Genomic DNA, 288358 nt, shown 5'->3' with positions numbered 1-288358 from the left:
TAACGAATTCAAATATCGAGAACAGGGACTATTATTCTGCAAATCGAAAGATCTTTACCCTTATACATATCAACATGATGAAAACTACAAAACAGATGCTAGGAAACACAGTTTTATGAGTCCAGTAAATTCGAGGACAAAATCTGAATACACCCGGTCCTTTGCGATTTTTCCATATTTGAGAATAAGCTTTGTTTTCCAAAACCCCACTTCTTACACAGCATACCAAACGTCATTGCATCCTCTCTCGATTCATGGAACTGGCATCCCTGTTTGACAAATGGTACGCAGTCTACTACCGTCTGTACTTGTGCAATGGTACAAAGAGTAACGAATTCAAATATGGAGAACATGGACTATTATTCTGCAAATCGAAAGATCTTTACCCTTGTACATATCAACATGATGAAAACTACAAAACACATGCTAGGAAACACAGTTTTATGAGTACAGTAAATTCGAGGACAAAAACTCAATACACCCGGGCCTTTGCAATTTTTCCATATTTGAGAATAAGCCTTGTTTTCAAAAACCCCACGTTTTGCACATCATGCCAAACGTCATTGCATCCTCTCTCGATTCATCGAACTGGCATCCCTACTTGACAAATGGTACGCAGTCTACTACCGTCTGAACTTGTGCAAAGGTACAAAGAGTAACGAATTCAAATATCGAGAACAGGGGCTTTTATTCTGCAAATCGAACGATCTTTACCCCTGTACATGTCAACATGATGAAAACTTCAAAACATATGCTAGGAAACGCAGTTTTATGAGTACAGTAAATTCGAGGAAAAAATCTGAATACACCCGGTCCTTTGCGATTTTTCCATATTTGAGAAAAAGCTTTGTTTCCAAAAACCCCACTTTTTACACATCATGTCAAACGCCTTTGCATCCTCTCTCGATTCATGGAACTGGCATCCCTATTTGACAAATGATACGCAGTCTACTACCGTCTGAACTTGTGCAAAGGTACAAAGAGTAACGAACTCAAATATCGCGAACAGGGACTATTATTCTGCAAATCGAACGATATTTACCCCTGTACATATCAACACGATGAAAACTACAAAACACATGCTAGGAAACGCAGTTTTATGAGTACAGTAAATTCGAGGACAAAATCTGAATACACCCGGGCCTTTGCGATTTTTCCATATTTGAGAAAAAGCTTTGTTTCCAAAATCCCCACTTTTAACACATCATGTCAAACGTCGTTGCATCCTCTCTCGATTCATGGAACTGGCATCCCTATTTGACAAAAGGTACGCAGTCTACTACCGTCTGAACTTGTGCAAAGGTACAAAGAGTAACGAATTCAAATATCGAGAACAGGGGCTATTATTCTGCAAATCGAACGATCTTTACCGCTGTACATGTCAACATGATGGAAACTACATAACACATGCTAGGAAACTCAGTTTTATGAGTACAGTAAATTCGAGGAAAAAATCTGAATACACCCAGTCCTTTGCGATTTTTCCATATTTGAAAAAAAGCTTTGTTTCCAAAAACCCCACTTTTCACACATCATGCCAAACGTCATTGCATCCTCTCTCGATTCATGGAACTGGCATCCCTATTTGACAAATGGTACGCAGTCTACTACCATCTAGTCTTGAGCAAAAGTGCAAAGGGTAACGAATTTAAGAATCGATTACAGGGACTATTATTCTGAAAATCGAACGATCTTTACCCCTGTACATATCAACATGATGAAAACTACAAAACACATGCTAGGAAACGCATTTCTATGAGTACAGTAAATTCGAGGAAAGAATCTGAATACACCCGGGCCTTTGCGATTTTTCCATATTTGAGAATAAGCTATGTTTTCAAAAACCTTACTTTTTACACATCATGCCAAACGTCATTGCATCCTCTCTCCATTCATCGAACTGGCATCCCTACTTGACAAATGGTACGCAGTCTACTACCGTCTGAACTTGTGCAAAGCTACAAAGAGTAATGAATTCAAATATCGAGAACAGGGACTGTTATTCTGCTTATCGAAAGATCTTTACCCTTGTACATATCAACATGATGCAAACTACAAAACACATGCTAGGAAACGCAGTTCTATGAGTACAGTAAATTCGAGGAAAAAATCTGAATACACCCGGGCCTTTGCGATTTTTCCATATTTGAGAACAAGCTTTGTTTCCAAAAACCCCACTTTTTACACATCATGCCAAACGTCATTGCATCATCTCTCGATACATGCAACTGGCATCCCTATTTGACAAATCGTACGCAGTCTACTACCGGCTGAACTTGTGCAAACGTACAAAGGGTATCGAATTCAAATATCAATTACAGGGCCTATTATTCTGCAAATCGAACGATATTTACCCCTGTACATATCAACATGATGAAAACTACAAAACACATGTTAGGAAACTCAGTTTTATGAGTACAGTAAATTCGAGGAAAAAATCTGAATACACCTGGGCCTTTGCGATTTTTCCATATTTGAGAAAAAGCTTTGTTTCCAAAAACCCCACTTTTTACACATCATGTCATACGTCATTGGATCCTCTCTCGATTAATGGAACTGGCATCCCTATTTGACAAATCGTACGCAGTCTACTACCGTCTGAACTTGTGCAAAGGTACAAAGAGTAACGAATTCAAATATCGAGAACAAGGACTATTATTCTGCAAATCAAACGATCTTTACCCCTGTACATATCAACATGATGAAAACTACAAAACACATGTTAGGATACGCAGTTCCATGAGTACAGTAAATTCGAGGGAAAAATGTGAATACACCTGGGCCTTTGCGATTTTTCCATACTTGAGAAAAAGCTTTGTTTCCAAAAACCCCACTTTTTACACATCATGACAAACGTCATTGCATCCTCTCTCGATTCATGGAACTGGCATCCCTATTTGACAAATGGTACGCAGTCTACTACCATCTGAAATTGTGCAAAGCTACAAAGAGCACCGAAATCAAATATCGAGAATGGGTACTATTATTCTGCATATAGAACGATCTTTACCCCTATAAATATCAACATGATGAAAACTACAAAACACATTTTAGGACACCCAGTTTTATGAGTACAGTATATTCGAGGAAAAAATCTGAATACACCCAGTCCTTTGCGATTTTTCCATATTTGAGAAAAAGCTTTGTTTCCAAAAACCCCACTTTTAACACATCATGCCAAACGTCATTGCATCCTCTCTCGATTCATGGAACTGTCATCCCTATTTGACAAATGGTACGCAGTCTACTACCGTCTGAACTTGTGCAAAGGTACAAAGAGTAACGAATTCAAATATCGAGAACAGGGGCTATTATTATGCAAATCGTACGATCTTTACCCCTGTACATGTCAACATGATGAAAACTACAAAACAAATGCTAGGAAACGCAGTTTTATGAGTACAGTAAATTCGAGGAATAAATGTGAATACTCCCGGGCCTTGGCGATTTTTCCATATTTGAGAATAAGCTTTGTTTCCAAAAACCCCACTTTTTACACATCATGCCAAACGTCATTGCATCCTCTCTCGATTCATGGGACTGGCATCCCTATTTGACAAATTGTATGCAGTCCACTACCGTCTGACTTGTGTAAAGGTACAAAGAGTAACGAATTCAAATATCGAGAACTGGGACTATTATTCTGCAAAGCGAACGATCTTTACCCCTGTACATATCAACATGATGAAAACTTCAAAATACATGCTAGGAAACGCAGTTTTATGAGTACAGTAAATTCGAGGAAAACATCTGAATACACCTGGTCCTTTGCGATTTTTCCATTTTTAGAAAAAGCCTTGTTTCCAAAAACCCCACTTTTTACACATCATGCCAACTTCCTTTGCATCCTCTCTCGATTCATGGAACTGGCATCCCTATTTGACAAATGATACGCAGTCTACTACCGTCTGAACTTGTGCAAAGCTACAAAGAGCAACGAATTCAAATATCGAGAACAGGGACTATTATTCTGCAAATCGAACGAACTTTACCCCTTTATATATCAACATAATGAAAACTACAAAACACATGCTAGGAAACCCAGTTTTATGAGTACAGTAAATTCGAGGAAAAAATCTGAGTACACTCAGGCGTTTGCGATTTTTCCATATTTGAGAAAAAGCTTTCTCTCCAAAAACCCCACTTTTTTCACATAAAGCCAAACTCCTTTGCATCCTCTCTCGATTCATGGAACTGGCGTCCCAATTTTACAAATGATACACAGTCTACTACCGTCTGAACTTTCGCAAATGTACAAAGAGTAACGAATTCAAATACGAGAACAAGGACTATTATTCTGCAAATCGAACGACCTCTACCCCTGTACATATCAACATGATGAAAACTACAAAACACATGTTAGGATACGCAGTTCCATGAGTACAGTAATTCGAGGAAAAAATGTGAATACACCCGGGCCTTTGCGAATTTTCCATATTTCAGAAAAAGCTTTGTTTCCAAAAACCCCACTTTTTACACATCATGACAAACGTCATTGCATCCTCTCTCGATTCATGGAACTGGCATCATTATTTGACAAATGGTACGCAGTCTACTACCGTCTGAAGTTGTGGAAAGCTACAAAGAGCAACAAAATTAAATATCGAGAATGGGTACTATTATTCTGCATATCGAACGATCTTTACCCCTATATATATCAACATGATGAAAACTGCAAAACACATGCTAGGAAACCCAGTTTTATGAGTACAGTAAGTTCGAGGAAAAAATCTGAATACACTCGGGCCTTTGCGATTTTTCCATATTTGAGAAAAAGCTTTGTTTCCAAAAACACCACTTTTTTCACATCCTGCCAAACGCCTTTGCATCCTCTCTCGATTCATTGAACTGGCATCCCTATTTGACAAATGATACGCAGTCTACTACTGTCTGAACTTGTGCAAAAGTACAAAGACTAACGAATTCAAAAATCGAGAACAGGGACTATTATTCTGCAAATCGAACGATCTTTACCCCTGTACATATCAACATGAAGAAAACTACAAAGCACATGCTAGGAAACGCAGTTTTATGAGTACAGTAAATTCGAGGAATAAATGTGAATACTCCCGGGCCTTTGCGATTTTTCCATATTTGAGAAAAAGCTTTGTTTCCAAAATCCCCACTTTTTACACATCATGCCAAACGTCATTGCATCCTCTCTCGATTCATGGGACTGGCATCCCTATTTCACAAATTGTATGCAGTCCACTACCGGCTGACTTGTGTAAAGGTACAAAGAGTAACGAATTCAAATATCGAGAACTGGGACTATTATTCTGCAAAGCGAACGATCTTTACCCCTGTACATATCAACATGATGAAAACTTCAAAATACATGCTAGGAAACGCAGTTTTATGAGTACAGTAAATTCGAGGAAAAAATCTGAATACACCTGGTCCTTTGCGATTTTTCCATATTTTAGAAAAAGCCTTGTTTCCAAAAACCCCACTTTTTACACATCATGCCAACTTCCTTTGCATCCTCTCTCGATTCAGGGAACTGGCATCCCTATTTGACAAATGGTACGCAGTCTACTACCGGCCGAACTTGTGCAAACGTACAAAGGGTAACGAATTCAAATATCAATTACAGGGCCTATTATTCTGCAAATCGAACGATATTTACCCCTGTACATATCAACATGATGAAAACTACAAAACACATGCTAGGAAACGCAGTTTTATGAGTACAGTAAATTCGAGGAAAAAATCTGAATACACCCGGGCCTTTGCGATTTTTCCATATTTGAGAAAAAGCTTTGTTTCCAAAAACCCCACTTTTTACACATCATGTCATATGTCATTGGATCCTCTCTCGATTAATGGAACTGGCATCCCTATTTGACAAATCGTACGCAGTCTACTACCGTCTGAACTTGTGCAAAGGTACAAAGAGTAACAAATTCAAATATCGAGAACAAGGACTATTATTCTGCAATTCAAACGATCTTTACCCCTGTACATATCAACATGATGAAAACTACAAAACACATGTTAGGATACGCAGTTCCATGAGTACAGTAAATTCGAGGGAAAAATGTGAATACACCTGGGCCTTTGCGATTTTTCCATATTTGAGAAAAAGCTTTGTTACCAAAAACCCCACTTTTTACACATCATGACAAACGTCATTGCATCCTCTCTCGATTCATGGAACTGGCATCCCTATTTGACAAATGGTACGCAGTCTACTACCGTCTGAAATTGTGGAAAGCTACAAAGAGCACCGAAATCAAATATCGAGAATGGGTACTATTATTCTGCATATCGAACGATCTTTACCCCTATAAATATCAACATGATGAAAACTACAAAACACATTCTAGGAAACCTAGTTTTATGAGTACAGTAAATTCGAGGAAAAAATCTGAATACCCCCGGGCCTTTGCGATTTTTCCATATTTGAGAAAAAGCTTTGTTTCCAAAAACCCCACTTTTTTCACATCAAGCCAAACTCCTTTGCATCCTCTCTCGATTCATGGAACTGGCGTCCCAATTTTTACAAATGATACGCAGTCTACTACCGTCTGAACTTTCGCAAAGGTACAAAGACTAACGACTTCAAATATCGAGAACAGGGACTATTATTCTGCAAATCGAACGATCTTTACCCCTGTACATATCAACATGATGAAAACTACAAAGCACATGCTAGGAAACGCAGTTTTATGAGTACAGTAAATTCGAGGAAAAAATCTGAATACACCCTGGCCTTAGCGATTTTTCCATATTTGAGAACAAGCTTTGTTACCAAAAACCCCACTTTTTCACATCATGCCAAACGTCATTGCATCCTCTCTCGATTCAAGGAACTGGCATCCCTATTTGACAAATGGTACGCAGTCTACTACCGTCTGACTTGTGCAAAGGTACAAAGAGTAACGAATTCAAATATCGAGAAAAGGGACTATTATTCTGCAAATCGAACGATCTTTACCCTGTACATATCAACATGATGAAAACTACAAAACACATGCTCGGTAACGCAGATTTATGAGTACAGTAAATTCGAGGACAATATCTGAATACACCCGGAACTTTGCGATTTTTCCATATTTGAGAAAAAGCTTTGTTTCCAAAAACCCCACTTTTTACACATCATGCCAAACGTCATTGCATCCTCTCTCGATTCATGGAACTGGCATCCATTTTTGACAAATGGTACACAGTCTACTACTGTCTGACCTTGTGCAAATGTACAAAGGGTAACGAATTCAAATATCGGTTACAGGGACTATTATTCTGAAAAACGAACGATCTTTACCCCTGTACATATCAAAATGATGAAAACTTCAAAACACATGTTAGGAAACGCAGTTCTATGAGTACAGTAAATTCGAGGAAAAATCGGAATACACCCAGTACTTTGCGATTTTTCCATATTAGAGAAAAAGCTTCGTTTCCAAAAACCACACATTTTACACATCATGACAAACATCATTGCATATTCTCTCGATTCATGGACTGTCATCCCTATTTGACAAATGGTACGCAGTCTACTACCGTCTGAACTTGTGCAAAGGTACAAAGAGTAACGAATTCAAATATCGAGAACAGGGACTATTATTCTGCAAATCGAACGATCTTTACCCCTGTAAATATCAACATGATGAAAAGTACAAAACACATGATAGGAAATGCAGTTCTATGAGTACAATAAATTCGAGGAAAAAATCTGATTACACCCGGGAATTTGTGATTTTTCTATATTTGAGAAAAAGCTTTGTTTCCAAAAACCCCAATTTTTACTCATCATGCCAAACGTCATTGCATCCTCTCTCGATTGATGGAACTGGCATCCCTATTTGACAAATGGTAAGCAGTCTACTACCGTCTGAAATTGTGCAAAGGTACAAAAAGTGACGAATTCAAATATCGAGAACATTGACTATTATTCTGCAAATCGAACGATCTTTACCCCTCTACATATCAACATGATGAAAACTACAAAACACATGCTAGGAAACGCAGTTTTATGAGTACAGTAAATTCGAGGAAAAAATGTGAATAATCTCGAGCCTCTGCGATTTTTCCATATTTGAGAAAAAGCTTTGATTCCAAAAACACCACTTTTTACACATCATGCCAAACGTCATTGCATCCTCTCTCGATTCATGGGACTGGCATCCCTATTTGACAAATGGTACGCAGTCTACTACCGTCTGAACTTGTGCAAAGGTAAAAAGAGTAACGAAATCAAATATCGGTTACAGGGACTATTATTCTGCAAATCGAACGATCTTTACCCCTGTATTCATCAACATGATGAAAACTTCAATACACATGTTAGGAAACGCAGTTCTATGAGTACAGTAAATTCGAGGAAAAATCGGAATACACCCAGTACTTTGCGATTTTTCCATATTAGAGAAAAAGCTTCGTTTCCAAAAACCACACATTTTACACATCATGACAAACATCATTGCATATTCTCTCGATTCATGGACTGTCATCCCTATTTGACAAATGGTACGCAGTCTACTACCGTCTGAACTTGTGCAAAGGTACAAAGAGTAACGAATTCAAATATCGAGAACAGGGACTATTATTCTGCAAATCGAACGATCTTTACCCCTGTAAATATCAACATGATGAAAAGTACAAAACACATGATAGGAAATGCAGTTCTATGAGTACAATAAATTCGAGGAAAAAATCTGATTACACCCGGGAATTTGTGTTTTTTCTATATTTGAGAAAAAGCTTTGTTTCCAAAAACCCCAATTTTTACTCATCATGACAAACGTCATTGCATCCTCTCTCGATTCATGGAACTGGCATCCCTATTTGACAAATGATACACAGTCTACTACCGTCTGAACTTGTGCAAAGGTACAAAGACTAATGAAATCAAATATCGAGAACAGTAACTATTATTCTGCAAATCGAACGATCTTTACCCCTGTATATATCAAAATGATGAAAACTACAAAACACATGCTAGGAAACGCAGTTTTATGAGTACAGTAAATTCGAGGAAAAAATCTTTGCGATTTTTAAATATTTGAGAAAAAGCTTTGTTTCCAAAAACCCCACTTTTTACACATCATGCCAAACGTCATTGCATCCTCTCTCGATTGATGGAACTGGCATCCCTATTTGACAAATGGTAAGCAGTCTACTACCGTCTGAACTTGTGCAAAGGTACAAAAAGTGACGAATTCAAATATCGAGAACATTGACTATTATTCTGCAAATCGAACGATCTTTACCCCTCTACATATCAACATGATGAAAACTACAAAACACATGCTAGGAAACGCAGTTTTATGAGTACAGTAAATTCGAGGAAAAAATGTGAATACTCTCGAGCCTCTGCGATTTTTCCATATTTGAGAAAAAGCTTTGATTCCAAAAACACCACTTTTTACACATCATGCCAAATGTCATTGCATCCTCTCTCGATTCATGGGACTGGCATCCCTATTTGACAAATGGTACGCAGTCTACTACCGTCTGAACTTGTGCAAAGGTAAAAAGAGTAACGAAATCAAATATCGGTTACAGGGACTATTATTCTGCAAATCGAACGATCTTTACCCCTGTATTCATCAACATGATGAAAACTTCAAAACACATGCTAGGAAACGCAGTTTTGTGAGTGCAGTAAATTCGAGGAAAAAATCTGAATACACCCAGTCTTTGCGATTTTTCCATATTTGAGAAAAAGCTTTGTTTCCAAAAACCCCACTTTTTACACATCATGCCAAACGTCATTGCATCCTCTCTCGATTCATGGAACTGGCATCACTATTTGTCAAATGATACGCAGTCTACTACTGTCTGAACTTGTGCAAAGGTACAAAGAATAACGAATTCAAATATCGAGAAGAGGGAGTATTATTCTGCAAATCGAACGTTCTTTACTCCTGTACATATCAACATGGTGAAAACTACAAAACACATGTTAGGATACGCAGTTCCATGAGTAAAGTAAATTCGAAAAAAAAATGTGAATACACCCGGGCCTTTGCGATTTTTCCATATTTGAGGAAAAGCTTTGTTTCAAAAAACCCCACTTTTTACACATCATGACAAACGTCATTGCATCCTCTCTCGATTCATGGAACTGGTATCCCTATTTGACAAATGGTACGCAGTCTACTACCGTCTGAAATTGTGCAAAGCTACAAAGAGCAACGAAATCAAATATCGAGAATGGGTACTATTATTCTGCATATCGAACGATCTTTACCCCTATAAATATCAACATGAAGAAAACTACAAAACACATGCTAGGAAACCCACTTTTATGAGTACAGTAAATTCAAGGAAAAAATCTGAATACACTCGGGCCTTTGCGATTTTTCCATATTTGAGAAAAAGCTTTGTTTCCAAAAACCCCACTTTTTTCACACCATGCCAAACGCCTTTGCATCCTCTCTCGATTCATTGAACTGGCATCCCTATTTGACAAATGGTACACAGTCTACTACCGTCTGAACTTGTGCAAAGCTACAAAGAGCAACGAATTCAAATATCGAGAACAGGGACTATTATTCTGCAAATCGAACGATCTTTACCCCTATATATATCAACATAATGAAAACTACAAAACACATGCTAGGAAACCCAGTTTTATGAGTACAATAAATTCGAGGAAAAAATCTGAATACACTCAGGCGTTTAAGATTTTTCCATATTTGAGAAAAAGCTTTGTTTCCAAAAACCCCACTTTTTACATCATGCCAAACGTCATTGCATCCTCTCTCGATTCATGGGACTGACATCCCTATTTGACAAATGGTACGCAGTCTACTACCGTCTCACTTGTGCAAAGGTACAAAGAGTAACGAATTCAAATATCGAGAACAGGGACTATTATTCTGCAAATCGAACGATCTTTACCCTGTACATATCAACATGATGAAAACTACAAAACACATGCTCGGTAACGCAGTTTTATGAGTACAGTAAATTCGAGGACAATATCTGAATACACCCGGAACTTTGCGATTTTTCCATATTTGAGAAAAAGCTTTGTTTCCAAAAACCCCACTTTTTACACATCATGCCAAACGTCATTGCATCCTCTCTCGATTCATGGAACTGGCATCCCTATTTGACAAATGGTACGCAGTCTACTACCGTCTGAACTTGTGCAAATGTACAAAGGGTAACGAATTCAAATATCAGTTACAGGGGCTATTATTCTGAAAAACGAACGATCTTTACCCTGTACATATCAACATGATGAAAACTTCAAAACACATGCTAGGAAACGCAGTTTTATGAGTACAGTAAATGCGAGGAAAAAATCGGAATACACCCGGTCCTTTGCGATTTCTCTATATTAGAGAAAAAGCTTCGTTTCCAAAAACCCCACTTTTTACAGATCATGACAAACGTCATTGCATCCTCTCTCAATTCATGGAACTGGCATCCCTATTTGACAAATGGTACGCAGTCTACTACCGTCTGAACTTGTGCAAAGGTACAACGAGTAACGAATTCAAATATCAAGAACAGGGACTATTATTGTGCAAATCGAACGATCTTTACCCCTGTACATATCAACATGATGAAAACTACAAAACACATGATAGGAAACGCAGTTTTATGAGTACAGGAAATTCGAGGACAAAATCTGAATACACCCGTGTCTTTGCGAATTTTCCTTATTTGAGAAAAAGCTCTGTTTCCAAAAACCCCACTTTTTACACATCATGCCACCGTCATTGCATCCTCTCTCGATTGATGGAACTGGCATACCTATTTGACAAATGGTAAGCAGTCTACTACCGTCTGAACTTGTGCAAAGGTACAAAAAGTGACGAATTCAAATATCGAGAACAGGGACTATTATTCTGCAAATCGAACGATCTTTACCCCTGTACATATCAACATGATGAAAACTACAAAACACATGCTAGGAAACGCATTTTTATGAGTACAGTAAATTCGAGGAAAAAATCTGAATACACTCGGGATTTGCGATTTTTCCATATTTGAGAAAAAGCTTTCTCTCCAAAAACCCCACTTTTTTCACATCATGCCAAACTCCTTTGCATCCTCTCTCGATTCATGGATCTGGCATCCCTATTTGACAAATGATACGCAGTCTACTACCGTCTGAAATTTCGCAAAGGTACAAAGACTAACGAATTCAAATATCGAGAACAGGGACTATTATTCTGCAAATCGAACGATCTTTACCCCTGTACATATCAACATTATGAAAACTACAAAGCACATGCTAGGAAACGCAGTTTTATGAGTACTGTAAATTCGAGGAATAAATGTTAATACTCCCGGGCCTTTGCGATTTTTCCATATTTGAGAAAAAGCTTTGTTACCAAAAACCCCACTTTTTCACATCATGCCAAACGTCATTGCATCCTCTCTCGATTCATGGGACTGGCATCCCTATTTGACAATTGGTACGCAGTCTACTACCGTCTGACCCTTGCAAAGGTACAAAGAGTAACGAATTCAAATATCGAGAACAGGGACTATTATTCTGCAAATCGAACGATCTTTACCCTGTACATATCAACATGATGAAAACTACAAAACACATGCTCGGTAACGCAGTTTTACGAGTACAGTAAATTCGAGGACAATATCTGAATACACCCGGAACTTTGCGATATTTCCATATTTGAGAAAAAGCTTTGTTTCCAAAAACCCCACTTTTTACACATCATGCCAAACGTCATTGCATCCTCTCTTGATTCATGGAACTGGCATCCCTATTTGACAAATGGTACGCAGTCTACTACCGTCTGAACTTGTGCAAAGGTAAAAACGGTAACGAAATCAAATATCGGTTACAGGGACTATTATTCTGAAAAACGAACGATCTTTACCCTGTACATATCAACATGATGAAAACTTCAAAACATATGCTAGGAAACGCAGTTTTATGAGTACAGTATATTCGAGGAATAAATCGGAATACACCCGGTCCTTTGCGATTTTTCTATATTAGAGAAAAAGCTTCGTTTCCAAAAACCCCACTTTTTACACATCATGACAAACGTCATTGCATCCTCTCTCAATTCATGGAACTGGCATCAATATTTGACAAATGGTACGCAGTCTACTACCGTCTGAACTTGTGCAAATGTACAAAGGGTAACGAATTCAAATATCGGTTACAGGGACTATTATTCTGAAAAACGAACGATCTTTACCCTCTACATATCAACATGATGAAAACTTCAAAACACATGCTATTAAACGCAGTTTTATGAGTACAGAAATTCGAGGAAAAAATCGGAATACACCCGGTCCTTTGCGATTTTTCTATATTAGAGAAAAAGCTTTGTTTCCAAAAAACCCACTTTTTACACATCATGACAAACGTCATTGCATCCTCTCTCGATTCATGGAACTGGCATCCCTATTTGACAAATGATACACAGTCTACTACCGTCTGAACTTGTGCAAAGGTACAAAGACTAATGAAATCAAATATCGAGAACAGCCACTATTATTCTGCAAATCGAACGATCTTTACCCCTGTACATATCAACATGATGAAAACTACAAAGCACATGCTAGGAAACGCAGTTTTATGAGTACAGTAAATTCGAGGAAAAAAGCTTTGCGATTTTTAAATATTTGAGAAAAAGCTTTGTTTCCAAAAACCCCACTTTTTACACATCAAGCCAAACGTCATTGCATCATCTCTCGATTGATGGAACTGGCATCCCTATTTGACAAATGGTAAGCAATCTACTACCGTCTGAACTTGTGCAAAGGTACAAAAAGTGACGAATTCAAATATCGAGAAGAGGGAGTATTATTCTGCAAATCGAACGTTCTTTACCCCTGTACATATCAACATGGTGAAAACTACAAAACACATTTTAGGATACGCAGTTCCATGAGTAAAGTAAATTCGAAAAAAAAATGTGAATACACCCGGGCCTTTGCGATATTTCCATATTTGAGAAAAAGCTTTGTTTCCAAAAACCCCACTTTTTACACATCATGACAAACGTCATTGCATCCTCTCTCGATTCATGGAACTGGCATCACTATTTGACAAATGGTACGCAGTCTACTACCGTCTGAAATTGTGCAAAGCTACAAAGAGCAACGAAATCAAATATCGAGAATGGGTACTATTATTCTGCATATCGAACGATCTTTACCCTATAAATATCAACATGAAGAAAACTACAAAACACATGCTAGGAAACCCAGTTTTATGAGTACAGTAAATTCGAGGAAAAAATCTGAATATACTCGGGCCTTTGCGATTTTTCCATATTTGAGAAAAAGCTTTGTTTCCAAAAACCCCACTTTTTTCACACCATGCCAAACGCCTTTGCATCCTCTCTCGATTCATTGAACTGGCATCCCTATTTGACAAATGGTACGCAGTCTACTACCGTCTGAACTTGTGCAAAGCTACAAAGAGCAACGAATTCAAATATCGAGAACAGGGACTATTATTCTGCAAATCGAACGATACTTACCCCTGTACATATCAACATGATGAAAACTACAAAGCACATGCTAGGAAATGCAGTTTTGTGAGTACAGTAAATTCGAGGAATAAATGTTAATACTCCCAGGCCTCCGCGATTTTTCCATATTTGAGAAAAAGCTTTGTTACCAAAAACCCCACTTTTTACATCATGCCAAACGTCATTGCTTCCTCTCTCGATTCATGGGACTGGCATCCCTATTTGACAAATGGTACGCAGTCTACTACCGTCTCACTTGTGCAAAGGTACAAAGAGTAACGAATTCAAATATCGAGAACAGGGAATATTATTCTGCAAATCGAACGATCTTTACCCTGTACATATCAACATGATGAAAACTACAAAACACATGCTCGGTAACGCAGTTTTATGAGTACAGTAAATTCGAGGACAATATCTGAATACACCCGGAACTTTGCGATTTTTCCATATTTGAGAAAAAGCTTTGTTTCCAAAAACCCCACTTTTTACACATCATGCCAAACGTCATTGCATCCTCTCTCGATTCATGGAACTGGCATCCCTCTTTGACAAATGGTACGCAGTCTACTACCGTCTGAACTTGTGCAAATGTACAAAGGGTAACGAATTCAAATATTGGTTACAGGGACTATTATTAAGAAAAACGAACGATCTTTACCCTGTACATATCAACATGATGAAAACTTCAAAACACATGCTATTAAACGCAGTTTTATGAGTACAGTAAATTCGAGGAAAAAATCGGAATACACCCGGTCCTTTGCGATTTCTCTATATTAGAGAAAAAGCTTCGTTTCCAAAAACCCCACTTTTTACACATCATGACAAACGTCATTGCATCCTCTCTCAATTCATGGAACTGGCATCCCTATTTGACAAATGGTACGCAGTCTACTACTGTCTGAACTTGTGCAAAGGTACAACGAGTAACGAATTCAAATATCAAAAACAGGGACTATTATTGTGCAAATCGAACGATCTTTACCCCTGTACATATCAACATGATGAAAACTACAAAACACATGCTAGGAAACCCAGTTTTATGAGTACAGTAAATTCGAGGACAATATCTGAATACACCCATGCCTTTGCGATTTTTCCATATTTGAGAAAAAGTTTCCAAAAACCCCACTTTTTACACATCATGCCAAACGTCATTGCATCCTCTCTCGATTCATGGAAGTGGCATCCCTATTTGACAAATGGTATGCAGTCTACTACCGTCTGAACTTGTGCAAAGGTACAAAGAGTAACGAATTCAAATATCGAGAACAGGGACTATTATTCTGCAAATCGAACGGCCTTTACACCTGTACATATCAACATGATGAAAACTACAAAGCACAAGCTAGGAAACGCAGTTTTATGAGTACAGTAAATTCGAGGAAAAAATCTTTGCGATTTTTAAATATTTGAGAAAAAGCTTTGTTTCCAAAAACCCCACTTTTTACACATCATGCCAAACGTCATTGCATCCTCTCTCGATTGATGGAACTGACATCCCTATTTGACAAATGGTAAGCAGTCTACTACCGTCTGAACTTGTGCAAAGGTACAAAAAGTGACGAATTCAAATATCGAGAACAGGGACTATTATTCTGCAAATCGAACGATCTTTACCCCTGTACATATCAACATGATGAAAACTACAAAACACATGCTAGGAAACGCAGTTTTATGAGTACAGTAAATTCGAGGAAAAAATCTGAATACACCCAGTCTTTGCGATTTTTCCATATTTGAGAAAAAGCTTTGTTTCCAAAAACCCCACTTTTTACACATCATGCCAAACGCCATTGCATCCTCTCTCGATTCATGGAACTGGCATCACTATTTGCAAATGATACGCAGTCTACTACCGTCTGAACTTGTGCAAAGGTACAGCGAGTAACGAATTCAAATATCAAAAACAGGGACTATTATTCTGCAAATCGAACGATATTTACCCCCGTACATATCAACATGATAAAAACTACAAAACACATGATAGGAAACGCAGTTTTATGAGTACAGTAAATTCGAGGAAAAACTCGGAATACACCCGGTCCTTTGCGATTTTTCTATATTAGAGAAAAAGCTTTGTTTCCAAAAACCCCACTTTTTACACATCATGACAAACGTCATTGCATCCTCTCTCAATTCATGGAACTGGCATCCCTATTTGACAAATGGTACGCAGTCTACTACCGTCTGAACTTGTGCAAAGGTACAGCGAGTAACGAATTCAAATATCAAAAACAGGGACTATTATTCTGCAAATCGAACGATATTTACCCCCGTACATATCAACATGATAAAAACTACAAAACACATGATAGGAAACGCATTTCTATGAGTACAGTAAATTCGAGGAAAAAATCTGATTACACCCGGGCTTTTGCGATTTTTCCATATTTGAGAAAAAGCTTTGTTTCTAAAAACCCCACTTTTTACACATCATGACAAACGTCATTGCATCCTCTCTCGATTCATGGAACTGGCATCCCTATTTGACAAATAGTACGCAGTCTACAACCGTCTGAACTTGTGCAAAGGTACAAAGAGTAACGAATTCAAATATCGAGAATAGGGACTATTATTCTGCAAATTGAACGTTCTTTAACCTGGTACATATCAACATGATGAAAACTACAAACCACATGCTAGGAAACGCAGTTTTATGAGTACTGTTAATTCGAGGAAAAAATCTGAATTCACCCGGGCCTTTGCGATTTTTCCATATTTGAGAAAAAGCTTTGTTTCCAAAAACCCCACTTTTTAAACATCATGCCAAACGTCATTGCATCCTCTCTCGATTCATGGAACTGGCATCCCTATTTGACAAATGGTACGCAGGCTACAACCGTCTGAAATTGTGCAAAGGTACAAAGAGTAACGAATTCAAATATCGAGAATAGGGACTATTATTCTGCAAATTGAACGTTCTTTAACCTGGTACATATCTACATGATGAAAACTATAAAACACATGCTGGGAAACGCAGTTTTATGAGTACAGTAAATTCGAGGAAAAAATGTGAATACATCCGGGACTTTGCGATTTTTCTATATTTGAGAAAAAGCTTGGTTTCCAAAAAACCCACTTTTTACACATCATGCCAAACGTCATTGCATCCTCTCTCGATTCAAGGACTGGCATCAATATTTGACAAATGGTACGCAGTCTACTACCGTCTGAACTTGTGCAAAGGTACAAAGAGTAACAAATTCAAATATCGAGAACAGGCACTATTAATATGCAAATCGAACGATCTTTACCCCTGTAAATATCAACATGATGAAAATTACAAAACACATGATAGGAAATGCAATTCTTTGAGTACAATAAATTCTAGGAAAAAATCTGATTACACCCGGGAATTTGCGATTTTTCCATATTTGAGAAAAAGCTTTGTTTCCAAAAACCCCACTTTTTACACATCATGACAAAAGTCATTGCATCCTCTCTCGATTCATGGAACTGGGATCCCTATTTGACAAATGGTACGCAGTCTACTACAGTCTGAACTTGTGCAAAGCTACAAAGAGCAACGAATTCAAATATCGAGAACAGGGACTATTATTCTGCATATCGAACGATCTTTACCCCTATATATATCAACATGATGAAAACTACAAAACACATGCTAGGAAACCCAGTTCTATGAGTACAGTAAATTCGAGGAAAAAATCTGAATACACTCGGGCCTTTGCGATTTTTCCATATTTGAGAAGAAGCTTTGTTTCCAAAAACCCCAGTTTTTACACATTGTGCCAAACGTCATTGCATCCTCTCTCGATTCATGGAACTGGCATCCCTATTTTACAAATCGTACACAGTCTACTACCGTCTGAACTTGTGCAAAGGTACAAAAAGTAACGAATTGAAATATCGGTTACAGGGACTATTATTCTGCAAATCGAACGATCTTTACCCCTGTACTCATCAACATGATGAAAACTTCAAAACACATGCTAGGAAACGCAGTTTTATGAGTACAGTAAATTCGAGGAAAAAATCTGAATACACCCAGCCCTTTGCGATTTTTCCATATTTGAGAAAAAGCTTTGTTTCCAAAAACCCCACTTTTTACATATCATGCCAAACGTCATTGCATCCTCTCTCGATTCATGGAACTGGCATCACTATTTGACAAATGATACGCAGTCTACTACCGTCGGAACTTGTGCAAAGGTACAAAGAGTAACGAATTCAAATATCGAGAACAGGGAGTATTATTCTGCAAATCGAACGTTCCTTACCCCTGTACATATCAACATGATGAAAACTACAAAACACATACTAGGAAACGCAGATTTATGAGTACAGTAAATTCGAGGAAAAAATCAGAATACATCCGGGCCTTTGCGATTTTTCATATTTGAGAACAAGCTTTGTTTCCACAAACCCCACTTTTTGCACATAATGCCAAACGTCATTGCATCCTCTCGATTCATGGAACTGGCATCCCTATTTGACAAATGATACGCAGTCTACTACCGTCTGAACTTGTGCAAAGGTACAAAGAGTAACGAATTTAAATATCGAGAACAGGGACTATTATTCTGCAAATCGAACGATCTTTACCCCTGTACATATCAACATGATGAAAACTACAAAACACATGCTAGGAAACGCAGTTTTATGAGTACAGTAAATTCGAGGACAAATTCTGAACACACCCGGGCCTTTGCGAATTTTCCATATTTGAGAAAAAGCTTTGTTTCCAAAAACCAAACTTTTTACACATCGTGCCAAACGTCATTGCATCCTCACTCGATTCATGGAAGTGGCATCCCTATTTGACAAATCGTACGCAGTCTACTAGCGTCTGAACTTGTGCAAAGGTACAAAGAGTAACGAATTCAAATATCGAGAACAGGGACTATTATTCTGCAAATCGACCGATCTTTACCCCTGTACATATCAACATGATGAAAACTACAAAGCACATGCTAGGAAACGCAGTTTTATGAGTACAGTAAATTCGAGGGAAAAATGTGAATACATCCGGGCCTTTGCGACTTTTCCATATTTGAGAAAAAGCTTTGTTTCCAAAAACCCCACTTTTTACACATCATGCCAAACGTCATTGCATCCTCTCTCGATTCATGGAACTGACATCCTTATTTGACAAATGGTACACAGTCTACTAGCGTCTGTACTTGTGCAAATGTACAAAGGGTAACGAATTCAAATATCGGTTACAGGGACTATTATTCTGAAAAACGAACGATCTTTACCCCTGTACATATCAACATGAGGAAAACTTCAAAACACATGTTAGGAAACGCAGTTCTATGAGTACAGTAAATTCGAGGAAAAAATCGGAATACACCCGGTCCTTTGCGATTTTTCCATATTTGAGAAAAAGCTTCGTTTCCAAAAACCCCACTTTTTTCACATCATGACAAACGTCATTGCATCCTCTCTCGATTCATGGAACTGGCATCCCTATTTGACAAATAGTACGCAGTCTACTACCGTCTGAAGTTGTGCAAAGCTACAAAGAGCAACGAATTCAAATATCGAGAACAGGGACTATTTTTCTGCATATCGAACGATCTTTACCCCTATATATATAAACATGATGAAAACTACAAAACACATGCTAGGAACCCCGGTTCTATGAGTACAGTATATTCGAGGAAAAAATCTGAATACACTCGGGCCTTTGCGATTTTTCCATATTTGAGAAAAAGCTTTGTTTCCAAAAACCAAACTTTTTACACATCGTGCCAAACGTCATTGCATCCTCACTCGATTCATGAAACTGGTATCCCTATTTGACAAATGGTACGCAGTCTACTACCGTCTGAACTTGTGCAAAGGTACAAAGAGTAACGAATTCAAATATCGAGAACAGGGACTATTATTCTGCAAATCGAACGATCTTTACCCCTATATATATCAACATGATGAAAACTACAAAGCACATGCTAGGAAACACAGTTTTATGAGTACAGTTAATTCGAGGAAAAAATCTGAATTCACCCGGGCCTTTGCGATTTTTCCATATTTGAGAAAAAGCTTTGTTTCCAAAAACCCCACTTTTTAAACATCATGCCAAACGTCATTGCATCCTCTCTCGATTCATGGAACTGGCATCCCTATTTGACAAATGGTACGCAGTCTACTACCGTCTGAACTTGTGCAAAGGTACAAAGAGTAACGAATTCAAATATCGAGAAGAGGGAGTATTATTCTGCAAATCGAACGTTCTTTACCGCTGTACATATCAACATGATGAAAACTACAAAACACATGTTAGGATACGCAGTTCCATGAGTAAAGTAAATTCGAAATAAAAATGTGAATACACCCGGGCCTTTGCGATTTTTCCATATTTGAGAAAAAGCTTTGTTTCCAAAAACCCCACTTTTTACACATCATGACAAATGTCATTGCATCCTCTCTCGATTCATGGAACTGGCATCCCTATTTGACAAATGGTACGCAGTCTACTACTGTCTGAAATTGTGCAAAGCTACAAAGAGCAACAAAATCAAATATCGAGAATGGGTACTATTATTCTGCATATCGAACGATCTTTACCCCTATAAATATCAACATGATGAAAGCTACAAAACACATGCTAGGAAACCCAGTTTTATGAGTACAGTAAATTCGAGGAAAAATCTGAATACACTCGGGCCTTTGCGATTTTTCCATATTTGAGAAAAAGCTTTGTTACCAAAAACCCCACTTTTTCGCATCATGCCAAACGTCATTGCATCCTCTCTCGATTCATGGGACTGGCATCCCTATTTGACAAATGGTACGCAGTCTACTACCGTCTGAACTTGTGCAAATGTACGAAGGGTAACGAATTCAAATATCGGTTACAGGGACTATTATTCTGAAAAACGAACGATCTTTACCCTGTACATATCAACATGATGAAAACTTCAAAACACATGCTATTAAACGCAGTTTTATGAGTACAGTAAATTCGAGGAAAAAATAGGAATACACCCGGTCCTTTGCGATTTTTCTATATTAAAGAAAAAGCTTTGTTTCCAAAAACCCCACTTTTTACACATCATGACAAACGTCATTGCATCCTCTCTCAATTCATGGAACTGGCATCCCTATTTGACAAATGGTACGCAGTCTACTACCGTCTGAACTTGTGCAAAGGTACAACGAGTAACGAATTCAAATATCAAGAACAGGGAGTATTATTCTGCAAATCGAACGATATTTACCCCTGTACATATCAACATGATAAAAACTACAAAACACATGATAGGAAACGCAGTTCTATGAGTACAGTAAATTCGAGGAAAAAATCTGATTACACCCGGGCTTTGCGATTTTTCCATATTTGAGAAAAAGCTTTGTTTCTAAAAACCCGACTTTTTACACATCATGACAAACGTCATTGCATCCTCTCTCGATTCATGGAACTGGCATCCCTATTTGACAAATAGTACGCAGTCTACTACCGTCTGAAGTTGTGCATAGCTACAAAGAGCAACGAATTCAAATATCGAGAACAGGGACTATTTTTCTGCATACCGAACGATCTTTACCCGTATATATATAAACATGATGAAAACTACAAAACACATGCTAGGAACCCCGGTTCTATGAGTACAGTACATTCGAGGAAAAAATCTGAATACACTCGGGCCTTTGCGATTTTTCCATATTTGAGAAAAAGCTTTGTTTCCAAAAACCAAACTTTTTACACATCGTGCCAAACGTCATTGCATCCTCACTCGATTCATGAAACTGGTATCCCTATTTGACAAATGGTACGCAGTCTACTACCGTCTGAACTTGTGCAAAGGTACAAAGAGTAACGAATTCAAATATCGAGAACAGGGACTATTATTCTGCAAATCGAACGATCTTTACCCCTGTACATATCAACATGATGAAAACTACAAAGCACATGCTAGGAAACGCAGTTTTATGAGTACAGTTAATTCGAGGAAAAAATCTGAATTCACCCGGGCCTTTGCGATTTTTCCATATTTGAGAAAAAGCTTTGTTTCCAAAAACCCCACTTTTTAAACATCATGCCAAACGTCATTGCATCCTCTCTCGATTCATGGAACTGGCATCCCTATTTGACAAATGGTACGCAGGCTACAACCGTCTGAACTTGTGCAAAGGTACAAAGAGTAACGAATTCAAATATCGAGAATAGGGACTATTATTCTGCAAATTGAACGTTCTTTAACCTGGTACATATCTACATGATGAAAACTATAAAACACATGCTGGGAAACGCAGTTTTATGAGTACAGTAAATTCGAGGAAAAAATGTGAATACATCCGGGACTTTGCGTTTTTTCTATATTTGAGAAAAAGCTTTGTTTCCAAAAAACCCACTTTTTACACATCATGCCAAACGTCATTGCATCCTCTCTCGATTCATGGAACTGGCATCCTTATTTGACAAATGGTACACAGTCTACTACCGTCTGAACTTGTGCAAATGAACAAAGGGTAACGAATTCAAATATCGGTTACAGGGACTATTATTCTGAAAAAGGAACGATCTTTACCCCTGTACATATCAACATGATGAAAACTTCAAAACACATGTTAGGAAACGCAGTTCTATGAGTACAGTAAATTCGAGGAAAAAATCTGAATACATCCGGTCCTTTGCGATTTTTCCATATTTGAGAAAAAGCTTCGTTTCCAAAAACCCCACTTTTTACACATCATGCCAAACGTCATTGCATCCTCTCTCAATTCAAGGACTGGCATCCCTATTTGACAAATGGTACGCAGTCTACTACCGTCTGAACTTGTGCAAAGGTACAAAGAGTAACGAATTCAAATATCGAGAACAGGCACTATTAATATGCAAATCGAACGATCTTTACCCCTGTAAATACCAACATGATGAAAACTACAAAACACATGATAGGAAATGCAATTCTTTGAGTACAATAAATTCTAGGAAAAAATCTGATTACACCCGGGAATTTGCGATTTTTCCATATTTGAGAAAAAGCTGTTTCCAAAAACCCCACTTTTTACACATCATGACAAACGTCATTGCATCCTCTCTCGATTCATGGAACTGGGATCCCTATTTGACAAATGGTACGCAGTCTACTACAGTCTGAACTTGTGCAAAGCTACAAAGAGCAACGAATTCAAATATCGAGAACAGGGACTATTATTCTGCATATCGAACGATCTTTACCCCTATATATATCAACATGATGAAAACTACAAAACACATGCTAGGAAACCCAGTTCTATGAGTACAGTAAATTCGAGGAAAAAATCTGAATACACTCGGGCCTTTGCGATTTTTCCATATTTGAGAAGAAGCTTTGTTTCCAAAAACCCCAGTTTTTACACATCGTGCCAAACGTCATAGCATCCTCTCTCGATTCATGGAACTGGCATCCCTATTTTACAAATCGTACACAGTCTACTACCGTCTGAACTTGTGCAAAGGTACAAAAAGTAACGAATTGAAATATCGGTTACAGGGATTATTATTCTGCAAATCGAACGATCTTTACCCCTGTACTCAGCAACATGATAAAAACTTCAAAACACATGCTAGGAAGCGCAGTTTTATGAGTACAGTAAATTCGAGGAAAAAATCTGAATACACTCAGTCCTTTGCGATTTTTCCATATTTGAGAAAAAGCTTTGTTTCCAAAAACCCCACTTTTTACATATCATGCCAAACGTCATTGCATCCTCTCTCGATTCATGGAACTGGCATCACTATTTGACAAATGATACGCAGTCTACTACCGTCTGAACTTGTGCAAAGGTACAAAGAGTAACGAATTCAAATATCGAGAACAGGGACTATTATTCTGCAAATCGAACGATCTTTACCCCTGTACATATCAACATGATGAAAACTACAAAACACATGCTAGGAAACGCAGTTTTATTAGTACAGTAAATTCGAGGACAAATTCTGAATACACCCCGGCCTTTGCGAATTTTCCATATTTGAGAAAAAGCTTTGTTTCCAAAAACCAAACTTTTTACACATCGTGCCAAACGTCATTGCATCCTCACTCGATTCATGGAACTGGCATCCCTATTTGACAAATCGTACGCAGTCTACTACCGTCTGAACTTGTGCAAAGGTACAAAGAGTAACGAATTCAAATATCGAGAACAGGGACTATTATTCTGCAAATCGAACGATCTTTACCCCTGTACATATCAACATGATGAAAACTACAAAGCACATGCTAGAAAACGCAGTTTTATGAGTACAGTAAATTCGAGGGAAAAATGTGAATACATCCGGGCCTTTGCGACTTTTCCATATTTGAGAAAAAGCTTTGTTTCCAAAAACCCCACTTTTTACACATCATGCCAAACGTCATTGCATCCTCTCTCGATTCATGGAACTGGCATCCTTATTTGACAAATGGTACACAGTCTACTAGCGTCTGTACTTGTGCAAATGTACAAAGGGTATCGAATTCAAATATCGGTTACAGGGACTATTATTCTGAAAAACGAACGATCTTTACCCCTGTACATATCAAAATGATGAAAACTTCAAAACACATGTTAGGAAACGCAGTTCTATGAGTACAGTAAATTCGAGGAAAAAATCGGAATACACCCGGTCCTTTGCGATTTTTCCATATTTGAGAAAAAGCTTCGTTTCCAAAAACCCCACTTTTTTCACATCATGACAAACGTCATTGCATCCTCTCTCGATTCATGGAACTGGCATCCCTATTTGACAAATAGTACGAAGTCTACTACCGTCTGAACTTATGCAAAGCTACAAAGAGCAACGAATTCAAATATCGAGAACAGGGACTATTTTTCTGCATATCGAACGATCTTTACCCGTATATATATAAACATGATGAAAACTACAAAACACATGCTAGGAACCCCGGTTCTATGAGTACAGTATATTCGAGGAAAAAATCTGAATACACTCGGGCCTTTGCGATTTTTCCATATTTGAGAAAAAGCTTTGTTTCCAAAAACCAAACTTTTTACACATCATGCCAAACGTCATTGCATCCTCACTCGATTCATGAAACTGGTATCCCTATTTGACAAATGGTACGCAGTCTACTACCGTCTGAACTTGTGCAAAGGTACAAAGAGTAACGAATTCAAATATCGAGAACAGGGACTATTATTCTGCAAATCGAACGATCTTTACCCCTATACATATCAACATGATGAAAACTACAAAGCACATGCTAGGAAACGCAGTTTTATGAGTACAGTTAATTCGAGGAAAAAATCTGAATTCACCCGGGCCTTTGCGATTTTTCCATATTTGAGAAAAAGCTTTCTTTCCAAAAACCCCACTTTTTACACATCGTGACAAACGTCATTGCATCCTCTCTCGATTCATGGAACTGGGATCCCTATTTGACAAATGGTACGCAGTCTACTACAGTCTGAACTTGTGCAAAGCTACAAAGAGCAACGACTTCAAATATCGAGAACAGGGACTATTATTCTGCATATCGAACGATCTTTACCCCTATATATATCAACATGATGAAAACTACAAAACACATGCTAGGAAACCCAGTTCTATGAGTACAGTAAATTCGAGGAAAAAATCTGAATACACTCGGGCCTTTGCGATTTTTCCATATTTGAGAAGAAGCTTTGTTTCCAAAAACCCCAGTTTTTACACATCGTGCCAAACGTCATTGCATCCTCTCTCGATACATGGAACTGGCATCCCTATTTTACAAATCGTACACAGTCTACTACCGTCTGAACTTGTGCAAAGGTACAAAAAGTAACGAATTGAAATATCGGTTACAGGGACTATTATTCTGCAAATCGAACGATCTTTACCCCTGTACTCATCAACATGATGAAAACTTCAAAACACATGCTAGGAAACGCAGTTTTATGAGTACAGTAAATTCGAGGAAAAAATCTGAATACACCCAGTCCTTTGCGATTTTTCCATATTTGAGAAAAAGCTTTGTTTCCAAAAACCCCACTTTTTACATATCATGCCAAACGTCATTGCATCCTCTCTCGATTCATGGAACTGGCATCACTATTTGACAAATGATACGCAGTCTACTACCGTCTGAACTTGTGCAAAGGTACAAAGAGTAACGAATTCAAATATCGAGAACAGGGACTATTATTCTGCAAATCGAACGATCTTTACCCCTGTACATTTCAACGTGATGAAAACTACAAAACACATGCTAGGAAACGCAGTTTTATGAGTACAGTAAATTCGAGGACAAATTCTGAATACACCCAGGCCTTTGCGAATTTTCCATATTTGAGAAAAAGCTTTGTTTCCAAAAACCAAACTTTTTACACATCGTGCCAAACGTCATTGCATCCTCACTCGATTCATGGAACTGGCATCCCTATTTGACAAATCGTACGCAGTCTACTACCGTCTGAACTTGTGCAAAGGTACAAAGAGTAACGAATTCAAATATCGAGAACAGGGACTATTATTCTGCAAATCGAACGATCTTTACCCCTGTACATATCAACATGATGAAAACTACAAAGCACATGCTAGGAAACGCAGTTTTATGAGTACAGTAAATTCGAGGGAAAAATGTGAATACATCCGGGCCTTTGCGACTTTTCCATATTTGAGAAAAAGCTTTGTTTCCAAAAACCCCACTTTTTACACATCATGCCAAACGTCATTGCATCCTCTCTCGATTCATGGAACTGGCATCTTTATTTGACAAATGGTACACAGTCTACTAGCGTCTGTACTTGTGCAAATGTACAAAGGGTAACGAATTCAAATATCGGTTACAGGGACTATTATTCTGAAAAACGAACGATCTTTACCCCTGTACATATCAAAATGATGAAAACTTCAAAACACATGTTAGGAAACGCAGTTCTATGAGTACAGTAAATTCGAGGAAAAAATCGGAATACACCCGGTCCTTTGCGATTTTTCCATATTTGAGAAAAAGCTTCGTTTCCAAAAACCCCACTTTTTTCACATCATGACAAACGTCATTGCATCCTCTCTCGATTCATGGAACTGGCATCCCTATTTGACAAATAGTACGAAGTCTACTACCGTCTGTAGTTGTGCAAAGCTACAAAGAGCAACGAATTCAAATATCGAGAACAGGGACTATTTTTCTGCATATCGAACGATCTTTACCCGTATATATATAAACATGATGAAAACTACAAAACACATGCTAGGAACCCCGGTTCTATGAGTACAGTATATTCGAGGAAAAAATCTGAATACACTCGGGCCTTTGCGATTTTTCCATATTTGAGAAAAAGCTTTGTTTCCAAAAACCAAACTTTTTACACATCATGCCAAACGTCATTGCATCCTCACTCGATTCATGAAACTGGTATCCCTATTTGACAAATGGTACGCAGTCTACTACCGTCTGAACTTGTGCAAAGGTACAAAGAGTAACGAATTCAAATATCGAGAACAGGGACTATTATTCTGCAAATCGAACGATCTTTACCCCTATACATATCAACATGATGAAAACTACAAAGCACATGCTAGGAAACGCAGTTTTATGAGTACAGTTAATTCGAGGAAAAAATCTGAATTCACCCGGGCCTTTGCGATTTTTCCATATTTGAGAAAAAGCTTTGTTTCCAAAAACCCCACTTTTTAAACATCATGCCAAACGTCATTGCATCCTCTCTCGATTCATGGAACTGGCATCCCTATTTGACAAATGGTACGCAGGCTACAACCGTCTGAACTTGTGCAAAGGTACAAAGAGTAACGAATTCAAATATCGAGAATAGGGACTATTATTCTGCAAATTGAACGTTCTTTAACCTGGTACATATCTACATGATGAAAACTATAAAACACATGCTGGGAAACGCAGTTTTATGGGTACAGTAAATTCGAGGAAAAAATGTGAATACATCCGGGACTTTGCGATTTTTCTATATTTGAGAAAAAGCTTTGTTTCCAAAAAACCCACTTTTTACACATCATGCCAAACGTCATTGCATCCACTCTCGATTCATGGAACTGGCATCATTATTTGACAAATGGTACACAGTCTACTACCGTCTGAACTTGTGCAAATGTACAAAGGGTAACGAATTCAAATATCGGTTACAGGGACTATTATTCTGAAAAAGGAACGATCTTTACCCCTGTACATATCAACATGATGAAAACTTCAAAACACATGTTAGGAAACGCAGTTCTATGAGTACAGTAAATTCGAGGAAAAAATCTGAATACACCCGGTCCTTTGCGATTTTTCCATATTTGAGAAAAAGCTTCGTTTCCAAAAACCCCACTTTTTACACATCATGCCAAACGTCATTGCATCCTCTCTCGATTCAAGGACTGGCATCCCTATTTGACAAATGGTACGCAGTCTACTACCGTCTGAACTTGTGCAAAGGTACAAAGAGTAACGAATTCAAATATCGAGAACAGGCACTATTAATATGCAAATCGAACGATCTTTACCCCTGTAAATATCAACATGATGAAAACTACAAAACACATGATAGGAAATGCAGTTCTTTGAGTACAATAAATTCTAGGAAAAAATCTGATTACACCCGGGAATTTGCGATTTTTCCATATTTGAGAAAAAGCTTTGTTTCCAAAAACCCCAGTTTTTACACATCGTGACAAACGTCATTGCATCCTCTCTCGATTCATGGAACTGGGATCCCTATTTGACAAATGGTACGCAGTCTACTACAGTCTGAACTTGTGCAAAGCTACAAAGAGCAACGAATTCAAATATCGAGAACAGGGACTATTATTCTGCATATCGAACGATCTTTACCCCTATATATATCAACATGATGAAAACTACAAAACACATGCTAGGAAACCCAGTTCTATGAGTACAGTAAATTCGAGGAAAAAATCTGAATACACTCGGGCCTTTGCGATTTTTCCATATTTGAGAAGAAGCTTTGTTTCCAAAAACCCCAGTTTTTACACATCGTGTCAAACGTCATTGCATCCTCTCCCGATTCATGGAACTGGCATCCCTATTTTACAAATCGTACACAGTCTACTACCGTCTGAACTTGTGCAAAGGTACAAAAAGTAACGAATTCAAATATCGGTTACAGGGACTATTATTCTGCAAATCGAACGATCTTTACCCCTGTACTCATCAACATGATGAAAACTTCAAAACACATTCTAGGAAACGCAGTTTTATGAGTACAGTAAATTCGAGGAAAAAATCTGAATACACCCAGTCCTTTGCGATTTTTCCATATTTGAGAAAAAGCATTGTTTCCAAAAACCCCACTTTTTACATATCATGCCAAACGTCATTGCATCCTCTCTCGATTCATGGAACTGGCATCACTATTTGACAAATGATACGCAGTCTACTACCGTCGGAACTTGTGCAAAGGTACAAAGAGTAACGAATTCAAATATCGAGAACAGGGACTATTATTCTGCAAATCGAACGATCTTTACCCCTGTACATATCAACATGATGAAAACTACAAAACACATGTTAGGAAACGCAGTTTTATGAGTACAGTAAATTGGAGGACAAATTCTGAATACACCCGGGCCTTTGCGAATTTTCCATATTTGAGAAAAAGCTTTGTTTCCAAAAACCAAACTTTTTACACATCGTGCCAAACGTCATTGCATCCTCACTCGATTCATGGAACTGGCATCCCTATTTGACAAATCGTACGCAGTCTACTACCGTCTGAACTTGTGCAAAGGTACAAAGAGTAACGAATTCAAATATCGAGAACAGGGACTATTATTCTGCAAATCGAACGATCTTTACCCCTGTACATATCAACATGATGAAAACTACAAAGCACATGCTAGAAAACGCAGTTTTATGAGTACAGTAAATTCGAGGGAAAAATGTGAATACATCCGGGCCTTTGCGACTTTTCCATATTTGAGAAAAAGCTTTGTTTCCAAAAACCCCACTTTTTACACATCATGCCAAACGTCATTGCATCCTCTCTCGATTCATGGAACTGGCATCCTTATATGACAAATGGTACACAGTCTACTAGCGTCTGTACTTGTGCAAATGTACATAGGGTAACGAATTCAAATATCGGTTACAGGGACTATTATTCTGAAAAACGAACGATCTTTACCCCTGTACATATCAACATGATGAAAACTTCAAAACACATGTTAGGAAACGCAGTTCTATGAGTACAGTAAATTCGAGGAAAAAATCGGAATACACCCGGTCCTTTGCGATTTTTCCATATTTGAGAAAAAGCTCCGTTTCCAAAAACCCCTTTTTTTACACACATGCCAAACGTCATTGCATCCTCTCTCGATTCATGGACTGGCATCCCTATTTGACAAATGGTACGCAGTCTACTACCGTCTGAACTTGTGCAAAGGTACAAAGAGTAACGAATTCAAATATCGAGAACAGAGACTATTGATCTGCAAATCGAACGATCTTTACCCCTGTAAATATCAACATGATGAAAACTACAAAACACATGATAGGAAATGCAGTTCTATGAGTACAATAAATTCGAGGAAAAAATCTGATTACAAACGGGTATTTGCGATTTTTCCATATTTGAGAAAAAGCTTTGTTTCCAAAAACCCCAATTTTTACACATCATGACAAACGTCATTGCATCCTCTCTCCATTCATGGAACTGGCATCCCTATTGGACAAATGGTACGCAGTCTACTACCGTCTACACTTGAGCAAAAGTGCAACAGGTAACGAATTTAAGAATCGATTACAGGGACTATTATTCTGAAAAGCGAACGATCTTTACCCCTGTACATATCAACATGATGAAAACTACAAAGCACATGCTAGGAAACGCAGTTTTATGAGTAGAGTAAATTCGAGGAATAAATCTTAATACTCCCGGGCCTTTGCGATTTTTCCATATTTGAGAAAAAGCTTTGTTACCAAAAACCCCACATTTTACATCATGCCAAACGTCATTGCATCCTCTCTCGATTCATGGGACTGGCATCCCTATTTGACAAATGGTACGCAGTCTACTACCGTCTCACTTGTGCAAAGGTACAAAGAGTAACGAATTCAAATATCGAGAACAGGGACTATTATTCTGCAAATCGAACGATCTTTCCCCTGTACATATCAACATGATGAAAACTTCAAAACACATGCTAGGAAACGCAGTTTTATGAGTACAGTAAAATCGAGGAAAAAATCGGAATACACCTGGTCCTTTGCGATTTCTCTATATTAGAGATAAAGCTTCGTTTCCAAAAACCCCACTTTTTACACATCATGACAAACGTCATTGCATCCTCTCTCAATTCATGGAACTGGCATCCCTATTTGACAAATGGTACGCAGTCTACTACCGTCTGAACTTGTGCAAAGGTACAACGAGTAACGAATTCAAATATCAAGAACAGGGACTATTATTGTGCAAATCGAACGATCTTTACCCCTGTACATATCAACATGATGAAAACTACATAACACATGCTAGGAAACCCAGTTTTATGAGTACAGTAAATTCGAGGACAATATCTGAATACACCCATGCCTTTGCGATTTTTCCATATTTGAGAAAAAGTTTCCAAAAACCCCACTTTTTACACATCATGCCAAACGTCATTGCATCCTCTCTCGATTCATGGAAGTGGCATCCCTATTTGACAAATGGTATGCAGTCTACTACCGTCTGAACTTGTGCAAAGGTACAAAGAGTAACGAATTCAAATATCGAGAACAGGGACTATTATTCTGCAAATCGAACGATCTTTACCCCTGTACATATCAACATGATGAAAACTACAAAGCACAAGCTATTAAACGCAGTTTTATGAGTACAGTAAATTCGAGGAAAAAAATTTGCGATTTTTAAATATTTGAGAAAAAGCTTTGTTTCCAAAAACCCCACTTTTTACACATCATGCCAAACGTCATTGCATCCTCTCTCGATTGATGGAACTGACATCCCTATTTGACAAATGGTAAGCAGTCTACTACCGTCTGAACTTGTGCAAAGGTACAAAAAGTGACCAATTCAAATATCGAGAACAGGGACTATTATTCTGCAAATCGAACGATCTTTACCCCTGTACTCATCAACATGATGATAACTTCAAAACACATGCTAGGAAACGCAGTTTTGTGAGTACAGTAAATTCGAGGAAAAAATCTGAATACACCCAGTCTTTGCGATTTTTCCATATTTCAGAAAAAGCTTTGTTTCCAAAAACCCCACTTTTTACACATCATGCCAAACGTCATTGCATCTTCTCTCGATTCATGGAACTGACATCACTATTTGTCAAATGATACGCAGTCTACTACCGTCTGAACTTGTGCAAAGGTACAAAGAGTAACGAATTCAAATATCGAGAAGAGGGAGTATTATTCTGCAAATCGAACGTTCTTTACCCCTGTACATATCAACATGATGAAAACTACAAAACACATGTTAGGATACGCAGTTCCATGAGTAAAGTAAATTCGAAAAAAAAATGTGAATACACCTGGGCCTTTGCGATTTTTCCATATTTGAGAAAAAGCTTTGTTTCCAAAAACCCCACTTTTTACACATCATGACAAATGTCATTGCATCCTCTCTCGATTCATGGAACTGGCATCCCTATTTGACAAATGGTACGCAGTCTACTACCGTCTGAAATTGTGCAAAGCTATAAAGAGCAACGAATTCAAATATCGAGAACAGGGACTATTATTCTGCAAATCGAACGATCTTTACCCCTGTACATATCAACATGACGAAAACTACAAAGCACATGCTAGGAAACGCAATTTTATGAGTACTGTAAATTCGAGGAATAAATGTTAGTACTCCCGGGCCTTTGCGATTTTTCCATATTTGAGAAAAAGCTTCGTTTCCAAAAACCCCACTTTTTCACATCATGCCAAACGTCATTGCATCCTCTCTCGATTCATGGAACTGGCATCCCTATTTGACAAATAGTACGCAGTCTACTACCGTCTGAAGTTGTGCAAAGCTACAAAGAGCAACGAATTCAAATATCGAGAACAGGGACTATTTTTCTGCATATCGAACGATATTTACCCCTATATATATCAACATGATGAAAACTACAAAACACATGCTAGGAACCCCGGTTCTATGAGTACAGTATATTCGAGGAAAAAATCTGAATACATTGCATCCTCTCTCGATTCATGGAACTGGCATCCTTATTTGACAAATGGTACACAGTCTACTACCGTCTGAACTTGTGCAAATGTACAAAGGGTGACGAATTCAAATATCGGTTACAGGGACTATTATTCTAAAAAAGTAACGATCTTTACCCCTGTACATATCAACATGATGAAAACTTCAAAACACATGTTAGGAAACGCAGTTCTATGAGTACAGTAAATTCGAGGAAAAAATCTGAATACACTCGGGCCTTTGCGATTTCTCCATATTTGAGAAAAAGCTTTGTTTCCAAAAACCCCACTTTTTTCACATCATGCCAAACGCCTTTGCATCCTCTCTCGATTCATTGAACTGGCATCCCTATTTGACAAATGGTACGCAGTCTACTACCGTCTGAACTTGTGCAAAGCTACAAAGAGCAACGAATTCAAATATCGAGAACAGGGACTATTATTCTGCAAATCGAACGATCTTTACCCCTGTACATATCAACATGATGAAAACTACAAAGCACATGCTAGGAAACGCAGTTTTATGAGTACTGTAAATTCGAGGAATAAATGTTAATACTCCCGGGTCTTTGCGATTTTTCCATATTTGAGAAAAAGCTTAGTTACCAAAAACCCCACTTTTTCACATCATGCCAAACGTCATTGCATCCTCTCTCGATTCATGGAAATGGCATCCCTATTTGACAAATAGTACACAGTCTACTACCGTCTGAAGTTGTGCAAAGCTACAAAGAGCGACGAATTCAAATATCGAGAACAGGGACTATTTTTCTGCATATCGATCGATCTTTACCCCTATATATATCAACATGATGAAAACTACAAAACACATGCTAGGAACCCCGGTTCTATGAGTACAATATATTCGAGGAAAAAATCTGAATACACTCGGGCCTTTGCGATTTTTCCATATTAGAGAAAAAGCTTTGTTTCCAAAAACCTCACTTTTTAAACATCATGCCAAACGTCATTGCATCCTCTCTCGATTCATGGAACTGGCATCCCTATTTGACAAATGGTACGCAGGCTACAACCGTCTGAACTTGTGCAAAGGTACAAAGAGTAACGAATTCAAATATCGAGAACAGGGACTATTATTCTGCAAATCGAACGATCTTTACCCCTGTACATATCAACATGACGAAAACTACAAAGCACATGCTAGGAAACGCAATTTTATGAGTACTGTAAATTCGAGGAATAAATGTTAGTACTCCCGGGCCTTTGCGATTTTTCCATATTTGAGAAAAAGCTTAGTTACCAAAAACCCCACTTTTTCACATCATGCCAAACGTCATTGCATCCTCTCTCGATTCATGGAACTGGCATCCCTATTTGACAAATAGTACGCAGTCTACTACCGTCTGAAGTTGTGCAAAGCTACAAAGAGCAACGAATTCAAATATCGAGAACAGGGACTATTTTTCTGCATATCGAACGATATTTACCCCTATATATATCAACATGATGAAAACTACAAAACACATGCTAGGAACCCCGGTTCTATGAGTATAGTATATTCGAGGAAAAAATCTGAATACATTGCATCCTCTCTCGATTCATGGAACTGGCATCCTTATTTGACAAATGGTACACAGTCTACTACCGTCTGAACTTGTGCAAATGTACAAAGGGTAACGAATTCAAATATCGGTTACAGGGACTATTATTCTAAAAAAGTAACGATCTTTACCCCTGTACATATCAACATGATGAAAACTTCAAAACACATGTTAGGAAACGCAGTTCTATGAGTACAGTAAATTCGAGGAAAAAATCTGAATACACTCGGGCCTTTGCGATTTTTCCATATTTGAGAAAAAGCTTTGTTTCCAAAAACCCCACTTTTTTCACATCATGCCAAACGCCTTTGCATCCTCTCTCGATTCATTGAACTGGCATCCCTATTTGACAAATGGTACGCAGTCTACTACCGTCTGAACTTGTGCAAAGCTACAAAGAGCAACGAATTCAAATATCGAGAACAGGGACTATTATTCTGCAAATCGAACGATCTTTACCCCTGTACATATCAACATGATGAAAACTACAAAGCACATGCTAGGAAACGCAGTTTTATGAGTACTGTAAATTCGAGGAATAAATGTTAATACTCCCGGGTCTTTGCGATTTTTCCATATTTGAGAAAAAGCTTAGTTACCAAAAACCCCACTTTTTCACATCATGCCAAACGTCATTGCATCCTCTCTCGATTCATGGAAGTGGCATCCCTATTTGACAAATAGTACACAGTCTACTACCGTCTGAAGTTGTGCAAAGCTACAAAGAGCGACGAATTCAAATATCGAGAACAGGGACTATTTTTCTGCATATCGAACGATCTTTACCCCTATATATATCAACATGATGAAAACTACAAAACACATGCTAGGAACCCCGGTTCTATGAGTACAGTATATTCGAGGAAAAAATCTGAATACACTCGGGCCTTTGCGATTTTTCCATATTAGAGAAAAAGCTTTGTTTCCAAAAACCTCACTTTTTAAACATCATGCCAAACGTCATTGCATCCTCTCTCGATTCATGGAACTGGCATCCCTATTTGACAAATGGTACGCAGGCTACAACCGTCTGAACTTGTGCAAAGGTACAAAGAGTAACGAATTCAAATATCGAGAACAGGGACTATTAGTCTGCAAATTGAACGTTCTTTAACCTGGTACATATCTACATGATGAAAACTATAAAACACATGCTGGGAAACGCAGTTTTATGAGTACAGTAAATTCGAGGAAAAAATGTGAATACATCCGGGACTTTGCGATTTTTCTATATTTGAGAAAAAGCTTTGATTCCAAAAACCCCACTTTTTACACATCATGACAAATGTCATTGCATCCCCTCTCGATTCATGGAACTGGCATCCCTAGTTGACAAATGGTACGCAGTCTACTACCATCTGAACTTGTGCAAAGCTACAAAGAGTATCGAATTAAATATCCCGAACAGGGACTATTATTCTGCAAATCGATCTTTAACTCTGTACATATCAACATGATGAAAACTACAAAACACATGCTAGGAAACGCAGTTTTATGAGTACAGTGAATTCGAGGATAAAATCTGATTACACCAGGGCATTTGCGAATTTTCCATATTTGAGAAAAAGCTTTGTTTCCAAAAACCCTAGTTTTTACACATCATGCCAAACGTCATTGCATCCTCTCTCGATTCATGGAACTAGCATCCCTATTTGACAAATGGTACGCAGTCTACTACCGTCTGAACTTGTGCAAAGGTACAAAGAGTAACGAATTCAAATATCGAGAACAGGGACTATTATTCTGCAAATCGAACGATCTTTACCCCTGTACATATCAACATGATGAAAACTACAAAAAACATGCTTTGAAACGGTGTTTTATGAGTACAGCGAATTCGAGAATAAAATCTGATTACTCTGGGGCCTTTGCGATTTTTCCATATTTGAGAAAAACTTTGTTTCCAAAATCCCCCTTTTTACACACCCTGCCAAACGTCATGCATCCTCTTTCGATTCTTCGAACTGGCATCCCTATTTGACAAATGGTACGCAGTCTACTACCATCTGAACTTGTTGAAAGGTACAAAGAGTAACGAATTCAAATATCGAGAACAGGGACTATTATTCTGCAAATCGAACGATCTTTACCCCTGTACATATCAACATGATGAAAACTACAAAACACATGCTAGGAAATGCAGTTTTATGAGTAAAGTAAATTCGAGGAAAAAATCTGAATACACCCGGTCCTTTGCGACATTTCCATATTTGAGAAAAAGCTTTGTTTACGAAAACCCCACTTCTTAAACATCCTGCCAAACGTCATGCATCCTCTTCCGAATAATGGAACTGGCATCCCTATTTGACAAATGGTACGCAGTCTACTACCATCTGAACTTGTGCAAGGCTACAAAGAGTAACGAATTCTAATATCCCGAACAGGGACTATTATTCTGCAAATCGATCTTTAACTCTGTACATATCAACATGATGAAAACTACAAAACACATGCTAGGAAAAGCAGTTTTATGAGTACAGTGAATTCGAGGATAAAATCTGATTACACCAGGGCCATTGCGAATTTTCCATTTTTGAGAAAAAGCTTTGTTTCCAAAAACCCTAGTTTTTATACATCATGCCAAACGTCATTGCATCCTCTCTCGATTCATGGAACTAGCATCCCTATTTGACAAATGGTACGCAGTCTACTACCGTCTGAACTTGTGCAAAGGTACAAAGAGTAACGAATTCAAATATCGAGAACAGGGACTATTATTCTGCAAATCGAACGATCTTTACCCCTGTACATATCAACATGATGAAAATTACAAAAAACATGCTAGGAAAAGCAGTTTCATGAGTACAGTGAACTCGAGGATATAATCTGATTACACCGGGACCTTTGCGATTTTTCCATATTTGTGAAAAAGCTTTGTTTCCAGAAACCCCACTTTTTACACATCCTGCCAAACGTCATGCATCCTCTTTCGAATCATGGAACTGGCATACCTATTTGACATATGGTACGCAGTCTACTACCGTCTGAACTTGTGCAAAGGTACAAAGAGTAACGAATTCAAATATCGAGAACAGGGACTATTATTCTGCAAATCGAACGATCTTTACCCTGTACATATCAACATGATGAAAACTACAAAACACATGCTAGGAAACACAGTTTTATGAGTACAGTGAATTCGAGGATAAAATCTGATTACACGGGGGCCTTTGCGATTTTTCCATATTTGAGAGAAAGCTTTGTTTCCAAAAACACCACTTTTTACACAACATGAGAAGCGTCATTGCATCCTCTCTCGATTCATGGAACTGGCATCCCTATTTGACAAATGGTACGCAGACTACTCCCGTCTGAACTTGTGCAAAGCTACAAAGAGTAACGAATTCAAATATCGAGAGCAGGGACTATTATTCTGCAAATCGAACGATCTTTACCCCTGTACATATCAACATGATGAAAACTACAAAACACATGCTAGGAAACGCAGTTTTATGAGTACAGTGAATTCGAGGATAAAATCTTATTACACCGGGGCCTTTGCGATTTTTCCATATTTGAGAAAAAGCTTTGTTTCCAGAAAACCCACTTTTTACACGTCCTGCCATACGTCATGCTGTTGTAACCGCAGAAAAGCCAAGTCTAAATGCAGTTGTTCTCAGACGATACAGCAGAAATCATACGGGGAGATAGAGTTAACAGGGGACGCCAGGCGTGTCAGAGGGGTCACAAAAGGTAACGACGCAGCCAGATAGCCGAGGCGGCGGTCCAAGCGGCCAGGCAGCTGCGCGTGATAAGCAAGGAAGCAGACTCAGCTATTAAGATAAACAGGGCGCTCTGGGCAGGTCCCTTAATAAGCAGTAACTTGCAGTATCAACACTCTTGGCTAGAGGGAGAAGTCTGGGAGCGGAGAGAGAAAGAAAGAGGGCCCTAGGTGGGGACCGCACTACGTCATGAGGAGCCAATGAAGGGCTCAGGACGCAGTGCGTGACCATATAGGGAGAGGCCCCTCTACCCCTCCACCCAGCTTCTGAAGGAAAGTACTGAAGTTAATACTAAAACAATCCCTAATAAGGAAAAGTTGCACTCGACGCTACGTCATGCTAAGCGCTGTCGGGGTCGAAGGGGAAGAGCTAACAAAACTCGGAGGCACGCCGCTCCGGGGATCTCTCTCTCTCTCGGGTTAAGGCAGCGACGGTAGTCAGCGTGAGTAGCAGCCGACTTGGGCTGAGGGCGGGCTGCAGGCAGACAGTTGGAGATAGTCGCCGATGAGCGTTTAGGCAGCGACCGCGGGACTCTGACGTAGGGTGCTAGTGTGGGCGGCAAAGTGCTGGAAAGTTCTATCAGGCAGCCAGAACGGTGGAAATCAGTCACCGTCTCTGTAATGGGCTTGGCTATTCTGTAGGTACAATCACTACGCAGTTAGGGTGATCTGTATTTTTTATGAATAAATTAGAACTTTTATAACGTCCATACGAGTTTACTTCTACCAACATCCTAGCCTTGTACCTTCACACCAGGGAATTTAACATCTTAGCCAGATCAAAAGTCTCCCTCTCAATTTGGTCAACCGGCTAATTCCCGTTTACGAACCGTGTCGCTCAATCCCTCGCAAAACCCACGCTTGGGACGCGACATAAATAAAAGTTTTGGTGCCAGGTGTGGGGTACCACAAAGGCATATAGGCAAAAAGGAGATAGGAGCCAGTAGATTTTGCTACAGCGACTGTGGCAATTAGCAGGAAGTTGTGGCGACTCGCAACTTTCAGCATTAGTAGCCCCACTACGACAGAGTCCAGAGAAGTAGTCCTCGCGGGTGCAGGGCAACGCAGGATAGCGGCAGCACGACGCGGAGCGACGAGGCACAGAGGTGCCTAAGCAGCCAGTGTTGAGACCTGGGTCCGGGCCGAGCAGCGGCAGCAGCCGTAGCAGCGGCAGCCGAGGCGAGCGACGGGGTCGGCACAGCCCAGCAGAGCGGCGGCCGACGCATCGCGGCAGCGCGGAACAGCGCGGGCATAGAGAGCACAGAGACAGCGCGGAGCAGCGCGGCACAACGCGGGACAACGCGGATCAGCGGAACAGACGGCGCACCACAAGAGAAGCGGTACATATAAAATTATATTAAGAATTTTGTATCTTGTATTGTAAAGTGCTAACATAGTTAAGTTGGTAAGATGGCCCAAACTAACGAAGTTCCGTCATCCTCCAGTAGCGGTAAGATATCAGTGAAAGAAGCCTTGTGTGTAGTTCCAAAAGTGTTCGAAGGAAATAAGAGAGATCTTAGGGAGTTTATTGAAAATGTAGACGCTGCATTTGAACTTGTGAAACCGGAGGAACACGAAACGTTACTGAAGTTTGTTAAAGCCAAAATAACCGGAGAGGCCAGATCGAGGCTGCAAGTAAGGGAACGCACGGGGACATGGCAGGAAGTAAAACATGTTCTAGAGGAAAATTATGCGAGTAAGCGTACCATTGACTACTACGCGTGCAAGATATTTCAATCGAGACAGGGACAAGGAGAGCCAATTGCGACATGGGCAAGCCGAATAGATGAAATGCAAAGGGATTTCAGGGAAGCAGTAAGCAGAGTTACGGCTAGGGAGAACTTAAAGGGCGCAATAGAACTGGTTCATTCACTAGGAAGAGCATGCTTTATACAAGGGTTAAGCAATGATAGAATACAGACGATAGTAGGAAGTAGAGGCGATGAAATCACGCTAGCAGCGGCCGTGGAACTAGCATTGCCAGAAGAAAGTGCAATACTGTCAATGAAAGAGCGGGGACTAGCCCCAAGAGTAACTTTCAACCGGGGAAAGGAAACGGTGAAGAATACCAGAGATATTAGAGATTTGAAATGTTTCAATTGTGGATTGAGAGGGCACATGGCAAGCAAGTGTAGAAAGAATAGGCCAGAGGGAAGAGTACGGATAATGACGGGCAAAGAGTTTACGAATTTTTGTTACGGGTGCGACAAGCCAGGACATACAGACGCGGAATGCCGGGTAAGATTAAGAAAAATTCAGCCGATAGATACAAGAGACTTTAGAGGAAATCATAGGGAAGCTGATGGAGGGTTACGAGAGTGGAGGTGCCCACAATGTAATCTACCAGGGAACTGTGAAGTTCCGTGTACGAGGGTAAAAGACGTTGCTTGTTTCAAGTGTAAGCGGCCGGGACATTACGCGAAAGATTGTCACGCAGGGCCCTGGCACGCATGGAGAAAAGGCAGGGTGCCAGTATCGAGCAAAACCGGTAAAGTGGTGCAGGGAAACTAAGAGGCGGAAAGGCCGCACAGTCGGGCCTTGTTGCGATAGGTAAACCCTCAGTTAGGGTAATCGACTGTGCAACAGAAAATGACGTTTTGGTTTTATACTGCATAGAATTAAAAAGATATTTGAAGTTGCTAATAGACACTGGAGCACAGTTGTGTCTGCTCAACAGAACGAGTATTCCGATAAATAGTACACTTGCAATTAGTGAAGCGGAAAGGCTTCGGCTAAAAGGTGTAACCAGTGAGGCCGTCAGCACAATAGGTACAGTACAGGTACACTTAAGTGTGGACGGTTCTGAGCAAGTAGGGCAAAAATTTCACGTGTACGGGAGAGGATTAGATATTCCGTACGACGGACTGATAGGCAGAAATTTCTTGACAGAGCATAGAGTTAAGTTAGACTATGCAGGTAAAATAGTGAGACTAAAAGGGCGAGCTATACCGTTAGTAGTAGAGGAAGAGCCAAAGGGACATGAGAACGAACAAGATTCAGAAGTAGGCGGGGAAATAGGGCCCCGAGAGGAAAAAATAATGTTATTAAAGGTGGAAGGAAATGTAAAAAGGGGAATCGAAAAGGAAATGATTATTCCTAGGCAGGAGATTGCACAAGGGGTACATGTACCTGAAGCGTTAGTAAAAGTGCGAAATGGGAAATGCATAGTAAGTGCATTAAACTTGTCAGAAGACAGAGTGCAGTTAGGAAACGTCAGGTTAATGACGGAAGAATTAGAAAAAGTAGGGAAAATACGCGAAGTAAAATGTTGTACTAATGTCATAGGAAAGACAGAAAGTCGTACTAGTGTGTTGCGAAGGCAATTAAGAATGGATCATTTGAACGCTGAAGAGAAAAGCGCGGAATACGGAGATGTATTTCATCTACCAGGGGACAACCTGTCCTATACTTCCGCAGTGAAGCACAGAATACCGATTGCACCGGAACACGCGGGAAAGGTAGTAAACGCTAGACCGTACAGGATCCCGGAAGCGCAAAAGGAAGTGCTAAGGGAGCAAATAGAGCAGATGCTAAGAGATGACATAATTGTCGAGAGTAAGAGCGCTTGGAACGCACCGTTACTGTTAGTTCCAAAGAAGCTAGACGCTAGTGGCAAACAGAAATGGAGAATCGTAGTGGACTACAGACGATTAAATGATATCACTGTAGGCGATGCATTTCCACTACCGAATATCTCCGAGATACTGGATCAGTTAGGGCAAGCTAAGTACTTCTCGACGCTTGACCTCGCAAGCGGGTACCATCAAATATTGACGGACGAGAAGGACAGAGAGAAAACGGCATTTAGCTCAAACTATCAGCATTACGAATACAAACGAATGCCGATGGGACTGAAGGGAGCCCCAGGATGTTTTCAGAGACTGATGAATACAGTCTTGGCAGGTTTACAAGGAGTTAAATGCTTTGTATATCTAGACGACATAGTATGCTATGGGAAAAACCTGCAAGAGCATAACGAAAAGCTCCGGGAAATATTTGACAGGTTGCGAGAGCACAATTTGAAGCTGCAACCAGACAAGTGTGAATTCCTGAGGAAGGAAGTAATCTTCCTAGGTCATTGCATCACTGACAAAGGAATATCACCAGATATGGCGAAGGTGGAGAAGGTGAAGTTCTTCCCACAGCCAAAGACAACTAAGGAACTAAAAGGGTTTCTCGGATTGATAGGTTACTACCGCCGTTTCATTGCTAACTTCAGCAAGATTGCGAAACCTCTCCATGAGCTCTTAAAAAAGGGAGTGGAGTACCGATGGAGCGAACGTCAGAACAATGCGTTCGAAGAACTAAAAGAGAAATTAATAAACCCTCCGTTACTTCAGTACCCTGACTTTACGAAACCGTTCATCATTACAACGGATGCGAGTAACGCAGCCTTGGGTGCAGTGTTATCGCAAGGTAAGAAGATTGGCGAAGACTTGCCCATCGCATATGCATCCAGAGCATTGAACAAAGCCGAACTAAATTATAGCACAACGGAAAAAGAGTTGTTGGCTATAGTTTACGCAGTAAAACAGTTCAGACCATATGTATATGGCAGAAAGTTCACTATTGACAGACCATAAGCCACTAACGTGGATATTTAGTGTCCTGAAGTGGAGACTGAAACTCGAGGAGTATGATTATGAAGTAATATACAAGCCAGGAAAGTTAAATAGTAATGCGGATGCGCTGAGTAGAATAAGGCATGAAGGGAAGGAAGAGATAGATGCGAAGCAGAAGGTGGAGACAGGGATCTCGGCAGCAAAAGCAAATGGGGAAGAAAGTTCCGTAAACGTGCGGCAAGCACAAGTGTCGAGTGAAATAGAACAGGAAACGGATAGTGGTGAGGAAATTAGTCCCGAAGAAAAAGAATATATACTAAAGGAAATGCATGACAATCCCTTGGGAGGTCACCAAGGAATGCACAGGACACTCGAAAGAATTAAAGCATACAAGCAGTGGCGCGGAATGAAGCGTGACATTGAAAATTACATTAGGAAATGCCCATCGTGTCAAAAGAATAAAAACACGCAAATGAAAACTAGGATGCCCTTAGAAATTACAGACACAGCAGAAACAGTATTCGGAAAGTATGCGATGGATATAGTGGGTCCACTAGATGTATCTAATACAGGAAAAAGGTACATGTTAACATTCCAAGACGATCTGAGTAAATTTACCTTAGCAATCCCAATTGACAAACAAGATGCCGAAACAGTACCTGAGGCATTTGTGGAAAACGTAGTATTAAGGTATGGAATTCCATCAGTATTATTAACAGATCAAGGGTCTAACTTTCTGAGTGATGTATTTAAAAGTGTATGTAAATTGTTGAAGGTAAAGCGTATAAATACTACAGCGTACCACCCTGAATCAAATGGTGCACTAGAAAGAAGTCATAGAACTATTGTAGAGTATCTCAGACACTTTGTAACAGGAGATCAAAGTTCTTGGGACAAATGGGTACCGTATGCAATTTTTGTGTTCAACACTACACCACACAGCAGCACAGGATACACACCATTTGAATTACTATACGGAAGAAAGGTTAACATACCAGGAGTACTGCAGCAAGAAACACAGCAGGTAAGTTACAATTATGAAATGTATGTAAATAAACTAAGAGCGAGAATGCAGGAAGCCCACAGAGTGGCCAGAGACTCGATTATAAGAAGTAAGAAAAACAGTAAGGAACAGTATGACATGAAACAAAATCCAAAAAACTTCAAGGTAGGAGATAAAGTATTACTGCACGATGAGTCGGTGAGACGGGGTAGATCTCGGAAATTAGATTCACAATGGAGAGGTCCATTTGAAGTAGTAAAAGTGGAAGGTCCTAACGTAGTAATAAAAGTTAAAAGAAATAAGGAAACAAAAGTACATGCCAACAGGCTGAAACAATTCTTTTAAATTTCAGGTATGGCACTCAAGTGGCAGGTCGTGAAATTCGTCATAGTGATAACAGCATACTACATCACTGCATCAGAGCATGCAACAAATGAGTACCAAGTGACGCCATTTCCGAGTTCATCAGGACTATATTACGATAATAGAGGACGGTAGACATATACAGTACCACATGGAGAATAGTCACATACGTAAATCTAGATATAATAACAGAAAGGTTTCAGAATGCAGAGAGGTATGGTAGGGCAGCGGTACAAAGGTGCCGAGAAACACTAACACGATTAAATGTAGGATTAATAGAATGCAGGGTACTAGACCAACAAGTAACCCATCATGTGGAAAAAATCACAGGATTGCAACTTTTAGTACAGCAGCTAACGAAACACGAGACCAGAAGGAAGAGAGGAGTATTCAACTTCGTCGGGCAGGTAAGTAAAATACTGTTCGGGACGTTGGACGAAGCAGATGCAGCATACTATAAGGAAAGAATAGACGCTATGGAGAAAAACTCAGAAGGGTTGTTGAGGCTAACAAAGGAACAGGTGGCAGTGGTAAGAGCCACATTGGCGGGAGTAAACAGGACGGTATATACACTAGAGTCAAATGAGCACGTTCTGAAGACAGGTATGCAAAGACTAGAACGATTCATGAAGGAATACGTGAAGGAAACCGATATAGGGTTTAAACGTGTAGCGTCCTTCGCCACAGTAACAGAGCAAGTATTACAACTATCGGCAGTGTTTGGTCAGATCGAAGAGGAATACGAACAAATGATAAATGCCATTGTAAATGCTCAGAAGGGAATACTACAGCCTCATATAATTAATCCAGTCCAAATTGTAAAATACCTAAGTTTAATACGGGAAGAACTAAAAGATGTAAAGTTTCCTGTTCCTCTTACGGAGTCCTCAGGTTATCTATTGTTAAGAATAACTGATTTAGATGTTTTCATCTCGGGTAGCATACTAGGATATGTAATTAATATTCCATTAATAAATAATAACAATTTCAATTTGTATAGAGTACTCCAACTACCAAAAGAAATTCCAAACATGAAAGGTAAATATGTGTACATACAGCCAGAGAAAGAATTCTTACTAATAGATGAATCCAAAAGGCAGTACGCGAAACTTTCTGCGGAGGAACTAAAATGCAAGGAGCTAAGTAAAAATAGGAGACTGTGCAGACAAGCATTCGCCTTGCTGTCAACATTCGACCACGAAGAGTGCGAAGCCAAATTGTTGCAACCGGTAAGAGAAATTCCGGAAGATTGTGTGCGAAAAATAGTCGCACTGAATCAGAGCCTTTGGACTCATCTAAACAGTAACGAATGGCTATATGTAGCACCGAAGGAAGAAGGCTTAACAGTATTGTGTGGAAGGGAACCACCAAAGGACCTAGTAATAAAAGGGGTAGGAAAAATTAGTTTTTACAGTAAATGTAAGGGGTATGGCACTAGAGTGTTCATACAAACAGATAGAGTGATCCAGAGTAATGTGACTAAGAAAGACATAGTTCCGCAGATCAATCTAGAATTCGATTGTTGCGTGGTAAACAAGGAAAAAAGGAATGTCTCAACGTTAGCATTAGATTTGCCATTGGACCAGGTAATAACACAGTTAGACGACTTGAAAGTCGCAGGAAAAAGACTGGATGATGTCCAGAAGATGGTAGAGAGACAAGAGGAGGAAATGAAGTACTCCAGGTACTTCACACATTACTCCATAACTACGTATGTAGCCATATCAATAGTTATTCTAATCATAATAACATGCTGTTGTAAAAACTGTAAATGTTGTAAAGACTGTTTTAAAAGTATATGGAAATATTTTGAAGACAGTGATTGTTGTGGAAAAGTATGTATAAGAAATACCATAGTGAACCAATACCCAGAGACTAGTTCAGCTAGAAGACACAGTAATAAAGAAACTGAAGAGATAGTAATTTATGAAAGATGTGGAAAAGACCAAGGTGATACGGTCGCTTTCAGAAACAGACGTTAAATAACTGTATTTGAAATGTGTAATTGAAATGTAACTGTATTTGAAATATGTAATTGAAATGTAACTGTAATTGAAATATGTAATTGAAATGTAACTGTATTTGAAATGTAATTCTAATTAAAATGTGAATGCATGTATCAATGAAAGTGTCTTTTGATTTTAATGCAAATGCTTTTGACATAACTGAATGTTAGGCATGTATAATGTCATTGTATTATTGTGTGTATAATGAATTTGAATTTACTAAATGAAAATGAAAAATATAACATATCAGATGCTAATGTAATAAACAAATCTGTAAAACATGTAATGGAAAAAAAATAATAAAAGAGTCACAACTGACGCTACTCTGAGGAGTAACGCCAATTTCCCTGGCGGGGGAGGTGTTGTAACCGCAGAAAAGCCAAGTCTAAATGCAGTTGTTCTCAGATGATACACCAGAAATCATACGGGGAGATAGAGTTACCAGGGGACGCCAGGCGTGTCAGAGGGGTCACAAAAGATAACGACGCAGCCAGATAGCCGAGGCGGCGGACCAAGCGGCCAGGCAGCTGCGCGTGATAAGTAAGGAAGCAGACTCAGCTATTAAGATAAACAGGGCGCTCTGGGCAGGTCCCTTAATAAGCAATAACTTGCAGTATCAACACTCATGGCTAAAGGGAGAAGTCTGGGAGCGGAGAGACAAAGAAAGAGGGCCCTAGGTGGGGACCGCACTACGTCATGAGGAGCCAATGAAGGGCTCAGGACGCAGTGCGTGACCATATAGGGAGAGGCCCCTCTACCCCTCCACCCAGCTTCTGAAGAAAAGTACTGAAATTAATACTAAAACAATCCCTAATAAGGAAAAGTTGCACTCGACGCTACGTCATGCCAAGCGCTGGCGGAGTCGAAGGGGAAGAGCTAACAAAACTCGGAGGCACGCCGCTCCGGGGATCTCTCTCTCTCTCGGGTTTAGGCAGCGACGGTAGTCAGCGTGAGTAGCAGCCGACTTGGGCTGAGGGCGGGCTGCAGGCAGACAGTTGGAGATAGTCGCCGATGAGCGTTTAGGCAGCGACCGCGGGACTCTGACGTAGGGTGCTAGTGTGGGCAGCAAAGTGCTGGAAAGTTCTATCAGGCAGCCAGAACGGTGGAAGTCAGTCACCGTCTCTGAAATGGGCTTGGCTATTCTGTAGGTACAATCACTACGCAGTTAGGGTGATCTGTATTCTTTATTAATAAATTAGAACTTTTATAACGTCCATACGAGTTTACTTCTACCAACATCCAAGTCTTGAACCTTCACACCAGGGAATTTAACATCTTAGCCAGATCAAAAGTCTGCCTCTCAATTAGGTCAACCGGCTAATTCCCGTTTACGAACCGTGTCGCTCAATCCCTCGCGAAACCCACGCTTGGGACGCGACAATGCATCCTCTTTCGATTCATTGAACTGGCAGCCCTATTTGACAAATGGTACGCAGTCTACTACCGTCTGAACTTGTGCAAAAGTACAAAGAGTAACGAATTCAAATATCGAGAACAGGGACTATTATTATGCAAATCGAACGATCTTTACCCCTGTACATATCAACATGAAGAAAACTACAAAAAACATGCTAGGAAACGCAGTTTTATGAGTACAGTGAATTCGAGGATAAAATCTGATTACACCGGGGCCTTTGCGATTTTTCCATATTTGAGAAAAAGGTTTGTTTCCAGAAACCTCACTTTTTACACATCATGCCAAACGTCATTGCATCCTCGCTCGATTCATGGAACTGGCATCCCTATTTGACAAATGGTACGCAGTCTACTACCGTCAGAACCTGTGCAAAGGTACAAAGAGTAACGAATTCAAATATCAAGAACAGGGACTATTATTCTGCAAATCGAAAGATCTTTACCCCTGTACATATCAACATGATGAAAACTACAAAACACATGCTGAGAAACGCAGTATTATGAGTACAGTGAATTCGAGGATAAAATCTTTTTACACCGGGGCCTTTGCGATTTTTCCATATTTGAGAAAAAGCTTTGTTTCCAGAAACCCCACTTTTTACACATCCAGCCAAACGTCATGCATCATCTTTCGATTCATGGAACTGGCATCCCTATTTGACAAATGGTACGCAGTCTACTACCGTCTGAACTTGTGCAAAAGTACAAAGAGTAACGAATTCAAATATCGAGAACAGGGACTATTATTCTGCAAATCGAACGATCTTTACCCCTGTACATATCAACATGATGAAAACTACAAAACACATACTAGGAAACGCAGTTTTACGGGTACAGTGAATTCGAGGATAAAATCTGATTACACCGAGGTCCTTGCGATTTTTCCATATTTGAGAAAAAGCTTTGTTTCCAAAAACCCCAGTTTTTACACATCATGCCAAACGTCATTGCATTCTCTCTCGATTCATGGAACTAGCATCCCTATTTGACAAATGGTATGCTGTCTACAACCGTCTGAACTTTTGCAAAGCTACAAAGAGTAACGAATTCAAATATCGAGAACAGGGACTATTATTCTGCAAATCGAACGATATTTACCCCTGTACATATCAATGTGATGAAAACTACAAAACACATGCTAGGAAACGCAGTTTTATGAGTACAGTAAATTCGAAGAAAAAATCTAAATTCACCCGGGCCCTTGCGATTTTTCCATATTTGAGAAACGGCTTTGTTTCCAAAAACCCCACTTTTTACACATCATGACAAACGTCATTGCATCCTCTCTCGATTCATGGAACTGGCATCCCTATTTGACAAATGGTATGCAGTCTACTACCATCTGAACAAGTGTAAAGGTACAAAGAGTAACGAATTCAAATATCGAGAACAGGGACTATTATTCTGCAAATCGAACGATCTTTACCCCTGTACATATCAACATGATGAAAACTACAAAACACATGCTAGGAAATGCAGTTTTATGCGTACAGTGAATTCGAGGATAAAATCTGATTACACCGGGACCTTTGTGATTTTTCCATATTTGAGAAAAAGGTTTGTTTCCAGAAACCCCACATTTGCACATTCTGCCAAATGTCATGCATCTTCTTTCAATTCATGGAAATGGCATCCGTATTTGACAAATGGTACGCAGTCTACTACCGTCTGAACTATTGCAAGGCTACAAAGAGAAACGAATTCAAATATCGAGAACAGGGATTGTTATTCTGCAAATCGAACGATCCTTACCCCTGTACATATCAACATGATGAAAGCTACAAAACACATGCTAGGAAACACTGTTTTATGGGTACAGTGAATTAAAGAATAAAATCTGATTACACCGGGGCCTTTGCGATTTTTCCATATTTGAGAAAAATCTTTGTTTCCAAAAACCCAACTTTTTACACATCATGCCAAACGGTATTGCATCGTCTCTCAATTCATGGAACTGGCATCCCTATCTGACAAATGGTACGCAGTCTACTACCGTCTGAACTTGTGCAAAGTTACAAAGAGTAACGAATTCAAATATCGAGAAAAGGGACTATTGTTCCGCAAATCGAACGATCTTTACCCCTGCACATATCAACATGATGAAAACTACAAAACACATGCTAGGAAATGCAGTTTTATGAGTACAGTGAATTCGAGGATAAAATCTGATTACCCCGGGGACTTTGGGATTTTTCCATATTTGAGAAAAAGCTTTGTTTCCAGAACCCCACTTTTTACACATCCTGCCAAACGTCATGCATCCTCTTTCAATTCATAGAACTGGCATCCCTATTTGACAAATGGTACGCAGTCTACTACCGTTTGAACTTGTGCAAAGCTACAAAGAGTAACGAATTCAAATATCGAGAACAGGGACTATTATTCTGCAAGTCGAACGATCTTTCCCCTGTACATGTCATCATGATGAAAACTACAAAACACATGTTAGGAAACGCAGTTTTATGAGTAAATTAAATTCGAGGAAAAAATGTGAATACACCCGGGCCTTTGCGATTTTTCCATATTTGAGAAAAAGCTTTGTATCCAAATACCCCACTTTTTACAAACCCTGGAAAACGTCATGCATCCTCTTTCGATTCATGGTACTGGCATCCCTATTTGACAAATGGTACGCAGTCTACTACCGTCTGAACTAGTGCAAAGATACAAAGAGTAACGAATTCAAATATCGAGAACATTGACTATTATTCTGCAAATCGAACGATCTTTACCCCTGTACATATCAACATGATGAAAACTACAAAACACATGCAGTGGAAATGCAGTTTTATGAGTAAAGGAAATTCGAGGAAAAAATCTGAATACACCCGGGCCTTTTCGATTTTTCCATATTTGAGAAAAAGCTTTGTATCCAAAAACCCAACTTTTTACACACCCTGCCAAACGTCATTCATCCTCTTTCGATTCAAGGAACTGGCATCCCTATTTGACAAATGGTACGCAGTCTACTACCGTGTGAACTTGTGCAAAGGTACAAAGAGTAACGAATTCAAATATCGAGAACAGGGACTATTATTATACAAATCGAACGATTCTTACACCTGAACATATCAACATGATGAAAACTACTAAACACATGCTAGGAAACGCAGTTTTATGAGTACAGTGAATTCGAGGAAAAAATCTGAATACACCCGGGACAAACCGGTTTTTCCATATTTGAGAAAAAGCTTTGTTTCCAAAAACCCCACTTGTTACACATCATGCCAATTGTCATTGCATCCTATCTCGATTCAAGGAACTGGCATCCCTATTTGACAAATGGTACGCGGTCTACTACTGTCTGAACTTGTGCAAAGTTACAAAGAGTAACGAATTCAAATATCGAGAACAGTGACTATTATTCTGCAAATCGAACGATCTTTACCCTTGTACATATCAACATGATAAAAACTACAAAACACATGCTAGGAAACGCAGTTTTATGAGTAAAGTAAATTCGAAGAAAAAATCTGAATACACCCGCGCCTTTGCGATTTTTCCATATTTGAGAAAAAGCTTTCTATCCAAAAACCCCAATTTTTACACATCATGCCTAACGTCATTGCATCCTCTTTCGATTCATGGACCTGGCATCCCTATTTGACAAATGGTACGCGGTCTACTACCGCCTGAACTTGTGCAAAGTTACAAAGAGTAACGAATTCATATATCGAGAACAGGGACTATTATTCTGCAAATCGAACGATCTTTACCCCTGTACATATCAACATGATGAAAACTACAAAACACATGCTAGGAAACGCAGTTTTATGAGTACAGTAATTTCGAGGATAAAATCTGACAACACCGGGGCCTTTGCGACTTTTCCATAATTGAGAAAAAGCTTTGTTTCCAAAAACCCCATTTTTTACACATCATGCCAAACGTCATTGCATCCTCTCTCGATTTATGGAACTATCATCCCTATTTGACAAATGGTACGCAGTCTACTACCGTCTGAACTTGTGCAAAGCTACAAAGAGTAACGAATTCAAATATCGAGAACAGGGACTATTATTCTTCAAATGGAACGATCTGTACCCCTCTGCATATCAACATGATAAAAACTACAAAACAAATGCTAGGAAACGCAGTTTTATGAGTACAGTGAATTCGAGGATAAAATCTGATTACACCGGGGCCTTTGTGATTTTTCCATATATGAGAAAATATTTGTTTCCAGAAACCCCACTTTTTACACATCCTGCCAAACGTCATGCATCCTGTTTCAATTCGTGGAACTGGCATCCCTATTTGACAAATGGTACTCAGTCTACTACCATCTGAACTTGTGCAAGGTACAAAGAGTAACGAATTCAAATATCGAGAACAGGGACTATTATTCTGCAAATCGAACGATCTTTACCCTTGTACATATCAACATGATGAAAACTACAAAACACATGCTAGGAAACGCAGTTTTATGAGTAAAGTAAATTCGAGGAAAAAATCTGAATACAGCCGGGCATTTGCGATTTTTCCATATTTGAGAAAAAGCTTTGTATCCAAAAACCTCACTTTTTACACATCCTGCCAAACGTCATGCATCCTCTTTCGAGTCATGGAACTGGCATCCGTATTTGACAAATGGTACGCAGTCTACTACCGTCTGAACTTGTGCAAAGCTACAAAGAGTAACGAATGCAAATATCGAGAACAGGGACTATTATTCTGCAAATCGAACGATCTTTACCCCTGTACATATCAACATGATGAAAACTACAAAACACATGCTAGGAAACGCAGTTTCATGAGTACAGTGAATTCGAGGATAAAATCTGATAACACCGGGGCCTTTGCGATTTTTCCATACTTGAGAAAAATCTTTGTTTCCAAAAACCCCACTTTTTACACATCCTGCCAAACGTCATGCATCCTCTATCGATTCATTGAACTGGCATCCCTATTTGACAAATGGTACACAGACTACTACCGTCTGAACTTGTGCAAAGGTACAAAGAGTAACGAATTCAAATATCGAGAACTGGGACTATTATTCTGCAAACGAACGATCTTTACCCCTGTACATATCAACATGGTGAAAACTACAAAACACATGCTAGGAAACGCAATTTTATGAGTACAGTAAATTCGGGGAAAAAATCTCAATACACCAGGGCCTTGGGATTTTTCCATATTTGAGGAAAAGCTTAGTTTCCAAAAACCCCACTTTTTACACACCCTCCCAAACGTCATTGCATCCTCTCTCGATTCATGGAACTGGCATTCCTATTTGACAAATGGTACGCAGTCTACTACCATCTGAACTTGTGCAAAGGTACAAAGAGTAACGAAATCAAATATCAAGAACAGGGATTATTATTCGTCAAATCGAACGATCTTTAAACGTGTATATATCAACATGATGAAAACTACAAAACACATGCTAGGAAACGCAGTTTTATGAGTAAAGTAAATTCGAGGAAAAAATCTTTGCGATTTTTCCATATTTGAGAAAAAGTTTTGTTTCCAAAAAACCCACGTTTTACACATCATGCCAATTGTCATTGCATTCTCTCTCGATTCATGGAACTGGCATCCCTATTTGACAAAAATATCACTCATTCTACTACCATCTGAACTTGTGCAAAGCTACAAAGAGTAACGAATTCAAATATCGTGTACAGGGATTGTTATTCTGTAAATCGAACGATCTTTACCCCTGTACATATCAACATGATGAAAGCTACAAAACAAATGCTAGGAAACGCAGTTTTATGAGTACAGTGAATTCGAGGATAAAATCTGATTACACCAGGGCCTTTGTGTTTTTTCCAAATTTGAGAAAAAGATTTGTTTCCAGAAACCCCACTTTTTGCACATCCTGCCAAACGTCATGCATCCTCTTTCAATTCATGCAACTGGCATCCCTATTTGACAAATGGTACGCAGCCTACTACCGTCTGAACTTGTGCAAAGGTACAAAGAGTAACGAATTCAAATATCGAGAACATCGACTATTATTCTGCAAATCGAACGATCATTACCCTTGTACATATCAACATTATGAAAACTACAAAACACATGCTAGGAAACGCAGTTTTATGAGTAAAGTAAATTCGAGGAAAAAATCTGAATCCACCCGGGCATTTGCGATTTTTCCATATTTGAGAAAAAGCTTTGTATCCAAAAACCTCCCTTTTTACACATCCTGCCCAACGTCATTCATCCTCTTTCGATTTATGGAACTCTCATCCGTATTTGACAAATGGTACTCAGTCTACTACCGTCTGAACTTGTGCAAAGCTACAAAGAGTAACGAATTCAAATATCGTGAACAGGGACTATTATTCTGCAAGTCGAACGATCTTTACCCCTGTACATATCAACATGATGAAAACTACAAAACACATGCTAGGAAACGCAGTTTTACGGGTACAGTGAATTCGAGGATAAAATCTGATTACACCGAGGTCCTTGCGATTTTTCCATATTTGAGAAAAAGCTTTGTTTCCAGAAACCCCAATTTTTACACATCCTGCCAAACGTCATGCATCCTCTATCGATTCATTGAACTGGCATCCCTATTTGACAAATGGTACACAGTCTACTACCGTCTGAACTTGTGCAAAGGTACAAAGAGTAACGAATTCAAATATCGAGAACAATGACTATTATTCTGCAAATCGAACGATCTTTACCCCTGTACATATCAACATTGTGAAAACTACAAAACACATGCTAGGAAACGCAGTTTTATGAGTACAGTGCATTCGAGGATAAAATCTGATTACACCGGGGCCTTTGCGATTTTTCCATATTTGAGAAAAAGTTTGGTTTCCAAACACCCAACTTTTTACACATCATGCCAACCGTCATTGCATCCTCTCTCGATTCATGGAACTGGCATCCCAATTCGACAAATGGTACGCAGTCTACTACCGTCTGAACTTGTGCAAAGGTACAAAGAGTAACGAATTCAAATATCGAGAACAGGGACTATTATTCTGCAAATCGAATGATCTTTACCCCTGTACATATCAACATGATGAAAACTACAAAACACATGCTAGGAAACACAGTTTTATGAGTAAAGTAAATTCGAGGAAAAAATCTGAATACACCCGGGCATTTGCGATTTTTCCGTATTTGAGAAAAACCTTTGTATCCAAAAACCTCACTTTTTATACATCCTGCCAAACGTCATGCATCCTCTTTCGATTCATGGAACTGGCATCCGTATTTGCCAAATGGTACGCAGTCTACTACCGTCTGAACTTGTGCAAAGCTACAAAGAGTAACGAATGCAAATATCGAGAACAGGGACTATTATTCTGCAAGTCGAACGATCTTTACCCCTGTACATATCAACATTATGAAAACTACAAAACACATGCTAGGAAACGCAGTTTTACGGGTAGAGTGAATTCGAGGATAAAATCTGATTACACCGAGATCCTTGCGATTTTTCCATATTTGAGAAAAAGCTTTGTTTCCTGAAACCCCAATTTTTACACATCCTGCCAAACGTCATGCATCCTCTATCGATTCATTGAACTGGCATCCCTATTTGACAAATGATACACAGTCTACTACCGTCTGAACTTGTGCAAAGTTACAAAGAGTAACGAATTCAATTATCGAGAACTGGGACTATTATTCTGCAAATCGAACGATCTTTACCCCTGTACATATCAACATGGTGAAAACTACAAAACACATGCTAGGAAACGCAGTTTTATGAGTACAGTAAATTCGAGGAAAAAATCTCAATACACCAGGGCCTTGGGATTTTTCCATATTTGAGGAAAAGCTTAGTTTCCAAAAACCCCACTTTTTACACACCCTCCCAAACGTCATTGCATCCTCTCTCGATTCATGGAACTGGCATTCCTATTTGACAAATGGTACGCAGTCTACTACCATCTGAACTTGTGCAAAGGTACAAAGAGTAACGAAATCATATATAAAGAACAGGGATTATTATTCGTCAAATCGAACGATCTTTAAACCTGTATATATCAACATGATGAAAACTTCAAAACACATGCTAGGAAACGCAGTTTTATGAGTAAAGTAAATTCGAGGAAAAAATCTTTGCGCTTTTTCCATATTTGAGAAAAAGCTTTGTTTCCAAAAAACCCACGTTTTACACATCATGCCAATTGTCATTGCATTCTCTCTCGATTCATGGAACTGGCATCCCTATTTGACAAAAATATCACGCAGTCTACTACCATCTGAACTTGTGCAAAGCTACAAAGAGTAACGAATTCAAATATCGAGACAGGGACTATTATTCTGCAAATCGAACGATCTTTACCCCTGTACATATCAATATGATGAAAACTACAAAACAAATGCTAGGAAACGCAGTTTTATGAGTACAGTGAATTCGAGGATAAAATCTGATTACACCGGGGCCTTTGTGTTTTTTCCAAATTTGAGAAAAAGATTTGTTTCCAGAAACCCCACTTTTTACACATCCTGCCAAACGTCATGCATCCTCTTTCAATTCATGCAACTGGCATCCCTATTTGACAAATGGTACGCAGTCTACTACCGTCTGAACTTGTGCAAAGGTACAAAGAGTAACGAATTCAAATATCGAGAACATCGACTATTATTCTGCAAATCGGACGATCATTACCCTTGTACATATCAACATTATGAAAACTACAAAACACATGCTAGGAAACGCAGTTTTATGAGTAAAGTAAATTCGAGGAAAAAATCTGAATACACCCGGGCATTTGCGATTTTTCCATATTTGAGAAAAAGCTTTGTATCCAAAAACCTCCCTTTTTACACATTCTGCCAAACGTCATGCATCCTCTTTCAATTCATGGAACCGACATCCCTATTTGACAAATGGTACGCAGTCTACTACCGTCTGAACTTGTGCAAAGGTACAAAGAGTAACGAATTCAAATATCGAGACAGGGACTATTATTCTGCAAATCGAACGATCTTTACCCCTGTACATATCAATATGATGAAAACTACAAAACACATGCTAGGAAAGGCAGTTTTATGATTACAGTGAATCGAGGATAAAACCTGATTACACCGGAGCCTTTGCGATTTTTTCTTATTTGAGAATAATTTTTGTTTCCAGGAACCCCACTTTCTACACATCCTGCCAAACGTCATGCATCCTCTTTCGATTCATGGAACTGGCATCCCTATTTGACAAATGGTACGCAGTCTACTACCGTCTGAACTTGTGCAAAGGTACAAAGAGTAACGAATTCAAATATCGAGAACAGGGATTATTATTCTGCAAATCGAACGATCTTTACCCCTGTACATATCAACATGATGAAAACTATCAAACACATGCTAGGAAACGCAGTTTTATGACTACAGTAAATTCGAAAAAAAAATCTGAATACACCCGGGCCTTTGCGATTTTTCCATATTTGAGAAAAAGCTTTGTTTCCAAAAACCCCACTTTTTACACATCATGCCAATCGTCACTGCATCCTCTCTCGATTCATTGAAGTGGCATCCCTATTTGACAAATGGTACGCAGTCTACTACCGTCTGAACTTGTGCAAAGGTACAAAGAGTAACGAATTCAAATATCGAGAACAGGGACTATTATTATGCAAATCGAACGATCTTGACCCCTGTACATATCAACGTGATGAAAACCAGAAAACACATACTAGGAAACGCAGTTTTACGAGTACAGTGAATTCGAGGATAAAATCTGATTACACCGGGATCTTTGCGATTTTTCCATATTTGAGGAAATGCTTTGTTTCCAGAAACCTCACTTTTTACACATCCTGCCAAACGTCATGCATTCTCTTTCGATTCATTGAACTGGCATCCCTATTTGACAAATGGTACGCAGTCTACTACCGTCTGAACTTGTGCAAAGCTACAAAGAGAAACGAATTCAAATATCGAGAACAGGGACTATATTCTGCAAATCGAACCATCTTTACCCCTGTACATATCAACATGATGAAAACTACAAAACACATGCTAGGAAACGCAGTTTTATGAGCAAAGTAAATTCGTGGAAAAAATCTGAATACACCCGGGCCTTTGCGATCTTTCCATATTTGAGAAATAGCTCTGTTTAAAAAATCCCGTTTTTTACACATCCTGAAAAACGTCATGCAACCTCTTTCGATTCATGGAACTGGCATCAGTATTTGACAAATGGTACGCAGTCTACTACCGTCTGAACTTGTGCAAAGGTACAAAGAGTAACGAATTCAAATATCGAAAACAGGGATTATTATTCTGCAAATCGAACGATCTTTACCGCTGTACATATCAACATGATGAAAACTATAAAACACATGCTAGGAAACGCAGTTTTATGAGTACAGTAAATTCGAGGAAAAAATCTGAATACACCCGGGCATTTGCGATTTTTCCATATTGGAGAAAAAGTTTTGTTTCCAAAAACCCCACTTTTTACACGTCCTGCCAAACGTCATGCATCCTCTTTCGATTCATGGAACTGGCATCCCTATTTGACAAATTGTACGCAGTCTACTACCGTCTGAACTTGTGCAAAGCTACAACGAGTAACGAATTCAAATATCGAGAACAGGGACTATCATTCTGCAAATCGAACGATCTTAACCCCTGTACATATCAACGTGATGAAACCTACAAAACACATGCTAGGAAACGCAGTTTTATGAGTACAGTAAATTCGAGGAAAAAATCTGAATACACCCGGGCCTTTGAGATTTTTCCATATTGGGAAACAGTTTTGTTTCCAAAAACCCCACTTTTTACACATCATGCCAAACGTCATTGCTTCCTCTCTCGATTCATGGAACTGGCATCACTACTTGACAAATGGTACGCAGTCTACTACCGTCTGAACTTGTGCAAAGGTACAAAGAGTAACGAATTCAAATATCGAGAACGGGGACTATTATTCTGCAAATCGAGCGATCTTTACCCCTGTACATATCAACATGATGAAAACTACAAAACACATGCTAGGAAACGCAGTTTTATGAGTACAGTGAATTCGAGGATTAAATCTGATTACACCAGGGCCTTTGCGATTTTTCCATACTTGAGAAAAAGCTTGGTTTCCAAAAACCCAACTTTTTACACATCATGCCAAACGTCATTGCATCCTCTCTCGATTCATGGAACTGGCATCCCAATTCGACAAATGGTACGCAGTCTACTACTGTCTGAACTTGTGGAAAGGTACAAAGTATAACGAATTCAAATATCAAGAACAGGGACTATTATTCGGCAAATCGAACGATCTTTAAACCTGTGTATATCAACATGATGAAAACTACAAAACACATGCTAGGAAACGCAGTTTCATGAGTACAGTGAATTCGTGGATAAAATCTGATAACACCGGGGCCTTTGCGATTTTTCCATACTTGAGAAAAATCTTTGTTTCCAAAAACCCCACTTTTTACACATCCTGCCAAACGTCATGCATCCTCTTTCTTTTCATGGAACCGACATCCCTATTTGGCAAATGGTACGCAGTCTACTACCGTCTGAACTTGTGCAAAGGTACAAAGAGTAACGAATTCAAATATCGAGAACATGGACTATTATTCTGCAAATCGAATGATCTTTACCCTGTACATATCAACTTGATGAAAACTACAAAACACATGCTAGGAAACGCAGTTTTATGAGTACAGTGAATTCGAGGATAAAATCTGATTACACCGGTGCCTTTGCGATTTTCCATATTTGAGAAAAAAGTTTGTTTCCAGAAACCCCACTTTCTACACATCCTGAAAAACGTCATGCATCCTCTTTCGATTCATGGAACTGGCATCCCTATTTGACAAATGGTACGCAGTCTACTACCGTCTGAGCTTGTGCAAAGGTACAAAGAGAAACGAATTCAAATATCGAGACACGGACTATTATTCTGCAAATCGAACGATCTTTACCCCTGTACATATCAATATGATGACAACTACAAAACACATGCTAGGAAAGGCAGTTTTATGAGTGCAGTGAATTCGAGGATAAAACCTGATTACACCGGGGCCTTTGCGATTTTTTCATATTTGAGAAAAATTTTTGTTTCCAGGAACCCCACTTTCTACACATCCTGCCAAACGTCATGCATTCTCTTTCGATTCATGCTACTGGCATCCCTATTTGACAAATGGTACGCAGTCTACTACTGTCTGACCTTGTGCAAATGTACAAAGAGTAACCAATTGAAATATCGAAAACAGGGACTATTATTCTGCAAATCGAACGACCTTTACCCCTGTACATATCAACATGATGAGAACTACAAAACACTTGCTAGGAATCGCAGTTTTATGAGTAAAGTAAATTCGAGGAAAAAATCTGAATACACCCGGGCCTTTGCGATTTTTCCATACTTGAGAAAAATCTTTGTTTCCAAAAACCCCACTTTTTACACATCCTGCCAAACGTCATGCATCCTCTTTCTTTTCATGGAACCGACATCCCTATTTGGCAAATGGTACGCAGTCTACTACCGTCTGAACTTGTGCAAAGGTACGAAGAGTAACGAATTCAAATATCGAGAACAGGGATTATTATTCTGCAAATCGAACGATATTTACCCCTGTACATATCAACGTGATGAAAACTATCAAACACATGCTAGGAAACGCAGTTTTATGAGTACAGTGAATTCGAGGATAAAATCTGATTACACCGGGATCTTTGCGATTTTTCCATATTTGAGGAAATGCTTTGTTTCCAGAAACCTCACTTTTTACACATCCTGCCAAACGTCATGCATTCTCTTTCGATTCATTGAACTGGCATCCCTATTTGACAAATGGTACGCAGTCTACTACCGTCTGAACTTGTGCAAAGCTACAAAGAGAAACGAATTCAAATATCGAGAACAGGGACTATATTCTGCAAATCGAACCATCTTTACCCCTGTACATATCAACATGATGAAAACTACAAAACACATGCTAGGAAACGCAGTTTTATGAGCAAAGTAAATTCGTGGAAAAAATCTGAATACACCCGGGCCTTTGCGATCTTTCCATATTTGAGAAATAGCTCTGTTTAAAAAATCCCACTTTTTACACATCCTGAAAAACGTCATGCAACCTCTTTCGATTCATGGAACTGGCATCAGTATTTGACAAATGGTACGCAGTCTACTACCGTCTGAACTTGTGCAAAGGTACAAAGAGTAACGAATTCAAATATCGAAAACAGGGATTATTATTCTGCAAATCGAACGATCTTTACCCCTGTACATATCAGTATGATGAAAACTATAAAACACATGCTAGGAAACGCAGTTTTATGAGTACAGTAAATTCGAGGAAAAAATCTGAATACATCCGGGCCTTTGCGATTTTTCCATATTGGAGAAAAAGTTTTGTTTCCAAAAACCCCACTTTTTACACATCATGCCAAACGTCATTGCATCCTCTCTCGATTCATGGAACTGGCATCCCTATTTGACAAATGGTACGCAGTCTACTACCGTCTGAACTTGTGCAAAGCTACAAAGAGTAACGAATTCAAATATCGAGAACAGGGACTATCATTCTGCAAATCGAACGATCTTACCCCTGTACATATCAACGTGATGAAACCTACAAAACACATGCTAGGAAACGCAGTTTTATGAGTACAGTAAATTCGAGGAAAAAATCTGATTACACCGAGATCTTTGCGATTTTTCCATATTTGAGAAAAAGTTTTGTTTCCAAAAACCCCACTTTTTACACGTCCTGCCAAACGTCATGCATCCTCTTTCGATTCATGGAACTGGCATCCCTATTTGACAAATTGTACGCAGTCTACTACCGTCTGAACTTGTGCAAAGCTACAACGAGTAACGAATTCAAATATCGAGAACAGGGTCTATCATTCTGCAAATCGAACGATCTTAACCCCTGTACATATCAACGTGATGAAACCTACAAAACACATGCTAGGAAACGCAGTTTTATGAGTACAGTAAATTCGAGGAAAAAATCTGAATACACCCGGGCCTTTGAGATTTTTCCATATTGGGAAACAATTTTGTTTCCAAAAACCCCACTTTTTACACATCATGCCAAACGTCATTGCTTCCTCTCTCGATTCATGGAACTGGCATCGCTACTTGACAAATGGTACGCAGTCTACTACCGTCTGAACTTGTGCAAAGGTACAAAGAGTAACGAATTCAAATATCGAGAACAGGGACTATTATTCTGCAAATCGAGCGATCTTTACCCCTGTACATATCAACATGATGAAAACTACAAAACACATGCTAGGAAACGCAGTTTTATGAGTACAGTGAATTCGAGGATTAAATCTGATTACACCAGGGCCTTTGCGATTTTTCCATATTTGAGAAAAAGCTTGGTTTCCAAAAACCCAACTTTTTACACATCATGCCAAACGTCATTGCATCCTCTCTCGATTCATGGAACTGGCATCCCAATTCGACAAATGGTACGCAGTCTACTACTGTCTGAACTTGTGGAAAGGTACAAAGTATAACGAATTCAAATATCAAGAACAGGGACTATTATTCGGCAAATCGAACGATCTTTAAACCTGTGTATATCAACATGATGAAAACTACAAAACACATGCTAGGAAACGCAGTTTCATGAGTACAGTGAATTCGAGGATAAAATCTGATAACACCGGGGCCTTTGCGATTTTTCCATACTTGAGAAAAATCTTTGTTTCCAAAAACCCCACTTTTTACACATCCTGCCAAACGTCATGCATCCTCTTTCTTTTCATGGAACCGACATCCCTATTTGGCAAATGGTACGCAGTCTACTACCGTCTGAACTTGTGCAAAGGTACAAAGAGTAACGAATTCAAATATCGAGAACATGGACTATTATTCTGCAAATCGAATGATCTTTACCCTGTACATATCAACTTGATGAAAACTACAAAACACATGCTAGGAAACGCAGTTTTATGAGTACAGTGAATTCGAGGATAAAATCTGATTACACCGGTGCCTTTGCGATTTTCCATATTTGAGAAAAAAGTTTGTTTCCAGAAACCCCACTTTCTACACATCCTGAAAAACGTCATGCATCCTCTTTCGATTCATGGAACTGGCATCCCTATTTGACAAATGGTACGCAGTCTACTACCGTCTGAACTTGTGCAAAGGTACAAAGAGTAACGAATTCAAATATCGAGACACGGACTATTATTCTGCAAATCGAACGATCTTTACCCCTGTACATATCAATATGATGACAACTACAAAACACATGCTAGGAAAGGCAGTTTTATGAGTACAGTGAATTCGAGGATAAAACCTGATTACACCGGGGCCTTTGCGATTTTTTCATATTTGAGAAAAATTTTTGTTTCCAGGAACCCCACTTTCTACACATCCTGCCAAACGTCATGCATTCTCTTTCGATTCATGCTACTGGCATCCCTATTTGACAAATGGTACGCAGTCTACTACTGTCTGACCTTGTGCAAATGTACAAAGAGTAACCAATTGAAATATCGAAAACAGGGACTATTATTCTGCAAATCGAACGATCTTTACCCCTGTACATATCAACATGATGAGAACTACAAAACACTTGCTAGGAATCGCAGTTTTATGAGTAAAGTAAATTCGAGGAAAAAATCTGAATACACCCGGGCCTCTGCGATTTTTCCATACTTGAGAAAAATCTTTGTTTCCAAAAACCCCACTTTTTACACATCCTGCCAAACGTCATGCATCCTCTTTCTTTTCATGGAACCGACATCTCAATTTGGCAAATGGTACGCAGTCTACTACCGTCTGAACTTGTGCAAAGGTACGAAGAGTAACGAATTCAAATATCGAGAACAGGGATTATTATTCTGCAAATCGAACGATATTTACCCCTGTACATATCAACATGATGAAAACTATCAAACACATGCTAGGAAACGCAGTTTTATGAGTACAGTGAATTCGAGGATAAAATCTGATTACACCGGGATCTTTCCGATTTTTCCATATTTGAGAAAAAGCTTTGTTTCCAAAAACCCCACTTTGTACACATCATGCCAAACTTCATTGCATCCTCTCTCGATTCTTTGAAGTGGCATCCCTATTTGACAAATGGTACGCAGTGTACTACCGTTTAAACTTGTACAAAGGTACAAAGAGTAACGAATTCAAATACCGAGAACAGGGATTATTATTCTGCAAATCGAACGATCTTAACCCCTGTACATATCAACGTGATGAAAACTACAAAACACATGCTAGGAAACGCAGTTTTACGAGTACAGTGAATTCGAGGATAAAATCTGATTACACCGGGATCTTTGCGATTTTTCCATATTTGAGGAAATGCTTTGTTTCCAGAAACCTCACTTTTTACACATCCTGCCAAACGTCATACATTCTCTTTCGATTCATTGAACTGGCATCCCTATTTGACAAATGGTACGCAGTCTACTACCGTCTGAACTTGTGCAAAGGTACAAAGAGTAACGAATTCAAATATCGAGAACAGGTACTATCATTCTGCAAATCGAACGATCTTAACCCCTGTTCATATCAACGTGATGAAACCTACAAAACACATGCTAGGAAACGCAGTTTTATGAGTACAGTGAATTCGAGGATGAAATCTGATTACACCGAGATCTTTGCGATTTTTCCATATTTGAGAAAATGCTTTGTTTCCAGAAACTCCACTTTTTACATGTCCTGCCAAACGTCATGCATCCTCTTTCGATTCATGGAACTGGCATCCCTACTTGACAAATGGTACGCAGTCTACTACCGTCTGAACTTGTGCAAAGGTACAAAGAGTAACGAATTCAAATATCGAGAACAGGGACTATTATTCTGCAAATCGAGCGATCTTAACCCCTGTACATAATAACGTGATGAAAACTTGAAAACACATACTAGGAATCGCAGTTTTATGAGTACAGTGAATTCGAGGATAAAATCTGATTACACCGGGATCTTTGCGATTTTTCCATACTTGAGAAAATGCTTTGTTTTCAGAAACCTCACTTTTTACACATTCTGCCAAACGTGATGCATTCTCTTTCGATTCATTGAACTGGCATCCCTATTTGACAAATGGTTAGCAGTCTACTACCGTCGGAACTTGTGCAAAGCTACAAAGAGTAACGAATTCAAATATCGAGAACAGGGACTATTATTCTGCAAATCGAGCGATCTTAACCCCTGTACATATCAACGTGATGAAAACTAGAAAACACATACTAGGAAACGCAGTTTTATGAGTACAATGAATTCGAGGATAAACTCTGATTACACCGGGATCTTTGCGGTTTTTCCATACTTGAGAAAATGCTTTGTTTTCAGAAACCTCACTTTTTACACATTCTGCCAAACGTCATGCATTCTCTGTCGATTCATTGAACTGGCATCCCTATTTGACAAATGGTTAGCAGTCTACTACCGTCTGAACTTGTGCAAAGGTACAAAGAGTAACGAATTCAAGTATCGAGAACAGGGATTATTATTCTGCAAATCGAACGATCTTTACCCCTGTACATATCAACATGATGAAAACTATAAAACACATGCTAGGAAACGCAGTTTTATGAGTACAGTAAATTCGAGGAAAAAATCTGAATACACCCAGGCCTTTGCGATTTTTCCATATTTGAGAAAACGCTTTGTTTCCAAAAACCCCACTTTTTTCACATCATGCCAAACGTCATCGCATGCTCTCTGGACTCATGAAAGTGGCATCCCTATTTGACAAATGGTACGCAGTCTACTACCATCTGAACTTGTGCAAAGCTACAAAGAGTAACGAATTCAAATATCGAGAACAGGGACTATTATTCTGCAAATCCAGTGATCTTAACACCTGTACATATCAACGTGATGAAAACTAGAAAACACATACTAGGAAACGCAGTTTTATGAGACAGTGAATTCGTGGATAAAATCTGATTACACCGGGATCTTTGAGATTTTTCCATACTTGAGAAAATGCTTTGTTTTCAGAAACCTCACTTTTTACACATTCTGCCAAACGTCATCCATTCTCTTTCGATTCATTGAACTGGCATCCCTATTTGTCAAATGGTTAGCAGTCTACTACCGTCTGAACTTGGGCAAAGGTACAAAGAGTAACAAATTCAAATATCGAGAACAGGGACTATTATTCTGCAAATCGAACGATCTTTACCCCTGTACATATCAACATGATGAAAACTACAAAACACATGCTAGGAAACGCAGTTTTATGAGTAAAGTAAATTCGAGGAAAAAATCTGAATACACCCGGGCCTCTGCGTTCTTTCCATATTTGAGAAAAAGCTTTGTTTAAAAAACCCCACTTTTTACACATCCTGCCAAACGTCATGCAACCTCTTTCGATTCATGGAACTGGCATCCCTATTTGAGAAATGGTACGCAGTCTACTACCGTCTGAACTTGTGCAAAGCTACAAAGAGTAACGAATTCAAATATCGAGAACAGGGATTATAATGCTGCAAATCGAACGATCTGTACCCATGTACATATCAACATGTTGTAAACTACAAAACACATGCTAGAAACGCTGTTTTATGAGTAAAGTAAATTCGTGGAAAAAATCAGAATACACCCAGGCCTTTGCGATTTTTCCATATTTGAGAAAAAGCTTTGTTTCCAAAAACCCCACTTTTTTCACATCATGCCAAACGTCATCGCATGCTCTCTGGACTCATGAAAGTGGCATCCCTATTTGACAAATGGTACGCAGTCTACTATCGTCTGAACTTGTGCAAAGCTACAAAGAGTAACGAATTCAAATATCGAGAACAGGGACTATTTTTCTGCAAATCGAGTGATCTTAACCCCTGTACATATCAACGTGATGAAAACTAGAAAACACATACTAGGAAACGCAGTTTTATGAGTACAGTGAATTCGTGGATAAAATATGATTACACCGGGATCTTTGAGATTTTTCCATACTTGAGAAAATGCTTTGTTTTCAGAAACCTCACTTTTTACACATTCTGCCAAACGTCATCCATTCTCTTTCGATTCACTGAACTGGCATCCCTATTTGTCAAATGGTTAGCAGTCTACTACCGTCTGAATTTGTGCAAAGGTACAAAGAGTAACAAATTCAAATATCGAGAACAGGGACTATTATTCTGCAAATCGAACGATCTTTACCCCTGTACATATCAACATGATGAAAACTACAAAACACATGCTAGGAAACGCAGTTTTATGAGTAAAGTAAATTCGAGGAAAAAATCTGAATACACCCGGGCCTCTGCGTTCTTTCCATATTTGAGAAAAAGCTTTGTTTAAAAAACCCCACTTTTTACACATCCTGCCAAACGTCATGCGACCTCTTTCGATTCATGGAACTGGCATCCCTATTTGACAAATGGTACGAAGTCTACTACCGTCTGAACTTGTGCAAAGGTACAAAGAGTAACGAATTCAAATATCGAGAACAGGGATTATTATTCTGCAAATCGAAAGATCTTTACCCCTGTACATATCAACATGATGAAAACTATAAAACACATGCTAGGAAACGCAGTTTTAAGGGTACAGTAAATTCGAGGAAAAAATCTGAATACACCCAGGCCTTTGCGATTTTTCCATATTTGAGAAAAGGCTTTGTTTCCAAAAACCCCACTTTTTACAAATCATGCCAAACGTCATCGCATCCTCTCTCGACTCATGAAAGTGGCATCCCTATTTGACACATGGTACGCAGTCTACTACCGTCTGAACTTGTGCAAAGGTACAAAGAGTAACGAATTCAAATATCGAGAACAGGGACTATTATTCTGCAAATCGAGCGATCTTAACCCCTGTACATATCAACGTGATGAAAACTAGAAAACACATACTAGGAAATGCAGTTTTATGAGTACAGTGAATTCGAGGATAAAATCTGATTACACCGGATTCTTTGCGATTTTTCCATACTTGAGAAAATGCTTTGTTTTCAGAAACCTCACTTTTTACACATTCTGCCAAACGTGATGCATTCTCTTTCGATTCATTGAACTGGCATCCCTATTTGACAAATGGTTAGCAGTCTACTACCGTCTGAACTTGTGCAAAGGTACAAAGAGTAACAAATTCAAATATTGAGAACAGGGACTATTATTCTGCAAATCGAACGATCTTTACCCCTGTACATATCAACCTGATGAAAAATACAAAACACATGCTAGGAAACGCAGTTTTATGAGTACAGTGAATTCGAGGATAAAATCTGATTACACCGGGGTCTTTGTGATATTTCAATATTTGAAAAAATGCTTTGTTTCCAGAAACCCCACTTTTTACACGTCCTGCCAAACGTCATCGCATCCTATCTCGACTCTTGAAAGTGGCATCCCTATTTGACAAATGGTACGCAGTCTACTACCGTCTAAACTTCTGCAAAGGTACAAAGAGTAACGAATTCAAATATCGAGAACAGGGACTATTATACTGCAAATCGAATGATCCATACCCCTGTACATATCAACATGATGAAAACTACAAAACACATGCTAGGAAACGCAGTTATATTAGTAAAGTAAATTCAAAAAAAAAATCTGAATACACCCGGGCCTTTGCGATCTTTCCATATTGGAGAAAAAGCTTTGTTTAAAAAACCCCACTTTTTACACATCCTGCCAAACGTCATGCAACCACTTTCGATTCATGGGACTGGCATCCCTATTTGAGAAATGGTACGCAGTCTACTACCGTCTGAACTTGTGGAAAGCTACAAAGAGTAACGAATTCAAATATCGAGAACATGGATTATAATGCTGCAAATCGAACGATCTGTACCCCTGTACATATCAACATGATGTAAACTACAAAACACATGCTAGGAAACGCTGTTTTATGAGTAAAGTAAATTCGTGGAAAAAATCTGAATACACCTGGGCCTTTGCGATTTTTCCATATTTGAGAAAAAGGTTTGTTTCAAAAACCCCACTTTTTACACATCATGCCAAACGTCATTGCATCCTCTCTCGATTCATGGAAGTGGCATCCCTATTTGACAAATGGTACGCAGTCTACTACCGTCTGAACTTGTGCAAAGGTAAAAAGAGTAATGAATTCAAATATCGAGAACAGTGACTATTATTCTGCAAATCGAACGATCTTTACCCCTGTAGACATCAACATGGTGAAAACTACAAAACACATGCTAGGAAACGCAGTTTTATGGGTACAGTGAATTCGAGGATAAAATCCGATTACACCGGGGTCTTTGCGATTTTTCCATATTTGAAGAAATTCTTTGTTTCCAGAAACCCCTCTTTTTACACGTCCTACCAAACGTCATGCATCCTCTTTCGATTCATGGAACTGGCATCCCTATTTGACAAATGGTATGCAGTCTACTACCATCTGAACTTGTGCAAAGGTACAAAGAGTAACGAATTCAAATATCGAGAACAGGGACTATTATTCTGCAAATCGAACGATCTTTACCCCTGTACATATCAACATTATGAAAACTACAAAACACATGCTAGGAAACGCAGTTTTATGAGTAAAGTAAATTCGAGGAAAAAATCTGAATACACCCGGGCCTTTGCGATCTTTCCATATTTGAGAAAAAGCTTTGTTTAAAAAACCCCACTTTCTACACATCCTGCCATATGTCATGCAACCTCTTTCGATTCATGGAACTGGCATCCCTATTTGACAAATGGTATGCAGTCTACTACCGTCTGTCTTGAGCAAAGGTACAAAGAGTAACGAATTCAAATATCGAGAACAGGGATTATAATGCTGCAAATCGAACGATCTTTACCCCTGTACATATCAACATGGTGTAAACTACAAAACACCTGCTAGGAAACGCTGTTTTATGAGTAAAGTAAATTCGTGGAAAAAATCTGAATACACCTGGGCCTTTGCGATTTTTCCATATTTGAGAAAAAGCTTTGTTTCCAAAAACCCCACTATTTACACATCATGCCAAACGTCATTGCATCCTCTCTCGATTCATGGAAGTGGCATCCCTATTTGACAAATGGTATGCAGTCTACTACCGTCTGAACTTGTGCAAAGCTACAAAGAGTAACGAATTCAAATATCGAGAACAGGGACTATTATTCTGCAATTCGAACGATCTTAACCCCTGTACATATCAACATAATGAAAACTACAAAACACATGCTAGGAAACGCAGTTTTATGAGTACAGTGAATTCGAGCATAATATCTGATTACACCGTGAACTTTGCGATTTTTCCATATTTGGAAAAATGCTTTGTTTAAAGAAACCCCACTATTTACACGTCCTACCAAACGTCATGCATCCTCTTTCGATTCATTGAACTGGCATCCCTATTTGACAAATGGTTAGCAGTCTACTACCGTCTGAACTTGTGCAAAGGTACAAAGAGTAACAAATTCAAATATTGAGAACAGGGACTATTATTCTGCAAATCGATCGATCTTTACCCCTGTACATATCAACATGATGAAAAATACAAAACACATGCTAGGAAACGCAGTTTTATGAGTACAGTGAATTCGAGGATAAAATCTGATTACACCGGGGTCTTTGTGATATATCAATATTTGAAAAAATGCTTTGTTTCTAGAAACCCCACTTTTTACACGTCCTGCCAAACGTCATCGTATCCTATCTCGACTCATGAAAGTGGCATTCCTATTTGACAAATGGTAGGCAGTCTACTACCGTCTAAACTTCTGCAAAGGTACAAAGAGTAACGAATTCAAATATCGAGAACAGGGACTATTATACTGCAAATCGAACGATCCATACCCCTGTACATATCAACATGATGAAAACTACAAAACACATGCTAGGAAACGCAGTTATATTAGTAAAGTAAATTCAAAAAAAAAATCTGAATACACCCGGGCCTTTGCGATCTTTCCATATTGGAGAAAAAGCTTTGTTTAAAAAAACCCACTTTTTACACATCCTGCCAAACGTCATGCAACCTCTTTCGATTCATGGAACTGGCATCCCTATTTGAGAAATGGTACGCAGTCCACTACCGTCTGAACTTGTGCAAAGCTACAAAGAGTAACGAATTCAAATATCGAGAACAGGGATTATAATGCTGCAAATCGAACGATCTGTACCCCTGTACATATCAACATGGTGTAAACTACAAAACACATGCTAGGAAACGCTGTTTTATGAGTAAAGTAAATTCGTGGAAAAAATCTGAATACACCTGGGCCTTTGCGATTTTTCCATATTTGAGAAAAAGGTTTGTTTCCAAAAACCCCACTTTTTACACATCATGCCAAACGTCATTGCATCCTCTCTCGATTCATGCAAGTGGCATCCCTATTTGACAAATGGTACGCAGTCTACTACCGTCTGAACTTGTGCAAAGCTACAAAGAGTAACGAAGTCAAATATCGAGAACAGGGACTATTATTCTGCAATTCGAACGATCTTAACCCCTCTACATATCAACATAATGAAAACTACAAAACACATGATAGGAAACGCAGTTTTATGAGTACAGTGAATTCCAGGATAATATCTGATTACACCGTGGACTTTGCGATTTTTCCATATTTGAGAAAATGCTTTGTTTCCAGAAACCCCACTTTTTACACGTCCTACCAAACGTCATGCATCCTCTTTCGATTCATTGAACTGGCATCCCTATTTGGCAAATGGTACGCAGTCTACTACCGTCTGAACTTGTGCAAAGGTAAAAAGAGTAATGAATTCAAATATCGAGAACAGGGACTATTATTCTGCAAATCGAACGATCTTTACCCCTGTAGACATCAACATGATGAAAACTACAAAACACATGCTAGGAAACGCAGTTTTATGGGTACAGTGAATTCGAGGATAAAATCTGATTACACCGGGGTCTTTGCGATTTTTCCATATTTGAAGAAATGCTTTGTTTCCAGAAACCCCCCTTTTTACACGTCCTACCGAACGTCGTACATCCTCTTCCGATTCATGGAACTGGCATCCCTATTTGACAAATGGTACGCAGTCTACTACCGTCTGAACTTGTGCAAAGGTACAAAGAGTAACGAATTCAAATATCGAGAACAGGGATTATTATTCTGCAAATCGAACGATCTTTACCCCTGTACATATCAACATGATGAAAACTATAAAACACATGCTAGGAAACGCCATTTTATGAGTACAGTAAATTCGAGGAAAATATCTGAATACATCTGGGCCTTTGCGATTTTTCCATATTTGGGAAAAAGATTTGTTTCCAAAAACCCCACTTCTTACACATCATGCCAAACGTCATTGCATCCTCTCTCGATTCATGGAAGTGGCATCCCTATTTGACAAATGGTACGCAGTCTACTACCGTCTGAACTTGTGCAAAGGTACAAAGAGTAACGAATTCAAATATCGAGAACAGGGACTATTATTCTGCAAATCGAACGATCTTAACCCCTGAACATATCAACGTGATGAAAATTACAAAACACATGCTAGGAAACGCAGTTTTATGAGTACAGTGAATTCGAGGATAAAATCTGATTACACCGGGATCTTTGCGATTTTTCCATATTTGAGAAAATGCTTTGTTTCCAGAAACCTTAATTTTTACACGTCCTGCCAAACGTCATGCATCCTCTTTCGATTCATGGAACTGGCATCCCTATTTGACAAATGGTACGCAGTCTACTACCGTCTGAACTTGTGCAAAGGTACAAAGAGTAACGAATTCAAATATCGAGAAGAGGGACTATTATTCTGCAAATCGAACGATCTATACCCCTGTACATATCAACATGATGAAAACTACAAAACACATGCTAGGAAACGCAGTTATATTAGTAAAGTAAATTCGAGGAAAAAATCTGAATACACCGGGGCCTTTGCGATCTTTCCATATTTGAGAAAAAGCTTTGTTTAAAAAACCCCACATTTTACACATCCTGCCAAACGTCATGCAACCTCTTTCGATTCATGGAACTGGCATCCCTATTTGAGAAATGGTACGCAGTCTACTACCGTCTGAACTTGTGCAAAGGTACAAAGAGTAACGAATTCAAATATCGAGAACAGGGACTATTATTCTGCAAATTGAACGATCTTTTCCCCTGTACATATCAACATGATGAAAACTACAAAACACATGCTAGGAAACGCTGTTTTATGAGTAAAGTAAATTCGAGGAAAATATCTGAATACACCTGGGCGTTTGCAATCGTTCCATATTTGAGAAACAGCTTTGATTAAAAAACCTCACTTTTTACACATCCTGCCAAACGTCATGCAACCTTTTTCGATTCATGGAACTGGCATCCCTATTTGACAAATGGTACGTAGTCTACTACCGTCTTACTTGTGCAAAGGTACAAAGGATAACGAATTCAAATATCGAGAACAGGGACTGTTACTCTGCAAATCGAACGATCTTTACCCCTGAACGTATCAACAAGATGAAATCTACAAAACACATGCTAGGAAACGCAGTTTTATGAGTACAGTGAATTCGAGAATAAAATCTGATTACACCGGGGCCTTTGCAATTTTTCCAAATTTGAGAAAAACGTTTGTTTCCAGAAACCCCACTTTTTACACGTCCTACAAAACGTCATGCATCCTCTTTCGATTCATTGAACTGGCATCCCTATTTGACAAATGGTACGCAGTCTACTACCGTCTGAACTTGTGCAAAGGTAAAAAGAGTAATGAATTCAAATATCGAGAACAAGGGACTATTATTCTGCAAATCGAACGATCTTTACCCCTGTAGATATCAGCATGATGAAAACTACAAAACACATGCTAGGAAACGCAGTTTTATGAGTAAAGTAAATTCGTAAAAAAAATCTGAATACACCTGGGCCTTTGCGATTTTTCCATATTTGAGAAAAAGCTTTGTTTCCAAAAACCCCACTATTTACACATCATGCCAAAAGTCATGCATCCTCTTTCGATTCATGGAATTGGCATCCCTATTTGACAAATGGTACGCAGTCTACTACCGTCTGAACTTGTGCAAAATTACAAAGAGTAACGAATTCAAATATCGAGAACAGGGACTATTATTCTGCAAATTGAACGATCTTTACCCCTGTACATATCAACATGATGAAAACTACAAAACATATGCTAGGAAACGCAGTTATATTAGTAAAGTAAATTCGAGGAAAAAATCTGAATACACCCGGGCCTTTGCGAATTTTCCATATTTGAGAAAATGCTTTGTTTCCAGAAACCCCACTTTTTACACGTCCTACCAAACGTCATGCATCCTCTTTCGATTCATTGAACTGGCATCGCTATTTGACAAATGGTAAGGAGTCTACTACCGTCTGAACTTGTGCAAAGGTAAAAAGAGTAATGAATTCAAATATCGAGAACAGGGACTATTATTCTGCTAATCGAACGATCTTTACCGCTGTAGACATCAACATGATGAAAACTACAAAACACATGCTAGGAAACGCAGTTTTATGGGTACAGTGAATTCGAGGATAAAATTAGATTACACCGTGGTGTTTGCGATTTTAAATATTTGAGAAAATGCTTTGTTTCCAGAAACCCCACTTTCTACACATCCTGCCAAACGTCATGCATCCTCTTTCGATTCATGGAACTGGCATCCCTATTTGACAAATGGTACGCAGTCTACTACCGTCTGAACTTGTGCAAAGGTCAAAGGGTATCGAATTCTAACATCGAGAACAGGGATTATTATTCTCCAAATCGAACGATCTTTACCCCTGTACATATCAACATGATGAAAACTATAAAACACATGCTATTAAAGTCAGTTTTATGAGTACAGTAAATTCGAGGAAAATATCTGAATACACCTGGGCCTTTGCGATTTTTCCATATTTGGGTAAAAGATTTGTTTCCAAAAACCCCACTTCTTACACATCATGCCAAACGTCATTGCATCCTCTCTCGATTCACGGAAGTGGCATCCCTATTTGACAAATGGTACGAAGTCTACTACCGTCTGAACTTGTGCAAAGGTAAAAAGAGTAATGAATTCAAATATCGTGAACAGGGACTATTATTCTGCAAATCGAACGATCTTTACCCCTGTAGACATCAACATGATGAAAACTACAAAACACATGCTAGGAAACGCAGTTTTATGGGTACAGTGAATTCGAGAATAAAACCAGATTACACCGTGGTGTTTGCGATTTTTCCATATTTGAGAAAATGCTTTGTTTCCAGAAACCCCACTTTTTACACATCCTGCCAATCGTCGTGCATCCTCTTTCGATTCATGGAACTGGCATCCCTATTTGACAAATGGTACGCAGTCTACTACCGTCTGAACTTGTGCAAAGGTACAAAGAGTAACGAATTCAAATATCGAGAACAGGGATTATTATTCTGCAAATCGAACGATCTTTACCCCTGTACATATCAACATGATGAAAACTATAAAACACATGCTAGGAAACGCTGTTTTATGAGTACAGTAAATTCGAGGAAAATATTTGAATATATCTGGCCCTTTGCGATTTTTCCATATTTGGGAAAAAGATTTGTTTCCAAAAACCCCACTTCTTACACATCATGCCAAACGTCATTGCATCCTCTCTCGATTCATGGAAGTGGCATCCCTATTTGACAAATTGTACGCAGTCTACTACCGTCTGAACTTGTGCAAAGGTACAAAGAGTAACGAATTCAAATATCGAGAACAGGGACTATTATTCTGCAAATCGAACGATCTTAACCCCTGTACATATCAACGTGATGAAAATTACAAAACACATGCTAGGAAACGCAGTTTTATGAGTACAGTGAATTCGAGGATAAAATCTGATTACACCGGGATCTTTGCGATTTTTCCATATTTGAGAAAATGCTTTGTTTCCAGAAACCCCACTTTTTACACGTCCTGCCAAACGTCATGCATCCTCTTTCGATTCATGGAACTGGCATCCCTATTTGACAAATGGTACGCAGTCTACTACCGTCTGAACTTGTGCAAAGGTACAAAGAGTAACGAAATCAAATATCGAGAAGAGGGACTATTATTCTGCAAATCGAACGATCTATACCCCTGTACATATCAACATGATGAAAACTACAAAACACATGCTAGGAAACGCAGTTATATTAGTAAAGTAAATTCGAGGAAAAAATCTGAATACACTGGGGCCTTTGCGATCTTTCCATATTAGAGAAAAAGCTTTGTTTAAAAAACCCCACTTTTTACACATCCTGCCAAACGTCATGCAACCTCTTTCGATTCATGGAACTGGCATCCCTATTTGAGAAATGGTACGCAGTCTACTACCGTCTGAACTTGTGCAAAGGTACAAAGAGTAACGAATTCAAATATCGAGAACAGGGACTATTATTCTGCAAATCGAACGATCTTTTCCCCTGTACATATCAACATGATGAAAAATACAAAACACATGCTAGGAAACGCTGTTTTATGAGTAAAGTAAATTCGAGGAAAATATCTGAATACACCTGGGCGTTTGCAATCGTTCCATATTTGAGAAACAGCTTTGATTAAAAAACCTCACTTTTTACACATCCTGCCAAACGTCATGCAACCTTTTTCGATTCATGGAACTGGCATCCCTATTTGACAAATGGTACGCAGTCTACTACCGTCTTACTTGTGCAAAGGTACAAAGGATAACGAATTCAAATATCGAGAACAGGGACTATTACTCTGCAAATCGAACGATCTTTACCCCTGAACATATCAACAAGATGAAAACTACTAAACACATGCTAGGAAACGCAGTTTTATGAGTACAGTGAATTCGAGGATAAAATCTGATTACACCGGGGCCTTTGCAATTTTTCCAAATTTGAGAAAAACGTTTGTTTCCAGAAACCCCACTTTTTACATGTCCTACCAAACGTCATGCATCCTCTTTCGATTCATTGAACTGGCAGCCCTATTTGACAAATGGTACGCAGTCTACTACCGTCTGAACTTGTGCAAAGGTAAAAAGAGTAATGAATTCAAATATCGAGAACAGGGACTATTATTCTGCAAATCGAACGATCTTTACCCCTGTAGACATCAACATGATGAAAACTACAAAACACATGCTAGGAAACGCAGTTATATTAGTAAAGTAAATTCGAGGTAAAATTCTGAATACACCGGGGCCTTTGCGATCTTTCCATATTGGAGAAAAAGCTTTGTTTAAAAAACCCCACTTTTTACACATCCTGCCAAACATGATGCAACCTCTTTCGATTCATGGAACTGGCATCCCTATTTGACAAATGGTACGCAGTCTACTACCGTCTGTTCTTGTGCAAAGGTACAAAGAGTAACGAATTCAAATATCGAGAACAGGGATTATAATGCTGCAAATCGAACGATCTTTACCCCTGTACATATCAACATGATGTAAACTACAAAACACATGCTAGGAAACGCTGTTTTATGAGTACAGTGAATTCGAGGATAAAATCTGATTACACCGGGATCTTTGCGATTTTTCCATATTTGAGAAAAAGCTTTGTTTCCAAAAACCCCACTAATTACACATCATGCCAAAAGTCATGCATCCTCTTTCGATTCATGGAATTGGCATCCCTATTTGACAAATGGTACGCAGTCTACTACCGTCTGAACTTGTGCAAAATTACAAAGAGTAACGAATTCAAATATCGAGAACAGGGACTATTATTCTGCAAATTGAACGATCTTTACCCCTGTACATATCAACATGATGAAAACTACAAAACATATGCTAGGAAACGCAGTTATATTAGTAAAGTAAATTCGAGGAAAAAATCTGAATACACCCGGGCCTTTGCGAATTTTCCATATTTGAGAAAATGCTTTGTTTCCAGAAACCCCACTTTTTACACGTCCTACCAAACGTCATGCATCCTCTTTCGATTCATTGAACTGGCATCGCTATTTGACAAATGGTAAGGAGTCTACTACCGTCTGAACTTGTGCAAAGGTAAAAAGAGTAATGAATTCAAATATCGAGAACAGGGACTATTATTCTGCTAATCGAACGATCTTTACCGCTGTAGACATCAACATGATGAAAACTACAAAACACATGCTAGGAAACGCAGTTTTATGGGTACAGTGAATTCGAGGATAAAATTAGATTACACCGTGGTGTTTGCGATTTTAAATATTTGAGAAAATGCTTTGTTTCCAGAAACCCCACTTTCTACACATCCTGCCAAACGTCATGCATCCTCTTTCGATTCATGGAACTGGCATCCCTATTTGACAAATGGTACGCAGTCTACTACCGTCTGAACTTGTGCAAAGGTCAAAGGGTATCGAATTCTAACATCGAGAACAGGGATTATTATTCTCCAAATCGAACGATCTTTACCCCTGTACATATCAACATGATGAAAACTATAAAACACATGCTAGGAAACGCAGTTTTATGAGTACAGTAAATTCGAGGAAAATATCTGAATACACCTGGGCCTTTGCGATTTTTCCATATTTGGGTAAAAGATTTGTTTCCAAAAACCCCACTTCTTACACATCATGCCAAACGTCATTGCATCCTCTCTCGATTCATGGAAGTGGCATCCCTATTTGACAAATGGTACGAAGTCTACTACCGTCTGAACTTGTGCAAAGGTAAAAAGAGTAATGAATTCAAATATCGTGAACAGGGACTATTATTCTGCAAATCGAACGATCTTTACCCCTGTAGACATCAACATGATGAAAACTACAAAACACATGCTAGGAAACGCAGTTTTATGGGTACAGTGAATTCGAGAATAAAATCAGATTACACCGTGGTGTTTGCGATTTTTCCATATTTGAGAAAATGCTTTGTTTCCAGAAACCCCACTTTTTACACATCCTGCCAATCGTCGTGCATCCTCTTTCGATTCATGGAACTGGCATCCCTATTTGACAAATGGTACGCAGTCTACTACCGTCTGAACTTGTGCAAAGGTACAAAGAGTAACGAATTCAAATATCGAGAACAGGGATTATTATTCTGCAAATCGAACGATCTTTACCCCTGTACATATCAACATGATGAAAACTATAAAACACATGCTAGGAAACGCTGTTTTATGAGTACAGTAAATTCGAGGAAAATATTTGAATGCATGCGATTTTTCCATATTTGGGAAAAAGATTTGTTTCCAAAAACCCCACTTCTTACACATCATTCCAAACGTCATTGCATCCTCTCTCGATTCATGGAAGTGGCATCCCTATTTGACAAATTGTACGCAGTCTACTACCGTCTGAACTTGTGCAAAGGTACAAAGAGTAACGAATTCAAATATCGAGAACAGGGACTATTATTCTGCAAATCTTAACCCCTGTACATATCAACGTGATGAAAATTACAAAACACATGCTAGGAAACGCAGTTTTATGAGTACAGTGAATTCGAGGATAAAATCTGATTACACCGGGATCTTTGCGATTTTTCCATATTTGAGAAAATGCTTTGCTTCCAGAAACCCCACTTTTTACACGTCCTGCCAAACGTCATGCATCCTCTTTCGATTCATGGAACTGGCATCCCTATTTGATAAATGGTACGCAGTCTACTACCGTCTGAACTTGTGCAAAGGTACAAAGAGTAACGAAATCAAATATCGAGAAGAGGGACTATTATTCTGCAAATCGAACGATCTATACCCCTGTACATATCAACATGATGAAAACTACAAAACACATGCTAGGAAACGCAGTTATATTAGTAAAGTAAATTCGAGGAAAAAATCTGAATACACTGGGGCCTTTGCGATCTTTCCATATTAGAGAAAAAGCTTTGTTTAAAAAACCCCACTTTTTACACATCCTGCCAAACGTCATGCAACCTCTTTCGATTCATGGAACTGGCATCCCTATTTGAGAAATGGTACGCAGTCTACTACCGTCTGAACTTGTGCAAAGGTACAAAGAGTAACGAATTCAAATATCGAGAACAGGGACTATTATTCTGCAAATCGAACGATCTTTTCCCCTGTACATATCAACATGATGAAAAATACAAAACACATGCTAGGAAACGCTGTTTTATGAGTAAAGTAAATACGAGGAAAATATCTGAATACACCTGGGCCTTTGCGATCGTTCCATATTTGAGAAAAAGCTTTGATAAAAAAACCTCACTCTTTACACATCCTGCCAAACGTCATGCAACCTTTTTCGATTCATGGAACTGGCATCCCTATTTGACAAATGGTACGCAGTCTACTACCGTCTTACTTGTGCAAAGGTACAAAGGATAACGAATTCAAATATCGAGAACAGGGACTATTACTCTGCAAATCGAACGATCTTTACCCCTGAACATATCAACAAGATGAAAACTACTAAACACATGCTAGGAAACGCAGTTTTATGAGTACAGTGAATTCGAGGATAAAATCTGATTACACCGGGGCCTTTGCAATTTTTCCAAATTTGAGAAAAACGTTTGTTTCCAGAAACCCCACTTTTTACATGTCCTACCAAACGTCATGCATCCTCTTTCGATTCATTCAACTGGCAGCCCTATTTGACAAATGGTACGCAGTCTACTACCGTCTGAACTTGTGCAAAGGTAAAAAGAGTAATGAATTCAAATATCGAGAACAGGGACTATTATTCTGCAAATCGGACGATCTTTACCCCTGTAGACATCAACATGATGAAAACTACAAAACACATGCTAGGAAACGCAGTTATATTAGTAAAGTAAATTCGAGGTAAAATTCTGAATACACCGGGGCCTTTGCGGTCTTTCCATATTTGAGAAAAATCTTTGTTTAAAAAACCCCACTTTTTACACATCCTGCCAAACGTCATGCAACCTCTTTCGATTCATGGAACTGTCATCCCTATTTGACAAATGGTACGCAGTCTACTACCATCTGAACTTGTGCAAAGCTACAAAGAGTAACGAATTCAAATATCGACAACAGGGACTATTATACTGCAAATCGAACGATCCATACCCCTGTTCATATCAACATGATGAAAACTACAAAACACATGCTAGGAAACGCAGTTATATTAGTAAAGTAAATTCGAGGAAATAATCTGAATACACCCGGGCCTTTGCGATCTTTCCATATTGGAGAAAAAGCTTTGTTTAAAAAAACCCACTTTTTACACATCCTGCCAAACATGATGCAACCTCTTTCGATTCATGGAACTGGCATCCCTATTTGACAAATGGTACGCAGTCTACTACCGTCTGTTCTTGTGCAAAGGTACAAAGAGTAACGAATTCAAATATCGAGAACAGGGATTATAATGCTGCAAATCGAACGATCTTTACCCCTGTTCATATCAACATGATGTAAACTACAAAACACATGCTAGGAAACGCTGTTTTATGAGTAAAGTAAATTCGTGGAAAAAATCTGAATACACCTGGGCCTTTGCGATTTTTCCATATTTGGGAAAAAGCTTTGTTCCCAAAAACCCCACTATTTACACATCATGCCAAACGTCATTGCATCCTCTCTCGATTCATGGAAGTGGCATTCCTATTTGACAAATGGTACGCAGTCTACTACCGTCTGAACTTGTGCAAAGCTACAAAGAGTAACGAATTCAAATATCGAGAACAGGGACTATTATTCTGCAATTCGAACGATCTTAACCCTGTACATATCAACATAATGAAAACTACAAAACACATGCTAGGAAACGCAGTTTTATGAGTACAGTGAATTCGAGGATAATATCTGATTACACCGGGGACTTTGCGATTTTTCCATATTTGAGAAAATCCTTTGTTTCCAGAAACCCCACTTTTTACACGTCCTACCAAACGTCATACATCCTGTTTCGATTCATTGAACTGGCATCCCTATTTGACAAATGGTACGAAGTCTACTACCGTCTGAACTTGTGCAAAGGTAAAAAGAGTAATGAATTCCAATATCGAGAACAGGGACTATTATTCTGCAAATCGAACGATCTTTACCAATGTTGACATCAACATGATGAAAACTACAAAACACATGCTAGGAAACGCAGTTTTATGGGTACAGTGAATTCAAGGATAAAATCAGATTACACCGTGGTGTTTGCGATTTTTCCATATTTGAGAAAATGCTTTGTTTCCAGAAACCCCACTTTTTACACATCCTGCCAAACGTCGTGCATCCTCTTTCGATTCATGGAACTGGCATCCCTATTTGACAAATGGTACGCAGTCTACTACCGTCTGAACTTGTGCAAAGGTACAAAGAGTAACGAATTCAAATATCGAGAACAGGGATTATTATTCTGCAAATCGAACGATCTTTACCCCTGTACATATCAACATGGTGAAAACTATAAAACACATGCTAGGAAACGCAGTTTTATGAGTACAGTAAATTCGAGGAAATATCTGAATACACCTGGACCTTTGCGATTTTTCCATATTTGGGAAAAAGATTTGTTTCCAAAAACCCCACTTTTTACACATCATGCCAAACGTCATTGCATCCTCTCTCGATTCATGGAAGTGGCATCCCTATTTGACAAATGGTACGCAGTCTACAACCGTCTTACTTGTGCAAAGGTACAAAGGATAACGAATTCAAATATCGAGAACAGGGACTATTACTCTGCAAATCGAACGATCTTTACCCCTGAACATATCAACAAGATGAAAACTACTAAACACATGCTAGGAAACGCAGTTTTATGAGTACAGTGAATTCGAGGATAAAATCTGATTACACCGGGACCTTTGCAATTTTTCCAAATTTGAGAAAAACGTTTGTTTCCAGAAACCCCACTTTTTACACGTCCTACCAAACGTCATGCATCCTCTTTCGATTCATTGAACTGGCATCCCTATTTGACAAATGGTACACAGTCTACTGCCGTCTGAACTTGTGCAAAGGTAAAAAGAGTAATGAATTCAAATATCGAGAACAGTGATTATAATGCTGCAAATCGAACGATCTCTACCCCTGTAGACATCAACATGATGAAAACTTAAAAACACATGCAAGGAAACGCAGTTATATTAGTAAAGTAAATTCGAGGTAAAATTCTGAATACACCGGGGCCTTTGCGGTCTTTCCATATTTGAGAAAATGCTTTGTTTAAAAAACCCCACTTTTTACACATCCTGCCAAACGTCATGCAACCTCTTTCGATTCATGGAACTGTCATCCCTATTTGACAAATGGTACGCAGTCTACTACCATCTGAACTTGTGCAAAGGTACAAAGAGTAACGAATTCAAATATCGACAACAGGGACTATTATACTGCAAATCGAACGATCCATACCCCTGTACATATCAACATGATGAAAACTACAAAACACATGCTAGGAAACGCAGTTATATTAGTAAAGTAAATTCGAGGAAATAATCTGAATACACCCGGGCCTTTGCGATCTTTCCATATTGGAGAAAAAGCTTTGTTTAAAAAACCCCACTTTTTACACATCCTGCCAAACATGATGCAACCTCTTTCGATTCATGGAACTGGCATCCCTATTTGAGAAATGGTACGCAGTCTACTACCGTCTGAACTTGTGCAAAGGTACAAAGAGTAACGAATTCAAATATCGAGAAGAGGGACTATTATTCTGCAAATCGAACGATCTATACCCCTGTACATATCAACATGATGAAAACTACAAAACACATGCTAGGAAACGCAGTTATATTAGTAAAGTAAATTCGAGGAAAAAATCTGAATACACTGGGGCCTTTGCGATCTTTCCATATTTGAGAAAAAGCTTTGTTTAAAAAACCCCACTTTTTACACATCCTGCCAAACGTCATGCAACCTCTTTCGATTCATGGAACTGGCATCCCTATTTGAGAAATGGTACGCAGTCTACTACCGTCTGAACTTGTGCAAAGGTACAAAGAGTAACGAATTCAAATATCGAGAACGGGGACTATTATTCTGCAAATCGAACGATCTTTTCCCCTGTAAATATCAACATGATGAAAAATACAAAACAAATGCTAGGAAACGCTGTTTTATGAGTAAAGTAAATACGAGGAAAATATCTGAATACACCTGGGCCTTTGCGATCGTTCCATATTTGAGAAAAAGCTTTGATAAAAAAACCTCACTCTTTACACATCCTGCCAAACGTCATGCAACCTTTTTCGATTCATGGAACTGGCATCCCTATTTGACAAATGGTACGCAGTCCACTACCGTCTTACTTGTGCAAAGGTACAAAGGATAACGAATTCAAATATCGAGAACAGGGACTATTACTCTGCAAATCGAACGATCTTTACCCCTGAACATATCAACAAGATGAAAACTACTAAACACATGCTAGGAAACGCAGTTTTATGAGTACAGTGAATTCGAGGATAAAATCTGATTACACCGGGGCCTTTACAATTTTCCCAAATTTGAGAAAAACGTTTGTTTCCAGAAACCCCACTTTTTACACATCATGCCAAACGTCATTGCATCCTCTCTCGATTCATGGAAGTGGCATCCCTATTTGACAATTTGTACGCAGTCTACTACCGTCTGAACTTGTGCAAAGGTACAAAGAGTAACGAATTCAAATATCGACAACAGGGACTATTATACTGCAAATCGAACGATCCATACCCCTGTACATATCAACATGATGAAAACTACAAAACACATGCTAGGAAACGCAGTTATCTTAGTAAAGTAAATTCGAGGAAATAATCTGAATACACCCGGGCCTTTGCTATCTTTCCATATTGGAGAAAAAGCTTTGTTTAAAAAACCCCACTTTTTACACATCCTGCCAAACATGATGCAACCTCTTTCGATTCATGGAACTGGCATCCCTATTTGACAAATGGTACGCAGTCTACTACCGTCTGTTCTTGTGCAAAGGTACAAAGAGTAACGAATTCAAATATCGAGAACAGGGATTATAATGCTGCAAATCGAACGATCTTTACCCCTGTACATATCAACATGACGTAAACTACAAAACACATGCTAGGAAACGCAGTTTTTGAGTAAAGTAAATTCGTGGAAAAAATCTGAATACACCTGGGTCTTTGCGATTTTTCCATATTTGAGAATAAGCTTTGTTTCCAAAAACCCCACTATTTACACATCATGCCAAACGTCATTGCATCCTCTCTCGATTCATGGAAGTGGCATCCCTATTTGACAAATGGTACGCAGTCTACTACCGTCTGAACTTGTGCAAAGCTACAAAGAGTAACGAATTCAAATATCGAGAACAGGGACTATTATTCTGCAAATCGAACGATCTTTACCCCTGTACATATCAACATGGTGAAAACTATAAAACACATGCTAGGAAACGCAGTTTTATGAGTACAGTAAATTCGAGGAAAATATCTGAATACACCTGGACCTTTGCGATTTTTCCATATTTGGGAAAAAGATTTGTTTCCAAAAACCCCACTTTTTACACATCATGCCAAACGTCATTGCATCCTCTCTCGATTCATGGAAGTGGCATCCCTATTTGACAATTTGTACGCAGTCTACTACCGTCTGAACTTGTGCAAAGGTACAAAGAGTAACGAATTCAAATATCGAGAACAGGGATTATTATTCTGCAAATCGAACGATCTTTACCCCTGTACATATCAACATGATGAAAACTATAAAACACATGCTAGGAAACGCAGTTTTATGAGTACAGTAAATTCGAAGAAAATATCTGAATACACCTGGCCTTTGCGATTTTTCCATATTTGGGAAAAAGATTTGTTTCCAAAAACCCCACTTTTTACACATCATGCCAAACGTCATTGCATCCTCTGTCGATTCATGGAAGTGGCATCCCTATTTGACAAATTGTACGCAGTCTACTACCGTCTGAACTTGTGTAAAGGTACAAAGAGTAACGAATTCAAATATCGAGAACAGGGACTATTATTTTGCAAATCGAACGATCTTTACCCCTATACATATCTACATGATGAAAACTATAAAACACATGCTAGGAAACGCAGTTTTATGAGTACAGTAAATTCGAGGAATATATCTGAAAACACCTGGGCCTTTGCGATTTTTCCATATTTGGGAAAAAGATTTGTTTCCAAAAACCCCACTTTTTACACATCATGCCAAACGTCATTGCATCCTCTCTCGTTTCATAGAAGTGGCATCCCTATTTGACAAATGCTACGCAGTCTACTACCGTCTGAACTTGTGCAAAGGTACAAAGGGTAACGAATTCAAATATCGAGAACAGGGACTATTATTCTGCAAATCGAACGATCTTAACCCCTGTACATATCAACGTGATGAAAATTACAAAACACATGCTAGGAAACGCAGTTTTATGAGTACAGTGAATTCGAGGATAAAATCTGATTACACCGGGATCTTTGCGATTTTTCCATATTTGAGAAAATGCTTGGTTTCCAGAAACCTTAATTTTTACACGTCCTGCCAAACGTCATTGCATCCTCTCTCGATTCATGGAACTGGCATCCCTATTTGACAAATGGTACGCAGTCTACTACCGTCTGAACTTGTGCAAAGGTACAAAGAGTAACGAATTCAAATATCGAGAACAGGGATTATAATGCTGCAAATCGAACGATCTTTACCCCTGTACATATCAACATGATGTAAACTACAAAACACATGCTAGGAAACGCAGTTTTATGAGTAAAGTAAATTCGTTGAAAAAATCTGAATACACCTGGCCTTTGCGATTTTTCCATATTTGAGAAAAAGCTTTGTTTCCAAAAACCTCACTATTTACACATCATGCCAAACGTCATTGCATCCTCTATCGATTCATGGAACTGGCATCTCTATTTGACAAATGGTACACAGTCTACTACCGTCTGAACTTGTACAAAGGTACGAAGAGTAACGAATTCAAATGTCGACAACAGGGACTATTATTCTGCAAATCGAACGATATTTACCCTGTACATATGAACATGATGAAAGCTACAAAACACATGCTAGGAAACGCAGTTTAATGAGTACAGTGAATTCGAGGATAAAATCTGATTACACGGGGGCCTTTGCAATTTTTCCAAATTTGAGAAAAACGTTTGTCTCCAGAAACGCCACTTCTTACACATCCTGTAAAACATCATGCATCCTCTTTCGATTCATGGAACTGGCATCCGTATTTGAAAAATTATACGCAGTCTACTACCGTCTGAACTTGTGCCAAAGTACAAAGAGTAACGAATTCAAATATCGAGAACAGGGACTATTATTCTGCAAATCGTACGATCTTTACCCCTGTACATATCAAAATGATGAAAATTACAATACACATGCTAGGAAACGCAGTTTTATGAGTAAAGTAAATTCGAGGAAAAAATCTGAATACACCTGGGCCTTTACGATTTTTCCATATTTGAGAAAAAGCTTTGTTTCCAAAAACCCCACTTTTTACACATCCTGCCAAACGTCATGCATCCTCTTTCGATTCATGGAACTGGCATCCCTATTTGACAAATGATACCCAGTCTACTACCGTCTGAACTTGTGCAAAGGTACAAAGAATAACGAATTCAAATATCGAGAACAGGGACTATTACTCTGCAAATCGAACGATCTTTACCCCTGTACATATCAACATGATGAAAACTACAAAACACATGCTAGGAAACGCAGTTTTATGAGTAAAGTAATACGAGGAAAAAAATCTGAATACACCTGGGCCTTTGCGATTTTTCATATTTGAGAAAAAGCTTTGTTTCCAAAAACCCCACTTTTTACACATCATGCCAAACGTCATTGCATCCTTTCTCGATTCATGGAAGTGGCATCCCTATTTGACAAATGGTACGCAGTCTACTACCGTCAGAACTTGTACAATGGTACAAAGAGTAACGAATTCAAATATCGAGAACAGCGACTATTATTCTGCAAATCGAACGATCTTTACCCCTGTACATATCAACATGATGAAAACTACAAAACACATGCTAGGAAACGCATTTATATGAGTACAGTACAGTCGAGGAAAAAATCTAAATACACCCGGGCCTATGCGATTTTTCCATACTTGAGAAAAACGTTTGTTTCCAAAAACCCCACTTTTTACACATCCTGCCAAACGTCATGCATCCTCTTTCGATTCGTGGAACTGGCATCCCTATTTGACAAATGGTACGCATTCTACTACGCGTCTGAACTTGTGCAAAGGTACAAAGAGTAACGAATTCAAATATCGAGAACAGGGACTATTATTCTGCAAATCGAACGATCTTTACCCCTGTACATATCAACAAGATGAAAACTACAAAACACATGCTAGGAAACGCAGTTTTATGAGTACAGTAAATTCGAGGAAAAAATCTGAATACACCCGGGCCTTTGCGATTTTTCCATATTTGAGAAAAAGCTTTGTATCCAAAAACCCCACTTTTTACACATCATGCCAAACGTCATTGCATCCTCTCTCGATACATGGAACTGGCATCCCTATTTGACAAATGGTACGCAGTCTACTACCGTCTGAACATGTGCAAAGCTACAAAGAGTAACGAATTCAAATATCGAGAACAGGGACTATTATTCTGCAAATCGAACGATCTTTACACCTGTACATAACAACAAGATGAAAACTACAAAAAACATGCTAGGAATCTCAGTTTTATGAGTACAGTGAATACGAGGATAAGAATCTGATTACACTGGGGCATTTATGATTTTTCCATATTTGAGAAGAAGCTTTGTTTAAAGAAACCCCCCTTTTTACACGTCCTGCCAAACGTCATGCATCCTCTTTCTTTTCATGGAACTGGCATCCCTATTTGACAAATGGTACGCAGTCTACTACCGTCTGAACTTGTGCAAAGGTACAAAGAGTAACGAATTCAAATATCGAGAACAGGGACTATTATTCTGCAAATCGAACGATCTTTACCCCTGTACTTATCATCATGATGAAAACTACAAAACACATGCTAGGAAACGCAGTTTTATGAGTAAAGTAAATTCGAGGAAAAAATCTGAATACACCCGGGCCTCTGCGGATTTCCATATTTGAGAAAAAGCTTTGTTTCCAAAAACCGCACTTTTTACACATCATGCCAAACGTCATTGCATCCTCTATCGATTCATGGAACTGGCATCCCTATTTGACAAATGGTACGCAGTCTACTACCGTCTGAACTTGTACAAAGGTACAAAGAGTAACGAATTCAAATATCGACAACAGGGACTATTATTCTGCAAATCGAACGATATTTACCCTGTACATATGAACATGATGAAAGCTACAAAACACATGCTAGGAAACGCAGTTTTATGAGTACAGTGAATTAGAGGATAAAATCTGATTACACCGGGGCCTTTGCAATTTTTCCAAATTTGAGAAAAAGGTTTGTTTCCAGAAACCCCACGTTTTACACATCCTGCCAAACGTCATGCATCCTCTTTCGATTCATGGAACTGGCATCCGTATTTGACAAATTATACGCAGTCTACTACCGTCTGAACTTGTGCAAAAGTACAAAGAGTAACGAATTCAAATATCGAGAACAGGGACTATTATTCTGCAAATCGTACGATCTTTACCCCTGTACATATCAAAATGATGAAAACTACAAAACACATGCTAGGAAACGCAGTTTTATGAGTAAAGTAAATTCGAGGAAAAAATCTGAATACACCTGGGCCTTTGCGATTTTTCCATATTTGAGAAAAAGCTTTGTTTCCAAAAACCCCACTTTTTACACATCCTGCCAAACGTCATGCATCCTCTTTTGATTAATGGAGCTGGCATCCCTATTTGACAAATGATACCCAGTCTACTACCGTCTGAACTTGTACAAAGGTACAAAGAATAACGAATTCAAATATCGAGAACAGGGGCTATTACTCTACAAATCGAACGATCTTTACCCCTGTACATATCAACATGATGAAAACTACAAAACACATGCTAGGAAACGCAGATTTATGAGTACAGTAAATTCGAGGAAAAAATCTGAATACACCCGGGCCTTTGCGATTTTTCCATATTTGAGAAAAAGCTTTGTTTATAAAAACCCCACAATTTTACACGTCATGCCAAACGTCATTGCATCCTCTTTCGATTCATGAAAGTGTCATCCCTATTTGACAAATGGTACGCAGACTACTACCGTCTGAACTTGTGAAAAGGTACAAAGAATAACGAATTCAAATATCGAGAACAGGGACTATTATTCTTCAAATCGAACGATCTTTACCCCTGTACATATCAACATCATGAAAACCACAGAGCACATGCTAGGAAACGCAGTTTTATGAGTAAAGTAAATTCGAGGAAAAAATCTGAATACACCTGGGCCTTTGCGAGTTTTCCATATTTGAGAAAAAGCTTTGTTTCCAAAAACCCCACTTTTTACACATCATGCCAAACGTCATTGCATCCTCTCTCGATTCATGGAACTGGCATCCCTATTTGACAAATGGTATGCAGTATACTACCGTCTGAACTTGTGCCAAGGTACAAAGAGTAACGAATTCAAATATCGAGAACAGGGACTATTATTCTGCAAATCGAACGATCTTTACCCCTGTACATATCAACATGATGAAAACTACAAAGCACATGCTAGGAAACGCAGTTTTATGAGTACAGTAAATTCGAGGAAAAAATCTGAATACACCCGGACCTTTGCGATTTTTCCATATTTGAGAAAAAGCTTTGTTTCCAAAAACCCCACTTTTTACACATCATGCCAAACGTCATTGCATCCTCTCTCGATTCATGGAACTGGCATCCCTACTTGACAAATGGTATGCAGTCTACTACCGTCTGAACTTGTGCAAAGGTAAAAAGAGTAACGAATTCAAATATCGAGAACACGGACTATTATTCTGCAAATCGAACGATCTTTACCCCTGTACATATCAACATGATGAAATCTACAAAACACATGCTAGGAAACGCATTTTTATGAGTACAGTAAAGTGGAGGAAAAAATCTAAATACACCTGGGCCTATGCGATTTTTCCATATTTGAGAAAAAGCTTTGTTTCCAAAAACACCACTTTTTACACATCCTGCCAAACGTCATGCATCCTCTTTCGATTCGTGGAACTGGCATCCCTATTTGACAAATGGTACGCATTCTACTACCGTCTGAACTTGTGCAAAGGTACAATGAGTAACAAATTCAAATATCGAGAACAGGGACTATTATTCTGCAAATCGAACGATCTTTACCCCTGTACATATCAACAAGATGAAAACTACAAAACACATGCTAGGAAACGCAGTTTTATGAGTACAGTAAATTCGAGGAAATAATCTGATTACACCCGGGCCTCTGCGATTTTTCCATATTTGAGAAAAAGCTTTATTTCCAAAAACCACACTTTTTACACATCATGCCAAACGTCAGGCATCCTCTCTCGATTCATGGAACTTTCATCCCTATTTGACAAATAGTACGCAGTCTACTACCGTCTGAACTAGTGCAAAGGTACAAAGAGTAACGAATTCAAATATCGAGAACAGGGACTATTATTCTGCAAATCGAACGATCTTTACCCCTGTACATATCAACATGATGAAAACTACAAAACACATGCTAGGAAACGCAGATTTATGAGTACAGTAAATTCGAGGAAAAAATCTGAATACACCCAGGCCTTTGCGATTTTTCCATATTTGAGAAAAAGCTTTGTTTATAAAAACCCCACAATTTTACACATCATGCCAAACGTCATTGCATCCTCACTCGATTCATGAAAGTGTCATCCCTATTTGACAAATGGTACGCAGTCTACTACCGTCTGAACTTGTGAAAAGGTACAAAGAATAACGAATTCAAATATCGAGAACAGGGACTATTATTCTTCAAATCGAACGATCTTTACCCCTGTACATATCAACATCATGAAAACCACAAAACACATGCTAGGAAACGCAGTTTTATGAGTACAGTAAATTCGAGGAAAAAATCTGAATACACCTGGGCCTTTGCGACTTTTCCATATTTGAGAAAAAGCTTTGTTTCCAAAAACCTCACTTTTCACACATCATGCCAAACGTCATTTCATCCTCTCTCGATTCATGGAACTGGCATCCCTATTTGACAAATGGTACGCAGTCTACTACCGTCAGAACTTGTACAAAGGTACAAAGAGTAACGAATTCAAATATCGAGAACAGGGACTATTATTCTGCAAATCGAACGATCTTTACCCCTGTACATGTCAACATGATGAAAACTAAAAACACATGCTAGGAAACGCAGTTTTATGAGTACAGTGAATTCGAGGAAAAAATCTGATTACACCGGGGCCTTTGCAATTTTTCCAAATTTGAGTAAAATGTTTGTTTCCAGAAACCCCAGTTTTTACACATCCTGCCAAACGTAATGCATCCTCTTTCGATTCATGGAACTGGCATCCCTATTTGACAAATGGTACGCAGTCTACTACCGTCTGAACTTGTGCAAAGGTACAAGGAATAACGAATTCAAATATCGAAAACAGGGACTATTATTCTGCAAATCGAACGATCTTTACCCCTGTACATATCAACATGATGAAAACTACAAAACACATGCTAGGAAACGCAGTTTTATGAGTACAGTAAATTCGAGGACAAATTCTGAATACACCCGGGTCTTTGCGAATTTTCCATATTTGAGAAAAAGCTTTGTTTCCAAAAACCAAACTTTTTACACATCGTGCCAAACGTCATTGCATCCTCACTCGATTCATGGAACTGGCATCCCTATTTGACAAATCGTACGCAGTCTACTACCGTCTGAACTTGTGCAAAGGTACAAAGAGTAACGAATTCAAATATCGGTTACAGGGACTATTATTCTGAAAAACGAACGATCTTTACCCCTGTACATATCAACATGATGAAAACTTCAAAACACATGTTAGGAAACGCAGTTCTATGAGTACAGTAAATTCGAGGAAAAAATCAGAATACACCCGGTCCTTTGCGATTTTTCCATATTTGAGAAAAAGCTTCGTTTCCAAAAACCCCACTTTTTTCACATCATGACAAACGTCATTGCATCCTCTCTCGATTCATGGAACTGGCATCCCTATTTGACAAATAGTACGCAGTCTACTACCGTCTGAAGTTGTGCAAAGCTACAAAGAGCAACGAATTCAAATATCGAGAACAGGGTCTATTTTTCTGCATATCGAACGATCTTTACCCGTATATATATAAACATGATGAAAACTACAAAACACATGCTAGGAACCCCGGTTCTATGAGTACAGTATATTCGAGGAAAAAATCTGAATACACTCGGGCCTTTGCGATTTTTCCATATTTGAAAAAACGCTTTGTTTCCAAAAACCGCACTTTTTACACATCATGCCAAACGTCATTGCATCCTCTATCGATTCATGGAACTGGCATCCCTATTTGACAAATGGTACGCAGTCTACTACCGTCTGAACTTGTACAAAGGTACAAAGAGTAACGAATTCAAATATCGACAACAGGGACTATTATTCTGCAAATCGAACGATATTTACCCTGTACATATGAACATGATGAAAGCTACAAAACACATGCTAGGAAACGCAGTTTTATGAGTACAGTGAATTAGAGGATAAAATCTGATTACACCGGGGCCTTTGCAATTTTTCCAAATTTGAGAAAAAGGTTTGTTTCCAGAAACCCCACGTTTTACACATCCTGCCAAACGTCATGCATCCTCTTTCGATTCATGGAACTGGCATCCGTATTTGACAAATTATACGCAGTCTACTACCGTCTGAACTTGTGCAAAAGTACAAAGAGTAACGAATTCAAATATCGAGAACAGGGACTATTATTCTGCAAATCGTACGATCTTTACCCCTGTACATATCAAAATGATGAAAACTACAAAACACATGCTAGGAAACGCAGTTTTATGAGTAAAGTAAATTAGAGGAAAAAATCTGAATACACCTGGGCCTTTGCGATTTTTCCATATTTGAGAAAAAGCTTTGTTTCCAAAAACCCCACTTTTTACACATCCTGCCAAACGTCATGCATCCTCTTTTGATTAATGGAGCTGGCATCCCTATTTGACAAATGATACCCAGTCTACTACCGTCTGAACTTGTACAAAGGTACAAAGAATAACGAATTCAAATATCGAGAACAGGGGCTATTACTCTACAAATCGAACGATCTTTACCCCTGTACATATCAACATGATGAAAACTACAAAACACATGCTAGGAAACGCAGATTTATGAGTACAGTAAATTCGAGGAAAAAATCTGAATACACCCGGGCCTTTGCGATTTTTCCATATTTGAGAAAAAGCTTTGTTTATAAAAACCCCACAATTTTACACGTCATGCCAAACGTCATTGCATCCTCTTTCGATTCATGAAAGTGTCATCCCTATTTGACAAATGGTACGCAGACTACTACCGTCTGAACTTGTGAAAAGGTACAAAGAATAACGAATTCAAATATCGAGAACAGGGACTATTATTCTTCAAATCGAACGATCTTTACCCCTGTACATATCAACATCATGAAAACCACAGAGCACATGCTAGGAAACGCAGTTTTATGAGTAAAGTAAATTCGAGGAAAAAATCTGAATACACCTGGGCCTTTGCGAGTTTTCCATATTTGAGAAAAAGCTTTGTTTCCAAAAACCCCACTTCTTACACATCATGCCAAACGTCATTGCATCCCCTCTCGATTCATGGAACTGGCATCCCTATTTGACAAATGGTATGCAGTATACTACCGTCTGAACTTGTGCAAAGGTACAAAGAGTAACGAATTCAAATATCGAGAACAGGGACTATTATTCTGCAAATCGAACGATCTTTACCCCTGTACATATCAACATGATGAAAACTACAAAGCACATGCTAGGAAACGCAGTTTTATGAGTACAGTAAATTCGAGGAAAAAATCTGAATACACCCGGGCCTTTGCGATTTTTCCATATTTGAGAAAAAGCTTTGTTTCCAAAAACCCCACTTTTTACACATCATACCAAACGTCATTGCATCCTCTCTCGATTCATGGAACTGGCATCCCTACTTGACAAATGGTATGCAGTCTACTACCGTCTGAACTTGTGCAAAGGTAAAAAGAGTAACGAATTCAAATATCGAGAACACGGACTATTATTCTGCAAATCGAACGATCTTTACCCCTGTACATATCAACATGATGAAATCTACAAAACACATGCTAGGAAACGCATTTTTATGAGTACAGTAAAGTGGAGGAAAAAATCTAAATACACCCGGGCCTATGCGATTTTTCCATATTTGAGAAAAACGTTTGTTTCCAAAAACCCCACTTTTTACACATCATGACAAACGTCATGCATCCTCTTTCGATTCATGGAACTGGCATCCCTATTTGACAAATGGTACGCATTCTACTACCGTCTGAACTTGTGCAAGGGTTCAAAGAGTAACGAATTCAAATATCGAGAACAGGGACTATTATTCTGCAAATCGAACGATCTTTACCCCTGTACATATCAACAAGATAAAAACTACAAAACACATGCTAGGAAACCCAGTTTTATGAGTACAGTAAATTCGAGGAAATAACCTGAATACACCCGGGCCTCATCGATTTTTCCATATTTGAGAAAAAGCTTTCTTTCCAAAAACCCCACTTTTTACACATCATGCCAAACGTCAGGCATCCTCTCTCGATTCATGGAACTGGCATCCCTATTTGACAAATGATACGCAGTCTACTACCGTCTGAACTACTGCAAAGGTACAAAGAGTAACGAATTCAAATATCGAGAACAGGGGCTATTATTCTGCAAATCGAACGATCTTTACCCCTGTACATATCAACATGATGAAAACTAGAAAACACATGCTATGAAACGCAGTTTTATGAGTAAAGTAAATTCGAGGAAAAAATCTGAATACACCTGGGCCTTTGCGATTTTTCCATATTTGAGAAAAAGCTTTGTTTCCAAAAACACCACTTTTTACACATCCTGCCAAACGTCATGCATCCTCTTTCGATTCGTGGAACTGGCATCCCTATTTGACAAATGGTACGCATTCTACTACCGTCTGAACTTGTGCAAAGGTACAATGAGTAACAAATTCAAATATCGAGAACAGGGACTATTATTCTGCAAATCGAACGATCTTTACCCCTGTACATATCAACAAGATGAAAACTACAAAACACATGCTAGGAAACGCAGTTTTATGAGTACAGTAAATTCGAGGAAATAATCTGATTACACCCGGGCCTCTGCGATTTTTCCATATTTGAGAAAAAGCTTTATTTCCAAAAACCACACTTTTTACACATCATGCCAAACGTCAGGCATCCTCTCTCGATTCATGGAACTTTCATCCCTATTTGACAAATAGTACGCAGTCTACTACCGTCTGAACTAGTGCAAAGGTACAAAGAGTAACGAATTCAAATATCGAGAACAGGGACTATTATTCTGCAAATCGAACGATCTTTACCCCTGTACATATCAACATGATGAAAACTACAAAACACATGCTAGGAAACGCAGATTTATGAGTACAGTAAATTCGAGGAAAAAATCTGAATACACCCAGGCCTTTGCGATTTTTCCATATTTGAGAAAAAGCTTTGTTTATAAAAACCCCACAATTTTACACATCATGCCAAACGTCATTGCATCCTCACTCGATTCATGAAAGTGTCATCCCTATTTGACAAATGGTACGCAGTCTACTACCGTCTGAACTTGTGAAAAGGTACAAAGAATAACGAATTCAAATATCGAGAACAGGGACTATTATTCTTCAAATCGAACGATCTTTACCCCTGTACATATTAACATCATGAAAACCACAAAACACATGCTAGGAAACGCAGTTTTATGAGTACAGTAAATTCGAGGAAAAAATCTGAATAAACCTGGGCCTTTGCGAATTTTCCATATTTGAGAAAAAGGTTTGTTTCCAAAAACCCCACATTCTACACATCATGCCAAGCGTCATTGCATCCTCTATCGATTCATGGAACTGGCATCCCTATTTGACAAATGGTACGCAGTCTACTACCGTCAGAACTTGTACAAAGGTACAAAGAGTAACGATTTCAAATATCGAGAACAGGGACTATTATTCTGCAAATCGAACGATTTTTACCCCTGTACATATCAACATGATGAAAACTACAAAACACATGCTAGGAAACGCAGTTTTTGAGTACAGTGAATTCGAGGATAGAATCTGATTACACCGGCGTCTTTGCGATTTTTCCATATTTGAGAAAATGCTTTGTTTCCAGAAACCCCACTTTTTACACGTCCTGGCAAACGTCATGCATCCTCTTTCGATTCATGGAAGTGGCATCCCTATTTGACAAATGGTACGCAGTCTACTACCGTCTGAACTTGTACAAAGGTACAAAGAGTAACGAATCAAATATCGAGAACAGGGACTATTATTCTGCAAATCGAACGATCTTTACCCCTGTGCTTAATAACATGATGAAAACTACAAAACACATGCTAGGAAACGCAGTTTTATGAGTAAAGTAAATTCGAGGAAAAAATCTGAATACACCTGGGCCTTTGCGACTTTTCCATATTTGAGAAAAAGCTTTGTTTCCAAAAACCTCACTTTTTACACATCATGCCAAACGTCATTTCATCCTCTCTCGATTCATGGAACTGGCATCCCTATTTGACAAATGGTACGCAGTCTACTACCGTCAGAACTTGTACAAAGGTACAAAGAGTAACGAATTCAAATATCGAGAACAGGGACTATTATTCTGCAAATCGAACGATCTTTACCCCTGTACATGTCAACATGATGAAAACTAAAAACACATGCTAGGAAACGCAGTTTTATGAGTACAGTGAATTCGAGGAAAAAATCTGATTACACCGGGGCCTTTGCAATTTTTCCAAATTTGAGTAAAATGTTTGTTTCCAGAAACCCCAGTTTTTACACATCCTGCCAAACGTAATGCATCCTCTTTCGATTCATGGAACTGGCATCCCTATTTGACAAATGGTACGCAGTCTACTACCGTCTGAACTTGTGCAAAGGTACAAGGAATAACGAATTCAAATATCGAAAACAGGGACTATTATTCTGCAAATCGAACGATCTTTACCCCTGTACATATCAACATGATGAAAACTACAAAACACATGCTAGGAAACGCAGTTTTATGAGTACAGTAAATTCGAGGACAAATTCTGAATACACCCGGGCCTTTGCGAATTTTCCATATTTGAGAAAAAGCTTTGTTTCCAAAAACCAAACTTTTTACACATCGTGCCAAACGTCATTGCATCCTCACTCGATTCATGGAACTGGCATCCCTATTTGACAAATCGTACGCAGTCTACTACCGTCTGAACTTGTGCAAAGGTACAAAGAGTAACGAATTCAAATATCGAGAACAGGGACTATTATTCTGCATATCGAACGATCTTTACCCCTGTACATATCAACATGATGAAAACTACAAAGCACATGCTAGGAAACGCAGTTTTATGAGTACAGTAAATTCGAGGGAAAAATGTGAATACATCCGGGCCTTTGCGACTTTTCCATATTTGAGAAAAAGCTTTGTTTCCAAAAACCCCACTTTTTACACATCATGCCAAACGTCATTGCATCCTCTCTCGATTCATGGAACTGGCATCCTTATTTGACAAATTGTACACAGTCTACTAGCGTCTGTACTTGTGCAAATGTACAAAGGGTAACGAATTCAAGTATCGGTTACAGGGACTATTATTCTGAAAAACGAACGATCTTTACCCCTGTACATATCAACATGATGAAAACTTCAAAACACATGTTAGGAAACGCAGTTCTATGAGTACAGTAAATTCGAGGAAAAAATCAGAATACACCCGGTCCTTTGCGATTTTTCCATATTTGAGAAAAAGCTTCGTTTCCAAAAACCCCACTTTTTTCACATCATGACAAACGTCATTGCATCCTCTCTCGATTCATGGAACTGGCATCCCTATTTGACAAATAGTACGCAGTCTACTACCGTCTGAAGTTGTGCAAAGCTACAAAGAGCAACGAATTCAAATATCGAGAACAGGGACTATTTTTCTGCATATCGAACGATCTTTACCCGTATATATATAAACATGATGAAAACTACAAAACACATGCTAGGAACCCCGGTTCTATGAGTACAGTATATTCGAGGAAAAAATCTGAATACACTCGGGCCTTTGCGATTTTTCCATATTTGAAAAAAAGCTTTGTTTCCAAAAACCAAACTTTTTACACATCGTGCCAAACGTCATTGCATCCTCACTCGATTCATGAAACTGGTATCCCTATTTGACAAATGGTACGCAGTCTACTACCGTCTGAACTTGTGCAAAGGTACAAAGAGTAACGAATTCAAATATCGAGAACAGGGACTATTATTCTGCAAATCGAACGATCTTTACCCCTATACATATCAACATGATGAAAACTACAAAGCACATGCTAGGAAACACAGTTTTATGAGTACAGTTAATTCGAGGAAAAAATCTGAATTCACCCGGGCCTTTGCGATTTTTCCATTTTTGAGAAAAAGCTTTGTTTCCAAAAACCCCACTTTTTAAACATCATGCCAAACGTCATTGCATCCTCTCTCGATTCATGGAACTGGCATCCCTATTTGACAAATGGTACGCAGTCTACTACCGTCTGAACTTGTGCAAAGGTACAAAGAGTAACGAATTCAAATATCGAGAAGAGGGAGTATTATTCTGCAAATCGAACGTTCTTTACCGCTGTACATATCAACATGATGAAAACTACAAAACACATGTTAGGATACGTAGTTCCATGAGTAAAGTAAATTCGAAAAAAAAATGTGAATACACCCGGGCCTTTGCGATTTTTCCATATTTGAGAAAAAGCTTTGTTTCCAAAAACCCCACTTTTTACACATCATGACAAATGTCATTGCATCCTCTCTCGATTCATGGAACTGGCACCCCTATTTGACAAATGGTACGCAGTCTACTACTGTCTGAAATTGTGCAAAGCTACAAAGAGCAACGAAATCAAATATCGAGAATGGGTACTATTATTCTGCATATCGAACGATCTTTACCCCTATAAATATCAACATGATGAAAGCTACAAAACACATGCTAGGAAACCCAGTTTTATGAGTACAGTAAATTCGAGGAAAAATCTGAATACACTCAGGCCTTTGCGATTTTTCCATATTTGAGAAAAAGCTTTGTTTCCAAAAACCCCACTTTTTTCACATCATGCCAAACGCCTTTGCATCCTCTCTCGATTCATTGAACTGGCATCCCTATTTGACAAATGGTACGCAGTCTACTACCGTCTGAACTTGTGCAAAGCTACAAAGAGCAACGAATTCAAATATCGAGAACAGGGACTATTATTCTGCAAATCGAACGATCTTTACCCCTGTACATATCAACATGATGAAAACTACAAAGCACATGCTAGGAAACGCAGTTTTATGAGTACGGTAAATTCGAGGAATAAATGTTAATACTCCCGGGCCTTTGCGATTTTTCCATATTTGAGAAAAAGCTCTGTTACCAAAAACCCCACTTTTTCACATCATGCCAAACGTCATTGCATCCTCTCTCGATTCATGGGACTGGCATCCCTATTTGACAAATGGTACGCAGTCTACTACCGTCTGACTTGTGCAAAGGTACAAAGAGTAACGAATTCAAATATCGAGAACAGGGACTATTATTCTGCAAATCGAACGATCTTTACCCTGTACATATCAACACAATGAAAACTACAAAACACATGCTAGGAAACGCAGTTTTATGAGTACAGTGAATTAGAGGATAAAATCTGATTACACCGGGGCCTTTGCAATTTTTCCAAATTTGAGAAAAAGGTTTGTTTCCAGAAACCCCACTTTTTACACATCCTGCCAAACGTCATGCATCCTCTTTCGATTCATGGAACTGGCATCCGTATTTGACAAATTATACGCAGTCTACTACCGTCTGAACTTGTGCAAAAGTACAAAGAGTAACGAATTCAAATATCGAGAACAGGGACTATTATTCTGCAAATCGTACGATCTTTACCCCTGTACATATCAAAATGATGAAAACTACAAAACACATGCTAGGAAACGCTGTTTTATGAGTAAAGTAAATTCGAGGAAAAAATCTGAATACACCTGGGCCTTTGCGATTTTTCCATATTTGAGAAAAAGCTTTGTTTCCAAAAACCCCACTTTTTACACATCCTGCCAAACGTCATGCATCCTCTTTTGATTAATGGAACTGGCATCCCTATTTGACAAATGATACCCAGTCTACTACCGTCTGAACTTGTACAAAGGTACAAAGAATAACGAATTCAAATATCGAGAACAGGGGCTATTACTCTGCAAATCGAACGATCTTTACCCCTGAACATATCAACATGATGAAAACTACAAAACACATGCTAGGAAACGCAGATTTATGAGTACAGTAAATTCGAGGAAAAAATCTGAATACACCCGGGCCTTTGCGATTTTTCCATATTTGAGAAAAAGCTTTGTTTATAAAAACCCCACAATTTTACACATCATGCCAAACGTCATTGCATCCTCTTTCGATTCATGAAAGTGTCATCCCTATTTGACAAATGGTACGCAGTCTACTACCGTCTGAACTTGTGAAAAGGTACAAAGAATAACGAATTCAAATATCGAGAACAGGGACTATTATTCTTCAAATCGAACGATCTTTACCCCTGTACATATCAACATCATGAAAACCACAGAGCACATGCTAGGAAACGCAGTTTTATGAGTAAAGTAAATTCGAGGAAAAAATCTGAATACACCTGGGCCTTTGCGAGTTTTCCATATTTGAGAAAAAGCTTTGTTTCCAAAAACCCCACTTTTTACACATCATGCCAAACGTCATTGCATCCTCTCTCGATTCATGGAACTGGCATCCCTATTTGACAAATGGTATGCAGTCTACTACCGTCAGAACTTGTACAAAGGTACAAAGAGTAACGAATTCAAATATCGAGAACAGGGACTATTATTCTGCAAATCGAACGATCTTAACCCCTGTACATATCAACATGATGAAAACTACAAAACACATGCTAGGAAACGCAGTTTTATGAGTACAGTGAATTCGAGGAAAAAATCTGATTACACTGGGGTCTTTGCAATTTTTCCAAATTTGAGTAAAATGTTTGTTTCCAGAAACCCCACTTTTTACACATCCTGCCAAACGTAATGCATCCTCTTTCGATTCATGGAACTGGCATCCCTATTTGACAAATGGTACGCAGTCTACTACCGTCTGAACTTGTGCAAAGGTACAAGGAATTACGAATTCAAATATCGAAAACAGGGACTATTATTCTGAAAATCGAACGATCTTTACCCCTGTACATATCAACATGATGAAAACCACAAAAGACATGCTCGGAAACGCAGTTTTATGAGTACAGTAAATTCGAGGAAAAAATCTGAATACACCTGGGCCTTTGCGATTTTTCCATATTTGAGAAAAAGCTTTGTTTCCAAAAACCCCACTTTTTACACATCCTGCCAAATGACATTGCATCCTCTCTCGATTCATGGAACTCTCATCCCTATTTGACAAATGGTACGCACTCTACTACCGTCAGAAATTGTACAAAGGTACAAAGAGTAACGAATTCAAATATCGAGAACAGGGACTATTATTCTGCAAATCGAACGATCTTTACCCCTGTACATATCAACATGATGAAATCTACAAAACACATGCTAGGAAACGCATTTTTATGAGTACAGTAAAGTCGAGAAAAAAATCTAAATACACCCGGGCCTATGCGATTTTTCCATATTTGAGAAAAACGTTTTTTTCCAAAAACCCCACTTTTTACACATCCTGCCAAACGTCATGCATCCTCTTTCGATTCATGGAACTGGCATCCCTATTTGACAAATGGTACGCATTCTACTACCGTCTGAACTTGTGCAAAGGTTCAAAGAGTAACGAATTCAAATATCGAGAACAGGGACTATTATTCTGCAAATCGAACGATCTTTACCCCTGTACATATCAATAAGATAAAAACTACAAAACACATGCTAGGAAACCCAGTTTTATGAGTACAGTAAATTCGAGGAAATAATCTGAATACACCCGGGCCTCACCGATTTTTCCATATTTGAGAAAAAGCTTTCTTTCCAAAAACCCCACTTTTTACACATCATGCCAAACGTCAGGCATCCTCTCTCGATTCATGGAACTGGCATCCCTATTTGACAAATGATACGCAGTCTACTACCGTCTGAACTACTGCAAAGGTACAAAGAGTAACGAATTCAAATATCGAGAACAGGGGCTATTATTCTGCAAATCGAACGATCTTTACCCCTGTACATATCAACATGATGAAAACTAGAAAACACATGCTAGGAAACGCAGTTTTATGAGTAAAGTAAATTCGAGGAAAAAATCTGAATACACCTGGGCCTTTGCGATTTTTCCATATTTGAGAAAAAGCTTTGTTTCCAAAAACACCACTTTTTACACATCCTGCCAAACGTCATGCATCCTCTTTCGATTCATGGAACTGGCATCCGTATTTGACAAATTATACGCAGTCTACTACCGTCTGAACTTGTGCAAAAGTACAAAGAGTAACGAATTCAAATATCGAGAACAGGGACTATTATTCTGCAAATCGTACGATCTTTACCCCTGTACATATCAAAATGATGAAAACTACAAAACACATGCTAGGAAACGCAGTTTTATGAGTAAAGTAAATTCGAGGAAAAAATCTGAATACACCTGGGCCTTTGCGATTTTTCCATATTTGAGAAAAAGCTTTGTTTCCAAAAAACCCACTTTTTACACATCCTGCCAAACGTCATGCATCCTCTTTTGATTAATGGAACTGGCATCCCTATTTGACAAATGATACCCAGTCTACTACCGTCTGAACTTGTACAAAGGTACAAAGAATAACGAATTCAAATATCGAGAACAGGGGCTATTACTCTGCAAATCGAACGATCTTTACCCCTATACATATCAACATGATGAAAACTACAAAACACATGCTAGGAAACGCAGATTTATGAGTACAGTAAATTCGAGGAAAAAATCTGAATACACCCGGGCCTTTGCGATTTTTCCATATTTGAGATAAAGCTTTGTTTCCAAAAACCCCACTTTCTACACATCATACCAAGCGTCATTGCATCCTCTATCGATTCATGGAACTGGCATCCCTATTTGACAAATGGTACGCAGTCTACTACCGTCAGAACTTGTACAAAGGTACAAAGTGTAACGAATTCAAATATCGAGAACAGGGACTATTATTCTGCAAATCGAACGATTTTTACCCCTGTACATATCAACATGATGAAAACTACAAAACACATGCTAGGAAACGCAGTTTTTGAGTACAGTGAATTCGAGGATAGAATCTGATTACACCGGCGTCTTTGCGATTTTTCCATATTTGAGAAAATGCTTTGTTTCCAGAAACCCCACTTTTTACACGTCCTGGCAAACGTCATGCATCCTCTTTCGATTCATGGAAGTGGCATCCCTATTTGACAAATGGTACGCAGTCTACTACCGTCAGAACTTGTACAAAGGTACAAAGAGTAACGAATTCAAATATCGAGAACAGGGACTATTATTCTGCAAATCGAACGATCTTTACCCCTGTGCTTAATAACATGATGAAAACTACAAAACACATGCTAGGAAACGCAGTTTTATGAGTAAAGTAAATTCGAGGAAAAAATCTGAATACACCTGGGCCTTTGCGACTTTTCCATATTTGAGAAAAAGCTTTGTTTCCAAAAACCTCACTTTTTACACATCATGCCAAACGTCATTGCATCCTCTCTCGATTCATGGAACTGGCATCCCTATTTGACAAATGGTACGCAGTCTACTACCGTCAGAACTTGTACAAAGGTACAAAGAGTAACGAATTCAAATATCGAGAACAGGGACTATTATTCTGCAAATCGAACGATCTTTACCCCTGTACATGTCAACATGATGAAAACTAAAAACACATGCTAGGAAACGCAGTTTTATGAGTACAGTGAATTCGAGGAAAAAATCTGATTACACCGGGGCCTTTGCAATTTTTCCAAATTTGAGTAAAATGTTTGTTTCCAGAAACCCCAGTTTTTACACATCCTGCCAAACGTAATGCATCCTCTTTCGATTCATGGAACTGGCATCCCTATTTGACAAATGGTACGCAGTCTACTACCGTCTGAACTTGTGCAAAGGTACAAGGAATAACGAATTCAAATATCGAAAACAGGGACTATTATTCTGCAAATCGAACGATCTTTACCCCTGTACATATCAACATGATGAAAACTACAAAACACATGCTAGGAAACGCAGTTTTATGAGTACAGTAAATTCGAGGACAAATTCTGAATACACCCGGGCCTTTGCGAATTTTCCATATTTGAGAAAAAGCTTTGTTTCCAAAAACCAAACTTTTTACACATCGTGCCAAACGTCATTGCATCCTCACTCGATTCATGGAACTGGCATCCCTATTTGACAAATCGTACGCAGTCTACTACCGTCTGAACTTGTGCAAAGGTACAAAGAGTAACGAATTCAAATATCGAGAACAGGGACTATTATTCTGCAAATCGAACGATCTTTACCCCTGTACATATCAACATGATGAAAACTACAAAGCACATGCTAGGAAACGCAGTTTTATGAGTACAGTAAATTCGAGGGAAAAATGTGAATACATCCGGGCCTTTGCGACTTTTCCATATTTGAGAAAAAGCTTTGTTTCCAAAAACCCCACTTTTTACACATCATGCCAAACGTCATTGCATCCTCTCTCGATTCATGGAACTGGCATCCTTATTTGACAAATTGTACACAGTCTACTAGCGTCTGTACTTGTGCAAATGTACAAAGGGTAACGAATTCAAATATCGGTTACAGGGACTATTATTCTGAAAAACGAACGATCTTTACCCCTGTACATATCAACATGATGAAAACTTCAAAACACATGTTAGGAAACGCAGTTCTATGAGTACAGTAAATTCGAAAAAAAAATCAGAATACACCCGGCCTTTGCGATTTTTCCATATTTGAGAAAAAGCTTCGTTTCCAAAAACCCCACTTTTTTCACATCATGACAAACGTCATTGCATCCTCTCTCGATTCATGGAACTGGCATCCCTATTTGACAAATAGTACGCAGTCTACTACCGTCTGAAGTTGTGCAAAGCTACAAAGAGCAACGAATTCAAATATCGAGAGCAGGGACTATTTTTCTGCATATCGAACGATCTTTACCCGTATATATATAAACATGATGAAAACTACAAAACACATGCTAGGAACCCCGGTTCTATGAGTACAGTATATTCGAGGAAAAAATCTGAATACACTCGGGCCTTTGCGATTTTTCCATATTTGAAAAAAAGCTTTGTTTCCAAAAACCAAACTTTTTACACATCGTGCCAAACGTCATTGCATCCTCACTCGATTCATGAAACTGGTATCCCTATTTGACAAATGGTACGCAGTCTACTACCGTCTGAACTTGTGCAAAGGTACAAAGAGTAACGAATTCAAATATCGAGAACAGGGACTATTATTCTGCAAATCGAACGATCTTTACCCCTATGCATATCAACATGATGAAAACTACAAAGCACATGCTAGGAAACACAGTTTTATGAGTACAGTTAATTCGAGGAAAAAATGTGAATTCACCCGGGCCTTTGCGATTTTTCCATATTTGAGAAAAAGCTTTGTTTCCAAAAACCCCACTTTTTAAACATCATGCCAAACGTCATTGCATCCTCTCTCGATTCATGGAACTGGCATCCCTATTTGACAAATGGTACGCAGTCTACTACCGTTTGAACTTGTGCAAAGGTACAAAGAGTAACGAATTCAAATATCGAGAAGAGGGAGTATTATTCTGCAAATCGAACGTTCTTTACCGCTGTACATATCAACATGATGAAAACTACAAAACACATGTTAGGATACGCAGTTCCATGAGTAAAGTAAATTCGAAAAAAAAATGTGAATACACCCGGGCCTTTGCGATTTTTCCATATTTGAGAAAAAGCTTTGTTTCCAAAAACCCCACTTTTTACACATCATGAAAAATGTCATTGCATCCTCTCTCGATTCATGGAACTGGCATCCCTATTTGACAAATGGTACGCAGTCTACTACTGTCTGAAATTGTGCAAAGCTACAAAGAGCAACGAATTCAAATATCGAGAACAGGGACTATTATTCTGCATATCGAACGATCTTTACCCCTATAAATATCAACATGATGAAAGCTACAAAACACATGCTAGGAAACCCAGTTTTATGAGTACAGTAAATTCGAGGAAATAATCTGAATACACTCGGGCCTTTGCGATTTTTCCATATTTGAGAAAAAGCTTTGTTTCCAAAAACCCCACTTTTTTCACATCATGCCAAACGCCTTTGCATCCTCTTTCGATTCATTGAACTGGCATCCCTATTTGACAAATGGTACGCAGTCTACTACCGTCTGAACTTGTGCAAAGCTACAAAGAGCAACGAATTCAAATATCGAGAACAGGGACTATTATTCTGCAAATCGAACGATCTTTACCCCTGTACATATCAACATGATGAAAACTACAAAGCACATGCTAGGAAACGCAGTTTTATGAGTACTGTAAATTCGAGGAATAAATGTTAATACTCCCGGGCCTTTGCGATTTTTCCATATTTGAGAAAAAGCTTTGTTACCAAAAACCCCACTTTTTCACATCATGCCAAACGTCATTGCATCCTCTCTCGATTCATGGGACTGGCATCCCTATTTGACAAATGGTACGCAGTCTACTACCGTCTGACTTGTGCAAAGGTACAAAGAGTAACGAATTCAAATATCGAGAACAGGGACTATTATTCTGCAAATCGAACGATCTTTACCCTGTACATATCAACACGATGAAAACTACAAAACACATGCTCGGTAACGCAGTTTTATGAGTACAGTAAATTCGAGGACAATATCTGAATACACCCGGAACTTTGCGATTTTTCCATATTTGAGAAAAAGCTTTGTTTCCAAAAATACCACTTTTTACACATCATGCCAAACGTCATTGCCTCCTCTCTCGATTCATGGAACTGACATCCCTATTTGACAAATGGTACGCAGTCTACTACCGTCTGAACTTGTGCAAATGTACAAAGGGTAACGAATTCAAATATCGGTTACAGGGACTATTATTCTGAAAAACGAACGATCTTTACCCTGTACATATCAACATGATGAAAACTTCAAAACACATGCTATTAAACGCAGTTTTATGAGTACAGTAAATTCGAGGAAAAAATCGGAAATCACCCGGTCCTTTGCGATTTTTCTATATTAAAGAAAAAGCTTTGTTTCCAAAAACCCCACTTTTTACACATCATGACAAACGTCATTGCATCCTCTCTCAATTCATGGAACTGGCATCCCTATTTGACAAATGGTACGCAGTCAACTACCGTCTGAACTTGTGCAAAGGTACAACGAGTAACGAATTCAAATATCAAGAACAGGGACTATTATTCTGCAAATCGAACGATATTTACCCCTGTACATATCAACATGATAAAAACTACAAAACACATGATAGGAAACGCAGTTCTATGAGTACAGTAAATTCGAGGAAAAAATCTGATTACACCCGGGCCTTTGCGATTTTTCCATATTTGAGAAAAAGCTTTGTTTCTAAAAACCCCACTTTTTACACATCATCACAAACGTCATTGCATCCTCTCTCGATTCATGGAACAGGCATCCCTATTTGACAAATAGTACGCAGTCTACTACCGTCTGAAGTTGTGCAAAGCTACAAAGAGCAACGAATTCAAATATCGAGAACAGGGACTATTTTTCTGCATACCGAACGATCTTTACCCGTATATATATATAAACATGATGAAAACTACAAAACACATGCTAGGAACCCCGGTTCTATGAGTACAGTATATTCGAGGAAAAAATCTGAATACACTCGGGCCTTTGCGATTTTTCCATATTTGAGAAAAAGCTTTGTTTCCAAAAACCAAACTTTTTACACATCGTGCCAAACGTCATTGCATCCTCACTCGATTCATGAAACTGGTATCCCTATTTGACAAATGGTACGCAGTCTACTACCGTCTGAACTTGTGCAAAGGTACAAAGAGTAACGAATTCAAATATCGAGAACAGGGACTATTATTCTGCAAATCGAACGATCTTTACCCCTGTACATATCAACATGATGAAAACTACAAAGCACATGCTAGGAAACGCAGTTTTATGAGTACAGTTAATTCGAGGAAAAAATCTGAATTCACCCGCGCCTTTGCGATTTTTCCATATGTGAGAAAAAGCTTTGTTTCCAAAAACCCCACTTTTTAAACATCATGCCAAACGTCATTGCATCCTCTCTCGATTCATGGAACTGGCATCCCTATTTGACAAATGGTACGCAGGCTACAACCGTCTGAACTTGTGCAAAGGTACAAAGAGTAACGAATTCAAATATCGAGAATAGGGACTATTATTCTGCAAATTGAACGTTCTTTAACCTGGTACATATCTACATGATGAAAACTATAAAACACATGCTGGGAAACGCAGTTTTATGAGTACAGTAAATTCGAGGAAAAAATGTGAATACATCCGGGACTTTGCGATTTTTCTATATTTGAGAAAAAGCTTTGTTTCCAAAAAACCCACTTTTTACACATCATGCCAAACGTCATTGCATCCTCTCTCGATTCATGGAACTGGCATCCTTATTTGACAAATGGTACACAGACTACTACCGTCTGAACTTGTGCAAATGAACAAAGGGTAACGAATTCAAATATCGGTTACAGGGACTATTATTCTGAAAAAGGAACGATCTTTACCCCTGTACATATCAACATGATGAAAACTTCAAAACACATGTTAGGAAACGCAGTTCTATGAGTACAGTAAATTCGAGGAAAAAATTTGAATACACCCGGTCCTTTGCGATTTTTCCATATTTGAGAAAAAGCTTCGTTTCCAAAAACCCCACTTTTTACACATCATGCCAAACGTCATTGCATCCTCTCTCGATTCAAGGACTGGAATCCCTATTTGACAAATGGTACGCAGTCTACTACCGTCTGAACTTGTGCAAAGGTACAAAGAGTAACGAATTCAAATATCGAGAACAGGCACTATTAATATGAAAATCGAACGATCTTTACCCCTGTAAATATCAACATGATGAAAACTACAAAACACATGATAGGAAATGCAAATCTTTGAGTACAATAAATTCTAGGAAAAAAACTGATTACACCCGGGAATTTGCGATTTTTCCATATTTGAGAAAAAGCTTGGTTTCCAAAAACCCCACTTTTTACACATCATGACAAACGTCATTGCATCCTCTCTCGATTCATGGAACTGGGATCCCAATTTGACAAATGGTACGCAGTCTACTACAGTCTGAACTTGTGCAAAGCTACAAAGAGCAACGAATTCAAATATCGAGAACAGGGACTATTATTCTGCATATCGAACGATCTTTGCCCCTATATATATCAACATGATGAAAACTACAAAACACATGCTAGGAAACCCAGTTCTATGAGTACAGTAAATTCGAGGAAAAAATCTGAATACACTCGGGCCTTTGCGATTTTTCCATATTTGAGAAGAAGCTTTGTTTCCAAAAACCCCAGTTTTTACACATCGTGCCAAACGTCATTGCATCCTCTCTCGATTCATGGAACTGGCATCCCTATTTTACAAATCGTACACAGTCTACTACCGTCTGAACTTGTGCAAAGGTACAAAAAGTAACGAATTGAAATATCGGTTACAGGGACTATTATTCTGCAAATCGAACGATCTTTACCCCTGTACTCATCAACATGATGAAAACTTCAAAACACATGCTAGGAAACGCAGTTTTATGAGTACAGTAAATTCGAGGAAAAAATCTGAATACACCCAGTCCTTTGCGATTTTTCCATATTTGAGAAAAAGCTTTGTTTCCAAAAACCCCACTTTTTACATATCATGCCAAACGTCATTGCATCCTCTCTCGATTCATGGAACTGGCATCACTATTTGACAAATGATACGCAGTCTACTACCGTCTGAACTTGTGCAAAGGTACAAAGAGTAACGAATTCAGATATCGAGAACAGGGACTATTATTCTGCAAATCGAACGATCTTTACCCCTGTACATATCAACATGATGAAAACTACAAAACACATGCTAGGAAACGCAGTTTTATGAGTACAGTAAATTCGAGGACAAATTCTGAATACACCCGGGCCTTTGCGAATTTTCCATATTTGAGAAAAAGCTTTGTTTCCAAAAACCAAACTTTTTACACATCGTGCCAAACGTCATTGCATCCTCACTCGATTCATGGAACTGGCATCCCTATTTGACAAATCGTACGCAGTCTACTACCGTCTGAACTTGTGCAAAGGTACAAAGAGTAACGAATTCAAATATCGAGAACAGGGACTATTATTCTGCAAATCGAACGATCTATACCCCTGTACATATCAACATGATGAAAACAACAAAGCACATGCTAGGAAACGCAGTTTTATGAGTACAGTAAATTCGAGGGAAAAATGTGAATACATCCGGGCCTTTGCGACTTTTCCATATTTGAGAAAAAGCTTTGTTTCCAAAAACCCCACTTTTTACACATCATGCCAAACGTCATTGCATCCTCTCTCGATTCATGGAACTGGCATCCTTATTTGACAAATGGTACACAGTCTACTAGCGTCTGTACTTGTGCAAATGTACAAAGGGTAACGAATTCAAATATCGGTTACAGGGACTATTATTCTGAAAAACGAACGATCTTTACCCCTGTACATATCAAAATGATGAAAACTTCAAAACACATGTTAGGAAACGCAGTTCTATGAGTACAGTAAATTCGAGGAAAAAATCGGAATACACCCGGTCCTTTGCGATTTTTCCATATTTGAGAAAAAGCTTCGTTTCCAAAAACCCCACTTTTTTCACATCATGACAAACGTCATTGCATCCTCTCTCGATTCATGGAACTGGCATCCCTATTTGACAAATAGTACGCAGTCTACTACCGTCTGAAGTTGTGCAAAGCTACAAAGAGCAACGAATTCAAATATCGAGAACAGGGACTATTTTTCTGCATATCGAACGATCTTTACCCGTATATATATAAACATGATGAAAACTACAAAACACATGCTAGGAACCCCGGTTCTATGAGTACAGTATATTCGAGGAAAAAATCTGAATACACTCGGGCCTTTGCGATTTTTCCATATTTGAGAAAAAGCTTTGTTTCCAAAAACCAAACTTTTTACACATCATGCCAAACGTCATTGCATCCTCACTCGATTCATGAAACTGGTATCCCTATTTGACAGATGGTACGCAGTCTACTACCGTCTGAACTTGTGCAAAGGTACAAAGAGTAACGAATTCAAATATCGAGAACAGGGACTATTATTCTGCAAATCGAACGGTCTTTACCCCTATACATATCAACATGATGAAAACTACAAAGCACATGCTAGGAAACGCAGTTTTATGAGTACAGTTAATTCGAGGAAAAAATCTGAATTCACCCGGGCCTTTGCGATTTTTCCATATTTGAGAAAAAGCTTTGTTTCCAAAAACCCCACTTTTTAAACATCATGCCAAACGTCATTGCATCCTGTCTCGATTCATGGAACTGGCATCCCTATTTGACAAATGGTACGCAGGCTACAACCGTCTGAACTTATGCAAAGGTACAAAGAGTAACGAATTCAAATATCGAGAATAGGGACTATTATTCTGCAAATTGAACGTTCTTTAACCTGGTACATATCTACATGATGAAAACTATAAAACACATGCTGGGAAACGCAGTTTTATGAGTACAGTAAATTCGAGGAAAAAATGTGAATACATCCGGGACTTTGCGATTTTTCTATATTTGAGAAAAAGCTTTGTTTCCAAAAAACCCACTTTTTACACATCATGCCAAACGTCATTGCATCCTCTCTCGATTCATGGAACTGGCATCCTTATTTGACAAATGGTACACAGTCTACTACCGTCTGAACTTGTGCAAATGTACAAAGGGTAACGAATTCAAATATCGGTTACAGGGACTATTATTCTGAAAAAGGAACGATCTTTACCCCTGTACATATCAACATGATGAAAACTTCAAAACACATGTTAGGAAACGCAGTTCTATGAGTACAGTAAATTCGAGGAAAAAATCTGAATACACCCGGTCCTTTGCGATTTTTCCATATTTGAGAAGAAGCTTTGTTTCCAAAAACCCCAGTTTTTACACATCGTGCCAAACGTCATTGCATCCTCTCCCGATTCATGGAACTGGCATCCCTGTTTTACAAATCGTACACAGTCTACTACCGTCTGAACTTGTGCAAAGGTACAAAAAGTAACGAATTGAAATATCGGTTACAGGGACTATTATTCTGCAAATCGAACGATCTTTACCTCTGTACTCATCAACATGATGAAAACTTCAAAACACATGCTAGGAAACGCAGTTTTATGAGTACAGTAAATTCGAGGAAAAAATCTGAATACACCCAGTCCTTTGCGATTTTTCCATATTTGAGAAAAAGCTTTGTTTCCAAAAACCCCACTTTTTACATATCATGCCAAACGTCATTGCATCCTCTCTCGATTCATGGAACTGGCATCACTATTTGACATATGATACGCAGTCTACTACCGTCGGAATTTGTGCAAAGGTACAAAGAGTAACGAATTCAAATATCGAGAACAGGGAGTATTATTCTGCAAATCGAACGTTCCTTACCCCTGTACATATCAACATGATGAAAACTACAAAACACATGCTAGGAAACGCAGATTTATGAGTACAGTAAATTCGAGGAAAAAATCAGAATACACCCGGGCCTTTGCGATTTTTCATATTTGAGAACAAGCTTTGTTTCCACAAACCCCACTTTTTGCACATCATGCCAAACGTCATTGCATCCTCTCGATTCATGGAACTGGCATCCCTATTTGACAAATGATACGCAGTCTACTACCGTCTGAACTTGTGCAAAGGTACAAAGAGTAACGAATTCAAATATCGAGAACAGGGACTATTATTCTGCAAATCGAACGATCTTTACCCCTGTACATATCAACATGATGAAAACTACAAAACACATGCTAGGAAACGCAGTTTTATGAGTACAGTAAATTCGAGGACAAATTCTGAATACATCCGGGCCTTTGCGAATTTTCCATATTTGAGAAAAAGCTTTGTTTCCAAAAACCAAACTTTTTACACATCGTGCCAAACGTCATTGCATCCTCACTCGATTCATGGAACTGGCATCCCTATTTGACAAATCGTACGCAGTCTACTACCGTCTGAACTTGTGCAAAGGTACAAAGAGTAACGAATTCAAATATCGAGAACAGGGACTATTATTCTGCAAATCGAACGATCTTTACCCTGTACATATCAACATGATGAAAACTACAAAGCACATGCTAGAAAACGCAGTTTTATGAGTACAGTAAATTCGAGGGAAAAATGTGAATACATCCGGGCCTTTGCGACTTTTCCATATTTGAGAAAAAGCTTTGTTTCCAAAAACCCCACTTTTTACACATCATGCCAAACGTCATTGCATCCTCTCTCGATTCATGGAACTGGCATCCTTATTTGACAAATGGTACACAGTCTACTAGCGTCTGTACTTGTGCAAATGTACATAGGGTAACGAATTCAAATATCGGTTACAGGGACTATTATTCTGAAAAGCGAACGATCTTTACCCCTGTACATATCAACATGATGAAAACTACAAAGCACATGCTAGGAAACGCAGTTTTATGAGTACAGTAAATTCGAGGAATAAATCTTAATACTCCCGGGCCTTTGCGATTTTTCCATATTTGAGAAAAAGCTTTGTTACCAAAAACCCCACATTTTACATCATGCCAAACGTCATTGCATCCTCTCTCGATTCATGGGACTGGCATCCCTATTTGACAAATGGTACGCAGTCTACTACCGTCTGAACTTGTGCAAAGGTACAAAGAGTAACGAATTCAAATATCGAGAACAGGGACTATTATTCTGCAAATCGAACGATCTTTACCCCTGTACATATCAACATGATGAAAACTACAAAGCACAAGCTATTAAACGCAGTTTTATGAGTACAGTAAATTCGAGGAAAAAATCTTTGCGATTTTTAAATATTTGAGAAAAAGCTTTGTTTCCAAAAACACCACTTTTTACACATCATGCCAAACGTCATTGCATCCTCTCTCGACTGATGGAACTGACATCCCTATTTGACAAATGGTACGCAGTCTACTACCGTCTGAACTTGTGCAAAGGTACAAAAAGTGACCAATTCAAATATCGAGAACAGGGACTATTATTCTGCAAATCGAACGATCTTTACCCCTGTACTCATCAACATGATGATAACTTCAAAACACATGCTAGGAAACGCAGTTTTGTGAGTACAGTAAATTCGAGGAAAAAATCTGAATACACCCAGTCTTTGCGATTTTTCCATATTTGAGAAAAAGGTTTGTTTCCAAAAACCCCACTTTTTACACATCATGCCAAACGTCATTGCATCCTCTCTCGATTCATGGAACTGGCATCCCTATTTGACAAATGGTACGCAGTCTACTACTGTCTGAAATTGTGCAAAGCTACAAAGAGCAACGAAATCAAATATCGAGAATGGGTACTATTATTCTGCATATCGAACGATCTTTACCCCTATAAATATCAACATGATGAAAACTACAAAACACATGCTAGGAAACCCAGTTTTATGAGTACAGTAAATTCGAGGAAAAAATCTGAATACACTCGGGCCTTTGCGATTTTTCCATATTTGAGAAAAAGCTTTGTTTCCAAAAACCCCACTTTTTTCACATCATGCCAAACGCCTTTGCATCCTCTCTCGATTCATTGAACTGGCATCCCTATTTGACAAATGGTACGCAGTCTACTACCGTCTGAACTTGTGCAAAGCAATAAAGAGCAACGAATTCAAATATCGAGAACAGGGACTATTATTCTGCAAATCGAACGATCTTTGCCCCTGTACATATCAACATGATGAAAACTACAAAGCACATGCTAGGAAACGCAGTTCTATGAGTACAGTAAATTCGAGGAAAAAATCGGAATACACCCGGTCCTTTGCGATTTTTCCATATTTGAGAAAAAGCTTCGTTTCCAAAAACCCCACTTTTTTCACATCATGACAAACGTCATTGCATCCTCTCTCGATTCATGGAACTGGCATCCCTATTTGACAAATAGTACGCAGTCTACTACCGTCTGAAGTTGTGCAAAGCTACAAAGAGCAACGAATTCAAATATCGAGAACAGGGACTATTTTTCTGCATATCGAACGATCTTTACCCGTATATATATAAACATGATGAAAACTACAAAACACATGCTAGGAACCCCGGTTCTATGAGTACAGTATATTCGAGGAAAAAATCTGAATACACTCGGGCCTTTGCGATTTTTCCATATTTGAGAAAAAGCTTTGTTTCCAAAAACCAAACTTTTTACACATCATGCCAAACGTCATTGCATCCTCACTCGATTCATGAAACTGGTATCCCTATTTGACAGATGGTACGCAGTCTACTACCGTCTGAACTTGTGCAAAGGTACAAAGAGTAACGAATTCAAATATCGAGAACAGGGACTATTATTCTGCAAATCGAACGGTCTTTACCCCTATACATATCAACATGATGAAAACTACAAAGCACATGCTAGGAAACGCAGTTTTATGAGTACAGTTAATTCGAGGAAAAAATCTGAATTCACCCGGGCCTTTGCGATTTTTCCATATTTGAGAAAAAGCTTTGTTTCCAAAAACCCCACTTTTTAAACATCATGCCAAACGTCATTGCATCCTGTCTCGATTCATGGAACTGGCATCCCTATTTGACAAATGGTACGCAGGCTACAACCGTCTGAACTTATGCAAAGGTACAAAGAGTAACGAATTCAAATATCGAGAATAGGGACTATTATTCTGCAAATTGAACGTTCTTTAACCTGGTACATATCTACATGATGAAAACTATAAAACACATGCTGGGAAACGCAGTTTTATGAGTACAGTAAATTCGAGGAAAAAATGTGAATACATCCGGGACTTTGCGATTTTTCTATATTTGAGAAAAAGCTTTGTTTCCAAAAAACCCACTTTTTACACATCATGCCAAACGTCATTGCATCCTCTCTCGATTCATGGAACTGGCATCCTTATTTGACAAATGGTACACAGTCTACTACCGTCTGAACTTGTGCAAATGTACAAAGGGTAACGAATTCAAATATCGGTTACAGGGACTATTATTCTGAAAAAGGAACGATCTTTACCCCTGTACATATCAACATGATGAAAACTTCAAAACACATGTTAGGAAACGCAGTTCTATGAGTACAGTAAATTCGAGGAAAAAATCTGAATACACCCGGTCCTTTGCGATTTTTCCATATTTGAGAAAAAGCTTTGTTTCCAAAAACCCCACTTTTTACACATCATGACAAACGTCATTGCATCCTCTCTCGATTCATGGAACTGGGATCCCTATTTGACAAATGGTACGCAGTCTACTACAGTCTGAACTTGAGCAAAGCTACAAAGAGCAACGAATTCAAATATCGAGAACAGGGACTATTATTCTGCATATCGAACGATCTTTACCCCTATATATATCAACATGATGAAAACTACAAAACACATGCTAGGAAACCCAGTTCTATGAGTACAGTAAATTCGAGGAAAAAATCTGAATACACTCGGGCCTTTGCGATTTTTCCATATTTGAGAAGAAGCTTTGTTTCCAAAAACCCCAGTTTTTACACATCGTGCCAAACGTCATTGCATCCTCTCCCGATTCATGGAACTGGCATCCCTGTTTTACAAATCGTACACAGTCTACTACCGTCTGAACTTGTGCAAAGGTACAAAAAGTAACGAATTGAAATATCGGTTACAGGGACTATTATTCTGCAAATCGAACGATCTTTACCCCTGTACTCATCAACATGATGAAAACTTCAAAACACATGCTAGGAAACGCAGTTTTATGAGTACAGTAAATTCGAGGAAAAAATCTGAATACACCCAGTCCTTTGCGATTTTTCCATATTTGAGAAAAAGCTTTGTTTCCAAAAACCCCACTTTTTACATATCATGCCAAACGTCATTGCATCCTCTCTCGATTCATGGAACTGGCATCACTATTTGACATATGATACGCAGTCTACTACCGTCGGAATTTGTGCAAAGGTACAAAGAGTAACGAATTCAAATATCGAGAACAGGGAGTATTATTCTGCAAATCGAACGTTCCTTACCCCTGTACATATCAACATGATGAAAACTACAAAACACATGCTAGGAAACGCAGATTTATGAGTACAGTAAATTCGAGGAAAAAATCAGAATACACCCGGGCCTTTGCGATTTTTCATATTTGAGAACAAGCTTTGTTTCCACAAACCCCACTTTTTGCACATCATGCCAAACGTCATTGCATCCTCTCGATTCATGGAACTGGCATCCCTATTTGACAAATGATACGCAGTCTACTACCGTCTGAACTTGTGCAAAGGTACAAAGAGTAACGAATTCAAATATCGAGAACAGGGACTATTATTCTGCAAATCGAACGATCTTTACCCCTGTACATATCAACATGATGAAAACTACAAAACACATGCTAGGAAACGCAGTTTTATGAGTACAGTAAATTCGAGGACAAATTCTGAATACATCCGGGCCTTTGCGAATTTTCCATATTTGAGAAAAAGCTTTGTTTCCAAAAACCAAACTTTTTACACATCGTGCCAAACGTCATTGCATCCTCACTCGATTCATGGAACTGGCATCCCTATTTGACAAATCGTACGCAGTCTACTACCGTCTGAACTTGTGCAAAGGTACAAAGAGTAACGAATTCAAATATCGAGAACAGGGACTATTATTCTGCAAATCGAACGATCTTTACCCTGTACATATCAACATGATGAAAACTACAAAGCACATGCTAGAAAACGCAGTTTTATGAGTACAGTAAATTCGAGGGAAAAATGTGAATACATCCGGGCCTTTGCGACTTTTCCATATTTGAGAAAAAGCTTTGTTTCCAAAAACCCCACTTTTTACACATCATGCCAAACGTCATTGCATCCTCTCTCGATTCATGGAACTGGCATCCTTATTTGACAAATGGTACACAGTCTACTAGCGTCTGTACTTGTGCAAATGTACATAGGGTAACGAATTCAAATATCGGTTACAGGGACTATTATTCTGAAAAGCGAACGATCTTTACCCCTGTACATATCAACATGATGAAAACTACAAAGCACATGCTAGGAAACGCAGTTTTATGAGTACAGTAAATTCGAGGAATAAATCTTAATACTCCCGGGCCTTTGCGATTTTTCCATATTTGAGAAAAAGCTTTGTTACCAAAAACCCCACATTTTACATCATGCCAAACGTCATTGCATCCTCTCTCGATTCATGGGACTGGCATCCCTATTTGACAAATGGTACGCAGTCTACTACCGTCTGAACTTGTGCAAAGGTACAAAGAGTAACGAATTCAAATATCGAGAACAGGGACTATTATTCTGCAAATCGAACGATCTTTACCCCTGTACATATCAACATGATGAAAACTACAAAGCACAAGCTATTAAACGCAGTTTTATGAGTACAGTAAATTCGAGGAAAAAATCTTTGCGATTTTTAAATATTTGAGAAAAAGCTTTGTTTCCAAAAACACCACTTTTTACACATCATGCCAAACGTCATTGCATCCTCTCTCGATTGATGGAACTGACATCCCTATTTGACAAATGGTACGCAGTCTACTACCGTCTGAACTTGTGCAAAGGTACAAAAAGTGACCAATTCAAATATCGAGAACAGGGACTATTATTCTGCAAATCGAACGATCTTTACCCCTGTACTCATCAACATGATGATAACTTCAAAACACATGCTAGGAAACGCAGTTTTGTGAGTACAGTAAATTCGAGGAAAAAATCTGAATACACCCAGTCTTTGCGATTTTTCCATATTTGAGAAAAAGGTTTGTTTCCAAAAACCCCACTTTTTACACATCATGCCAAACGTCATTGCATCCTCTCTCGATTCATGGAACTGGCATCCCTATTTGACAAATGGTACGCAGTCTACTACTGTCTGAAATTGTGCAAAGCTACAAAGAGCAACGAAATCAAATATCGAGAATGGGTACTATTATTCTGCATATCGAACGATCTTTACCCCTATAAATATCAACATGATGAAAACTACAAAACACATGCTAGGAAACCCAGTTTTATGAGTACAGTAAATTCGAGGAAAAAATCTGAATACACTCGGGCCTTTGCGATTTTTCCATATTTGAGAAAAAGCTTTGTTTCCAAAAACCCCACTTTTTTCACATCATGCCAAACGCCTTTGCATCCTCTCTCGATTCATTGAACTGGCATCCCTATTTGACAAATGGTACGCAGTCTACTACCGTCTGAACTTGTGCAAAGCTATAAAGAGCAACGAATTCAAATATCGAGAACAGGGACTATTATTCTGCAAATCGAACGATCTTTGCCCCTGTACATATCAACATGATGAAAACTACAAAGCACATGCTAGGAAACGTAGTTTTATGAGTACTGTAAATTCGAGAAATAAATGTTAGTACTCCCGGGCCTTTGCGATTTTTCCATATTTGAGAAAAAGCTTAGTTACCAAAAACCCCACTTTTTCACATCATGCCAAACGTCATTGCATCCTCTCTCGATTCATGGAACTGGCATCCCTATTTGACAAATAGTACACAGTCTACTACCGTCTGAAGTTGTGCAAAGCTACAAAGAGCGACGAATTCAAATATCGAGAACAGGGACTATTTTTCTGCATATCGAACGATCTTTACCCCTATATATATCAAGATGATGAAAACTACAAAACACATGCTAGGAACCCCGGTTCTATGAGTACAGTATATTCGAGGAAAAAATCTGAATACACTCGGGCCTTTGCGATTTTTCCATATTAGAGAAAAAGCTTTGTTTCCAAAAACCTCACTTTTTAAACATCATGCCAAACGTCATTGCATCCTCTCTCGATTCATGGAACTGGCATCCCTATTTGACAAATGGTACGCAGGCTACAACCGTCTGAACTTGTGCAAAGGTACAAAGAGTAACGAATTCAAATATCGAGAATAGGGACTATTATTCTGCAAATTGAACGTTCTTTAACCTGGTACTTATCTACATGATGAAAACCATAAAACACATGCTGGGAAACGCAGTTTTATGAGTACAGTAAATTCGAGGAAAAAATGTGAATACATCCGGGACTTTGCGATTTTTCTATATTTGAGAAAAAGCTTTGTTTCCAAAAACCCCACTTTTTACACATCATGACAAATGTCATTGCATCCTCTCTCGATTCATGGAACTGGCATCCCTATTTGACAAATGGTACGCAGTCTACTACTGTCTGAAATTGTGCAAAGCTACAAAGAGCAACGAAATCAAATACCGAGAATGGGTACTATTATTCTGCATATCGAACGATCTTTACCCCTATAAATATCAACATGATGAAAACTACAAAACACATGCTAGGAAACCCAGTTTTATGAGTACAGTAAATTCGAGGAAAAAATCTGAATACACTCGGGCCTTTGCGATTTTTCCATATTTGAGAAAAAGCTTTGTTTCCAAAAACCCCACTTTTTTCACATCATGCCAAACGCCTTTGCATCCTCTCTCGATTCATTGAACTGGCATCCCTATTTGCAAATGGTACGCAGTCTACTACCGTCTGAACTTGTGCAAAGCTACAAAGAGCAACGAATTCAAATATCGAGAACAGGGACTATTATTCTGCAAATCGAACGATCTTTACCCCTGTACATATCAACATGATGAAAACTACAAAGCACATGCTAGGAAACGCAGTTTTATGAGTACTGTAAATTCGAGGAATAAATGTTAATACTCCCAGGCCTTTGCGATTTTTCCATATTTGAGAAAAAGCTTAGTTACCAAAAACCCCACTTTTTCACATCATGCCAAACGTCATTGCATCCTCTCTCGATTCATGGAACTGGCATCCCTATTTGACAAATAGTACGCAGTCTACTACCGTCTGAAGTTGTGCAAAGCTACAAAGAGCAACGAATTCAAATATCGAGAACAGGGACTATTTTTCTGCATATCGAACGATCTTTACCCCTATATATATCAAAATGATGAAAACTACAAAACACATGCTAGGAACCCCGGTTCTGTGAGTACAGTATATTCGAGGAAAAAATCTGAATACACTCGGGCCTTTGCGATTTTTCCATATTAGAGAAATAGCTTTGTTTCCAAAAACCTCACTTTTTAAACATCATGCCAAACGTCATTGCATCCTCTCTCGATTCATGGAACTGGCATCCCTATTTGACAAATGGTACGCAGGCTACAACCGTCTGAACTTGTGCAAAGGTACAAAGAGTAACGAATTCAAATATCGAGAATAGGGACTATTATTCTGCAAATTGAACGTTCTTTAACCTGGTACATATCTACATGATGAAAACTATAAAACACATGCTGGGAAACGCAGTTTTATGAGTACAGTAAATTCGAGGAAAAAATGTGAATACATCCGGGACTTTGCGATTTTTCTATATTTGAGAAAAAGCTTTGTTTCCAAAAAAACCCACTTTTTACACATCATGCCAAACGTCATTGCATCCTCTCTCGATTCATGGAACTGGCATCCTTATTTGACAAATGGTACACAGTCTACTACCGTCTGAACTTGTGCAAATGTACAAAGGGTAACGAATTCAAATATCGGTTACAGGGACTATTATTCTGAAAAAGGAACGATCTTTACCCCTGTACATATCAACATGATGAAAACTTCAAAACACATGTTAGGAAACGCAGTTCTATGAGTACAGTAAATTCGAGGAAAAAATCTGAATACACCCGGTCCTTTGCGATTTTTCCATATTTAGAAAAAGCTTCGTTTCCAAAAACCCCACTTTTTACACATCATGCCAAACGTCATTGCATCCTCTCTCGATTCAAGGACTGGCATCCCTATTTGACAAATGGTACGCAGTCTACTACCGTCTGAACTTGTGCAAAGGTACAAAAAGGAACGAATTCAAATATCAAGAACAGGGACTATTATTCTGCAAATCGAACGATCTTTACCCCTGTACATATCAACATGATGAAAACTACAAAACACATGCTAGGAAACGCAGTTTTATGAGTACAGTAAATTCGAGGAAAAAATCTGAATACACTCGGGCCTTTGCGATTTTTCCATATTTGAGAATAAGCTTTGTTTCCAAAAACCCCACTTTTTACACATCGTGCCAAACGTCATTGCATCCTCTCTCGATTCATGGAACTGGCATCAATATTTTACAAATCGTACACAGTCCACTACCGTCTGAACTTGTGCAAAGGTACAAAGAGTAACGAATTGAAATATCGGTTACAGGGACTATTATTCTGCAAATCGAACGATCTTTACCCCTGTACTCATCAACATGATGATAACTTCAAAACACATGCTAGGAAACGCAGTTTTATGAGTACAGTAAATTCGAGGAAAAAATCTGAATACACCCAGTCCTTTGCGATTTTTCCATATTTGAGAAAAAGCTTTGTTTCCAAAAACCCCACTTTTTACATATCATGCCAAACGTCATTGCATCCTCTCGATTCATGGAACTGGCATCCCTATTTGACAAATGATACGCAGTCTACTACCGTCTGAACTTGTGCAAAGGTACAAAGAGTAACGAATTCAAATATCGAGAACAGGGAGTATTATTCTGCAAATCGAACGATCTTTACCCCTGTACATATCAACATGATGAAAACTACAAAACACATGCTAGGAAACGCAGTTTTATGAGTACAGTAAATTCGAGGACAAATTCTGAATACACCCGGGCCTTTGCGAATTTTCCATATTTGAGAAAAAGCTTTGTTTCCTAAAACCAAACTTTTTACACATCGTGCCAAACGTCATTGCATCCTCACTCGATTCATGGAACTGGCATCCCTATTTGACAAATGGTACGCAGTCTACTACCGTCTGAACTTGTGCAAAGGTACAAAGAGTAACGAATTCAAATATCGAGAACAGGGACTATTATTCTGCAAATCGAACGATCTTTACCCCTGTACATATCAACATGATGAAAACTACAAAGCACATGCTAGGAAACGCAGTTTTATGAGTACAGTAAATTCGAGGAAAAAATCTGAATACACCCGGGCCTTTGCGATTTTTCCATATTTGAGAAAAAGCTTTGTTTCCAAAAACCCCACTTGTTTCACATCATGCCAAACGCCTTTGCATCCTCTCTCGATTCATTGAACTGGCATCCCTATTTGACAAATGGTACGCAGTCTACTACCGTCTGAACTTGTGCAAAGCTACAAAGAGCAACGAATTCAAATATCGAGAACAGGGACTATTATTCTGCAAATCGAACGATCTTTACCCCTATATATATCAACATAATGAAAACTACAAAACACATGCTAGGAAACCCAGTTTTATGAGTACAGTAAATTCGAGGAAAAAATCTGAATACACTCAGGCGTTTGCGATTTTTCCATATTTGAGAAAAAGCTTTCTCTCCAAAAACCCCACTTTTTTCACATCATGCCAAACTCCTTTGCATCCTCTCTCGATTCATGGAACTGGCATCCCTATTTGACAAATGATACGCAGTCTACTACCGTCTGAACTTTCGCAAAGGTACAAAGACTAACGAATTCAAATATCGAGAACAGGGACTATTATTCTGCAAATCGAACGATCTTTACCCCTGTACATATCAACATGATGAAAACTACAAAGCACATGCTAGGAAACGCAGTTTTATGAGTACTGTAACTTCGAGGAATAAATGTTAATACTCCCGGGCCTTTGCGATTTTTCCTTATTTGAGAAAAAGCTTTTTTAGCAAAAACCCCACTTTTTCACATCATGCCAAACGTCATTGCATCCTCTCTCGATTCATGGGACTGGCATCCCTATTTGACAAATGGTACGCAGTCTACTACCGTCTGACTTGTGCAAAGGTACAAAGAGTAACGAATTCAAATATCGAGAACAGGGACTATTATTCTGCAAATCGAACTATCTTTACCCTGTACATATCAACATGATGAAAACTACAAAACACATGCTCGGTAACGCAGTTTTATGAGTACAGTAAATTCGAGGAAAAAATCGGAATACACCCGGTCCTTTGCGATTTTTCTATATTAGAGAAGAAGCTTCGATTCCAAAAACCGCACTTTTTACACATCATGACAAACGTCATTGCATCCTCTCTCAATTCATGGAACTGGCATCCCTATTTGACAAATGGTACGCAGTCTACTACCGTCTGAACTTGTGCAAAGGTACAAAAAGGAACGAATTCAAATATCAAGAACAGGGACTATTATTCTGCAAATCGAACGATCTTTACCCCTGTACATATCAACATGATGAAAACTACAAAACACATGACAGGAAACGCAGTCCTATGAGTACAGTAAATTCGAGGAAAAAATCTGAATACACCCGGGCCTTTGCGATTTTTCCATATTTGAGAAAAAGCTTTGTTTCTAAAAACCCCACTTTTTACACATCATGACAAACGTCATTGCATCCTCTCTCGATTCGTGGAACTGGCATCCCTATTTGACAAATAGTACGCAGTCTACTACCGTCTGAAGTTGTGCAAAGCTACAAAGAGCAACGAATTCAAATATCGAGAACAGGGACTATTATTCTGCAAATCGAACGATCTTTACCCCTGTACATATCAACATGATGAAAACTACAAAGCACATGCTAGGAAACGCAGTTTTATGAGTACAGTAAATTCTAGGAAAAAATCTGAATACACCCGGGCCTTTGCGATTTTTCCATATTTGAGAAAAAGCTTTGTTTCCAAAAACCCCACTTTTTACACATCATGCCAAACGTCATTGCATCCTCTCTCGATTCATGGAAATGGCATCCCTATTTGACAAATGGTACGCAGTCTACTACCGTCTGAACTTGTGCAAAGGTACAAAGAGTAACGAATTCAAATATCGAGAATAGGGACTATTATTCTGCAAATTGAACGTTCTTTAACCTGGTACATATCTACATGATAAAAACTATAAAACACATGCTAGGAAACGCAGTTTTATGAGTACAGTAAATTCGAGGGAAAAATGTGAATACATCCGGGCCTTTGCGACTTTTCCATATTTGAGAAAAAGCTTTGTTTCCAAAAACCCCACTTTTTACACATCATACCAAACGTCATTGCATTCTCTCTCGATTCATGGAACTGGCATCCTTATTTGACAAATGGTACACAGTCTACTAGCGTCTGTACTTGTGCAAATGTACAAAGGGTAACGAATTCAAATATCGGTTACAGGGACTATTATTCTGAAAAACGAACGATCTTTACCCCTGTACATATCAACATGATGAAAACTTCAAAACACATGTTAGGAAACGCAGTTCTATGAGTACAGTAAATTCGAGGAAAAAATCGGAATACACCCGGTCCTTTGCGATTTTTCCATATTTGAGAAAAAGCTTCGTTTCCAAAAACCCCACTTTTTACACATCATGCCAAACGACATTGCATCCTCTCTCGATTCATGGACTGGCATCCCTATTTGACAAATAGTACGCAGTCTACTACCGTCTGAACTTGTGCAAAGGTACAAAGAGTAACGAATACAAAAATCGAGAACAGAGACTATTGATCTGCAAATCGAACGATCTTTACCCTTGTAAATATCAACATGATGAAAACTACAAAACACATGATAGGAAATGCAGTTCTATGAGTACAATAAATTCGAGGAAAAAATCTGATTACACCCGGGTATTTGCGATTTTTCCATATTTGAGACAAAGCTTTGTTTCCAAAAACCCCAATTTTTACACATCATGACAAACGTCATTGCATCCTCTCTCCATTCATGGAACTGGCATCCCTATTGGACAAATGGTACGCAGTCTACTACCGTCTACACTTGAGCAAATGTGCAACAGGTAACGAATTTAAGAATCGATTACAGGGACTATTATTCTGAAAAGCGAACGATCTTTACCCCTGTACATATCAACATGACGAAAACTACAAAACACATGCTAGAAAACGCAGTTCTATGAGTACAGTAAATTCGAGGAAAAAATCTGAATACACCCGTGCCTTTGCGATTTTTCCATTAATGAGAAAAAGCTTTGTTTCCAAAAACCCCACTTTTTACATATCATGCCAAACGTCATTGCATCCTCTCTCGATTCATGGAAGTGGCATCAATATTTGACATATGGTACGCAGTCGACTACCGTCTGAACTTGTGCAAAGCTACAAAGAGCAACGAATTTAAATATCGAGAACAGGGACTATTATTCTGCAAATCGAACGATGCTTACCCCTATATATATCAACAAGATGAAAACTAGAAAACACATGCTAGGAAACCCAGTTTTATGAGTACAGTAAATTCAAGAAAAAAATCTGAATACACCCGCCAAACGCCTTTGCATCCTCTCTCGATTCATTGAACTGGCATCCCTATTTGACAAATGATACGCAGTCAACTACCGTCTGAACTTTCGCAAAGGTACAAAGACTAACGAATTCAAATATCGAGAACAGGGACTATTATTCTACAAATCGAACGATCTTTACCCCTGTACATATCAACATGATGAAAACTACAAAGCACATGCTAGGAAACGCAGTTTTATGAGTACTGTAAATTCGAGGAATAAATGTTAATACTCCCGGGCTTTTGCGATTTTACCATATTTGAGAAAAAGCTTTTTTACCAAAAACCCCACTTTCTCACATCATGCCAAACGTCATTGCATCCTCTCTCGATTCATGGGACTGGCATCCCTATTTGACAAATGGTACGCAGTCTACTACCGTCTGACTTGTGCAAAGGTACAAAGAGTAACGAATTCAAATATCGAGAACAGGGACTATTATTCTGCAAATCGAACGATCTTTACCCTGTACATATCAACATGATGAAAACTACAAAGCACATGCTAGGAAACGCAGTTTTATGAGTACAGTTAATTCGAGGAAAATATCTGAATTCACCCGGGCCTTTGCGATTTTTCCATATTTGAGAAAAAGCTTTGTTTCCAAAAACCCCTCTTTTAAAACATCATGCCAAACGTCATTGCATCCTCTCTCGATTCATGGAACTGGCATCCCTATTTGACAAATGGTACGCAGGCTACTACCGTCTGAACTTGTGCAAAGGTACAAAGAGTAACGAATTCAAATATCGAGAATAGGGACTATTATTCTGCAAATTGAACGTTCTTTAACCTGGTACATATCTACATGATGAAAACTATAAAACACATGCTGGGAAACGCAGTTGTATGAGTACAGAAAATTCGAGGAAAAAATGTGAATACATCCGGGACTTTGCGATTTTTCTATATTTGAGAAAAAGCTTTGTTTCCAAAAAACCCACTTTTTACACATCATGCCAAACGTCATTGCATCCTCTCTCGATTCATGGAACTGGCATCCTTATTTGACAAATGGTACACATTCTACTACCGTCTGAACTTGGGCAAATGTACAAAGGGTAACGAATTCAAATATCGGTTACAGGGACTATTATTCTGAAAAAGGAACGATCTTTACCCCTGTACATATCAACATGATGAAAACTTCAAAACACATGTTAGGAAACGCAGTTCTATGAGTACAGTAAATTCGAGGAAAAAGTCTGAATACACCCGGTCCTTTGCGATTTTTCCATATTTGAGAAAAAGCTTCGTTTCCAAAAACCACACTTTTTACACATCATGCCAAACGTCATTGCATCCTCTCTCGATTCAAGGACTGGCATCCCTATTTGACAAATGGTACGCAGTCTACTACCGTCTGAACTTGTGCAAAGGTACAAAGAGTAACGAATTCAAATATCGAGAAAAGGCACTATTAATATGCAAATCGAACGATCTTTACCCCTGTACATATCAACATGATGAAAACTACAAAACACATGCTAGGAAACCCAGTTCTATGAGTACAGTAAATTCGAGGAAAAAATCTGAATACACTCGGGCCTTTGCGATTCTTCCATATTTGAGAAGAAGCTTTGTTTCCAAAAACCCCACTTTTTACACATCGTGCCAAACGTCATTGCATCCTCTCTCGATTCATGGAACTGGCATCCCTATTTGACAAATCTTACACAGTCTACTACCGTCTGAACTTGTGCAAAGGTACAAAGAGTAACGAATTCAAATATCGAGCACTTGGACTATTATTCTGCAAATCGAACGATCTTTACCCCTGTACATATCAACATGATGAAAACTACAAAACACATGCTACTAAACGCAGTTTTATGAGTACAGTAAATTCGAGGACAAAATCTGAATACACTCGGCCCTTTGCGAATTTTCCATATTTGAGAAAAAGCTTTGTTTCCAAAAATCAAACTTTTTACACATCGTGCCAAACGTCATTGCATCCTCACTCGATTCATGGAACTGGCATCCCTATTTGACAAATCGTACGCAGTCTACTACCGTCTGAACTTGTGCAAAGGTACAAAGAGTAAGGAATTCAAATATCGAGAACAGGGACTAATATTCTGCAAATCGAACGATCTCTACCCCTGTACATATCAACATGATGAAAACTACAAAGCACATGCTAGGAAACGCAGTTTTATGAGTACAGTAAATTCGAGGAAAAAATCAGAATACACCCGGGCCTTTGCGATTTTTCCATATTTGAGAAAAAGCTTTGTTTCCAAAAACCCCACTTTTTACACATCATGCCAAACGTCATTGCATCCTCTCTCGATTCATGGAACTGGCATCCCTATTTGACAAATGGTATGCAGGCTACTACCGTCTGAACTTGTGCAAAGGTACAAAGAGTAACGAATTCAAATATCGAGAATAGGGACTATTATTCTGCAAATTGAACGTTCTTTAACCTGGTACATATCTACATGATGAAAACTATAAAACACATGCTAGGAAACGCAGTTTTATGAGTACAGTAAATTCGAGGAAAAAATCGGAATACACCTGGTCCTTTGCGATTTTTCCATATCTGAGAAAAAGCTTCGTTTCCAAAAACCCCACTTTTTACACATCATGCGAAACGTCATTGCATCCTCTCTCGATTCATGGACTGGCATTCCTATTTGACAAATGGTACGCAGTCTACTACCGTCTGAACTTGTGCAAAGGTACAAAGAGTAACGAATTCAAATATCGAGAACAGGGACTTTTATTCTGCAAATCGAACGATCATTACCCCTGTAAATATCAACATGATGAAAACTACAAAACACATGATAGGAAATGCAGTTCTATGAGTACAATAAATTCGGGGAAAAAATCTGATTACACAAGGGAATTTGCGATTTTTCCATATTTGAGAAAAAGCTTTGTTTCCAAAAACCCCAATTTTTACACATCATGACAAACGTCATTGCATCCTCTCTCGATTCATCGAACTGGCATCCCTATTTGACAAATAGTACGCAGACTACTACCGTCTGAACTTGTGCAAAAACTACAAAGAGCAACGAATTCAAATATCGAGAACAGGGACTATTATTCTGCATATCGAACGATCTTTACCCCTATATATATCAACATGATGAAAACTACAAAACACATGATAGGAAATGCAGTTCTTTGAGTACAATAAATTCTAGGAAAAAATCTGATTACACCCGGGAGTTTGCGATTTTTCCATATTTGAGAAAAAGCTTTGTTTCCAAAAACCCCACTTTTTACACATCATTACAAACGTCATTGCATCCTCTCTCGATTCATGGAACTGGGATCCCTATTTGACAAATGGTACGCAGTCTACTACAGTCTGAACTTGTGCAAAGCTACAAAGAGCAACGAATACAAATATCGGGAACAGGGACTATTATTCTGCATATCGAACGATCTTTACCCCTATATATATCAACATGATGAAAACTACAAAACATATGCTAGGAAACCCAGTTCTATGAGTACAGTAAATTCGAGGAAAAAATCTGAATACACTCGGGCCTTTGCGATTTTTCCATATTTGAGAATAAGCTTTGTTTCCAAAAACCCCACTTTTTACACATCGTGCCAAACGTCATTGCATCCTCTCTCGATTCATGGAACTGGCATCAATATTTTACAAATCGTACACAGTCTACTACCGTCTGAACTTGTGCAAAGGTACAAAGAGTAACGAATTGAAATATCGGTTACAGGGACTATTATTCTGCAAATCGAACGATCTTTACCCCTGTACTCATCAACATGATGATAACTTCAAAACACATGCTAGGAAACGCAGTTTTATGAGTACAGTAAATTCGAGGAAAAAATCTGAATACACCCGGGCCTTTGCGATTTTTCCATATTTGAGAAAAAGCTTTGTTTCCAAAAACCCCACTTTTTACACATCATGCCAAACGTCATTGCATCCTCTCTCGATTCATGGAACTGGCATCCCTACTTGACAAATGGTATGCAGTCTACTACCGTCTGAACTTGTGCAAAGGTAAAAAGAGTAACGAATTCAAATAACGAGAATAGGGACTATAATTCTGCAAATTGAACGTTCTTTAACCTGGTACATATCTACATGATAAAAACTATAAAACACATGCTAGGAAACGCAGTTTTATGAGTACAGTAAATTCGAGGGAAAAATGTGAATACATCCGGGCCTTTGCGACTTTTCCATATTTGAGAAAAAGCTTTGTTTCCAAAAACCCCACTTTTTACACATCATGCCAAACGTCATTGCATCCTCTCTCGATTCATGGAACTGGCATCCTTATTTGACAAATGGTACACAGTCTACTAGCGTCTGTACTTGTGCAAATGTACAAAGGGTAACGAATTCAAATATCGGTTACAGGGACTATTATTCTGCAAAACGAACGATCTTTACCCCTGTACATATCAACATGATGAAAACTTCAAAACATATGTTAGGAAACGCAGTTCTATGAGTACAGTAAATTCGAGGAAAAAATCGGAATACACCCGGTCCTTTGAGATTTTTCCATATTTGAGGAAAAGCTTCATTTCCAAAAACCCCACTTTTTACACATCATGCCAAACGTCATTGCATCCTCTCTCGATTCATGGACTGGCAACCCTATTTGACAAATGGTACGCAGTCTACTACCGTCTACACTTGAGCAAAAGTGCAACAGGTAACGAATTTAAGAATCGATTACAGGGACTATTATTCTGAAAAGCGAACGATCTTTACCCCTGTACATATCAACATGACGAAAACTACAAAACACATGCTAGGAAACGCAGTTCTATGAGTACAGTAAATTCGAGGAAAAAATCTGAATACACCCGTGCCTTTGCGATTTTTCCATAAATGAGAAAAAGCTTTGTTTCCAAAAACCCCACTTTTTACATATCATGCCAAACGTCATTGCATCCTCTCTCGATTCATGGAAGTGGCATCAATATTTGACATATGGTACGCAGTCGACTAGACGTCTGAACTTGTGCAAAGCTACAAAGAGCAACGAATTTAAATATCGAGAACAGGGACTATTATTCTGCAAATCGAACGATCTTTACCCCTATATATATCAACATGATGAAAACTACAAAACACATGCTAGGAAACCCAGTTCTATGAGTACAGTAAATTCAAGAAAAAAATCTGAATACACCAGGGCCTTTGCGAATTTTCCATATTAGAGAAAAAGCTTTGTTTCCAAAAACCCCACTTTTTACACATCATGCCAAATGTCATTGCATCCTCTCTCGATTCATGGAACTGGCATCCCTATTTGACAAATGGTACGCAGGCTACTACCGTCTGAACTTGTGCAAAGGTAAAAAGAGTAACGAAATCAAATATCAGTTACAGGGACTATTATTCTGCAAATCGAACGATCTTTACCCCTGTACTCATCAACATGATGAAAACTTCAAAACACATGCTTGGAAACGCAGTTTTGTGAGTACAGTAAATTCGAGGGAAAAATCTGAATACACCCAGTCTTTGCGATTTTTCCATATTTGAGAAAAAGCTTTGTTTCCAAAAACCCCACTTTTTACACATCATGCCAAACGTCATTGCATCCTCTCTCGATTCATGGAACTGGCATCACTATTTGTCAAATGATACGCAGTCTACTACCGTCTGAACTTGTGCAAAGGTACAAAGAGTAACGAATTCAAATATCGAGAAGAGGGAGTATTATTCTGCAAATCGAACGTTCTTTACCCCTGTACATATCAACATGATAAAAACTACAAAACACATGTTAGGATACGCAGTTTTATGAGTACAGTAAATTCGAGGAAAAATCTGAATACACTTGGGCCTTTGCGATTTTTCCATATTTGAGAAAAAGCTTTGTTTCCAAAAACCCCACTTTTTTCACATCATGCCAAACGCCTTTGCATCCTCTCTCGATTCATTGAACTGGCATCCCTATTTGACAAATGGTACGCAGTCTACTACCGTCTGAACTTGTGCAAAGCTACAAAGAGCAACGAATTCAAATATCGAGAACAGGGACTATTATTCTGCAAATCGAACGATCTTTACCCCTATATATATCAACATAATGAAAACTACAAAACACATGCTAGGAAACCCAGTTTTATGAGTACAGTAAATTCGAGGAAAAAATCTGAATACACTGAGGCGTTTGCGATTTTTCCATATTTGAGAAAAAGCTTTCTCTCCAAAAACCCCACTTTTTTCACATCATGCCAAACTCCTTTGCATCCTCTCTCGATTCATGGAACTGGCATCCCTATTTGACAAATGATACGCAGTCTACTACCGTCTGAACTTTCGCAAAGGTACAAAGACTAACGAATTCAAATATCGAGAACAGGGACTATTATTCTGCAAATCGAACGATCTTTACCCCTGTACATATCAACATGATGAAAACTACAAAGCACATGCTAGGAAACGCAGTTTTATGAGTACTGTAACTTCGAGGAATAAATGTTAATACTCCCGGGCCTTTGCGATTTTTCCTTATTTGAGAAAAAGCTTTTTTTAGCAAAAACCCCACTTTTTCACATCATGCCAAACGTCATTGCATCCTCTCTCGATTCATGGGACTGGCATCCCTATTTGACAAATGGTACGCAGTCTACTACCGTCTGACTTGTGCAAAGGTAAAAAGAGTAACGAATTCAAATATCGAGAACAGGGACTATTATTCTGCAAATCGAACTATCTTTACCCTGTACATATCAACATGATGAAAACTACAAAACACATGCTCGGTAACGCAGTTTTATGAGTACAGTAAATTCGAGGAAAAAATCGGAATACACCCAGTCCTTTGCGATTTTTCTATATTAGAGAAAAAGCTTCGATTCCAAAAACCGCACTTTTTACACATCATGACAAACGTCATTGCATCCTCTCTCAATTCATGGAACTGGCATCCCTATTTGACAAATGGTACGCAGTCTACTACCGTCTGAACTTGTGCAAAGGTACAAAAAGGAACGAATTCAAATATCAAGAACAGGGACTATTATTCTGCAAATCGAACGATCTTTACCCCTGTACATATCAACATGATGAAAACTACAAAACACATGATAGGAAACGCAGTTCTATGAGTACAGTAAATTCGAGGAAAAAATCTGAATACACCCGGGCCTTTGCGATTTTTCCATATTTGAGAAAAAGCTTTGTTTCTAAAAACCCCACTTTTTACACATCATGACAAACGTCATTGCATCCTCTCTCGATTCGTGGAACTGGCATCCCTATTTGACAAATAGTACGCAGTCTACTACCGTCTGAAGTTGTGCAAAGCTACAAAGAGCAACGAATTCAAATATCGAGAACAGGGACTATTATTCTGCAAATCGAACGATCTTTACCCCTGTACATATCAACATGATGAAAACTACAAAGCACATGCTAGGAAACGCAGTTTTATGAGTACAGTAAATTCGAGGAAAAAATCTGAATACACCCGGGCCTTTGCGATTTTTCCATATTTGAGAAAAAGCTTTGTTTCCAAAAACCCCACTTTTTACACATCATGCCAAACGTCATTGCATCCTCTCTCGATTCATGGAAATGGCATCCCTATTTGACAAATGGTACGCAGTCTACTACCGTCTGAACTTGTGCAAAGGTACAAAGAGTAACGAATTCAAATATCGAGAATAGGGACTATTATTCTGCAAATTGAACGTTCTTTAACCTGGTACATATCTACATGATAAAAACTATAAAACACATGCTAGGAAACGCAGTTTTATGAGTACAGTAAATTCGAGGGAAAAATGTGAATACATCCGGGCCTTTGCGACTTTTCCATATTTGAGAAAAAGCTTTGTTTCCAAAAACCCCACTTTTTACACATCATGCCAAACGTCATTGCATTCTCTCTCGATTCATGGAACTGGCATCCTTATTTGACAAATGGTACACAGTCTACTAGCGTCTGTACTTGTGCAAATGTACAAAGGGTAACGAATTCAAATATCGGTTACAGGGACTATTATTCTGAAAAACGAACGATCTTTACCCCTGTACATATCAACATGATGAAAACTTCAAAACACATGTTAGGAAACGCAGTTCTATGAGTACAGTAAATTCGAGGAAAAAATCGGAATACACCCGGTCCTTTGCGATTTTTCCATATTTGAGAAAAAGCTTCGTTTCCAAAAACCCCACTTTTTACACATCATGCCAAACGTCATTGCATCCTCTCTCGATTCATGGACTGGCATCCCTATTTGACAAATGGTACGCAGTCTACTACCGTCTGAACTTGTGCAAAGGTACAAAGAGTAACGAATACAAAAATCGAGAACAGAGACTATTGATCTGCAAATCGAACGATCTTTACCCTTGTCAATATCAACATGATGAAAACTACAAAACACATGATAGGAAATGCAGTTCTATGAGTACAATAAATTCGAGGAAAAAATCTGATTACACCCGGGTATTTGCGATTTTTCCATATTTGAGAAAAAGCTTTGTTTCCAAAAACCCCAATTTTTACACATCATGACAAACGTCATTGCATCCTCTCTCGATTCATGGACTGGCAACCCTATTTGACAAATGGTACGCAGTCTACTACCGTCTACACTTGAGCAAAAGTGCAACAGGTAACGAATTTAAGAATCGATTACAGGGACTATTATTCTGAAAAGCGAACGATCTTTACCCCTGTACATATCAACATGACGAAAACTACCAAACACATGCTAGGAAACGCAGTTCTATGAGTACAGTAAATTCGAGGAAAAAATCTGAATACACCCGTGCCTTTGCGATTTTTCCATAAATGAGAAAAAGCTTTGTTTCCAAAAACCCCACTTTTTACATATCATGCCAAACGTCATTGCATCCTCTCTCGATTCATGGAAGTGGCATCAATATTTGACATATGGTACGCAGTCGACTACCGTCTGAACTTGTGCAAAGCTACAAAGAGCAACGAATTTAAATATCGAGAACAGGGACTATTATTCTGCAAATCGAACGATCTTTACCCCTATATATATCAACATGATGAAAACTACAAAACACATGCTAGGAAACCCAGTTCTATGAGTACAGTAAATTCAAGAAAAAAATCTGAATACACCCGGGCCTTTGCGAATTTTCCATATTTGAGAAAAAGCTTTGTTTCCAAAAACCCCACTTTTTACACATCATGCCAAATGTCATTGCATCCTCTCTCGATTCATGGAACTGGCATCCCTATTTGACAAATGGTACGCAGGCTACTACCGTCTGAACTTGTGCAAAGGTAAAAAGAGTAACGAAATCAAATATCAGTTACAGGGACTATTATTCTGCAAATCGAACGATCTTTACCCCTGTACTCATCAACATGATGAAAACTTCAAAACACATGCTTGGAAACGCAGTTTTGTGAGTACAGTAAATTCGAGGGAAAAATCTGAATACACCCAGTCTTTGCGATTTTTCCATATTTGAGAAAAAGCTTTGTTTCCAAAAACCCCACTTTTTACACATCATGCCAAACGTCATTGCATCCTCTCTCGATTCATGGAACTGGCATCACTATTTGTCAAATGATACGCAGTCTACTACCGTCTGAACTTGTGCAAAGCTACAAAGAGCAACGAATTCAAATATCGAGAACAGGGACTATTATTCTGCAAATCGAACGATCTTTACCCCTATATATATCAACATAATGAAAACTACAAAACACATGCTAGGAAACCCAGTTTTATGAGTACAGTAAATTCGAGGAAAAAATCTGAATACACTGAGGCGTTTGCGATTTTTCCATATTTGAGAAAAAGCTTTCTCTCCAAAAACCCCACTTTTTTCACATCATGCCAAACTCCTTTGCATCCTCTCTCGATTCATGGAACTGGCATCCCTATTTGACAAATGATACGCAGTCTACTACCGTCTGAACTTTCGCAAAGGTACAAAGACTAACGAATTCAAATATCGAGAACAGTGATTATTATTCTGCAAATCGAACGATCTTTACCCCTGTACATATCAACATGATGAAAACTACAAAGCACATGCTAGGAAACGCAGTTTTATGAGTACTGTAACTTCGAGGAATAAATGTTAATACTCCCGGGCCTTTGCGATTTTTCCTTATTTGAGAAAAAGCTTTTTTTAGCAAAAACCCCACTTTTTCACATCATGCCAAACGTCATTGCATCCTCTCTCGATTCATGGGACTGGCATCCCTATTTGACAAATGGTACGCAGTCTACTACCGTCTGACTTGTGCAAAGGTAAAAAGAGTAACGAATTCAAATATCGAGAACAGGGACTATTATTCTGCAAATCGAACTATCTTTACCCTGTACATATCAACATGATGAAAACTACAAAACACATGCTCGGTAACGCAGTTTTATGAGTACAGTAAGTTCGAGGAAAAAATCGGAATACACCCAGTCCTTTGCGATTTTTCTATATTAGAGAAAAAGCTTCGATTCCAAAAACCGCACTTTTTACACATCATGACAAACGTCATTGCATCCTCTCTCAATTCATGGAACTGGCATCCCTATTTGACAAATGGTACGCAGTCTATTACCGTCTGAACTTGTGCAAAGGTACAAAAAGGAACGAATTCAAATATCAAGAACAGGGACTATTATTCTGCAAATCGAACGATCTTTACCCCTGTACATATCAACATGATGAAAACTACAAAACACATGATAGGAAACGCAGTTCTATGAGTACAGTAAATTCGAGGAAAAAATCTGAATACACCCGGGCCTTTGCGATCTTTCCATATTTGAGAAAAAGCTTTGTTTCTAAAAACCCCACTTTTTACACATCATGACAAACGTCATTGCATCCTCTCTCGATTCGTGGAACTGGCATCCCTATTTGACAAATAGTACGCAGTCTACTACCGTCTGAAGTTGTGCAAAGCTACAAAGAGCAACGAATTCAAATATCGAGAACAGGGACTATTATTCTGCAAATCGAACGATCTTTACCCCTGTACATATCAACATGATGAAAACTACAAAGCACATGCTAGGAAACGCAGTTTTATGAGTACAGTAAATTCGAGGAAAAAATCTGAATACACCCGGGCCTTTGCGATTTTTCCATATTTGAGAAAAAGCTTTGTTTCCAAAAACCCCACTTTTTACACATCATGCCAAACGTCATTGCATCCTCTCTCGATTCATGGAAATGGCATCCCTATTTGACAAATGGTACGCAGTCTACTACCGTCTGAACTTGTGCAAAGGTACAAAGAGTAACGAATTCAAATATCGAGAATAGGGACTATTATTCTGCAAATTGAACGTTCTTTAACCTGGTACATATCTACATGATAAAAACTATAAAACACATGCTAGGAAACGCAGTTTTATGAGTACAGTAAATTCGAGGGAAAAATGTGAATACATCCGGGCCTTTGCGACTTTTCCATATTTGAGAAAAAGCTTTGTTTCCAAAAACCCCACTTTTTACACATCATGCCAAACGTCATTGCATTCTCTCTCGATTCATGGAACTGGCATCCTTATTTGACAAATGGTACACAGTCTACTAGCGTCTGTACTTGTGCAAATGTACAAAGGGTAACGAATTCAAATATCGGTTACAGGGACTATTATTCTGAAAAATCGAACGATCTTTACCCCTGTACATATCAACATGATGAAAACTTCAAAACACATGTTAGGAAACGCAGTTCTATGAGTACAGTAAATTCGAGGAAAAAATCGGAATACACCCGGTCCTTTGCGATTTTTCCATATTTGAGAAAAAGCTTCGTTTCCAAAAACCCCACTTTTTACACATCATGCCAAACGTCATTGCATCCTCTCTCGATTCATGGACTGGCATCCCTATTTGACAAATGGTACGCAGTCTACTACCGTCTGAACTTGTGCAAAGGTACAAAGAGTAACGAATACAAAAATCGAGAACAGAGACTATTGATCTGCAAATCGAACGATCTTTACCCTTGTAAATATCAACATGATGAAAACTACAAAACACATGATAGGAAATGCAGTTCTATGAGTACAATAAATTCGAGGAAAAAATCTGATTACACCCGGGTATTTGCGATTTTTCCATATTTGAGAAAAAGCTTTGTTTCCAAAAACCCCAATTTTTACACATCATGACAAACGTCATTGCATCCTCTCTCCATTCATGGAACTGGCATCCCTATTGGACAAATGGTACGCAGTCTACTACCGTCTACACTTGAGCAAATGTGCAACAGGTAACGAATTTAAGAATCGATTACAGGGACTATTATTCTGAAAAGCGAACGATCTTTACCCCTGTACATATCAACATGACGAAAACTACAAAACACATGCTAGAAAACGCAGTTCTATGAGTACAGTAAATTCGAGGAAAAAATCTGAATACACCCGTGCCTTTGCGATTTTTCCATTAATGAGAAAAAGCTTTGTTTCCAAAAACCCCACTTTTTACATATCATGCCAAACGTCATTGCATCCTCTCTCGATTCATGGTAGTGGCATCAATATTTGACATATGGTACGCAGTCGACTACCGTCTGAACTTGTGCAAAGCTACAAAGAGCAACGAATTTAAATATCGAGAACAGGGACTATTATTCTGCAAATCGAACGATGCTTACCCCTATATATATCAACATATACATGCTAGGAAACCCAGTTTTATGAGTACAGTAAATTCAAGAAAAAAATCTGAATACACCCGCCAAACGCCTTTGCATCCTCTCTCGATTTATTGAACTGGCATCCCTATTTGACAAATGGTACGCAGTCTACTACCGTCTGAACTTGTGCAAAGCTACAAAGAGCAACGAATTCAAATATCGAGAACAGGGACTATTATTCTGCAAATCGAACGATCTTTACCCCTATATATATCAACATAATGAAAACTACAAAACACATGCTAGGAAACCCAGTTTTATGAGTACAGTAAATTCGAAGAAAAAATCTGAATACACTCAGGCGTTTGCGATTTTTCCATATTTGAGAAAAAGCTTTCTCTCCAAAAACCCCACTTTTCTCACATCATGCCAAACTCCTTTGCATCCTCTCTCGATTCATGGAACTGGCATCCCTATTTGACAAATGATACGCAGTCAACTACCGTCTGAACTTTCGCAAAGGTAAAAAGACTAACGAATTCAAATATCGAGAACAGGGACTATTATTCTGCAAATCGAACGATCTTTACCCCTGTACACGTCAACATGATGAAAACTACAAAGCACATGCTAGGAAACGCAGTTTTATGAGTACTGTAAATTCGAGGAATAAATGTTAATACTCCCGGGCCTTTGCGATTTTACCATATTTGAGAAAAACCTTTTTTACCAAAAACCCCACTTTCTCACATCATGCCAAACGTCATTGCATCCTCTCTCGATTCATGGGACTGGCATTCCTATTTGACAAATGGTACGCAGTCTACTACCGTCTGACTTGTGCAAAGGTACAAAGAGTAACGAATTCAAATATCGAGAACAGGGACTATTATTCTGCAAATCGAACGATCTTTACCCTGTACATATCAACATGATGAAAACTACAAAGCACATGCTAGGAAACGCAGTTTTATGAGCACAGTAAATTCGAGGAAAAAATGTGAATACATCCGGGACTTTGCGATTTTTCTATATTTGAGAAAAAGCTTTGTTTCCAAAAAACCCACTTTTTACACATCATGCCAAACGTCATTGCATCCTCTCTCGATTCATATAACTGGCATCCTTATTTGACAAATGGTACACAGTCTACTACCGTCTGAACTTGTGCAAATGTACAAAGGGTAACGAATTCAAATATCGGTTACAGGGACTATTATTCTGAAAAAGGAACGATCTTTACCCCTGTACATATCAACATGATGAAAACTTCAAAACACATGTTAGGAAACGCAGTTCTATGAGTACAGTAAATTCGAGGAAAAAATCTGAATACACCCGGTCCTTTGCGATTTTTCCATATTTGAGAAAAAGCTTCGTTTCCAAAAACCACACTTTTTACACATCATGCCAAACGTCATTGCATCCTCTCTCGATTCAAGGACTGGCATCCCTATTTGACAAATGGTACGCAGTCTACTACCGTCTGAACTTGTGCAAAGGTACAAAGAGTAACGAATTCAAATATCGAGAAAAGGCACTATTAATATGCAAATCGAACGATCTTTACCCCTGTAAATATCAACAAGATGAAAACTCCAGACACATGATAGGAAATGCAGTTCTTTGAGTACAATAAATTCGAGGAAAAAATCTGATTACACCCGGGCCTTTGCGATTTTTCCATATTTGAGAAAAAGCTTTGTTTCCAAAAACCCCACTTTTTACACATCATGACAAACCTCATTGCATCCTCTCTCGATTCATGGAACTGGGATCCCTATTTGACAAATGGTACGCAGTCTACTGCAGTCTGAACTTGTGCAAAGCTACAAAGAGCAACGAATTCAAATATCGAGAACAGGGACTATTATTCTGCATATCGAACGATCTTTACCCCTGTATATATCAACATGATGAAAACTACATAACACATGCTAGGAAACCCAGTTCTATGAGTACAGTAAATTCGAGGAAAAAATCTGAATACACTCGGGCCTTTGCGATTCTTCCATATTTGAGAAGAAGCTTTGTTTCCAAAAACCCCAGTTTTTACACATCGTGCCAAACGTCATTGCATCCTCTCTCGATTCATGGAACTGGCATCCCTATTTGACAAATCTTACACAGTCTACTACCGTCTGAACTTGTGCAAAGGTACAAAGAGTAACGAATTCAAATATCGAGGACAGGGACTATTATTCTGCAAATCGAACGATCTTTACCCCTGTACATATCAACATGATGAAAACTACAAAACACATGCTACTAAACGCAGTTTTATGAGTACAGTAAATTCGAGGACAAAATCTGAATACACTCGGCCCTTTGCGAATTTTCCATATTTGAGAAAAAGCTTTGTTTCCAAAAATCAAACTTTTTACACATCCTGCCAAACGTCATTGCATCCTCACTCGATTCATGGAACTGGCATCCCTATTTGACAAATCGTACGCAGTCTACTACCGTCTCAACTTGTGCAAAGGTACAAAGAGTAAGGAATTCAAATATCGAGAACAGGGACTAATATTCTGCAAATCGAACGATCTCTACCCCTGTACATATCAACATGATGAAAACTACAAAGCACATGCTAGGAAACGCAGTTTTATGAGTACAGTAAATTCGAGGAAAAAATCAGAATACACCCGGGCCTTTGCGATTTTTCCATATTTGAGAAAAAGCTTTGTTTCCAAAAACCCCACTTTTTACACATCATGCCAAACGTCATTGCATCCTCTCTCGATTCATGGAACTGGCATCCCTATTTGACAAATGGTATGCAGGCTACTACCGTCTGAACTTGTGCAAAGGTACAAAGAGTAACGAATTCAAATATCGAGAATAGGGACTATTATTCTGCAAATTGAACGTTCTTTAACCTGGTACATATCTACATGATGAAAACTATAAAACACATGCTAGGAAACGCAGTTTTATGAGTACAGTAAATTCGAGGAAAAAATCGGAATACACCTGGTCCTTTGCGATTTTTCCATATCTGAGAAAAAGCTTCATTTCCAAAAACCCCACTTTTTACACATCATGCGAAACGTCATTGCATCCTCTCTCGATTCATGGACTGGCATCCCTATTTGACAAATGGTACGCAGTCTACTACCGTCTGAACTTGTGCAAAGGTACAAAGAGTAACGAATTCAAATATCGAGAACAGGGACTTTTATTCTGCAAATCGAACGATCTTTACCCCTGTAAATATCAACATGATGAAAACTACAAAACACATGATAGGAAATGCAGTTCTATGAGTACAATAAATTCGGGGAAAAAATCTGATTACACTAGGGAATTTGCGATTTTTCCATATTTGAGAAAAAGCTTTGTTTCCAAAAACCCCAATTTTTACACATCATAACAAACGTCATTGCATCCTCTCTCGATTCATCGAACTGGCATCCCTATTTGACAAATAGTACGCAGTCTACTGCAGTCTGAACTTGTGCAAAGCTACAAAGAGCAACGAATTCAAATATTGAGAACAGGGACTATTATTCTGCATATCGAACGATCTTTACCCCTGTATATATCAACATGATGAAAACTACATAACACATGCTAGGAAACCCAGTTCTATGAGTACAGTAAATTCGAGGAAAAAATCTGAATACACTCGGGCCTTTGCGATTCTTCCATATTTGAGAAGAAGCTTTGTTTCCAAAAACCCCAGTTTTTACACATCGTGCCAAACGTCATTGCATCCTCTCTCGATTCATGGAACTGGCATCCCTATTTGACAAATCTTACACAGTCTACTACCGTCTGAACTTGTGCAAAGGTACAAAGAGTAACGAATTCAAATATCGAGGACAGGGACTATTATTCTGCAAATCGAACGATCTTTACCCCTGTACATATCAACATGATGAAAACTACAAAACACATGCTACTAAACGCAGTTTTATGAGTACAGTAAATTCGAGGACAAAATCTGAATACACTCGGCCCTTTGCGAATTTTCCATATTTGAGAAAAAGCTTTGTTTCCAAAAATCAAACTTTTTACACATCCTGCCAAACGTCATTGCATCCTCACTCGATTCATGGAACTGGCATCCCTATTTGACAAATCGTACGCAGTCTACTACCGTCTCAACTTGTGCAAAGGTACAAAGAGTAAGGAATTCAAATATCGAGAACAGGGACTAATATTCTGCAAATCGAACGATCTCTACCCCTGTACATATCAACATGATGAAAACTACAAAGCACATGCTAGGAAACGCAGTTTTATGAGTACAGTAAATTCGAGGAAAAAATCAGAATACACCCGGGCCTTTGCGATTTTTCCATATTTGAGAAAAAGCTTTGTTTCCAAAAACCCCACTTTTTACACATCATGCCAAACGTCATTGCATCCTCTCTCGATTCATGGAACTGGCATCCCTATTTGACAAATGGTATGCAGGCTACTACCGTCTGAACTTGTGCAAAGGTACAAAGAGTAACGAATTCAAATATCGAGAATAGGGACTATTATTCTGCAAATTGAACGTTCTTTAACCTGGTACATATCTACATGATGAAAACTATAAAACACATGCTAGGAAACGCAGTTTTATGAGTACAGTAAATTCGAGGAAAAAATCGGAATACACCTGGTCCTTTGCGATTTTTCCATATCTGAGAAAAAGCTTCATTTCCAAAAACCCCACTTTTTACACATCATGCGAAACGTCATTGCATCCTCTCTCGATTCATGGACTGGCATCCCTATTTGACAAATGGTACGCAGTCTACTACCGTCTGAACTTGTGCAAAGGTACAAAGAGTAACGAATTCAAATATCGAGAACAGGGACTTTTATTCTGCAAATCGAACGATCTTTACCCCTGTAAATATCAACATGATGAAAACTACAAAACACATGATAGGAAATGCAGTTCTATGAGTACAATAAATTCGGGGAAAAAATCTGATTACACTAGGGAATTTGCGATTTTTCCATATTTGAGAAAAAGCTTTGTTTCCAAAAACCCCAATTTTTACACATCATAACAAACGTCATTGCATCCTCTCTCGATTCATCGAACTGGCATCCCTATTTGACAAATAGTACGCAGACTACTACCGTCTGAACTTGTGCAAAAACTACAAAGAGCAACGAATTCAAATATCGAGAACAGGGACTATTATTCTGCATATCGAACGATCTTTACCCCTATATATATCAACATGATGAAAACTACAAAACACATGCTAGGAAACCCAGTTCTATGAGTACAGTAAATTCGAGGAAAAAATCTGAATACACTCGGGCCTTTGCGATTCTTCCATATTTGAGAAGAAGCTTTGTTTCCAAAAACCCCACTTTTTACACATCGTGCCAAACGTCATTGCATCCTCTCTCGATTCATGGAACTGGCATCCCTATTTGACAAATCTTACACAGTCTACTACCGTCTGAACTTGTGCAAAGGTACAAAGAGTAACGAATTCAAATATCGAGGACAGGGACTATTATTCTGCAAATCGAACGATCTTTACCCCTGTACATATCAACATGATGAAAACTACAAAACACATGCTACTAAACGCAGTTTTATGAGTACAGTAAATTCGAGGACAAAATCTGAATACACTCGGGCCTTTGCGAATTTTCCATATTTGAGAAAAAGCTTTGTTTCCAAAAACCAAACTTTTTACACATCGTGCCAAACGTCATTGCATCCTCACTCGATTCATGGAACTGGCATCCCTATTTGACAAATCGTACGCAGTCTACTACCGTCTGAACTTGTGCTAAGGTACAAAGAGTAAGGAATTCAAATATCGAGAACAGGGACTAATATTCTGCAATTCGAACGATCTCTACCCCTGTACATATCAACATGATGAAAACTACAAAGCACATGCTAGGAAACGCAGTTTTATGAGTACAGTAAATTCGAGGAAAAAATCAGAATACACCCGGGCCTTTGCGATTTTTCCATATTTGAGAAAAAGCTTTGTTTCCAAAAACCTCACTTTTTACACATCATGCCAAACGTCATTGCATCCTCTCTCGATTCATGGAACTGGCATCCCTATTTGACAAATGGTACGCAGTCTACTACCGTCTACACTTGAGCAAAAGTGCAACAGGTAACGAATTTAAGAATCGATTACAGGGATTATTATACTGAAAAGCGAACGATCTTTACTCCTGTACATATCAACATGATGAAAACTTCAAAATACATGCTAGGAAACGCAGTTTTATGAGTACAGTAAATTCGAGGAAAAAATCTGAATACACCCGTGCCTTTGCGATTTTTCCATAATTGAGAAAAAGCTTTGTTTCCAGAAACCCCACTTTTTACACATCATGCCAAACGTCATTGCATCCTCTCTCGATTCATGGAAGTGGCATCCCTATTTGACATATGGTACGCAGTCGACTACCGTCTGAACTTGTGCAAAGCTACAAAGAGCAACGAATGTAAATAGCGAGAACAGGGACTATTATTCTGCAAATCGAACGATGTTTACCCCTATATATATCTACAAGATGAAAACTACAAAACACATGCTAGGAAACCCAGTTTTATGAGTACAGTAAATTCAAGAAAAAAATCTGAATACACCCGGGCCTTTGCGATTTTTCCATATTTGAGAAAAAGCTTTGTTTCCAAAAACCCCACTTTTTACACATCATGCCAAACGTCATTGCATCCTCTCTCGATTCATGGAACTGGCATCCCTATTTGACAAATGGTATGCAGGCTACTACCGTCTGAACTTGTGCAAAGGTACAAAGAGTAACGAATTCAAATATCGAGAATAGGGACTATTATTCTGCAAATTGAACGTTCTTTAACCTGGTACATATCTACATGATGAAAACTATAAAACACATGCTAGGAAACGCAGTTTTATGAGTACAGTAAATTCGAGGAATAAATCGGAATACACCTGGTCCTTTGCGATTTTTCCATATCTGAGAAAAAGCTTCGTTCCAAAAAACCCCACTTTTTACACATCATGCCAAACGTCATTGCATCCTCTCTCGATTCATGGACTGGCATCCCTATTTGACAAATGGTATGCAGGCTACTACCGTCTGAACTTGTGCAAAGCTACAAAGAGCAACGAATTCAAATATCGAGAACAGGGACTATTATTCTGCATATCGAACTATCTTTACCCCTATATATATCAACATGATGAGTACAGTAAATTCAGTTCTATGAGTACAGTAAACTCGAGGAAAAAATCTGAATACACTCGGGCCTTTGCGATTTTTCCATATTTGAGAAAAAGCTTTGTTTCCAAAAACCCCACTTTTTACACATCATGCCAAACGCCTTTGCATCCTCTCTCGATTCATGGAACTGGCGTCCCTATTTGACAAATGATACGCAGTCTACTACCGTCTGAACTTGTGCAAAGGAACAAAGACTAACGAAATCAAATATCGAGAACAGGGACTATTATTCTGCAAATCGAACGATCTTTACCCCTGTACATATCAACATGATGAAAACTACAAAGCACATGCAAGGAAACGCAGTTTTATGAGTACAGTAAATTCGAGGAAAAAATCTTTGCGATTTTTCCATATTTGAGAAAAAGCTTTGTTTCAAAAAACCCCACTTTTTACACATCATGCCACACGTCATTGCATCCTCTCTCGATTGATGGAACTGGCATCCCTACTTGACAAATGGTAAGCAGTCTACTACCGTGTGAACTTGTGCAAAGGTACCAAAAGTGACGAATTCAAATATCGAGAACAGGGACTATTATTCTGCAAATCGAACGATCTTTACCCTGTACATATCAACATGATGAAAACTACAAAACACATGCTAGGAAACGCAGTTTTATGAGTACAGTAAATTCGAGGAAAAAATCTGAATACACCCAGTCCTTTGCGATTTTTTCATATTTGAGAAAAAGCTTTGTTTCCAAAAACCCTACTTTTTCACACCATGCCAAACGTCATTGCATCCTCTCTCGATTCATGGAACTGGCATCCCTATTTGACAAATGATACGCAGTCTACTACCGTCTGAACTTGTGCAAAGGTACAAAGAGTAACGAATTCAAATATCGAGAACATGGACTATTATTCTGCAAATCGAACGATCTTTACCCCTGTACATATCAACATGATGAAAACTACAAAACACATGCTAGGAAACGCAGTTTTATGAGTACAGCAAATTCAAGGAAAAAATGTGAATACATCCGGGCCTTTGCGATTTTTCCATATTTGAGAAAAAGCTTTGTTTCCAAAAAACCCACTTTTTACACATCATGCCACCGTCATTGTATACTCTCTCGATTCATGGAACTGGCATCCCTATTTGACAAATTTTACGCAGTCTACTACCGTCTGAACTTGTGCAAATGTACAAAGGGTAACGAATTCAAATATCTGTTACAGGGAATATTGTTCTGCAAATCGAACGTTCTTTACCCCGTACATATCAACATGATGAAAACTTCAAAACACATGCTAGGAAACGCAGTTTTATGAGTATAGTAAATTCGAGGAAAAAATGTGAATACTCTCGGGCCTTTGCGATTTTTCCATATTTGAGAAAAAGCTTTGTTTCCAAAAACCCCACTTTTTACACATCATGCCAAACGTCATTGCATCCTCTCTCGATTCATGGGACTGGCATCCCTACTTGACAAATGGTACGCAGTTTACTACCGTCTGAACTTGTGCAAAGGTACAAAGAGTAACGAATTCAAATATCGAGAACAGGGACTATTATTCTGCAAGTCGAACGATCTTTACCCCTGTACATATCAACATGATGAAAACTACAAAACACATGCTAGGTAACGCAGTTTTATGAGTACAGTAAATTCGAGGAAAAAATCTGAATACACCCGGTCCTTTGCGATTTTTCCATGTTTGTGAAAAAACTTTGTTTCGAAAAACCCCACTTTTTACACATCATGCCAAACGTCATTGCATCCTCTCTCGATTCATGGAACTAACATCCCTATTTGACAAATGGTACGCAGTCTACTACCGTCTGAACTTGTGCAAAGGTACAAAGAGTAACGAATACAAATATCGAGTACAGGGACTATTATTCTGCAAATCGAACGATCTTTACCCCTGTACATATCAACATGATGAAAACTACAAAACACATGCTAGGAAACGCAGTTTTATGAGTACAGTAAATTCGAGGACAAAATCCGAATACACCCGTGCCTTTGCGATTTTTCCATATTTGAGAAAAAGCTTTGTTTCCAAAAACCCCACTTTTTACACATCATGCCAAACGTCATTGCATCCTCTCTCGATTCATGGAACTGGCATCCCTATTTGACAAATTTTACGCAGTCTACTACCGTCTGAACTTGTGCAAATGTACAAAGGGTAACGAATTCAAGTATCGGTTACAGGGACTATTATTCTGAAAAATCGAACGATCTTTACCCCTGTACATATCAACATGATGAAAACATCAAAACACATGCTAGGAAACGCAGTTTCATGAGTACAGTAAATTCGAGGACAAAATCTGAATACACCCGGTCCTTTGTGATTTTTCCATATTGAAAAAAAGCTTCGTTTCCAAAAACACCACTTTTTACACATCATGCCAAACGTCATTGCATCCTCTCTCGATTCATGGAACTGGCATCCCTATTTGACAAATGGTACGCAGTCTACTACCGTCTGAACTTGTGCATAGGTACAAAGAGTAACGAATTCAAATATCGAGAACAGGGACTATTATTCTGCAAATCGAACGATCTTTACCCCTGTACATATCAACATGATGAAAACTACCAAACAAATGATAGGAAACGCAGTTCTATAAGTACAGTAAATTCGAGGAAAAAATCTGAATACACCCGGGCCTTTGCGATTTTTCCATATTTAAGAAATAGCTTTGTTTCCAAAAACCCCACTTTTTACACATCATGAAAAACGTCATTGCATCGTCTCTCGATTCATGGAACTGGCATCCCTATTTGACAAATAGTACGCAGTCTTCTACCGTCTGAACTCGTGCAAAGCTACAAAGAGCAACGAATTCAAATATCGAGAACAGGGACTATTATTCTGCATATCGAACGATCTTTACCCCTATATATATCAACATGATGAAAACTAAAAAACACATGCTAGGAAACCCAGTTCTATGAGTACAATATATTCGAGGAAAAAATCTGAATACACTCTGGCCTTTGCGATTTTTCCATATTTGAGAAAAAGCTTTGTTTCCAAAAACCCCACTTTTTACACATCATGCCAAACGCCTTTGCATCCTCTCTCGATTCATGGAACTGGCATCCCTATTTGACAAATTTTACGCAGTCTACTACCGTCTGTACTTGTGCGAAGGTACAAAGAGTAACGAATTCAAATATCGAGAACAGGGAATATTATTCTGCAAATTGAACGTTCTTTAACCTGGTACATATCTAAATGATGAAAACTATAAAACACATGCTAGGAAACGCAGTTCTATGAGTACAGTAAATTCGAGGAAAAAATGTGTTTACACCCGGGCCTTTGCGATTTTTCCATATTTGAGAAAAAGCTTTGTTTCCAAAAACCCCACTTTTTACACATCATGCCAAACGTCATTGCAACCTCTCTCGATTCATGGGACTGGCATCCCTATTTGACAAATGGTATGCAGTTTGTGCAAAATTAAAAAGAGTAACGAATTCAAATATCGGCTACAGGGACTATTATTCTGCAAATCGAACGATCTTTACCCCTGTACTTATCAACATGATGAAAACTTCAAAACACATGCTAGGAAACGCAGTTTTATGAGTACAGTAAATTCCAGGAAAAAATCTGAATTCACCCGGTCCTTTGCGATTTTTCCATATTTGACAAAAAGCTTTGTTTCCAAAAAACCCACTTTTTACACATCATGCCAAACGTCATTGTATCCTCTCTCGATTCATGGAACTGGAATCCCTATTTGACAAATTTTACGCAGTCTACTACCGTCTGAACTTGTGCAAAGGTACAAAGACTAACGAATTTCAAATATCGAGAACAGGGAGTATTATTCTGTAAATCGAACATTCTTTACCCTGGTACATATCTACAGGATGAAAACAACAAAACACATGCTAGGAAACGCTGTTTTATGAGTACAGTAAATTCCAGGAAAAAATCTGAATACACCCGGGCCTTTGCGATTTTTCCAAATTTGAGAACGAGCTTTGTTTTCAAAAACCCCAATTTTTACACATCATTGCAAACGTCATTGCATCATCTCTCGATTCATGGAACTGGCATCCCTATTTGACAAATGGTACTCAGTCTACTACCGTCTGAACTTGTGCAAAGGTACAAAGAGTAACGAATTCAAATATCGAGAACAGGGACTATTATTCTGCAAATCGAACGATCTTTACCCCTGTACATATCAACATGATGAAAACTACAAAACACATGCTAGGTAACGCAGTTTTATGAGTACAGTAAATTCGAGGAAAAAATCTGAATACACCCGGTCCTTTGCGATTTTTCCATGTTTGTGAAAAAACTTTGTTTCGAAAAACCCCACTTTTTACACATCATGCCAAACGTCATTGCATCCTCTCTCGATTCATGGAACTAACATCCCTATTTGACAAATGGTACGCAGTCTACTACCGTCTGAACTTGTGCAAAGGTACAAAGAGTAACGAATACAAATATCGAGTACAGGGACTATTATTCTGCAAATCGAACGATCTTTACCCCTGTACATATCAACATGATGAAAACTACAAAACACATGCTAGGAAACGCAGTTTTATGAGTACAGTAAATTCGAGGACAAAATCCGAATACACCCGTGCCTTTGCGATTTTTCCATATTTGAGAAAAAGCTTTGTTTCCAAAAACCCCACTTTTTACACATCATGCCAAACGTCATTGCATCCTCCCTCGATTCATGGAACTGGCATCCCTATTTGACAAATTTTACGCAGTCTACTACCGTCTGAACTTGTGCAAATGTACAAAGGGTAACGAATTCAAGTATCGGTTACAGGGACTATTATTCTGAAAAATCGAACGATCTTTACCCCTGTACATATCAACATGATGAAAACATCAAAACACATGCTAGGAAACGCAGTTTCATGAGTACAGTAAATTCGAGGACAAAATCTGAATACACCCGGTCCTTTGTGATTTTTCCATATTGAAAAAAAGCTTCGTTTCCAAAAACACCACTTTTTACACATCATGCCAAACGTCATTGCATCCTCTCTCGATTCATGGAACTGGCATCCCTATTTGACAAATGGTACGCAGTCTACTACCGTCTGAACTTGTGCATAGGTACAAAGAGTAACGAATTCAAATATCGAGAACAGGGACTATTATTCTGCAAATCGAACGATATTTACCCCTGTACATATCAACATGATGAAAACTACAAAATACATGAATAGAAACGCAGTTCTATAAGTACAGTAAATTCGAGGAAAAAATCTGAATACACCCGGGCCTTTGCGATTTTTCCATATTTAAGAAATAGCTTTGTTTCCAAAAACCCCACTTTTTACACATCATGAAAAACGTCATGCATCCTCTCTCGATTCATGGAACTGGCATCCCTATTTGACAAATAGTACGCAGTCTTCTACCGTCTGAACTCGTGCAAAGCTACAAAGAGCAACGAATTCAAATATCGAGAACAGGGACTATTATTCTGCATATCGAACGATCTTTACCCCTATATATATCAACATGATGAAAACTAAAAAACACATGCTAGGAAACCCAGTTCTATGAGTACAATATATTCGAGGAAAAAATCTGAATACACTCTGGCCTTTGCGATTTTTCCATATTTGAGAAAAAGCTTTGTTTCCAAAAACCCCACTTTTTACACATCATGCCAAACGCCTTTGCATCCTCTCTCGATTCATGGAACTGGCATCCCTATTTGACAAATTTTACGCAGTCTACTACCGTCTGTACTTGTGCGAAGGTACAAAGAGTAACGAATTCAAATATGGAGAACAGGGAATATTATTCTGCAAATTGAACGTTCTTTAACCTGGTACATATCTAAATGATGAAAACTATAAAACACATGCTAGGAAACGCAGTTCTATGAGTACAGTAAATTCGAGGAAAAAATGTGAATACACCCGGGCCTTTGCGATTTTTCCATATTTGAGAAAAAGCTTTGTTTCCAAAAACCCCACTTTTTACACATCATGCCAAACGTCATTGCATCCTCTCTCGATTCATGGTAGTGGCATCCATATTTGACATATGGTACGCAGTCGACTACCGTCTGAACTTGTGCAAAGCTACAAAGAGCAACGAATTTAAATATCGAGAACAGGGACTATTATTCTGCAAATCGAACGATGCTTACCCCTATATATATCAACATATACATGCTAGGAAACCCAGTTTTATGAGTACAGTAAATTCAAGAAAAAAATCTGAATACACCCGCCAAACGCCTTTGCATCCTCTCTCGATTCATTGAACTGGCATCCCTATTTAACAAATGGTACGGAGTCTACTACCGTCTGAACTTGTGCAAAGCTACAAAGAGCAACGAATTCAAATATCGAGAACAGGGACTATTATTCTGCAAATCGAACGATCTTTACCCCTATATATATCAACATAATGAAAACTACAAAACACATGCTAGGAAACCCCGTTTTATGAGTACAGTAAATTCGAAGAAAAAATCTGAATACACTCAGGCGTTTGCGATTTTTCCATATTTGAGAAAAAGCTTTCTCTCCAAAAACCCCACTTTTCTCACATCATGCCAAACTCCTTTGCATCCTCTCTCGATTCATGGAACTGGCATCCCTATTTGACAAATGATACGCAGTCAACTACCGTCTGAACTTTCGCAAAGGTACAAAGACTAACGAATTCAAATATCGAGAACAGGGACTATTATTCTGCAAATCGAACGATCTTTCCCCCTGTACATATCAACATGATGAAAACTACAAAGCACATGCTAGGAAACGCAGTTTTATGATAACTGTACATTCGAGGAATAAATGTTAATACTCCCGGGCCTTTGCGATTTTACCATATTTGAGAAAAAGCTTTTTTACCAAAAACCCCACTTTCTCACATCATGCCAAACGTCATTGCATCCTCTCTCGATTCATGGGACTGGCATCCCTATTTGACAAATGGTACGCAGTCTACTACCGTCTGACTTGTGCAAAGGTACAAAGAGTAACGAATTCAAATATCGAGAACAGGGACTATTATTCTGCAAATCGAACGATCTTTACCCTGTACATATCAACATGATGAAAACTACAAAGCACATGGTAGGAAACGCAGTTTTATGAGTACAGTTAATTCGAGGAAAATATCTGAATTCACCCGGGCCTTTGCGATTTTTCCATATTTGAGAAAAAGCTTTGTTTCCAAAAACCCCTCTTTTAAGACATCATGCCAAACGTCATTGCATCCTCTCTCGATTCATGGAACTGGCATCCCTATTTGACAAATGGTACGCAGGCTACTACCGTCTGAACTTGTGCAAAGGTACAAAGAGTAACGAATTCAAATATCGAGAATAGGGACTATTATTCTGCAAATTGAACGTTCTTTAACCTGGTACATATCTACATGATGAAAACTATAAAACACATGCTGGGAAACGCAGTTGTATGAGTACAGTAAATTCGAGGAAAAAATGTGAATACATCCGGGACTTTGCGATTTTTCTATATTTGAGAAAATGCTTTGTTTCCAAAAAACCCACTTTTTACTCATCATACCAAACGTCATTGCATCCTCTCTCGATTCATATAACTGGCATCCTTATTTGACAAATGGTACACAGTCTACTACCGTCTGAACTTGTGCAAATGTACAAAGGGTAACGAATTCAAATATCGGTTACAGGGACTATTATTCTGAAAAAGGAACGATCTTTACCCCTGTACATATCAACATGATTAAAACTTCAAAACACATGTTAGGAAACGCAGTTCTATGAGTACAGTAAATTCGAGGAAAAAATCTGAATACACCCGGTCCTTTGCGATTTTTCCATATTTGAGAAAAAGCTTCGTTTCCAAAAACCACACTTTTTACACATCATGCTAAACGTCATTGCATCCTCTCTCGATTCAAGGACTGGCATCCCTATTTGACAAATGGTACGCAGTCTACTACCGTCTGAACTTGTGCACAGGTACAAAGAGTAACGAATTCAAATATCGAGAAAAGGCACTATTAATATGCAAATCGAACGATCTTTACCCCTGTAAATATCAACAAGATGAAAACTCCAGACACATGATAGGAAATGCAGTTCTTTGAGTACAATAAATTCGAGGAAAAAATCTGATTACACCCGGGCCTTTGCGATTTTTCCATATTTGAGAAAAAGCTTTGTTTCCAAAAACCCCACTTTTTACACATCATGACAAACGTCATTGCATCCTCTCTCGATTCATGGAACTGGGATCCCTATTTGACAAATGGTACGCAGTCTACTGCAGTCTGAACTTGTGCAAAGCTACAAAGAGCAACGAATTCATATATCGAGAACAGGGACTATTATTCTGCATATCGAACGATCTTTACCCCTGTATATATCAACATGATGAAAACTACAAAACACATGCTAGGAAACCCAGTTCTATGAGTACAGTAAATTCGAGGAAAAAATCTGAATACACTCGGGCCTTTGCGATTCTTCCATATTTGAGAAGAAGCTTTGTTTCCAAAAACCCCAGTTTTTACACATCGTGCCAAACGTCATTGCATCCTCTCTCGATTCATGGAACTGGCATCCCTATTTGACAAATCTTACACAGTCTACTACCGTCTGAACTTGTGCAAAGGTACAAAGAGTAACGAATTCAAATATCGAGGACAGGGACTATTATTCTGCAAATCGAACGATCTTTACCCCTGTACATATCAACATGATGAAAACTACAAAACACATGCTACTAAACGCAGTTTTATGAGTACAGTAAATTCGAGGACAAAATCTGAATACACTCGGCCCTTTGCGAATTTTCCATATTTGAGAAAAAGCTTTGTTTCCAAAAATCAAACTTTTTACACATCATGCCAAACGTCATTGTATCCTCTCTCGATTCATGGAACTGGCATCCCTATTTGACAAATTTTACGCAGTCTACTACCGTCTGAACTTGTGCAAAGGTACAAAGACTAACGAATTCAAATATCGAGAACAGGGAGTATTATTCTGTAAATCGAACATTCTTTACCCTGGTACATATCTACAGGATGAAAACAACAAAACACATGCTAGGAAACGCTGTTTTATGAGTACAGTAAATTCGAGGAAAAAATCTGAATACACCCGGGCCTTTGCGATTTTTCCAAATTTGAGAACGAGCTTTGTTTCCAAAAACCCCAATTTTTACACATCATTGCAAACGTCATTGCATCATCTCTCGATTCATGGAACTGGCATCCCTATTTGACAAATGGTACTCAGTTTCCTACCGTCTGAACTTGTGCAAAGGTACAAAGAGTAACGAATTCAAATATCGAGAACAGGGACTATTATTCTGCAAATCGAACGATCTTTACCCCTGTACATATCAACATGATGAAAACTACAAAACACATGCTAGGTAACGCAGTTTTATGAGTACAGTAAATTCGAGGAAAAAATCTGAATACACCCGGTCCTTTGCGATTTTTCCATGTTTGTGAAAAAACTTTGTTTCGAAAAACCCCACTTTTTACACATCATGCCAAACGTCATTGCATCCTCTCTCGATTCATGGAACTAACATCCCTATTTGACAAATGGTACGCAGTCTACTACCGTCTGAACTTGTGCAAAGGTACAAAGAGTAACGAATACAAATATCGAGAACAGGGACTATTATTCTGCATATCGAACGATCTTTACCCCTGTATATATCAACATGATGAAAACTACAAAACACATGCTAGGAAACCCAGTTCTATGAGTACAGTAAATTCGAGGAAAAAATCTGAATACACTCGGGCCTTTGCGATTCTTCCATATTTGAGAAGAAGCTTTGTTTCCAAAAACCCCAGTTTTTACACATCGTGCCAAACGTCATTGCATCCTCTCTCGATTCATGGAACTGGCATCCCTATTTGACAAATCTTACACAGTCTACTACCGTCTGAACTTGTGCAAAGGTACAAAGACTAACGAATTCAAATATCGAGAACAGGGAGTATTATTCTGTAAATCGAACATTCTTTACCCTGGTACATATCTACAGGATGAAAACAACAAAACACATGCTAGGAAACGCAGTTTTATGAGTACAGTAAATTCCAGGAAAAAATCTGAATTCACCCGGTCCTTTGCGATTTTTCCATATTTGAGAAAAAGCTTTGTTTCCAAAAAACCCACTTTTTACACATCATGCCAAACGTCATTGTATCCTCTCTCGATTCATGGAACTGGCATCCCTATTTGACAAATTTTACGCAGTCTACTACCGTCTGAACTTGTGCAAAGGTACAAACACTAACGAATTCAAATATCGAGAACAGGGAGTATTATTCTGTAAATCGAACATTCTTTACCCTGGTACATATCTACAGGATGAAAACAACAAAACACATGCTAGGAAACGCTGTTTTATGAGTACAGTAAATTCCAGGAAAAAATCTGAATACACCCGGGCCTTTGCGATTTTTCCAAATTTGAGAACGAACTTTGTTTCCAAAAACCACAATTTTTACACATCATTGCAAACGTCATTGCATCATCTCTCGATTCATGGAACTGGCATCCCTATTTGACAAATGGTACTCAGTCTACTACCGTCTGAACTTGTGCAAAGGTACAAAGAGTAACGAATTCAAATATCGAGAACAGGGACTATTATTCTGCAAATCGAACGATCTTTACCCCTGTACATATCAACATGATGAAAACTACAAAACACATGCTAGGTAACGCAGTTTTATGAGTACAGTAAATTCGAGGAAAAAATCTGAATACACCCGGTCCTTTGCGATTTTTCCATGTTTGTGAAAAAACTTTGTTTCGAAAAACCCCACTTTTTACACATCATGCCAAACGTCATTGCATCCTCTCTCGATTCATGGAACTAACATCCCTATTTGACAAATGGTACGCAGTCTACTACCGTCTGAACTTGTGCAAAGGTACAAAGAGTAACGAATACAAATATCGAGTACAGGGACTATTATTCTGCAAATCGAACGATCTTTACCCCTGTACATATCAACATGATGAAAACTACAAAACACATGCTAGGAAACGCAGTTTTATGAGTACAGTAAATTCGAGGACAAAATCCGAATACACCCGTGCCTTTGCGATTTTTCCATATTTGAGAAAAAGCTTTGTTTCCAAAAACCCCACTTTTTACACATCATGCCAAACGTCATTGCATCCTCTCTCGATTCATGGAACTGGCATCCCTATTTGACAAATTTTACGCAGTCTACTACCGTCTGAACTTGTGCAAATGTACAAAGGGTAACGAATTCAAGTATCGGTTACAGGGACTATTATTCTGAAAAATCGAACGAAATTTACCCCTGTACATATCAACATGATGAAAACATCAAAACACATGCTAGGAAACGCAGTTTCATGAGTACAGTAAATTCGAGGACAAAATCTGAATACACCCGGTCCTTTGTGATTTTTCCATATTGAAAAAAAGCTTCGTTTCCAAAAACACCACTTTTTACACATCATGCCAAACGTCATTGCATCCTCTCTCGATTCATGGAACTGGCATCCCTATTTGACAAATGGTACGCAGTCTACTACCGTCTGAACTTGTGCATAGGTACAAAGAGTAACGAATTCAAATATCGAGAACAGGGACTATTATTCTGCAAATCGAACGATATTTACCCCTGTACATATCAACATGATGAAAACTACAAAACACATGAATAGAAACGCAGTTCTATAAGTACAGTAAATTCGAGGAAAAAATCTGAATACACCCGGGCCTTAGCGATTTTTCCATATTTAAGAAATAGCTTTGTTTCCAAAAACCCCACTTTTTACACATCATGAAAAACGTCATTGCATCCTCTCTCGATTCATGGAACTGGCATCCCTATTTGACAAATAGTATGCAGTCTTCTACCGTCTGAACTCGTGCAAAGCTACAAAGAGCAACGAATTCAAATATCGAGAACAGGGACTATTATTCTGCATATCGAACGATCTTTACCCCTATATATATCAACATGATGAAAACTAAAAAACACATGCTAGGAAACCCAGTTCTATGAGTACAATATATTCGAGGAAAAAATCTGAATACACTCTGGCCTTTGCGATTTTTCCATATTTGAGAAAAAGCTTTGTTTCCAAAAACCCCACTTTTTACACATCATGCCAAACGCCTTTGCATCCTCTCTCGATTCATGGAACTGGCATCCCTATTTGACAAATTTTACGCAGTCTACTACCGTCTGTACTTGTGCGAAGGTACAAAGAGTAACGAATTCAAATATCGAGCACAGGGAATATTATTCTGCAAATTGAACGTTCTTTAAACTGGTACATATCTAAATGATGAAAACTATAAAACACATGCTAGGAAACGCAGTTCTATGAGTACAGTAAATTCGAGGAAAAAATGTGAATACACCCGGGCCTTTGCGATTTTTCCATATTTGAGAAAAAGCTTTGTTTCCAAAAACCCCACTTTTTACACATCATGCCAAACGTCATTGCATCCTCTCTCGATTCATGGTAGTGGCATCAATATTTGACATATGGTACGCAGTCGACTACCGTCTGAACTTGTGCAAAGCTACAAAGAGCAACGAATTTAAATATCGAGAACAGGGACTATTATTCTGCAAATCGAACGATGCTTACCCCTATATATATCAACATATACATGCTAGGAAACCCAGTTTTATGAGTACAGTAAATTCAAGAAAAAAATCTGAATACACCCGCCAAACGCCTTTGCATCCTCTCTCGATTCATTGAACTGGCATCCCTATTTGACAAATGGTACGCAGTCTACTACCGTCTGAACTTGTGCAAAGCTACAAAGAGCAACGAATTCAAATATCGAGAACAGGGACTATTATTCTGCAAATCGAACGATCTTTACCCCTATATATATCAACATAATGAAAACTACAAAACACATGCTAGGAAACCCAGTTTTATGAGTACAGTAAATTCGAAGAAAAAATCTGAATACACTCAGGCGTTTGCGATTTTTCCATATTTGAGAAAAAGCTTTCTCTCCAAAAACCCCACTTTTCTCACATCATGCCAAACTCCTTTGCATCCTCTCTCGATTCATGGAACTGGCATCCCTATTTGACAAATGATACGCAGTCAACTACCGTCTGAACTTTCGCAAAGGTACAAAGACTAACGAATTCAAATATCGAGAACAGGGACTATTATTCTGCAAATCGAACGATCTTTACCCCTGTACATATCAACATGATGAAAACTACAAAGCACATGCTAGGAAACGCAGTTTTATGAGTACTGTAAATTCGAGGAATAAATGTTTGCGATTTTACCATATTTGAGAAAAAGCTTTTTTACCAAAAACCCCACTTTCTCACATCATGCCAAACGTCATTGCATCCTCTCTCGATTCATGGGACTGGCATCCCTATTTGACAAATGGTACGCAGTCTACTACCGTCTGACTTGTGCAAAGGTACAAAGAGTAACGAATTCAAATATCGAGAACAGGGACTATTATTCTGCAAATCGAACGATCTTTACCCTGTACATATCAACATGATGAAAACTACAAAGCACATGCTGGGAAACGCAGTTTTATGAGTACAGTTAATTCGAGGAAAATATCTGAATTCACCCGGGCCTTTGCGATTTTTCCATATTTGAGAAAAAGCTTTGTTTCCAAAAACCCCTCTTTTAAAACATCATGCCAAACGTCATTGCATCCTCTCTCGATTCATGGAACTGGCATCCCTATTTGACAAATGGTACGCAGGCTACTACCGTCTGAACTTGTGCAAAGGTACAAAGAGTAACGAATTCAAATATCGAGAATAGGGACTATTATTCTGCAAATTGAACGTTCTTTAACCTGGTACATATCTACATGATGAAAACTATAAAACACATGCTGGGAAACGCAGTTGTATGAGTACAGTAAATTCGAGGAAAAAATGTGAATACATCCGGGACTTTGCGATTTTTCTATATTTGAGAAAAAGCTTTGTTTCCAAAAAACCCACTTTTTACACATCATGCCAAACGTCATTGCATCCTCTCTCGATTCATATAACTGGCATCCTTATTTGACAAATGGTACACAGTCTACTACCGTCTGAACTTGTGCAAATGTACAAAGGGTAACGAATTCAAATATCGGTTACAGGGACTATTATTCTGAAAAAGGAACGATCTTTACCCCTGTACATATCAACATGATGAAAACTTCAAAACACATGTTAGGAAACGCAGTTCTATGAGTACAGTAAATTCGAGGAAAAAATCTGAATACACCCGGTCCTTTGCGATTTTTCCATATTTGAGAAAAAGCTTCGTTTCCAAAAACCACACTTTTTACACATCATGCCAAACGTCATTGCATCCTCTCTCGATTCAAGGACTGGCATCCCTATTTGACAAATGGTACGCAGTCTACTACCGTCTGAACTTGTGCAAAGGTACAAAGAGTAACGAATTCAAATATCGAGAAAAGGCACTATTAATATGCAAATCGAACGATCTTTACCCCTGTAAATATCAACAAGATGAAAACTCCAGACACATGATAGGAAATGCAGTTCTTTGAGTACAATAAATTCGAGGAAAAAATCTGATTACACCCGGGCCTTTGCGATTTTTCCATATTTGAGAAAAAGCTTTGTTTCCAAAAACCCCACTTTTTACACATCATGACAAACGTCATTGCATCCTCTCTCGATTCATGGAACTGGGATCCCTATTTGACAAATGGTACGCAGTCTACTGCAGTCTGAACTTGTGCAAAGCTACAAAGAGCAACGAATTCAAATATCGAGAACAGGGACTATTATTCTGCATATCGAACGATCTTTACCCCTGTATATATCAACATGATGAAAACTACAAAACACATGCTAGGAAACCCAGTTCTATGAGTACAGTAAATTCGAGGAAAAAAACTGAATACACTCGGGCCTTAGCGATTCTTCCATATTTGAGAAGAAGCTTTGTTTCCAAAAACCCCAGTTTTTACACATCGTGCCAAACGTCATTGCATCCTCTCTCGATTCATGGAACTGGCATCCCTATTTGACAAATCTTACACAGTCTACTACCGTCTGAACTTGTGCAAAGGTACAAAGAGTAACGAATTCAAATATCGAGGACAGGGACTATTATTCTGCAAATCGAACGATCTTTACCCCTGTACATATCAACATGATGAAAACTACAAAACACATGCTTCTAAACGCAGTTTTATGAGTACAGTAAATTCGAGGACAAAATCTGAATACACTCGGCCCTTTGCGAATTTTCCATATTTGAGAAAAAGCTTTGTTTCCAAAAATCAAACTTTTTACACATCCTGCCAAACGTCATTGCATCCTCACTCGATTCATGGAACTGGCATCCCTATTTGACAAATCGTACGCAGTCTACTACCGTCTGAACTCGTGCAAAGGTACAAAGAGTAAGGAATTCAAATATCGAGAACAGGGACTAATATTCTGCAAATCGAACGATCTCTACCCCTGTACATATCAACATGATGAAAACTACAAAGCACATGCTAGGAAACGCAGTTTTATGAGTACAGTAAATTCGAGGAAAAAATCAGAATACACCCGGGCCTTTGCGATTTTTCCATATTTGAGAAAAAGCTTTGTTTCCAAAAACCCCACTTTTTACACATCATGCCAAACGTCATTGCATCCTCCCTCGATTCATGGAACTGGCATCCCTATTGACAAATGGTATGCAGGCTACTACCGTCTGAACTTGTGCAAAGGTACAAAGAGTAACGAATTCAAATATCGAGAATAGGGACTATTATTCTGCAAATTGAACGTTCTTTAACCTGGTACATATCTACATGATGAAAACTATAAAACACATGCTAGGAAACGCAGTTTTATGAGTACAGTAAATTCGAGGAAAAAATCGGAATACACCTGGTCCTTTGCGATTTTTCCATATCTGAGAAAAAGCTTCGTTTCCAAAAACCCCACTTTTTACACATCATGCGAAACGTCATTGCATCCTCTCTCGATTCATGGACTGGCATCCCTATTTGACAAATGGTACGCAGTCTACTACCGTCTGAACTTGTGCAAAGGTACAAAGAGTAACGAATTCAAATATCGAGAACAGGGACTTTTATTCTGCAAATCGAACGATCTTTACCCCTGTAAATATCAACATGATGAAAACTACAAAACACATGATAGGAAATGCAGTTCTATGAGTACAATAAATTCGGGGAAAAAATCTGATTACACAAGGGAATTTGCGATTTTTCCATATTTGAGAAAAAGCTTTGTTTCGAAAAACCCCAATTTTTACACATCATGACAAACGTCATTGCATCCTCTCTCGATTCATCGAACTGGCATAACTATTTGACAAATAGTACGCAGACTACTACCGTCTGAACTTGTGCAAAAACTACAAAGAGCAACGAATTCAAATATCGAGAACAGGGACTATTATTCTGCAAATCGAACGATCTTTACCCCTATATATATCAACATGATGAAAACTACAAAACACATGCTACGAAACAGAGTTTTATGAGTACAGCAAATTCGAGGAAAAAATCTTATTACACTCGGGTGTTTGCGATTTTTCCATATTTGAGAAAAAGCTTTGTTTCCAAAAACCCCACTTTTTACACATCATGCCAAACGCCTTTGCATCCTCTCTCGATTCATGGAACTGGCATCCCTACTTGACAAATGGTACGCAGTCTACTACCGTCTGAACTTGTGCAAAGGTACAAAGAGTAACGAATTCAAATATCGAGAACAGGGACTATTATTCTGCAAATCGAAAGATCTTTACCCCTGTACATATCAACATGATGAAAACTACAAAACACATGCTAGGAAACGCAGTTCTATGAGTACAGTAAATTCGAGGAAAAAATCTGAATACAGCCGGGCCTTTGCGATTTTTCCTTATTTGAGAAAAAGCTTTGTTTCCAAAAACCAAACTTTTTACACATCGTGCCAAACGTCATTGCATCCTCACTCGATTCATGGAACTGGCATCCCTATTTGACAAATCGTACGCAGTCTACTACCGTCTGAACTTGTGCAAAGGTACAAAGAGTAAGGAATTCAAATATCGAGAACAGGGACTAATATTCTGCAATTCGAACGATCTCTACCCCTGTACATATCAACATGATGAAAACTACAAAGCACATGCTAGGAAACGCAGTTTTATGAGTACAGTAAATTCGAGGAAAAAATCAGAATACACCCGGGCCTTTGCGATTTTTCCATATTTGAGAAAAAGCTTTGTTTCCAAAAACCTCACTTTTTACACATCATGCCAAACGTCATTGCATCCTCTCTCGATTCATGGAAGTGGCATCCCTATTTGACATATGGTACGCAGTCGACTACCGTCTGAACTTGTGCAAAGCTACAAAGAGCAACGAATTCAAATATCGAGAACAGGGACTATTATTCTGCATATCGAACTATCTTTACCCCTATATATATCAACATGATGAGTACAGTAAATTCAGTTCTATGAGTACAGTAAACTCGAGGAAAAAATCTGAATACACTCGGGCCTTTGCGATTTTTCCATATTTGAGAAAAAGCTTTGTTTCCAAAAACCCCACTTTTTACACATCATGCCAAACGCCTTTGCATCCTCTCTCGATTCATGGAACTGGCGTCCCTATTTGACAAATGATACGCAGTCTACTACCGTCTGAACTTGTGCAAAGGAACAAAGACTAACGAAATCAAATATCGAGAACAGGGACTATTATTCTGCAAATCGAACGATCTTTACCCCTGTACATATCAACATGATGAAAACTACAAAGCACATGCTAGGAAACGCAGTTTTATTACAGTAAATTCGAGGAAAAAATCTTTGCGATTTTTCCATATTTGAGAAAAAGCTTTGTTTCAAAAAACCCCACTTTTTACACATCATGCCACACGTCATTGCATCCTCTCTCGATTGATGGAACTGGCATCCCTACTTGACAAATGGTAAGCAGTCTACTACCGTGTGAACTTGTGCAAAGGTACCAAAAGTGACGAATTCAAATATCGAGAACAGGGACTATTATTCTGCAAATCGAACGATCTTTACCCTGTACATATCAACATGATGAAAACTACAAAACACATGCTAGGAAACGCAGTTTTATGAGTACAGTAAATTCGAGGAAAAAATCTGAATACACCCAGTCCTTTGCGATTTTTTCATATTTGAGAAAAAGCTTTGTTTCCAAAAACCCTACTTTTTCACATCATGCCAAACGTCATTGCATCCTCTCTCGATTCATGGAACTGGCATCCCTATTTGACAAATGATACGCAGTCTACTACCGTCTGAACTTGTGCAAAGGTACAAAGAGTAACGAATTCAAATATCGAGAACAGGGATTATTATTCTGCAAATCGAACATTCTTTACCCCTGTACATATCAACATGATGAAAACTACAAAACACATGCTAGGAAACGCAGATTTATGAGTACAGTAAATTCGAGGAAAAAATCAGAATACACCCGAGCCTTTGCGATTTTTCCATATTTGAGAACAAGCTTTATTTCCAAAAACCCCACTTTTTGCACATCATGAAAAACGTCATTGCATCCTCTCTCGATTCATGGAACTGGCATCCCTATTTGACAAATGATACGCAGTCTACTACCGTATGATCTTCTGCAAATGTATAAAGAGTAACGTATTCAAATATCGAGAACAGGGACTATTATTCTGCAAATCGAACGATCTTTACCCCTGTACATATCAACATGATGAAAACTACAAAACACATGCTAGGAAACGCAGTTTTATGAGTACAGTAAATTCAAGGAAAAAATGTGAATACATCCGGGCCTTTGCGATTTTTCCATATTTGAGAAAAAGCTTTGTTTCCAAAAAACCCACTTTTTACACATCATGCCACCGTCATTGTATACTCTCTCGATTCATGGAACTGGCATCCCTATTTGACAAATTTTACGCAGTCTACTACCGTCTGAACTTGTGCAAATGTACAAAGGGTAACGAATTCAAATATCTGTTACAGGGAATATTGTTCTGCAAATCGAACGTTCTTTACCCCGTACATATCAACATGATGAAAACTTCAAAACACATGCTAGGAAACGCAGTTTTATGAGTATAGTAAATTCGAGGAAAAAATGTGAATACTCTCGGGCCTTTGCGATTTTTCCATATTTGAGAAAAAGCTTTGTTTCCAAAAACCCCACTTTTTACACATCATGCCAAACGTCATTGCATCCTCTCTCGATTCATGGGACTGGCATCCCTACTTGACAAATGGTACGCAGTTTACTACCGTCTGAACTTGTGCAAAGGTACAAAGAGTAACGAATTCAAATATCGAGAACAGGGACTATTATTCTGCAAGTCGAACGATCTTTACCCCTGTACATATCAACATGATGAAAACTACAAAACACATGCTAGGTAACGCAGTTTTATGAGTACAGTAAATTCGAGGAAAAAATCTGAATACACCCGGTCCTTTGCGATTTTTCCATGTTTGTGAAAAAACTTTGTTTCGAAAAACCCCACTTTTTACACATCATGCCAAACGTCATTGCATCCTCTCTCGATTCATGGAACTAACATCCCTATTTGACAAATGGTACGCAGTCTACTACCGTCTGAACTTGTGCAAAGGTACAAAGAGTAACGAATACAAATATCGAGTACAGGGACTATTATTCTGCAAATCGAACGATCTTTACCCCTGTACATATCGACATGATGAAAACTACAAAACACATGCTAGGAAACGCAGTTTTATGAGTACAGTAAATTCGAGGACAAAATCCGAATACACCCGTGCCTTTGCGATTTTTCCATATTTGAGAAAAAGCTTTGTTTCCAAAAACCCCACTTTTTACACATCATGCCAAACGTCATTGCATCCTCTCTCGATTCATGGAACTGGCATCCCTATTTGACAAATTTTACGCAGTCTACTACCGTCTGAACTTGTGCAAATGTACAAAGGGTAACGAATTCAAGTATCGGTTACAGGGACTATTATTCTGAAAAATCGAACGATCTTTACCCCTGTACATATCAACATGATGAAAACATCAAAACACATGCTAGGAAACGCAGTTTCATGAGTACAGTAAATTCGAGGACAAAATCTGAATACACCCGGTCCTTTGTGATTTTTCCATATTGAAAAAAAGCTTCGTTTCCAAAAACACCACTTTTTACACATCATGCCAAACGTCATTGCATCCTCTCTCGATTCATGGAACTGGCATCCCTATTTGACAAATGGTACGCAGTCTACTACCGTCTGAACTTGTGCATAGGTACAAAGAGTAACGAATTCAAATATCGAGAACAGGGACTATTATTCTGCAAATCGAACGATATTTACCCCTGTACATATCAACATGATGAAAACTACAAAACACATGAATAGAAACGCAGTTCTATAAGTACAGTAAATTCGAGGAAAAAATCTGAATACACCCGGGCCTTTGCGATTTTTCCATATTTAAGAAATAGCTTTGTTTCCAAAAACCCCACTTTTTACACATCATGAAAAACGTCATTGCATCCTCTCTCGATTCATGGAACTGGCATCCCTATTTGACAAATAGTACGCAGTCTTCTACCGTCTGAACTCGTGCAAAGCTACAAAGAGCAACGAATTCAAATATCGAGAACAGGGACTATTATTCTGCATATCGAACGATCTTTACCCCTATATATATCAACATGATGAAAACTAAAAAACACATGCTAGGAAACCCAGTTCTATGAGTACAATATATTCGAGGAAAAAATCTGAATACACTCTGGCCTTTGCGATTTTTCCATATTTGAGAAAAAGCTTTGTTTCCAAAAACCCCACTTTTTACACATCATGCCAAACGCCTTTGCATCCTCTCTCGATTCATGGAACTGGCATCCCTATTTGACAAATTTTACGCAGTCTACTACCGTCTGTACTTGTGCGAAGGTACAAAGAGTAACGAATTCAAATATCGAGAACAGGGAATATTATTCTGCAAATTGAACGTTCTTTAACCTGGTACATATCTAAATGATGAAAACTATAAAACACATGCTAGGAAACGCAGGTTCTATGAGTACAGTAAATTCGAGGAAAAAATGTGAATACACCCGGGCCTTTGCGATTTTTCCATATTTGAGAAAAAGCTTTGTTTCCAAAAACCCCACTTTTTACACATCATGCCAAACGTCATTGCAACCTCTCTCGATTCATGGGACTGGCATCCCTATTTGAAAAATGGTATGCAGTTTGTGCAAAATTAAAAAGAGTAACGAATTCAAATATCGGCTACAGGGACTATTATTCTGCAAATCGAACGATCTTTACCCCTGTACTTATCGACATGATGAAAACTTCAAAACACATGCTAGGAAACGCAGTTTTATGAGTACAGTAAATTCCAGGAAAAAATCTGAATACACCCGGTCCTTTGCGATTTTTCCATGTTTGTGAAAAAACTTTGTCCTGAAAAACCCCACTTTTTACACATCATGCCAAACGTCATTGCATCCTCTCTCGATTCATGGAACTAACATCCCTATTTGACAAATGGTTCGCAGTCTACTACGGTCTGAACTTGTGCAAAGGTACAAAGAGTAACGAATACAAATATCGAGAACAGGGACTATTATTCTGCAAATCGAACGATCTTTACCCCTGTACATATCAACATGATGAAAACTACAAAACACATGCTAGGAAACGCAGTTTTATGAGTACAGTTAATTCGAGGACAAAATCTGAATACACCCGGGCCTTTGCGATTTTTCCATATTTGTGAAAAAGCTTTGTTTCCAGAAACCCCACTTTTTACACATAATGCCAAACGTCATTGCATCCTCTCTCGATTCATGGAACTGGCATCCCTATTTGACAAATGTTACGCAGTCTACTACCGTCTGAACTTGTGCAAGGGTACAAAGAGTAACAAAATCAAATATCGATTACAGGGATTATTATTCTGCAAATCGAACGATCTTTAACCCTGTACATATCAACATGATGAAAACTACAAAACACATGCTAGGAAACGCAGTTTTATGAGTACAGTAAATTCGAGGAAAAAATCTCATTACACCCGCGCCTTTGCGATTGTTCCATATTTGAGGAAAAGCTTTGTTTCCAAAAACCCCACTTTTTACACATCATGCCAAACGTCATTGCATCCTCTTTCGATTCATGGAACTGGCATCCCTATTTGACAAATTTTACGCAGTCTACTACCGTCTGAACTTGTGCAAATGTACAAAGGGTAACGAATTCAAATATCGTGAACAGGGACTATTATTCTGCAAATCGAACGATCTTTACCCCTGTACATATCAACATGATGAAAACTACAAAACACATGCTAGGTAACGCAGTTTTATGAGTACAGTAAATTCGAGGAAAAAATCTGAATACACCCGGTCCTTTGCGATTTTTCCTTGTTTGTGAAAAAACTTTGTTTCGATAAACCCCACTTTTTACACATCATGCCAAACGTCATTGCATCCTCTCTCGATTCATGGAACTAACATCCCTATTTGACAAATGGTACGCAGTCTACTACCGTCTGAACTTGTGCAAAGGTACAAAGAGTAACGAATACAAATATCGAGAACAGGGACTATTATTCTGCAAATCGAACGATCTTTACCCCTGTACATATCAACATGATGAAAACTGCAAAACACATGCTAGGAAACGCAGTTTTATGAGTACAGTAAATTCGAGGACAAAATCTGAATACCCCCGGTCCTTTGCGATTTTTCCATATTTGAGAAAAACTTTGTTTCCAGAAACCCCACTTTTTACATATAATGCCAAACGTCATTGCATCCTCTCTCGATTCATGGAACTGGCATCCCTATTTGACAAATTTTACGCAGTCTACTACCGTCTGAACTTGTGCAAATGTACAAAGGGTAACGAATTCAAATATCGTGAACAGGGACTATTATTCTGCAAATCGAACGATCTTTACCCCTGTACATATCAACATGATGAAAACTACAAAGCACATGCTATGAAACGCAGTTTTATGAGTACAGTAAATTCGAGGAAAAAATCTTTGCGATTTTTCCATATTTGAGAAAAAGCTTTGTTTCCAAAAACCCCACTTTTTACACATCATGCCAAATGTCATTGCATCCTCTCTCGATTCATGGGACTGGCATCCCTATTTGAAAAATGGTACGCAGTCTACTACTGTCTGAACTTGTGCAAAGGTAAAAAGAGTAACGAATTCAGATATCGGTTACAGGGACTATTATTCTGCAAATCGTACGATCTTTACCCCTCTACTTATCAACATGATGAAAACTTCAAAACACATGCTAGGAAACGCAGTTTTATGAGTGCAGTAAATTCGAGGAAAAAATCTGAATCCACCCGGTCCTTTGCGATTTTTCCATATTTGAGAAAAAGCTTTGTTTCCAAAAACCCCACTTTTTACACATCTTGCCAAACGTCATTGCATCCTCTCTCGATTCATGGAACTGGCACCCCTATTTGACAAATTGTACACAGTCTACTACCGTCTGAACTTGTGCAAAGGTACAAACAGTAACGAATTCAAATATCAGTTACAGGGACTATTATTCTGCAAATCGAACGATATTTACCCCTGTACATATCAACATGATGAAAACTACAAAACACATGCTAGGAAACGCAGTTCTATGAGTACAGTTAATTCGAGGAAAAAATCTGAATACACCCGGGCCTTTGCGATTTTTCCTTATTTGAGAACAAGCTTTGTTTCCAAAAAACTCACTTTTTACACATCATGCCAAACGTCATTGCATCCTCTCTCGATTCATGGAACTGGCATCACTATTTGACAAATGCTACGCAGTCTACTACCGTCTACACTTGAACAAAAGTGCAAAGGGTAACGAATATAAGAATCGATTACAGGGACTATTATTCTGCTAATCGAACGATCTTTACCCCTGTACATATCAACATGATGAAAACATCAAAACACATGCTAGGAAACGCAGTTTTATGAGTACAGTAGATTCGAGGAAAAAATCTGAGTACACCCGGTCCTTTGCGATTTTTCCATATTTGAGAAAGAGCTTTGTTTCCAAAAACCCCACTTTTTACATATCATGCCAAACGTCATTGCATTATATCGATTCATGGAACTGGCATCCCTATTTGACAAATGGTACGCAGTCTACTACCGTCTGAACTTGTGCAAAGGTACAAAGAGTAACGAATTCAAATATCGAGAACAGGGACTATTATTCTGCAAATCGAACGATCTTTACCCCTGTACATATCAACATGATGAAAACTACAAAACACATGCTAGGAAACGCAGGTCTATGAGTACAGTAAATTCGAGGAAAAAATCTTATTACACTCGGGCGTTTGCGATTTTTCCATATTTGAGAAAGTGCTTTGTTTCCAAAAACCCCACTTTTTACACATCATGCCAAACGCCTTTGCAACCTCTCTCGATTCATGGAACTGGCATCCCTATTTGACAAATGGTACGCAGTCTACTACCGTCTGAACTTGTGCAAAGGTACAAAGAGTAACGAATTCAAATATCGAGAAGAGGGACTATTTTACTGCAAATCGAACGATCTTTACCTCTATATATATCAACATGATGAAAACTACAAAACACATGCTACGAAACCCAGTTTTATGAGTACAGTAAATTCGAGGAAAAAATCTGAATACACCCGGGCCTTTGCGATTGTTCCATATTTGAGGAAAAGCTTTGTTTCCAAAAACCCCACTTTTTACACATCATGCCAAACGTCATTGCATCCTCTTTCGATTCATGGAAATGGCATCCCTATTTGACAAATTTTACGCAGTCTACTACCGTCTGAACATGTGCAAATGTACAAAGGGTATCGAATTCAAATATCGAGAACAGGGACTATTATTCTGCAAATAGAACGATCTTTACCCCTGTACATATCAACATGATGAAAACTACAAAGCACATGCTATGAAACGCAGTTTAATGAGTACAGTAAATTCGAGGCAAAAATCTTTGCGATTTTTCCATATTTGAGAAAAAGCTTTGTTTCCAAAAACCCCACTTTTTACACATCATGCCAAACGTCATTGCATCCTCTCTCGATTCATGGAACTGATATCCCTATTTGACAAATGGTAAGCAGTCTACTACTGTCTGAACTTGTGCAAAGGTACAAACAGTAACGAATTCAAAAATCGAGAACAGGGACTATTATTCTGCAAATCGAACGATCTTTACCCCTGTACATATCAACATGATGAAAACTACAAAGCACATGCTAGGAAACGCAGTTTTATGAGTACAGTAAATTAGAGGAAAAAATGTGAATACTCTCGGGCCTTTGCGATTTTTCCATATTTGAGAAAAAGCTTTGTTTTCAAAAACCCCACTTTTTACACATCATGCCAAACGTCATTGCATCCTCTCTCGATTCATGGGACTGGCATTCCAATTTGAAAAATGGTACGCAGTCTACTACCGTCTGAACTTGTGCAAAGGTAAAAAGAGTATCGAAGTCAAATATCGGTTACAGGGACTATTATTCTGCAAATCGAACGATCTTTACACCTGTACTTATCAACATGATGAAAACTTCAAAACACATGCTAGGAAACGCAGTTTTATGAGTACAGTAAATTCGAGGATAAAATCTGAATACACCCGGTTTTTTGCGATTTTTCCATATTGGAGAAAAAGCCTTGTTTCCAAAAACCCCACTTTTTACACATCCTGCCAAACGTCATTGCATCCTCTCTCGATTCATGAAACTGGCACCCCTATTTGACAAATTGTACGCAGTCTACTACCGTCTGAACTTGTGCAATGGTACAAACAGTAACGAATTCAAATATCAGTTACAGGGACTATTACTCTGCAAATCAGACGATATCTACCCTGTACATATCAACATGATGAAAACTACAAAACACATGCAGGGAAACGCAGTTCTATGAGTACAGTAAATTCGAGGAAAAAATCTGAATACACCCGGGCCTTTGCGATTTTTCCTTATTTGAGAACAAGCTTTGTTTCCAAAAACCAACTTTTTACACATCATGCCAAACGTCATTGCATCCTCTCTCGCTTCATGGACTTGGCATCCATATTTGACAAATGCTACACAGTCTACTACCGTCTACACTTGAACAAAAGTGCAAAGGGTAACGAATATAAGAATCGATTACAGGGACTATTATTCTGCTAATCGAACGATCTTTACCCCTGTACATATCATCATGATGAAAACTTCAAAACACGTGCTAGGAAACGCAGTTTTATGAGTACAGTAGATTCGAGGAAAAAATCTGAATACACCGGGTCCTTTGCGATTTTTCCATATTTGAGAAAAAGCTTTGTTTCCAAAAACCCCACTTTTTACATATCATGCCAAACGTCATTGCATCCTCTCTCGATTCATGGAAGTGGCATCCCTATTTGACAAATGGTACGCAGTCTACAACCGTCTGAACTTGTGCAAAGCTACAAAGAGCAACGAATTCAAATATCGAGAACAGGGACTATTATTCTGCAAATCGAACGATCTTTACCCCTATATATATCAACATGATGAAAACTACAAAACACATGCTACGAAACAGAGTTTTATGAGTACAGCAAATTCGAGGAAAAAATCTTATTACACTCGGGTGTTTGCGATTTTTCCATATTTGAGAAAAAGCTTTGTTTCCAAAAACCCCACTTTTTACACATCATGCCAAACGCCTTTGCATCCTCTCTCGATTCATGGAACTGGCATCCCTACTTGACAAATGGTACGCAGTCTACTACCGTCTGAACTTGTGCAAAGGTACAAAGAGTAACGAATTCAAATATCGAGAACAGGGACTATTATTCTGCAAATCGAAAGATCTTTACCCCTGTACATATCAACATGATGAAAACTACAAAACACATGCTAGGAAACGCAGTTCTATGAGTACAGTAAATTCGAGGAAAAAATCTGAATACAGCCGGGCCTTTGCGATTTTTCCTTATTTGAGAAAAAGCTTTGTTTCCAAAAACCCCACTTTTTACACATCATGCCAAACGTCATTGCATCCTCTCTCGATTCATGGAACTGGCATCCCTATTTGACAAATGGTACGCAGTCTACTACGGTCTGAACTTGTGCAAAGCTACAAAGAGCAACGAATTCAAAGATCGAAAACAGGGACTATTATTCTGCATATCGAACGATCTTTACCCCTATATATATCAACATGATGAAAACTACAAAACACATGATAGGAAACCCAGTTTTATGAGTACAGTAAATTCGAGGAAAAAATCTGAATACACTCGGGCCTTTGCGATTTTTCCATATTTCAGAAAAAGCTTTGTTTCCAAAAACCCCACTTTTTACACATCATGCCAAACGCCTTTGCATCCTCTCTCGATTCATGGAACTGGCATCCCTATTTGACAAATGGAAAGCAGTCTACTATCGTCTGAACTTGTGCATAGGTACAAAGAGTAACGAATTCAAATATCGAGAACTGTGACTATTATTCTGCAAATCGAACGATCATTACCCCTGTACATATCAACATGATGAAAACTACAAAACACATGCTAGGAAACGCAGTTCTATGAGTACAGTAAATTCGAGGAAAAAATCTGAGTACACCCGGGCCTTTGCGATTTTTCCTTATTTGAGAAAAAGCTTTGTTTCCAAAAACCCCACTTTTTACACATCATGCCAAACGTCATTGCATCCTCTCTCGATTCATGGAACTGGCATCCCTATTTGACAAATGGTACGCAGTCTACTATCGTCTGAACTTGTGCAAAGGTACAAAGAGTAACGAATTCAAATATCGAGAACAGCGACTATTATTCTGCAAATCGAACGATCTTTACCCCTGTACATATCAACATGATGAAAACTACAAAACACATGCGAGGAAACGCAGTTCTATGAGTACAGTAAATTCGAGGAAAAAATCTTAATACACCCGGGCCTTTGCTATTTTTCCATATTTGAGAAAAAGCTTTGTTTCCAAAACCCCCACCTTTTACACATCATGCCAAACGTCATTGCATCCTCTCTCGATCCATATAACTGGCATCCCTATTTGACAAATGGTACGCAGTCTACTACCGTCTGAACTTGTGCAAAGGTACAAAGAGTAACGAATTCATATATCGAGAACACGGACTATTATTCTGCAAATCGGACGACCTTTACCTCTGTACATATCAACATGATGAAAACTACAAAACACATGCTAGGAAACGTAGTTTTATGAGTACAGTAAATTCGAGGACAAAATCAGAATACACCAGGGCCTTTGCGATTTTTCCATATTTGAGAATAAGCTTTGTTTTCAAAAACCCCACTTTTTACACATCATGCCAAACATCATAGCCCCCTCTCTCGATTCATGGAACTGGCATCCCTATTTGACAAATGGTACGCTGTCTACTACCGTCTGAACTTGTGCAAAGGTACAAAGAGTAACGAATTCAAATATCTAGAACAGGGGCTATTATTTTGCAAATCGAACGATCTTTACCCCTGTACATATCAACATGATGAAAACTACAAAACACATGCTAGGAAACGCACTTTTGTGAGTACAGTAAATTCGAGGAAAATATGTGAATACATCCGGGCCTTGGCGATTTTTCCATAGTTGAGAAAAAGCTTTGTTTCCAGAAACCCCACTTTTTACACATCATGCCAAGCGTCATTGCATCCTCTCTCGATTTATGGAACTGGCATCCCTATTTGACAAATGGTACGCAGAATACTTCCGTCTGAACTTGTGCAAAGGTACAAAGAGTAACGAATTCAAATATCGAGAACAGGGACTATTATTCTGCAAATCGAACGATCTTTACCCCTGTACATGTCAACATGATAAAAACTACAAAACACATGTTAGGAAACGCAGTTCTATGAGTACAGTAAATTCGAGGAAAAAATGTGAATACACTGGGGCCTTTGCGGTTTTTCCATATTTGAGAAAAAGCTTTGCTTCCAAAAACCCCACTTTTTACACATCATGACAAACGTCATTGCATCCTCTCTCGATTCGTGGAACTTTCATTCCTATTTGACAAATGGTACGCAGTCTACTACCGTCTGAACTTGTGCAAAGGAACAAAGAGTAACGAATTCAAATTTCTAGAACAGGGGCTATTATTCTGCAAATCGAACGATCTTTACCCCTGTACATATCAACATGATGAAAACTACAAAACACATGCTAGGAAACGCATTTTTATGAGTACAGTAAATTGGAGGACAAAATCTGAAAGCCTTTGCGATTTTTCCATATTTTAGAAAAAGCCTTGTTTCCAAAAACCCCACTTTTTACACATCATGCCAAACATCATTGCATCCTCTCTCGATTCATGGAACTGGCATCCCTATTTGACAAATGGTACGCAGTCTATTACCGTCTGAACTTGTGCAAAGGTACAAAGAGTAACGAATTCAAATATCGATTACAGGGACTATTATTCTGCAAATCGAACGATCTGACGAAAACTTCAAAACACATGCTAGGAAACGCAGTTTTATGAGTACAGTAAATTCGAGGAAAAAATCTGAATACACCCGGTCCTTTGCGATTTTTCCATATTTCAGAAAAAGCTTTGTTTCCAAAAACCCCACTTTTTACATATCATGCCAAACGTCCTTGCATCCTCTCTCGACTCATGGAACAGGCATCCCTATTTGAGAAATTTGACAAATGGTACGCAGTCTACTACTGTCTGAACTTGTGCAAAGGTACAAAGACTAACGAATTCAAATATCGAGAACAGGGACTATTATTCTGCATATCGAACGATCTTTACCCCTGTACATATCAACATGATGAAAACTACAAAACACATGCTAGGAAACGCAGTTCTATGAGTACAGTAAATTCGAGGAAAAAATCTGAATACACCGGGGCCTTTGCGATTTTTCCATATTTGAGAAAAAGCCTTGTTTCCAAAAACCCCACTTTTTACACATCATGCCAAACGTCATTGCATCATCTCTCGAATCATGGAACTGGCATCCCTATTTGACAAATGGTACGCAGTCTACTACCGTCTGAACTTGTGCAAAGGTACAAAGAGTAACGAATTCAAATATCGAGAACAGGGACTATTATTCTGCAAATCGAACGATCTTTACCCCTGTACATATCAACATGATGAAAACTACAAAGCACATGCTAGGAAACGCAGTTTTATAAGTGCATTAATTCGAGGACAAACTGTGAATTCTCCCGGGCCTTTGCGATTTTTCCTTATTTGAGAAAATCTTTGTTTCCAAAAACCCCACTTTTTACACATCATGCTAAACGTCATTGCATCCTCTCTCGATTCATGGGACTGGCATCCCTATTTGACAAATGGTACGCAGTCTACTACCGTCTGAACTTGTGCAAAGGTACAAAGAATAACGAATTCAAATATCGAGAACAGTGACTATTATTCTGCAAATCGAACGATCTTTACCCCTGTACATATCAACATGATGAAAACTTCAAAACACATGCTAGGAAACGCAGTTCTATGAGTACAGTAAATTCGAGAAAAAAATCTGAATACACCCGGTCCTTTGCAATTTTTACATATTTGGGAAAAAGCTTTGTTTCCAAAAACCCCACTTTTTACACATCATGCCGAACGTCATTGCACCCTCTCTCGATTCGTGGAACTGGCATCCCTATTTGACAAATTGTACGCAGTCTACTACCATCTGAACTGGTGCAAATGTACAAAGGGTATGAATTCAAATATCGGTTACAGGGACTATTATTCCGCAAATCGAACGATCTTAAACCCTGTACATATCAACATGATGAAAACTTCAAAACACATGCTAGGAAACACAGTTTTATGAGTACAGTAAATTCGAGGAAAAAATCTGAATACACCTGGTCCTTTGCGTTTTTCCATATTTGAGAAAAAGCTTTGTTTCCAAAAACCCCACTTTTTACACATCATGCCAAACGTCATTGCATCCTCTCTCGATTCATAGATTTGGCATCCCTATTTGACAAATGGTACGCAGTCTACTACCGTCTGAACTTGTGCAAAGGTACATAGAGTAACGAATTCAAATATGGAGAACAGGGACTATTATTCAGCAAGTCGAACGATCTATACCCCTGTACATATCAAAATGATGAAAACTACAAAACACATGCTTGAAAACGCAGTTCTATTAGTACAGTTAATTCGAGGAAAAAATCTGAATACACCCGGGCCTTTGCGATTTTTCCATATTTGAGAAAAAGCTTTGTTTCCAAAAACCCCACTTTTTACACATCATGCCAAACGTCATTGCATCCTCTCTCGATTCATGGAACTGGCATCCCTATTTGACAAATCGTACACAGTCTACTACCGTCTGAACTTGTGCAAAGGTACAAAGAGTAACAAATTCAAATATCGAGAACAGGGACTATTATTCTGCAAATCGAACGATCTTTACCCCTGTACATATCAACATGATGAAAACTACAAAACACATGCTAGGAAACGCAGTTCTATGAGTACAGTAAATTCGAGGAAAAAATCTGAATACACCCGGGCCTTTGCGATTTTTCCATATTTGAGAAAAAGCTTTGTTTCCAAAAACCCCACTTTTTACACATCATACCAAACGTCATTGCACCCTCTCTCGATTCGTGGAACTGTCATCAGTATTTGACAAATGGTACGCAGTCTACTACCGTCTGATCTTGTGCAAATGTACAAAGGGTATGAATTCAAATATCGGTTACAGGGACTATTATTCTGCAAATAGAACGATCTTTACTCCTGTACATATCAACATGATGAAAACTTCAAAACACATGCTAGGAAACGCAGTTTTATGAGTACAGTATATTCGAGGAAAAAATCTGAAAAAACCCGTCCTTTGCGATTTTTCCATAATTGAGAAAAAGCTTTGTTTCCAAGAACCCCACTTTTTACACATCATGCCAAACGTCATTGCATCCTCTCTCGATTCATAGATTTGGCATCCCTATTTGACAAATGGTACGCAGTCTACTACCGTCTGAACTTGTGCAAAGGTACAAAGAGTAACGAATTCAAATATCGAGAACAGGGACTATTATTCTGCAAGTCGAACGATCTATACCCCTGTACATATCAAAATGATGAAAACTACAAAACACATGCTTGGAAACGCAGTTCTATTAGTACAGTTAATTCGAGGAAAAAATCTGAATACACCCGGGCCTTTGCGATTTTTCCATATTTGAGAAAAAGCTTTGTTTCCAAAAACCCCACTTTTTACACATCATGCCAAACGTCATTGCATCCTCTCTCGATTCATGGAACTGGCATCCCTATTTGACAAATCGTACACAGTCTACTACCGTCTGAACTTGTGCAAAGGTTTAAAGAGTAACAAATTCAAATATCGAGAACAGGGACTATTATTCTGCAAATCAAACGATCTTTACCCCTGTACATATCAACATGATGAAAACTACAAAACACATGCTGGGAAACGCAGTTTTATGAGTACAGTAAATTCGAGGAAAAAATCTGAATGCACCCGGGCCTCTGCGATTTTTCCATATTTGAGAAAAAGCTTTGTTTCCAAAAACCCCACTTTTTACACATCATGCCAAACGTCATTGCACCCTCTCTCGATTCGTGGAACTGTCATCCCTATTTGACAAATGGTACGCAGTCTACTACCGTCTGATCTTGTGCAAATGTACAAAGGGTATGAATTCAAATATCGGTTACAGGGACTATTATTCTGCAAATAGAACGATCTTTACTCCTGTACATATCAACATGATGAAAACTTCAAAACACATGCTAGGAAACGCAGTTTTATGAGTACAGTAAATTCGAGGAAAAAATCTGAAAAAACCCGTCCTTTGCGATTTTTCCATAATTAAGAAAAAGCTTTGTTTCCAAGAACCCCACTTTTTACACATCATGCCAAACGTCATTGCATCCTCTCTCGACTCATGGAACTGGCATCCCTATTTGACAAATTTGACAAATGGTACGCAGTCTACTACTGTCTGAACTTGTGCAAAGGTACAAAGAGTAACGAATTCAAATATCGAGAACAGGGACTATTATTCTGCAAATCGAACGATCTTTACCACTCTACATATCAACATGATGAAAACTACAAAGCACATGCTAGGAAACGCAGTTTTATGAGTATAGTAAATTCGACGAAAAAATCTGAATACACCCGGTCCTATGCGATTTTTCCATATTTGGGAAAAAGCTTTGTTTCCAAAAACCCCTCTTTTTACACATCACGCCAAACGTCATTGCACCCTCTCTCGATTCGTGGAACTGGCATCCCTATTTGACAAATGGTACTCAGTCTACTACCGTCTTAACTTGTGCAAAGGTACAAAGGGTATGAATTCAAATATCGGTTACAGGGACAATTATTCTGCAAATCGAACGATCTTTACCCATGTACATATCAACATGACAAAAACTTCAAAACACATGCTAGTAAACACAGTTTTATGAGTACAGTGTATTCGAGGAAAAAATCTGAATACACCTGGTCCTTTGCGATTTTTCCATATTTGAGAAAAAGCTTTGTTTCCAAAAACCCCACTTTTTACACATCATGACAAACGTCATTGCATCCCCTCTCGATTCATGGGACTGGCATCCCTATTTGACAAATGGTACGCAGTCTACTACCGTCTGAACTTGTGCAAAGGTACAAAGAGTAACGAATTCCAATATCGAGAACAGGGTCTATTATTCTGCAAATCGAACGATCTTTACCCCTGTACATATCAACATGATGAAAACTACAAAACACATGCTAGGAAACGCAGTTTTATGAGTACAGTAAATTCGAGGAAAAAATCTGAATACACCCGGTCCTTTGCGATTTTTTCATATTTGTGAAAAAGCTTTGTTTCCAAAAACCCCACTTTTTACACATCATGCCAAACGTCATTGCATCCTCTCTCGATTCATGGAACTGGCATCCCTATTTGACAAATGGTATGCAGTCTACTACCGTCTGAACTTGTGCAAATTTACAAAGAGTAACGAATTCAAATATCGAGAACAGGGACTATTATTCTGCAAATCGAACGATCTTTACCCCTGTACATATCAACATGATGAAAACTACAAAACACATGCTAGGAAACGCAGTTCTATTAGTAAAGTTAATTCGAGGAAAAAATCTGAATACACCCGGGCCTTTGCGATTTTTCCATATTTGAGAAAAAGCTTTGTTTCCAAAAACCCCACTTTTTACACATCATGACAAACGTCATTGCATCCACTATCGATTCATGGAACTGGCATCCCTATTTGACAAATGGTACGCAGTCTACTACCGTCTGAACTTGTGCAAAGCTACAAAGAGCAACGAATTCAAATATCGAGAACAGGGACTATTATTCTACATATCGAACGATCTTTACCTCTATATATATCAACATGATGAAAACTACAAAACACATGCTAGGAAACCCAGTTTTATGAGTACAGTAAATTCGAGGAAAAAATCTGAATACACTCGGGCCTTTGCGATTTTTCCATATATGAGAAAAAGCTTTGTTTCCAAAAACCCCACTTTTTACACATCATGCCAAACGCCTTTGCATCCTCTCTCGATTCATGGAACTGGCATCCCTATTTGACAAATGGTAAGCAGTCTACTATCGTCTGAACTTGTGCAAAGGTACAAAGAGTAACGAAATCAAATATCGGTTACAAGGACTATTATTCTGCAAATCGAACGATCTTTACCGCTGTACATATCCACACGATGAAAACTACAAAACACATGCTAGGAAACGCAGTTCTATGAGTACAGTAAATTCGAGGAAAAAATCTGAATACACCTGGGCCTTTGCAATTTTTCCATATTTGAGAAGAAGCTTTGTTTGCAAAAAACCCACTTTTTACACATCATGGCAAACGTCATTGCACCCTCTCTCGATTCGTGGAAGTGGCATCCTTATTTGACAAATGGTACGCAGTCTACTACCGTCTGAACTTGTGCAAATGTACAAAGGGTATGAATTCAAATATCGGTTACAGGGGTTATTATTCTGCAAATCGAACGATCTTTACCTCTATATATATCAACATGATGAAAACTACAAAACACATGCTAGGAAACCCAGTTTTATGAGTACAGTAAATTCGAGGAAAAAATCTGAATACACTCGGGCCTTTTCGATTTTTCCATATATGAGAAAATGCTTTGTTTCCAAAAACCCCACTTTTTACACATCATGCCAAACGCCTTTGCATCCTCTCTCGATTCATGGAACTGGCATCCCTATCTGACAAATGGTAAGCAGTCTACTATCGTGTGAACTTGTGCAAAGGTACAAAGAGTAACAAATTCAAATATCGAGAACAGGGACTATTATTCTGCAAATCGAACGATCTTTACCGCTGTACATATCCACATGATGAAAACTACAAAACACATGCTAGGAAACGCAGTTCTATGAGTACAGTAAATTCGAGGAAAAAATCTGAATACACCTGGGCCTTTGCAATTTTTCCATATTTGAGAAGAAGCTTTGTTTGCAAAAAACCCACTTTTTACACATCATGGCAAACGTCATTGCACCCTCTCTCGATTCGTGGAAGTGGCATCCTTATTTGACAAATGGTACGCAGTCTACTACCGTCTGAACTTGTGCAAATGTACAAAGGGTATGAATTCAAATATCGGTTACAGGGGTTATTATTCTGCAAATCGAAAGATCTTTACCTCTATATATATCAACATGATGAAAACTACAAAACACATGCTAGGAAACCCAATTTTATGAGTACAGTAAATTCGAGGAAAAAATCTGAATACACTCGGGCCTTTGCGATTTTTCCATATATGAGAAAAAGCTATGTTTCCAAAAACCCCACTTTTTACACATCATGCCAAATGCCTTTGCATCCTCTCTCGATTCATGGAACTGGCATCCCTATTTGACAAATGGTAAGCAGTCTACTATCGTGTGAACTTATGCAAAGGTACAAAGAGTAACGAATTCAAATATCGAGAACAAGGACTATTATTCTGCAAATCGAACGATCTTTACCGCTGTACATATCCACATGATGAAAACTACAAAACACATGCTAGGAAACGCAGTTCTATGAGTACAGTAAATTCGAGGAAAAAATCTGAATACACCTGGGCCTTTGCAATTTTTCCATATTTGAGAAGAAGCTTTGTTTGCAAAAAACCCACTTTTTACACATCATGGCAAACGTCATTGCACCCTCTCTCGATTCGTGGAAGTGGCATCCTTATTTGACAAATGGTACGCAGTCTACTACCGTCTGAACTTGTGCAAATGTACAAAGGGTATGAATTCAAATATCGGTTACAGGGGTTATTATTCTGCAAATCGAACGATCTTTACCCCTGTACATATCAACATGATGAAAACTTCAAAACACACGCTAGGAACACAGTTTTATGAGTACTGTAAATTCGAGGAAAAATCTGAATACACCTGGTCCTTTGCGATTTTACCATATTTGAGAAAAAGCTTTGTTTCCAAAAACCCCACTTTTTACACATCATGAAAAACGTCATTGCATCCTCTCTCGATTCATGGAACTGGCATCCCTATTTGACAAATGGTAAGCAGTCTACTAACGTCTGAACTTGTGCAAAGGTACAAAGAGTAACGAATTCAAATATCGAGAACAGGGACTATTATTCTGCAAATCGAACGATCATTACCCCTGTACATATCAACATGATGAAAACTACGAAACACATGCTAGGAAACGCAGTTCTATGAGTACAGTAAATTCGAGGAAAAAATCTGAATAAACCCGGGCCTTTGCGATATTTCCATATTTGAGAGAAAGCTTTGTTTCCAAAAACCCCACTTTTTACACATCATGCCAAACATCATTGCATCCTCTCTCGATTCATGGAACTGGCATCAGTATTTGACAAATGGTACGCAGTCTACTACCGTCTGAACGTGTGCAATTGTACAAAGGGTAATGAATTCAAATATCGGTTACAGGGACTATTATTCTGCAAATCGAACGATCTTTACCCCTGTACATATCAACATGATGAAATCTTCAAAACACATGCTAGGAAACGCAGTTTTATGAGTACAGTAAATTCGAGGAAAAAATCTGAATACACCCGGTCCTTTGCGATTTTTCCATATTTGAGAAAAAAATTTGTTTCCAAAAACCCCACCTTTTACACATCATGCCAAACGTCATTGCATCCTCTCTCGATTCATGGAACTGGCATCCCTATTTGACAAATGGTACGCAGTTTTCTACCGTCTGAACTTGTGCAAAGTTACAAAGAGTAACGAATTCAAATAGCGAAAACAGGGGCTATTATTCTGCAAATCGAACGATCTTTACCCCTGTACATATCAACATGATGAAAACTACAAAACACATGCTAGGAAACGCAGTTTTATGAGTACAGTAAATTCGAGCACAAAATCAGAATACATCCGGCCTTGGCGAATTTTCCATATTTGAGAAAAAACTTTGTTTCCAAAAACCCCACTTTTTACACATTATGACAAACGTCATTGCATCCACTATCGATTCATGGAACTAGCATCCCTATTTGCAAATGGTACGCAGTGTACTACTGTCTGAACTTGTGCAAAGCTACAAAGAGCAACGAATTCAAATATCGAGAACAGGGACTATTATTCTACATATCGAACGATCTTTACCCCTATATATATCAACATGATGAAAACTACAAAACACATGCTAGGAAAGGCAGTTTTATGAGTACAGTAAATTCGAGGAAAAAATCTGAATACACTCGGGCCTTTGCGATTTTTCCATATATGACAAAAAGCTTTGTTTCCAAAAACCCCACTTTTTACACATCATGCCAAACGCCTTTGCATCCTCTCTCGATTCATGGAACTGGCATCCCTATTTGACAAATGGTACGCAGTCTACTATCGTCTGAACTTGTGCAAAGGTACAAAGAGTAACGAATTCAAATATCTATTACAGGGACTATTATTCTGCAAATCGAACGATCTTTACCCCTGTACATATCAACATGATGAAAACTTCTAAACACATGCTAGGAAACGCAGTTTTATGACTACAGTAAATTCGAGGAAAAAATGTGAATACACCCGTTCTTTTGCGATTTTTCCATATTTGAGAAAAAGCTTTGTTTCAGAGAACCCCACTTTTTACATATCATGCCAAACGTCATTGCATCCTCTCTCGATTAATGGAACTGGCATCCCTATTTGACAAATGGTACGCAGTCTACTACCGTCTGAACTTGTGCAAAGGTACAAAGACTAACGAATTCAAATATCGAGAACAGGGACTATTATTCTGCAAATCGAAAGATCTTTACCCCTGTACATATCAACATGATGAAAACTACAAAACACATGCTAGGAAACGCAGTTTTATGAGTACAGTAAATTCGAGGAAAAAATCAGAATACATCTTTGCCTTGGCTATTTTTTTTTATATTTGAGAAAAAGCTTTGTTTCCAAAAACCCCACTTTTTACACATCATGCCAAACGTCATTGCATCCTCTCTCGATTCATGGAACTGGCATCCCTATTTGACAAATCGTACACAGTCTACTACCGTCTGAATTTGTGCAAAGGTACAAAGAGTAACGAATTCAAATATCGGTTACAAGGACTATTATTCTGCAAATCGAACGATCTTTACCCCTGTACATATCAACATGATGAAAACTACAAAACACATGTTAGGATACGCAGTTCTATGAGTACAGTAAATTCGAGGAAAAAATGTGATTACACCCGGGCCTTTGCGATTTTCCATATTTGAGAAAAAGCTTTGTTTCCAAAAACCCCACTTTTTACACATCATGCCAAACGTCATTGCATCCTCTCTCGATTCATGGCAAGTGGCATCCCTATTTGACAAATGGTACGCAGTCTACTACCGTCTGAACTTGTGCAAAGCTACAAAGAGCAACGAATTCAAATATCGAGAAGAGGGACTATTAATCTGCAAATCGAACGATCTTTACCCCTATACATATATACATGATGAAAACTACAAATCACATGCTAGGAAACCCAGTCTTATGAGTACAGTAAATTCGAGGAAAAAATGTGAATACACTCGTGCGTTTGCGATTTTTCCATATTTGAGAAAAAGCTTTGTTTCCAAAAACCCCACTTTTTACACATCATGCCAAACGTCATTGCATCGTCTCTCGATTCATGGAACTGGCATCCGTATTTGACATATGGTACGCAGTCTACTACCGTCTGAACTTCTGCAAAGGTGCAAAGAGTAACGAATTCAAATATCGAGAGCAGGGACTATTATTCTGCAAATCGAAAGATCTTTACCACTGTACATATCAACATGATGAAAACTTCAAAACACATGCTAGGAAACACAGATTTATGAGTACAGTAAATTCGAGGAAAAAATCTGAATATACCTGGTCCTTTGCGATTTTTCCATATTTGGGAAAAAGCTTTGTTTCCAAAAACCCCACTTTTTACACATCATGCCAAACGTCATTGCATCCTCTCTCGATTCATGGAACTGGCATCCCTATTTGACAAATGGTACGCAGTCTACTACCGTCTGAACTTCTGCAAAGGTACAAAGAGTAACGAATTCAAATATCGAGAACAGGCACTATTATTCTGCAAATCGAACGATCTTTACCCCTGTACATATCAACAAGATGAAAACTACAAAACACATGCTAGGAAACGCAGTTCTATTAGTACAGTTAATTCGAGGAAAAAATCTGAATACACCCGGGCCTTTGCGATTTTTCCATATTTGAGAAAAAGCTTTGTTTCCAAAAACCCCACTTTTTACACACCATGACAAACGTCAGTGCATCCTCTCTATTCATGGAACTGGCATCCCTATTTGACAAATGGTACGCAGTCTACTACCGTCTGAACTTGTGCAAAGGTACAAAGAGTAACGAATTCAAATATCGAGAACTGTGACTATTATTCTGCAAATCGAACGACCTTTACCCCTGTACATATCAACATGATGAAAACTACAAAACACATGCTAGGAAACGCAGTTCTATGAGTACAGTAAATTCGAGGAAAAAATCTGAATACACCCGGGACTTTGCGATTTTTCCATATTTGAGAAAAAGCTTCGTTTCCAAAAACCCCACTTTTTACACATCATGCCAAACCTCATTGCACCCTCTCTCGATTCGTGGAACTGGCATCCCTATTTGACAAATGGTACACAGTCTACTACCGTCTGAACTTCTGCAAAGGTACAAAGAGTAACGAATTAAAATATCGAGAACAGGGACTATTATTCTGCAAATCGAACGGTCTTTACCCCTGTACATATCAACATGATAAAAACTACAAAACACATGCTAGGAAACGCAGTTCTATGAGTACAGTTAATTCGAGGAAAAAATCTGAATACACTCGGGCCTTTGCGATTTTTCCATATTTGAGAAACAGCTTTGTTTCCAAAAACCCCACTTTTTACACATCATGCCAAACGTCAGTGCATCCTCTCTCGATTCATGGAACTGGCATCCCTATTTGACAAATGGTATGCAGTCTACTACCGTCTGAACTTGTGCAAAGGTACAAAGACTAACGAATTCAAATATCGAGAACAGGGACTATTATTCTGCAAATCGAACGATCTTTACCCCTGTACATATCAACATGATGAAAACTACAAAACACATGCTAGGAAACGCAGTTCTATTAGTACAGTTAATTCGAGGAAAAAATCTGAATACACCCGGGCCTTTGCGATTTTTCCATATTTGAGAAAAAGCTTTGTTTCCAAAAACCCCACTTTTTACACATCATGCCAAACGTCAGTGCATCCTCTCTCGATTCATGGAACTGGCATCCCTATTTGACAAATGGTACGCAGTCTACTACCGTCTGAACTTGTGCAAAGGTACAAAGAGTAACGAATTCAAATATCGAGAACAGGGACTATTATTCTACAAATCGAACGATCCTTACCCCTGTACATATCAACATGATGAAATCTTCAAAACACATGCTAGGAAACGCAGTTTTATGAGTACAGTAAATTCGAGGAAAAAATCTGAATACACCCGGTCCTTCGCGATTTTTCCATATTTGAGAAAAAACTTTGTTTCCAAATACCCCACCTTTTACGCATCATGCCAAACGTCATTGCATCCTCTCTCGATTTATGGAACTGGCATCCCTATTTGACAAATGGTACGCAGTCTACTACCGTCTGAACTTGTGCAAAGGTACAAAGAGTAACGAATTCAAATATCGAGAACAGTGACTATTATTCTGCAAATCGAACGATCTTTACCCCTGTACATATTAACACGATGAAAACTACAAAACAAATGCTAGGAAACGCAGTTCTATTAGTACAGTTAATTCGAGGAAAAAATCTGAATACACCCGGGCCTTTGCGATTTTTCCATATTTGAGAAAAAGCTTTGTTTCCAAAAACCCCACTTTTTACACATCATGCCAAACGTCATTGCATCCTCTCTCGATTCATGGAACTGGCATCCCTATTTGACAAATGGTACGCAGTCATCTACCGTCTGAACTTCTGCAAAGGTACAAAGAGTAACGAATTCAAATATCGAGAACAGTGACTATTATTCTGCAAATCGAACGATCTTTACCCCTGTACATATCAACATGATGAAAACTACAAAACACATGCTAGGAAACGCAGTTCTATTAGTACAGTTAATTCGAGGAAAAAATCTGAATACACCCGGGCCTTTGCGATTTTTCCAAATTTGAGAAAAAGCTTTGTTTCCAAAAACCCCACTTTTTACACATCATGCCAAACGTCAGTGCATCCTCTCTCGATTCATGGAACTGGCATCCCTATTTGACAAATGGAACGCAGTCTACTACCGTCTGAACTTGTGCAAAGGTACAAAGAGTAACGAATTCAAATATCGAGAACAGGGACTATTATTCTGCAAATCGAACGATCTTTACCCCTGTACATATCAACATGATGAAAACTACAAAACACATGCTAGGAAACGCAGTTCTATGAGTACAGTAAAATCGAGGAAAAAATCTGAATACACCCGGGCCTTTGCGATTTTTCCATATTTGAGAAAAAGCTTTGTTTCCAAAAACCCCACTTTTTACACATCATGCCAAACGTCATTGCACCCGCTCTCGATTCATGGAACTGGCATCACTATTTGACAAATGGTACGCAGTCTACTACCGTGTGATCTTGTGCAAATGTACAAAGTGTATGAATTCAAATATCGGTTACAGGGACTGTTATTCTGCAAATCGAACGATCTTTACCCCTGTACATATCAACATGATGAAAACTTCAAAACACATGCTAGGAAACGCAGTTTTATAAGTACAGTAAATTCGAGGAAAAAATCTGAATACATCCGGTTCTTTGCGATTTTTCCATATTTGAGAAAAAGCTTTGTTTCCAAAAACCCCACTTTTTACACATCATGCCAAACGTCAGTGCATCCTCTCTCGATTCATGGAACTGGCATCCCTATTTGACAAATGGTACGCAGTCTACTACCGTCTGAACTTGTGCAAAAGTACAAAGAGTAACGAATTCAAATATCGAGGACAGGGACTATTATTCTGCAAATCGAAAGATCTTTACCCCTGTACATATCAACATGATGAAACTACAAAACACATGTTAGGATACGCAGTTTTGTGAGTACAGTAAATTCGAGGAAAAAATGTGAATACACCCGGGCCTTTGCGATTTTTCCATCTTTGAGAAAAAGCTTTGTTTCCAAAAACCCCACTTTTTACACATCATGCAAAACGTCATTGCATCCTCTCTCGATTCATGGAACTGGCATCCCTATTTGACAAATGGTACGCAGTCTACTACCGTCTGAACTTGTGCAAAAGTACAAAGAGTAACGAATTCAAATATCGAGAACAGGGACTATTATTCTGCAAATCGAAAGATGTTTACCACTGTACATATCAACATGATGAAAACTACAAAACACATGCTAGGAAACGCAGTTCTATTAGTAATGTTAATTCGAGGAAAAAATCTGTATACACCCGGGCCTTTGCGATTTTTCCATATTTGAGAAAAAGCTTTGTTTCCAAAAACCCCACTTTTTACACATCATGCCAAATATCATTGCTTCCTCTCTCGATTCATGGAACTGGCATCCCTATTTGACAAAAGGTACGCGGTCTACTACCGTCTGAACTTGTGCAAATGTACAAAGGGTAATGAATTCAATATCGGTTACAGGGACTATTATTCTACAAATCGAACGATCTTTACCCCTGTACATATCAACATGATGAAATCTTCAAAACACATGCTAGGGAACGCAGTTTTATGAGTACAGTAAATTCGAGGACAAAATCTGAATACACCCGGTCCTTCGCGAATTTTCCATAATTGAGAAAAAGCTTTGTTTTCAAAAACCCCACTTTTTACAGATCATGCCAAACGTCATTGCATCCTCTCTCGATTCATGGAACTGGCATCCCTATTTGACAAATGGTACGCAGTCTACTACCGTCTGAACTTGTGCAAAGCTACAAAGAGCAACGAATTCAAATATCGAGAACAGGGACTATTAATCTGCAAATCGAACGATCTTTACCCCTATATATATCAATATGATGAAAACTACAAAACACTTCCTAGGAAACCCAGTCTTATGAGTACAGTAAATTCGAGGAAAAAATCTGAATACACTCGGGCGTTTGCGATTTTTCCATATTTGAGAAAAAGCTTTGTTTCCAAAAACCCCACTTTTTACACATCATGCCAAACGTCATTGCATCCTCTCTCGATTCATGGAACTGGCATCCCTATTTGACAAATGGTACGCAGTCTACTACCGTCTGAACTTCTGCAAAGGTACAAAGAGTAACAATTCAAATATCGAGAACAGGGACTATTATTCTGAAAATCGAAAGATCTTTACCACTGTACATATCAACATGATGAAAACTACAAAACACATGCTAGGAAACGCAGTTTTATGAGAACAGTAAATTCGAGGACAAAATCTGAATACACCCGGGCCTTTGCGATTTTTCCATGTTTGAGAATAAGCTTTGTTTTCAAAAACCCCACTTTTTAAACATCATGCCAAACGTCATTGCATCCTCTCTCGATTCATGGAACTGGCATCCCTATTTGACAAATGGTACGCAGTCTACTACCGTCTGAACTTGTGCAAAGGTACAAAGAGTAACGAATTCAAATATCGAGAACAGGGACTATTATTCTGCAAGTCGAACGATCTTTACCCTTGTACATATCAACATGATGAAAACTACAAAACACATGTTAGGAAACGCAGTTCTATGAGTACAGTAAATTCGAGGAAAAAATCTGAATACACCCGGGCCTTTGCGACTTTTCCATATTTGAGAAAAAGCTTTGTTTCCAAAAACCCCACTTTTTACACATCATGCAAAACGTCATTGCATCCTCTCTCGATTCATGGAACTGGCATCCCTATTTGACAAATGGTACGCAGTCTACTACCGTCTGAACTTGTGCAAAAGTACAAAGAGTAACGAATTCAAATATCGAGAACAGGGACTATTATTCTGCAAATCGAAAGATCTTTACCCCTGTACATATCAACATGATGAAAACTACAAAACACATGCTAGGAAACGCAGTTCTATTAGTAATGTTAATTCGAGGAAAAAATCTGTATACACCCGGGCCTTTGCGATTTTTCCATATTTGAGAAAAAGCTTTGTTTCCAAAAACCCCACTTTTTACACATCATGCCAAATATCATTGCTTCCTCTCTCGATTCATGGAACTGGCATCCCTATTTGACAAATGGTACGCGGTCTACTACCGTCTGAACTTGTGCAAATGTACAAAGGGTAATGAATTCAATATCGGTTACAGGGACTATTATTCTACAAATCGAACGATCTTTACCCCTGTACATATCAACATGATGAAATCTTCAAAACACATGCTAGGAAACGCAGTTTTATGAGTACAGTAAATTCGAGGACAAAATCTGAATACACCCGGTCCTTCGCGAATTTTCCATAATTGAGAAAAAACTTTGTTTCCAAAAACCCCACTTTTTACACATCATGCCAAACGTCATTGCATTCTCTCTCGATTCGTGGAACTGGCATCCCTATTTGTCAAATGGTACGCAGTCTACTACCGTCTGAACTTGTGCAAAGGTACAAAGACTAACGAATTCAAATATCGAGAACAGGGACTATTATTCTGCAAATCGAAAGATCTTTACCCCTGTACATATCAACATGATGAAAACTACAAAACACATGCTACGAAAAGCAGTTTTATGACTACAGTAAATTCGAGGAAAAAATCTGAATACATCTGGGCCTTGGGTATTTTTTTATAATTGAGAAAAAGCTTTGTTTCCAAAAACCCCACTTTTTACACATCATGCCAAACGTCAGTGCATCCTCTCTCGATTCATGCAACTGGCATCCCTATTTGACAAATCGTACGCAGTCTACTACCGTCTGAACTTGTGCAAAGCTACAGAGAGTAACGAATTCAAATATCGATTACAAGGACTATTATTCTGCAAATCGAACGATCTTTACACCTGTACATATCAACATGATGAAAACTACAAAACACATGTTAGGATACGCAGTTCTATGGGTACAGTAAATTCGAGGATAAAATGTGAATACACCCGGGCCTTTGCGATTTTTCCATATTTGAGAAAAAGCTTTGTTTCCAAAAAACCCACTTTTTACACATCATGCCATACGTCATTGCACCCTCTCTCGATTCGTGGAACTGGCATCCCTATTTGACAAATGGTACCCAGTCTACTACCGTCTGATCTTGTGCAAATGTACAAAGGGTATGAATTCAAATATCGGTTACAGCGACTATTATTCTGCAAATCGAACGATCTTTACCCTGTACATATCAACATGATGAAAACTTCAAAACACATGCTAGGAAACGCAGTTTTATGAGTACAGTAAATTCGAGGAAAAAATCTGAATACACACGGTCCTTTGCGATTTTTCCATATTTGAGAAAAAGCTTTGTTTCCAAAAACCCCACTTTTTACACATCATGCCAAATATCATTGCTTCCTCTCTCGATTCATGGAACTGGCATCCCTATTTGACAAATGGTACGCGGTCTACTACCGTCTGAACTTGTGCAAATGTACAAAGGGTAATGAATTCAATATCGGTTACAGGGACTATTATTCTACAAATATAACGATCTTTACCCCTGTACATATCAACATGATGAAATCTTCAAAACACATGCTAGGAAACGCAGTTTTATGAGTACAGTAAATTCGAGGACAAAATCTGAATACACCCGCTCCTTCGCGAATTTTCCATAATTGAGAAAAAGCTTTGTTTCCAAAAACCCCACTTTTTACACATCATGCCAAACGTCATTGCATCCCCTCTCGATTCATGGAAGTGGCATCCCTATTTGACAAATGGTACGCAGTCTACTACCGTCTGAACTTGTGCAAAGCTACAAAGAGCAACGAATTCAAATATCGAGAACAGGGACTATTAATCTGCAAATCGAACGATCTTTACCCCTATATATATCAATATGATGAAAACTACAAAACACTTCCTAGGAAACCCAGTCTTATGAGTACAGTAAATTCGAGGAAAAAATCTGAATACACTCGGGCGTTTGCGATTTTTCCATATTTGAGAAAAAGCTTTGTTTCCAAAAACCCCACTTTTTACACATCATGCCAAACGTCATTGCTTCCTCTCTCGATTCATGGAACTGGCATCCCTATTTGACAAATGGTACGCAGTCTACTACCGTCTGAACTTCTGCAAAGGTACAAAGAGTAACAATTCAAATATCGAGAACAGGGACTATTATTCTGCAAGTCGAACGATCTTTACCCTTGTACATATCAACAAGATGAAAACTACAAAACACATGTTAGGAAACGCAGTTCTATGAGTACAGTAAATTCGAGGAAAAAATCTGAATACACCCGGGCCTCTGCGATTTTTCCATATTTGAGAAAAAGCTTTGTTCCAAAAAACCCCACTTTTTACACATCATGCAAAACGTCATTGCATCCTCTCTCGATTCATGGAACTGGCATCCCTATTTGACAAATGGTACGCAGTCTACTACCGTCTGAACTTGTGCAAAAGTACAAAGAGTAACGAATTCAAATATCCAGAACAGGGACTATTATTCTGCAAATCGAAAGATCTTTACCCCTGTACATATCAACATGATGAAAACTACAAAACACATGCTAGGAAACGCAGTTCTATTAGTAATGTTAATTCGAGGAAAAAATCTGTATACACCCGGGCCTTTGCGATTTTTCCATATTTGAGAAAAAGCTTTGTTTCCAAAAACCCCACTTTTTACACATCATGCCAAATATCATTGCTTCCTCTCTCGATTCATGGAACTGGCATCCCTATTTGACAAATGGTACGCGGTCTACTACCGTCTGAACTTGTGCAAATGTACAAAGGGTAATGAATTCAATATCGGTTACAGGGACTATTATTCTACAAATCGAACGATCTTTACCCCTGTACATATCAACATGATGAAATCTTCAAAACACATGCTAGGAAACGCAGTTTTATGAGTACAGTAAATTCGAGGACAAAATCTGAATACACCCGGTCCTTCGCGAATTTTCCATAATTGAGAAAAAACTTTGTTTCCAAAAACCCCACCTTTTACACATTATGCCAAACGTCATTGCATCCTCTCTCGATTCATGGAACTGGCATCCCTATTTGTCAAATGGTACGCAGTTTACTACCGTCTGAACTTGTGCAAAGGTACAAAGACTAACGAATTCAAATATCGAGAACAGGGACTATTATTCTGCAAATCGAAAGATCTTTACCCCTGTACATATCAACATGATGAAAACTACAAAACACATGCTAGGAAAAGCAGTTTTATGACTACAGTAAATTCGAGGAAAAAATCTGAATACATCTGGGCCTTGGGTATTTTTTTTATAATTGAGAGAAAGCTTTGTTTCCAAAAACCCCACTTTTTACACATCATGCCAAACGTCAGTGCATCCTCTCTCGAGTCATGCAACTGGCATCCCTATTTGACAAATCGTACGCAGTCTACTACCGTCTGAACTTGTGCAAAGCTACAGAGAGTAACGAATTCAAATATCGATTACAAGGACTATTATTCTGCAAATCGAACGATCTTTACACCTGTACATATCAACATGATGAAAACTACAAAACACATGTTAGGATACGCAGTTCTATGAGTACAGTAAATTCGAGGAAAAAATGTGAATACACCCGGGTCTTCGCGATTTTTCTATATTTGAGAAAGAGCTTTGTTTAGAAAAACCCCACTTTCTACACATCATGCCAAACGTCATTTCACCCTCTCTCGATTCGTGGAACTGGCATCCCTATTTGACAAATGGTACGCAGTCTACTACCGTCTGATCTTGTGCAAATGTACAAAGGGTATGAATTCAAATATCGGTTACAGCGACTATTATTCTGCAAATCGAACGATCTTTACCCCTGTACATATCAACATGATGAAAACTACAAAGCACATGCTAGGAAATGCAGTTTTATGAGTACAGTAAATTCGTGGACAAAATGTGAATACTCCCGGGCCTTTGCGATTTTTCCATTTTTGAGAAAACCTTTGTTTCCAAAAACCCCACTCTTTACACATCATGCCAAACGTCATTGCATCCTCTCTCGATTCATGGAACTGACATCCCTATTTGACAAATGGTACGCAGTCTACTGCCGTCTGAACTTGTGCAAAGGTACAAAGAGTAACGAATTCAAATATCGAGAACAGGGACTATTATTCTGCAAATCGAACGATCTTTACCGCTGTACATATCAACATGATGAAAACTACAAAACACATGCTAGGAAACGCAGTTCTATGAGTACAGTAAATTCGAGGAAAAAATCTGAATACAACTGGGCCTTTGCAATTTTTCCATATTTGAGAAAAAGGTTTGTTACCAAAAACCCCACTTTTTACACATCATGCCAAACGTCATTGCACCCTCTCTCGATTCGTGGAACTGGCATCCCTATTTGACAAATTGTACGCAGTCTATTACCGTCTGAACTTGTGCAAATGTACGAAGGGTATGAATTCAAATATCGGTTACAGGGACTATTATTCTGCAAATCGAACGATCTTTACCCCTGTACATATCAACATGATGAAAACTTCAAAACACATGCTAGGAAACGCAGTTTTATGAGTACAGTAAATTCGAGGAAAAAATCTGAATACACCTGGTCCTTTGCGATTTTTCCATATTTGAGAAAAAGCTTTGTTTCCAAAAACCCCACTTTTTACACATCATGCCAAACGTCATTGCATCATCTCTCCATTCATGGAACTGGCATCCCTATTTGACAAATGGTACGCAGTCTACTGCCTTCTGAACTTGTGCAAAGGTACAAAGAGTAACGAATTCAAATATCGAGAACAGGGACTATTATTCTTCAAATCGAACGATCTTTACCGCTGTACATATCAACATGATGAAAACTACAAAACACATGCTAGGAAACGCAGTTCTATGAGTACAGTAAATTCGAGGAAAAAATCTGAATACACCCGGTCCTTTGCAACTTTTCCATATTTGCGAAAAAGCTTTGTTTCCAAAAACCCCTCTTTTTACACATCATGCCAAACGTCATTGCACCCTCTCTCGATTCGTGGAACTGGCATCCCTATTTGACAAATTGTACGCAGTCTACCACCGTCTGAACTGGTGCAAATGTACAAAGGGTATGAATTCAAATATCGGTTACAGGGACTATTATTCTGCAAATCGGACGATCTTTGCCCCTGTACATATCAACATGATGAAAACTTCAAAACACATGCTAGGAAACACAGTTTTATGAGTACAGTAAATTCGAGAAAAAAATCTGAACAAACCTGGTCCTTTGCGATTTTCCCATATTTGAGAAAAAGCTTTGTTTCCAAGAACCCCACTTTTTACACATCATGACAAACGTCATTGCATCCACTATCGATTCATGGAACTGGCATCCCTATTTGACAAATGGTACGCAGTCTACTACCGTCTGAACTTGTGCAAAGCTACAAAGAGCAACGAATTCAAATATCGAGAACACGGACTATTATTCTACATATCGAACGATCTTTACCCCTATATATATCAACATGATGAAAACTACAAAACACATGCTAGTAAACCCATTTTTAGGAGTACAGTAAATTCGTGGAAAAAATCTGAATACACGCTCGGCTTTGCGATTTTTCCATATTTGAGAAAAAGCTTTGTTCCCAAAAACCCCACTTTTTACACATCATGACAAACGCCTTTGCATCCTCTCTCGATTCATGGAACTGGCATCCCTATTTGACAAATGGTACGCAGTCTACTACCGTCTGAACTTGTGCAAAAGTACAAAGAGTAACGAATTCAAATATCGAGAACAGGGACTATTATTCTGCAAATCGAAAGATCTTTACCCCTGTACATATCAACATGATGAAAACTACAAAACACATGCTAGGAAACGCAGTTCTATTAGTAATGTTAATTCGAGGAAAAAATCTGTATACACCCGGGCCTTTGCGATTTTTCCATATTTGAGAAAAAGCTTTGTTTCCAAAAACCCCACTTTTTACACATCATGCCAAATATCATTGCTTCCTCTCTCGATTCATGGAACTGGCATCCCTATTTGACAAATGGTACGCGGTCTACTACCGTCTGAACTTGTGCAAATGTACAAAGGGTAATGAATTCAATATCGGTTACAGGGACTATTATTCTACAAATCGAACGATCTTTACCCCTGTACATATCAACATGATGAAATCTTCAAAACACATGCTAGGAAACGCAGTTTTATGAGTACAGTAAATTCGAGGACAAAATCTGAATACACCCGGTCCTTCGCGAATTTTCCATAATTGAGAAAAAGCTTTGTTTCCAAAAACCCCACTTTTTACACATCATGCCAAACGTCATTGCATCCTCTCTCGATTCATGGAAGTGGCATCCCTATTTGACAAATGGTACGCAGTCTACTACCGTCTGAACTTGTGCAAAGCTACAAAGAGCAACGAATTCAAATATCGAGAACAGGGACTATTAATCTGCAAATCGAACGATCTTTACCCCTATATATATCAATATGATGAAAACTACAAAACACTTCCTAGGAAACCCAGTCTTATGAGTACAGTAAATTCGAGGAAAAAATCTGAATACACTCGGGCGTTTGCGATTTTTCCATATTTGAGAAAAAGCTTTGTTTCCAAAAACCCCACTTTTTACACATCATGCCAAACGTCATTGCATCCTCTCTCGATTCATGGAACTGGCATCCCTATTTGACAAATGGTACGCAGTCTACTACCGTCTGAACTTGTGCAAAGGTACAAAGAATAACAATTCAAATATCGAGAACAGGGACTATTATTCTGAAAATCGAAAGGTCTTTACCACTGTACATATCAACATGATGAAAACTACAAAACACATGCTAGGAAACGCAGTTTTATGAGAACAGTAAATTCGAGGACAAAATCTGAATACACCCGGGCCTTTGCGATTTTTCCATGTTTGAGAATAAGCTTTGTTTTCAAAAACCCCACTTTTTACACATCATGCCAAACGTCATTGCATCCTCTCTCGATTCATGGAACTGGCATCCCTATTTGACAAATGGTACGCAGTCTACTACCGTCTGAACTTGTGCAAAGGTACAAAGAGTAACGAATTCAAATATCGAGAACAGGGACTATTATTCTGCAAGTGGAACGATCTTTACCCTTGTACATATCAACATGATGAAAACTACAAAACACATGTTAGGAAACGCAGTTCTATGAGTACAGTAAATTCGAGGAAAAAATCTGAATACACCCGGGCCTTTGCGATTTTTCCATATTTGAGAAAAAGCTTTGTTTCCAAAAACCCCACTTTTTACACATCATGAAAACGTCATTGCATCCTCTCTCGATTCATGGAACTGGCATCCCTATTTGACAAATGGTACGCAGTCTACTACCGTCTGAACTTGTGCAAAAGTACAAAGAGTAACGAATTCAAATATCCAGAACAGGGACTATTATTCTGCAAATCGAAAGATCTTTACCCCTGTACATATCAACATGATGAAAACTACAAAACACATGCTAGGAAACGCAGTTCTATTAGTAATGTTAATTCGAGGAAAAAATCTGTATACCCCCGGGCCTTTGCGATTTTTCCATATTTGAGAAAAAGCTTTCTTTCCAAAAACCCCACTTTTTACACATCATGCCAAATATCATTGCTTCCTCTCTCGATTCATGGAACTGGCATCCCTATTTGACAAATGGTACGCGGTCTACTACCGTCTGAACTTGTGCAAATGTACAAAGGGTAATGAATTCAATATCGGTTACAGGGACTATTATTCTACAAATTGAACGATCTTTACCCCTGTACATATCAACATGATGAAATCTTCAAAACACATGCTAGGAAACGCAGTTTTACGAGTACAGTAAATTCGAGGACAAAATCTGAATACACCCGGTCCTTCGCGAATTTTCCATAATTGAGAAAAAACTTTTTTTCCAAAAACCCCACCTTTTACACATTATGCCAAACGTCATTGCATCCTCTCTCGATTCATGGAACTGGCATCATTATTTGTCAAATGGTACGCAGTCTACTACCGTCTGAACTTGTGCAAAGGTACAAAGACTAACGAATTCAAATATCGAGAACAGGGACTATTATTCTGCAAATCGAACGATATTTAAACCTGTACATATCAACATGATGAAAACTACAAAACACATGCTAGGAAACGCAGTTTTATGAGTACAGTAAATTCGAGGAAAAAATCTGAATACCCCAGGGCCTTTGCGATTTTTCTACATTTGAGAAAAAGCTTTGCTTCCAAAAACCCCACTTTTTACACATCATGCCAAACGTCATTGCATCCTCTCTCGTTTCATGGAACTGGCATCCCTATTTGACAAATGGTACGCAGTGTACTACCGTTTAAACTTGTGCAAAGGTAAAAAGAGTAACGAATTCAAATATCGATTACAGGGACTATTATTCTGCAAATCGAACGATCTTTACCCTTGTACATATCAACATGATGAAAACTTCAAAACACATGCTAGGAAACGCAGTTTTATGACTACAGTAAATTCGAGGACAAAATGTGAATACACCCGGTCCTTTGCGATTTTTCCATATTTGAGAAAAACCTTTGTTTCCAAGAACCCCACTTTTTACATATCATGCCAAACGTCATTGCATCATCTCTCGATTCATGGAACTGGCATCCCTATTTGACAAATGGTACACAGTCTACTACCGTCTGAACTTGTGCAAAGGTACAAAGAGTAACGAATTCAAATATCGAGAACAGGGACTATTATTCTGCAAGTCGAACGATCTTTACCCTTGTACATATCAACATGATGAAAACTACAAAACACATGTTAGGAAACGCAGTTCTATGAGTACAGTTAATTCGAGGAAAAAATCTGAATACACCCGGGCCTTTGCGATTTTTCCATATTTGAGAAAAAGCTTTGTTTCCAAAAACCCCACTTTTTACACATCATGCAAAACGTCATTGCATCCTCTCTCGATTCATGGAACTGGCATCCCTATTTGACAAATGGTACGCAGTCTACTACCGTCTGAACTTGTGCAAAAGTACAAAGAGTAACGAATTCAAATATCCAGAACAGGGACTATTATTCTGCAAATCGAAAGATCTTTACCCCTGTACATATCAACATGATGAAAACTACAAAACACATGCTAGGAAACGCAGTTCTATTAGTAATGTTAATTCGAGGAAAAAATCTGTATACACCCGGGCCTTTGCGATTTTTCCATATTTGAGAAAAAGCTTTGTTTCCAAAAACCCCACTTTTTACACATCATGCCAAATACCATTGCTTCCTCTCTCGATTCATGGAACTGGCATCCCTATTTGACAAATGGTACGCGGTCTACTACCGTCTGAACTTGTGCAAATGTACAAAGGGTAATGAATTCAATATCGGTTACAGGGACTATTATTCTACAAATCGAACGATCTTTACCCCTGTACATATCAACATGATGAAATCTTCAAAACACATGCTAGGAAACGCAGTTTTACGAGTACAGTAAATTCGAGGACAAAATCTGAATACACCCGGTCAATTCGCGAATTTTCCATAATTGAGAAAAAACTTTGTTTCCAAAAACCCCACCTTTCACACATTATGCCAAACGTCATTGCATCCTCTCTCGATTCATGGAACTGGCATCCCTATTTGTCAAATGGTACGCAGTCTACTACCGTCTGAACTTGTGCAAAGGTACAAAGACTAACGAATTCAAATATCGAGAACAGGGACTACTATTCTGCAAATCGAACGATATTTAAACCTGTACATATCAACATGATGAAAACTACAAAACACATGCTAGGAAACGCAGTTTTATGAGTACAGTAAATTCGAGGAAAATATCTGAATACCCCAGGGCCTTTGCGATTTTTCTATATTTGAGAAAAAGCTTTGCTTCCAAAAACCCCACTTTTTACACATCATGCCAAACGTCATTGCATCCTCTCTCGTTTCATGGAACTGGCATCCCTATTTGACAAATGGTACGCAGTGTACTACCGTTTAAACTTGTGCAAAGGTAAAAAGAGTAACGAATTCAAATATCGATTACAGGGACTATTATTCTGCAAATCGAACGATCTTTACCCTTGTACATATCAACATGATGAAAACTTCAAAACACATGCTAGGAAACGCAGTTATATGACTGCAGTAAATTCGAGGACAAAATGTGAATACACCCGGTCCTTTGCGATTTTTCCATATTTGAGAAAAACCTTTGTTTCCAAGAACCCCACTTTTTACATATCATGCCAAACGTCATTGCATCATCTCTCGATTCATGGAACTGGCATCCCTATTTGACAAATGGTACGCAGTCTACTACCGTCTGAACTTGTGCAAAGGTACAAAGACTAACGAATTCAAATATCGAGAACAGGGACTATTATTCTGCAAATCGAAAGATCTTTCCCCCTGTACATATTATCATGATGAAAACTACAAAACACGAGCTAGGAAACGCAGTGATATGAGTACAGTAATTCGAGGAAAAAATCTGAATACATCTGGGCCTTGGCTATTTTTTTATATTTGAGATAAAGCTTTGTTTCCAAAAACCCCACTTTTTACACATCATGCCAAACGTCATTGCATCCTCTCTCGATTCATGGAAGTGGCATCCCTATTTGACAAATGGTACGCAGTCTACTACCGTCTGAACTTGTGCAAAGCTACAAAGAGCAACGAATTCAAATATCGAGAACAGGGACTATTAATCTGCAAATCGAACGATCTTTACCCCTATATATATCAACATGATGAAAACTACAAAACACTTCCTAGGAAACCCAGTCTTATGAGTACAGTAAATTCGAGGAAAAAATCTGAATACACTCGGGCGTTTGCGATTTTTCCATATTTGAGAAAAAGCTTTGTTTCCAAAAACCCCACTTTTTACGCATCATGCCAAACGTCATTGCATCCTCTCTCGATTCATGGAACTGGCATCCCTATTTGACAAATGGTACGCAGTCTACTACCATCTGAACTTCTGCAAAGGTACAAAGAGTAACAATTCAAATATCGAGAACAGGGACTATTATTCTGCAAATCGAAAGATCTTTACCACTGTACATATCAACATGATGAAAACTACAAAACACATGCTAGGAAACGCAGTTTTATGAGAACAGTAAATTCGAGGACAAAATCTGAATACACCCGGGCCTTTGCGATTTTTCCATATTTGAGAAAAAGCTTTGTTTCCAAAAACCCCACTTTTTACACATCATGCAAAACGTCATTGCACCCTCTCTCGATTCATGGAAGTGGCATCCCTATTTGACAAATGGTAAGCAGTCTACTACCTTTGAACTTGTGCAAAGGTACAAAGAGTAACGAATTCAAATATCGAGAACAAGGACTATAATTCTGCAAATCGAACGATCTTTACCCCTGTACATATCAACATGATGAAAACTACAAAACACATGTTAGGATACGCAGTTCTATGAGTACAGTAAATTCGAGGAAAAAATGTGAATACACCCGGGCCATTGCGATTTTTCCATATTTGAGAAAAAGCTTTGTTTCCAAAAACCCCACTTTTTACACATCATGCCAAACGTCATTGCATCCTCTCTCGATTCATGGAACTGGCATCCCTATTTGACAAATGGTACGCAGTCTACTACCGTTTGAACTTGTGCAAAGCTACAAAGTGCAACGAATTCAAATATCGAGAATGGGTACTATTATTCTGCATATCGAACAATCTTTACCCCCATATATATCAACATGATGAAAACTACAAAACACGTGCTAGAAAACCTAGTTTTATGAGCACAGTAAATTCGAGGAAATAATCTGAATACACTCGGCCTTTGCGATTTTTCCATATTTGAGAAAAAGTTTTGTTTCCAAAAACCCCACGTTTTACACATCATGTCAAACGCCTTTGCATCCTCTCTCGATTCATGGTACTGGCATCCCTATTTGACAAATGATACGCAGTCTACTACCGTCTGACCTTGTGCAAATTTACAAAGGGTAACGAATTCAAATATCGAGAACAGGGACTATTATTCTGCAAATCGAAAGATCTTTAACCCTGTACATATCAGCATGATGAAAACTACAAAACACATGCTAGGAAACACAGTTTTATGAGTACAGTAAATTCGAGGAGAAAATCTGAATAAACCTGGGCCTTTCCGATTTTTCCAAAATTTGAGAATAAGCTTTGTTTCCAAGAACCCCACTTTTTACATATCATGCCAAACGTCATTGCATTCTCTCTCGATTCATAGAACTTGCATCCCTATTTGACAAATCGTACGCAGTCCATACCGTCTGAACTTGTGCAAAGGTACAAAGAGTAACGAATTCAAATATCAATTACAGGGACTATCATTCTGCAAATCGAACGATATTTACCCCTGTACATATCAACATGATGAAAACTACAAATCACATGCTAGGAAATGCAGTTTTATGAGTACAGTAAATTCGAGGAAAAAATCTGAATACACCAGGGCCTTTGCGATTTTTCCATATTTGAGAAAAAGCTTTGCTTCCAAATACCCCACTTTTTACACATCATGCCAAACGTCATTGCATCCTCTCTCCATTCATGGAACTGGCATCCCTATTTGACAAATGGTACGCAGTGTACTACCGTTTAAACTTGTGCAAAGGTACAAGAGTAACGAATTCAAATATCGATTACAGGGACTATTATTCTGCAAATCGACCGATCTTTACCCCTGTACATATCAACATGATGAAAACTTCAAAACGCATGCTAGGAAACGCAGTTTTATGACTACAGTAAATTCGAGGACGAAATCTGAATACACCCGGTCCTTTGCGATTTTTCCATATTTGAGAAAAAGCTTTGTTTCCAAGAACCCCACTTTTTACATATTATGCCAAACGTCATTGCATCCTCTCTCGATTCATGGAACTGGAATCCCTATTTGACAAACAGTACGCAGTCTACTACTGTCTGAAATTGCGAAAAGGTTCAAAGAGTAACGAATTCAAATATCGAGAACAGGGACTATTATTCTGCAAATCGAAAGATCTTTACCCCTGTACATATCAACATGATGAAAACTACAAAACACATGCTAGGAAACGCAGTTTTATGAGTACAGTAAATTCGAGGAAAAAATTGAATACATCTGGGCCTTGGCTATTTTTTTATATTTGAGATAATGCTTTGCTTCCAAAAACACTACTTTTTACACATCATGCCAAACGTCTTTGCATCCTTTCTCGATTCATGGAACTGGCATCCCTATTTGACAAATCGTACGCAGTCTACTACTGTCTGAACTTGTGCAAAGGTACAAAGAGTAACGAATTCAAATATCGGTTACAAGGACTATTATTCTGCAAATCGAACTATCTTTACACCTGTACATATCAACATGATGAAAACTACAAAACACATGTTAGGATACGCAGTTCTATGAGTACAGTAAATTCGAAAAAAAAATGTGAATACACCCGGGCCTTTGCGATTTTTCCATATTTGAGAAAAAGCTTTGTTTCCAAAAACCCCACTTTTTACACATCATGCCAAACGTAATAGCATCCTCTCGCGATTCATGGAACTGGCATCCCTATTTGACAAATGGTTCGCAGTCTACTACCGTCTGAACTTGTGCAAAGGCACAAAGAGTAACGAATTCAAATATCGAGAACAGTGACTATTATTCTGCAAATCGAAAGATCTTTACCCCTGTACATATCAACATGATGAAAACTACAAAACACATGCTAGGAAACACAGTTTTATGAGTACAGTAAATTCGAGGACAAAATCTGAATACACCTGGGCCTTTCCGATTTTTCCAAAATTTGAGAATAAGCTTTGTTTTCAAAAACCCCGTTTTTGAAACATCATGCCAAACGTCATTGCATCCTCTCTCGATTCATGGAACTGGCATCCCAATTTGACAAATGGTACGCAGTCTACTACCGTCTGAACTTGTGCAAAGGTACAAAGAGTAACGAATTCAAATATCGAGAACAGGGACTATTATTCTGCAAATCGAAAGATCTTTACCACTGTACATATCAACATGATGAAAACTACAAAACACATGCTAGGAAACGCAGTTTTATGAGAACAGTAAATTCGAGGACAAAATCTGAATACACCCGGGCCTTTGCGATTTTTCCATATTTGAGAAAAAGCTTTGTTTCCAAAAACCCCACTTTTTACACATCATGCAAAACGTCATTGCACCCTCTCTCGATTCATGGAAGTGGCATCCCTATTTGACAAATGGTAAGCAGTCTACTACCTTTGAACTTGTGCAAAGGTACAAAGAGTAACGAATTCAAATATCGAGAACAAGGACTATAATTCTGCAAATCGAACGATCTTTACCCCTGTACATATCAACATGATGAAAACTACAAAACACATGTTAGGATACGCAGTTCTATGAGTACAGTAAATTCGAGGAAAAAATGTGAATACACCCGGGCCATTGCGATTTTTCCATATTTGAGAAAAAGCTTTGTTTCCAAAAACCCCACTTTTTACACATCATGCCAAACGTCATTGCATCCTCTCTCGATTCATGGAACTGGCATCCCTATTTGACAAATGGTACGCAGTCTACTACCGTTTGAACTTGTGCAAAGCTACAAAGTGCAACGAATTCAAATATCGAGAATGGGTACTATTATTCTGCATATCGAACAATCTTTACCCCCATATATATCAACATGATGAAAACTACAAAACACGTGCTAGAAAACCTAGTTTTATGAGCACAGTAAATTCGAGGAAATAATCTGAATACACTCGGCCTTTGCGATTTTTCCATATTTGAGAAAAAGTTTTGTTTCCAAAAACCCCACGTTTTACACATCATGTCAAACGCCTTTGCATCCTCTCTCGATTCATGGTACTGGCATCCCTATTTGACAAATGATACGCAGTCTACTACCGTCTGACCTTGTGCAAATTTACAAAGGGTAACGAATTCAAATATCGAGAACAGGGACTATTATTCTGCAAATCGAACGATCTTTACCCCTGTACATATCAACATGATGAAAACTACAAAACACATGCTAGGAAACACAGTTTTATGAGTACAGTAAATTCGAGGAGAAAATCTGAATAAACCTGGGCCTTTCCGATTTTTCCAAAATTTGAGAATAAGCTTTGTTTCCAAGAACCCCACTTTTTACATATCATGCCAAACGTCATTGCATTCTCTCTCGATTCATAGAACTTGCATCCCTATTTGACAAATCGTACGCAGTCCATACCGTCTGAACTTGTGCAAAGGTACAAAGAGTAACGAATTCAAATATCAATTACAGGGACTATCATTCTGCAAATCGAACGATATTTACCCCTGTACATATCAACATGATGAAAACTACAAATCACATGCTAGGAAATGCAGTTTTATGAGTACAGTAAATTCGAGGAAAAAATCTGAATACACCAGGGCCTTTGCGATTTTTCCATATTTGAGAAAAAGCTTTGCTTCCAAATACCACACTTTTTACACATCATGCCAAACGTCATTGCATCCTCTCTCCATTCATGGAACTGGCATCCCTATTTGACAAATGGTACGCAGTGTACTACCGTTTAAACTTGTGCAAAGGTACAAGAGTAACGAATTCAAATATCGATTACAGGGACTATTATTCTGCAAATCGACCGATCTTTACCCCTGTACATATCAACATGATGAAAACTTCAAAACGCATGCTAGGAAACGCAGTTTTATGACTACAGTAAATTCGAGGAAAAAATCTGAATACACCCGGTCCTTTGCGATTTTTCCATATTTGAGAAAAAGCTTTGTTTCCAAGAACCCCACTTTTTACATATTATGCCAAACGTCATTGCATCCTCTCTCGATTCATGGAACTGGAATCCCTATTTGACAAACAGTACGCAGTCTACTACTGTCTGAAATTGCGAAAAGGTTCAAAGAGTAACGAATTCAAATATCGAGAACAGGGACTATTATTCTGCAAATCGAAAGATCTTTACCCCTGTACATAACATGATGAAAACTACAAAACACATGCTAGGAAACGCAGTTTTATGAGTACAGTAAATTCGAGGAAAAAATTGAATACATCTGGGCCTTGGCTATTTTTTTATATTTGAGATAAAGCTTTGCTTCCAAAAACACTACTTTTTACACATCATGCCAAACGTCATTGCATCCTTTCTCGATTCATGGAACTGGCATCCCTATTTGACAAATCGTACGCAGTCTACTACTGTCTGAACTTGTGCAAAGGTACAAAGAGTAACGAATTCAAATATCGGTTACAAGGACTATTATTCTGCAAATCGAACTATCTTTACACCTGTACATATCAACATGATGAAAACTACAAAACACATGTTAGGATACGCAGTTCTATGAGTACAGTAAATTCGAAAAAAAAATGTGAATACACCCGGGCCTTTGCGATTTTTCCATATTTGAGAAAAAGCTTTGTTTCCAAAAACCCCACTTTTTACACATCATGCCAAACGTAATAGCATCCTCTCGCGATTCATGGAACTGGCATCCCTATTTGACAAATGGTTCGCAGTCTACTACCGTCTGAACTTGTGCAAAGGCACAAAGAGTAACGAATTCAAATATCGAGAACAGTGACTATTATTCTGCAAATCGAAAGATCTTTACCCCTGTACATATCAACATGATGAAAACTATAAAACACATGCTAGGAAACACAGTTTTATGAGTACAGTAAATTCGAGGACAAAATCTGAATACACCTGGGCCTTTCCGATTTTTCCAAAATTTGAGAATAAGCTTTGTTTTCAAAAACCCCGTTTTTGAAACATCATGCCAAACGTCATTGCATCCTCTCTCGATTCATGGAACTGGCATCCCAATTTGACAAATGGTACGCAGTCTACTACCGTCTGAACTTGTGCAAAGGTACAAAGAGTAACGAATTCAAATATCGAGAACAGGGGCTATTATTCTGCAAATCGAACGATCTTTACCCCTGTACATATCAACATGATGAAAACTACAAAACACATGTTAGGTTACGCAGTTCTATGAGTACAGTAAATTCGAGGAAAAAATGTGAATACACCCTGGCCATTGCGATTTTTCCATATTTGAGAAAAAGCTTTGCTTCCAAAAACCCCACTTTTTACACATCATGACAAACGTCATTGCATCCTCTCTCGGTTCATGGAACTGGCATCACTATTTGACAAATGGTACGCAGTCTACTACCGTCTGACCTTGTGCAAAGCTACAAAGAGCAACGAATTCAAATATCGAGAATGGGTACTATTATTCTGCATATCGAACAATCTTTACCCCTATATATATCAACATGACGAAAACTACAAAACACGTGCTAGGAAACCTAGTTTTATGAGTACAGTAAATTCGAGGAAATAATCTGAATACACTCGAGCCTCTGCGACTTTTCCATATTTGAGAAAAAGCTTTGTTTCCAAAAACCCCACTTTTTACACATCATGCCAAACGTAATTGCATCCTCTCGCGATTCATGGAACTGGCATCCCTATTTGACAAATGGTTCGCAGTCTACTACCGTCTGAACTTGTGCAAAGGTACAAAGAGTAACGAATTCAAATATCAATTACAGGGACTATCATTCTGCAAATCGAACGATATTTACCCCTGTACATATCAACATGATGAAAACTAAAAAACACATGCTAGGAAATGCAGTTTTATGAGTACAGTAAATTCGAGGAAAAAATCTGAATACACCCGGTCCTTTGCGACTTTTCCATATTTGAGAAAAAGCTTTGTTTCCAAGAACCCCACTTTTTACATATCATGCCAAACGTCATTGCATCCTCTCTCGATTTATGGAACTGGAATCCCTATTTGACAAACGGTACGCAGTCTACTACTGTCTGAACTTGTGCAAAGGTACAAAGAGTAACGAATTCAAATATCGAGAACAGGGACTATTATTCTGCAAATCGAAATATCTTTACCATTGTACATATCAACATGATGAAAACTACAAAACACATGCTAGGAAACGCAGTTTTATGAGTACAGTAAATTCGAGGAAAAAATTTAATACATCTGGGCCTTGGCTATTTTTTTATATTTGAGATAAAGCTTTGCTTCCAAAAACCCTACTTTTTACACATCATGCCAAACGTCATTGCATCCTCTCTCGATTCATTGAACTGGCATCCCTATTTGACAAATCGTACGCAGTCTACTACTGTCTGAACTTGTGCAAAGGTACAAAGAGTAACGAATTCAAATATCGGTTACAAGGACTATTATTCTGCAAATCGAACTACCTTTACACCTGTACATATCAACATGATGAAAACTACAAAACACATGTTAGGATACGCAGTTCTATGAGTAAAGTAAATTCGAAAAAAAAATGTGAATACACCCGGGCCTTTGCGATTTTTCCATATTTGAGAAAAAGCTTTGTTTCCAAAAACCCCACTTTTTACACATTATGCCAAGCGTCATTGCATCCTCTCTCGATTCATGGAAGTGGCATCCCTATTTGGCAATGGTACGCAGTCTACTACCGTCTCAACTTGTGCAAAGCTACAAAGAGAAACGAATTCAAATATCGACAACAGGGACTATTAATCTGCAAATCGAACGATCTTTACCCCTAATTATATCAACATGATGAAAACTACAAAACACATGCTAGGAAACGCAGTCTTATGAGTACAGTAAATTCGAGGAAAAAATCTGAATACACTCGGGCGTTTGCGATTTTTCCATACTTGAGAAAAAGCTTTGTTTCCAAAAACCCCACTTTTTACACATCATGCCAAACGTCATTGCATCCTCTCTCGATTCATGGAACTGGCATCACTATTTGACAAATGGTACGCAGTCTACTACAGTCTGAACTTCTGCAAAGGTACAAAGAGTAACGAATTCAAATATCGAGAACAGGGGCTATTATTCTGCAAATCGAACGATCTTTACCCCTGTACATATCAACATGATGAAATCTACAAAACACATGCTAGGAAACGCAGTTTTATGAGTACAGTAAATTCGAGGAAAAAATGTGAATACATCTGGGCCTTGGCTATTTTTTTTTATATTAGAGGAAAAGCTTTGTTTAAAAAAAACCCACTTTTTACACATCATGACAAACATCATTGCATCCTCTCTCGTTTCATGGAACTGGCATCACTATTTGACAAATGGTACGCAGTCTACTACCGTCTGAACTTGTGCAAAGGTACAAAGAGTAACGAATTCAAATATCGAGAACAAGGACTATTATTCTGCAAATCGAACGATCTTTACCCCTGTACATATCAACTTGATCAAAACTACAAAACACATGTTAGGATACGCAGTTCTATGAGTACAGTAAATTCGAGGAAAAAATGTGAGTACACCCAGGCCATTGCGATTTTTCCATATTTGAGAAAAAGCTTTGTTTCCAAAAACCCCACTTTTTACACATCATGCCAAACGTCATTGCATCCTCTCTCGGTTCATGGAACTGGCATCACTATTTGACAAATGGTACGCAGTCTACTACCGTCTAAACTTGTGCAAAGCTACAAAGAGCAACGAATTCAAATATCGAGAATGGGTACTATTATTCTGCATATCGAACAATCTTTACCCCTATATATATCAACATGATGAAAACTACAAAACACGTGCTAGGAAACCTAGTTTTATGAGTACAGTAAATTCGAGGAAGTAATCTGAATACACTCGAGCCTCTGCGATTTTTCCATATTTGAGAAAAAGCTTTGTTTCCAAAAACCCCACTTTTTACACATCATGCCAAACGTAATAGCATCCTCTCGGGATTCATGGAACTGGCATCCCTATTTGACAAATGGTTCGCAGTCTACTACCGTCTGAACTTGTGCAAAGGTACAAAGAGTAACGAATTCAAATGTCGAGAACAGTGACTATTATTCTGCAAATCGAAAGATCTTTACCCCTGTACATATCAACATGATGAAAACTACAAAACACATGCTAGGAAACACAGTTTTTTGAGTACAGTAAATTCGAGGACAAACTCTGAATACACCTGGGCCTTTCCGATTTTTCCAAAATTTGAGAATAAGCTTTGTTTTCAAAAACCCCACTTTTGAAACATCATGCCAAACGTCATTGCATCATCTCTCGATTCATGGAATTGGCATCCCAATTTGACAAATGGTACGCAGTCTACTACCGTCTGAACTTGTGCAAAGGTACAAAGAGTAACGAATTCAAATATCGAGAACAGGGGCTATTATTCTGCAAATCGAACGATCTTTACCCCTGTACATATCAACATGTTCAAAACTACAAAACACATGTTAGGATACGCAGTTCTATGAGTACAGTAAATTCGAGGAAAAAATGTGAATACACCCGGGCCATTGCGATTTTTCCATATTTGAGAAAAAGCTTTGTTTCCAAAAACCCCACTTTTTACACATCATGACAAACGTCATTGCATCCTCTCTCGGTTCATGGAACTGGCATCACTATTTGACAAATGGTACGCAGTCTACTACCGTCTGAACTTGTGCAAAGCTACAAAGAGCAACGAATTCAAATATCGAGAATTGGTACTATTATTCTGCATATCGAACAATCTTTACCCCTATATATATCAACATGATGAAAACTACAAAACACGTGCTAGGAAACCTAGTTTTATGAGTACAGTAAATTCGAGGAAATAATCTGAATACACTCGAGCCTCTGCGATTTTTCCATATTTGAGAAAAAGCTTTGTTTCCAAAAACCCCACTATTTACACATCATGGCAAACGTCATTTCATCCTCACTCGATTCATGGAACTGGCATCCCTATTTGACATATGGTACACAGGCTACTACCGTCTGAACTTGTGCAAATGTACAAAGGGTAACGAATTCAAATATCGGTTACAGGGACTATTATTCTGCAAATCGAACGATCTTTACCCCTGTACATATCAACATGATGATAACTTCAAAACACATGCTAGGAAACGCAGTTTTATGAGTACAGTAAATTCGAGGAAAAAATCAGACTACACCCGGGCCTTTGCGATTTTTCTATATTTGAGAAAAAGCTTTGTTTCCAATAACCCCACTTTTTACACAACATGCCAAACGTCATTGCATGCTCTCTCGATTCATAGAACTTGCATCCCTATTTTACAAATCGTACGCAGTCTACTACCATCTGAACTTGTGCAAAGGTACAAAAGAGTAACGAATTCAAATATCGAGAACAAGGACTATTATTCTTCAAATCGAACGATCGTTACCCCTGTACATATCAACATGATGAAAACTACAAAACACATGTTACGATACGCAGTTTTATGAGTACAGTAAATACGATTAAAAGCTTTGTTTCCAAAAACCCCACTTTTTACACATCATGCCAAACGTCATTGCATCCTCTCTCGATTCAGGAACTGGCATCCCTATGTGACAAATCGTACACAGTCTACTACCGTCTGAACTTGTGCAAAGCTACAAAGAGCAACGAATTCAAATATCTAGAACAGGGACTATTATTCTGCAAATCGAACGATCTTTACCCCTATATATATCAACATGATGAAAACTACAAAACACATGCTAGGAAACCCAGTTTTATGAGTACAGTAATTTCGAGGAAAAAATCTGAATACACTCCGGTTTTTGTGATTTTTCCATATTTGAGAAAAAGCTTTGTTTCCAAAAAACCCACTTTTTTCACATCATGAAAAACTCCTTTGCATCCTCTCTCGATTCATGGATCTGGTATCCCTAATTGACAAATGGTACGCAGTCTACTACCGTCTGAACTTGTGCAAAGGTACAAAGAGTAACGAATTCAAATATCGAGAACAGGGTCTATTATTCTGCAAATCGATCGATCTTTTTCCCCTGTACATATCAACATGATGAAAACTACAAAACACATGCAAGGAAACCCAGTTTTATGAGTTCAGTAAATTCTAGGACAAAATCTGAATACCCCCTGGCCTTTATGATTTTTCCATATTTGAGAATAAGCTTTGTTTTGAAAAACCCCACATTTTACACATCATGCCAAACGTCATTGCATTGTCTCTCCATTCATGGAGCTGGCATCCCAATTTGACAAATGGTACGCAGTCTACTACCGTCTGAACTTGTGCAAAGCTGCAAAGGGTAACGAATTTAAATATCGAGAACAGGGACTATTATTCTGCAAATTGAACGTTCTTTAAACTGGTACATATCTACATGATGAAAACTATAAAACACATGCTAGGAAACGCAGTTTTATGAGTACAGTAAATTCTAGGAAAAAATCTGAATACACCCAGTCCTTGGCGATTCTTCCATATTTGAGAAAAAGCTTTGTTTCCAAAAACCGCACTTTTTACACATCATGTCAAACGTCATTGCATCCTCTCTTGATTCATGGAACTGACATCCCTATTTGACAAATGATACGCAGTCTACTACCGTCTGAACTTGTGCAAAGGTACAAAGAGTAACGAATTCAAATATCGAGAACAAGGACTATTATTCTGCAAATCGAACGATCTTTACCCCTGTACATATCAACATGATGAAAACTACAAAACACATGTTAGGATACGCAGTTTTATGCGTACAGTAAATTCGAGGAAAAGCCATGTTACCTAAAACCCCACTTTTTACACATCATGCCAAACCTCATTGCATCCTCTCTCGATTCATGGAACTGGCATCCCTATGTGACAAATCGTACGCAGTCTACTACCGTCTGAACTTGTGCAACGCTACAAAGAGCAACGAATTCAAATATCGAGAACAGGGACTATTATTCTGCAAATCGTACGATCTTTACACCTGTATATATCAACATGATGAAAACTACAAAACACATGCTAGGAAACGCAGTTTTATGAGTACAGTAAATTCGAGGACAAAATCTGAATACACCCATTCCTTTGCGATTTTTCCAAAATTTGAGAATAAGCTTTGTTTCCAAAAACCCCACTTTTTACTTATCATGCCAAACGTTTTTGCATGCTCTCTCGATTAATGGAACTTGCATCCCTATTTGACAAATCGTACACAGTCAACTACCGTCTGAACTTGTGCAAAGGTACAAAAGAGTAAAGAATTCAAATATCGAGAACAAGGACTATTATTCTGCAAATCGAACGATCTTTACCCCTGTACATATCAACATGATGAAAACTACAAAACACATGTTAGGATACGCAGTTTTATGCGTACAGTAAATTCGAGGAAAAGCCATGTTACCTAAAACCCCACTTTTTACACATCATGCCAAACCTCATTGCATCCTCTCTCGATTCATGGAACTGGCATCCCTATGTGACAAATCGTACGCAGTCTACTACCGTCTGAACTTGTGCAACGCTACAAAGAGCAACGAATTCAAATATCGAGAACAGGGACTATTATTCTGCAAATCGTACGATCTTTACACCTGTATATATCAACATGATGAAAACTACAAAACACATGCTAGGAAACCCAGTTTTATGAGTACAGTAATTTCGAGGAAAAAATCTGAATACACTCCGGTTTTTGTGATTTTTCCATACTTGAGAAAAAGCTTTGTTTCCAAAAACCCCACTTTTTTCACATCATGCAAAACTCTTTTGCATCCTCTCTCGATTCATGGAACTGGCATCCCTATTTGACAAATGGTACGCAGTCTACTACCGTCTACACTTGAGCAAAAGTGCAAAGGGTAACGAATTTAAGAATCGATTACAGGGACTATTATTCTGAAAATCGAACGATCTTTACCCCTATATATATCAACATGATGAAAACTACAAAACACATGCTAGGAAACGCAGTTTTATGAGTACAGTAAATTCGAGTAAAAAAAGGGGAATACATCCGGGCCTTGGCGATTTTTCCTTATTTGAGAAAAAGCATTTTTCCAAAAACCCCACTTTTTACACATCATGATAAACGTAATTTCAACCTCTCTCGATTCATGGAACTGGCATCCCTATTTGACAAATGGTACGCAGTCTACTACCATCTGAACTTGTGCAAATGTACAATGGGTAACGAATTCAAATATCGGTTACAGAGACTATTAATCTGCAAATCGAACGATCTTTACCCATATACATATCAACATGATGAAAACTTCAAAACACATGCTAGGAAACGCAGTTTTATGAGTACAGTAAATTCGAGGAAAAAATCAGAATACACCCGGTCCTTGCGATTTTTCTATATTTGAGAAAAAGCTTTGTTTCCAAAAACCCCAATGTTTACACATTATGCCAAACGTCATTGCATGCTCTCTCGATTCATGGAATTTGCATCGCTATTTGACAAATCGTACGCAGTCTACTACCGTCTTAACTTGTGCAAAGCTACAAAGAGCAACGAATTCAAATATCGAGAGCAGGGACTATTATTCTGCAAATCGAACGATCTTTACAACTATATATATCAACATGATGAAAACTACAAAACACATGCTAGGAAACCCAGTTTCATGAGTAGAGTAATTTCGAAAAAAAAAATCTGAATACACTCCGGTTTTTGTGAATTTTCCATATTTGAGAAAAAGCTTTGTTTCCAAAAACCCCACTTTTTTCACATCATGCAAAACTCCTTTGCATCCTCTCTCGATTCATGGAACTGGCATCCCTATTTGACAAATGGTACGCAGTCTACTACCGTCTACACTTGAGCAAAAGTGCAAAGGGTAACGAATTTAAGAATCGATTACAGGGACTATTATTCTGAAAACCGAACGATCTTTACCCCTATATATATCAACATGATGAAAACTACAAAACACATGCTAGGAAACCCAGTTTTATGAGTACAGTAAATTCGACGACAATATCTGAATACACCCATGCCTTTGCGATTTTTCCATATTTGAGAAAAAGTTTCCAAAAACCCCACTTTTTACACATCATGCCAAACGTCATTGCATCCTCTCTCGATTCATGGAAGTGGAATCCCTATTTGACAAATGGTATGCAGTCTACTACCGTCTGAACTTGTGCAAAGGTACAAAGAGTAACGAATTCAAATATCGATTACAGGGACTATTATTCTGCAAATCGAACGATCTTTACCCCTATACATATCAACATGAAGAAAACTACAAAACACATGCTAGGAAACCCAGCTTTATGAGTACAGTAAATTCGAGGACATAATCTGAATACCCCCTGACCTTTGCGATTTTTCCATATTTGAGAATAAGCTTTGTTTTCAAAAACCCCACTTTTTACACATCATGCCAAACGTCATTGCATCCTCTCTCGATTCATGGAGCTGGCATCCAAATTTGACAAATGGCACGCAGTCTACTACCGTCTGAACTTGTGCTAAGGTACAAAGAGTAACGAATTCAAATATCGAGAACAGGGACTATAATTCTGCAAATTGAACGTTCTTTTACCTGGTACATATCTACATGATGAAAACTATAAAACACATGCTAGGAAACGCAGTTTTATGAGTACAGTAAATTCGAGGAAAAAATCTGAATACACCTTTGCGATTTTTCCATATTTGAGAAAAAGCTTTGTTTCCAAAAACACCACTTTTTACACATCATGCCAAACGTCATTACATCCTCGCTTGATTCATGGAACTGGCATCCCTATTTGACAAATGATACGCAGTCTACTACCATCCGAACTTGTGCAAAGGTACAAAGAGTAACGAATTCAAATATCGAGAAAAAGGACTATTATTATGCAAATCGAACGATCTTTACCCCTGTACATATCAACATGATGAAAACTACAAAACACATGTTATAATACGCAAATTTATGAGTACAGTAAATTCGAGGAAAAAATGTGAATACACCCGGGCCTTTGTGATTTTTCCATATTTGAGAAAAAGCTTTGTTTCCAAAAACCCCACTTTTTGCACATCATGCCAAACGTCATTGCATCCTCTCTCGATTCATGGAACTGGCATCCCCATTTGACAAATTGTACGCAGTCTACTACCGTCTGAACTTGTGCAAAGCTACAAAGAGCAACGATTTCAAATATCGAGAACAGGGACTATTATTCTGCAAATCGAACGATCTTTACCCCTATATATATCAACATGATGAAAACTACAAAACACATGCTAGGAAACCCAGTTTTATGAGTACAGCAAATTCGAGGAAAAAATCTGAATACACTTTGGTTTTTGTGATTTTTCCATATTTGAGAAAAAGCTTTGTTTCCAAAAACCCCACTATTCTCACATCATGCAAAACTCCTACGCACCCTCTCTCGATTTATGGAACTGGCATCCCTATTTGACAAATGGTACGCAGTCTACTACCGTCTACACTTGAGCAAAAGTGCAAAGGGTAACGAATTTAAGATTCGATTACAGGGACTATTATTCTGAAAATCGAACGATCTTTACCCCTATATATATCAACATGATGAAAACAACAAAACACATGCTAGGAAACCCAGTTTTATGAGTTCAGTGAATTCGAGGAAAAATCTGAATACACCCGGGCCTTTGCGATTTTTCCATATTTGAGAACAAGCTTTCTTTCCAAAAACCCCACTTTTTACACATCATGCCAAACGTCATTGCATCCTCTCTCGATTCATGGAACTGGCATCCCTATTTGACAAATGGTATGCATTCTACTACCGTCTGAACTTGTGCAAAGGTACAAAGAGTAACGAATTCAAATATCGAGAACAGGGACTATTATTCTGCAAATCGAACGATCTTTACCCCTGTACATATCAACATGATGAAAACTTCAAAACACATGTTAGGAAACGCAGTTTTATGAGTACAGTAAATTCGAGGAAAAAATCTGAATACACCCGGTCCTTTGCGATTTTTCTATATTTGAGAAAAAGCTTTGTTTCCAAAAACCCAACTTTTTACACATTATGCCAAACGTCATTGCATGCTCTCTCGATTCATGGAACTTGCATCCCTATTTGACAAATCGTACGCAGTCTACTACCGTTTGAACTTGTGCAAAGGTACAAAGAGTAACGAATTCAAATATCGAGAACAAGGACTATTATTCTGCAAATCGAACGATCTTTACCCCTGTACATATCAACATGATGATAACTACAAAACACATGTTAGGATACGCAGTTTTATGAGTACAGTAAATTCGAGGAAAAAATGTGAATACACCCGGGCCTTTGCGATTTTTCCATGTTTGAGAAAAAGCTTTGTTTCCAAAAACCCCACTTTTTACACATCATGCCAAACGTCATTGCATCCTCTCTCGATTCATGGAACTGGCATCCCTATTTGACAAATCGTACGCAGTCTACTACCGTCTGAACTTGTGCAAAGCTACAAAGAGCAACGATTTCAAATATCGAGAACAGGGACTATTATTCTGCAAATCGAACGATCTTTACCCCTATATATATCAACAAGATGAAAACTACAAAACACATGCTAGGAAACCCAGTTTTATGAGTACAGTAAAGTCGAGGAAAATATCTGAATACACTTCGGTTTTTATGATTTTTCCATATTTGAGAAAAAGCTTTGTTTCCAAAAACCCCACTTTTTTCACACATGCAAAACTCCTTTGCATCCTCTCTCGATTCATGGAACTGGCATCAATATTTGACAAATGGTACACAGTCTACTACCGTCTACACTTGAGCAAAATTACAAAGGGTAACGAATTTAAGAATCGATTACAGGGACTATTATTCTGAAAATCGAACGATCTTTACCCCTATATATATCAACATGATGAAAACTACAAAACACATGCTAGGAAACCCAGTTTTATGAGTACAGTAAATTCGAGGAAAAAATCTGAATACACCCGGGCCTTTGCGATTTTTCCATATTTGAGAACAAGCTTTCTTTCCAAAAACCCCACTTTTTACACATCATGCCAAACGTCATTGCATCCTCTCTCGACTCATGGAACTGGCATCCCTATTTGACAAATGGTACGCAGTCTACTACCATCTGAACTTGTGCAAAGGTACAAAGAGTAACGAATTCAAATATCGAGAACAGGGACTATTATTCTGCAAATCGAACGATCTTTACCCTTGTACATATCAACATAATGAAAACTATAAAACACATGTTAGGAAACACAGTTTTATGAGTACAGTAAATTCGAGGAAAAATCTGAATACACCCGGGCCTTTGCGATTTTTCCATATTTGAGAACAAGCTTTCTTTCCAAAAACCCCACTTTTTACACATCATGCCAAACGTCATTGCATCCTCTCTCGATTCATGGAACTGGCATCCCTATTTGACAAATGGTACGCATTCTACTACCGTCTGAACTTGTGCAAAGGTACAAAGAGTAACGAATTCAAATATCGAGAACAGGGACTATTATTCTGCAAATCGAACGATCTTTACCCCTGTACATATCAACATGATGAAAACTTCAAAACACATGTTAGGAAACGCAGTTTTATGAGTACAGTAAATTCGAGGAAAAAATCTGAATACACCCGGTCCTTTGCGATTTTTCTATATTTGAGAAAAAGCTTTGTTTCCAAAAACCCAACTTTTTACACATTATGCCAAACGTCATTGCATGCTCTCTCGATTCATGGAACTTGCATCCCTATTTGACAAATCGTACGCAGTCTACTACCGTTTGAACTTGTGCAAAGGTACAAAGAGTAACGAATTCAAATATCGAGAACTAGGACTATTATTCTGCAAATCGAACGATCTTTACCCCTGTACATATCAACATGATGATAACTACAAAACACATGTTAGGATACGCAGTTTTATGAGAACAGTAAATTCGAGGAAAAAATGTGAATACACACGGGACTTTGCGATTTTTCCATGTTTGAGAAAAAGCTTTGTTTCCAAAAACCCCACTTTTTACACATCATGCCAAACGTCATTGCATCCTCTCTCGATTCATGGAACTGGCATCCCTATTTGACAAATCGTACGCAGTCTACTACCGTCTGAACTTGTGCAAAGCTACAAAGAGCAACGATTTCAAATATCGAGGACAGGGACTATTATTCTGCAAATCGAACGATCTTTACCCCTATATATATCAACAAGATGAAAACTACAAAACACATGCTAGGAAACCCAGTTTTATGAGTACAGTAAAGTCGAGGAAAATATCTGAATACACTTCGGTTTTTATGATTTTTCCATATTTGAGAAAAAGCTTTGTTTCCAAAAACCCCACTTTTTTCACACATGCAAAACTCCTTTGCATCCTCTCTCGATTCATGGAACTGGCATCAATATTTGACAAATGGTACACAGTCTACTACCGTCTACACTTGAGCAAAAATACAAAGGGTAACGAATTTAAGAATCGATTACAGGGACTATTATTCTGAAAATCGAACGATCTTTACCCCTATATATATCAACATGATGAAAACTACAAAACACATGCTAGGAAACCCAGTTTTATGAGTACAGTAAATTCGAGGAAAAAATCTGAATACACCCGGGCCTTTGCGATTTTTCCATATTTGAGAACAAGCTTTCTTTCCAAAAACCCCACTTTTTACACATCATGCCAAACGTCATTGCATCCTCTCTCGACTCATGGAACTGGCATCCCTATTTGACATATGGTACGCAGTCTACTACCATCTGAACTTGTGCAAAGGTACAAAGAGTAACGAATTCAAATATCGAGAACAGGGACTATTATTCTGCAAATCGAACGATCTTTACCCTTGTACATATCAACATGTTGAAAACTTCAAAACACATGTTAGGAAACACAGTTTTATGAGTACAGTAAATTCGAGGAAAAAATCTGAATACACCCGGTCCTTTGCGATTTTTCTATATTTGAGAAAAAGCTTTGTCTCCAAAAACCCCACTTTTTACACATCATGCCAAACGTCATTACATGCTCCCTCGATTCATGAAACTTGCATTGCTATTTGACAAATCGTATGCAGTCTTCTACTGTTTGAACTTGTCCAAAGGTACAAAGAGTAACGAATCCAAATATCGAGAACAAGGACTATTATTCTGCAAATCGAACGATCTTTACCCCTGTACATATCAACATGATGATAACTACAAAACACATGTTAGGATACGCAGTTTTATGAGTACAGTAAATTCGAGGAAAAAATGTGAATACACCCGGGCCTTTGCGATTTTTCCATATTTGAGAAAAAGCTTTGTTTCCAAAAACCCCACTTTTTACACATCATGCCAAACGTCATTGCATCCTCTCTCGATTCATGGAACTGGCATCCCTATTTGACAAATGGTACGCAGTCTACTACCGTCTGAACTTGTGCAAATGTACAAAGGGTAACGAATTCAAATATCGGCTACAGGGACTATTATTCTGCAAATCGAACGATCTTTACCCCTGTACATATCAACATGATGAAAACTTCAAAACACATGTTAGGAAACGCAGTTATATGAGTACAGTAAATTCGAGGAAAAAATCTGAATACACCCGGTCTTTTGCGATTCTTCTATATTTGAGAAAAAGCTTTGTTTCCAAAAACCTCACTTTTTACACATTATGCCAAACGTCATTGCATGCCCTCTCGATTCATGGAACTTGCATCCCTATTTGACAAATCGTACGCAGTCTACTACCGTTTGAACTTGTGCAAAGGTACAAAGAGTAACGAATTCAAATATCGAGAACAAGGACTATTATTCTGCAAATCGAATGATCTTTACCCCTGTATATATCAACATGATGATAACTACAAAACACACGTTTGGATACGCAGTTTTATGAGTACAGTAAATTGGAGGAAAAAATGTGAATACACCCGGGCCTTTGCGATTTTTCCATATTTGAGAAAAAGCTTTGTTTCCAAAAACCCCACTTTTTACACATCATGCCAAACGTCATTGCATACTCTCTCGATTCATGGAACTGGCATCCCTATTTGACAAATGGTACGCAGTCTACTACCGTCTGAACTTGTGCAAAGCTACAAAGAGTAACGTATTCAAATATCGAGAACAGGGACTATTATTCTGCAAATCGAACGATCTTTACCCCTGTACATATCAACATGATGAAAACTTCAAAACACATGTTAGGAAACGCAGTTTTATGAGACCAGTAAATTCGAGGAAAAAATCTGAATACACCCGGTCTTTTGCCATTTTTCTATATTTGAGAAAAAGCTGTGTTTCCAAAAACCCCACTTTTTACACATCATGCCAAATGTCATTGCATGCTCTCTCGATTCATGGAACTTGCATCCCTATTTGACAAATCGTACGCAGTCTACTACCGTTCGAACTTGTGCAAAGGTACAAAGAGTAACGAATTCAAATATCGAGAACAGGGACTATTATTCTGCAAATCGAACGATCTTTACCCCTGTACATATCAACATGATGAAAACTACAAAACACATGCTAGGAAACCCAGTTTTATGAGTACAGTAAATTCGAGGACAAAATCTGAGTACTCCCTGGCCTTTGCGATTTTTCCATATTTGAGAATAAGATTTGTTTTCAAAAACCCCTCTTTTTATACATCACGCCAAACGTCATTGCATCCTCTCTCGATTCATGGAACTGGCATCCCTATTTGACAAATGGTACGCAGTCTACTACCGTCTGAACTTGTGCAAAGCTACAAAGAGTAACGAATTCAAATATCGAGAACAGGGACTATTATTCTGCAAATCGAACGATCTTTACCCCTGTACATACCAACATGATGATAACTACAAAACACATGTTAGGATACGCAGTTTTATGAGTACAGTAAATTCGAGGAAAAAATGTGAATACACTCGGGCCTTTGCGATTTTTCCATATTTGAGAAAAAGCTTTGTTTCCAGAAACCACACTTTCTACACATCATGCCAAACGTCATTGCATCCTCTCTCGATTCATGGAACTGGCATCCCTATTTGACAAATGGTTCGCAGTCTACTACCGTCTGAACTTGTGGAAATGTACAAAGGGTAACGAATTCAAATATCGGCTACAGGGACTATTATTCTGCAAATCGAACGATCTTTACCCCTGAACATATCAACATGATGAAAACTTCAAAACACATGTTAGGAAACGCAGTTTTATGAGTACAGTAAATTCGAGGAAAAAATCTGAATACACCCGGTCCTTTGCGATTCTTCTATATTTGAGAAAAAGCTTTTTTTCCAAAAACCCCACTTTTTACACATCATGAAAAACGTCATTGCATGCTCTCTCGGTTCATGGAACTTGCATCCCTATTTGACAAATCGTACGCAGTCTACTACCGTTTGAACTTGTGCAAATTTACAAAGAGTAACGAATTCAAATATCGGGAACAAGGACTATTATTCTGCAAATCGAACAATCTTTACCCCTGTACATATCAACATGATGAAACTACAAAACACATGTTAGGATACGCAGTTTTGTGAGTACAGTAAATTCGAGGAAAAAATGTGAATACACCCGGGCCTTTGCGATTTTTCCATATTTGAGAAAAAGCTTTGTTTCCAAAAACCCCACTTTTTACACATCATGCCAAACGTCATTGCATGCTCTCTCGATTCATGGAACTTGCATCCCTATTTGACAAATCGTACGCAGTCTACTACCGTTTGAACTTGTGCAAAGGTACAAAGAGTAACGAATTCAAATATCGAGAACTAGGACTATTATTCTGCAAATCGAACGATCTTTACCCCTGTACATATCAACATGATGATAACTACAAAACACATGTTAGGATACGCAGTTTTATGAGAACAGTAAATTCGAGGAAAAAATGTGAATACACTTCGGTTTTTATGATTTTTCCATATTTGAGAAAAAGCTTTGTTTCCAAAAACCCCACTTTTTTCACACATGCAAAACTCCTTTGCATCCTCTCTCGATTCATGGAACTGGCATCAATATTTGACAAATGGTACACAGTCTACTACCGTCTACACTTGAGCAAAAATACAAAGGGTAACGAATTTAAGAATCGATTACAGGGACTATTATTCTGAAAATCGAACGATCTTTACCCCTATATATATCAACATGATGAAAACTACAAAACACATGCTAGGAAACCCAGTTTTATGAGTACAGTAAATTCGAGGAAAAAATCTGAATACACCCGGGCCTTTGCGATTTTTCCATATTTGAGAACAAGCTTTCTTTCCAAAAACCCCACTTTTTACACATCATGCCAAACGTCATTGCATCCTCTCTCGACTCATGGAACTGGCATCCCTATTTGACATATGGTACGCAGTCTACTACCATCTGAACTTGTGCAAAGGTACAAAGAGTAACGAATTCAAATATCGAGAACAGGGACTATTATTCTGCAAATCGAACGATCTTTACCCTTGTACATATCAACATGTTGAAAACTTCAAAACACATGTTAGGAAACACAGTTTTATGAGTACAGTAAATTCGAGGAAAAAATCTGAATACACCCGGTCCTTTGCGATTTTTCTATATTTGAGAAAAAGCTTTGTCTCCAAAAACCCCACTTTTTACACATCATGCCAAACGTCATTACATGCTCCCTCGATTCATGAAACTTGCATTGCTATTTGACAAATCGTATGCAGTCTTCTACTGTTTGAACTTGTCCAAAGGTACAAAGAGTAACGAATCCAAATATCGAGAACAAGGACTATTATTCTGCAAATCGAACGATCTTTACCCCTGTACATATCAACATGATGATAACTACAAAACACATGTTAGGATACGCAGTTTTATGAGTACAGTAAATTCGAGGAAAAAATGTGAATACACCCGGGCCTTTGCGATTTTTCCATATTTGAGAAAAAGCTTTGTTTCCAAAAACCCCACTTTTTACACATCATGCCAAACGTCATTGCATCCTCTCTCGATTCATGGAACTGGCATCCCTATTTGACAAATGGTACGCAGTCTACTACCGTCTGAACTTGTGCAAATGTACAAAGGGTAACGAATTCAAATATCGGCTACAGGGACTATTATTCTGCAAATCGAACGATCTTTACCCCTGTACATATCAACATGATGAAAACTTCAAAACACATGTTAGGAAACGCAGTTATATGAGTACAGTAAATTCGAGGAAAAAATCTGAATACACCCGGTCTTTTGCGATTCTTCTATATTTGAGAAAAAGCTTTGTTTCCAAAAACCTCACTTTTTACACATTATGCCAAACGTCATTGCATGCCCTCTCGATTCATGGAACTTGCATCCCTATTTGACAAATCGTACGCAGTCTACTACCGTTTGAACTTGTGCAAAGGTACAAAGAGTAACGAATTCAAATATCGAGAACAAGGACTATTATTCTGCAAATCGAATGATCTTTACCCCTGTATATATCAACATGATGATAACTACAAAACACACGTTTGGATACGCAGTTTTATGAGTACAGTAAATTGGAGGAAAAAATGTGAATACACCCGGGCCTTTGCGATTTTTCCATATTTGAGAAAAAGCTTTGTTTCCAAAAACCCCACTTTTTACACATCATGCCAAACGTCATTGCATACTCTCTCGATTCATGGAACTGGCATCCCTATTTGACAAATGGTACGCAGTCTACTACCGTCTGAACTTGTGCAAAGCTACAAAGAGTAACGTATTCAAATATCGAGAACAGGGACTATTATTCTGCAAATCGAACGATCTTTACCCCTGTACATATCAACATGATGAAAACTTCAAAACACATGTTAGGAAACGCAGTTTTATGAGACCAGTAAATTCGAGGAAAAAATCTGAATACACCCGGTCTTTTGCCATTTTTCTATATTTGAGAAAAAGCTGTGTTTCCAAAAACCCCACTTTTTACACATCATGCCAAATGTCATTGCATGCTCTCTCGATTCATGGAACTTGCATCCCTATTTGACAAATCGTACGCAGTCTACTACCGTTCGAACTTGTGCAAAGGTACAAAGAGTAACGAATTCAAATATCGAGAACAGGGACTATTATTCTGCAAATCGAACGATCTTTACCCCTGTACATATCAACATGATGAAAACTACAAAACACATGCTAGGAAACCCAGTTTTATGAGTACAGTAAATTCGAGGACAAAATCTGAGTACTCCCTGGCCTTTGCGATTTTTCCATATTTGAGAATAAGATTTGTTTTCAAAAACCCCTCTTTTTATACATCACGCCAAACGTCATTGCATCCTCTCTCGATTCATGGAACTGGCATCCCTATTTGACAAATGGTACGCAGTCTACTACCGTCTGAACTTGTGCAAAGCTACAAAGAGTAACGAATTCAAATATCGAGAACAGGGACTATTATTCTGCAAATCGAACGATCTTTACCCCTGTACATACCAACATGATGATAACTACAAAACACATGTTAGGATACGCAGTTTTATGAGTACAGTAAATTCGAGGAAAAAATGTGAATACACTCGGGCCTTTGCGATTTTTCCATATTTGAGAAAAAGCTTTGTTTCCAGAAACCACACTTTCTACACATCATGCCAAACGTCATTGCATCCTCTCTCGATTCATGGAACTGGCATCCCTATTTGACAAATGGTTCGCAGTCTACTACCGTCTGAACTTGTGGAAATGTACAAAGGGTAACGAATTCAAATATCGGCTACAGGGACTATTATTCTGCAAATCGAACGATCTTTACCCCTGAACATATCAACATGATGAAAACTTCAAAACACATGTTAGGAAACGCAGTTTTATGAGTACAGTAAATTCGAGGAAAAAATCTGAATACACCCGGTCCTTTGCGATTCTTCTATATTTGAGAAAAAGCTTTTTTTCCAAAAACCCCACTTTTTACACATCATGAAAAACGTCATTGCATGCTCTCTCGATTCATGGAACTTGCATCCCTATTTGACAAATCGTACGCAGTCTACTACCGTTTGAACTTGTGCAAATTTACAAAGAGTAACGAATTCAAATATCGGGAACAAGGACTATTATTCTGCAAATCGAACAATCTTTACCCCTGTACATATCAACATGATGAAACTACAAAACACATGTTAGGATACGCAGTTTTGTGAGTACAGTAAATTCGAGGAAAAAATGTGAATACACCCGGGCCTTTGCGATTTTTCCATATTTGAGAAAAAGCTTTGTTTCCAAAAACCCCACTTTTTACACATCATGCCAAACGTCATTGCATGCTCTCTCGATTCATGGAACTTGCATCCCTATTTGACAAATCGTACGCAGTCTACTACCGTTTGAACTTGTGCAAAAGTACAAAGAGTAACGAATTCAAATATCGAGAACAAGGACTATTATTCTGCAAATCGAACGATCTTTACCCCTATATATATCAACATGATGAAAACTACAAAACACATGCTAGGTAACCCAGTTTTATGAGTACAGTAAATTCGAGGAAAAAATCTGAATACATTTCGGTTTTTGTGATTTTTCCATATTTGAGAAAAAGCTTTGTTTCCAAAAACCCCACTTTTTTCACATCATGCAAAACTCCTTTGCATCCTCTCTCGATTCATGGAACTGGCATCCCTATTTGACAAATGGTTTGCAGTCTACTACCATCTGAACGTGTGCAAAGGTACAAAGAGTAACGAATTCAAATATCGAGAACAGGGACTATTATTCTGCAAATCGAACGATCTTTACCCCTGTACATATCAAATGATGAAAACTACAAAACACATGCTAGGAAACGCAGTTTTATGAGTACAGTAAATTCGAGGAAAAAATCTGAATACACCCGGTCCTTTGCGATTTTTCCATATTTGAGAAAAAGCTTTGTTTCCAAAAACCCCACTTTTTACACATCATGCCAAACGTCATTGCATCCTCTCTCGATTCATGGAACTGGCATCCCTATTTGACAAATGGTACGCAGTCTGCTACTGTCTGAACTTGTGCAAATTTACAAAGGGTAACGAATTCAAATATCGGTTACAGGGACTATTATTCTGCAAATCGAACGATCTTTACCCCTGTACATATCAACATGATGAAAACTACGAAACACATACTAGGAAACGCAGTTTCAAGAGTACAGAAATTTCGAGGAAAAAATCTGAATACACCTGGGCCTTTGTGATTTTTCCATATTTGAGAAAAAGCTTCGTTTCCAAAAACCCCACTGTTTACACATCATGCCAAACGTCATGGCATCCTCTCTCGATTCATGGAACTGGCATCCCAATTTGACAAATGGTACGCAGTCTACTACCGTTTACACTTGAGCAAAAGTGCAAAGGGTAACGAATTTAAGAATCGATTACAGGGACTATTATTCTGAAAATCGAACGATCTTTACCCATGTACATATCAACATGATGAAAACTTCAAAATACATGCTAGGAAACGCAGTTTTATGAGTACAGTAAATTCGAGGAAAAAATCTGAATACACCCGGGCCTTTGCGATTTTTCCAGATTTGAGAAAAAGCTTTGTTTCCAAAAACCCCACTTTTTACACATCATGCCAAACGTCATTGCATCCTCTCTCGATACATGGAACTGACATCCCTATTTGACAAATGGTACGCAGTCTACTACCGTCTGAACTTGTGCAAAGGTACAATAAGTAAGGAATTCAAATATCGAGAACAGGGACTATTAGTCTGCAAATCGAACGAACTTTACCCCTGTACATATCAACATGATAAAAACTACAAAACACATGCTAGGAAACGCAGTTTTAAGAGTACAGAAATTTCGAGGAAAAAATCTGAATACACACGGGCCTTTGCGATTTTTCCATATTTGAGAAAAACTTCGTTTCCAAAAACCCCACTTTTTACACATCATGCCAAACGTCATTGTACCCTCTCTCTATTCATGGAACTGGCATCACTATTTGACAAATGGTACGCAGTCTACTACCGTCTGACTTGTGCAAATTTACAAAGGGTAACGAATTCAAATATCGGTTACAGGGACTATTATTCTGCAAATCGAACGATCTTTACCCCTGTACATATCAACATGATGAAAACTACAAAACACATGCTAGGAAACGCAGTTTTATGAGTACAGTAAATTCGATGAAAAAATCTGAATACACCCGGGCCTTTGCGATTTTTCCAGATTTGAGAAAAAGCTTCGTTTCCAAAAACCCCACTTTTTACACATCATGCCAAACGTCATTGCATCCTCTCTCGATTCATGGAACTGGAACCCCTATTTGACAAATGGTACGCAGTCTACTACCGTCTGAACTTGTGCAAAGGTACAAAGAGTAACGAATTCAAATATCGAGAACAGGGACTATTATTCTGCAAATCGAACGATCTTTACCCCTGTACATATCAACATGATGAAAACTACAAAACACATGCTACGAAACGCAGCTTTATGAGTACAGTAAATTCGAGGAAAAAATCTGAATACACCCGGGCCTTTGCGACTTTTCCAGATTTGAGAAAAAGCTTCGTCTCCAAAAACCCCACTTTTTACATATCATGCCAAACGTCATTGCATTCTCTCTCGATTCATGGAACTGGCATGCCTATTTGACAAATGGTACGCAGTCTACTACCGTCTGAACTTGTGCAAAGGTACAAAGAGTAACGAATTCGAATATCGAGAACAGGGACTATTATTCTGCAAATCGAACGATCTTTACACCTGTACATATCAACATGATGAAAACTACAAAACACATGCTAGGAAACGCAGTTTTATGAGTACAGAAAATTCGAGGAAAAAATCTGAATACACCCGGTCCTTTGCGATTTTTCCATATTGGAGAAAAAGCTTTGTTTCCAAAAACCCCACTTTTTACACATCATGCCAAATGTCATTGCATCCTGTCTCGATTCATGGAACTGGAATCCCTATTTGACAAATGGTACGCAGTCTACTACCGTCTGAACTTGTGCAAATGTACAAATGGTAACGAATTCAAATATCGGCTACAGGGACTATTATTCTGCAAATCGAACGATCTTTACCCCTGTACATATCAACATGATGAAAACTTCAAAACACATGTTAGGAAACGCAGTTTTATGAGTACAGTAAATTCCAGGAAAAAATCTGAATACACCCGGTCCTTTGCGATTCTTCTATATTTGAGAAAAAGCTTTGTTTCCAAAAACCCCACTTTTTACACATCATGCCAAACGTCATTGCATGCTCTCTCGATTCATGGAACTTGCATCCCTATTTGACAAATCGTATGCAGTCTACTACCGTTTGAACTTGTGCAAAAGTACAAAGAGTAACGAATTCAAATATCGAGAACAAGGACTATTATTCTGCAAATCGAACGATCTTTACCCCTGTACATATCAACATGATGATAACTACAAAACACATGTTAGCATACGCAGTTTTATGAGTACAGTAAATTCGAGGAAAAAATGTGAATACACCCGGGCCTTTGCGATTTTTCCTTATTTGAGAAAAAGCTTTGTATCCAAAAACCCCACTTTTTACACATCATGCCAAACGTCATTGCATCCTCTCTCGATTCATGGAACTGGCATCCCTATTTGATGAATCGTACGCAGTCTACTACCGTTTGAACTTGTGCAAAGCTACAAAGAGCGACGATTTCAAATATCGAGAACAGGGACTATTATTCTGCAAATCGAACGATATTTACCCCTATATATATCAACATGATGAAAACTACAAAACACATGCTAGGTAACCCAGTTTTATGAGTACAGTAAATTCGAGGAATAAATCTGAATACATTTCGGTTTTTGTGATTTTTCCATATTTGAGAAAAAGCTTTGTTTCCAAAAACCCCACTTTTTTCACATCATGCAAAACTCCTTTGCATCCTCTCTCGATTCATGGAACTGGCATCCCTATTTGACAAATGGTACGCAGTCAACTACCGTCTACACTTGAGGAAAAGTGCAAAGGGTAACGAATTTAAGAATCGATTACAGGGACTATTATTCTGAAAATCGAACGATCTTTACCCCTATATATATCAACATGATGAAAACTACAAAATACATGCTAGGAAACCCAGTTTTATGAGTACAGTAAATTCGAGGACAATATCTGTATACACCCGGGCCTTTGCGATTTTTCCATATTTGAGAAAAAGCTTTGTTTCCAAAAACCCCACTTTTTACACATCATGCCAAACGTCATTGCATCCTCTCTCGATTCATGGAACTGGCATCCCCATTTGACAAATGGTTTGCAGTCTACTACCATCTGAACGTGTGCAAAGGTACAAAGAGTAACGAATTCAAATATCGAGAACAGGGACTATTATTCTGCAAATCGAACGATCTTTACCCCTGTACATATCAACATGATGAAAACTAATAAACACATGCTAGGAAACCCAGTTTTATGAGTACAGTAAATTCGAGGATAAAATCTGAGTACTCCCTGGCCTTTGCGACTTTTCCATATTTGAGAATAAGATTTGTTTTCAAAAACCCCTCTTTTTATACATCACGCCAAACGTCATTGCATCCTCTCTCGATTCATGGAACTGGCATCCCTATTTGACAAATGGTACGCAGTCTACTACCGTCTGAACTTGTGCAAAGGTACAAAGAGTAACGAATTCAAATATCGAGAACAATGACTATTATTCTGCAAATCGAACGATCTTTACCCCTGTACATATCAAATGATGAAAACTACAAAACACATGCTAGGAAACGCAGCTTTATGAGTACAGTAAATTCGAGGAAAAAATCTGAATACACCCGGTCCTTTGCGATTTTTCCATATTTGAGAAAAAGCTTTGTTTCCAAAAACCCCACTTTTTACACATCATGCCAAACGTCATTGCATCCTCTCTCGATTCATGGAACTGGCATCCCTATTTGACAAATGGTACGCAGTCTACTACCGTCTGAACTTGTGCAAAGGTACAAAGAGTAACGAATTCAAATATCGAGAACAGGGACTATTATTCTGCAAATCGAACGATCTTTACCCCTGTACATATCAAATGATGAAAACTACAAAACACATGCTAGGAAACGCAGTTTTATGAGTACAGTAAATTCGAGGAAAAAATCTGAATACACCCGGTCCTTTGCGATTTTTCCATATTTGAGAAAAAGCTTTGTTTCCAAAAACCCCACTTTTTACACATCATGCCAAACGTCATTGCATCCTCTCTCGATTCATGGAACTGGCATCCCTATTTGACAAATGGTACGCAGTCTGCTACTGTCTGAACTTGTGCAAATTTACAAAGGGTAACGAATTCAAATATCGGTTACAGGGACTATTATTCTGCAAATCGAACGATCTTTACCCCTGTACATATCAACATGATGAAAACTACGAAACACATACTAGGAAACGCAGTTTCAAGAGTACAGAAATTTCGAGGAAAAAATCTGAATACACCTGGGCCTTTGTGATTTTTCCATATTTGAGAAAAAGCTTCGTTTCCAAAAACCCCACTGTTTACACATCATGCCAAACGTCATGGCATCCTCTCTCGATTCATGGAACTGGCATCCCAATTTGACAAATGGTACGCAGTCTACTACCGTTTACACTTGAGCAAAAGTGCAAAGGGTAACGAATTTAAGAATCGATTACAGGGACTATTATTCTGAAAATCGAACGATCTTTACCCATGTACATATCAACATGATGAAAACTTCAAAATACATGCTAGGAAACGCAGTTTTATGAGTACAGTAAATTCGAGGAAAAAATCTGAATACACCCGGGCCTTTGCGATTTTTCCAGATTTGAGAAAAAGCTTTGTTTCCAAAAACCCCACTTTTTACACATCATGCCAAACGTCATTGCATCCTCTCTCGATTCATGGAACTGACATCCCTATTTGACAAATGGTACGCAGTCTACTACCGTCTGAACTTGTGCAAAGGTACAATAAGTAAGGAATTCAAATATCGAGAACAGGGAATATTATTCTGCAAATCGAACGAACTTTACCCCTGTACATATCAACATGATAAAAACTACAAAACACATGCTAGGAAACGCAGTTTTAAGAGTACAGAAATTTCGAGGAAAAAATCTGAATACACACGGGCCTTTGCGATTTTTCCATATTTGAGAAAAACTTCGTTTCCAAAAACCCCACTTTTTACACATCATGCCAAACGTCATTGTACCCTCTCTCGATTCATGGAACTGGCATCACTATTTGACAAATGGTACGCAGTCTACTACCGTCTGACTTGTGCAAATTTACAAAGGGTAACGAATTCAAATATCGGTTACAGGGACTATTATTCTGCAAATCGAACGATCTTTACCCCTGTACATATCAACATGATGAAAACTACAAAACACATGCTAGGAAACGCAGTTTTATGAGTACAGTAAATTCGAAGAAAAAATCTGAATACACCCGGGCCTTTGCGATTTTTCCAGATTTGAGAAAAAGATTCGTTTCCAAAAACCCCACTTTTTACACATCATGCCAAACGTCATTGCATCCTCTCTCGATTCATGGAACTGGAACCCCTATTTGACAAATGGTACGCAGTCTACTACCGTCTGAACTTGTGCAAAGGTACAAAGAGTAACGAATTCAAATATCGAGAACAGGGACTATTATTCTGCAAATCGAACGATCTTTACCCCTGTACATATCAACATGATGAAAACTACAAAACACATGCTAGGAAACGCAGCTTTATGAGTACAGTAAATTCGAGGAAAAAATCTGAATACACCCGGGCCTTTGCGATTTTTCCAGATTTGAGAAAAAGCTTCGTCTCCAAAAACCCCACTTTTTACATATCATGCCAAACGTCATTGCATCCTCTCTCGATTCATGGAACTGGCATCCCTATTTGACAAATGGTACGCAGTCAACTACCGTCTACACTTGAGCAAAAGTTCAAAGGGTAACGAATTTAAGAATCGATTACAGGGAATATTATTCTGAAAATCGAACGATCTTTACCCCTATATATATCAACATGATGAAAACTACAAAATACATGCTAGGAAACCCAGTTTTATGAGTACAGTAAATTCGAGGACAATATCTGTATACACCCGGGCCTTTGCGATTTTTCCATATTTGAGAAAAAGCTTTGTTTCCAAAAACCCCACTTTTTACACATCATGCCAAACGTCATTGCATCCTCTCTCGATTCATGGAACTGGCATCCCTATTTGACAAATGGTACGCAGTCTACTACCATCTGAACGTGTGCAAAGGTACAAAGAGTAACGAATTCAAATATCGAGAACAGGGACTATTATTCTGCAAATCGAACGATCTTTACCCCTGTACATATCAACATGATGAAAACTAATAAACACATGCTAGGAAACCCAGTTTTATGAGTACAGTAAATTCGAGGATAAAATCTGAGTACTCCCTGGCCTTTGCGACTTTTCCATATTTGAGAATAAGATTTGTTTTCAAAAACCCCTCTTTTTATACATCACGCCAAACGTCATTGCATCCTCTCTCGATTCATGGAACTTTCATCCCTATTTGACAAATGGTACGCAGTCTACTACCGTCTGAACTTGTGCAAAGGTACAAAGAGTAACGAATTCAAATATCGAGAACAGGGACTATTATTCTGCAAATCGAACGATCTTTACCCCTGTACATATCAAATGATGAAAACTACAAAACACATGTTAGGAAACGCAGCTTTATGAGTACAGTAAATTCGAGGAAAAAATCTGAATACACCCGGTCCTTTGCGATTTTTCCATATTTGAGAAAAAGCTTTGTTTCCAAAAACCCCACTTTTTACACATCATGCCAAACGTCATTGCATCCTCTCTCGATTCATGGAACTGACATCCCTATTTGACAAATGGTACGCAGTCTACTACCGTCTGAACTTGTGCAAAGGTACAATAAGTAAGGAATTCAAATATCGAGAACAGGGACTATTATTCTGCAAATCGAACGAACTTTACCCCTGTACATATCAACATGATAAAAACTACAAAACACATGCTAGGAAACGCAGTTTTAAGAGTACAGAAATTTCGAGGAAAAAATCTGAATACACACGGGCCTTTGCGATTTTTCCATATTTGAGAAAAACTTCGTTTCCAAAAACCCCACTTTTTACACATGATGCCAAACGTCATTGTACCCTCTCTCGATTCATGGAACTGGCATCACTATTTGACAAATGGTACGCAGTCTACTACCGTCTGACTTGTGCAAATTTACAAAGGGTAACGAATTCAAATATCGGTTACAGGGACTATTATTCTGCAAATCGAACGATTTTTATCCCTGTACATATCAACATGATGAAAACTACAAAACACATGCTAGGAAACGCAGTTTTATGAGTACAGTAAATTCGATGAAAAAATCTGAATACACCCGGGCCTTTGCGATTTTTCCAGATTTGAGAAAAAGCTTCGTTTCCAAAAACCCCACTTTTTACACATCATGCCAAACGTCATTGCATCCTCTCTCGATTCATGGAACTGGCATCCCTATTCGACAAATGGTACGCAGTCTACTACCGTCTACACTTAAGCAAAAGTGCAAAGGGTAACGAATTTAAGAATCGATTACAGGGACTATTATTCTGAAAATCGAACGATCTTTACACCTATATATATCAACATGATGAAAACTACAAAATACATGCTAGGAAACCCAGTTTTATGAGTACAGTTAATTCGAGGACTATATCTGTATACACCCGGGCCTATGCCATTTTTCCATATTTGAGAAAAAGTTTCCAAAAGCCCCACTTTTTACACATCATGCCAAACGTCATTGCATCCTCTCTCGATTCATGGAACTGGCATCCCTATTTGACAAATGGTACGCAGTCTACTACCGTCTGAACTTGTGCAAAGGTACAAAGAGTAACGAATTCAAATATCGAGAACAGGGATTATTATTCTGCAAATCGAACGATCTTTACCCCTGTACATATCAAATGATGAAAACTACAAAACACATGCTAGGAAACCCAGTTTTATGAGTACAGTAAATTCGAGGAAAAAATCTGAATACACCCGGTCCTTTGCGATTTTTCCATATTTGAGAAAAAGCTTTGTTTCCAAAAACCCCACTTTTTACACATCATGCCAAACGTCATTGCATCCTCTCTCGATTCATGGAACTGGCATCCCTATTTGGCAAATGGTACGCAGTCTACTACCATCTGAACGTGTGCAAAGGTACAAAGAGTAACGAATTCAAATATCGAGAACAGGGACTATTATTCTGCAAATCGAACGATCTTTACCCCTGTACATATCAACATGATGAAAACTAATAAACACATGCTAGGAAACCCAGTTTTATGAGTACAGTAAATTCGAGGATAAAATCTGAGTACTCCCTGGCCTTTGCGACTTTTCCATATTTGAGAATAAGATTTGTTTTCAAAAACCCCTCTTTTTATACATCACGCCAAACGTCATTGCATCCTCTCTCGATTCATGGAACTTTCATCCCTATTTGACAAATGGTACGCAGTCTACTACCGTCTGAACTTGTGCAAAGCTACAAAGAGTAACGAATTCAAATATCGAGAACAGGGACTATTATTCTGCAAATCGAACGATCTTTACCCCTGTACATATCAACATGATGAAAACTACAAAACACATGCAAGGAAACGCAGCTTCATGAGTACAGTAAATTCGAGGAAAACATCTGAATACACCCGGTCCTTTGCGATTTTTCCATATTTGAGAAAAAGCTTTGTTTCCAAAAACCCCACTTTTTACACATCATGCCAAACGTCATTGCATCCTCTCTCGATTCATGGAACTGGCATCCCTATTTGACAAATGGTACGCAGTCTGCTACTGTCTGAACTTGTGCAAATTTACAAAGGGTAACGAATTCAAATATCGGTTACAGGGACTATAATTCTGCAAATCGAACGATCTTTACCCCTGTACATATCAACATGATGAAAACTACGAAACACATACTAGGAAACGCAGTTTCAAGAGTACAGAAATTTCGAGGAAAAAATCTGAATACACCTGGGCCTTTGTGATTTTTCCATATTTGAGAAAAAGCTTCGTTTCCAGAAACCCCACTGTTTACACATCATGCCAAACGTCATGGCATCCTCTCTCGATTCATGGAACTGGCATCCCAATTTGACAAATGGTACGCAGTCTACTACCGTTTACACTTGAGCAAAAGTGCAAAGGGCAACGAATTTAAGAGTCGATTACAGGGACTATTATTCTGAAAATCGAACGATCTTTACCCCTATATATATCAACATGATGAAAACTACAAAATACATGCTAGGAAACCCAGTTTTATGAGTACAGTTAATTCGAGGACTATATCTGTATACACCCGGGCCTATGCGATTTTTCCATATTTGAGAAAAAGTTTCCAAAAACCCCACTTTTTACACATCATGCCAAACGCATCCTCTCTCGATTCATGGAACTGGCATCCCTATTTGACAAATGGTACGCAGTCTACTACCATCTGAACTTGTGCAGAGGTACAAAGAGTAACGAATTCAAATATCGAGAACAGGGACTATTATTCTGCAAATCGAACGATCTTTACCCCTGTACATATCAACATGATGAAAACTAATAAACACATGCTAGGAAACCCAGTTTTATGAGTACAGTAAATTCGAGGAAAAAATCTGAATATACCTGGTCCTTTGCGATTTTTAAATATTTGAGAAAAAGCTTTGTTTCCAAAAACCCCACTTTTTACACATAATGCCAAACGTCATTGTACCCTCTCTCGATTCATGGAACTGGCATCACTATTTGACAAATGGTACGCAGTCTACTACCGTCTGACTTGTGCAAATTTACAAAGGGTAACGAATTCAAATATCGGTTACAGGGACTATTATTCTGCAAATCGAACGATCTTTACCCCTGTACATATCAACATGATGAAAACTACAAAACACATGCTAGGAAACGCAGTTTTATGAGTACAGTAAATTCGATGAAAAAATCTGAATACACCCGGGCCTTTGCGATTTTTCCAGATTTGAGAAAAAGCTTCGTTTCCAAAAACCCCACTTTTTACACATCATGCCAAACGTCATTGCATCCTCTCTCGATTCATGGAACTGGAACCCCTATTTGACAAATGGTACGCAGTCTACTACCGTCTGAACTTGTGCAAAGGTACAAAGAGCAACGAATTCAAATTTCGAGAACAGGGACTATTATTCTGCAAATCGTACGATCTTTACACCTGTATATATCAACATGATGAAAACTACAAAACACATGCTAGGAAACCCAGTTTTATGAGTACAGTAATTTCGAGGAAAAAATCTGAATACACTCCGGTTTTTGTGATTTTTCCATATTTGAGAAAAAGCTTTGTTTCCAAAAACCCCACTTTTTTCACATCATGCAAAACTCTTTTGCATCCTCTCTCGATTCATGGAACTGGCATCCCTATTTGACAAATGGTACGCAGTCTACTACCGTCTACACTTGAGCAAAAGTGCAAAGGGTAACGAATTTAAGAATCGATTACAGGGACTATTATTCTGTAAATCGAACGATCTTTACCCCTATATATATCAACATGATGAAAACTACAAAACACATGCTAGGAAACGCAGTTTTATGAGTACAGTAAATTCGAGGAAAAAATGTGAATACATCCGGGCCTTGGCGATTTTTCCTTATTTGAGAAAAAGCTTTTTTCCAAAAACCCCACTTTTTACACATCATGATAAACGTAATTTCAACCTCTCTCGATTCATGGAACTGGCATCCCTATTTGACAAATGGTACGCAGTCTACTACCATCTGAACTTGTGCAAATGTACAATGGGTAACGAATTCAAATATCGGTTACAGAGACTATTATTCTGCAAATCGAACGATCTTTACCCATATACATATCAACATGATGAAAACTTCAAAACACATGCTAGGAAACGCAGTTTTATGAGTACAGTAAATTCGAGGAAAAAATCAGAATACACCCGGTCCTTGCGATTTTTCTATATTTGAGAAAAAGCTTTGTTTCCAAAAACCCCAATGTTTACACATTATGCCAAACGTCATTGCATGCTCTTTCGATTCATGGAATTTGCATCCCTATTTGACAAATCGTACGCAGTCTACTACCGTCTTAACTTGTGCAAAGCTACAAAGAGCAACGAATTCAAATATCGAGAACAGGGACTATTATTCTGCAAATCGATCGATCTTTACAACTATATATATCAACATGATGAAAACTACAAAACACATGCTAGGAAACCCAGATTTATGAGTACAGTAATTTCGAAAAAAAAAATCTGAATGCACTCCGGTTTTTGTGAATTTTCCATATTTGAGAAAAAGCTTTGTTTCCAAACACCCCACTTTTTTCACATCATGCAAAACTCCTTTGCATCCTCTCTCGATTCATGGAACTGGCATCCCTATTTGACAAATGGTACGCAGTCTACTACCGTCTACACTTGAGCAAAAGTGCAAAGGGTAACGAATTTAAGAATCGATTACAGGGACTATTATTCTGAAAACCGAACGATCTTTACCCCTATATATATCAACATGATGAAAACTACAAAACACATGCTAGGAAACCCAGTTTTATGAGTACAGTAAATTCGACGACAATATCTGAATACACCCATGCCTTTGCGATTTTTCCATATTTGAGAAAAAGTTTCCAAAAACCCCACTTTTTACGCATCATGCCAAACGTCATTGCATCCTCTCTCGATTCATGGAAGTGGCATCCCTATTTGACAAATGGTATGCAGTCTACTACCGTCTGAACTTGTGCAAAGGTACAAAGAGTAACGAATTCAAATATCGAGAACAGGGACTATTATTCTGCAAATCGAACGATCTTTACCCCTGTACATATCAACATGAAGAAAACTACAAAACACATGCTAGGAAACCCAGTTTTATGAGTACAGTAAATTCGAGGACATAATCTGAATACACCCTGGCCTTTGCGATTTTTCCATATTTGAGAATAAGCTTTGTTTTCAAAAACCCCACTTTTTACACATCATGCCAAACGTCATTGCATCCTCTCTCGATTCATGGAGCTGGCATCCAAATTTGACAAATGGCACGCAGTCTACTACCGTCTGCACTTGTGCAAAGGTATAAAGAGTAACGAATTCAAATATCGAGAACAGGGACTATTATTCTGCAAATTGAACGTTCTTTTACCTGGTACATATCTACATGATGAAAACTATAAAACACATGCTAGGAAACGCAGTTTTATGAGTACAGTAAATTCGAGGAAAAAATCTCAATACACCTTTGCGATTTTTCCATATTTGAGAAAAAGCTTTGTTTCCAAAAACACCACTTTTTACACATCATGCCAAACGTCATTACATCCTCGCTTGATTCATGGAACTGGCATCCCTATTTGACAAATGATACGCAGTCTACTACCGTCCGAACTTGTGCAAAGGTACAAAGAGTAACGAATTCAAATATCGAGAAAAAGGACTATTATTTTGCAAATCGAACGATCTTTACCCCTGTACATATCAACATGATGAAAACTACAAAACACATGTTATAATACGCAAATTTATGAGTACAGTAAATTCGAGGAAAAAATGTGAATACACCCGGGCCTTTGTGATTTTTCCATATTTGAGAAAAAGCTTTGTTTCCAAAAACCCCACTTTTTGCACATCATGCCAAACGTCATTGCATCCTCTCTCGATTCATGGAACTGGCATCCCCATTTGACAAATTGTACGCAGTCTACTACCGTCTGAAATTGTGCAAAGCTACAAAGTGCAACGATTTCAAATATCGAGAACAGGGACTATTATTCTGCAAATCGAACGATCTTTACCCCTATATATATCAACATGATGAAAACTACAAAACACATGCTAGGAAACCCAGTTTTATGAGTACAGTAAATTCGAGGAAAAAATCTGAATACACTTTGGTTTTTGTGATTTTTCCATATTTGAGAAAAAGCTTTGTTTCCAAAAACCCCACTATTCTCACATCATGCAAAACTCCTATGCATCCTCTCTCGATTTATGGAACTGGCATCCCTATTTGACAAATGGTACGCAGTCTACTACCGTCTACACTTGAGCAAAAGTGCAAAGGGTAACGAATTTAAGATTCGATTACAGGGACTATTATTCTGAAAATCGAACGATCTTTACCCCTATATATATCAACATGATGAAAACAACAAACCACATGCTAGGAAACCCAGTTTTATGAGTTCAGTGAATTCGAGGAAAAATCTGAATACACCCGGGCCTTTGCGATTTTTCCATATTTGAGAACAAGCTTTCTTTCCAAAAACCCCACTTTTTACACATCATGCCAAACGTCATTGCATCCTCTCTCGATTCATGGAACTGGCATCCCTATTTGACAAATGGTACGCATTCTACTACCGTCTGAACTTGTGCAAAGGTACAAAGAGTAACGAATTCAAATATCGAGAACAGGGACTATTATTCTGCAAATCGAACTATCTTTACCCCTGTACATATCAACATGATGAAAACTTCAAAACACATGTTAGGATACGCAGTTTTATGAGTACAGTAAATTCGAGGAAAAAATGTGAATACACCCGGGCCTTTGCGATTTTTCCATATTTGAGAAAAAGCTTTGTTTCCAAAAACCCCACTTTTTACACATCATGCCAAACGTCATTGCATCCTCTCTCGATTCATGGAACTGGCATCCCTATTTGACAAATCGTGCGCAGTCTACTACCGTCTGAACTTGTGCAAAGCTACAAAGAGCAACGATTTCAAATATCGAGAACAGGGACTATTATTCTGCAAATCGAACGATCTTTACCCCTATATATATCAACAAGATGAAAACTACAAAACACATGCTAGGAAACCCAGTTTTATGAGTACAGTAAAGTCGAGGAAAATATCTGAATACACTTCGCTTTTTATGATTTTTGCATATTTGAGAAAAAGCTTTGTTTCCAAAAACCCCACTTTTTTCACACATGCAAAACTCCTTTGCATCCTCTCTCGATTCATGGAACTGGCATCAATATTTGACAAATGGTACACAGTCTACTACCGTCTACACTTGAGCAAAAATACAAAGGGTAACGAATTTAAGAATCGATTACAGGGACTATTATTCAGAAAATCGAAGGATCTTTACCCCTATATATATCAACATGATGAAAACTACAAGACACATGCTAGGAAACCCAGTTTTATGAGTACAGTAAATTCGAGGAAATAATCTGAATACACCCGGGCCTTTACGATTTTTCCATATTTGAGAACAAGCTTTCTTTCCAAAAATCCCACTTTTTACACATCATGCCAAACGTCATTGCATCCTCTCTCGACTCGAGGAACTGGCATCCCTATTTGACAAATGGAACGCAGTCTACTACCATCTGAACTTGTGCAAAGGTACAAAGAGTAACGAATTCAAATATCGAGAACAGGGACTATTATTCTGCAAATCGAACGATCTTTACCCTTGTACATATCAACATAATGAAAACTTTAAAACGTATGCTAGGAAACGCAGTTTTATGAGTACAGTAAATTCAAGGAAAAAATCTGAATACACCCGGTCCTTTGCGATTTTTCCATATTTGAGAAAAAGCTTTGTTTCCAAAAACCCCACTTTTTACACATCATGCAAAACGTCATTGCATCCTCTCTCGATTCATGGAACTGGCATCCCTATTTACAAATGGTACGCAGTCTACTACCGTCTGAACTTGTGCAAATGTACAAAGGGTAACGAATTCAAATATCGGCTACAGGGACTATTATTTTGCAAATCGAACGATCTTTACCCCTGTACATATCAACATGATGAAAACTTCAAAACACATGTTAGGAAACACAGTTTTATGAGTACAGTAAATTCGAGGAAAAAATCTGAATACACCCGGTCCTTTGCGATTTTTCTATATTTGAGAAAAAGCTTTGTCTCCAAAAACCCCACTTTTTACACATCATGCCAAACGTCATTGCATGCTCCCTCGATTCATGAAACTAGCATTGCTATTTGACAAATCGTATGCAGTCTTCTACTGTTTGAACTTGTCCAAAGGTACAAAGAGTAACGAATCCAAATATCGAGAACAAGGACTATTATTCTGCAAATCGAACGATCTTTACCCCTGTACATATCAACATGATGATAACTACAAAACACATGTTAGGATACGCAGTTTTATGAGTACAGTAAATTCGAGGAAAAAATGTGAATACACCCGGGCCTTTGCGATTTTTCCATATTTGAGAAAAAGCTTTGTTTCCAAAAACCCCACTTTTTACACATCATGCCAAACGTCATTGCATCCTCTCTCGATTCATGGAACTGGCATCACTATTTGACAAATGGTACGCAGTCTACTACCGTCTGAACTTGTGCAAATGTACAAAGGGTAACGAATTCAAATATCGGCTACAGGGACTATTATTCTGCAAATCGAATGATCTTTACCCCTGTACATATCAACATGATGAAAACTTCAAAACACATGTTAGGAAACGCAGTTATATGAGTACAGTAAATTCGAGGAAAAAATCTGAATACACCCGGTCTTTTGCGATTCTTCTATATTTGAGAAAAAGCTTTGTTTCCAAAATCCTCACTTTTTACACATTATGCCAAACGTCATTGCATGCTCTCTCGATTCATGGAACTTGCATCCCTGTTTGACAAATCGTACGCAGTCTACTACCGTTTGAACTTGTGCAAAGGTACAAAGAGTAACGAATTCAAATATCGAGAACAAGGACTATTATTCTGCAAATCGAATGATCTTTACCCCTGTATATATCAACATGATGATAACTACAAAACACACGTTTGGATACGCAGTTTTATGAGTACAGTAAATTGGAGGAAAAAATGTGAATACACCCGGGCCTTTGCGATTTTTCCATATTTGAGAAAAAGCTTTGTTTCCAAAAACCCCACTTTTTACACATCATGCCAAACGTCATTGCATACACTCTCGATTCATGGAACTGGCATCCCTATTTGACAAATGGTACGCAGTCTACTACCGTCTGAACTTGTGCAAAGCTACAAAGAGTAACGTATTCAAATATCGAGAACAGGGACTATTATTCTGCAAATCGAACGATCTTTACCCCTGTACATATCAACATGATGAAAACTTCAAAACACATGCTAGGAAACGCAGCTTTATAAGTACAGTAAATTCGAGGAAAAAATCTGAATACACCCGGTCCTTTGCCATTTTTCTATATTTGAGAAAAAGCTTTGTTTCCAAAAACCCCACTTTTTACACATCATGCCAAACGTCATTGCATGCTCTCTCGATTCATGGAACTTGCATCCCTATTTGACAAATGGTACGCAGTCTACTACCGTCTGAACTTGTGCAAAGGTACAAAGAGTAACGAATTCAAATATCGAGAACAGGGACTATTATTCTGCAAATCGAACGATCTTTACCCCTGTACATATCAAATGATGAAAACTACAAAACACATGCTAGGAAACGCAGTTTTATGAGTACAGTAAATTCGAGGAAAAAATCTGAATACACCCGGTCCTTTGCGATTTTTCCATATTTGAGAAAAAGCTTTGTTTCCAAAAACCCCACTTTTTACACATCATGCCAAACGTCATTGCATCCTCTCTCGATTCATGGAACTGGCATCCCTATTTGACAAATGGTACGCAGTCTACTACCGTCTGAACTTGTGCAAAGGTACAATGAGTAAGGAATTCAAATATCGAGAACAGGGACTATTATTCTGCAAATCGAACGAACTTTACCCCTGTACATATCAACATGATAAAAACTACAAAACACATGCTAGGAAACACAGTTTTATGAGTACAGTAAATTCGAGGAAAAAATCTGAATACACCCGGGCCTTTGCGACTTTTCCAGATTTGAGAAAAAGCTTCGTCTCCAAAAACTCCACTTTTTACATATCATGCCAAACGTCATTGCATCCTCTCTCGATTCATGGAACTGGCATGCCTATTTGACAAATGGTACGCAGTCTACTACCGTCTGAACTTGTGCAAAGCTACAAAGAGTAACGAATTCAAATATCGAGAACAGGGACTATTATTCTGCAAATAGAACGATCTTTACCCCTGTACATATCAACATGATGATAACTACAAAACACATGTTAGGATACGCAGTTTTATGAGTACAGTAAATTCGAGGAAAAAATGTGAATACACCCGGGCCTTTGCGATTTTTCCATATTTGAGAAAAAGCTTTGTTTCCAGAAACCACACTTTCTACACATCATGCCAAACGTCATTGCATCCTCTCTCGATTCATGGAACTGGCATCCCTATTTGACAAATGGTTCGCAGTCTACTACCGTCTGAACTTGTGGAAATGTACAAAGGGTAACGAATTCAAATATCGGCTACAGGGACTATTATTCTGCTAATCGAACGATCTTTACCGCTGAACATATCAACATGATGAAAACTTCAAAAAACATGTTAGGAAACGCAGTTTTATGAGTACAGTAAATTCGAGGAAAAAATCTGAATACACCCGGTCTTTTGCGATTCTTCTATATTTGAGAAAAAGCTTTTTTTCCAAAAACCCCACTTTTTACACATCATGAAAAACGTCATTGCATGCTCTCTCGATTCATGGAACTTGCATCCCTATTTGACAAATCGTACGCAGTCTACTACCGTTTGAACTTGTGCAAAGGTACAAAGAGTAACGAATTCAAATATCGGGAACAAGGACTATTATTCTGCAAATCGAACAATCTTTACCCCTGTACATATCAACATGATGAAAACTACAAAACACATGCTAGGAAACGCAGTTTTATGAGTACAGAAAATTCGAGGAAAAAATCTGAATACACCCGGTCCTTTGCGATTTTTCCATATTTGAGAAAAAGCATTGTTTCCAAAAACCCCACTTTTTACACATCATGCCAAATGTCATTGCATCCTGTCTCGATTCATGGAACTGGAATCCCTATTTGACAAATGGTACGCAGTCTACTACCGTCTGAACTTGTGCAAATGTACAAATGGTAACGAATTCAAATATCGGCTACAGGGACTATTATTCTGCAAATCGAACGATCTTTACCCCTGTACATATCAACATGATGAAAACTTCAAAACACATGTTAGGAAACGCAGTTTTATGAGTACAGTAAATTCCAGGAAAAAATCTGAATACACCCGGTCCTTTGTGATTTTTCTATATTTGAGAAAAAGCTTTGTTTCCAAAAACCCCACTTTTTACACATCATGCCAAACGTCATTGCATGCTCTCTCGATTCATGGAACTTGCATCCCTATTTGACAAATCGTACGCAGTCTACTACCGTTTGAACTTGTGCAAAAGTACAAAGAGTAACGAATTCAAATATCGAGAACAAGGACTATTATTCTGCAAATCGAACGATCTTTACCCCTGTACATATCAACATGATGATAACTACAAAACACATGTTAGGATACGCAGCTTTATGAGTACAGTAAATTCGAGGAAAAAATGTGAATACACCCGGGCCTTTGCGATTTTTCCTTATTTGAGAAAAAGCTTTGCATCCAAAAACCCCACTTTTTACACATCATGCCAAACGTCATTGCATCCTCTCTCGATTCATGGAACTGGCATCCCTATTTGACAAATCGTACGCAGTCTACTACCGTTTGAACTTGTGCAAAGCTACAAAGAGCAACGATTTCAAATATCGAGAACAGGGACTATTATTCTGCAAATCGAACGATCTTTACCCCTGTACATATCAACATGATGATAACTACAAAACACATGTTAGGATACGCAGCTTTATGAGTACAGTAAATTCGAGGAAAAAATGTGAATACACCCGGGCCTTTGCGATTTTTCCATATTTGAGAAAAAGCTTTGTTTCCAAAAACCCCACTTTTTTCACATCATGCAAAACTCCTTTGCATCCTCTCTCGATTCATGGAACTGGCATCCCTATTAGACAAATGGTACGCAGTCAACTACCGTCTACACTTGAGTAAAAGTGCAAAAGGTAACGAATTTAAGAATCGATTACAGGGACTATTATTCTGAAAATCGAACGATCTTTATCCCTATATATATCAACATGATGAAAACTACAAAATACATGCTAGGAAACCCAGTTTTATGAGTACAGTAAATTCGAGGACAATATCTGTATACACCCGGGCCTTTGCGATTTTTCCATATTTGAGAAAAAGCTTTGTTTCCAAAAACCCCACTTTTTACACATCATGCCAAACGTCATTGCATCCTCTCTCGATTCATGGAACTGGCATCCCTATTTGACAAATGGTACGCAGTCTACTACCGTCTGAACTTGTGCAAAGGTACAAAGAGTAACGAATTCAAATATCGAGAACAGGGACTATTATTCTGCAAATCGAACGATCTTTACCCCTGTACATATCAAATGATGAAAACTACAAAACACATGCTAGGAAACGCAGCTTTATGAGTACAGTAAATTCGAGGAAAAAATCTGAATACACCCGGTCTTTTGCGATTTTTCCATATTTGAGGAAAAGCTTTGTTTCCAAAAACCCCACTTTTTACACATCATGCCAAACGTCATTGCATCCTCTCTCGATTCATGGAACTGGCATCCCTATTTGACAAATGGTACGCAGTCTACTACCGTCTGAACTTGTGCAAAGGTACAAAGAGTAAGGAATTCAAATATCGAGAACAGGGACTATTATTCTGCAAATCGAACGAACTTTACCCCTGTACATATCAACATGATAAAAACTACAAAACACATGCTAGGAAACGCAGTTTTAAGAGTACAGAAATTTCGAGGAAAAAATCTGAATACACACGGGCCTTTGCGATTTTTCCATATTTGAGAAAAACTTCGTTTCCAAAAACCCCACTTTATACACATCATGCCAAACGTCATTGTACCCTCTCTCGATTCATGGAACTGGCATCACTATTTGACAAATGGTACGCAGTATACTACCGTCTGACTTGTGCAAATTTACAAAGGGTAACGAATTCAAATATCGGTTACAGGGACTATTATTCTGCAAATCGAACGATCTTTACCCCTGTACATATCAACATGATGAAAACTACAAAACACATGCTAGGAAACGCAATTTTATGAGTACAGTAAATTCGATGAAAAAATCTGAATACACCCGGGCCTTTGCGATTTATCCAGATTTGAGAAAAAGCTTCGTTTCCAAAAACCCCACTTTTTACACATCATGCCAAACGTCATTGCATCCTCTCTCGATTCATGGAACTGGAACCCCTATTTGACAAATGGTACGCAGTCTACTACCGTCTGAACTTGTGCAAAGGTACAAAGAGTAACGAATTCAAATATCGAGAACAGGGACTATTATTCTGCAAATCGAACGATATTTACCCCTGTACATATCAACATGATGAAAACTTCAAAATACATGCTAGGAAACGCAGTTTTATGAGTACAGTAAATTCGAGGAAAAAATCTGAATACACCCGGGCCTTTGCGACTTTTCCAGATTTGAGAAAAAGCTTCGTCTCCAAAAACCCCACTTTTTACATATCATGCCAAACGTCATTGCATCCTCTCTCGATTCATGGAACTGGCATGCCTATTTGACAAATGGTACGCAGTCTACTACCGTCTGAACTTGTGCAAAGGTACAAAGAGTAACGAATTCAAATATCGAGAACAGGGACTATTATTCTGCAAATCGAACGATCTTTACCCCTGTACATATCAACATGACGAAAACTACAAAACACATGCTAGGAAACGCAGTTCTATGAGTACAGTAAATTCGAGGAAAAAATCTGAATACACCCGGGCCTTTGCGATTTTTCCATATTTGAGAAAAGGCTTTGTTTCCAAAAACCCCACTTTTTACACATCATGCCAAACGTCATTGCATCCTCTCTCGATTCATGGAACTGGCATCCCTATTTGACAAATGGTACGCAGTCTACTACCGTCTACACTTGAGCAAAAGTGCAAAGGGTAACGAATTTAAGAATCGATTACAGGGACTATTATTCTGAACATCGAACGATCTTTACCCCTATATATGTCAACATGATGAAAACTACAAAATACATGCTAGGAAACCCAGTTTTATGAGTACAGTAAATTCGAGGACTATATCTGTATACACCCGGGCCTATGCGATTTTTCCATATTTGAGAAAAAGTTTCCAAAAACCCCACTTTTTACACATCATGCCAAACGTCATTGCATCCTATCTCGATTCATGGAACTGGCATCCCTATTTGACAAATGGTACGCAGTCTACTACCATCTGAACTTGTGCAGAGGTACAAAGAGTAACGAATTCAAATATCGAGAACAGGGACTATTATTCTGCAAAACGAACGATCTTTACCCCTGTACATATCAACATGATGAAAACTAATAAACACATGCTAGGAAACCCAGTTTTATGAGTGCAGTAAATTCGAGGACAAAATCTGAGTACTCCCTGGCCTTTGCGATTTTTCCATATTTGAGAATAAGATTTGTTTTCAAAAACCCCTCTTTTTTTACATCACGCCAAACGTCATTGCATCCTCTCTCGATTCATGGAACTGGCATCCCTATTTGACAAATGGTACGCAGTCTACTACCGTCTGATCTTGTGCAAAGGTACAAAGAGTAACGAATTCAAATATCGAGAACAGGGACTATTATTCTGCAAATCGAACGATCTTTACCCCTGTACATATCAACATGATGATAACTACAAAACACATGTTAGGATACGCAGTTTTATGAGTACAGTAAATTCGAGGAAAAAATGTGAATACACCCGGGCCTTTGCGATTTTTCCATATTTGAGAAAAAGCTTTGTTTCCAAAAACCCCACTTTTTACACATCATGCCAAACGTCATTGCATCCTCTCTCGATTCATGGAACTGGCATCCCTATTTGACAAATGGTACGCAGTCTACTACCGTCTGAACTTGTGCAAATGTACAAAGGGTAACGAATTCAAATATCGGCTACAGGGACTATTATTCTGCAAATCGAACGATCTTTACCCCTGTACATATCAACATGATGAAAACTTCAAAACACATGTTAGGAAACGCAGTTTTATGAGTACAGTAAATTCGAGGAAAAAATCTGAATACACCCGGTCCTTTGCGATTCTTCTATATTTGAGAAAAAGCTTTGTTTCCAAAAACCCCACTTTTTACACATCATGAAAAACGTCATCGCATGCTCTCTCGATTCATGGAACTGGCATCCCTATTTGACAAATGGTACGCAGTCAACTACCGTCTACACTTGAGCAAAAGTGCAAAGGGTAACGAATTTAAGAATCGATTACAGGGACTATTATTCTGAAAATCGAACGTTCTTTACCCCTATATATATCAACATGATGAAAACTAAAAAATAAATGCTAGGAAACCCAGTTTTATGAGTACAGTAAATTCGAGGAAAAAATCTGAATACACCTTTGCGATTTTTCCAGATTTGAGAAAAAGCTTCGTTTCCAAAAACCCCACTTTTTACACATCATGCCAAACGTCATTGCATCCTCTCTCGATTCATGGAACTGGAATCCCTATTTGACAAATGGTACGCAGTCTACTACCGTCTGAACTTGTGCAAAGGTACAAAGAGTAACGAATTCAAATATCCAGAACAGGGAGTATTATTCTGCAAATCGAACGTTCTTTACCCTGGTCATATCAACATGATGAAAACTACGAAACACATGCTAGGAAACGCAGTTTCAAGAGTACAGAAATTTCGAGGAAAGAATCTGAATACACCTGGGCCTTTGTGATTTTTCCACATTTGAGAAAAGGCTTTGTTACCAAAAACCCCACTTTTTACACATCATGCCAAACGTCATTGCATCCTCTCTCGATTCATGGAACTGGCATCCCTATTTGACAAATGGTACGCAGTCTACTACCGTCTGAACTTGTGCAAAGGTACAAAGAGTAACGAATTCAAATATCGAGAACAGGGACTATTATTCTGCAAATTGAACGTTCTTTCACCTCGTACATATCTACATGATGAAAACTATAAAACACATGCTAGGAAACGCAGTTTTATGAGTACATTAAATTAGAGGAAAAAATCTGAATACACCCAGTCCTTTGCGATTTTTCCATGTTTGAGAAAAAGCTTTGTTTCCAAAAACCCCACTTTTTACACATCATGCCAAACCTCATTGCATCTTCTCTCGATTCATGGAACTGGCATCCCTATTTGACAAATGATACGCAGTATACTACCGTCTGAACTTGTGCAAAGGTACAAAGAGTAACGAATTCAAATATCCAGAACAGGGAGTATTTTTCTGCAAATCGAACGTTCTTTACCCTGGTCATATCAACATGATGAAAACTACGAAACACATGCTGGGAAACGCAGTTTCAAGAGTACAGAAATTTCGAGGAAAGAATCTGAATACACCTGGGCCTTTGTGATTTTTCCACATTTGAGAAAAGGCTTTGTTACCAAAAACCCCACTTTTTACATATCATGCCAAACGTCATTGCATCCTCTCTCGATTCATGGAACTGGCATCCCTATTTGACAAATGGTACGCAGTCTACTACCGTTTACACTTGAGCAAAAGTGCAAAGGGTAACGAATTTAAGAATCGATTACAGGGACTATTATTCTGAAAATCGAACGATCTTTACCCCTGTACATATCAACATGATGAAAACTTCAAAATACATGCTAGGAAACGCAGTTCTATGAGTACAGTAAATTCGAGGAAAAAATCTGAATACACCCGGGCCTTTGCGATTTTTCCATATTTGAGAAAAGGCTTTGTTACCAAAAACCCCACTTTTTACACATCATGCCAAACGTCATTGCATCCTCTCTCGATTCATGGAACTGGCATCCCTATTTGACAAATGGTACGCAGTCTACTACCGTCTACACTTGAGCAAAAGTGCAAAGGGTAACGAATTTAAGAATCGATTACAGGGACTATTATTTTGCAAATCGAACGATCTTTACCCCTGTACATATCAACATGATGAAAACTACAAAACACATGCTAGGAAACGCAGTTTTATGAGTACAGTAAATTCGAGGAAAAAATCTGAATACACCCGGTCCTTTGCGATTTTTCCATATTTGAGAAAAAGCTTCGTTTCCAAAAACCCCACTTTTTACACATCATGCCAAACGTCATTGCATCCTCCCTCGACTAATGGAACTGGCATCCCTATTTGACAAATGGTACGCAGTCTACTACCGTCTGAACTTGTGCAAAGGTACAAAGAGTAACGAATTCAAATATCGAGAACAGGGACTATTATTCTGCAAATTGAACGTTCTTTCACCTCGTACATATCTACATGATGAAAACTATAAAACACATGCTAGGAAACGCAGTTTTATGAGTACATTAAAGTAGAGGAAAAAATCTGAATACACCCAGTCCTTTGCGATTTTTCCATGTTTGAGAAAAAGCTTTGTTTCCAAAAACCCCACTTTTTACACATCATGCCAAACCTCATTGCATCTTCTCTCGATTCATGGAACTGGCATCCCTATTTGACAAATGATACGCAGTATACTACCGTCTGAACTTGTGCAAAGGTACAAAGAGTAACGAATTCAAATATCCAGAACAGGGAGTATTATTCTGCAAATCGAACGTTCTTTACCCTGGTACATATCTACTTGATGAAAACTACAAAACACATGCTAGGAAACGCAGATTTATGAGTACAGTAAATTCGAGGAAAGAATCTGAATACACCCGGGCCTTTGCGATTTTTCCATATTTGAGAACAAGCTTGGTTTCCAAAAACCCCACTTTTTACACATCATGCCAAACGTCATTGCATCCTCTCTCGATTCATGGAACTGGCATCCCTATTTGACAAATGGTACGCAGTCTACTACCGTCTGAACTTGTGCAAAGGTACAAAGAGTAACGAATTCAAATATCGAGAACAGGGACTATTATTCCGCATATCGAACGATCTTTACCCCTATATGTATCAAAATGATGAAAACTACAAAACACTTGCTAGGAAACCCAGTTCTATGAGTACAGTAAATTCGAGGAAAAAATCTGAATACACTAGGGCCTTTGCGATTTTTTCATATTTGAGAAAAAGCTTTGTTTCCAAAAACCCCACTTTTTACACATCATGCCAAACGCCTTTGCATCCTCTCTCGATTCATGGATCTGGCATCCCTATTTGACAAATGGTACGCAGTCTACTACCGTCTGAACGTGTGCAAAGGTACAAAGAGTAACGAATTCAAACATCGAGAACAGGGACTATTATTCTGCAAATCGAACGATCTTTACCCCTGCACATATCAACATGATGAAAACTACAAAACACATGCTAGGAAACGCAGTTTTATCAGTACAGTAATTTCTAGGAAAAAAACTGAATACATCCGGGCCTTTGCGATTTTTCCATATTTGAGAACAATCTTTGTTTCCAAAAACCCCACTCTTTACACATCATGCCAAACGTCATTGCATCCTCTCTCGATTCATGGGACTGGCATCCCAAACTGACAAATGGTACGCAGTCTACTAGCGTCTGAGCTTGTGCAAAGGTAAAAAGAGAAAGGAATTCAAATATCGAGAACAGGGACTATTATTCTGCAAATCGAACGATCTTTACCCCTGTACTTATCAACATGAAAACTTCAAAACACATGCTAGGAAACGCAGTTTTATGAGTACAGTAAATTCGAGGAAAAAATCTGAATACACCTTTGCGATTTTTCCATATATGAGAAAGAGCTTTGTTTCCAAAAACCCCACTTTTTACACATCTTGCCAAACGTCATTGCATCCTCTTTCGATTCATGGAACTGGCATCATTATTTGACAAATGGTACGCAGTCTACTACCGCCTGAACCTGTGCAAAGGTACAAAGAGTAACGAATTCAAATATCGAGAACGGGGACTATTATTCTGCAAATCGAACGATCTTTACCCCTGTACATATCAACATGATGAAAACTTCAAAATACATGCTAGGAAACGCAGTTTTATGAGTACAGTAAATTCGAGGAAATTATATGAATACACCTTTGCGATTTTTCCATATTTGTGAAAAAGCTTTGATTCCAAAAGCCCCACTTTTTACACATCTTGCCAATCGTCATTGCATCCTCTTTCGATTCATGGAACTGGCATCCCTATTTGACAATTGGTACGCAGTCTACTACCGTCTGAACTTGTGCAAAGGTACAAATAGTAACGAATTCAAATGTCGAGAACAGGGAGTATTGTTCTGCAAATCGAACGTTCTTTACCCTGGTACATATCTACAGGATGAAAACTACAAAACACATGCTAGGAAACGCAGTTTTATGAGTACAGTAAATTCGAGGAAAAAATCTGAATATACCTGGTCCTTTGCGATTTTTAAATATTTGAGAAAAAGCTTTGTTTCCAAAAACCCCACTTTTTACACATAATGCCAAACGTCATTGCATCCTCTCTCGATTCATCGAACTGGTATCCCTATTTGACAAATGGTACGCAGTCTACTACTGTCTGAACTTGTGCAAAGGTACAAAGAGTAACGAATTCAAATATCGAGAACAGGGACTATTATTCTGCAAATCGAACGATCTTTACCCCTGTACATATCAACATGATGAAAACTACAAAACACATGCTAGGAAACGCAGTTTTATGAGTACAGTAAATTCGAGGAATAAGTCTGAATACACCCAGTCCTTTGCGATATTTCCATATTTGAGAAAAAGTTTTGTTTCCAAAAACCCCACTTTTTACACATCATGCCAAACGTCATTGCATCCTCTCTCGATTTATGGAACTGGCATCCCTATCTGACAAATGGAACGCAGACTACTACCGTCTGAACTTGTGCAAAGGTACAAAGAGTAACGAATTCAAATATCGAGAACAGGGGCTATTATAATGCAAATCGAACGATCTTTACCCCTGTACATATCAACATGATGAAAACTACAAAACACATGCTAGAAAACGCAGTTTTATGAGTAGAGTAAATTAGAGGAAAAAATCTGAATACACGTGGGCTTTCGCGATTTTTCCATATTTGAGAACAAGCTTTGTTTCCAAATACTCGACTTTTTAGATATCACTCCAAACGTCATTGCATCCTCTCTAGATTCATGGAACTGGCATCCCTATTTGACAAATGGTACGCAGTCTACTACCATCTGAACTTGTGCAAAGGTACAAAGAGTAACGAATTCAAATATCGGTTACAGGGAATATTATTCTGCAAATCGAACGATCTTTACCCCTGTACTTATCAACATGATGAAAACTTCAAAACACATGCTAGGAAACGCAGTTTTATGAGTACAGTAAATTAGAGGAAAAAATCTGAATACACCCAGTCCTTTGCGATTTTTCCATGTTTGAGAAAAAGCTTTGTTTCCAAAAACCCCACTTTTTACACATAATGATGACCGTCATTGCATCCTCTCTCGATTCATGGAACTGGTATCCCTATTTGACAAATGGTACGCAGTCTACTACCGTCTAAACTTGTGCAAAGGTACAAAGAGTAACGAATTCAAATATCGAGAACTGGGACTATTATTCTGCAAATCGAACGATCTTTACCCCTGTACATATCAACATGATGAAAACTGCAAAACACATGCTAGGAAACGCAGTTTTATGAGTACAGTAAATTCGAGGAATAAGTCAGAATATACCCGGTCCTTTGCGATTTTTCCATATTTGAGATAAAGCTTTGTTTATAAAAACCCCACTTTTTACACATCATGCCAAACGTCATTGCATCCTCCTCGATTCATGGAACTGGCATCAATATTTGACAAATGGTACGCAGTCTACTACCGTCTGAACTTGTGCAAAGGTGCAAAGGGTAACGAATCCAAATATCGAGAACAGGTACTATTATTCTGCTATTCGAACGATCTTTACCCCTGTACATATCAACATGATGAAAACTACAAAACACATGCTAGGAAACGCAGTTTTAAGAGTACAGAAATTTCGAGGAAAAAATCTGATTACACCCGGGCCTTTGCGATTTTTCCATATTTGAGAACAAGCTTTGTTTCCAAAAACCCCACTTTTTACATATCACTCCAAATGTCATTGCATCCTCTCTCGATTCATGGAACTGGCACCCCTAATTGACAAATGGTACGCAGTCTACTACCGTCTGAACTTGTGCAAAGGTACAAAGAGTAACGAATTCAAATATCGAGAACAGGGACTATTATTCTGCAAATCGAACGATCTTTACCCCTGTACATATCAACATGATGAAAACTACAAAAAACATGCTAGGAAACGCAGTTCTATTAGTACAGTTAATTCGAGGAAAAAATCTGAATACAACCGGGCCTTTGCTATTTTTCCATATTTGAGAAAAAGCTTTGTTTCCAAAAACCCCACTTTTTACACATCATGCCAAACGTCATTGCATCCTCTCTCGATTCATGGAACTGTCATCCCTATCTGACAAATGGAACGCAGACTACTACCATCTGAACTTGTGCAAAGTTACAAAGAGTAACGAATTCAAATATCGAGAACAGGGGCTATTATTAAGCAAATCGAACGATCCTTACCCCTGTACATATCAACATGATGAAAACTACAAAACACATGCTAGGAAACGCAGTTTTATGAGTACAGTAAATTCGAGGAAAAAATCTGAATATACCTGGTCCTTTGCGATTTTTAAATATTTGAGAAAAAGCTTTGTTTCCAAAAACCCCACTTTTTACACATAATGCCAAACGTCATTGCATCCTCTCTCGATTCATCGAACTGGTATCCCTATTTGACAAATGGTACGCAGTCTACTACTGTCTGAACTTGTGCAAAGGTACAAAGAGTAACGAATTCAAATATCGAGAACAGGGACTATTATTCTGCAAATCGAACGATCTTTACCCCTGTACATATCAACATGATGAAAACTACAAAACACATGCTAGGAAACGCAGTTTTATGAGTACAGTAAATTCGAGGAATAAGTCTGAATACACCCAGTCCTTTGCGATATTTCCATATTTGAGAAAAAGCTTTGTTTCCAAAAACCCCACTTTTTACACATCATGCCAAACGTCATTGCATCCTCTCTCGATTTATGGAACTGGCATCCCTATCTGACAAATGGAACGCAGACTACTACCGTCTGAACTTGTGCAAAGGTACAAAGAGTAACGAATTCAAATATCGAGAACAGGGGCTATTATAATGCAAATCGAACGATCTTTACCCCTGTACATATCAACATGATGAAAACTACAAAACACATGCTAGAAAACGCAGTTTTATGAGTAGAGTAAATTAGAGGAAAAAATCTGAATACACGTGGGCTTTCGCGATTTTTCCATATTTGAGAACAAGCTTTGTTTCCAAATACTCGACTTTTTAGATATCACTCCAAACGTCATTGCATACTCTCTAGATTCATGGAACTGGCATCCCTATTTGACAAATGGTACGCAGTCTACTACCATCTGAACTTGTGCAAAGGTACAAAGAGTAACGAATTCAAATATCGGTTACAGGGAATATTATTCTGCAAATCGAACGATCTTTACCCCTGTACTTATCAACATGATGAAAACTTCAAAACACATGCTAGGAAACGCAGTTTTATGAGTACAGTAAATTAGAGGAAAAAATCTGAATACACCCAGTCCTTTGCGATTTTTCCATGTTTGAGAAAAAGCTTTGTTTCCAAAAACCCCACTTTTCACACATCATGCCAAACCTCATTGCATCCTCTCTCGATTCATGGAACTGGCATCCCTATTTGACAAATGATACGCAGTATACTACCGTCTGAACTTGTGCAAAGGTACAAAGAGTAACGAATTCAAATATCCAGAACAGGGAGTATTATTCTGCAAATCGAACGTTCTTTACCCTGGTACATATCTACAGGATGAAAACTACAAAACACATGCTAGGAAACGCAGTTTTATGAGTACAGTAAATTCGAGGAAAAAATCTGAATATACCTGGTCCTTTGCGATTTTTAAATATTTGAGAAAAAGCTTTGTTTCCAAAAACCCCACCTTTTACACATAATGCCAAACGTCATTGCACCCTCTCTCGATTCATCGAACTGGTATCCCTATTTGACAAATGGTACGCAGTCTACTACTGTCTGAACTTGTGCAAAGGTACAAAGAGTAACGAATTCAAATATCGAGAACAGGGACTATTATTCTGCAAATCGAACGATCTTTACCCCTGTACATATCAACATGATGAAAACTACAAAACACATGCTAGGAAACGCAGTTTTATGAGTACAGTAAATTCGAGGAATAAGTCTGAATACACCCAGTCCTTTGCGATATTTCCATATTTGAGAAAAAGCTTTGTTTCCAAAAACCCCACTTTTTACACATCATGCCAAACGTCATTGCATCCTCTCTCGATTTATGGAACTGGCATCCCTATCTGACAAATGGAACGCAGACTACTACCGTCTGAACTTGTGCAAAGGTACAAAGAATAACGAATTCAAATATCGAGAACAGGGGCTATTATAATGCAAATCGAACGATCTTTAACCCTGTACATATCAACATGATGAAAACTACAAAACACATGCTAGAAAACGCAGTTTTATGAGTAGAGTAAATTAGAGGAAAAAATCTGAATACACGTGGGCTTCCGCGATTTTTCCATATTTGAGAACAAGCTTTGTTTCCAAATACTCGACTTTTTAGATATCACTCCAAACGTCATTGCATCCTCTCTAGATTAATGGAACTGGCATCCCTATTTGACAAATGGTACGCAGTCTACTACCATCTGAACTTGTGCAAAGGTACAAAGAGTAACGAATTCAAATATCGGTTACAGGGAATATTATTCTGCAAATCGAACGATCTTTACCCCTGTACTTATCAACATGATGAAAACTTCAAAACACATGCTAGGAAACGCAGTTTTATGAGTACAGTAAATTAGAGGAAAAAATCTGAATACACCCAGTCCTTTGCGATTTTTCCATGTTTGAGAAAAAGCTTTGTTTCCAAAAACCCCACTTTTTACACATCATGCCAAACCTCATTGCATCCTCTCTCGATTCATGGAACTGGCATCCCTATTTGACAAATGATACGCAGTACACTACCGACTGAACTTGTGCAAAGGTACAAAGAGTAACGAATTCAAATATCCAGAACAGGGAGTATTATTCTGCAAATCGAACGTTCTTTACCCTGGTACATATCTACTTGATGAAAACTACAAAACACATGCTAGGAAACGCAGTTTTATGAGTACAGTAAATTCAAGGAAAAAATCTGAATACACCCGGGCCTTTGCGATTTTTCCATATTTGAGAACAAGCTTTGTTTCCAAAAACCCCACTTTTACACATAATGCCAAACGTCATTGCATCCTCTCTCGATTCATGGGACTGGCATCCCTATTTGACAAATGGTACGCAGTCTACCACCGTCTGAGCTTGTGCACAGGTAAAAAGAGTAACGAATTCAAATATCGGTTACAGGGACTATTATTCTGCAAATCGAACGAACTTTACCCCTGTACATACCAACATGATGAAAACTTCAAAACACATGCTAGGAAACGCAGTTTTATAAGTACAGAAAATTCGAGGAAAAAATCTGAATACACCCGGGCCTTTGCGATTTTTCCATAATTGAGATAAAGCTTTGTTTCCAAAAACCCCACTTTTTACACATCTTGCCAAACGTCATTGCATCCTCTTTCGATTCATGGAACTGGCATCCCTATTTGACAAATGGTACACAGTCTACTACCGTCTGAACTTGTGCAAAGGCACAAAGAGTAACGAATTCAAATATCGAGAACAGGGAGTATTATTCTGCAAATCGAACGTTCTTTACCCTGGTACATATCTACAGGGTGAAAACTACAAAACACATGCTAAGAAATGCAGTTTTATGAGTACAGTAAATTCGAGGAATAAATCTGAATATACCTGGTCCTTTGCGATTTTTAAATATTTGAGATAAAGCTTTGTTTCCAAAAACCCCACTTTTTACACATAATGATGACCGTCATTGCATCCTCTCTCGATTCATGGAACTGGTATCCCTATTTGACAAATGGTACGCAGTCTACTACCGTCTAAACTTGTGCAAAGGTACAAAGAGTAACGAATTCAAATATCGAGAACTGGGACTATTATTCTGCAAATCGAACGATCTTTACCCCTGTACATATCAACATGATGAAAACTACAAAACACATGCTAGGAAACGCAGTTTTATGAGTAAAGTAAATTCGAGGAATAAGTCAGAATATACCCGGTCCTTTGCGATTTTTCCATATTTGAGATAAAGCTTTGTTTATAAAAACCCCACTTTTTACACATCATGCCAAACGTCATTGCATCCTCTCTCGATTCATGGAACTGGCATCAATATTTGACAAATGGTACGCAGTCTACTACCGTCTGAACTTGTGCAAAGGTACAAAGGGTAACGAATTCAAATATCGAGAACAGGTACTATTATTCCGCTATTCGAACGATCTTTACCCCTGTACATATCAACATGATGAAAACTACAAAACACATGCTAGGAAACGCAGTTTTAAGAGTACAGAAATTTCGAGGAAAAAATCTGATTACACCCGGGCCTTTGCGATTTTTCCATATTTGAGAACAAGCTTTGTTTCCAAAAACCCCACTTTTTACATATCACTCCAAATGTCATTGCATCCTCTCTCGATTCATGGAACTGGCATCCCTAATTGACAAATGGTACGCAGTCTACTACCGTCTGAACTTGTGCAAAGGTACAAAGAGTAACGAATTCAAATATCGAGAACAGGGACTATTATTCTGCAAATCGAACGATCTTTACCCCTGTACATATCAACATGATGAAAACTACAAAACACATGCTAGGAAACGCAGTTCTATTAGTACAGTTAATTCGAGGAAAAAATCTGAATACAACCGGGCCTTTGCGATTTTTCCATATTTGAGAAAAAGCTTTGTTTCCAAAAACCCCACTTTTTACACATCATGCCAAACGTCATTGCATCCTCTCTCGATTCATGGAACTGTCATCCCTATCTGACAAATGGAACGCAGACTACTACCATCTGAACTTGTGCAAAGTTACAAAGAGTAACGAATTCAAATATCGAGAACAGGGGCTATTATTAAGCAAATCGAACGATCCTTACCCCTGTACATATCAACATGATGAAAACTACAAAACACATGCTAAAAAACGCAGTTTTATGAGTAGAGAAAATTAGAGGAAAAAATCTGAATACACCCGGGCCTTTGCGATTTTTCCATATTTGAGAACAAGCTTTGTTTCCAAATACCCGACTTTTTAGATATCACTCCAAACGTCATTGCATCCTCTCTCGATTCATGGAACTGGCATCCCTATTTGACAAATGGTACGCAGTCTACCACCGTCTGAACTTGTGCAAAGGTACTAAGAGTAACGAATTCAAATATCGAGAACAGGGACTATTATTCTGCAAATCGAACGATCTTTACCCCTGTACATATCAACATGATGAAAACTACAAAACACATGCTAGGAAACGCAGTTATATGAGTAAAGTAAATTCGAGGAATAAGTCTGAATACACCCGGTCCTTTGCAATTTTTCCATATTTGAGAAAAAGGTTTGTTTCCAAAAACCCCACTTTTTACACTTCGTGCCAAACGTCATTGCATCCTCTCTCGATTCATGGAACTGGCATCCCTATCTGACAAATGGAACGCAGACTACTACCGTCTGAACTTGTGCAAAGGTACAAAGAGTAACGAATTCAAATATCGAGAACAGGGGCTATTATTCTGCAAATCGAACGATCTTTACCTCTGTACATATCAACATGATGAAAACTAGAAAGCATATGCTAGGAAACGCAGTTATATGAGTACAGTAAATTAGAGGAAATAATGTGAATACTCTCGGGTCTTTGCGATTTTTCTATATTTGAGAAAATGCTTTGTTTCCAAAAACCCCACATTTTACACATCATGCCAAACGTCATTGCATCCTCTCTCGATTCATGGGACTGGCATCCCTATTTCACAAATGGTACGCAGTCTACTACCGTCTGAGCTTGTGCAAAGGTAAAAAGAGTAACGAATTCAAATATCGGTTACAGGGACTATTATTCTGCAAATCGAACGATCTTTACCCCTGTACTTATCAACATGATGAAAACTTCAAAACACATGCTAGGAAACGCAGTTTTTTGAGTACAGTAAATTCGAGGAAAATATCTGAATACACCTTTGCGATTTTTCCGTATTTAAGAAAAAGCTTTGTTTCCAAAAACCCCACTTTTTACACATCTTGCGAAACGTCATTGCATCCTCTTTCGATTCATGGAACTGGCATCCCTATTTGACAAATGGTACGCAGTCTACTACCGTCTGAACTTGTGCAAAGGTACAAATAGTAACGAATTCAAATATCGAGAACAGGGAGTATTATTCTGCAAATCGAACATTCTTTACCCTGGTACATATCTACAGGATGAAAACTACAAAACACATGCTAAGAAACGCAGTTTTATGAGTACAGTAAATTCGAGGAAAAAATCGGAATATACCTGGTCCTTTGCGATTTTTAAATATTTGAGATAAAGCTTTGTTTCCAAAAACCCCACTTTTTACACATAATGATAACCGTCATTGCATCCTCTCTCGATTCATGGAACTGGTATCCCTATTTGACAAATGGTACGCAGTCTACTACCGTCTAAACTTGTGCAAAGGTACAAAGAGTAACGAATTCAAATATCGAGAACAGGGAATATTATCTGCAAATCGAACTATCTTTACCCCTGTACATATCAACATGATGAAAACTACAAAACACATGCTAGGAAACGCAGTTTTATGAGTACAGTAAATTCGAGGAATAAGTCAGAATATACCCGGTCCTTTTCGATTTTTCCATATTTGAGAAAAAGCTTTGTTTCCAAAAACCCCACTTTTTACACATCATGCCAAACGTCATTGCATCCTCTCTCGATTCATGGAACTGGCATCAATATTTGACAAATGGTACGCAGTCTACTAATATCTGAAATTGTGCAAAGGTACAAAGAGTAACGAATTCAAATATCGAGAACAGGTACTATTATTCTGCAAATCGAACGATCTTTACCCCTGTACATATCAACATGATGAAAACTACAAAACACATGCTAGGAAACGCAGTTTTAAGAGTATAGAAATTTCGAGGAAAAAATCTGAATACACCCGGGCCTTTGCGATTTTTCCATATTTGAGAACAAGCTTTGTTTCCAAAAACCCCACTTTTTACATATCACTCCAAACGTCATTGCATCCTCTCTCGATTCATGGAACTGGCATCCCTAATTGACAAATGGTACGCAGTCTACTACGGTCTGAACTTGTGCAAAGGTACAAAGAGTAACGAATTCAAATATCGAGAACAGGGACTATTATTCTGCAAATCGAACGATCTTTACCCCTGTACATATCAACATGATGAAAACTACAATACACATGCTAGGAAACGCAGTTCTATTAGTACAGTTAATTCGAGGAAAAAATCTGAATACAACCGGGCCTTTGCGATTTTTCCATATTTGAGAAAAAGCTTTGTTTCCAAAAACCCCACTTTTTACACATCATGCCAAACGTCATTGCATCCTCTCTCGATTCATGGAACTGTCATCCGTATCTGACAAATGGAACGCAGACTACTACCATCTGAACTTGTGCAAAGGTACAAAGAGTAACGAATTCAAATATCGAGAACAGGGGCTATTATTAAGCAAATCGAACGATCTTTACCCCTGTACATATCAACATGATGAAAACTACAAAACACATGCTAGAAAACGCAGTTTTATGAGTAGAGTAAATTAGAGGAAAAAAATGTGAATACACCCGGGCTTTTGCGATTTATCCATATTTGAGAACAAGCTTTGTTTCCAAATACCCGACTTTTTAGATATCACTCCAAACGTCATTGCATCCTCTCTCGATTCATGGAACTGTCATCCCTATTTGACAAATGGTACGCAGTCTACTACCGTCTGAACTTGTGCAAAGGTACAAAGAGTAACGAATTCAAATATCGAGAACAGGGACTATTATTCTGCAAATCGAACGATCTTTACCCCTGTACATATCAACATGATGAAAACTACAAAAAACATCCTAGGAAACGCAGTTTTATGAGTACAGTAAATTCGAGGAAATAATCAGAATACACCCGGTCTTTTGCGATTTTTCCATATTTAAGAAAAAGCTTTGTTTCCAAAAACCCCACCTTTTACACATCATGCCAAACGTCATTGCATCCTCTCTCGATTCATGGAACTGGTATCCCTATTTGACAAATGGTATGCTGTCTACTACTGTCTGAACTTGTTCAAAGGTACAAAGAGTAACGAATTCAAATATCGGGAACAGGGAGTATTATTCTGCAAATCGAACGTTCTTTACCCTGGTACATATCTACAGGATGAAAACTACAATACACATGCTAAGAAACGCAGTTTTATCAGTACAGTAAATTCGAGGAAAAAATCTGATTATACCTGGTACTTTGCGATTTTTAAATATTTGAGATAAAGCTTTGTTTCCAAAAACCCCACTTTTTACACATAATGATAAACGTCATTGCATCCTCTCTCGATTCATGGAACTGGTATCCCTATTTGACAAATGGTACGCAGTCTAATACCGTCTGAACTTGTGCAAAGGTACAATGAGTAACGAATTCAAATATCGAGAACAGGGACTATTATTCTGCAAATCGAACGATCTGTACCCCTGTACATATCAACATGATGAAAACTACAAAACACATGCTAGGAAACGCTTTTATATGAGTACAGTAAATTCGAGGAATAAGTCTGAATACACCCGGTCCTTTGCGATTTTTCCATATTTGAGAAAAAGGTTTGTTTCCAAAAACCCCACTTTTTACACTTCGTGCCAAACGTCATTGCATCCTCTCTCGATTCATGGGACTGGCATCCCTATTTCATAAATGGTACGCAGTCTACTACCGTCTGAGCTTGTGCAAAGGTAAAAAGAGTAACGAATTCAAATATCGGTTACAGGGACTATTATTCTGCAAATCGAACGATCTTTACCCCTGTACTTATCAACATGATGAAAACTTCAAAACACATGCTAGGAAACGCAGTTTTTTGAGTACAGTAAATTCGAGGAAAATATCTGAATACACCTTTGCGATTTTTCCGTATTTAAGAAAAAGCTTTGTTTCCAAAAACCCCACTTTTTACACATCTTGCGAAACGTCATTGCATCCTCTTTCGATTCATGGAACTGGCATCCCTATTTGACAAATGGTACGCAGTCTACTACCGTCTGAACTTGTGCAAAGGTACAAATAGTAACGAATTCAAATATCGAGAACAGGGAGTATTATTCTGCAAATCGAACATTCTTTACCCTGGTACATATCTACAGGATGAAAACTACAAAACACATGCTAAGAAACGCAGTTTTATGAGTACAGTAAATTCGAGGAAAAAATCTGAATATACCTGGTCCTTTGCGATTTTTAAATATTTGAGATAAAGCTTTGTTTCCAAAAACCCCACTTTTTACACATAATGATAACCGTCATTGCATCCTCTCTCGATTAATGGAACTGGTATCCCTATTTGACAAATGGTACGCAGTCTACTACCGTCTAAACTTGTGCAAAGGTACAAAGAGTAACGAATTCAAATATCGAGAACAGGGACTATTATCTGCAAATCGAACTATCTTTACCCCTGTACATATCAACATGATGAAAACTACAAAACACATGCTAGGAAACGCAGTTTTACGAGTACAGTAAATTCGAGGAATTAGTCAGAATATACCCGGTCCTTTTCGATTTTTCCATATTTGAGAAAAAGCTTTGTTTCCAAAAACCCCACTTTTTACACATCATGCCAAACGTCATTGCATCCTCTCTCGATTCATGGAACTGGCATCAATATTTGACAAATGGTACGCAGTCTACTAACATCTGAAATTGTGCAAAGGTACAAAGAGTAACGAATTCAAATATCGAGAACAGGTACTATTATTCTGCAAATCGAACGATCTTTACCCCTGTACATATCAACATGATGAAAACTAGAAAGCATATGCTAGGAAACGCAGTTTTATGAGTACAGTAAATTCGAGGAAATAATGTGAATACTCTCGGGTCTTTGCGATTTTTCTATATTTGAGAAAATGCTTTGTTTCCAAAAACCCCACATTTTACACATCATGCCAAACGTCATTGCATCCTCTCTCGATTCATGGGACTGGCATCCCTATTTCACAAATGGTACGCAGTCTACTACCGTCTGAGCTTGTGCAAAGGTAAAAAGAGTAACGAATTCAAATATCGGTTACAGGGACTATTATTCTGCAAATCGAACGATCTTTACCCCTGTACTTATCAACATGATGATAACTTCAAAACACATGCTAGGAAACGCAGTTTTTTGAGTACAGTAAATTCGAGGAAAATATCTGAATACACCTTTGCGATTTTTCCATATTTAAGAAAAAGCTTTGTTTCCAAAAGCCCCACTTTTTACACATCTTGCCAAACGTCATTGCATCCTCTTTCGATTCATGGAACTGGCATCCCTATTTGACAAATGGTACGCAGTCTACTACCGTCTGAACTTGTGCAAAGGTACAAATAGTAACGAATTCAAATATCGAGAACAAGGAGTATTATTCTGCAAATCGAACGTTCTTTACCCTGGTACATATCTACAGGATGAAAACTACAAAACACATGCTAAGAAACGCAGTTTTATGAGTACAGTAAATTCGAGGAAAAAATCTGAATATACCTGGTCCTTTGCGATTTTTAAATATTTGAGATAAAGCTTTGTTTCCAAAAACCCCACTTTTTACACATAATGATAACCGTCATTGCATCCTCTCTCGATTCATGGAACTGGTATCCCTATTTGACAAATGGTACGCAGTCTACTACCGTCTAAACTTGTGCAAAGGTACAAAGAGTAACGAATTCAAATATCGAGAACAAGGACTATTATTCTGCCAATCGAACTATCTTTACCCCTGTACATATCAACATGATGAAAACTACAAAACACATGCTAGGAAACGCAATTTTATGAGTACAGTAAATTCGAGGAATAAGTCAGAATATACCCGGTCCTTTGCAATTTTTCCATATTTGAGAAAAAGCTTTGTTTCCAAAAACCCCACTTTTTACACATCATGCCAAACGTCATTGCATCCTCTCTCGATTCATGGAACTGGTATCCCTATTTGACAAATGGTACGCAGTCTACTACCGTCTGAACTTGTGCAAAGGTACAAATAGTAACGAATTCAAATATCGAGAACAGGGAGTATTGTTCTGCAAATCGAACGTTCTTTACCCTGGTACATACCTACAGGGTGAAAACTACAAAACACTTTTTAAGAAACGCAGTTTTATGAGTACAGTAAATTCGAGGAACAAATCTGAATATACCTGGTCCTTTGCGATTTTTAAATATTTGAGATAAAGCTTTGTTTCCAAAAACCCCACTTTTTACACATAATGATAACCGTCATTGCATCCTCTCTCGATTCATGGAACTGGTATCCCTATTTGACAAATGGTACGCAGTCTACTACCGTCTGAACTTGTGCAAAGGTACAAAGAGTAACGAATTCAAATATCGAGAACAGGGGCTATTATAATGCAAATCGAACGATCTTTACCCCTATATATATCAACATGATGAAAACTACAAAACACATGCTAGAAAACGCAGTTTTTTGAGTAGAGTAAATTAGAGGAAAAAATCTGAATACACGTGGGCCTTCGCGATTTTCCCATATTTGAGAACAAGCTTTGTTTCCAAATACCCGACTTTTTAGATATCACTCCAAACGTCATTGCATCCTCTCTCGATTCATGGAACTGGCATCCCTATTTGACAAATGGTACGCAGTCTACTACCGTCTGAACTTGTGCAAAGGTACAAAGAGTAACGAATTCAAATATCGAGAACAGGGACTATTATTCTGCAAATCGAACGATCTATACCCCTGTACATATCAACATGATGAAAACTACAAAACACATGCTAGGAAACGCAGTTCTATTAGTAGAGTTAATTCGAGGAAAAAATCTGAATACAACCGGGAATTTGCTATTTTTCCATATTTGAGAAAAAGCTTTGTTTCCAAAAACCCCACTTTTTACACATCATGGCAAACGTCATTGCATCCTCTCTCGATTCATGGAACTGGCATCCCTATCTGACAAATGGAACGCAGACTACTACCGTCTGAACTTGTGCAAAGGTACAAAGAGTAACGAATTCAAATATCGAGAACAGGGGCTATTATTAAGCAAATCGAACGGTCTTTACCCCTGTACATATCAACATGATGAAAACTACAAAACACATGCTAGAAAACGCAGTTTTCTGAGTAGAGTAAATTAGAGGAAAAAATCTGAATACACCCGGGCCTTCGCGATTTCTCCATATATGAGAACAAGCTTCGTTTCCAAATACCCGACTTTTTAGATATCACTCCAAACGTCATTGCATCCTCTCTCGATTCATGGAACTGGCATCCCTATTTGACAAATGGTACGCAGTCTACTACAGTCTGAAGTTGTGCAAAGGTACAAAGAGTAACGAATTCAAATATCGAGAACAGGGACTATTATTCTGCAAATCGAACGATCTTTACCGCTGTACATATCAGCATGATGAAAACTACAAAACACATGCTAGAAAACGCATTTTTATGAGTACAGTAAATTCGAGGAAAAAATCTGAATACACCCGGGCCATTGCGATTTTTCCACATTTGACAACAAGCTTTGTTTCCAAAAACCCCACTTTTTACACATCATGCCAAACGTCATTGCATCCTCTCTCGATTCAAGGAACTGGCATCCCTATTTGACAAATGGTACGCAGTCTACTACCGTCTGAACTTGTGCAATGGTACAAAGAGTAACGAATTCAAATATCGAGAACAGAGACTATTATTCTGCAAATCGAACGATCTTTACCCCTGTACATACCAACATGATGAAAACTACAAAGCACATATTAGGAAACGCAGTTCTATGAGTACAGTAAATTCGAGGGAAAAATCTTTTTAATTTTTCCATATTTGAGAAAAAGCTTTGTTTCCACTATTATTCTACAAATCGAACGAACTTTTCCCCTGTACATATCAACATGATGAAAACTACAAAACACATGCTAGGAAACGCAGTTTTAAGAGTACAGAAATTTGCGACTTTTCCATATTTGAGAAAACACTTTGTTTCCAAAAACCCCTCTTTTTACACATCATGCCAAACGTCATTGCATTTTCTCTCGATTCATGGAACTGGCATCCCTATCTGACAAATGGAACGCAGGCTACTAGTCTGAACTTGTGCAAAGGTACAAAGAGTAACGAATTCAAATACCGAGAACAGGGACTATTATTCTGCAAATCGAACGATCTTTACCCCTGTACATATCAACATGATGAAAACTACAAAACACATGCTAGGAAACGCAATTTTATGAGTACAGTAAATTCGAGGAAAAAATCTGAATACACGCGGACCTTTGCGATTTTTCCATATTTGGGAACAAGCTTTGTTTCCAAAAACCCCACTTTTTACACATCATGCCAAACGTCATTGCATACTCTCTCGATTCATGGAATTGGCATCCCTATTTGACAAATGGTACGCAGTCTACTTCCGTCTGTACTTGTGCAAAGGTACAAAGAGTAACGAATTCAAATATCGATTACAGGGACTATTATTCTGCAAATCGAACGATCTTTACCCCTGTACATATCAACATGATGAAAACTACAAAAAAAATGCTAGGAAACGCAGTTTTATGAGTACAGTAAATTCAAGGAAAAAATCTGAATACATCCGGGCCTTTGCGATTTTTCCATATTTGAGAAAAAGCTTTGTTTCAAAAAACCCCACTTTTTACACATCATGCCAAACGTCATTGCATCCTCTCTCTATTCATGGAACTGGCATCCCTATTTGACAAATGGTACGCAGTCTGCTACCGTCTGAACTTGTGCAAAGGTACAAAGAGTAACGAATTCAAATATAGAGAACAGGGACTATTATTCTGGAAATCGATCGATCTTTACCCCTGTCCATATCAAAATGATGAAAACTACAAAACACATGCTAGGAAACGCAGTTTTAAGAGTACAGAAATTTCGAGGAAAAAATCTGAATACACCCGTGCATTTGCGATTTTTGCGTATTTGAGAAAAAACTTTGTTTCCAAAAACCCCACTTTTTACACATCATGCCAAACGTCATTGCACCTTCTCTCGATTCATGGAACTGCCATCCCTATTTGACAAAGGGTACACAGTTTACTACCGTCTGTACTTGTGCAAAGGTACAAAGAGTAACGAATTCAAATATCGATTACAGGGACTATTATTTTGCAAATCGAACGATCTTTACCCCTGTACATATCAACATGATGAAAACTACAAAACACATGCTAGGAAACGCAGTTTTATGAGTACAGTAAATTCGAGGAAAAAATCAGAATACACCCGGGCCTTTGCGATTTTCCATATTTTGAGAAAAAGCTTTGTTTCCAAAAACCCCACTTTTTACACATCATGCCAAACGTCATTGCATCCTCTCTCGATTCATGGAATTGGCATCCCTATTTGACAAATGGTACGCAGTCTGCTACCTTCTGAACTTGTGCAAAGGTAGAAAGAGTAACGAATTCCAATATTGAGAACAGGGACTATTATTCTGCAAATCGAACGATCTTTACCCCTGTACATATCAACAAGATGAAAACTACAAAACACATGCTAGGAAACGCAGTTTTATGAGTACAGTAAATTCGAGGAAAAAATCAGAATACACCCGGACCTTTGCGATTTTTCCATATTTAAGAAAAAGCTTTGTTTCCAAAAACCCCACCTTTTACACATCATGCCAAACGTCATTGCATCCTGTCTCGATTCATGGAACTGGTATCCCTATTTGACAAATGGTACGCAGTCTACTACCGTCTGAACTTGTGCAAGGGTACAAAGAGCAACGAATTCAAATATCGAGAACAGGGAGTATTATTCTGCAAATCGAACGTTCTTTACCCTGGTACATATCAACATGATGAAAACTACAAAACACATGCTAGGATACGCAGTTTTATGAGTACAGTAAATTCGAGGAATAAGTCTGAATACACCCGGTCCATTGCGATTTTTCCATATTTGAGAAAAAGCTTTGTTTCCAAAAACCCCACTTTTTACACTTCATGCCAAACGTCATTGCATCCTTTCTCGATTCATGGAACTATCATCAATATTTGACATATGGTACGCAGTCTACTACCGTCTGAACTTGTGCAAAGGTACAAAGAGTAACGAATTCAAATATCGAGAACAGGTACTATTTTTCTGCAAATCGAACGATCTTTACCCCTGTACATATCAACATGATGAAAACTACAAAACACATGCTAGGAAACGCAGTTTTATGAGTACAGTAAATTCGAGGAATAAGTCTGAATACACCCGGTCCATTGCGATTTTCCCATATTTGAGAAAAAGCTTTGTTTCCAAAAACCCCACTTTTTACAAATCATGCCAAACGTCATTGGATCCTCTCTCGATTCATGGAACTGGCATCCCTATTTGACAAATTTTACGCAGTCCACTACCGTCTGAACTTGTGCAAATGTACAAAGGGTAACGAATTCAAATATCGGTTACAGGGACTATTATTCTGCAAATCGAACGATCTTTACCCCTGTACATATCAACATGATGAAAACTTCAAAACACATGCTAGGAAACGCATTTATATGAGTACAGTAAATTCGAGGAAAAAATCTGAATACACCCGGGCCATTGCGATTTTTCCACATTTGACAACAAGCTTTGTTTCCAAAAACCCCACTTTTTACACATCATGCCAAACGTCATTGCATCCTCTCTCGTTTCAAGGAACTGGCATCCCTATTTGACAAATGGTACGCAGTCTACTACCGTCTGAACTTGTGCAATGGTACAAAGAGTAACGAATTCAAATATCGAGAACAGAGACTATTATTCTGCAAATCGAACGATCTTTACCCCTGTACATATCAACATGATGAAAACTACAAAGCACATATTAGGAAACGCAGTTCTATGAGTACAGTAAATTCGAGGGAAAAATCTTTTTAATTTTTCCATATTTGAGAAAAAGCTTTGTTTCCACTATTATTCTACAAATCGAACGAACTTTTCCCCTGTACATATCAACATGATGAAAACTACAAAACACATGCTAGGAAACGCAGTTTTAAGAGTACAGAAATTTCGAGGAAAAAATCTGAATACACCCGTGCATTTGCGATTTTTGCATATTTGAGAATAAACTTTGTTTCCAAAAACCCCACTTTTTACACATCATGCCAAACGTCATTGCATACTCTCTCGATTCATGGAATTGGCATCCCTATTTGACTAATGGTACGCAGTCTACTTCCGTCTGTACTTGTGCAAAGGTACAAAGAGTAACGAATTCAAATATAGAGAACAGGGACTATTATTCTGGAAATCGATCGATCTTTACCCCTGTCCATATCAAAATGATGAAAACTACAAAACACATGCTAGGAAACGCAGTTTTAAGAGTACAGAAATTTCGAGGAAAAAATCTGAATACACCCGTGCATTTGCGATTTTTGCATATTTGAGAAAAAACTTTGTTTCCAAAAACCCCACTTTTTACACATCATGCCAAACGTCATTGCACCATCTCTCGATTCATGGAACTGGCATCCCTATTTGACAAAGGGTACACAGTTTACTACCGTCTGTACTTGTGCAAAGGTACAAAGAGTAACGAATTCAAATATCGATTACAGGGACTATTATTTTGCAAATCGAACGATCTTTACCCCTGTACATATCAACATGATGAAAACTACAAAACACATGCTAGGAAATGCAGTTTTATGAGTACAGTAAATTCGAGGAAAAAATCTGAATACACCCGGGCCTTTGCGTTTTTTTCATATTTGAGAAAAAGCTTTGTTTCCAAAAACCATACTTTTTACATATCATGCCAAACGTCATTGCATCCTCTCTCCATTCATGGAACTGGCATCCAAATTTGACAAATGGTATGCAGTCTACTACCGTCTGAACTTGTGCAAAGGTACAAAGAGTAACGAATTCAAATATCGATTACAGGGACTATTATTCTGCAAATCGAACGATCTTTACCCCTGTACATATCAACATGATGAAAACTACAAAACACATGCTAGGAAACGCAGTTTTATGAGTACAGTAAATTCGAGGAAAAAATCAGAATACACCCGGGCCTTTGCGATTTTCCATATTTTGAGAAAAAGCTTTGTTTCCAAAAACCCCACTTTTTACACATCATGCCAAACTTCATTGCATCCTCTTTCGATTCATGGAACTGGCATCCCTATTTGACATATGGTACGCAGTCTACTACCGTCTGAACTTGTGTAAAGCTATAAAGAGTAACGAATTCAAATATCGAGAACAAGGACTATTATTCTGCAAATCGAACGATCTTTACCCCTGTACATATCAACAAGATGAAAACTACAAAACACATGCTAGGAAGCGCAGTTTTATGAGTACAGTAAATTCGAGGAAAAAATCTGAATACATCCAGGCCTTTGCGATTTTTCCATATTTGAGAAAAAGCTTTGTTTCCAAAAACCCCACTTTTTACACATCATGCCAAACGTCATTGCATCCTCTCTCGATTCATGGAACTGGCATCCCTATTTGACAAATGGTACGCAGTATACTACCGTCTAAACTTGTGCAAAGCTACAAAGAGTAACGAATTCAAATATCGATTACAGGGACTATTATTCTGCAAATCGAACGATCTTTACCAATGTACATATCAACATGATGAAAACTACAAAATACATGCTAGGAAACGCAGTTTTATGAGTACAGTAAATTCGAGGAATAAATCTGAATAAACGCGTGCCTTTGCTATTTTTCCATATTTGAGAAAAAGCTTTGTTTCCAAAAACCCCACTTTTTACACATCATGCCAAACGTCATTGCATCCTCTCTGGATTTATGGAACTGGCATCCCTATTTGACAAATGGTACGCAGTCTACTACCGTCTGTACTTGTGCAAAGGTACAAAGAGTAACGAATTCAAATATCGATTACAAGGACTATTATTCGGCAAATCGAACGATCTTTACCCCTGCTAGGGAACGCAGTTTTATGAGTACAGTAAATTCGGGGAAAAAATTTGAATACAGATTTGAGAAAAAGCTCCGTTTCCAAAAACCCCACTTTTTACACATCATGTCAAACGTCATTGCATCCTCTCTTGATTCATGGAACTGACATCCCTATTTGACAAATGGTACGCAGTCTACTACCGTCTGAACTTGTGCAAAGGTACAAAGAGTAACGAATTCAAATATCGAGAACGGGGACTATTATTCTGCTAATCGAACGATCTTTACCCCTATATATATCAACATGATGAAAACTACAAAACACATGCTAGGAAACCCAGTTCAATGAGTACAGTAAATTCGAGGAAAAAATCTGAATACACTCGGGCCTTTTTCGATTTTTTCATATTTGAGAAAAAGCTTTGTTTCCAAAAACCCCACTTTTTACAAATCATGCCAAACGTCATTGCATCCTCTCTCGATTCATGGAACTGGCATCCCTATTTGACAAATTTTACGCAGTCCACTACCGTCTGAACTTGTGCAAATGTACAAAGGGTAACGAATTCAAATATCGGTTACAGGGACTATTATTCTGCAAATCGAACGATCTTTACCCCTGTACATATCAACATGATGAAAACTTCAAAACACATGCTAGGAAACGCAGTTTTATGAGTACAGTAAATTCGAGGAAAAAATCTGAATACACTCGGGACTTTGCGATTTTTTCATATTTGAGAAAAATCTTTGTTTCCAAAAACCCCACTTTTTACACATCATGCCAAACGCCTTTGCATCCTCTCTCGATTCATGGAACTGGCATCCCTATTTGACAAATGGTACGCAGTCTACTACCGTCTGAACTTGTGCAAAGGTACAAAGAGTAACGAATTCAAATATCGAGAACAGGGACTATTATTCTGCAAATCGAACGATCTTTACCGCTGTACATATCAGCATGATGAAAACTACAAAACACATGCTAGAAAACGCATTTTTATGAGTACAGTAAATTCGAGGAAAAAATCAGAATACACCCGGGCCTTTGCGATTTTCCATATTTTGAGAAAAAGCTTTGTTTATAAAAACCCCACTTTTTACACATCATGCCAAACGTCATTGCATCCTCTCTCGATTCATGGAATTGGCATCCCTATTTGACAAATGGTACGCAGTCTGCTACCTTCTGAACTTGTGCAAAGGTAGAAAGAGTAACGAATTCAAATATTGAGAATAGGGACTATTATTCTGCAAATCGAACGATCTTTACCCCTGTACATATCAACAAGATGAAAACTACAAAACACATGCTAGGAAACGCAGTTTTATGAGTACAGTAAATTCGAGGAAAAAATCTGAATACACTCAGGCCTTCGCGATATTTCCATATTTGAGAAAAAGCTTTGTTTCCAAAAACCCCACTTTTTACACATCATGCCAAACTTCATTGCATCATCTTTCGATTCATGGAACTGGCATCCCTATTTGACATATGGTACGCAGTCTACTACCGTCTGAACTTGTGTAAAGCTACAAAGAGTAACGAATTCAAATATCGAGAACAAGGACTATTATTCTGCAAATCGAACGATCTTTACCCCTGTACATATCAACAAGATGAAAACTACAAAACACATGCTAGGAAGCGCAGTTTTATGAGTACAGTAAATTCGAGGAAAAAATCTGAATACATCCAGGCCTTTGCGATTTTTCCATATTTGAGAAAAAGCTTTGTTTCCAAAAACCCCACTTTTTACACATCATGCCAAACGTCATTGCATCCTCTCTCGATTCATGGAACTGGCATCCCTATTTGACAAATGGTACGCAGTATACTACCGTCTAAACTTGTGCAAAGCTACAAAGAGTAACGAATTCAAATATCGATTACAGGGACTATTATTCTGCAAATCGAACGATCTTTACCCCTGTACATATCAACATGATGAAAACTACAAAATACATGCTAGGAAACGCAGTTTTATGAGTACAGTAAATTCGAGGAAAAAATCTGAATAAACGCGTGCCTTTGCTATTTTTCCATATTTGAGAAAAAGCTTTGTTTCCAAAAACCCCACTTTTTACACATCATGCCAAACGTCATTGCATCCTCTCTGGATTTATGGAACTGGCATCCCTATTTGACAAATGGTACGCAGTCTACTACCGTCTGTACTTGTGCAAAGGTACAAAGAGTAACGAATTCAAATATCGATTACAAGGACTATTATTCGGCAAATCGAACGATCTTTACCCCTGCTAGGGAACACAGTTTTATGAGTACAGTAAATTCGGGGAAAAAATTTGAATACAGATTTGAGAAAAAGCTCCGTTTCCAAAAACCCCACTTTTTACACATCATGTCAAACGTCATTGCATCCTCTCTTGATTCATGGAACTGACATCCCTATTTGACAAATGGTACGCAGTCTACTACCGTCTGAACTTGTGCAAAGGTACAAAGAGTAACGAATTCAAATATCGAGAACAGGGACTATTATTCTGCTAATCGAACGATCTTTACCCCTATATATATCAACATAATGAAAACTACAAAACACATGCTAGGAAACCCAGTTCAATGAGTACAGTAAATTCGAGGAAAAAATCTGAATACACTCGGGCCTTTTTCGATTTTTTCATATTTGAGAAAAAGCTTTGTTTCCAAAAACCCCACTTTTTACAAATCATGCCAAACGTCATTGCATCCTCTCTCGATTCATGGAACTGGCATCCCTATTTGACAAATTTTACGCAGTCCACTACCGTCTGAACTTGTGCAAATGTACAAAGGGTAACGAATTCAAATATCGGTTACAGGGACTATTATTCTGCAAATCGAACGATCTTTACCCCTGTACATATCAACATGATGAAAACTTCAAAACACATGCTAGGAAACGCAGTTTTATGAGTACAGTAAATTCGAGGGAAAAATCTGAATACACTCGGGACTTTGCGATTTTTTCATATTTGAGAAAAAGCTTTGTTTCCAAAAACCCCACTTTTTACACATCATGCCAAACGCCTTTGCATCCTCTCTCGATTCATGGAACTGGCATCCCTATTTGACAAATGGTACGCAGTCTACTACCGTCTGAACTTGTGCAAAGGTACAAAGAGTAACGAATTCAAATATCGAGAACAGGGACTATTATTCTGCAAATCGAACTATCTTTACCGCTGTACATATCAGCATGATGAAAACTACAAAACACATGCTAGAAAACGCATTTTTATGAGTACAGTAAATTCGAGGAAAAAATCTGAATACACCCGGGCCATTGCGATTTTTCCACATTTGACAACAAGCTTTGTTTCAAAAAACCCCACTTTTTACACATCATGCCAATTGTCATTGCATCCTCTCTCGATTCAAGGAACTGGCATCCCTATTTGACAAATGGTACGCGGTCTACTACCGTCTGAACTTGTGCAATGGTACAAAGAGTAACGAATTCAAATATCGAGAACAGAGACCATTATTCTGCAAATCGAACGATCCTTACCCCTGTACATATCAACATGATGAAAACTACAAAGCACATATTAGGAAACCCAGTTCTATGAGTACAGTAAATTCGAGGGAAAAATCTTTTTAATTTTTCCATATTTGAGAAAAAGCTTTGTTTCCACTATTATTCTACAAATCGAACGAACTTTTCCCCTGTACATATCAACATGATGAAAACTACAAAACACATGCTAGGAAACGCAGTTTTAAGAGTACAGAAATTTCGAGGAAAAAATCTGAATACACCCGGGCCTTTGCGACTTTTCCATATTTGAGAAAACACTTTGTTTCCAAAAACCCCACTTTTTACACATCATGCCAAACGTCATTGCATCCTCTCTCGATTCATGGAACTGGCATCCCTATTTGACAAATGGTACGCAGTCTGCTACTGTCTGAACTTGTGCAAATTTACAAAGGGTAACGAATTCAAATATCGGTTACAGGGACTATTATTCTGCAAATCGAACGATCTTTACCCCTGTACATATCAACATGATGAAAACTACAAAACACATGCTAGGAAACGCAATTTTATGAGTACAGTAAATTCGAGGAAAAAATCTGAATACACGCGGACCTTTGCGATTTTTCCATATTTGGGAACAAGCTTTGTTTCCAAAAACCCCACTTTTTACACATCATGCCAAACGTCACTGCATACTCTCTCGATTCATGGAATTGGCATCCCTATTTGACAAATGGTACGCAGTCTACTTCAGTCTGTACTTGTGAAAAGGTACAAAGAGTAACGAATTCAAATATCGATTACAGGGACTATTATTCTGCAAATCGAACGATCTTTACCCCTGTACATATCAACATGATGAAAACTACAAAAAACATGCTAGGAAACGCAGTTTTATGAGTACAGTAAATTCAAGGAAAAAATCTGAATACATCCGGGCCTTTGCGATTTTTCCATATTTGAGAAAAAGCTTTGTTTCAAAAAACCCCACTTTTTACACATCATGCCAAACGTCATTGCATCCTCTCTCTATTCATGGAACTGGCATCCCTATTTGACAAATGGTACGCAGTCTGCTACCGTCTGAACTTGTGCAAAGGTACAAAGAGTAACGAATTCAAATATAGAGAACAGGGACTATTATTCTGGAAATCGATCGATCTTTACCCCTGTCCATATCAAAATGATGAAAACTACAAAACACATGCTAGGAAACGCAGTTTTAAGAGTACAGAAATTTCGAGGAAAAAATCTGAATACACCCGTGCATTTGCGATTTTTGCATATTTGAGAAAAAACTTTGTTTCCAAAAACCCCACTTTTTACACATCATGCCAAACGTCATTGCACCTTCTCTCGATTCATGGAACTGGCATCCCTATTTGACAAAGGGTACACAGTTTACTACCGTCTGTACTTGTGCAAAGGTACAAAGAGTAACGAATTCAAATATCGATTACAGGGACTATTATTTTGCAAATCGAACGATCTTTACCCCTGTACATATCAACATGATGAAAACTACAAAACACATGCTAGGAAACGCAGTTTTATGAGTACAGTAAATTCGAGGAAAAAATCTTAATACACCCGGGCCTTTGCGTTTTTTTCATATTTGAGAAAAAGCTTTGTTTCGAAAAACCATACTTTTTACATATCATGCCAAACGTCATTGCATCCTCTCTCCATTCATGGAACTGGCATCCAAATTTGACAAATGGTATGCAGTCTACTACCGTCTGAACTTGTGCAAAGGTACAAAGAGTAACGAATTCAAATATCGATTACAGGGACTATTATTCTGCAAATCGAACGATCTTTACCCCTGTACATATCAACATGATGAAAACTACAAAACACATGCTAGGAAACGCAGTTTTATGAGTACAGTAAATTCGAGGAAAAAATCAGAATACACCCGGGCCTTTGCGATTTTCCATATTTTGAGAAAAAGCTTTGTTTATAAAAACCCCACTTTTTACACATCATGCCAAACGTCATTGCATCCTCTCTCGATTCATGGAATTGGCATCCCTATTTGACAAATGGTACGCAGTCTGCTACCTTCTGAACTTGTGCAAAGGTAGAAAGAGTAACGAATTCAAATATTGAGAATAGGGACTATTATTCTGCAAATCGAACGATCTTTACCCCTGTACATATCAACAAGATGAAAACTACAAAACACATGCTAGGAAACGCAGTTTTATGAGTACAGTAAATTCGAGGAAAAAATCTGAATACACTCAGGCCTTCGCGATATTTCCATATTTGAGAAAAAGCTTTGTTTCCAAAAACCCCACTTTTTACACATCATGCCAAACTTCATTGCATCATCTTTCGATTCATGGAACTGGCATCCCTATTTGACATATGGTACGCATTCTACTACCGTCTGAACTTGTGTAAAGCTACAAAGAGTAACGAATTCAAATATCGAGAACAAGGACTATTATTCTGCAAATCGAACGATCTTTACCCCTGTACATATCAACAAGATGAAAACTACAAAACACATGCTAGAAAGCGCAGTTTTATGAGTACAGTAAATTCGAGGAAAAAATCTGAATACATCCAGGCCTTTGCGATTTTTCCATATTTGAGAAAAAGCTTTGTTTCCAAAAACCCCACTTTTTACACATCATGCCAAACGTCATTGCATCCTCTCTCGATTCATGGAAATGGCATCCCTATTTGACAAATGGTACGCAGTATACTACCGTCTAAACTTGTGCAAAGCTACAAAGAGTAACGAATTCAAATATCGATTACAGGGACTATTATTCTGCAAATCGAACGATCTTTACCCCTGTTTATATCAACATGATGAAAACTACAAAATACATGCTAGGAAACGCAGTTTTATGAGTACAGTAAATTCGAGGAAAAAATCTGAATACACGCGTGCCTTTGCTATTTTTCCATATTTGAGAAAAAGCTTTGTTTCCAAAAACCCCACTTTTTACACATCATGCCAAACGTCATTGCATCCTCTCTGGATTCATGGAACTGGCATCCCTATTTGACAAATGGTACGCAGTCTACTACCGTCTGTACTTCTGCAAAGGTACAAAGAGTAACGAATTCAAATATCGATTACAAGGACTATTATTCGGCAAATCGAACGATCTTTACCCCTGCTAGGGAACGCAGTTTTATGAGTACAGTAAATTCGAGGAAAAAATTTGAATACAGATTTGAGAAAAAGCTCCGTTTCCAAAAACCCCACTTTTTACACATCATGTCAAACGTCATTGCATCCTCTCTTCATTCATGGAACTGACATCCCTATTTGACAAATGGTACGCAGTCTACTACCGTCTGAACTTGTGCAAAGGTACAAAGAGTAACGAATTCAAATATCGAGAACAGGGACTATTATTCTGCTAATCGAACGATCTTTACCCCTATATATATCAACATGATGAAAACTACAAAACACATGCTAGGAAACCCAGTTCTATGAGTACAGTAAATTCGAGGAAAAAATCTGAATACACTCGGGCCTTTTTCGATTTTTTCATATTTGAGAAAAAGCTTTGTTTCCAAAAAACCCACTTTTTACACATCATGCCAAACGCCTTTGCATCCTCTCTCGATTCATGGAACTGGCATCCCTATTTGACAAATGGTACGCAGTCTACTACCGTCTGAACTTGTGCAAAGGTACAAAGAGTAACGAATTCAAATATCGAGAACAGGGACTATTATTCTGCAAATCGAACGATCTTTACCCCTGTACATATCAGCATGATGAAAACTACAAAACACATGCTAGAAAACGCAGTTTTATGAGTACAGTAAATTCGAGGAAAAAATCTGAATACACCTGGGCCATTGCGATTTTTCCACATTTGACAACAAGCTTTGTTTCCAAAAACGCCACTTTTTACACATCATGCCAAACGTCGTTGCATCCTCTCTCGATTCAAGGAACTGGCATCCCTATTTGACAAATGGTACGCAGTCTACTACCGTCTGAACTTGTGCAATGGTACAAAGAGTAACGCATTAGGAGTGATTTAAAATGGAATGATCATATAAAGTTGATCGTCGGTAAAGCAGATGCCGGACTGAGATTCATTGGAAGAATCCTAACTAAATGCAGTGTGGGATCCGCACCAGGTAGGGTTGATAGAAGAGATAGAGAAGATCCAACGGAGAGCAGCGCGCTTCGTTACAGGATCATTTAGTAATTGCGAAAGCGTTACGGAGATGATAGATAAACTCCAGTGGAAGACTCTGCAGGAGAGACGTTCAGTAGCTCGGTACGGGCTTTTGTTAAAGTTTCGAGAACATACCTTCACCGAAGAGTCAAGCAGTATATTGCTCCCTCCAACGTATATCTCGCGAAGAGACCATGAGGATAAAATCAGAGAGATTAGAGCCCACACAGAAGCATACCGACAATCCTTCTTTCCACGTACAATGGCTTGCGGAGTACGGATATAGATGTAGATGTAGAATTCAAATATCGAGAACAGGGACTATTATTCTGCAAAACGAACGATCTTTACATCTGTACATATCAACATGATGAAAACTACAAAGCACATATTAGGAAACGCAGTTCTATGAGTACAGTAAATTCGAGGGAAAAATCTTTTCAATTTTTCCATATTTGAGAAAAAGCTTTGTTTCCACTATTATTCTGCAAATCGAACGAACTTTTCCCCTGTACATATCAACATGATGAAAACTACAAAACACATGCTAGGAAACACAGTTTTAAGAGTACAGAAATTTCGAGGAAAAAATCTGAATACACCTTTGCGACTTTTCCATATTTGAGAAAACACTTTGTTTCCAAAAACCCCACTTTTTACACATCATGCCAAACGTCATTGCATCCTCTCTCGATTCATGGAACTGGCATCCCTATTTGACAAATAGTACGCAGTCTACTACTGTCTGAACTTGTGCAAGGCTACAAAGAGTAACGAATTCAAATATCGAGAACAGGGACTATTATTCTACAAATCGAACGATCTTTAACCCTGTACATATCAACATGATGAAAATTACAAAACACTTGCTAGGAAACGCAGTTTTATGAGAACAGTAAATTCGAGGAAACAATCTGAATACACCCGGGCCTTTGCGATTTTTCCAGATTTGAGAAAAAGCTTCGTTTCCAATAACCCGACTTTTTACACATCATGCCAAACGTCATTGCATCCTCTCTCGATTCATGGAACTGGCATCCCTATTTGACAAATGGTACGCAGTCTACTACTGTCTGAACTTGTGCAAGGCTACAAAGAGTAACGAATTCAAATATCGAGAACAGGGACTATTATTCTACAAATCGAACGATCTTTAACCCTGTACGTATCAACATGATGAAAATTACAAAACACTTGCTAGGAAACGCAGTTTTATGAGAACAGTAAATTCGAGGAAACAATCTGAATACACCCGGGCCTTTGCGATTTTTCCAGATTTGAGAAAAAGCTTCGTTTCCAATAACCCGACTTTTTACACATCATGCCAAACGTCATTGCATCCTCTCTCGATTCATGGAACTGGCATCCCTATTTGACAAATGGTACGCAGTCTACTACTGTCTGAACTTGTGCAAGGCTACAAAGAGTAACGAATTCAAATATCGAGAACAGGGACTATTATTCTGCAAATCGAACGATCTTTACCCCTGTACAGTAAATTCGAGGAAAAAATCTGAATACACGCGGGCCTTTGCGATTTTTCCATATTTGAGAACAAGCTTTGTTTCCAAAAACCCAACTTTTTGCACATCATGCGAAACGTCATTGCATCCTCTCTCGATTCATGGAATTGGCATCCCTATTTGACAAATGGTACACAGTCTACTACCGTCTGTACTTGTGCAAAGGTAAAAAGAGTAACGAATTCAAATATCGATTACAGGGACTATTATTCTACAAATCGAACGATCTTTAACCCTGTACATATCAACATGATGAAAATTACAAAACACTTGCTAGGAAACGCAGTTTTATGAGAACAGTAAATTCGAGGAAACAATCTGAATACACCCGGGCCTTTGCGATTTTTCCAGATTTGAGAAAAAGCTTCGTAACCAATAACCCGACTTTTTACACATCATGCCAAACGTCATTGCATCCTCTCTCGATTCATGGAATTGGCATCCCTATTTGAAAATTGGTACAGTCTACTACCGTCTCTACTTGTGCAAAGGTAAAAAGAGTAACGAATTCAAATATCGGTTACAGGGACTATTATTCTGCAAATCGAACGATCTTTACCCCTGTACTTATCAACATGATGATAACTTCAAAACACATGCTAGGAAACGCAGTTTTATGAGTACAGTAAATTCGAGGAAAAAATGTGAATACACCCGGGCCTTTGCGATTTTTCCATATTTGAGAACGAGCTTTGTTTCCAAAAACCCCACTTATTACACATCATGCCAAACGTCATTGCATCCTCCCTCGATTCATGGAACTGGCATTCCTATTTGACAAATGGTACGCAGTCTACTACTGTCTGAACTTGTGCAAGGCTACAAAGAGTAACGAATTCAAATATCGAGAACAGGGACTATTATTCTGCAAATCGAACGATCTTTACCCCTGTACATATCAACATGATGAAAACTACAAAACACATGCTAGGAAGCGCAGTTTTATGAGTACAGTAAATTCGAGGAAAAAATCTGAATACACTCAGGCCTTTGCGATATTTCCATATTAGAGATAAAGCTTTGTTTCCAAAAACCCCACATTTTACACATAATGCCACACGTCATTGCATCCTCCTTCGATTCATGGAACTGGCATCTCCATTTGACAAATGGTACGCAGGCTACTACCGTCTGAACTTGTGCAAAGGTACAAAGAGTAACGAAATCAAATATCGAGAACAGGGACTATTATTCCTCAAATCGAACGATCATTATCCCTGTACATATCAACATGATGAAAACTACAAAACACATGCTAGGAAACGCAATTTTATGAGTAGAGTAAATTCGAGGAAAAAATCTGAATACATGCGGACCTTAGCGATTTTTCCATATTTGGGAACAAGCTTTGTTTCCAAAAACCCCACTTTTTACACATCATGCCAAACGTCATTGCATACTCTCTCGATTCATGGAATGGGCATCCCTATTTGACAAATGGTACGCAGTCTACTTCCGTCTGTACTTGTGCAAAGGTACAAAGAGTAACGAATTCAAATATCGATTACAGGGACTATTATTCTGCAAATCGAACGATCTTTACCCCTGTACATATCAACATGATGAAAACTACAAAAAACATGCTAGGAAACGCAGTTTTATGAGTATAGTAAATTCAAGGAAAAAATCTGAATACATCCGGGCCTTTGCGATTTTTCCATATTTGAGAAAAAGCTTTGTTTCAAAAAACCCCACTTTTTACACATCATGCCAAACGTCATTGCATCCTCTCTCGATTCATGGAACTGGCATCCCTATTTGACAAATGGTACGCAGTCTGCTACCGTCTGAACTTGTGCAAAGGTACAAAGAGTAACGAATTCAAATATAGAGAACAGGGACTATTATTCTGGAAATCGATCGATCTTTACCTCTGTCCATATCAAAATGATGAAAACTACAAAACACATGCTAGGAAACGCAGTTTTAAGAGTACATAAATTTCGAGGAAAAAATCTGAATACACCCGTGCATTTCCGATTTTTGCATATTTGAGAAAAAACTTTGTTTCCAAAAACCCCACTTTTTACACATCATGCCAAACGACATTGCACCCTCTCTCGATTCATGGAACTGGCATCCCTATTTGACAAATGGTACACAGTTTACTACCGTCTGTACTTGTGCAAAGGTACAAAGAGTAACGAATTCAAATATCGATTACAGGGACTATTATTTTGCAAATCGAACGATCTTTACCCCTGTACATATCAACATGATGAAAACTACAAAACACATGCTAGGAAACGCAGTCTTATGAGTACAGTAAATTCGAGGAAAATATCTGAATACACCCGGGCCTTTGCGTTTTTTTCATATTTGAGAAAAAGCTTTGTTTCCAAAAACCCCACTTTTTACATATCATGCCAAACGTCATTGCATCCTGTCTCCATTCATGGAACTGGCATCCAAATTTGACAAATGGTATGCAGTCTGCTACCTTCTGAACTTGTGCAAAGGTAGAAAGAGTAACGAATTCAAATATTGAAAACAGGGACTATTATTCTGCAAATCGAACGATCTTTACCCCTGTACATATCAACAAGATGAAAACTACAAAACACATGCTAGGAAGCGCAGTTTTATGAGTACAGTAACTTCGAGGAAAAAATCTGAATACATCCAGGCCTTTGCGATTTTTCCATATTTGAGAAAAAGCTCCGTTTCCAAAAACCCCACTTTTTACACATCATGTCAAACGTCATTGCATCCTCTCTTGATTCATGGAACTGGCATCCCTATTTCACAAATGGTACGCAGTCTACTACCATCTGAACTTGTGCAAATGTACAAAGAGTAACGAATTCAAATATCGAGAACAGGGACTATTATTCTGCTAATCGAACGATCTTTACCCCTGTACATATCAACATGATGTAATCTACAAAACACATGCTAGGAAACGCAGTTTTATGAGTACAGTAAATTCGAGGAATAAATCTGAATACACCCGGGATTTTGCGATTTTTCCATATTTGAGAAAAAGCTTTGTTTCCAAAAACCCCACTTTTTACACATCATGCCAAACGTCATTGCATCCTCTCTCGATTCATGGAACTGGCATCCCTATTTGACAAATGGTACGCAGTCTACTACCGTCTGTACTTGTGCAAAGGTACAAAGAGTAACGAATTCAAATATCTATTACAGGGACTATAATTCTGCATATCGAACGATCTTTACCCCTGTACATATCAACATGATCAAAAGTACAAAACAGATGCTAGGAAACGCAGTTTTATGAGTACAGTAAATTCGAGGAAAAAATCTGAATACGCCCCGGACTTTGCGATATTTCCATATTTGAGAAAAAGCTTTGTTTCCAAAAACCCCACTTTTTACACATCATGGCAAACGTCATTGCATCCTCTCTCGATTCATGGAACTGGCATCCCTATTTGACAAATGGTACGCAGTCTGCTACCGTCTGAACTTGTGCAAAGGTACAAAGAGTAACGAAATCAAATATCGATTACAGGGACTATTATTTTGCATATCGAACGATCTTTACCCCTGTACATATCAACATGATGAAAACTACAAAACACATGCTAGGAAATGCAGTTTTATGAGTACAGTAAATTCGAGGTAAAAATCTGAATACACCCGGGCCTTTGCGTTTTTTTCATATTTGAGAAAAACCTTTGTTTCCAAAAACCCCAGTTTTTACATATCATGCCAAACGTCATTGCATCCTCTCTCCATTCATGGAACTGGCATCCCTATTTGACAAATGGTATGCAGTCTACTACCGTCTGAACTTGTGCAAAGGTACAAAGAGTAACGAATTCAAATATCGATTACAGGGACTATTATTATGCAAATCGAACGATCTTTACCCCTGTACATATCAACATGATGAAAACTACAAAACACATGCTAGGAAACGCAGTTTTATGAGTACAGTAAATTCGAGGAAAAAATCAGAATACACCCGGGCCTTTGCGATTTTTCCGTATTATGAAAAAAAGCTTTGTTTCCAAAATCCCCACTTTTTACACATCATGCCAAACGTCATTGTATCCTCTCTCGATTCATGGAATTGGCATCCCTACTTGACAAATGGTACGCAGTCTGCTACCTTCTGAACTTGTGCAAAGGTAGAAAGAGTAACGAATTCAAATATTAAGAACAGGGACTATTATTCTGCAAATCGAACGATCTTTACCCCTGTACATATCAACAAGATGAAAACTACAAAACACATGCTAGGAAACGCAGTTTTATGAGTACAGTTAATTCGAGGAAAAAATCTGAATACACTCAGGCCTTCGCGATATTTCCATATTTGAGAAAAAGCTTTGTTTCCAAAAACCCCACTTTTTACACATCATGCCAAACTTCATTGCATCCTCTTTCGATTCATGGAACTGGCATCCCTATTTGACGTATGGTACGCAGTCTACTACCGTCTGAACTTGTGTAAAGCTACAAAGAGTAACGAAATCAAATATCGAGAACTAGGACTATTATT

This window comes from Schistocerca gregaria, chromosome 11 (assembly GCF_023897955.1).
Source record: "Schistocerca gregaria isolate iqSchGreg1 chromosome 11, iqSchGreg1.2, whole genome shotgun sequence".
Lineage (NCBI taxonomy): Eukaryota > Metazoa > Arthropoda > Insecta > Orthoptera > Acrididae > Schistocerca > Schistocerca gregaria.
This window is presented reverse-complemented; position numbering follows the sequence as displayed.